Source organism: Carcharhinus amblyrhynchos, chromosome 19 (assembly GCF_965287045.1).
Source record: "Carcharhinus amblyrhynchos chromosome 19, sCarAmb.v2.hapA, whole genome shotgun sequence".
Classification (NCBI taxonomy): domain Eukaryota; kingdom Metazoa; phylum Chordata; class Chondrichthyes; order Carcharhiniformes; family Carcharhinidae; genus Carcharhinus; species Carcharhinus amblyrhynchos.
In genome coordinates, this window is record NC_137342.1 from 37,846,360 (window position 1) to 38,051,514 (window position 205,155).

At 42.4% G+C, this 205,155-nt stretch overlaps 1 protein-coding gene across 1 annotated transcript; it reads left to right on the forward strand.

Moving 5' to 3' along the window:
• The first annotated feature begins 11,285 nt into the window (after nt 1–11,285).
• ube2h (ubiquitin-conjugating enzyme E2H (UBC8 homolog, yeast)) lies at nt 11,286–135,576 on the forward strand. Its single transcript, XM_080207632.1, has 7 exons — nt 11,286–11,903; nt 84,723–84,799; nt 97,784–97,858; nt 118,483–118,522; nt 121,447–121,499; nt 132,712–132,840; nt 134,592–135,576. Exons 1-7 carry the CDS (start codon nt 11,851–11,853, stop codon nt 134,714–134,716), a joined length of 552 nt encoding a protein of 183 aa, XP_080063758.1. The 5' UTR covers nt 11,286–11,850; the 3' UTR covers nt 134,717–135,576.
• Nucleotides 135,577–205,155: the final 69,579 nt, after the last annotated feature.

Genomic DNA, 205,155 nt, shown 5'->3' on the forward strand with positions numbered 1-205,155 from the left:
GACAATTTTCCTTCCCTGAAAGAAATTGGTGATCCAGTTAGATCTTTATGATAACCCAACAGTTCCCTCGTGACTTCTCTTGGTGTCAGGTTTTTAATTTCAGAATTTTAAAACTTAATTTAAATTCTCAAACTACCACTGTTATTTTTTAGATCACCTTTTTGGAGATTGCTAGCCCAGTAACGTAGCCACTATAACAACTAGCAGCTTTATGGGGAATAAAATGTCCCAAGGTACATCACACATGTTATCAAACACCAAGCCACATGAGAAGCTATTGAGACACGTGACTACAATAATGGTCAAAGAGATGTTTTTTAAAACAGAAGTACAGAGGTGGGAGGTTTTGAATATAGAACGTAGAACATAGAACAGTCCCTCCAAGTTGTGCTGAGCTTTGTCCAAAACCAAGATCAAGCTATCCCGTTCCCTATCATTCTGGTATGCTCCATGTGCCTATCCAATAACCGCTTGAAAGTTCCTAAAGTGTTGAACTTCACTATCACAGCAGGCAGTCCATTCCACACCCCAATCACTCTCTGAGTGAAGAACTTACCTTGGACATTCCTCCTATATCTCCCACCATGAACCTTATAGTTATGCCCCCTAGTAACAGCTACATCCACCCGAGGAAATAGTCTCTGAACGTCCACTCTATCTGTCCCCCTCATCATCTTATAAACCTCTATTAAGTTGCCTCTCATCCTCCTCTGCTCTAAAGAGAAAAGCCCTACTGTCTCAACCTTTCCTCATAAGACCTACCCTCCAAACCAAGCAGCATCCTGGTAAATCTTCTCTGCACTCTCTCCAATGCTTCCACATCCTTCTTATAGTGAGTGACCAGAACTTCCAAATGTGGCCTCACCAAGGTCCTGTACAGTTGCAGCATGACCCCATGGCTCTTAAACTCAAACTCCCTATTAATAAACGCCTGGGTGGGAATTCCTGAAATTAGAGTCTAGCCCCAGTGGTGGAGAAATTACATTTGGGATTGGACGGATTAACAGCAGGCAAGGGAGTGGAAAATTAGTCCAATTACAGATAACAATAAATGCTGGCCGAGCCAGCAACACCCACATCCAATGAATGACTATAAAGGGTGTATTTGGTTGTGGAAAGACAGAACACTGTGAGAATGAACATATCTGGTGACGAGTAGCAGAAGCGTTGGAGTGATAGTGTTTAGGAGGAGGGCATCATGTGCTGAAACCATCAGCAACATGTTTTAACCAGAATCAGAAATCCTACTGAGGGCGGGTAACACGAAAGCTTCCCCCGCTCTTTGGGAACAGGGAAAAGTAAAACATTCCCTTAGTGCCAATTTTTAGAAGATGCAGGGGTAGGGAAAGCCAGAGTTAGTACTGTGCAATTGGGTTGAAAATTGAGAATTTTGTAGCCGTTGAGAGATACAGGATAACAGTGTCCTTGATGTGGACGGTATTTGAACCCAAGCCAAGTGGTAAAAGGTCAGAGTGGTGAAATCACAGAAACTCCTTGTTTCAATGAAAGCCATCCTTCTGCGATGATACATCACAGCAGTGCAAAAGGGCCAGGGTTGGAGAAAGAGGCGAAAACCACAGCCACTAGAATCAATCTTATGGAGACAATGGTGCAGTGGCATTGTCACCAGACTAGTAATCCAGAGACATAGGTTCTGGGGACCCAGGTTTGAATTCTACCACAGCAGATAGTGAAATTTGAATTCAACAAAAATCTGGGGATAGTGGGGTGAAGGGTATTGACACTGTCCTTTGTCACAATGACAAAGTGCACAGAAGGGTGTGTTGTCTGCCTGGTGCTCGGGTACGGGATGTCGCAGCTGGGCTGCAGAGGAACCTGGAGTGGGAGGGTGAGAATCCGGTCGTTGTGGTACATGTGGGTGCCGGCGACGTAAGCAAAATGCAGACTGAGGATCTGGGGAGGGAGTATGAAAAGCTGGGAATGGAATTAAAAAGTAGAACCGACAAGGTGGTTATCTCTGGGCTACTGCCTGAACCGTGTGCAGATGGGCGTAGGGTTGACAGGATTAAGGAAGTGAATGGGTGGCTCAGGGATTGGTGTGGGAGGAATGGGTTTGAATTTATGGGGCATTGGCACCAGTATTGGGGTAGGTGGGACCTGTTCGGGCGGGATGGGGTTGGTCTGAACCGTGCTGGGACCAGAGTGCTGGCGAATCGAGTAAAGAGGACTGTAGACAGGGCTTTAAACTAATTAGTGGGGGGGAGGGTGCGAGGGTAGGTGATGTTATGAGGTCTAAAGTTAAGGAGAGGGTACAGGTAAGGGAAGAGGCCGAGGATGTCCCAATAATAGAGGGAGTAGGGGGCGTGAGTATAGTTGGTGGCGTTGCGGCAAATAGGGTCCAGGTGAAGGCTGGGACGAAAGCACTTTATCTGAATGCACGAAGCATTCGGAAAAAAGTGGATGAGCTGGTGGCGCAGATCGACACAAATGGATACGATCTGGTGGCCATTACAGAGACGTGGCTGCAGGGTGACAGGGACTGGGAGCTGAATATACAGGGCTATCAAGTGTTTAGGAAGGATAGGCAGGAGGGAAAAGGAGGGGGCGTAGCTCTGCTGATTAAGGATAGCATCACGGTGGTAACAAGGGATGATATTGGAGCCAAGGAGCAGAGGGTGGAATCGTTGTGGGTGGAGATTAGGAACAGCAAAGGGAGGAAGACGCTGGTGGGTGTCGTCTATAGGCCTCCAAATAATGATCTGGAGGTGGGGCGGGCTGTTAACGCGCAAATAAGTGCGGAGTGCAGGAATGGGACGGCCGTAGTTATGGGGGATTTCAATCTGCATATTGATTGGTCGACCCATGTTGGACGTGGGGGGCTCGAGGAAAAGTTCTTGGAATGCTGCCGGGATAGTTTCCTCGAACAGTGTGAGTTGGAGCCGACGAGGGAGCGAGCTATCTTGGATCTGGTGCTATGTAATGAGGCGGGTAGAATTAGGGACCTTGTGGTGAAGGATCCTCTTGGGGAGAGTGATCATTGTATGGTAGAGTTTCTGGTGCAGATGGAGGAGGAGAAAGTGGGTTCCCGGACACGCGTCCTTTGTTTGAACAGAGGGGAGTACGGTAGGATGAGAGAAGAATTGGTGAATGTGGACTGGGGGAGCGCGTTGGAGGGAGGGTCTGTTGAGGAGCAGTGGAGGATCTTTAAGGAGATCTTTCTTGGTGCTCAGCGGAAATTTATTCCGATGGTCAAAAAGGATAGTAGGAGGAGAGGTAATAAGCCGTGGATAACGAAGGAGGTGAAGGAAAGTGTTAAACTAGAAGCGGAGGAATTTAGAGTAGCTAAGAGTAGTGGGCGAGAAGAGGATTGGGAGAGGTTTAAATGTCAACAAAGATTGACAAAGAAGTTGATAAAGAAGGGTAGGAGAAACTATGAAGCTGGGCTAGCGCTTAATATAAAAAAGGATAGCAAGAGTTTTTATAAATATATAAAAAGGAAGAGGCTGGCTAGGGTGAATGTTGGTCCTTTAGAGGATGAGAAAGGGGACCTAGTGGTAGGGGATGGGGATATGGCTAAGGTCTTGAATAACTTTTTTGTTTCTGTCTTCACAGAGGAGGACGTGAATAATTTGCCGGGTGTTAGCGATGGAAAGGTGGTAGGACTGGAGGGTCTTAATGACATTACTGTTACTAGAGAGGCGGTGCTCGACAGACTGGAGGGGCTGATTGTGGACAAGTCCCCAGGACCGGATGGAATGCATCCGAGGGTTCTGAAAGAAATGGCGGAGGTGATAGTGGATGCCTTGGTGGTTATTTTCCAGACGTCGCTGGATTCCGGGGAAGTGCCGGATGATTGGAAAATGGCTAATGTTACGCCGTTGTTTAAGAAGGGTGCCAGGCAAAATGCGGGGATTTATAGGCCGGTTAGTTTAACGTCTGTGGTAGGTAAAATGTTAGAGTCTGTCATTAAGGAGGAAATTGCGAGGCATCTTGAAGGGAATTGCTTGATAGAGCAGACGCAGCACGGTTTCATTAAAGGGAAGTCGTGTCTGACAAATTTACTGGAGTTCTATGAGGATGTGTCTAGGGCGGTGGATAGAGGAGAGCCGGTGGATGTGGTCTTTCTAGATTTTCAGAAGGCGTTTGACAAAGTGCCTCACAAGAGGTTATTGCAGAAGGTCGAGGGACATGGAGTTGGGGGTAGGGTGTTAGCGTGGATAGAGGATTGGTTGTCAAATAGGAGGCAGAGAGTGGGGGTCAACGGGTGCTATTCGGATTGGCGGATGGTGACTAGTGGAGTGCCCCAGGGGTCGGTGCTGGGGCCTCAGCTTTTTACCATTTATATAGATGATCTGGAGGAGGGAACCGAGTGTAGAGTGTCGAAATTTGCTGATGACACCAAGATTGGGGGAACAGCAAGTTGTGCGGAGGGTGTGGAGAGTCTGCAGAAGGATCTAGATAGGCTGGGCGAATGGGCCAGGAAATGGCAAATGGAATTTAATGTTGGCAAGTGTGAGGTGGTCCACTTTGGTAGGAAGAATGGTAGGAAGGACTATTACTTACGTGGCGAGAAACTGCAGCAGGCGACGGTGCAGAGGGACCTCGGGGTCCTTGTGCATGAGTCGCAAAAACCCAGCTTGCAGGTGCAGCAGGTGGTCAGGAAGGCAAATGGGATGCTGGCCTTCATAGCGAAGGGGATTGAATATAAAAGTAGGGAGGTCTTGCTGCAGCTGTATAGGGCATTGGTGAGGCCGCAGCTGGAGTACTGTGTGCAGTTTTGGGCGCCGCACCTGCGCAAAGATATTTTGGCCTTGGAGGGAGTGCAGAGGAGGTTTACTAGGCTGATACCGGAGTTGAGGGGGTTGAGCTATGAGGAGAGGCTGAATAAACTGGGCTTGTACTCGTTAGAGTTTAGAAGAATGAGGGGAGATCTCATTGAGACGTATAAGATGATGAATGGGATGGATAGGATAGAGGTGGAAAGACTCTTCCCGCTCAAAAAAGACAGTAGGACTAGGGGGCACAGCCTCAAGATAAAAGGGGGGCGGTTTAGAACGGAGTTGAGGAGGAACTTCTTCACTCAAAGGGTGGTGAATCTCTGGAATTCTCTGCCCGTTGAAGTGGTGGAGGCTGCCTCGCTAAATATTTTTAAGACGCGGGTTGATGGGTTTTTGATAGGAGACGGGATTAAGGGTTATGGGGAGAAGGCGGGAAAGTGGAACTGAGCAGCGACAGATCAGCCATGATCTTATTGAATGGCGGGGCAGGCTCGAAGGGCTGGATGGCCTACTCCTGCTCCTATTTCTTATGTTCTTATGTTATGAAACCATTGTGAATTGTTGTAAAACCCCTCCTGATTCACCAAAGTCCATTTGGGAAGCAAATCTGCCAAATTTACCTGGTCTCACTTTTATGTGACTGCAGACCCACAGCAATATGGCCAATTCGTAAATGCCCTCTGAAATGGCTGAACAAGCCATTCAGTTCAAGGACAATTAGGGATGGGCAATAAGTGCTGGCCCAACCAGCGGCCACATCCCATGAATGAATATTGAATTTGATGATCAGCAATGATCAAAATGAATGGCACAGTAGGCTCAAAGGGCCAAATGGCCCACTCCTTCTTCCATTTTCTGTTTCAATGGATAAAACAAAACATACTGGACCAACCTAAGGAAATCTTTAGATGCCACATGTGGGTACTTTGGAGAGACTGGGGTGAATTAGTCCTCTCAACTCTAAAACATTCTGTGAGCTGCTGCTATCCTGTGCTAGCAGATATTCCCACCAAATCTCCCCTGAGACCCAGTTCCCTCTAACCCCTCTGCAAAGATTTACTGAGGCCTTTACAAACCATCAGTCTGCTTCTGGAAGCCTGATTAGTGCTCATGTTAGAATACCAGATCAGAAATCCCAAGATATGTAGTCAGGTTAGACCCCAACAATTTGTTATTTTGGCATTTATATGAGGATAGGGTATTTCACTTCAGATGTGATTCTACTGACAAACTAAGCAGTTTTATCGAAACAACTTTTATTTAACAATAACAAATTAATTAGCTTAATATTTACCAATTGAATAATACTTGAACATGACAAGATACAATTCTTAATAGCTCACCTATCCCCATGAGTTACAATTCAAGCAATATTCCTCTTATGGACTTAAAACCCTCTTTAAAATGAGGTAGCAAATCACAGGCTTGCTTGCTTGTACTTAGGTTGCCAGCTTTGAAGCTTTTAGACAACATCTAAAGAGACAAAGACTGGGAACTATGTCTTGCATCTTTTAGAACCAAGCAGTAACTGCACGTTTTAGAAACAAAAGAGAAACTGTGTTTTCTTTGCAAGCTTAGCTCCTCCCCTAAAGCACACGACTCTGTCCCTGTCAATCAACCTAATCAAACTCTACTCTGAAATCTCAGCGAAGCCCAAGTAAACACAAATGCATTAGCTCAGCTTAAAACAAACACTCCTGGTTTAAAATGAGTACTTATCCTGTGCTTCCAGCTACTAATTTTAAAAGATTTTTTAGCCAAATTGGCACCCTGTAAAACAGATCTGAATTCTAAACATATCCCTTATAAGGAACATAATATACATATATTCCTTAACAGCACAGTCACAGATCACCTGAATGACAAGAATGAGGTCCAAAGCCCAGTTCTGAGTGTGCCTTGGGCCTCTTGCTTATGTTGTGTGTTGACAATTCTGCATCTCAGAATGGGCTGGAGTGAATTTCTCACCCAACATTTTAAAGACAACAAACATAAATTATAAATGACTTTCAGAGGAAAATAAAACCATCTCCTACCTAAAATAAAAGCAAAATGCTGCAGATGCTGGGGATCTGAAATAAAAACACAAAGTGCTGGAAAAAGCTGAGCAGTTCTGGCAGCATCCATGGAGAGAGAAAGAGTTACTGTTTCGGATTCGATATAACTTTTCTTGGAATTGAAATATTAACTCTGTTTATCTCTCCACAAATGCTGCCAGATCTGCTGAGTTTTTCCAGCACTTTCTATCCTTATTTTAACTCATACCTACAATCGCTGAAAAACAGTCATCTAATTAAAAGGATTAGTTATATATGATTCGTTAGAGAAGAGTTGGACAAAGTAATATTTGCATTTGTAGAGTATCTTTTACAACGCCAGGATGTCCCAAAATACTTTCAGCCAACTGTACTTCTTAAATTAGAGTCAATACTGTTGTGCAGGAAACGCAACAGCCAATGTACATGCAACAAGCTGCCACAAACAGCAACATGATAATGATCAGATAACTTGTTTCATGATTTTGATTGAGTGATATATTTTCACCAGGATATTGAGGAGCACTACTGTGCTCTTGAGATACTCTCGCATCCTTTAACAGGGTAGATGGGACCTCAGGTTTAACATCTCACTCGAAAGACAGCAGTCGGAATCTTACCACTGTTCATGCCAGCCAGATTTTTCCCATCCTGCAGCAGTGAATAGAGATTTGGCTAGCCACTAAATTCTCTGACCTTGCTACAGCAGGAGAGTGGCGTGAAAGGGCGGTAAGATTATGCCCACATCTCTGACATTGCAGCAATCCATCAGGGCTGGAGTGTCAGGCTAGGTTAGCTGCTTAAATCTCTGGAGTGGGATTTGAACTCACAAATTTCAGTTTTGGATGAGCCTGCGACCCATTGAGTCATAGCTGGGACATAAAGTTCTCACTGATGAGTGGGCATATAAACATAACTTGTTCAAGAATGTAGCGAATAAATTGTTCAAGAATATAACTTTAATACTACTGAAGAATGAAAATCAAGTAGCTGTCTTTGAACTAAGGGGAGAACACTCCCTTTAATCTTTGGGAAAGTTCCTATTGACATTTCCTTCTATAAAAGAGACCACAAATTTTGCAACTTGTGACATGTGTATTCACACGTACACCCAACAGTTTAATTTCCTTTCGCCCTAATACTGAACCTGTGCAGAGAGACTGATCTGCTCATTTTCCATGAGTTAAGTACAGCATGAATGTTTTTTTTAGTTTACTTGTTGTCATAAGCAGACTTACATTAACACTTCAGTGAAGTTACTGTGAAAATCCCCTAGCTGCCACACTCTGGTACCTGTTTGGGTACACTGAAGAAGAATTTAGCATGGCCAATGCACCTAGCCAGCACATTCTTCAGATCATGGGAGAAATCGGAGACCTGAAGGAAACCCATGCAGACAGGGGGAGAATGTGCAGACTCTGCACAAACAGTGACCCAAGTCAGGAATCAAACCCAGGTCCCTGGCGCTGAGAGGTAGCAGTGCTAATCTCTGTGCCATTGTGCTGCCCTCCTGTGGAGGATTGAGGAAGAGTGCTATCTTCCTGCTCTTCCTGCAGGGCTGTGAGTGATTACATTTTTGGCTTATAATCAGTTTTTGACGTTATCTCTGTTACCCACAGAACTGTGGGGTGTTAGTGGAGCAGAACTGATAGCCCAGTGTCCTTACACTGTGGCTAAACCCAACCGTTGTTCTTGACTCCAAATAAATGGACCAACAAGTCAATCAGAAGCAAAATCATGTAGGGTGAACATAATAAAGGGGAGGGGTATTAAGTTCAAATGGCAATGCAAGAGTCTACTAAAAGGTTGGTTAAAAAGGCCTGAGAAAGCTGGAACAGTAAACCCGCACACAAATTAGTGTTTCATAAGTAGCAGCATTATTACTATTTAACATTCAGATACCCAATTTTAATTTCTCATTTTAAAAGATACACACTACTCCATTCAAATCATTTTGCAACCAGAATGGTAAAGTGCAAATTGATATTCCCCACTGCGCGTATTATCAATACTGTTTTATGTGGGTGTCTTGCAAGAACTTTCAATCTTCACAACTATGATGGCTACTGTTGCCATTCCCAACCTCAGTCCATCTCTTCCAAAGCTGCTGTGATGCTGCTGATGACTGCCTATACATGCAGAATGCAGAACAGTACAGCACAATAAAGGCCCTTTAGTCCTCGATATTGTGCCGAGCTACGTCCGGACCCAAGATCAAGCTATCCCATTCCCTATCATTCCGGTGTGCTCCATGTGCCGATTTGCAGGAGGGCTCTCAGACAGCCATAAAATGATCCCAGTGCATTAATTCCAGGAAGACCAGGGTGCAGTGTGTCCAGTCTGATATTTTCCCTTAATAAACATCACAAAACAGATTACTGTATCATCATTACATTCTTGTTTGTGGAAGTTTGCTGTGCACAAATTTGCTAGTCAATCACAGTTCCACTTTACAACTTGGATACTTATAAAATTCTAACAGGGCTATGCGGGGTAGATTCAGCAAGACTGTTCCCGATGGTGAGGGAGTCCAGAACTAAGGGTCATAGTTTGAAATTAAGGGGTAAACCCATTAGATCTGAGGTGAGGAGAAATTTCTTCACCCAGAGGATGGTGAATGTGTGGAGTTCACCATCACAGAAAGTAGTTGAGGCCAAAATGTTGTCTGACTGAACGGTGGCACAGTGGTCAACAGTGCTGCCTCACAGCATCAGGGACTTTGATTCATTGTCTGTGCGGAGACTGCATGCTCTCCCCGAGTCTGTGTGGGTTTTCTCTGGGTGCTCTGGTTTCTTCCCACAGTTCGAAAGTAGTACTGGTTAGGTGCATTGGCCATGCTAAATTCTCCCTCAGTATACCCTCTTATAATTCACATCAGAAGCTTGAAAATGTTTTATAAAGTCCACCTGGATTATAAATTTAGCAATTTGAATTTGGCTAGAGTAGCATGAGATGTTTCACTTCGGATACAATTCATATAACCCACTTGGGAGCTTCAATCAAACAAAATTCATTTAAGAATACAGTTAACATTTATAGAAAGAAAATTAGCAATAACTTTTACCAATTACAAACAAGAAAAAAACCACAACATTGTATAAACTGTAACAGCTAAATACTGTACCAACCAAACAAATCCCCTAAACAAAGCCCTTGCAACAGTTTTAGCACAGAAAATATGAATGACTCTGGAACTTGATCCTTTGGTTGGATGCTGCAGTTCTCTTAATATACACACAGACAAGCTTGAAGTCAGAACAGCTTTCCACAACACCAGAGAGAGAGAGGGAGAGGCTCTAGGTATTAACTAACAAACGACCAACAGCAGAATTTTCACTTCAGAAAGGCAAGAAGCCTTGCTTCCAGCTAGCCAGCTGAATTTCCAATACCAGGAAGAGAGAAAGAAACATTGCTTTTCAGTCTGCTGTCCAAACACCTTCTAAACTAAAACTGCAGCCAGCAGCCAAACTGAAAGAGAAACCTTGAAAAAAAACTGTCAAAAACGCATGACTTGCCAATCAACTGTAAATTCCGAGTGAATGCATAAGGCCCAGATTAAAAATAAACAAAACCCCATTTAAACCGTTGAAGCAGCAAGAAAAGGACTTCTAGTAGACAGATCGGCAACATTGAAAAAAAACGAAAAGGCTTGGTTGCAAACTGCAGAGAACATGATTTCAGAAAAAATACATTTCTTAAAAGGTCACAAACATCACAACTGGAATAGCCGTGGGGTGTGGCAACTAGGAGATTTTCACAGTAACTTCAATGCAATGTTAATGCAGGCCTACTTGTGACACTAATAATTAAACTTTAAAAACTTTGATTTCAAGAAGAAACTAGATATAGCTCTTGGGACTAAAGGGACCAAGAGACGTGGGAGGAAGAGGAGTATTGAATTCGATGATCAGCCACGATCAAAATGAACAATGGAACAGGCTCAAAGGGCTGAATGGCCTACTCCTGCTTTCAGTTTCTATGTTTCCATCAGTGCCTATGTTTCGAAAGTGCTTAATTAGATGTAAAGTACTGTGCTTTCATTGTAAGATGTTTGAAGACAATGGCCCTTTAAATAATAATGTTCTGGTTCTAAACGACATTTCCTCACCACAACGTATCAATGTCTACAGTCCTGAATTGCTCAACATCTCCATGAAATATTTGTGTCAAAGCAGTGGAACTACAGTTCCTCGCATGCCTTTCGGTATTGACGCATGCGCACTGCCGGTACATTCCTATGTGACGTAACATCAACGTCATCGCCTTTGTTTGACGTTTGCCATTTGTCATCACACCTGGTGCCAAGGTCATGAAACAAAAAAACAGCCTCACGAAACAGAAGGGGAAAAAAAATTCACTAACAGAGGAAAAGACTCCAAATCCCAGAAGGCCGTTGGGTTAGAAACAGAGGCGGGGTTACTGATATGCGTCGTGACGTAGAGATGACGCTTGCGTCGTGGTCGACGCTGACAAACAACAACGTCAACGTCACGGGCGAGGGTTGAAGAGAAGGTTCAGGATCAGAGAGGTTCAGAGCGAGAGGGACCTGGAGAGAGAGAGAAAAAAAGAGGGAGGGAAGGCGGCGGAGGAGGAGGAGGTGGTGGTCGTGGCCGTGGTGGAGGTCCAGGGAGTGCCGTGAGAGGGGCAAAAAAAAGACAAACAGTCGCAATCAGAGGACGACCATTGAAGTGAACCCTAGAGACTGGCCGAGAATCACTTCAGAGTCTGAAGAGGACAAAGTGGCGTCGCCCGAGTGAAGAGCGAGAGAGGGGGGGACGAATCCCCTCAGTCACATACAATTAAATCCCCACCCCCTCGCTGTTAACACCCGCTGTTGACTGAATAGCCACCCATTATTTATTTTTAACCCCACCTCCCCATCTCTTCCCCGGCAAGGGGATTCCGTCTCTCGACTGCACCTGAAGAGAGTTTGGTTATTTTTCTCTCTCCCTCTGTTTGTGTGTGCGTGTGTGTGTGTGTTGTGTGTGCCGCGGGGGGGTTTTGGAGGAAGATAGGCCCGAGAGAGGAGAAATTAAAAGCTCGCCGGCCGCCACCTCCTCCACAGCAGCACCAACATGTCCTCCCCGAGTCCCGGGAAAAGGCGAATGGACACCGATGTGGTCAAACTGTATCCTTCAGAGTAGCGGCTCTCCCCCTTGGAGAGGTTTCAGCAGTCAACGCTCTTTCTCTCCACCCCCACCTTCCCCCTCTTCTTTGTCTCGTCTGTTAATTATCGTGACAAATGCGCCGTTTGTTTGTGTAAAAGGAAAAATATATCATTTTTACACATTGTATCGCAGCCTCAGCCCACCAGTTGGTATATTTGTATGCCCCTAACTGTTAAAATGCAACTGACACTATTGTTATGGTTGAGTTTTTTGGGGGGAGGTGGGCAACGGTTATGTTCTTGAGATATGCAATGGTTTATATCAAAGAAAAATGACAACAACCACATGGTGAAAGATTTCGAGGCTTCCTCTTTTTCTCTTGAAGTTTTATTCCTCCACACCCAGTGTTTGAGTATTTTCTGGAGAAACATTTGGTTGGCCTTTTGTGTGAATATTTTTAAAATTTAAATTCGTACGTAGCCTTTTCAATTCTGAATTGATGGTGGTTCTTCGGCCTTTTATCTTCAGAAAAGATCTAGCCTCAGTTTTATTGTATACTGTGTGTCACACGTTTCAAGACTAGATTTAACGTTTCAGCTCAGGATTTATGATTAAAAGGCAGCGTCACATCTCTTCAAACCTCGTTTGTGTGTTTTCAGCTATCATAGAGATCGGGGATTGTCTGACGTGGATTTGTGGGGTATTTCTGGCCTGTTGATCTGTCTAGTTTTACTGGTGGGGGGAGGGGGTGGGGGTGAGAGCAAGAAAAACCGAAGGAATTTGAGTGCGGATGTTAGCTCTTAATCGGGTGACATGTTAATGCTTCATTACATTTGCGCCACCTTAGCTGATAGAATTTCTACTGTTTTTTCTTGAATGACTACGGTGTTGTCCAGAGGTTTCTTTTATTTTGTGAATAATTGACTTTTTTTGGTTTCCTGTGCTGGCTTATAAGGGTCATTTTTGCTGTTTTCTTGGAAGGTATTATAGTGACATTGTTGAATTTCTCTATGCAAAGAGGTTTGTGTCACGAATATCTGATGTATTTAGTATCTTGTTAACCCCCCCACTCATCCATTTTGGGTTTATGTTTTTTTGGTGGTGCTACCTGCTGGAACTCGTTGGACAGCAACTGTTGGTCCTAAAGCGAGCTGCAAAGAGCAGATTGGCTGTGCTGTTACCAGCCGGAATTGAGTTGGAGGTGGAGCTTAGTTAACACAAACACATGCACCAGCTGACACCACAGAGGAAAGACTACTTTCGTCTAGCGCTCCGTTGGGTGGAGGCACACACTTAACGGCAGATTACTTACTGGCAGCCCAGTTTTCTGTTCCTACCTCTTTCAGAATTAAACGTTCTTGAACTAGTTTTAAATCTGTCATCGCAAAAGTGTGTTCAGAAGGTCATTAGTTGGAGGTTGTTATCTTGGATTATACTTTCTGAAGTACTGTTTTTGCAGTTTTTTTTGTGTAAAGTCAATCATGTAAGAAAATGTAGTATGCTAGTTACATTTTAAAGTTTGGCTGGTCCCTTATTTTAAAAACGTCAATGGCGACATTTTATTTTTAGACCTGTTGTACATTTTGGTAGTTTGAATTTATCTGCCTGATTTGCTATTGTAGGCCAGGTGACAGACTGCCAGACCACTGCCAAATCTCCTGTCAGCAGCTGCTGGAGAGTACTCGAGATTGTAGAATTGTTTTTCTCCCTGCCTCCGTCTTGGCTTTGTGACACCAAATGCCTAGTCTGATGTTCTGTCACTGCCTCACTCTGTTCTGTCTCCTCTTCTCACTTGATTACCTCTACGTTTCTGCAGCCATGTTTTGGCAGGCAACTTTGCTTGCCATTTCACTCTTTGCAGCATTGCTGGCAGATTTGTACAGAAGTTGACTGTATTCTACAAAGGTTTCTGTTGCCATGCTTGGTGTTGAAATCATGACTAAGATCTAATGCTGGAGTTGATTATGTAGTTCTCGTATTTGGACATGTTCCTTTAAGTAATGTACACACAAAGTCTGATTGGATGTGTCCCTTTTTTTGATTGCATAGACTGGAGCAGTTTTTCATTGTTACTTTGATGTTGTAGTTGTACAGGGAGCAGCTTGGCTAGGGTGCAACTGGTTCTGGAACACATCTTCAGTACTGCACTTGGGATATTGTCAGGCCCATAGCCTTTGCTGTGTCCCATGCCTTCAGCTTTTGACAACACAGTGAGCCAAATTGGCATTTGAGATTGTGGATACATCGGGAGGAGGTTAAGATGGATTATCCACTTGGCACTTCTGGTTTAAGATGGTTGCTAATGCTTCAGCCTTGTCTTTGTGCTAAGTTTTGCCACCTTTGAGGGTGAGCATGTTTGTCGAGTCATCTTTTTCATTAGTTATTTAATTGTGCACCCCATTCATGCTTGGGTGTGAAGGACTGCAGACCTTTGAGCTAATCCATTGGTTGTAGTAGAATCAATTAGCTCTCTCATATCCTCCTCAAGGACAGATAGGAATGGGCAGTAAATACTGACCTTGTCAGTGATGCCCACATCCTGTGAATGAATAAAGATTGTGTTATAATAATCTTTCACGGAGAACTTTTTAAACATCAATTTTGGCCTGGTCTCTTGAAGTTATTAATGCTTTCTGGACATTGTCTTATGCTGGTTCATGGTTGCAGCCTAGATGTTGAATGCAGCAGGTCTAATGGACTCTTTAAAAACACTGCATTGGCGCTAGATTCAGGTCTCTGACATACATACACGAATGCCTTCTGACAAGACTTAAATGTATGGTGAAAATAGGCCTTGGTTAGTTTCTTCTCAGTATGTGCACTGAACACTTCAATAGCTACAGCTGGTTCAGATTACCGAATATGGCAGAAGCTGGAAATCAAACTTGGGCCTTCTGCTGTGTACGACATGAGTATTATAAACGGCTTTGCTTCAATCCATTAGTCCATCATAGATGTTTCCAATGCTGTCATCATTTTGCATCAGTCATATGTCTGGATTGTTAGTATCTGTACTTGTGTTCTTCATCAGCAGACAGAACCTGGATGCAATAAGATGAACTTTTGAAATTGCAGTAAACTGAAACATTCTTAAGACACTTTACAAGTAGGATGCCAAGTTGAATGAGGAATTTAATGACTAGAAAATGTGCGTGGATCATTTTGACTGAAGTCTACCACTGATAGTGGAATGTAGGGGGTGGAGATAGTCATTGTAAACTGGAGTTTGGAAGACCAAAAGGTCCAAATAATTAAGTGATGAATTATCATGAGTGCAGTTTCGCTTTGGGGATCGAAGAGCAGCTTTAACCCTTTAAGAAACATAGAAAATAGAAGCCTCCCCCCCCCCCCCCCCCCCACCCTACACACACACACACACACCGCACCACCATCCCTTGATGCCTTTAGCCCCAAAAGTTAATTTTGATTTCTTCTTGAACGACCTAAATGACTTTTTTGTGGTACTGAATTCCACTGATTGACCACTCTCTGGGTGAAGCAATTTCTCCTCATCTCAGTCTAAAAGATTTACCCTTACCCTCAAACTACAACCCATAGTTCTGGACTCCCCATGGGAATGTTCTTTTTGAATCTACACTGTCTAATCCTTCAGAATTTTATGAGTTTCCATGAGATCCCCCTTACTGTTCTAAACTCCAATGAATACAATGCTGACTGACTCAGTCTCTGTTGATATGATAGACCTGCTATCCCAGCAATCAGCCTGGTAAACCTTTGGTTGTCTAAATTCATCTAACTGCCAAAGCAAACCAATCACATTGCTATTTTGTAATTGCTGCCTAAATTGGAAGTAACCAAGCAGGCAGTGGGTATCCAGCAAGTTTACTTAATAAAATTTGTCCAAGCTAATGTTCTTGCATCAGGCATGCATTGCTTTTTTTAAAACTGGAATGTTTTGTGTGTTTTATGGGAGGAAAATGGAACTGGTTGTGGCAAAGGATAATCAGCGCTTCTGCATTAATGTGTTTGCCAAAGGTGACCTCTTGCTCTTCTATAGCCTGATTCAAGGCAGGAAAATAACCAAATTTTGACTCTGCATGGATTGCTGGTGTGCATACAGGTTATACAACAAATTCAATCACTTGTGAATTTGCTGAAGCTCCCTCAGTATTCATACAACACCTTGTTCGTTAAGCTATGCATTTGTGGGATGTTATCAAATCTAGACTAATGCAAATTTCTGTTAGCAGGATTTCCATGATGCATATTGAGTGTGAATATTCTTACCATGTCTAATGCCTGTCTCTTTTTTGTGGGGGAGCCTGGAGAGAGTTTTTCGAATTGTTTAACAGCAGGGTGAAGTTCTGGAGGTTTATAAGCCTGTTGTGTGGAGATGATGGGACTAATTTGAGGTGGCAAATGAAAGTGCGTGAGAAATCTACTAACACAATATTGAATGTTGTTTAAGCAAGCTTTTTTCCTACAATGTGCTGAAAGAAAATGTTGAATGTGGAAAATGCACAACTCTTTTGAACCATGCTGTTAGTTTTGGCATTAATTAATGGTCTTGTTCCTGTGTTGAAATAACCTGATACCAATTGGCTGGTACAACTTGGACTTTTTTCGCCTCCTGTTTTCAGCAAATACTCATTGCCCTAGGCTTATTTTTGCTAGGGTTGAGCTCTATGCCCAGTTGACCCTTGTACTTTGCCAAGCCAGCATTCGCCATTTGTAAGTCCAGATATTGAATGCTGGTAGGTTACATGAGCCTGACCTACCTTTATTGAGCATGCACTGTAAAGTTTCTGGATGATGATCAAAAAAAGAGCATGGATGATTTTATGTCTTTATCTGGGGCTTTTATTTTTAGTATCCTTTTACGTGTAGCCCTACCTGATAGTAAATTCAGGGTAGAACAGAGGTCAAACTTGGGGTGTTTCGGTCTGTATGGCTCAGACATTTAGTGATAGAGTCATAGAATCCCTCCTGTGTAGGAGGAGGCTATTCGGCCCATCAAGTCAATACAGACTCTCTGACAATATCTTACCCAGACCCACCATCTCACTCTACTATGGCTAATCCCATCTCGCCTACACATCTTGGGATACTAAGGGGCAAATTAGCATAGCCATTCCACCTAACCTGAACATCTATGGGCTATGGCAGATACAGGTGTCACCTAAAGAGGGGTTATTTCTTTCAGCAACACATGCTGTTATTCAGTGTTCCCACTTGTGATGTTTGTTGGATTTGGCAGTTTTATATCTGCGGTATCACTGGATCAGAGGGGCATTTGTCAGAACAGCTGATTGTATTGCTTAGGTGTAGTATTAAAGCATTGTGTTTTAGGAAACCTCTGCCTTTGGTTTAGTTTTTCCTAATGGGATGGTGAATTGAGGGATTGTAAACGGTGAAAGTTCTGTCTGTGAGAAGAAAATGTCCTGGTCAAATAAACTTGCAAATAATGCAAGTTTGAAAAATATGAGAATGATAACACAAGACAGAGTGGTGACACCTGAACGGGAAAGCAGCAGTGAGTCAGCCAATTAAAGACTTCGAATTGTGCATACTGTTCCTGGGTTCAGTGACTTTACAAACCATTCAGATTTTGCTCGAGTATTATCCTTGGCTCAGTAATGTCACTCGGCCCTGAGTCAAAAACCGTTCCATAGTTCTCGACATATAAGTTAGGCTATCTTTTTGAGTTCTGTGCATGCTCTATTGTTGGAGGTGTTGCCTTTTGGATGAGAGATTCAACAGAAGCCCTGTCTGCACACTCAGATGGTTGTAAAATATCCCATGGCAGCACTCAAATGAGAGCAGCTAAGTCTTGTTTCCTGGCCAACGTTTATTTCTTAACCACCGCTACTATAACAGATTAACCAGATATAGATTGGCTGGTACCTTTTGCATACTTTAGTGGCTACAAAGTTCAAAAACCATTGCCATCCTTAACGGTGTTCAATATTTTTAATTTATTTTTACCTGAGGGGAAATTAGTTTCAGTTCATGTAGGATGTACTACAAGTAGGATTTGAAGGCATTAAGAAAAACTTCTTGCACTTCTATACTGTTTCACAGAATTGCTGTGTAATTGGTGTCCTGGGTGTTAGAAATTGACAGATAAAATCCACCTTTAATGTTTAAGTTGAAACCTGTTATTGATTATCTTCACATTGAAGGCATGTTTGCAGTTGTTTATTAAAGGACTGGTCTCTGTGGAGGAAAGCCCAGTCTTGCTTGGGAGTACTTTACATCGTGTTAGCTGGCTATGGAATTCCCCCAATGGTGTTAAGTTCATCCCACTGAATCATAGAATCATAGAACCCTACAGTGCAGAAAGAGGCCCTTCGGCCCATCGAGTCTGCACCGAACATATCCCCACCCAAGCCCTACCCCCATATCCCTACATTTTACACCCACTAATCCCTCTAACCTTTACATCCCTGGACACTAAGGGGCAATTTCTTAGCATGGCCAATCAACCTAACCTGCACATCTTTGGACTGAGATCCACAAGCTTTTGTAGAAAGAGAACATGTGGAGGACAAAATGTAGCATTGAAATAGTGAACATGGTTTGGGTTTATACTTGTTCCTTTTTTGAAATGTTTCTTCCTCTTCCCACTATTAGATAAAGGGTTTGCCAACTGAGCTGCCTTTCTTTTTCTTGAAAGGTATGAACCTTCATTCCCTTTATTTTTAGGCTGCTTAAGAGCTGTAGCATCTACTTCCAAGGCTCCACAAATGTTTCTCTAAACTGGTTGCTGGGCAATGTGGCCTTGTAGTGACTTCTTCTGTGATTCCTTTCGTAGTAGGCAAGTGACAGCACTCAGCACACCTCCCAGTGTAATACTGGGACCAAGGCTAAATGTAGAGAATTGTCAGTTGAAGTCTTAGTCCTTGTTAATGGACTACTCAGTAAAAATGAATTTTAATTGAAGGCACTGGCAAAGTCAACACTGAACTAATATATAATAGGATTAGTTTATATTGCAAATATAAAAATTAGGAGAAGGTCATTCAGCCCATTGGGTCTGCTGTACCATTCAGTAAGTCCGTGATGGATTTAATTGTGGTCTCAACCCCACATTATCCTTAGCCCTATAACCTTTAGCTCACCTCTTAGTCCAGCATCGATCTCTGCTTACCTTCACCACTGTCTGAGAAACAGAGTTCCAAAGATTCATCACTGAAGAAAAAATTCTTCCCACTGTCTTAAAGGGGCAACCCCTTATTTTTATAATGTGCCCTAGTTCTAGTCTGTCACAAGGGAAAATGTACAGCACCCACTGTCAAGTTCCTTTGAGATCATGTTTCAGTAAGGTCACCTCCCATCTTCTAAACTCCAATGGATACAGGCCCTGTGTGTCCAGCCGTTCCTGGTAAGATAGCCCCCTCCACATCAGGTGTTGATTGAGTAAACCATCTGTGAACTGCTAATGCATTGATGTCCTTTCGTAAGTAAAGAAACCAAAGTTGTGCACAGTATTCTAAATCAGGTATCACCGATGCCATGTGAGACTGTGCAAAAAATCCCCACTGTAATATTCTATTCCCTGTGCAATCAAGGGCAACATTCCATTTGTCACCACCACCCCCACCACCCCCACCACCACCACACACCCCCCCCCCCCCCCCCCCCCCCGGTCCCTCTGAGTTGATGGTGGGACTTGTTTTCGCACCAGATAGGTGTTCTCAGGTGGCTGATGTCCACTGTACAACTTATCGCATGATCACAGACAGTGGTTGGTAGAGTGGATGGATAGGGTTGCCATGTGCTCCTTTCACTGTGGGCACTTGACTTCAGCTTGCTGTCAGTGATGAAACTCATTTTCAATTGCTCCTCAGATGCTTTTCCTCCACTGTGGGCCGTTTTGGAACAGGGATTCCCAGCTGTTAGTAGAAATGTTGCACTTTTTCAAGGAGGCTTTGCGAGTATCCTGGCGCTTGTTTGCCTTGCTCTGAGTAGAGTGCTTGTTTTGGGTGACTTGTCAGGCACGTGGACAATGTGGCCCACCCAGAGGAGCTGATTGAGCATGGTCGAAGCTTGAATGTTGGGCATATTGGCTGGAATGAGAACACAGACTTTGGTGCACCTATCCTACCAGTGGGTTTACAGGATCTTTCAGAGGTGGCACTGGTGGTTCTGCTGTAGGATTTTGAGGTGTCTGCTGTACAAACTACACATTTGAGACATATAGGAGAGAGGGTATCACTACTGTGCTGTAGACCATGAGCTTGGTCTGAGGTCCTGGTCTTTGAACACACTTCGTCAGGCAGCCAAAGGCTGTGCTGGTACACTGAAGGTGGTTTTTAACCTCATTGTCAATGTCTGCCCTTGTTGACAGTGGGCGCCCAAGGTATGGAAAATGGTCCATGGTGTTCAAGGTCTTTTGATAACCCACGTGGCTCGATGTTTTGAGGGGCAGGGAGGGTGGGTTGGGGGTGGATGGTGCATGCTGTGAGACTGGGGCAGGTTGTTGGAAGACCTTTGACAGATGCTCAGCATGAGGCCCATGCTCTCGGACTCCTCAGTGAAGGTGTTGACTTTGGATTTCACCTTCCAAATGTACGCTCACGCAAGCATCATCTGCACATTGTAGTTCAGTGGCAGAGGGTGGCATTACCTTGGGTCTGGCCTGCAGGCAGAGGAGGTTGAACTGATTCCCATTCTGTAGTTTATCTCTAATCCAGTGGGGAGTGTGCTGAGGGTAGTTGGAGCGTTGCAGCTTTCTTTACTTGCTGTACCTGCTTTGTTTGGATGCCTGATGAAGGTAGGGTCAGGTTTGGTGTGAAGATCTATTGTTTGGTTTGTGATCTGGGCTCGCTTGTATGCGAAGAATGATTGTACTCCAGCAGATGGTCACTCTTTTTAGTTGGAGAAGGCAGAAGAGAAAAAATAATTGACCTGTCACAGGTGCTTAAGAGTTCATAAAAATTAAATTGTTCTTTTAATTAAGGTAATTGAATAGCAACTGTCGAACATTTTATTCAGTTCTTTGTAGTATTTAAACCCATCATTGTTCTTCTCGCAATTGAGTGAAGGTTGTGTTCCTTGCACCTCCGTCCCCAAAATCACTCATTGTATGACGCCATGAAAGTGCCACTGAACATTAATTATTTTTTGGGCAGAGCTGATAAATTGTGCACTTGCTCATTTTCATGTGGCTGTTTGCAGCAATCTATTCCCTGCTGTTTCTTTGAGTTGTTTCCATTTTTCTAGATCAGTCCTCCACCAGTAATTTGCACTTTACTCTATACAGTGCAGTGAACTGATAAAAAGTTGTCCTGAGACTTCATGAAATATTATCATGATAAAGACTACTCAGTTTATAAAAAGAGATTTGCTGCTACGATGGCATTTTGGAAGTAATCAGTTTTGATGTGATGAGGTTCATCATGAATGCAGTGATTTCTGTTCATGTCCACATGAGGTAATGGGCTAATTCTTTGGAGGCACAGCAACATGAAAGGCTATTCAGGTACATGGTGATCACTTGTGCCAACAACTGAGGGGGAGGCACTGTACTTCCAGGGGATGTTAAACATTATCCTCATCAAACCTTTTCTGCCTGAATAAAGGTTTGCTTACCACATGAAAATTATGGTCCATCAGTTTGGGATAATACACTATTTGGTCATAAATTATGCTGTGACTTCCCTTGTATATAAAGACTACAGGACTATTTAATATACATACTGATTATGCTGGGATTCAGAGCTTCTAATGTTAAGCTTCAAGAAGCTTTTTCAGGTGTTATATGTGAAAGTGAATTCCTTTTTTTCTCAACCTTCTCTTGAAGGTATGGTTGCTTGTCAGTCTCTGGTACTCGGACTATTATCAGACTATTTGGGTAACACTGGTCATTGAAGATGTGTGAGTGCTTTTTCTCTATTCCCATGTTACTGGAAGGAAGAGAAAAATTGAGGTAACACTCCATCGCTTACCTACTATTGGGTCAGCTAATGCCATACTCAATCAAATCTACTTCCAAGGGTTGATGGCTCAATGGGTAACTTTGCCATCAGGGAGTGTACTTTTTCTCTACTATATTTTTTAAATCCTCCATTTTCTCAAGTGTTGATTTTACCTTGAGGTTAATTCCATGAATGGCAAGTGATCTCTGGCACCTCAATTTACATGATTATTCTTGACATATAAGCCTAAAAGGCGAGTGTTGACACGTGGTTGATATTGCCATGGTCCCGGATTTGTCCTTGTCTGTCGCTTGCTTGCCACTATTGATCACTGAATTGCAATTAGCAGCAATATCTCTTGCTATTTGTTTCTGACTCTTCCTGTCATAGCCTAGAGATGCTGAGGTAACTTGTGCTCCAACTGGCGCTCCCAACACAATTGGTAAAATCTGTATGAACACATGCTTGTAAATGGGACCTTGCTTTCCTGTATGATTCAGTTTCATATACTATATTGAGCAATTAAAGAGAGCTGACCTGTTTTTGGGAGCAGGGAGCCTCTTTGAGATATGTAAAGAGGCTGAGAGTTGTGGTTGAGATATAAATGTGGGGTATTGGAGGATACTAAGCACAAAGCAACAACAACAATGTGGAGTTAATTGGTGTTCTATTCACATCGCAAATTGCTCTCTTGCTTTCTTGTACACTATTCTGTCCACTAGTCATAGACTTGTTTTCAAATCTTCACACTGCATATCCTCTCCTGATTCCTGCAACCTACTCTAGCTCTACAATCCTCAGATCTCTGGGTTGTTCTAATTCTGATTTCTTGCATATCTCCAATTTTAATCGCGCCACTATTGGTGGCTGTCTCCTCAGTTTCTTAGGTTCCAAAGATCTGGAATTTTCTGCGTAAACTTCTGTTGCTACCTTTCTTTCTTTCAGATACTCCTTATGAACCTACCTCTTTGACCAAGTTCCCTGTACTATCTTGTGTGGTTGAGTCAAATTTAGTTTGATAACATTCCTGTGAGGTGCCTTGGGACGTTGCACAAGTTAAACATGCATATTATTTTTAATGCTGCATCCTAATAGGTGGGAAGGCAGCGAAAGGATCGTATAGAAAATCTTGTTCTAGGCATCGCATTGCACCACTTGCTGTCGCTGTGTGTCATTGGTGGGGTGATACGTGGTGGTTGGTTGGTTGCTGGCTGTGCCTAGAAAGAAAAAACAAAAAGCAGGCTAATAATTTGACTAGAAGATTTAAAAAACATAGTTTACCAGTTGAATTTCTCCATGCCTCAATTTATTTCTCTTTTGTTCCAGTTTTTGCCCAGACTGCTGGATATTTAGTTAGTTAAGCCTCCTTGACAGTTTTGACTGCCAAAGAAGTTCTGTCTTTTTAAATCTATTTCTTCATCTCGTCTCCATATCTCTTAAGACCCTTGCTACCCAAATGAATAACTTGCTTCTCTTTTAAGCACCTCAGTTGGTTCTACATTTTTACGTTTAGGAGTGGTCCATTGCAATGACCCTTTCACGTGAAGATTTTTCTAGGTTTGCTTTTAACCAGATTGGTTGAAGATGAGATTGTGTCTCCTTGTTTCTGGAGTCTCCAGATATTGAGAAGTCATTTACCATGTATCCTGCTGAATCCTTTCATTATTTTAAATAATTCTGTCAAATCACACTTTAGCCATCTAGTCTCCAAACAGTAGTATGCAAGTTCAGTTAGTCAGCTGTAATCAGCTTTGTTGCACATTCGATTTCTCTCTCCTTCCCTGTGAAACATCTTCCCCCAACCCCCTCAAAAAAATGATGCCCCTAAGAAAAGAGGTTAGAAGATTGGAATTGTTCTGTTAACCCAAAACTAAAGCAGAAAACCCCTGAAGCACTTCGCTAGTTGGGCTGATATCAAACATAATTGACTTTTTGATTACGGGATCATTTGTCAAAATAGTTTGCTTGATTTGTATCGTGCTGTTTGCTTCTGAGCAACCAGCTTGCCATCGGTCTCGCTGTGAATTGTGGTACTGGAAGGGAGTCACCAGCCTGTTTAGTAACTTCAAGAAGGAATTGGTTCAATAGTTTCCTTTTGAAGTCAATTTCCGCAACTTAGTTTTGGTAAAAGCTGGGAAATCTTGGCATGCTGTCTGTGGATCCTGCTTGCTGCTGTATGTGATCTGTCTGCTTTATTGTTGAAAAATGAGTACAAGGGAGATGTGGTGATTTGCTGGAGTATCAACAATGGGTTACCCTTGAGAGTAATGTGTTGTTTGTGGTTGAGATGAGGGAGAAAAGGAAATGAAGCTGGCAGTAAATAATTTACTATTGTATATGTACTTTATTAGCAATGTGGAGGTGAGACTTTGTGACCATCCAATTGTTAGTACCTTCAAATTTACCCAAGTAATAGTTGAACCAAAATGGGAATGCCAGACTGTAAGTAGATGAAAAAATATAATTGAAGCTTATGTGGAATTGATTGACTTTTTTAATCTGTTGGATAAACAAAGTCTTTGCTTCTAGAAGCCAATGTAAGAATCAGTGGTTAATGCTTTTCCTGAAATCAGCCTTCTGTTTTTGAAGTAGTTGTCTTATTTTTATTTGTAAATGTTGGAACAGTGAGGAAGTAGAGGTGGGTGAAAACTAGCTGGGTTTGATTTCCTTTTCAGAGGCCTAATGCAAACAAACTCATTTTGTTTCTAGAGTGGTTTAAATGTCCAGCTGTAGGGCAGGTCAGTGTAGTTCTCTGTATAGTAATCAAATGCTGCAGTTGACCCTATCTGGGGGAATTGTATGAAAAATTCCCAGCAATTAACTATTTTGTTGTGTTTATCTCTAAAACTACCTTGTATTCATAAAAAAAAGACAAGACTATGCCAAAAGCTGTTTACTCAAAGGGTATTAGCAGGACTTCTGTTAACTTGTTTACCCAAAGACAGCAGATAGTTTTTTTTACAAGGAGTGTCTGGTGGTGTTAGTAACTACAGTGTTATATTTGCTCATCAATTTCACTGGAGGATTGAATTGCTTTGTGATCATGTGCCCACATTTAAAAATTGTATTCAACAGGTGCTCTGGAATAACACAGGGCTCTTGTAAACAGAGGCCTCTGATTCCTGAGATGTGGAAATGTTTGCATGACCTTGCAACATGAGCATTTAAGTCGTGTTACCCAGTTTGTTGGCTGGAGATATGTGATGAATTGAGCACAGTTGTGTACTTGTTTTCAGTCGTTTTCTCTTTTTTTTATAAAGCAAAATGTATGCTCATAGTGAAGTTGGAAGTGAGTATAAAAAGTGCAAGAAACTACTTAAGAAGGAAATCAGGAGGGCCAAAAGAAGACATGAGGTTGCTTTGGCAGTCAAGGTGAAGGATAATCCTAAGACCTTCTATAAGTATACTAAGAGCAAAAGGATAGTGAGGGATAAAATTGGTCGTCTTAAAGATCAGAGTGGTCAGCTTTGTATGGAATCAAAAGAAATGGAGATATTAAATTGATTTTTTTGCATCCGTTTTTGAGGGAAACTGGCATGGAATCTATGGAAACAAGGCAAACAAGTAGAGAGGTCATGGAACCTATATGGATTAAAGGGGAGGAGATGCTTGCTGTCTTGAGGCAAATCAGAGTAGATAAATCCTGAGGCCTGGACAGGGTATTCCCTTGGACCTCGAAGGAGACTAGTATTGAAATTGCAGGGCCGCTGGCAGATATAATTAAAATGTCAGTATCCAGGATGAGGTGCAGGATGATTGGAGGATAGCTCATGCTGTTCTGTTTTTTAACAAAATGCTCAAAAAGTAATCTGGGAAATTATAGGCCGGTAAGTTTGATGTCAGTGGTAGGTAAATTATTGGAAGGAGTACTAGGAGCTGGATCTACAAATACTTGGAATGACAGGGACTTATTAGGGAGACTCAACATGGCTTTGAGCATGGTAGGTCATGTTTAACCAATCTATTTGTTTTTCGAGGAGGTTACCAGGAAAGTGGATAAAGGGAAGGCAGTGGATGTTGTCTACGTGGACTTCAGTAAGGCCTTTGACCAGGTGCTGCATGGGAAGTTGGTTAGGAAGGTTCAGTCGCTAGGTATACATGGAGAGGTAGTAAATTGGATTAGATATTGGCTCAATGGAAGAAGTAGTCATGATGTGGGTATGCCGGCGTTGGACTGGCGTAAACACAGTGAAAAGTCTGACAACACCAGGCTTTAGTCCAACCTATTTATTTGATAATGTACTCACAAGCTTTCGGGTTAGTCCCTTCGTCAGGTGAATGGAGAGTTCTGGCCTCAGACAGAGCATATAAAGCACAGACAGTTTAGAGATTACTGATTAGAATGCGAATCCTTACACCTAACCTGCTGTTCAAGACCTGAAGTGGCTGATAATGTGAGTGGAAGGAGCACTGATCACAGTTTAAAGAGATGTGTATTGTCTCCAGACAGTACAGTAAGTGAGGTTTTGCAAACCCAGGCAAGTCACGGGGGTTACAGATAGTGCGACATGAACCCAAGATCCCTGTTGAGACCGTCCTCATGTGTGCGGAACTTGGCTATCAGTCTCTGTTCAGCGACTCTGCGCTGTCGTGTGTCGTGAAGGCCGCCTTGGAGAATGCTTACCCGAAGGTCAGAGGCTGAATGCCCGTGACCACTGAAGTGTTCGCCAGCAGGAAGGGAACAGTCTTGCCTGGTGACTGTCGAGCGATGTTCATTCATCCGTTGTCGTAGCGTCTGCATGGTCTCCCCAATGTACCATGCTTCGGGACATCCTTTCTTGCAACGTATCAGGTAGACAATGTTGGCCGAGTTGCAAGAGTATTTACCATGTACCTGGTGGATGGTATTCTCACGTGTGATGATGGTATCCATTTCGATGATCCGGCATGTCTTGCAGAGGTTGCTGTGGCAGGGTTGTGTGGTATTGTGGTCACTGTTCTCCTGAAGGCTGGGTAGTTTGCTGCGAACAATGGTCTGTTTGAGGTTGTGTGGTTGTCTGAAAGCAAGAAGTGGGGGTGTGGGGATAGCCCTGGCGAGATGTTCGTCTTCATCAATGATATGTTGAAGACTCCGGAGAAGATGTCGTAGCTTCTCCGCTCCGGGGAAGTACTGGACGACGAAGGGTACTCTGTCCACTGTGTCCCGTGTTTGCCTTCTGAGGAGATCGGTGCGGTTTTTCGCTGTGGCGCATCGGAACTGCCGATCTATGAGTCGAGCACCATATCCTGTTCTTATGAGGGCATCTTTCAGGGTCTGGAGGTGTCTGTCACGATCCTCCTCATCTGAGCAAATCCTGTGTATACGGAGGGCTTGTCCATAGGGAATGGCTTCTTTAACATGTTTAGGGTGGAAACTGGAGAAGTGGAGCATTGTGAGATTGTCTGTGGGCTTGCGGTACAGTGAGGTGCTGAGGTGACCGTCCTTAATGGAGATGCGTGTGTCCAAGAATGCAACTGATTCTGGGGAATAGTCCATGGTGAGTCTGATGGTGGGGTGGAATTTGTTGATATCATATAGTTGTTTCAATTGTCATCAAACCAGCAGACAAAGGAGAGGCCATCGTCATACTGAACAGAACGGATTACTGTAAAGAAGTGTACCGACAACTAAACAATGAGGAACACTACAGACAATTACCCACAGATCCGACCAAAGAACACACTCGTCAACTCAACAATCTGATCAAGACCTTTGATCTGGACCTTCAGAGCACCCTCCGTGCTCTCATTCCACATACTCCCCGCATTGGAGATCTCTACTGCCTCCCAAAGATACACAAGGCAAACACACCTGGCCGTCCCATCGTATCGGGCAATGGAACTCTGTGTGAGAACCTCTCCGGCTACGTCGAGGGCATCCTGAAACCCATTGTACAAAGAACCCCCAGCTTTTGTCACGACACTACGGACTTCCTACTGAAACTCAGCACACACGGAGCAGTTGAACCAGGGACACTCCTCGTCACAATGGATGTCTCAGCACTCTACACCAACATCCCCCACAACGATGGCATTGCTGCGACTGCCTCAGTACTCAATGCTGACAACTGCCAGTTTCCAGATGCAATTTTACAACTCATCCGCTTTATCCTGGACCACAATGTCTTCACCTTCAACAACAAGTTTTTCATCCAGACATATGGAACAGCCATGGGGACCAAATTTGCACCTCAATATGCCAACATCTTCATGCACAGGTTTGAACAAGACTTCTTCACTGCACAGAATCTTCAACCGATGCTATACACTAGATGCATCGATGACATTTTCTTCCTTTGGCCTCATGGTGAACAATCACTGAAACAACTATATGATGATATCAACAAATTCCACCCCACCATCAGACTCACCATGGACTATTCCCCAGAATCAGTTGCATTCTTGGACACACGCATCTCCATTAAGGACGGTCACCTCAGCACCTCACTGTACCGCAAGCCCACAGACAATCTCACAATGCTCCACTTCTCCAGTTTCCACCCTAAACATGTTAAAGAAGCCATTCCCTATGGACAAGCCCTCCGTATACACAGGATTTGCTCAGATGAGGAGGATCGTGACAGACACCTCCAGACCCTGAAAGATGCCCTCATAAGAACAGGATATGGTGCTCGACTCATAGATCGGCAGTTCCGATGCGCCACAGCGAAAAACCGCACCGATCTCCTCAGAAGGCAAACACGGGACACAGTGGACAGAGTACCCTTCGTCGTCCAGTACTTCCCCGGAGCGGAGAAGCTACGACATCTTCTCCGGAGTCTTCAACATATCATTGATGAAGACGAACATCTCGCCAGGGCTATCCCCACACCCCCACTTCTTGCTTTCAGACAACCACACAACCTCAAACAGACCATTGTTCGCAGCAAACTACCCAGCCTTCAGGAGAACAGTGACCACAATACCACACAACCCTGCCACAGCAACCTCTGCAAGACATGCCGGATCATCGAAATGGATACCATCATCACAAGTGAGAATACCATCCACCAGGTACATGGTAAATACTCTTGCAACTCGGCCAACATTGTCTACCTGATACGTTGCAAGAAAGGATGTCCCGAAGCATGGTACATTGGGGAGACTATGCAGACGCTACGACAACGGATGAATGAACATCGCTCGACAGTCACCAGGCAAGACTGTTCCCTTCCTGCTGGCGAACACTTCAGTGGTCACGGGCATTCAGCCTCTGACCTTCGGGTAAGCATTCTCCAAGGCGGCCTTCACGACACACGACAGCGCAGAGTCGCTGAACAGAGACTGATAGCCAAGTTCCGCACACATGAGGACGGTCTCAACAGGGATCTTGGGTTCATGTCGCACTATCTGTAACCCCCGTGACTTGCCTGGGTTTGCAAAACCTCACTTACTGTACTGTCTGGAGACAATACACATCTCTTTAAACTGTGATCAGTGCTCCTTCCACTCACATTATCAGCCACTTCAGGTCTTGAACAGCAGGTTAGGTGTAAGGATTCGCATTCTAATCAGTAATCTCTAAACTGTCTGTGCTTTATATGCTCTGTCTGAGGCCAGAACTCTCCATTCACCTGACGAAGGGACTAACCCGAAAGCTTGTGAGTACATTATCAAATAAATAGGTTGGACTAAAGCCTGGTGTTGTCAGACTTTTCACTGTGTTTCTCAATGGAAGAAGCCAGTGAGTGGTAGTGGAGAATTGCTTCTGTGAGTGGAGGCCTGTGACTAGTGGTGTGCCACAGGGATCGGCGCTGGGTCCATTGTTGTTTGTCATCTATATCAATGATCTGGATGATAATATGGTAAATTGGATCAGCAAATTTGATGATGCAAAGATTGGAGGTGTAGTGGACAGTGAGGAAGATTTTCAAAACTTGCAGAGGGATTTGGACCAGCTAGAAAAATGGGCTGAAAAATGGCAGTTGGAGTTTAATGCAGACAGGTGTGAAGTATTGCACTTTGGAAGGACAAACCAAGGTAGAACATACAAGGTAAATGGCAGGACACCTGAAGAGTGCAGTTTAACAGAGGGATCTGGGAATACAGATACATAATTCCCTAAAAGTGGTGTCACAGGTGATAAGGTCATAGAGTGCTTTTGGAACACTGGCCTTTATAAATCATAGTATTGAGTACAAGAGTTGGAATGTTATGATGTTGTATAAAACATTGGTGAGACCGAAATTTAAAGTATCGTGTGCAGTTTCAGTCACCTAATTATAGGAAGGATATTAATAAGGTTGAAAGAGTGCAGAGAAGGTTTACAAGGATGTTGCTGGGAATTGAGAAATGAGTTACATAGAACATTACAGCGCAGTACAGGCCCTTCGGCCCTCGATGTTGTGCCGAACAGTGGAACGAATTTAATGACCCTCTAACCTAAACTATTCCAATGTTATCCATATGCCTGTCCACTGACCATTTGAATGCCCTTAAAGTTGGTGAGTCCACAACCGCTGCAGGCAGGGCGTTCCACGCCCTTCTACCCTGTGAGTGAAGAACCTCTGACATCCGTCCTATAATTACCACCCCTTAATTTAAAGCTATGTCCCCTCGTGTTAGCCATCACCATCTGAGGAAAAAGGCTCTCGCTGTCCACCCTATCTAACTCTCTGAGGCATACAAGATGATCAATTAGGTCACCTCTTAACCACCTTCTCTACAATGAAAACAACTCCAAGTCCCTCAGCCTTTCCTCATAAGACCATCCCACCATACCAGGCAACATCCTGATAAACCACCTCTGCACCCTTTCCAATGCTTCCTCATCTTTGTTACAATGCGGCGACCAGAACTGTACGCAGTACTCCAAGTGTGGCTGCACCAGAGGTTTGTACAGAGAAAGGTTGAATAGGTTAGGAGAAAGTGGGTTCCCGGACACGCGTCCTTTGTTTGAACAGAGGGGAGTACGGTAGGATGAGAGAAGAATTGGCGAATGTTGACTGGGGGAGCGTGTTGGAAGGTAGGTCTGCTGAGGAGCAGTGGAGGATCTTTAAGGAGATCTTTCTTGGTGCTCAGCAGAAATTTATTCCAATGGTTAAAAAGGACCATAGGAGGAGAGGTAATAAGCCGTGGATAACGAAGGAGGTGAAGGAAAGTGTTAAATTAAAAGCGGAGGCGTTTAGAGTAGCTAAGAGTAGTGGGCGAGAAGAGGATTGGGAGAGGTTTAAATGTCAACAAAGATTGACAAAGAAGTTGATAAAGGAGGGTAGGAGAAACTATGAAGCTGGGCTAGCGCTTAATATAAAAAAGGATAGCAAGAGTTTTTATAAATATATAAAAAGGAAGAGGCTGGCTAGGGTGAATGTTGGTCCTTTAGAGGATGAGAAAGGGGACCTAGTGGTAGGGGATAGGGATGTGGCTAAGGTATTGAATAACTTTTGTTTCTGTCTTCACAGAGGAGGACGTGAATAATTTGCCGGGTGTTAGCGATGGAAAGGTGGTAGGACTGGAGGGTCTCAATGACATTACTGTTACTAGAGAGGCGGTGCTCGACAGACTGGAGGGGCTGATTGTGGACAAGTCCCCAGGACCGGATGGAATGCATCCGAGGGTTCTGAAGGACATGGCGGAGGTGATAGTGGATGCCTTGGTGGTTATTTTCTAAACGTCGCTGGATTCCGGGGAAGTGCCGGAAGATTGGAAAACGGCTAATGTTACGCCGTTTAAAAAGGGTGGCAGGGAATTACAGGCCGGTTAGTTTAACGTCTGTTGTAGGTAACATGTTAGAATCTGTCATCAAGGAGGAAATAGCGAGGCATCTTGAGGGGAATTGCTTGATAGAGCAGATGCAGCATGGTTTTGTTAAGGGGAAGTCGTGTCTGACAAATTTATTGGAGTTCTATGAGGATGTGTCTAGGGCGGTGGATAGAGGAGAGCCGGTAGATGTGGTGTTTCTTGATTTTCAGAAGGCGTTTGACAAGGTACCTCAAGAGGTTATTGCAGAAGGTAAGGGGGCATGGAGTTGGGGGTAGGGTGTTAGCGTGGATAGAGGATTGGTTGTCAAATAGGAGACAGAGAGTGGGGGTCAATGGGTGCTATTCGGATTGGCGGTTGGTGACTAGTGGAGTGCCTCGGGTCGGTGCTGGGGCCTCAGCTATTCACCATTTATATAGATGATCTGGAGGAGGGAACCGAGTGTAGAGTGTCGAAATTTGCTGATGACACCAAGATTGGTGGAACAGCAATTTGCACGGAGGGTGTTGGAGAGTCTGCAGAAGGATCTAGATAGGCTGGGCGAATGGGCCAGGAGCTGGCAAATGGAATTTAATGTTGGCAAGTGCAAGGTGGTCCACTTTGGTAGGAATAATGGTAGGAAGGACTATTACTTACGTGGCGAGAAACTGCAGCAGGCGACGGTGCAGAGGGACCTCGGGGTCCTTGTGCATGAGTCGCAAAAACCCAGCCTGCAGGTGCAGCAGGTGGTCAGGAAGGCTAATGGGATGCTGGCCTTCATAGCGAGGGGGATTGAATATAAAAGTAGGGAGGTCTTGCTGCGGCTGTATAGGGCATTGAGGTCGCAGCTGGAGTACTGTGTGCAGTTTTGGTCGCCGTACTTACGCAAGGATATTTTGGCCTTGGAGGGAGTGCAGAGGAGGTTTACTAGGCTGATACCGGAGTTGAGGGGGTTGAGCTATGAGGAGAGGCTGAATAAACTAGGCTTGTACTCGTTAGAGTTTAGAAGAATGAGGGGAGATCTCATTGAGACATATAAGATGATGAATGGGATGGATAGGATAGAGGTGGAGAGACTCTTCCTGCTCAGAGGACAGTAGGACTAGGGGGCACAGCCTCATGATAAAGGGGGGGAGTTTAGAACGGAGTTGAGGAGGAACTTCTTCACTCAAAGGGTGGTGAATCTCTGGAATTCTCTGCCCGTTGAAGTGGTGGAGGCTGCCTCGCTAAATATTTTTAAGACGCAGGTTGATGGGTTTTTGATAAGCGAGGGGATTAAGGGTTATGGGGAGAGGGCAGGAATGTGGAACTGAGCCACGACAGATCAGCCATGATCTTATTGAATGGCAGGGCAGGCTCGAAGGGCTAGATGGCCTACTCCTGCTCCTATTTCTTATGTTCATTTCCTGGAGCATGGAAGAATGAGGGGAGATTTGATAGAGGTGTATAAAATTAAGATGGCTATAAAAAGAGTGAATGCAAGCAGGCTTTTTCCACACTCTAGGGGAGAAAAAAACTAGAGGACATGGGTTAAGGGTGAACAGGGAAAAGTTTAAAGGAAATATTGGGAGGGGTGGGGGGGGTCTTCATGCAGAGTGGTGGGAGTGTGGAATGAGCTGCCAGATGAAGTGGTAAATGTGGGCTTGCTTTTAACATTTAAGAAAAACTTGGACAGGTACATGGATGAGAGGGGTGTGGAGGGATATGATCCAGGTGCAGGTCAATGGGACTAGGCAAAAAAATGGTTCAGCACAGCCAAGAGGGGCCAAAGGGCCTGTTTCTGTGCAGTAGTATTCTATGATTCCATGATTCCATGATCCAGTGGATTGCCAACAGGATCTTTTTTTAAAGAAACATCCTTATTTTCTTAATCCTGAAGTAAGCCCTTTTCTATAATTCCATTTGTCGTTGCACTTTTTTTTTCCACTGTTTCCCCTGGTTCTTGTCCTGAATGCATTGTTTTTGTTGGCGTTATGGTTACTTGAGTGTCTCTGGTACTTCAGCCAAGCCACTTGAGTTACCAACACCCTTCAGGTGTGAGCCTAGCCATTAGGATTGTGGGTTAGGCAGGGAAGGGTGGTGATGTAGCAGCTCCTATTAACTAAACATCTGTAGTAGGTCATTGCAAAATGAGCAGGAGCTTCCATGGAGGTGAAGGCTGAGGGCAGACTTGATAGAGATCTACAAACTTGAGAGGTATAGATAGGATGGATAGTCAGAGGCTTTTTCCCTAGGATGGAAGTGAGAATTGCAAGGGGGCACAAGTTCAAGGTGAAAGGAGGAAAATTTGAGGGAGATTGTATGTGTGTCCTGTGGAGTGGTGGGTGCCTGGAATACACTCACAGCTGGAGGAGGTGGTGGAAGTAGGCACGCGAGCAACAGTTGACAGGTATCTGGATGGGTCCATGAATAGGGAGGGAATAGAGGGATATGGACCAAGTAAAGGCAAAAGATAATTTTTTCTTTAAGGCACTATGATCGGCGCAGGCTTGGAGGGCCAAAGGGCCTGTTCTTTTCTTTGCTCTCTTCAAAATGCATCATTCTTAACCAAGGGAGATGAAGCAAATTGTGCCAATTTGGTTTCGCTAATTGTTAAACGTTGAACTGGACTCCTCCATTGCTTGGCGACTTGCTATCTTAATCAAATGAATCATCAAAGACTGCCCTAGATGATGAGAATTTTGTATCATTAATTTCGGTTAGAAGTTATGGAAAAGTCGCTGAGGTTTGTCTGCACATTGTTGGTGTACTGGAAATGGTGCCTGATTAGATTGTGTAGTAAGAAACATCTGGGGAGATTGTACAGAGAATATTAGCGGGCTTTGAAGCCCATGAGCACCTCAGAGCAGTGCCATTGGAACATTGGGGAAGGCCATGTCTTAACAGGTTTCCTGTTAAGCAAGTGTTTTATTCTTGTGGTTGGAAATTGTGCCAGTTTACTGTTTTGCAGATGTCTTTCTGTAATCTAAGCTGATCAATATATATCTTTAGAGGATACTTGATTCAGCATTATAAAAATGTTGCTTTAGATTGTCGCCAATGTAATAAATCAATGTTTTCTAGCTTTTAAATATGCGTAACTGATTTGGGTGGCACGTTAGCACAGTGGTTAGCACTGCTGCTTCACAGTTCCAGGGACCAGGGTTTGATTCCTAGCTTGGGTCACTGTCTGTGTGGAGCCTGCACATTCTCCTTGTGTCTGCGTGGGTTTCCTCCGGGTGCTCTGGTTTCTTCTCTCAGTCAGAAGATGTGCAGGTTATGTTGATTGGCCATGCTAAAATTGCCCCTTAGTGTCCTGAGATGTGTAGATTAGTGGGTAAATATGTCGGGATAAGGGGGTAGGGCCTGGGTGGGATTGTGGTCAGTGCAGACTCGATGGGCCAAATAGCCTCTTTCTGCACTGCAGGGCTTCTATGATTCTATAGGAGCATTTGTTTCCTTTGTTATTTACATTTTCATTTAGGCTAATAAATCTCTCCACAGTTCTGTTGCATTGTTTCCTTTCTCAGAAAGTTTGGCAGGGTTAGGCTGAATTGTCTGTTCAGGATTTAAATTTATTTAACAATTTCTTTGTTCCACTTTGTTCAGACCATGGCCACAAATGGCAGTAGCCCTCTAGTATCTTGCCCGAGATGTGCTCAACTATCGTTTTGTTCAAACTAGCAATTTACTGTAAGAACTATTCCAGACTTGGAGTCTATTTTCTGTTGGTATTGCACTTGCCTCCATTCATGTGCATCAGGGAATGAATTATCAGATATACCCGAGAGAGAATTTAGGGATTCTCAGCCACTAACAATTTCAGTGATCTGCTGATGTTGACTCCATCAAGTAGTAGTCTGATAAATGTCCCAGTCCAGTTTTATGAATTTGCAGTAAGCAGCATAACATCTTTGTCTGAAAACTGAGTAAACAGGTGACTTTGAGACTGCACTTGAGAGCTAGATTTAATGAAATTAATTTCCTGTGCTCTGCCTACTTCAGAAGCTGTCCTAGTTGCAATGTGTTGCACCAGAGCGCTCTTGGGGAAGGGGAAGTGCTGCTGTTTGTCTGCTCTGGAAGAGCTTGCTGGCATTGCAAGCCCTTGAAGATTTTTTCAATTTTGATTGTCCATCTATTTAATGAACATGCTTTGAATTCTGTGCTCAATTTCACCATTCAAGTGGAGCAGTCAAATGAGCACTCTTTGCTTGATGTGCTATTTGAGAGAAATCTGCTAGTGGGTGTTAACTTTAAGCCTTCTTTCCATCGGTTAATAGGGTGGCATGGAGAGACAGTGGTTAGCACTGCTGCCTCTCAGCGCCAGGGACCTAGGTTTGATTCCCAGCTTGGGTGAGTGTCTGCATGCATTTCCTGTCGTGCTTCTGTTTCTTTCCACAGTCTGAAAGATGTCCTGGTTAGGTGAATTGACCATGCTAAATTCTCCCTCAGTGTACCTGAACAGGCATCTGAGTGTGGCAACTAGGGGATTTCCACAGTAACTTCGTTGCAATGTAAGTCTACTTGTGATTAATAAACTTTTAATATAAGCATTCGGGTTCCTACAGTTTCACATGGCTTGTGTGGAAGATGTGATCGATGGAGACCCATCAAAGATACCAAAAGACAGTATCAGACCAAGCTAGAATCTCCTGCCAACTATGGCAAAGTCTGCAAGACGTAACAGGCTACAGGATGAAGGCAGGTAAAATCACCAGCTCCAATGCACCCCTCCCCGATGAGTTCAGTTCATTCTGTGCCCATTTTGAGCAAGAGGCCAGCGAGAGCACACCCTCCATCCCAGAAGCCATGGACAAATCCGTATTGAGGTCACCATTGCTGATGTCAGAGCAGCCTTCTGAAAAATCAACCCATGGAAAGAAACTGGCCCAGATGGGGTACCCAGACAAGTACTCTGGTCCTGCGTGGACCAGCTGGTGGGAATATTGAAACACAACCTTCAACATCTTTTTACACCAGTCTAATGTCCCTATCTGCTTCACGAAGACGATCAACATCACGGTACCAAAGAAAAGTTGGCAGCGTGCCTTAATGACTATCGTCCAGTGGCTGACATCCATCGTTAAAGTGCTTTGAAAGATTATTCATGGCACAAATCAATTCCTGCCTGTCAGACTGCCTGGATCCACTACAGTTCACCTATCGCCACAATTGATCGACAGCAGACGCTGACTCTCTGACCCTACACTCAACCCTAGAACACGTAGATAACAAAGACATCTATATCAGACTTGGCCTTTAACAGCATTATTTCTACAAAACTCATCTCCAAACATCGTGGCCTGGGGCTCAGCTCCTCCCACTGCAACTGGATCCTAAACTTCCTAACTCTCAGACCACAATCAATAAGGATGGGCAACAATACCACCTCCCCGATCATCCTCAACACTGGTGCTCCGCAAGACAATGTCCTCAGCCCCTGATGATACTCCTTATACACCTTAAGTGTGTGACCAAATTCCCCTCCAACTTGATTTTCAAGTTTGCTGATGACACTACCGTGGTGGGTCAGATCTCAGACAGAGTACAGGAATGAAACAGAGAATCTGGTGAACTGGTGCGGCAACAATAATCTTTTTCTGTCCGTGTCAACAAAATGATGTAGGTAGTCTCGACTTCAGGAAGCATAGTGGAGGACGTGCCCCTGTTGTCTTCAATGAGGGTGAAGTAGAAATGGTTGAGAGCTTAAGATTTTTGGGTGTCCAGATCCTCAACAACTTGTGCTGGTCCTTCCACACTATTGTTGTAATTAAGAAAGCCCACCAACACGTCTACTTTTCTCAGACTAAGGACATGTGGCATGTCTGTTATGACTCTCTCCAACTTTGACAGATGCACCATAGAAAGCATTCTTACTGGTTCTGTCACAGCTTGGAATGGCTCCTGCTCTGCTTAAGACTGCAAGAAACTACAAAGGGTTGTGAATGAAACCCAGTCCATCACTGAAATCAATCACCCACCCATTAACACTGTCTATGCCTGCTGCTTCAAAAGCAGCCAGCACAATCAAAGACCCAAGCATATTCTCTCCCACCGAAGGTTTAAAAAAAAGTCAGAGATCACGTACCAGCTGACGCAAACAGCTTCCCTCTGCCACTAAAGTTTTGAATGGACCTACCTTGCATTCAGTTGATCTTTCTCTATACCCTCACTATGACTATAACACTATATTCTGTGCACTCCTTTCCTTCTCCTATGAATGGTTTGTTTTTTCTGCATAGCATGCAAGAAACAATACTTTTCGTTGTATGCTAGTTAATTCATGTGACAGTAATAAATCGAAAGATAAAATTGGTCTTATTTGCAACCTTGTAAATATGTTTCAAACCTATAGGGCTCACTGCAATCTTGATGCCCATGAAATAGGCTAGAGGGACTACTATCTGTCCTGAAAAGTGCCCAGTCTACCTTGGGTAGGTGGAATCTGGAAGGTTCGGTACCTCATTTTCAGCAACAGATGAAGCTGGCTATTTCATGCTGCTATTAGCAGTAGCAGCACGCATTATATTCTCCACTAACATGCTGCCATCAACCCAGAAAGACATTCTGCTTGTCACACTTGTGATATGAATTTGTGCCAGTGTGATGCCAAGCATATGGCCGATACAATCCATCAATCATTGGGATGTAACAAGCAGCACATAGCTTCAGCTGTTCACACCAGCCAAAATACTGACCATACCCAACCAACCTGTGGTTGCAAAACTCAAAACATAATGCCCAAAGTCAACATGATCCTGCAGTTGAACAGCATATGCAAAACAATCCTGATGCTAGGAATTACACTGATTACCAGTTTAAGATTGTGTGCACGCGCCTTTACCAATCAGTCAGTTTGCCTCGTTTGAACTTAACACTTAGATGTGTAAATTTGAATTTTGCTTTTGCAAATCTGCCCCGATAAGTGCAGGATGAAACCTGCAGTCTGTGTCTCTTTCAACAATACATAAGTTCTCTGCTATCAACCAACTGATGATTTTGTGTAAAGAAGGCTTAATGTTGGAAACACTAAGAACACAGCACCTTATGACAAGGTGTTAGGGTGAACAAACGACCCAGGTGTTGAGACTATGGCATATTCATGTTTGATGTAAGGTTACAGATGAAACAAAAGGGCAAAGCTGTGTAAAATGTCAACACTCTCTTTCCCATACTCCCCCTCCTCACCACCCCTAAAAACATAGTTGGCAATGGAAAAGTGGTTTACAGAATTGGTGCTGGTAGAACCTTTACCATGGTAATCCTATGCATATTTGCTTCTTTGCCTCTACACTCATAAGTGAGCCACTTTTCCCAAATAGTCGGTAGTGGGCAGGAAAAAAGTGAGAAAGTAGGTGTTGAGTACTTATCAAATTCATTATTGATGTTGTTTTAAATAAAGCTATTTTAAAAAATGGACCGCACCTTTCACGAGCATAAATTGTCCTCAATAGTTGTATAACTGATCAATACTTTTGATGTGTAATGTTGTAGGAAACATGGCAGCCAGTTTGCAAACTCAAGATTCTACAAAATATAACGAGATAAATGACCAGATTTTAAGTGGTTTATTATTTCTGTAAGATAACGTAGTCATGATGTGGATATGCCGGTGTTGGACTGGGGTAAACACAGTTTAAAAACTCTGACAACACCAGGTTTAAGTCCATAATCACTTAAACCTGGTGTTGTCAGAGTTTTTATAGATAATGTAGTGCCAGTTACTTAAAATATACACCAGCTGTATTTGTATCTAGCAGTACCTGATAAACAGCAAGGAGATGATTGCCTTTGGGTACTTGCGCCAAATTCCATCTCTAAATTCTCAGATTCTCTTGTTTTCAGATCCCTCTGTGGTCTTGCCACTTTACTGATCTTTATAACCGCCATCAGCTTCACAGCCTTCCATGACCATAAAATTCTGTCATCTTGAGCATCTCCAAATTTAATCACTCCACCATTGATGGTCATGCCTTAAGCTGCCTAGGCCCTCAACTCTGGAATTCCATCCCTAAATCTGTCTGACTCTTTTTTCTTTTAGGACTAAATCTACTTTGTTGATCAAACTTTTGGCTCAATGTTGCCTTATCTGGCTTGGCATCTAATCTTGTTTTGTAATGCTCCTGTGAAGCACCTTAAGCTGCTTTATATTAAAGCGACGTGCAGTTCCAAGTTATTTAATTGTTTTATTGGTGCTGGCTAAATGAATAGACAGACAATTCTTTATCTCTTTGAAAATCATTAGTTGTAGTTGCTTTCCTAAAAATTGCAACTTTATGTGAAATGACTGTGTCACATTTACCCATTAACACAAATATGAAATCTATAGTTAGGTATCTAGGATCTTCCTGATCAGAAAATAAACATCAAAGCATTAAACTTATTAGCCAGCTTACTTCTGACCCTGTTTGTGCCTTCTCCCACTACATAACCCACCCTCCACTCGACGTTGATACTCGTAGTTTGCGGCCTCTCTTGTTGCATAACCAACTTTCTGACTGCTGACCCTCCAGCCTTGTGGACTTTCACACTCATTTGCTCGTCCTTTCTCTCGCTAAACTTTCCACTTGCCACTCCCCAACTTCCCTGCTCATCGCTTCCTGTCCTGAAGCTAAGTTCTCTTCATGGTTTTATAAATAGATTCACCCCTTTTCGATCATAAATTCCCTTTTCCACCCCCACCCCAGTTTTAAAACCACCGGGGATGGCGATGGCAGGTGAAAGAGTAAACAAGGCCGTTGCCCAGGTGGTTTTATTGCAAAAGAGAGGAGCCATGTCCTGGACCAGCGTTTCAAAGATACCCATTCGATTGGTAAGTAAACTGTCTCATTGCTGAGATCAGGGATCAGTCAGTAGGGGATTTATGAACAAAAAGCTGATGGTGAACTAACTTGCTGCAAGTTGAAGCTGCTCTTGCCTCTCCCTACTCATCTCCAGAGCCTCGGCCCCCTGTGAGTGTTCAGGCAAGGGAAGTAGTGAATGGGAGGGTCAGGGAATAAGCAAATCAGTGAGGGTAGTCTGGGAATGGTTGAGGCCGTAAGCCCAGAGGGTGGATTAGGCAATGGAATAGGTCACTCAAATGGTGTCAGTCAGGTCATGTGCCATCCACGTCAGAGGGAAACGACATTAAAACAAATGTAGTGATGCTAAATGAGAATATGGGCCCCATTTACTGACCAACATTAAAATATGATGGTAAACAGGGCAACATTAAATGGGGAGTTACTCTGTTTCGGTCTTGCTTCATGTGCCAATATTTTTTAATGATTGAAACTTGGAATTGAAGTTAAATGTAGTGCCATGTATCCACTGGATAATGCAGAACAAATGATACAGTTCTCCCTTACTAATGCACTGGTGCGTCACTCCAGATTGTGTTTGAAAGGGAATCACAGAAGCAGCGAATAAATGCAAACATAGTGATAATGACAAAATAACCCAATCGTGAAATGTGTTTTTTTAGTGTTTGATACTTGTATGGTTTGAATGTGAGCAAGATTTATTGTTAAGCATGCCCATTTCCAGCTGGAACTGGTTCCTGAGTAGTGTGTTGTTTGGGGGTGTCAGTGGGTCCTGCTGAAAAGCTAGTGAGGAATATCTATTTAAAGGAAGTGTTTTACAATTGTGCACCCCTTGGAAGCTGCATATGGAATGGCTTGAATACAGAGCTGCTTGGTGCTCTGCAAGCTGGGAAAGAGAAAAAAGTGAGTTACAATTCAGTGAAAATTTAAAGCAATGAACTGTTAGCTGTTAGGGTCTGAAGCATGTTGCATACCCGTTTTGTGCACATCTTGTCGTGGCACTAAAAATTTTTCTCAATGAATGAATTGTGTAGCACGTTTTCTTTCAATTTGGACGGGATTGTTTGTGCTCTGGTTGATCTTGTCGACTTTTCTCACTTATCTATTGAGCACTTAAGTATGAGAGCAGCTCGAAGGTTGTCTTGCTCCTTTTGCTTCATATGGCATTTCTGACCAAGTGATCTACAGCATCTTAGATTGTCATACCATCTTGTAACTTTTATAATCCTTTTCTTGATTTTTACTCAGTGAAAGAAAAGTTGCTCATCTTGATTGTTTTGGTATCTTCCAGCGAGTCTTGAGTATGTGTGGATGAATACTAGTTAAATGCAGTTTCAGGTGAGACAAATGAAAAATTCAGCACCGAGGAGAGATTTTGTGTAGAATGTAACCCCTTATAAATCACTTGTTGGACGTTGAAAGTGATTGGTGATGCCTGCAGGTTTGAGCCTGACAGAAGTATATGTGTGAATATCTGTATGAAGACATAAGAACATAAGAAATGGGAGCAGTAGGCCTTCGAGCCTGCCCTGCCATTCAATAAGATCATGGCAGATCTGAAGTGGCTCAGTTCCACTTTCCCGCCTTGTCCCCATAACCCTTTCTCCCCTTGCCTACCAAAAACCTATCTACCCGTGTCTTAAACATATTTAGCGAGGGAGCCTCAACCACTTCAACAGGCAGAGAATTGCAGAGATTCACCACCCGTTGAGTGAAGAAGTTCCTCCTCAACTCCATTCTAAAATGCCCCCCCCCCCCCCGTTATCTTGAGGCTGTTGTGTACAGGTCAACTCCCCAAGCTATATCTGAAGGTTGCTTCACATTGGGATACACCGAACACGCTACATTGGGAATATCTTGAAGGTATGAGGAAGGAGGACGGTATTATGGAACAGTGCTCTCTCTATAGAGTATTGGGACAAAACAAGCGTTTCATGAAATTGTAGTGTTGCTGAAGGAATGTCAAAGTATTGTGCAATTCTTAATCCTCACCCAGGAAGTGGTGGCTGCACTCTACAAATCTCAAGAAAGGCGTGATGCATGTTTTTAGACAAATGTTTCTTGCCCTGCAGTAAATTTGGTGTCTTCATGGGCAACATAGTATTTGATTCATGCACTGTTATATGGGGCCTAATCCAGGCTTTGAAATTGTGCAGTCTGATTATGGTTTCTGTATTTTGCTGGGTGCAAATGCTGATTATTGGCAAGTTGAGGAAAATGACTAGAAGTTGGAGACTGGAGCCCTCTGTCAATCAGAGAAAACCATGTTGTCATAGCAGTGAAAAAGGGAAAGACTGTTACCAAACGAATACAGAACTTCAGTAAGCAGCAGAGTTAGAATTTGGTCCCCTTACCTGAAAAAAAAAGGGCATGGTGACTTTGGGGGCAGTACAAATGAGATTCACCAGGCCAATTACTGGGATGAGAGGTTGTCTTGTTAAGAGAGACTAACTAGTCTAGGCCTGCACTCCTTGGAGTGAGGGGTCATCTTTTTCAAGCATACAAGATCCTTTGCAGGCTTGACAGGGCAGATGGTGTGATGTTTTCACAAGTGTGAGAATCCCAAACAGGGGGACAGTTACAAGATAAAGGGCCAGTCATGTAAAACTGAGGTGTGTAGAAATTTCTTCTCGCAGAGGGTGGTAAATCACTGGAATTCTCGGCCCAAAAGATGGTATAGGCTGGATCGTGACAAGTATTCTGTGTGGAGGTGGATAAAATTTGATAAATCGAGGAATAGAGGGCTCTGGGGAAATGGCACAGAAAAGGAGTTGAGGCCAGCATAGATCAGCCATGATTGTATTGAAGGGTGCCCCGCTTCTATTTCTTGTGACTTGCTTTGTTTATTCTTCAAATAGCCCCTCAAAACATTTAACGCTCTTCTGAGTAAACATTATCAGGACAAATATGTATAAAGCATAACTAGAGAATGGAAAGTACAGTGGGTTAGACATTGGTCTTCCATCTCTAGGATGTGGATTTGAATCCGATCCATGGATGCAAGTCTGTCTGGCTTTTCAAAATGATGTGATACACTGTGTAATGGAGTTGGCCTACGGACAAGTCTTCTGTATACACAATCTGCTCAGATGAGGAGGATTGCAACACACACCTCCAAACGCTGAAAGATGCCCTCATAAGAACAGGATATGGCCTCGACTCATCAATTGACAGTTCTAATGCTCCACAGCGAAAAACTGCACCAACCTCTTCAGAAGACAAACACAGGACACAGTGGACAGAGTACCCTTCGTTCAGTGCTTCCCCGGGGCTGAGAAGTTACAACATCATCTCCGGAGTCTTCAACATGTCATTGAAGACGAACATCTCGCCAAGGCCACCCCCACACCCCTCGCTGTTTGCCTTCAAACAACTGCACAACCTCAAACAGACCATTGTCCACAGCAAACTACCCAGCCTTGAGGAGAACAGTGACCACGACACCACACAACCCTGCCACAGTAACCTCTGCAAGACATACTGGATCATCGACATGGATGCCATCATCTCACGTGAGAACACCATCCACCAGGTACATGGTACATAATCTTGCAACTCGGCTAACGTTGGCTGCCTGATATGCTGCAGGAAAGGATATCCCGAGGCATGGTATGTTGGGGAGACCGTGCAGACGCTACGACAATGGATGAATGAACACTGCTTGACAATAACCAGGCAAGACTGTTCTCTTCCTGTTGGTGGGCATTCAGCCATTGATCTTCGGGTAAATGTTCTCCAAGGCAGCATTCACGACATACGACAGCACAGAGTTGCTGAGCAGAAACTGATGGCCAAGTCCTGCAGACATGAACCCAAGATCCCAATTAAGGCCGTCCTCATGTCACACTATTTGTAACCCCCATGACTTGCATGGGCTAGCAACATCTCACTTACTGTCCTGTCTGGAGACAATACACATTTCTTTAACCCATGCTTAATGCTATCTCCACTCACATTGTCTGCACCTTGAAGACTTGATTAGCTGTAAAGACTTGCATTCTAATCAGTATTCTGCGCATTGAGTGTGTGCCTTTTATATGCCCTGTTTGTGTTTAGAACTCCCCAATCACCCAATGAAGGGGCAAAGCCCCGAAAGCTAGTGGCGTTTGCTACTAAATAAACTTGTTGGACTTTAACCTGGTGTTGTGAGACTTCTTACTGTGTTTACCCGGCATTTCCACATAATGGAGTTAGGGTCAGAGCTCTCAGTGCCACTTGTTCAGCACCAAAAAAAGGCCTCAGAATGGCTGATTTTGGAATTGTGCCAGATGCCCATGAGGTTGGGGCTTAAGGACAAAGTTGAAGCCAAATAAGGGAGCAGCTTCACTCAGTTTGTAATTTGAACTGGCATTTCTTGCCTTTGGCACTGGATGCTTGAAATTTAAAATGCTCCATTTCCAGCAGAAACATTGGTGTAACATAGCAAAGTTAATTGTTAGAGTATTGATAAACCATTATCGACTAGAACAGCAGCATTAAAATTCTTTCTGTGGCAGATACCTCATCCCTTATGCAATCCATGCAAATTATTTTAATGTTACCTTATGTTTTATAATTGAATCCTTCAATGTAGTGCAGAAAAGCATTATTTAATTGAGAAACAGATTGCATTTATAAAAATATCTTTGTTAAACACCCAAAGGCACTTTGCAGTTAGCATGTGTCACATCCAAGTTAAAGCAGAATAGAGGTGATTAGAAATGCTGTCAGCTTTTCTTTAATGAGAATTCTGAAAGTGCGGGCAGATGTGGCAAAGTGCAGGGATTTAGGAAGGATGATCTAGATCTTGGTGTGGAGGAGACAGTTTCTAAGTTTGTGGATGACACAAAAAATGTAAGTATTGTAAACTGAAGAGGACAGTGCAGAGCTTCAAAAAAAAGAGACAAGTTGGTGGAGTGGGCACATAGGTGGCAGATGAAATGTGAGGTGATGCAGGAGCAGAGGCACCTGTATGTATATGTGCATCAATCATACTGCCACCTTAAATGGTTGGAGAGAGCTGTCAAAAAAGCGTATTAGAATTCTGAGCTCTATTAATAGGAGCAGAATGTACAAGTGCAAGAGATCACGCTCAACTTGCACAAGACACTAGTTAGACTTCAACTAGAGTATTGTGTATGGTTCTGGGCAGCACAGTTTAGGAAGGATGTGAAATTTTGGGAGAGTCCGTAAGATGTTAACAAGAATGTTTCTCGTCCCTGGAACCATCAATTATGAGGATAGTGCTAACCTCTCCAATCTATCTTTGGAAAGAAGGTGGTTCAGAGAAGATTTAATAGAAATATTCAAAAGAGCAGGCTGGACAGGATAAATAGGGAGAAACTGTTCCTACTTTTAAAAAGGGACAAGAAGGCATCAGTTTAAACTGATTTGCAAAACAAGCAAATGAGTTGAGAAAAAACTTTTAAATGAGTGGTTTGGAACTGGAATGCACTGTTGAAGTGTGGTGGGGGCAGGTTTAATCAAGGCATTCAAGTGGGTGTTGGGTTTTTAATCAAATAGAATTAATGTGCAGGGTATGGAGAAAAGGCAGGGGAATGGCATTGAGCCATGACACACACTTGGAGAGCTGGTGCAGACACAGTGGGCCAAATGGCTTCCTCCTGTGCCGGAACAATTTTGTAATTTGTGTGGGCTATGGAAGGGCAATTGGAGGATTTGGCTCAAGCCTAGTAGGTGGTTTTCTGAGAAACTAGTTAGTTGGGCTGTTAATGGATTGACCAGGAATAGTCTATTTTGATTGTAATGTAATCCAGCATATCAAGAGGCATTATGTGAGCAGTGAAAGAGTAATTTATAGTCATGCAGTGCTCACTTCAGGTCGGCAGAAAAATTCTAATATTATTTGAAGAGCAGTGAAACCATACCGATATCCTGGCCAATTTTAACCCTACCATCAACGTAACGTATTTAAAAAAGACTATTTGGTCATTTACCTTGCTGTTTTTGGTACCTTCCTGTACACAAATTGGCAGTATAGTTCATGCATTACATCAGAAATATCACTTCAATATTGGCTGAGGGGTATTCTGGGCATCTTTGTGAAAAGTATTATTTTTTCTTTCACCTGTAGCAAAGCCAGCATTTGCTGTCCGTTCCTAATTGCCTTTGATAACATGGTGAACTGCTGCAGTCCGTGTGTAGGTGCACACAGTGCTGTAAGGATGGGAGTTGCAAATTTTATTTCCTACTTAAAGTAATCTGCAGGATCAATAAATAATAGCTTGCAATTACAGATGCCAGGTCAACAAATTGAATTGGGTGTTCACTGGTTAAACTGGTTAAAGCAGAGAATGGTCATAAATATCAGAGTAACCAGCATTTGAGGATTGCAGCAGGCTTAAGACAAGCTATGAAGTAGATTTCTGAAGTGTCTCTCCCAATTCCATCATTGTACAAAAAGAATGTGTAGTCATCAGCTGACATTTACTTGTGATTAAAAATTGTGGATATTTGAACCTGTTCTCTGACTGACATGTGGTGTTATTGACTACTGAAGTCCGAATCCCTGACGTTGTATGTTATTGAATTGGTCAATCATTAGATTGTAATTGCTTAAAAAAAAATTGATTTTTTTGTGATGGGTTACATGAAGGAATGAAGAAACTTTGTCTATAGCAATTTTCAGTTCCTGACAGTGTGTTTCTAACAATTTACTGTTGTGTTGGTGTATTTACTCTGAGAAGCATTCCAATATGCTTTACAGGAGGAACTGTGAAGACCAAGTAGAAGAAGTGTAAAATGAACAAAGGAACAGTCTTCAGAGGTATGTTCTGAGGATATTTTTGAGGGGGTGGGGTCAGGAAAGTGAAATTGTGAATAAAGCTATTCAAGAAACAATTCGGAATTGAGGATCACAATAGCTAAGATTTGTGCCACCAGAGTAGAGAACAGTGGGAAAAAAACGGTAGATCAGGAGAAGGACTAGGATGTAGGACTGGAGAAGATTTCTGAGAGGTTGCATAATACAACTGCAAAATTAATGAACTCCAATTTTCTGTGAGCTCAGGTTTATATGTAAGACTTGGTTCTTCTAGTGTTTGTCATAAGGGGTTGTGGCATTCATCTCTGTTGCATTGTGGCCCTCGCAAAGTTTTTTTTTACCCTATCCGACTCCATTTGCTTGTGTTGCAAAAAGTGTTGATTCTCATTTAGCTGCAGGAAATAAAGGAATGGTAAGCCTTTGCATTGATTACATCAGCAGTCTGAAGGAAGCTGCAAGTGTGGTGAGGTTCTTAAAGCCCTTGTGATTGTATTCAGCTGAGCTACACTGAAACAGCTTTGAATTAGTTGAGGCAAGTAATTCAACTTCAACAACAGTAATTTGCTTGCAAGGTGCTGAGAAGAATCTGAGAGTAATTTGACGTGGAACAAACTGAGGGGAAAAAGTAGCACAGGAAAGCGGTAAGTGCCTTTCGAAGAAATTGAAAGCTTCTACTAAGTGCGTCTGGAGCATTTTAATTGATGTAAGAATAAACCTGAGTAAATGGGGAAAATTGGCTTGCAGCAACTCCAACCAATGGTTTGCGCTGTGCGTTAGATGTATGCTTCACTGGTAGAGTCCCAAAATCATTCGTGACTTGAAAAATGCAGCTTCCATGCTTAATTGGACTGGTGTTCCTTCTCTGGGTCCTTTTTTTAATTTATTCGCAGGACATGGGTGTTGCTGGCTGGCCAGCATTTATTGCCCACCTTTAGTTGCCCGAGGGCAGTTGAGTCAACCACATTGCTGTGGCTCTGGAGTTGCATGGAGGCCAGATAGGTAAGGACTGATTTGATTTATTGTCTCATGTATTAACATAGTGAAAAGTATTGTTTCTTGCATGCTATACAAATAAAACATACCGTTCATAGAGAAGGATATGAGAGAATATACAATGTATTGTTACAGTCATAGAAAGTTGATCTATCTTTCTCTACAGTGTAGAGAGAGAGCAACTTAATGCATGGTGAGTCCAATCAAAAGTCTGACAGTAGCAGGGAAGAAGCTTGAGTCGGTTGGTATGTGACCTCAGACTTTTCTATCTTTTCCCTGACAGGAGAAGGTGGAAGAGAGAATATCCGGAGTGTGTGGGACCCTTAATTATGTTGGCTGCTTTGCTGAGGCAGTGGGAAGTGTAGACAGAGTCAGTGTATGGGAGGCTGTTTTGAGTGACGGACTGGGCTTTTTTCAAAACCCTTTGTAGTTTCTTGTGGTCTTGGGCAGAACAGGAGCCATACCAAGCTGTGATACAATCAGAAAAAAATGTTTTCTACAGTGTATCTGTAAAAGTTGGTGAGAGTTGTAACTGACATGCCAAATTTCCTTAGACTTCTAAGAAAATAGAGGCATTGGTGGGCTTTCTTAACTCTAATGTCAACATGGGGGTGGAGGGGATGGTGGCCAGGGCAGAGGCTGTTGATCTGGACATCTAAAGTTGAAGCTGTCGACCCTTTGTATTCTGGCAGATTTACTTCCCTAAAGAATATTAGTGAGCCAGATGGGTTTTTCTGACAATCGACAATGCTTTCATGGTCACCAGAATTCCACCTTAATTCCAGATATGTTTTAGTGAATTCAAATTCCACCAGCTTCCCTGGTGGGATTTGAACCTGGGTCCCCAGAACATTAGCTGAATTTCTGCATTAATAGTCTAGCGGTAATAGTATTAGCCTGCATGATACTTTGATATTCTTTACATTGATTTGAATGTTAATGCAGTCTGTTTTGAGTTATTGAAGGATGCACTGATTAACTTGTAGAATTGTTCTTCATTTATATATTATAATTAGTGTTACCTTAGAACCAGTGTTGATTGTTGGAATGCATAGGAAATACCCTGTCTTGTTTGTCTCATTGAAGTTTATGGGGTCTTGCTGTGTGCAAAATGACTGTCATATCCACCCACAAGTGTTATCCAGTAGAAATTGCTGACTAGCCACATGCACAGTCTGTAGTTAAATAAGACCCTCCAGGTAAATTTTACTTTGAATATTTACCTGCCATCTATCACTGTTCAGTCCACAGTTTTGATGTATTTCTCTTTCAACAAAGTTTGCAATCTGACATGAATTGACATTTAACGCAACAAAATTAAAAGCTGATGCGTTCATAGCTAAAAATAGTGGGCGATTAGAAGATTGGGAAAGATTTAAGAATCAACAAAGAATGACCAAGAAGGTGATAAAGAAAGGAAAGATAGAGTATGAAGCTGAACTAGCTCTAAATATAAAAAATGACAGTAAAAGTTTTTGCAAATATATAAAGAGGAGACTGGCTAGAGTGAATGTTGAACCCTTGGAGGATGAGAGGGGGGATTTAGCGGTGGGCGATGAGGAAATGGCTGAGGCTTTAAATAAGTTTTTTGCCTTGGCCTTCACGGAGGAGGGCACAAATAGTTTGCCGAATATTAAAGATAGAAGGATGGTAGGGGATGAGGGCCCTAATGCGATTACTGTCATTAGAGAGGTAGTGCTTGATAGACTAACAGGACTGAAGGTAGACAAGTCCCTGGGACTGGATGGAATGCATCCCAGGGATCTGAAAGAAATGGCAGAGGTGATAGCGGATGCCTTAGTCATTATTTATCAAAATTCACTGGACTCCGGGGAAGTCCCAGAAGTTTGGAAAACAGCTAATGTTACGCCACTGTTTAAAAACAGGTCGCAGACAAAAGGCAGGGAATTATAGGCCGGTTAGTTTAACGTCAGTAGTTGGAAAAATGCTAGAATCTGTCATCAAAGAAGAAATAACGAGGCACCTTGAAAAGAATGGTTTGATCAAGCAGACGTAGTACGGATTTGTTAAGGGGAAGTTGTGTTTAACGAACTTATTGGATTTCTAATGAGGATGTGACTAGTGCGGTCGACAGAGGGGAACTGGTGGATGTGGTGTTTTTCAATTTCCAAAAGGCGTTTGATAAGGTGCCTCACAAAAGGTTGCTACAGAAGGTTAGGGTGCATGGAGTTGGGGGTAAGGTGTTAGCGTGGATAGAGGATTGGCTGTCTAATAGAGTTGGAATCGATGGGTGCTTCTCCGGTTGGCAGTTGGTGACTAGTGGAGTGCCACAGGGATTGGTGCTGGGGCCTCAACTGTTTACTGTTTATATAGATGATCTGGAGGAGGGAACTGAGTGTAGGGTGAGGAAATTTGCTGATGACACAAGTGGAAAAGCAAATTGCATGGACGGTGTGGAAAGTCTGCAGAGAGATCTAGGTAGGCTGAGTGAGTGGGCGAGGACCTGGCAGCTGGAATATAATGTTAGCAAGTGTGAGGTTGTCCACTTTGGCAGAAATAATAGTAGGAGGGATTATTATTTAAAAGGTGAAAAGCTGCAGCATGCTACGGTGCAGAGGGACCTAGGGGTCCTTGTGCATGAATCACAAAAACCCAGTCTGCAGGTGCAGCAGGTGATCAAGAAGGTGAATGGAATGTTGGCCTTTATAGCGAGGGGCGTAGAATATAAAAGCAGGGAGGTCTTGCTGCAACTGTACAGCGTACTGGTGAGGCCGCAGTACTGTGCACAGTTTTGGTTGCCACACTTGCAGAAGGATAATATTGGCCTTGGAGGGAGTGCAGAGAAGGTTCACTTGGCTGAGACCGGAGATGAGGGGGTTAGCCTCTGAAGAGAGACTGAATAGATTGGGCCAGTACTCGGAGTTTAGCAGGCTGAGGGAGGATCTTATAGAGACATATAATGAAGGGGCTAGACAGGGTAGAGGTAGAGACATTCTTCCTGCTTAGAAAGGATAGCAGGACTCGAGGGCACAGCCTCAAGATAAGTGGTGGGGGGGGGCAGTTTAGATCGGTGTTGAAGAGGAACTTCTTCACTCAAAGGGTGGTGAATCTCTGGAATTCTCTGCCTGTTGAAGTGGTGGAGGCTCCCTCGCTGAATATATTTCTATCATGGGTAGAAAGGTTTCTGATAGACAAGGGAATTAAGGGTTATGGGGAGAAGGTGGGAAAGTGGAACTGATCCACTTCAGATCAGCCATGATCTTATTGAATGGCGGGACAGGCTCGAAGGGCTAGATGGCCTACTCCTGCTCCTATTTCTTATGTTCTTATGTAATTGATCAAGTGCAGCATGTCCAGACATACCCTTTAAGGTTTTAAGCAGCACTTGGGACCTTTGACTGCCTCGCAATTTACTGAGAACATGGACCTATGCAATAAGATGCCCCAGACAGCCCAGTTTGCCATCCAGATCACAGCTAGGTGCTGCATACCTTTGTCTCTATGCCCTCTTGAAGCTGCTAATTATTCCATGAGTTTTTCTTCTGGCCTAAAACTGCTGCTGTGATTCATCAGGCAGACCACAATGATGGTCGCGCTCTCCACCAAATGGTGTTCATGTTAAATTGTGCTGAAACTTGGTGTTTTCACCTGTGTTGCACAATATATTAGCAGATCCTTAAGTGTGCACTGCAATCAGAACATTGGTATGTTCTGACTTTTGTCATTATTGTTTTACTAGCAAACCTACAAAAAAGGTTAAAGTACACCTATGCAATGTCCATGAACATTGACATCACACATACAACAATAGTGTTCATTTTTAATTTAAAATTCAAAAATAAAATGACTAACTGAATTCCCAATTAGTTGCATGCAGCTAACTAATAGCAAACTTCGCGTGGCAATACAGAACTAGATAGCAACAGTGACTGTGTGCAAAAAAAAAATTCTATACTTGTTCAGTGCTCAAAGATATTCTGAGTGATGCAATGAGGCACAATAAAAATGTTCTTGGTAGATCTCAAGGTTCCAGTGTTGATAACTGGTCTGACCTAAATTAAGTGGCTTCATCCATGGCAGTAAAAATTGCCAAGGCTGAAACCCAAAATTTGGCCTTCTAGCATATAGAATAATGAGGGGGAAAGTGGCATCTAAGAGTTCCTAGTCCATATCATTATCAGATAACCTTACCCTCCCCACCCTTTGGGACTTTGGACATTTGGGCATTTTGGGTGAGAATAAGATTATGCTCAGTTGTGATGGCCTCTGAAGTGGGAATAGCCTGCTTGGCTCATGCATGAAGAAGGCTCACTAGGGTGAAGTGCCGAAGGGTAATGAACACTAGTGGAATTGTCTCCTATAAACTTCACTGCTAACTGAGGGAAAAGGAAAATTAAAGTAGTTGCATATTGTCTCAGTTCACCTGTCAGTTCATACCATTGGTCCCCAGAATGAATAAATGATCTGTTATAGTTAGATTTCTTGAATATATGTTAGCAAGACGGAAGTGTGTGAAGCACGAATGATTATGCTGTCAGCTGGGAGAAGTCGTTTGCTCCCAAGTTTTAAATGAAGGAAAACATGCAGTAAAAGCTTGTGGTTTCTTTGTCAGGGCACATGATAGTATGAAAAAAGACCTCTGACCAAGCAATTTCAGAATGTTCACCAGAGTGAAAGGCTGGCAGCATGGCAACAAATGTCCCTTTTAACAGATCTGCCTATTCCAACTCCTTCACATATCTTATGAGGCTGTCACTTTTGTGAAATTAATACACTGATTTTCTGCATTGACTGAATGGAGCTATTGTGTTTGTTGCCTTAATTGAAAGACTTGATCTGTGTTTAAATTTCTTTAGCTAAGCTGCTTGTCCTCGATTCAAACTTAGCGTGCTTTAGGCTTCTCATTATTTGTCTTAGGCTTATTGTGCTGTGTAGACAAATGAACTGGGGAAATTCTGTGCCGGCGCAGTGTTGGCTTTGTCCCATTTAAGCATAGTCTGAGACTCAGAATTTAAAAAAATCTTTATGATGAGGATTAATTTGTAATAAAATAGTCCTTTACCTTGGAAAAGAGGGGTAAAGGCTGTCAGTTTAATAGAACTTCAAACAACCTTAACTTGGATGACGCCTTTGTTCCTTTTTTTTTAGTTTCAGCCTGTTGGAACTTGGATTATTTAGAAGGAATATATTGATTTCTCGCACACGCGCGCACCTCCCCCCCCCACCGCCACGTATGCACCAAGTTGGTTTGTTTGGAGGGGTGGTGGTGGGAATAAATAGAAGTGAATATTTATCTACAGATAACTAAAGTTATTGGACATTCTGTGTTACAAAGGATGTTGTGATTGAGTTCTTAGGAAACAAAATTATAGCGGAGGAACAGGCCCTTCAGCACTCCAAACCTGCGCTGACCATGCTGCCCATGTGAACGATAAGTATTCTTCAGGGGACCATATTCCTTTATTCTCATCCTATTTATGTATTTGTCCAGATGCTTCTTAAAAGTCACTATCTTACCTGCTTCCATTACCTCCCTCGGCAGTGAGTTCCAGGCTCCCACTGCCCTCTGTTTTCAAAAAAAATTGCCTCGAACATCTCTTTTAAACCTTGTCCCTCGCACGTTAAACCTGTGCCCCCTAGTTAATTGACTCTTTCACCCTGGGGGAAAAGCCTTCTGACTATCCAATCTGTCCACGTCCCTCAATGTTGTAGACTTGTAACAGAAGTCCATCAGACTTCTGTGAGAAACATTTGAAACTTCTTCCAATGATGAAGAATCCTATCACTGATTTAACTGATGAGCCAATGGGTACATTATTTTCCACCCTAACCTCTGAAGATGCAGCCTCCTTGTGCAGTAGGATTCCCTGAATGCTCATAGTCGGCTTGTACCAAGTCTGACCCTGTTCTCGTGGATAGCCACGCACACCTTTTGAGCAAGGTTACTGGATGGCGAGCAGGCTGGTTAAATTTTGTTTTCTGTTTTTCTGCTCCTTCCTCGCTTCCAACTCTGAATTGTGCAGTCGGCTAAATCAATGAAATTGGATACTTGAATCTGCTCACCTTTGGCACATTTGGGCAGTGCAGTCACCTACTAGGCTGGAGGACAGGAGAAGTTCAAGTATTTGTTGCTTTGTATTCTGGGGTGATTCAATAAAACTACAGCTAGCCTGAATGAGGCCTGAATCATTGAGCACAGGGAATTAAATACTTCTGCGCAGCATGAGAGCACTGGCTGCTGCTTATTGTTAAGACTGAAGCAAATTAAAACAGCTTGCTGTGACTGCAAGTTGATGCTTAACAAGATTTGTTTTTTAAAGTAGAGAGTTGAACTTCAGTGGTTTGTAAATGTCAGCTGAACCTAGGGATTAGATAATAGCCATCAACAGGTTCTCTGATGTAATGAAATTTAGGTTTTGGTAGCAATTCACCTTTACCCCATCTGTCTTCCGGCATATCTGCAATACATTAAAATTTATGGGTTTCATGTCATATCTGTGCACATTCCAACTTGAGCCACTTCACTACTTGTCATGTTTTCCTCAATTATTTTCCATTGTAAATTTAAATGCCATTTCATTTCATTTCAACCATGTTAATACCTGCCTGATGCAATCTGACCTGAAGTCGTCCAAACTGCTTTTTTCCCCAATTGCACCTAAAATTTCCGATGACCAAAATCAAGTTTAAACAAAATTTGCCCAATTTAAAGCCTCCTCGCCACCACCACAACTGATATTTTTACCCTGTAAACCTTTTAAAATATGCAAATTATATTAGGATCAAATGTTGAGTGCTAATTGTGAATATCCATAAGATGATAAGAATGGTGACTTTGATTACGTGTAGCTCTGTGGAAGATTAATAAGAAATAGTGCAAAAATAGACCTTTTAATGTCCACATTTATAATGAAAAATATTTATAATTACACCCCTGCCTCCACTGCCACTATAGAGTTGCTGCAGCGGTTGTCACAGATGGGAGGATCTCATTACAGTACAGCAAACCTACGTAGCAGTTTGGTAGCGGATATAGGACTTCAATTGAAATGGTAATATAAAGACAACCACAGAATCTATCATTTTAAAATGGAGGTGGAATTATGTGCTGGTCCGGTTGCCCTTTTATTATTGTTGTCAATCTTCTGCCATCTTGTAACTTCCCCTGAGCACTACACTTTATCCTGACTTACTGTCAATGGAATCATAGAATCCCTATAGTGCAGAAGGAAGCTATTTGGCCCATCAAGCCTACACTGACAATAATCTCACCCTGGCCCTATCCCTGTTAACCCCAAGTATTTACCTCCTTAATCCCTGTGACATTAAGGGGCAATTTAGTATGGCCAATCCCCCTAACCTGCACATCTTTGGACTGTGGGAAGAAACCAGAGCATCTACAGGAAACCCACGCAGACACAGGGAAAATGTGCAAACTCCTTACAGTCAGTACCCGAACTGGAATTGACCCCAGATTCCTAGTGCTGAGAGGCAGCAGTACTTACCATTGTGCCATCATGCTGCCCTTGGAGGTTGATTTGTATATCAAGATTTAGTTTAGAAGTTGTCATTCAGACTGAGTATTTAATTATCAAATCTCTGCAGGAACTAACAACATTCGTAGAAATGTGGTTAGGCTCTAATTAATAGTTTGAAACAAAAACAATCCAAACGAAACCTGACGATGGCATTATTTCACTTTTCAAAAAGACAGTTTGCAACTGAACCATAGAAGAAAGCATGACTTGTAAAGGAAAACCTGTAGTTTATTACAAAAATGCAACCTGGCTATTTCTTCCTGTTTTGGGGATTTTGCACTTTCTCCATTCAGTTGACTTTAACATGATGCTCCAAACTTTTGGAGTCATGCAGCTCGTTTTTATCTCTACTAGGATGAACAAAGTGAATGTAAACTTTTATAATCTTGTAGCGGTGAATCAAGATGGAACTGGTTGGGTGACATAGGAGGTAGTCATGGAACAATCATGGCAAGAAGGCAACCAATGAAGAATGTATAATGCTTTGCTTGATTTATTTGAGACTACATCAGAGTGACTTGATAATGCATGAGTGATAAATTACTTGCTGTTCAAATTAGGTACATTATGTTTAAGCTGGAAGGCATGATTCTTTATCTTCATAACCTGTAGGCTGTCTATAATGGCTGAGATGATAGGAAATATTAATTTTAAACAAAATCAGGTGTTACAACAGGAAATTGATCTTTTTTAAAAAGAGTTGCACTTTGAAAATTAAAATGTTGTGCTCGACTTAGAAGGTTAACAAAAGCTTGAATATAAAGAGAAGGTTTGTTTAATTTAGCACTGATTTGTTTCCTGCACATTCTGTTGGAGAAACATTTGGGTTGAAACAATCACTATTATGACGTGCTGATCCATGTTTGACTCCTAAAATATGTTAGCACTTCCTAATTGTTTCAGGGATTAAAAGAAGGAAACCAGAAATGAACAGCAGGCCAATCAAGTTATGAGGGAGAGACTTGCCCCTATTTCAGGTTGGACTGTATTAGAATCTAAAATATTGTGTTGGTTTTGTTGAATCGTTAATTTTCTGTTATAATTGTCTGCATTCGAGGTTATCGCCACTAAAAACTAAATTAAATTTCTTCCATCATCTTCATGACCCATAAAAATGCTGATTGGAGCATGCATTGTCTTAAGGTGATGGCTGGGATTTTCTGCGCCTGCCCACTGCCAGGATCTTCTCGTCCTACCAAAGTCAGTAGACTTCTGGCTGCTTCCTTGGTAGGGGGCAGAAAATCCCAGCCAATGTCTTGAGACTCAATTTTAATGAAAATGTGTTTGATATGTGTGGGCCGAAGCACAATTGAGGTTTTGTTTTTAAACCATCAACTGGCAAGTTCCTATCATTATGTTTACACAGGGTTATAATTGGAATGACTTGGTTGTACTTTGCAGCATTGCCAAAACTGCTGTGTACTTTGGGTTAATCACTACTGTGGCACAGCTTAATAGTAAGCAGAGCATTTAATTGTGGAAATTATTGCTATTATTTCGTACTTGTTCCAAACAAAATATTCTGACAAGAATTCTCCTTTTTTGTCACCCCCTCCACCATCTCCTCAAACTTCTCAATTCCCCACTTTGCCTAATTCTTCAAGAAAGATTAGGAAGAAATGTTGAGGTGGGGAAGTGGGAAGGGAGTGAAATAGTTTCATTGGGGATTTCTGGCTCGATTGTGGTGCCCAGGTGGTGGCTATAAAAATGAAATTAGCAGTGAGTATTGACAGCTTAATTGCATGCTGAAAGTTATCACAGTCTTGTCTGATGAATCAATTGGAGTTGGGGAAATGCAATTGGAAGAGAACCCTTGCATGATTTTAGTCTGTCAGCTGTGTTAAGGACAATAATGAGACTGAAGTTTAAGTCAGCAGAAATTGTGTTTTGAACAGAATGTGATGTGATTGCACACAAGTGACACAATTTATCAACTGGCTAGCTTGGCAACAAAGATTAAACGTAACTGGTAGGGAGAAGTTCACTGCAATGCTGTTGCTTAGCTGACTGACTATGATGAAGGATGTGAATTTTGAATTTGAAAAATGCTGGGTGTGCAAATGCTTTTAGGTTTTACATTTCCAACTCTGCTCACTGCCAGAGTGCTAACACCGAAAAGCAAAACATTCAAGTAGCTGTTTCAGTTGTCACTTTTTGGCTAATTATTTCATTTAGTTTGGCCTTTACCCAAAAATTGTTTAGATATTTTTTGTTACGTACTGAAACCAAAATGAAGAACTGTGCTTCCTAATTGTTAAGAATGTGTTTAATTCAAAATGCAGTTGGATGCTCTGAGTTAGGTTACCAGTGGGGTTATAAGCTTTGGTCCCAAATAGCCTCTGATATTTGAACGTTCTTAGCTTAATACTGTACATAACTACTCTTCCACAAATGCAATTGTAAGGAAAACAAGCTTGCAGGTTACTTGCGCATCACCATTAGTAATCTCCTGTTGGAGTTCAAATGGTAAACCTCTCAATTTTGCCTTTCTGGATTGATGTCATGTCCAGCTGCAGATGAGGCCTGAAATATTGCAATTGCTTTATCTATTTCCTATACTTTTGTGACAGAAGCACTCTTTTCTCTGTGGATTACTTGACTGTTCTGCAGTAACACCAATCTGTTTAGGGTCATTTTTGCATTATTATTAACTGTCAGCATGCTTTTAAAATTTTATTAAGGACATTATAGATTTTATAATTGTAAATGGTGGAAGTGTCAGATTGCAGTTCAGTTTTGCAGCAGGATGATTTCTGAAACCCATTTGAGCTTTGCTTTAATAAAGACAAAGTGCTGAATGTACTCAGCAGATCAGGCAGCCTTTTGTGTGGCTTATGACATTCTTATCCTCTTCATGCAATGAGGCATACCTTTAAATACACAGTAAGTCAATGTACTTAGGATTCTGCTGTTGATGCAGAAGGGTAGGCTTTTGCTACAATGTGGGCTGAGGAGATGTGATTTTCATTCATCAAACAAGGTGGTGACAAGCGGCTGTATTAGGATTTTCTTCCTTGCCTCATATCAGGTTGATTTAAACTCCTTAGTGGATTGTTTACTTGTCTCTCCCAAAAGTCCCTGTTCTCCCCACCTCACCCCCACTCCCACCGCCAAAAGGTCCTAACATTTTCTCCTGTCTTTTTTCTGTAGTGAGCTCAAACCTGTTCTTCCCTAATTTTTATATGTGCTCCTATTTCTCTTTTGTAATTGCCACATAAACTGCAAAGTTATGAAAATTATCTTGCAACTTTTATGGAAGTTTTAATGTGAAATTTATTTATAGGTGCCTCATCCCCTCAAGATAAAAGGTTAGCTGCCCAGAGAGCCACTGGATAAATTGAAATATGCAAATACAACAGCTCCTTTGTGACTGACGGTGTCATTTTTAAAGCGCAGTTGTCAGTGGTATCACCGTTCTGCTGTCTGCATATGGCACTCGGTCCAAGACTGAGGGCTGTTAGTATACTGCCACTTGACTAACTATGATTTTCACGAAGCTGTCAGCCATTTTGTTCTACGAGTTGATGGCAGACCACCATACATCACTGACACATTTTGTTCATTACATCCAGTGGCTTAGCTAGACATGAGACATTGAGTCAAAATGCCAGGGGAGAGTTTGAGCCATTAAATAAGGAAGCAGTTTTAGTTACTTGCCTTTTAGAAGCCAACACTTAATATTTCAGGTGGTATTAATGGATCTTTATTAAAAACTCAGCTTGTATGAAGTGAACCTTTATGTTAAAGTCGCTTAATAAATGACCTGATCTCAGGATCTTTAAATGAGCATTTTGGCACAGGATGGTGATGGTATCTTTATATACCAGAGTGAAGGTGTCAGTTTACCACTGCTATGAAATGTTTTACTTTGCCCATATGCTGCAAACCATGATTAATAGTGAGGGATGTAACCAGATGCACTGTCATGTGCCAAATTTGTAATTTGTAAGATTTTGTTTTCCAATATGGTGAATGTTAACGTTCATTGCAAGCAACAGGTGAGACGTGCCAGCTCGTTTGTAGCCATAAACTTAACTGGAGCTGCTCTACATTATAGAGAAAGGTGTTGTAAAAGCAAAACCACTGTAGGAGCTGTGATATGGTTTTATTTTTGTTTGCTAATTATAGGGGTAAGGTGGGGGAAAGGAGCTCTGGAAGAGATACTGATCTGTCTTCTCGTAGCTGATTAAAATTCAAAACGCCCTGATAATTCCCTTCTGGTGTTTCGTAACTTGCATGCAATAGCTTCACTGAGAAGTAAACAATTTTTTAATAGGTGTCATTAATTCCAGTGTGGTCTGCTTCCTTTGCTACACATGTCCAATTAATTGATTCTAAATTAATGCAAATCCCTGAAGCCAAATGGTAGCCACCTCATTTGCTGAGTTTAAGGTGATTAGTGCACCACGTGAGTCTGTTGAGGGGTCATTCCTTGTAATGTGCAGCATTGTTTGTGTCTTTGCACAAGTGCATATCAGGTTTATCCTGAGCCTCAGTGATGGATGTTAGTTGCACAGAGTTCATGGCCTGTCCTGAACCTGTTTATCAAAGACTGCTGTAGCTGGGGCAATGGAAAGCCTGTCATTTTTCTTGTTCAGGGGATGTGGGTGTCTCTGGCTGGGCCAGTATTTGTTGTCCATTCCTGACTGTCTTTGAACTGAATGGCTTGCCAGGGCATTTAAGAATCTGGAGTCACATGTAAGGATGAGAGATTTCTTTCCCTAAAGGGCGTTAATCAGCCAGATGGGTTTTTATGACAGTTGACAATGGTTTCATAGTTACCCTTTAGCTCCAGATGTTTACTGAATTCAAATCTCACCGTCTGCCGTGGTGGGATTCGAATGTGGGTCCCCATTGCATTATCCTGGGTCCCTGGATGATTAACCCTGTGATAATGCCACTGCCTCCCCTGTCACATTGATTGTTGACTTCTGATGCTTTACATTCGTTGATCTGAAGGATATCTGCTGTTGGATCTTGTTCAGAAAATACTCCAGAGTTTAAAAATTGATAGTCTATCCTATTTCATTTAGTAAATCACTTTAGGATCACTTTGAGCAATTATCTAACCTGCTACAGTCGTGGAAAGATGGTAAGGCAATAGTGGGATCTGAACTTGCTCCACTTGGCAATGATTTTTGTCTTTGCATTTTGACATATAATCTAATTGTTACTGCTACCAGATCTGCTTCTGTAAATGAGAAATAGTATTTCTAGGATTATCCTGATGAAATAGTGGAGGGCAATAGGAAACTTGGCATTGATATTTCTGGGGACTAAGTTTGAACTTGGAGTCAGGTTTGTCAGTGTCTACTATTGTCAGAGTAATCTGGTTAAACTGTTTGATACGTGGCCAAGCCCATTGTTTCAGACTTCAAGATTACAAAACATGCCTTGTTTTCTCTTGAATTTTTTATTGATGCAATGCCATAAAAGAAATCTAATGTGATTTAAAATGTGTAGCACTTAGCATTATGTTTAGTTCGTTTTTTGATCTATTCCTTGTCAAAAATGAACAGTTTATTCCAATATTGTAGCCATTCCCTTTTGAATAGGTGCTGAAGTGCCAAGATGGTACCGAGATAGTATTTCCCTTGCCTATTTCTTCCAGTGTGGACATGACGTACCTTTGTAGGTTTGGATTGAGAGCTAATTAGTGTTAGGCTGTATTCGCCATGATCCTGCTTGCCCTCCCCACACTGCAGTCCAGAGTGTTGTGCAGTTCTCTGGGAGTTGGTCACCTACCCGTTAGCTGCTGAGTGGCTATCATACTTGTATGAGCTTTCGTGTTAAGTGGATAGACTTCTTGATAATTGGGAGGCAACTGAATGAAGACTGAACTCTTTCCCTGTGTCAATGTACCCCCCCACAATTGGTATTGCTTTACAGTATTAAAGAGTGGGATCCCTGGCTTTTTTTTCACCAAGCCACATGTGCTGAGGCTAATTTTAACACCCAGTTGAAAGTCTAATTGCTCTCTCTTGTTTGCTTCTCATATTTTACTGCCCTTTTTCAAATTATTTCTCATGAGCATCACTTAAGAATTTCCCACTGGTGCGCTCTTTCTAAATGGGTAGCGATTACCTCATTAAGTTTATAATCTGTTGGGACTGAGGCACAGAAAGCTACCAGGGAGTTTTCAGACTACATGTTGAGAAACTTAATACTTTCACTAGCAGTGTAAGAGCACTATTAATTAGTGATTCTGGCCAACATTGCATGATATGATTCCAGAGGAGGTGGTGATCAGTTGAGGCCTGTGGATGTGAGGAGGAGATGCAACCTCAATAGTTCTATATAGCCAGAAGTTCAGAGGGGCATTGAAGTGAGTGCTCAGCTTGGAGCACTCAAAATGAGACAAGAAACAACCTCAAATGAGAACTTAACATGTTGTAATCAACCGGTCTTAAAGAGCATCATTTGGGGATGCACAGTACATTACCAACTGAAGTTGAGTTGGTATCTCCTTTCATTTGATTTTCAAATTGTAGTCACTCTTGTGGGGGGAGACACAGCAGATGATTTGCACATAGTAAGACTCTACAAAGAACAATGCGATAATGACAAGATAACCTGCATTTGCAATGTTAGTTGAAGGAAAAATATTGCCCAGAACATCAGATGAACTCACCTGACTCCTGCCCACTGTCCCCTACTGGAATTTGTGTGTCCTTGGATGAAGTAAGAAATCTCTCAGTACCAGGTTAAAGTCCACAGGTTTATTTGGGATCATGAGCTTTTTTTGGAGCACTGCTCCTTCATCAGGTGTTGAAGCTTGTGATCCAAATAAACCTGTTGGACTTTAACTCAGTATTGAGAGACTTCTTATTATGCCCGCCCCAGTCCAATGCCAGCACCTCCACTCATGGTTACCATTCTTGGATGAAGGCAGGCAGGAACAGGTTTTTGTGCTGAGCCACCTGCCAGCACTGTTTGGAACCTCAAAGGCCATGTTGTCGTTGTCTGTGCTTTTTGAAACAATGGGGAAATGCCTGGCAAGCAAAAGATTGGTTAAAAACGAATGGCTTTAGGGACTGATCATACTCCCTTAGATGTCTGATGAATGGTAGGTGTAGTTTTGTTCTGTGAAGGTTTTTATAGGGATAGTGTAGATTTAATATTGAAATATTAAATAAGACCTAACTGTAATGCTCATGCATGTCAGGTTGTGTGGTGCTTTTTGTTAGCTGGTTCCATGAGTGAAGTGGAAAATGGGTTTCACTAAAAATCAGAGGATGCATGTGTGCTCAGCAAGCACAGTAGAGTGACTGTGTTTTATCAGCTCCACTTTTTGAGTAAATTGATTTAAAAAAAACTGGCATTTCTTATTTCTCTCCTAAAGTCTTCTCTTGACCAGGAGGTTGGGTGTCTTTTATGAAAAAAAAACTGGGCATTAGTAAAGAGGCAATTGCCCAGATTTACTATGTAGTCAGTTGTTGAGAGGCGCAAGAAGTCAGCCTGCTTTTGGGGCATGAGGATGGGAACAGGTGAAATAAGGTGAGAGTAAGCTTCTGCTTTTTGGGTCTCAGCAGCAACGCATTTTAAAATACAGCATAATGCTTTTGTGTAAGTGAATTAAAGCTAAAGGAAAGATAGTGAAGTTGTACAAGATATGCCAAATGAGTGTTCTGGTATTTTGTGCAGTGAGTAATGATCAAGTGACAAGTAGTTGTATGCTGAACTTGGAAGACAATGAGCTCATTCTGTATAGGATGATACACGGAGTGTTTATAAATGTATAGAAACAACAAGCATTTAGATGAAAGCATTGGATCATATTGAACAACAATTGTATCCTAATGAGTTTATTCGGAATTATTTTGGTCACAGTGATGAGGTTGCCCTTGCCCTTTCTCATACATCTTCCTGTAGTGTGCACTGTTTGTGCTTTTCAGCTGAGGGGATCAAGTCCTGCTTCCCCAAAGGCTTACTTAGCAATATGTGACTGGTAAGATTTGTACCTTACCTACTTTATGTTGATTCCTGGTCTTCACTACAGGTTGTAGTTTGATGATTATCTTGACTTCTGCGGGTTCCTGGAGCAGAATGCTGCATCACTGACAATTGCTGCAATTTTAGAAGAGTGTTTAGACCACACGGATTGGCCAGCTACAGATCAAAGTAAAGATGACCAAAATGGTGCAAGTCTCCAAAGTAGGTTAAATAATACTCAAAAATATTAACTGCAGAATGATAAGCCTGGTGGTGTGTTGGAATTTGCTACCATTACATTAATGTTACTTCAGTCTGTTCATTCCACTGACAAAGATCATTCCATTCTCAGAATGGCAGTCAGGTGATGGGTATGGACAAAATGATATCTTTAAGATTTAAGAAAGGGACGTAAACATATGTAAGATGTCAAATTAGCAGTTACTTGATTTTATAAAAGTTCCTGTGGCCTTTGTGACAGCTACTTCTCTATTGTGTAGCAATCAGCTATTGAGAGCCAGTCATTCACTGAGTCGTGCTGTCGTTGGCTTTCCGGTTACTGACTATCGACAGTGAAAATTGTACTGTAGCCAAAATGCAGGACTCGTAAGATACTCTTGACTTGTTGTCATTACCAGTATCTCATGGCAGGCACGACTTCATCCCTGCACAATCCAAGAATGGAAGGATAGAGTTTATAATTTCACTGCCAGATATTTTTAGTTTATGCCATTACATGTTAACTGAAATATGAGTGACCACACTGTAACGTGCTGCTCCTACCTCAATACTCTGGGCGGGTGCAGATGAGAGAATTGTGATTTGTTTTCAGATTACTTCATGCAAGTAGAATCTAGTTCAGCCAATATTAAGCCCATTTACAGTGAGCAGTTCTTTATTCTATGATAGTGTTTGGCATGGGGAGATTCATAAACCAGTTGTTGGGCAGCAAGTGTGCAATTGAAAATCAGCGCAATGGAGTTCTCTTTTGCTTCCCCCATTGGCTCTTGAGACTGCCTTGCATTGTGGCTATGAACCAGGTTTCCGGAAAGCTTTTATTGAAGCAGAGTCCTGTTGTATCAAATAAACCAAATTAGAGTTTTATTCAGTTAAATAATTAGAATCCCCAGTGGCTCAATATATTTCTCCAACGAGATTTGAGATGTGCACACCAGCAAGGTGTTAGGTCTGTGGTGAAGGATTTTTGATATGGCCAATGGTAGGATGCAATCCCTGGCTTCAATGTCTCTAGATTTGGAAGGGGAAAATTGAGCAATTATCCAAATCTTGGGGATTATCCACAAGAGTGTGTGGAAATTAGTAAAGAAATGTTTGAGTTCTGCTGTGGTGTTCCATGCTTGTTGTCTAAACTCTTTTAATAATAACTGCCTTTGGGATTATGCAGGGAAGCAGTATCTTGGGGAGGGGAGAAAATTGTCATTCAAGAGAAAGCAGATTTTTAAAATGTGGCTGTTGGATAAAATTAAGTGTATTTGGATTTAACCAAGATCACTATTTGGAGAATGACGGAGATTTGGCAATACTTCAAAAATATTACCTTTTTCAATACCAAAGCCAGGAGAGGTCAAGAGCCTTCATGGATCAACGTGATAATTAAAGATCATGGAACAGTGCCTGTTCAGGAAGCGATTTTTCTCTTTTTAGTGCAGATAACCATCTGTTAGTTGCCAAATAGCACTTCAGATATACATTTTTTCCCAATGCTTTCATTTCCTCTGAGGTGTGAGGGTACAGTTCTTCAGGATCCTGCAGTTCTCCAGCACAAGCATACTCATATTTCATGTGCTTGCTTTGGCACTGGTAGCAGATTGGAGTCACATCTAGCACAAAGGAACATCAATGTGGTTATTGGAGGCCTTTCATTTCAGCCAAAAGACTGCTGTAGGAGTTTCTCAAGGTTGTGTCCTCAGCCCAACCATCCTCTGCTCCTTCATCATTGACTTTTCTCCAACATGAGGTCAAAAGTGGGTAAGTTCACTGATGAATTGCAGTATCCAGTACCAATCTCAATTCCTGAGAAAATGAATGCAACAGGACCTGGGCAACATGAGTCTTCAGCTGATAAATAGCAAACAACAGCTTGTGCTGCACAAGTTTCAGACAATGACCATTTCTAATGAATCTAACCATGTCTCCTTGAAATTTGACAGTGTTAAATTGCTGAATCCCACATTACCCATCTTTGGGTTGGGAAGATGGGTTACAGCTTGCCATAACATTAACTGGATCAGCCATAAAAGTACTGTGGCTACAAAAGCATGCCAGAGGCTGGGAATTCTGTGCCAAGTAATTCCCTGATTTGCAAAGTCTGTCCATGAACTAGAAGGCAGAAGTTAAGTGTAATGGAATGCATTCTACTTGTCTGGATGAGTGCAGCTCCAGTAAAATTCAAGTTTGACACGATTCAAGGCAAAGCAGTCCACTCGACTGGTATTCTGCCCACCCTCGACTGCCTTGTACAGTCACAACTGTGCCATTAACAAGATGTGCTGCAGTAATTTCCCAAGGTTTATTCCACAGCACCTTCCAAACCTGTGATCTGTACCACCTAGAAAGATAAGGGCAGCAGATGTGTGGGGATATGACCACTTGCAACTTCCCCATTCTCAGTCTAAGTGTTCTGATTTGGAATTATATCATTGTCTCTTTGCTGTTGCTGGGTGGAAGTTCTGGAACTTCATAATAGTGCTGTAGATTTACCTACATCATATGAAATGCAGTAGTTCAACAAAGCAGCTCACTGTCATCTTTTTAATGACATTAGAAACATTAGGGATGTGCAGTAAATGCTGGTCAAGCCAAATACGTTAGAATCCTATGAGCAATGTATTTTCTTGCACTGCTTCTCTACCTTGCTTAAGATATGACCATGAAGCTTCTCTGGTTCCAGCAGAAGAAATGCTACTCCAATTTTCAATGGAGTACTGCTAATTGCACAAGAAAAATGGTGTGGACATTAAGATTGTTGCAGCAACATTTGTTTTTAGTTACTCTAAATTTAACCACACTGATATGGGATTGTTAGATGTTGGCACACCGTGCCTTGGCAGGGGGAAAATTTTTCCAGTTTCTGGAGTTAGCATTTATTCTTGATGGGTATAAAACCCTTGTAATATAAAAGAACAAGTGATACAATCCCCATCATTCTCGCAGATTGGGGCAAAAAGGAAATTAAAAGTTGTGTGGAGGGTTGGAGAATGGTGGGTTACTTGGTTTATGATTGAGGAGCAATTCACCATGCCTGCTTGATTACCTGATGTCCGCACATGAGCATCACAGCTGTGGGGCTAGCAGGAATCCTGGCTATACCTTTCTCTTGCATAAGTGATTGAGCTTCAAAATAATTCATTGTGATTATGAGCTGTATACAAGTCTATCCCTTAAATTTTTAGAGGCAAGATGCAACTTGAACTAAGAGCTTGGATCAAAGATGAAGTATGCAGTCAATTTCTAGTTATACTCAATATCATTGAATCACTGGAAGTTGTGAAGAACTGCTCTCTTCCTGATAAGTTTGTTGAAACGGCAGCAGCACATTATTGCTTGAAAGTGCAGCACAGTGGGCAAAATTACATTTTAAATTGAGGTCATTTTTCAAATCACTGGAGTCATGAGCCAAAATGTGCTTCTAATTAACCAAAGTAATTGAGTAATCTGACTATATTTTAATATCAAGTCAATTTTGTTTGCATGAGATTTTTCAAAAATAGCTGTTTTACTGTACTAATGCCTACCTAAAACTTCTTTCACTTCCTTGCTATGTCCTAATTTTTAGCACTTGGCCCCATTGAATATATTTTGCCTTAAGTGTGCATCTTCCTATTCCATCCCTGTTGTAATGTCAGCATCAGGTAAGGTGCAAACTCGGCTAGTATTTGTTTCCAGTGTTTATTTTCCCCTCTGAGGATGACTTAATTTGCTTGTTGCCCTGATGTATTTTGATGATGGGAATCTAGTTTATCTTTCATAAAATGTGGATTTTGTACACATCAAGAGGCAACGTTGATCCAGAAATTTGGAAAATTTTCTCAAGGCACCTTGAGCCAACATCGAACAAATGTAGATTGGTATGATTGAATGTAGAGCAACTAAAAACCTCTGACAATCTTCATGCCCACACCATTTTTCTTGTGGCCTCAGAGTTAATGTTAAATTTCTTTGGGGTCTTGTTGACCGGCTTGTGGATGTTGGCTGATCTAATTTTATATAGGATTCTTCAACCAGCAGAAAGGTTGCATCCCATCAGTCTGGGATGAATTTGAACTTGGTGCCCTAATCTGTTGTGATTGGAAATTCTGCCCTTTTGCTTTTGTATTTTGATATTACCATTGCAATGTTTGACTTTGCTAAATATTTACCACTTTTCCACACAACTGTGTAAATAATGCGGTTGTGTATGTTCATTCCATTTTTGTAATGCAAATTAATTTTTACATATTTTACGCAGTTAATCCATGTTATTAAAAAATCATTTTGTGTTTTCTATTAGACATTCCTCCAGCCACTGGCTATGTGAACTTGTTGAGCAGTAATTACAACCTCTTCTATTGCTCCCTGACTTGAGAGTGGTACCTCTGCTGTTAGCATGTAATTGCAGCATGACCCGTTTGCAAAATAAATATATGAACCTAGGAATTTATAGAAGTTGTGTCAAAATGACAATACTTGTCTTAGCTGTATACCCTGATCCAATTATCCCCTGTCCTGTCACCCTGCTTCACTCACAGCATTGGGTGCAATTCGATTTGGTGTAACAGATTTGTTTAATTAGTTACGTGAAAATTGGCTGGAAGATAATGCTCTCAATATTCAACAGGTGGCCATTAACCAAAATTGTCTCAATCAAACCCTGTGTCTCTATTTTTGACTTAGGCTGCAGTTTAAAGCTGTTAGTTATGGGTACACGTATTTCAAATCAGCAATGTGGAAAGATTGCAAAATGTGGCTGGAATGAGTATGTTCCCTCTGTCCGACATTACAGATCATTATCCTCTCCCACTTGTAAACATTTATCAGTGAGTTCATGAAAATAGAACATGAGCAAAATCGAGAAGGAAGACTTGCAGAGAAGGCTCCATATAATTGGGTAAACTTTTTCCTTTTTAAAAAAAACTGTGTTCTAATTGGTCCACTCCTATTGAAAAGAAATACAGCTCAACACTTTTTTTTATTGTCTGGTCAATTTCGGCTTTTATGTGAGCAGTAATGCCCCATTGTTTGTTTTTCTCGAATGCTACTTTTGTCTTGTTACACACTGGACAAATCAGCATGTCCTCACATTAAACTCCATTTTAAGAGATTAGGAGCTACAAGACTGTTTACAAGTCTGAATACAGATTTTTAGGAGCCTACAGTTTTTATCCTGTTAGACAGGTGTATTGCACTGCATGATTAGAATCCTTGGGTTTCTGGGCCACAAGAAAAAGTATGTTGTGTTTTTATTCAGGTTCATGATGTGTGTGTCCCACAAGACTATTTATTATCCACTGCTAGTTACCCAGTAAAGGTGGTAGTGGACTGCCATAGTTTTGATGCATCTTGTTTTACCACTTGAGGGCAGTCAAGATTCAACCATATTGATTTGCCAAGTCGTTGCATATAAACCAGACAGGGCAAGTACAGTGGTTTTAAGTCCCTAAAGAATGTTAATAAGCCTGTTGTGTTTTTGTAGCAATCGAGCAGCATCATGTCAGTTTGAGTGATATCAGCTGTTTGATTTCAAAAATGCAAGAATTACTTGTATACCGGAATGTTGTGATACATTGAGTCTTGTGGTATTTCTCATGTAGCTGTGAGATCAGCATGCACATTTCAGGCATGTGCAGTTTATATCCCTACAAAGCCTCCTACGCATCATTCTTGTTCCAGCTGATTTTCACAGATTTCTTTTATGTCAGCCTATTGACTTCAAACTTATAATCCTTGCCTTCCAACCTTCCCACTTTGTCATTTTTCTAGGCTGTTTGCAGTCCTCTGCAGCCACATGTCCTAGCATTTGTCCTCTGCTTTTCCAACTGTGTATTCTGCCCTGTTCATACGGTAACCCATATGAGTCCTTTGCCATCGTATCATATAGTGCATTCTGATGCACTATTCTGTTTTGCAGCTTAAATGCCTTCTAGTTTCTCACTTGGACCTGCCTGACATACTCGTTTAAAGATTTAAACAATGATGCAAAGGAAAAGACCCTCTGGCCCATCTAATCTGACCAGTGCAATTTATGATAGCTATTGAGTCACAGTCTGTATACTCATCTCACACGCAAGCACATATGATGTGGGAGAAGGAGAACATCTGAACTTGATCCAGGCTAATTTGAGGTAAAGAGAATCTGAGAAATTGCCTTCCCAATTAAGCTATAAAAACTAATAAAAACAGAAAATCCCTGATGCTGATGATCAACTGTGTGCGGTGTCTACCATGCTTATTGTTAGCTATCTTTCTATTCCACTCTCGGGCAAGCGCCTGGGGACATCTGTAGAAGTTGTCATATGATGCAAGTGCTCATTTATTCTTGTAACCTTTGGCTTGAATTTTGTGGCACTCCTGACCTGATGCAGATGGCTAAAAAGCAGCATGATATTTGAATACAGTTAGCCAGTGAAAAGACAGGGAAGCAGAGCAAGGGAGCAAAGGTGAGATTCAATCATGGTCAACCTTGCAAGGGGAGTCATTGCAACGCTCCAAAAGCTCGTGCTACCAAATAAACCTGACGTGACTCGGATTTCTGTTTGTTCTGCCTGAAGCTGTTTTGCTCTTTGACATGGTTGTAGTTCATTTCCAATGAAACTACACTTGGGCACAGGCTTGTTTCTGCTAATTTTTTCAACTTCTCATCTGAAAGTGCTAATATTTACTGCTAGCCATGATGTGGAGATGCTGATGCTGATGTTGGGCTGGGGTGGCCACAGTAAGAAGTCTCGCAACTCCTGGTGAAAGCCCAACAGGTTTATTTGGTAGCATGAGCTTTCGGAGTGTTGCCCCTTCATCTTTGTGACTCACCTGATGAAAGGGCAGCGCTCCGAAAGCTTGTGCTATCAAATAAACCTGTTGGACTTTAACCTGGTGTTGCGAGACTTCTTACTGTAATATTTATTGGGACATGGTGCCCCTGGGCATTGGATGTTTCTGTTGTCAGTTGCTTGAAATTATGGATGTAATATCACACCAAAACCAATTTGTCCTTGTTTGCATGTGTTTCCAGCAGATTACTGGTCAGGTGCAGAAATCTTGGCAAATTTGCTTTCTGCCTTCTCCCAATCCCCAAACACCTGGTGCCTAGTTTTTTGAAGCATTACCGCTATCCTTTGAACTATGAATTCAACTGCTTATAATGTTCTGTTCACTAAATAGATGCTTCCAGCACCTTTTCTTTTGTAGCCCCTGTCACATCCTTCAAAAAAAATGCAAGAACTCCTTGGCTGAAGTGATCTAGGAATAGAATGGACAGTATTAAAGCTATGTTTGACTAAGGTGCCCAAGGAAAACTAGAAGTCAACGAGGAAACCTCCCCAGTGGTTGTAGATGTAACCTAACCTGAAGCAAGGTGTTCATGTGTGTTGGAAGCCTATCATCTACTGCGGTTAAGTGTCATTATTGAGTAGACAGTGTTTCCTCACCAGAATGTATTCTGGCTGTAAAACGGGGTCAGCATTATTTCACGTCTGTAATTTTCCCAGTGATTTTCAGTCTTGGGTCAATGCAGTGCAATTACTATGTGTCCTCCTAGAGAGTGTTTCTTATTTATCTTCTGATTTCTGCAGAATAAGATTGGCAATTGAAGACACTTTCGATACTTGCTGACTGTATGTGATGCATGAGCTGGGGAAATAATTACAGAGTCACCATATAGTGCCTGCACCAATAATCCCACTTAGGCCTAATCCCTGTAACCCCATGCATTTAACCTGCTAATCCCCCGGCATAAAGGGGAATTTAGCATGGCCAATCCGTCCAACCTGCACATCTTTGAAATGTGGCAGGAAACCCACACAGACACGGGGACAATGTGCAAATTCCACAATCACCTGAGGCTAGAATTAACCTTAGTCCCTGGTGCTGACAGGCAGCAGTGTTAATCAGTGCTCACTGGAGATGTCATTTTTTAGTTGATTGTTATTTTTATCTTTGAGGGTCGCTGACCCTCCAACTACAAATATGTTGTGTCATTGCTGTTATTCACTTGTAATATTTGTACTTAATAAATCTGAAAGGCATTTTATAGCTCAGACATGACGACTTGGTGGAGTGTTTATTCTACAGCTTTCTAAAGCTGAGAAATTCACCTGGCAGTACCTGATGTAGTTATAACCTAAAATCCAGTGATAAAGGTTTTGTATTGGGCATAGTAAAATTTTCTTAGGTATCAGGTGAGTCGACAGTCAGTTTTCAGTATATAGGGTCTCACGTTCTGGATCAATCAAGCGAACAAACAGGAGAAAAATATCTGGAATTTAAGGATGCAAAAATGTAATTTGGTGTTCACCTTGGTTGGGCCTTTCATAACAGGTATGCTATTGACTTCATAAACCAAATGTGAGTGGCTAAGTAGGAGACTAACCTATGTTTGTCCATGGAGGGGTTGTTGACATGTGGTGGGAGAATGCACTGAATGTGGTGAATATTGATATGGGCATAAGAACATAAGAAATAGGAGCAGGAGTAGGCCATCTAGCCCCTCGAGCCTGTCCCGCCATTCAGTAAGATCATGGCTGATCTGTCGTGTCTCAGTTCCACATCCCCGCCCTCTCCCCATAACCCTTAATCCCCTTGCCTATCAAAAACCTATCAACCCGCGTCTTAAAAATATTTAGCGAGGCAGCCTCCACCACTTCAAGGGGCAGAGAATTCCAGAGATTCACCACCCTTTGAGTGAAGAAGTTCCTCCTCAACTCCATTCTTAAAACCCCCCCCCCCCCACCCATCTTGAGGCTGTGCTGTCCTTTCTGAGCAGGAAGAGCCTCTCTACCTCTATCCTATCCATCCCATTCATCATCTTATATGTCTCAATGAGATCTCCCCTCATTCTTCTAAACTCTAACGAGTACAAGCCTAGTTTATTCAGCCTCTCCTCATAGCTCAACTCCGGAATCAGCCTAGTAAACCTCCTCTGCACTCCCTCCAAGGCCAAAATATCCTTGCGTAAGTGCGGTGACCAAAACTGCACAGAGTACTCCAGCTGCGGCCTCACTAGTGCCCTACACAGCTGCAGCAAGACCTCCTACTTTTATATTCAATCCCCCTCGCTATGAAGGCCAGCATCCCATTTGCCTTCCTGACCACCTGCTGCACCTGCAGGCTGGGTTTTTGCGACTCGTGCACAAGGACCCCGAGGTCCCTCTGCACCGTCGCATGCTACAGTTTTTCGCCATGTAAGTAATAGTCCTTCCTACCATTATTCCTACCAAAGTGGACAACCTCACATTTGCCAACATTTAATTCCATTTGCCAGTTCCTGGCCCATTCGCCCAGCCTATCTAGATCCTTCTGCAGACTCTCCACACCCTCCGCGCAATTTGCCGTTCCACCAATCTTGGTGTCGTCAGCAAATTTCAACACCGTACACTTGGTTCCCTCCTCCAGATCATCTATATAAATGGTAAATAGCTGAGGCCCCAGCACCGACCCCTGGGGCACTCCACTAGTCACCAACTGCCAATCAGAATAGCACCCATTGACCCCCACTCTCTGCCTCCTATTTGACAGCCAATCCTCTATCCACGCTAACATCCTACCCCCAACTCCATGCCTCCTGACCTTCTGTAATAACCTCTTGTGCGGCACCTTATCAAACGCCTTCTGAAAATCAAGAAACACCACATCTACCGGCTCTCCTCTATCCACCGCCCTAGACACATCCTCATAGAACTCCAATAAATTTGTCAGACACAACTTCCCCTTAACAAAACCGTGCTGCATCTGGTCTATCAAACAATTCTCAAGATGCCTTGCTATTTTCTCCTTTCTATTTTCTCACGGATTCTAACATTTTACCTACAACAGACGTTAAACTAACCAGCCTATAATTCCCTGCCTTTTGCCTGCCACCCTTCTTAAACAATGGTGTAATATTAGCCGTTTTCCAATCTTCCGGCACTTCCATAGTTGTTGTCATTTTAAGGTGAGAGATTAATTGGTAACATGGAGGGAAATGCCATTAATGCTGGTGGTGGTTTTGTTACTGTTTCTCTTTGCAAGAATGCTGATTCTTTGTTTCAGAATGACACTAGAAACAGAAAAGAGGTGCAGGAGTCGGCCATTCAGCACTCCGAGCCTGCACCACCATTCAATATGATCATAGCTGATCATGCACTTTCAGTATCTCACTCCCGCCTTTTCTCCATACCCCTTGATTCCTGTAGCCACAAAAGCCACCTCCAGTTCCTTCTTGAACATAACTAACGACTGATCTCAACAGCTTTCTATGGTGGAGATTCTGCAGCTTCACGACTCTGAAGTTTTTCCTCATCTCACTTCTGAATGGCTTACCCCTTAGACCATGACCCCTAGTTCTGGACTTCCCCATATCAGGAACATTCTTCCCATATCTAGCCTGTCCAGTCCCATCAGGATTTTATATTTCTGAGATCTCCACTTATTCTTCTAAATTCCAGTGAGTATAAGCCCAGTCATTCTTTGTATGTCAGCCCTGCCATTCTGGAGATCAGTCTGGTGAACCTTCGCTGGATACTCTCAATTGCAAGAATGTCCTTTCTCAGACTAGGAGACCAAAACTGTGCACAATGCTCAAGGTGTGGCCTCATCAAGGCCCTGTCTAACTGCAGCAAGACATCCTTACTTCTGTACTCAAATCCTCTTGCAGTGAAGGCCACCATGCCATTAGTTTTCCTCACTGCCAGTTCTACCTGCATATCAACCTTAAGTGACTGTTCACCTTGACACCCAGGTCCTGTTGCATTTTCCATTTGCTGAACTGCCACCATTCAGATAATCTTCCTTTCTGTTTTTTGCCACCAAAATGGATAACCTCACACTTATCCGCATTATGTTGTATTTGCCCACTCAGCCAGTCCAAGTCACTCTGCAGCCTCTTAGCATCCTTCTCACAGCATACACCAGCACCCAGCTGAATGTGGTCTGCAGCTTTGCAGATATTGTATTCAATTCCTTTGATTCGATTTATCACTTCACTGTATACAAATACATGTGACAAAGTAGTGTTTCTTGCGTGCTATACATACGAAGCAAACCATTCATAGACAAGGAAAGGAGTTTGCAAAATAGTGTTACAGTCTTAGCTAGGGCATAGAGAAAGATCAACTTAATGCAAGGTAAGCCCATTCAAAAATCTGATAGCAGCAGGGAAGAAGCTGTTCTTGAGCTGGTTGGTATGTGACCTCAGACTTTTGTATTTTATTCCTGACAAAGTGGAAGAGAGAATGAGCAGGATGTGTGGGATTCTTAATTGTGCTGGCAGCTTTGCTGAGGCAGTGAGAAGTTTAAATAGCCAGTGGATAGGTGGCTGGTTTATGTGATTGGGCAACATCCATGACCTTTTGTAGTTCCTTGTGGTCTTGGGCAGAGCAGGAGCCATACCAAGCTGTGATGTAACCAGAAAGAATGTTTTCTATGGTGTTTCTGTAAAAGTTGGTGAGAGCCATAGCTGACATGCCCAATTTCCTTAGTCTGAGAAACTCGAGGCATTGGTGGGCTTTCTCAATTGTAGTGTCAGCATGTGGGGACCAGGACAGATTGTTAGTGATCTGGATACCTAAAAACTTGAAGCTCTTGACCCTGTATTTCATCTCTGTTGATGTTGACGGGCATGTTCACATGTTTTCTGAAGTCGATGACAATCCCCTTCATTTTACTGATATTGAGGGAGGGATTATTGTTGCCACACCAGTTCACTCGATCATCACCATCATGATAACCAGTTCATGCAAATCATTAAATTTATGTTATGAATAGCTGGGGTCCCAGTACTGAATCTTGCGGTATTCCACTGGTTACTGCCTGCTGGTCTGAAAAGGACTCATTTATTCCCACTCTCTGCTTCTTGTCTGCCAACGTGTTTTCTATCCACGTCAGTACATTACCCCCAGTACCATGAGTTTATTTTTGCTCATTAATCTCTTGTGTAAGACCTTGTCAAAGGTCTTTTGGATGTTGCATATCTGGACATTGACTGGTTCACCCTTGTGCCCTCCACTGGTCACATTCTCAAAAAATTCCAGAAGGATTTGTTAAGCATGATTCCTTTTTAGTGAATCCATGCTGATTTGGACTAATCTGTCACCGCTTTCCAAATGCTCAGTTATTAAATTCTTAATTGATTCCAGCATTTTCCCACCACTAACGTCAGGCTAATTGGTCTATAATTCCCCCTTTTCTCTTTTCAAATTAGGTAGGCTGCTGTACCGGATCCATTTCTCCAGTGTTCCAGGCAAATTTCATGTCTGGTCATTTTGGCGAACTGACATTGATAAATTGTGTTCAACTCCCACCTTTGCTTTTGAGCATGTGTTGCCTGGAGAAACAGCAGGTCACTGCAATCTAGCCTTTTTTAAATCAGATCTGGGATGTGGAGCATTCCGCCTGAATTAAGTTATAATTCTGCTTGTGAAGTAGAGGTCACACAGATCTGAATAATAGAACTATAGGCTGAGCCCTTGGTTGGACATCGCAAGGTGTTCATTTTTATCCATTATTGTTTCTTGTTGAAGGAGCTTATTTTCTATCATTCTTATGTTCGTGTGAGACTTGGTAACCATGACCCGTGCAAATTGATAAGTGTATGAAGAGAAAGGGAAGTTTAGGAAGAGTACTTGTCTTATTTAAAGTGCCCCCTTCTCCCTGCTTTAATTAAAGTGCTTGTTTAAAAAATCAGATTGCCTAAGTTGATGGGGTTGGATTCATTGTTGGGGAAGGGCTGCTCCATTGTGGAGTTACATAAGAACATAAGAAATAGGAGCAGGAGTAGGCCATCTAGCCCTTCGAGCCTGCCCCGCCATTCAATAAGATCATGGCTGATCTGTCGTGGCTCAGTTCCACATTCCCGCCCTCTCCCCATAACCCTTAATTCCCTCTCATCAAAAACCCATCAACCCTCTTCTTAAAAATATTTTGCTACCGTTTTAACTAAATTTCAGTCTAACCAGTGATTTGTGACCTGGGGGGGGGGGATGTTGTGGTTTGGTTTGTGTATCTTGCAACTGCAATATGTTTCCCATGTTTTTTCTCAACCACCCCCCCTCCCCCCAACCACCACCATTTCCCCACTAAACATTCATTCCTTGTCCTGCCCTTCAGAAACTTTGTCTGATGAGTTGCTAATGTCATGAGTAAAAATTGAAGAAGCAGCTAGAACATGGCCTCCAAATTAATATGCAAGAACCTGTGCCTACAGCTTGTGGCAAATCATTAAGCCTTACACAGCTGCTTCAGTGACCCCAGATGTTCGAAACTGCCCCAGTGCATTCCATGGGAACTGGAGGTAATCATACCATTTAAAGGTCATTAGCAGAATAACTTGAACATCTCCTACAGGCTGTGAAATGTACGTGCGCAGTTTGTTGCCCAGCTTCCCGTGGTTGGCTCTTGTTACACCTTCCCTTTTATTTAATGTAAGATTGGCCTACATGCAGTAATGGATGAACCGAGCTGCATTAAAGCAAATTACTGTGCTGAGTTGAATTGCCTAGTTTAGTTTTTGTCGTCATCATTGAGCTGGTTTTACTTTACTGAGACCAATACGTTGTGGAATAATTATTATACATTATTCTTAATTTGCTTCTAATTACTTCACAATACCTATAACTATTAGTAATTCGCGCTACTGTTATACAGCTTGAAATGTCCACTCCAGCGATAATTGAAGTTTGGAGGGACAGAATCAATACTTATATTGTGAAGTGGTTTTCACATGCTGTACAATGCAGAAAGAAAAGATCACACCATAGAGAAATTCTGCTGGCAACACGAAACGTGATTTTACTTGTGTAATGAATCAACTCAGTGAATACAGTTAAACCTAATGAAAGGAAATTTTTGAGTCTTTAAAATATTTGCCAGTGTTGAACTGAAGGAGGTGAAATTGGGTATGCTGAGCAATTTTCCCTTGTTGTATTGACTATCCACTTGATTCGTCAATCTCGAAAACATTTAGAGGTTGGATTGTGGGTTGGGGACAGTGAAAAGTATGCTCCCATATAAGATGACAGACGACAAAGCTTATGTCAACTATGTTCTTTGTTATCTTGTTGGCTAGCACTTAATAATATTCATAATCAGAAGATAGCTCGAAGTGAGGAAGACCATTGTACAAACTGGAAGAACTTCACTGCCCTGTCATTGAGCCAAATTAGCAAAACAGAGTGGCTAGGAACAGCTAGAGGAGTGGAGGAGAATGACTATCACTTTTGGCAGGATATGAATTGAGGCGGAGCTTATAATTTTGTAGAATAGGAAAAGTATTTGAAAAAGCAGACTTATCTAATCGCTCGCAATTGGACTAATTTTGTTTTTTCCAGAATGCAATTTGAATTATGTGATGTGAATTTTACAATCTAAGTAGCTGTGAAGTTGGAATTTTGTGCTTAAGAATGTATGATCAAATAATTTAAGCAGCATGATGTTCAGAGGAGGAGACTGTAAAAGAATTCAGCGCAAGAGAGTGTGGGATCAGAGCAGACAGAGGCCTGGCACTGGAATGACGCACCAAATGTGTGCCGGCTGTGCTGGAATTTGATTAATGTTGATGGTTTTGTCTCTGCTATCTCTACGTTTGCTGGTTACTCCGAAGAACTTTGAGACGTTAGTAATTTGTTTGCCTTTTAGTGTTTGAACCTGTTCTCTCTTGTCCTCCTGCCATGGCTTGGCATCAAATACATTAGATGAATTCAAGAATATTTTTGTACAGAATTATCACTCAGTTGCCTCCTTTAAAGACTCAAAAGCGTAAGCTTAAAAATGATCATAACTCAGCCCTTTGGCACCAGGGATCTATGTAATGACTCTTTTCTGAACCACTACCAAGCTTTGATTAGTTCCCTTATGTCCCATCCAGATTGGGCACAGTAATCATGATGCAGTGTCAGCAGAGCATACTATGATTTGAGTATTGAGTGTGATTTGCCCTCCAGGTATAATTTCATTGATCACTAAATGTTAACTCTTGTTGACTAACTTCATTCTCATCATCTTCTGCCGATTTTTAATGTCGTCATTGAGTCCAATGAGATTGTTTCTGCTTGTCAATGCATGGCAGAGTCCAGACTGAAGCTCGAAATTGGGAAAGAAATTGGTCATTTATATCATGCAGGGTGAGGGGAATTCTCTGCTTTTGTGCTGCTGGTTGTGTTGACTTGTCTGAAAATATCCTTTGCAAGGAGAGAGAACTGGGGGGGAACGTGGCTTGTATATGGGTTAGAGAGTTCAGACACTGCCCATTTCTAGACATTGGGTATATGTCTACCAGTTTCCAAAACCATCAGCAGGCCAATTCTGCATTGTACAAGTGAGCTGTCACCTAGCTCCAGTGTAGCTAATGTGCAATTCATGTTTGGTTTTAGATTCCAAAGTGTTCTGATTTAAGATGCATAATTTTCAAGTGGAAATGGAGGACCAGGTGATATTTTATCCTTGTATGAACTTGACCTGAAGTAAACAAAAGGTCGAATGAGATACAGAATGCTAAATACTTGGGAGGAAGTGACTAGGCTGTGTAATCAAATGCCTTGGTTTAGATAATTCATCTAACCCTTGACTGAAGTTTGTTTTCTAATTGAATTAGTATTGTATGGGATTTTAGAATTTGCCTTAAGTATGTGGATGGGTTGGAGATTCTTGCTATTTTTGGGTCTTGCTACAGTTCTCTGCAGTCACCAGAGTGGGTATTATTCTGCAATCACATTACTGCAGCTTTACTGCAGCAAGATTGTGATCTTTCCATATTCTCCCCTGACTAGAGGGTGCTGTTTCAATGTTCCCTGCCAATTTTGTTCATTTTAAAAATGCTGCAGAATGATTCCATGGGCATCAGCTTGATTTATGATTGCAAGCAGTCATTTTTTGGTTTGTGAGCTCGTATGGTGATTTGAGCATGGAGCTCCCCAGCTGAACCTGAGCCTTGCTACATGTGCATTTTGTAGCAAGAGTCACAAGGTAGTGATCAGAAGTTGATGCCCAGATTGAGCTTTTTCTTCCTTTATTCCTTTCTGCATCTCTTTTTTTTTCTTCTCTGCCTCTGTGCTCTTGCGTTCTCCGATTCTCTTGCTTTTCTCTTACCTTGCTTACGCAGAATGAGGCCAATTATGGAATTAATCATGCCAATTATTACTTTGATAACATAACTCCGAGAACATGAACTAAATTTAAGACCTTCCTGTTCTGTTACTTAGTTTCATAGCACCAACACTCATATCAGTGTTCCTTGCTGAAGTTCATTTAAAAGCATTGCATGTTTTTTGCAAGTCAAGTTCTCTGGCATTGTTTTTTCTGCTTCACCGTTTTTCTTTGAGAAAAATACAGCATATTTGGGTGAAATCTAATCTAGTAGTCCTGTGTCTTTGGTGTGAATTCTAAATGTATTGAGATTCCAAATGGGTGTGGTTGTAAGAGGCAGTTTTGCAAACAATGGAACTTGATTTATAATCAGACCAGAAGCATTTGGGTTTTTTTTCCAAATAGAATTGTTTTATGGCTGTTTGAGCTTTGTGTTTTTAAAAGTGGCACTGAGTCTTTGATATCCAGCTAAGTTTTAACTCTGGAATGGCTTTTCTTGGACTAAATGTTAAAACAAAATCTTACATTTCATTTCGCTGATGACTCGTGTGTTTTCAAGTGGCAGACAGCAAGAAGATCCAAATATTAGTTGCTGGTTGGCTGAATTAGCTGATTTTAGTTGGTGTGGAAGGATGCATCCAAGATTTGATCTTTTCTTGCCGGGGGAAAACCAGAAATGGTGGTTGCTCCTAATTGTTATCCAGTGAGCCTTGTTGCAGGTGGGTGTGGATATTAGATCCTTAGAATCCCTACAGGGCAGGAAGAGGCTATTTGACCTGTTGAGTCTGCACCAACTTTCCAAAAGATCATCCTTCCTATGCTTGCCATATCCCCGTAACCCTGCGCATTTATTGTGATAATCTCCCTAACCGACACACATCTTTGGACATACTGGACAAATAAAGGTTGGGATCAATCTTGGTATACGTGTGCCCAGTAATTTGATATTTCAAAAATATCCAGATGGCTTTTATTCACATGCAAGATATCAAAAACTACATGGCACCAGTAAGGCAACCGAAGATAGGAAAGTGACCTAACAATACAACTCTATCCCAAGAATCTGCAAACCCTGTTAAAATGCTTTACATTTCAAGTAGTTAGACTCCCTGATCCTCCAGGATTTGTGCTTTTGAGGTGGGTGAGAAGAGCAGATTTTGTCTGTTAATGAGTCTTGCCCAGTAAAGTGATGTAAAAATACAAAATGCTGAAAAGCTCAGCAGATCTGGCAGCATTGTTTCAAGTCCAAGATGACTTTTTTCTTGCAATGTTTTGGAAGTGACAGCAAGAAACAATTCAATTTCCATATAATAAAAACTTCACGTATTGTTATAACCCAGTTGCTTTGATGGTGGTCCCATCAGCAGAACTAGATTGGAGAATATTTGAGCCTGACAGTGCATTGATTGAAAGTAGACTTTGTCAATTCCAGCATTGCTCACTAATTTTAATTTGATATTACAGTTTCATACCTGATACTTCAGTGTTTATACTAGAGAATTTTTTTATTTTAAAAGCAATATCTCAACATTTATTTGGAATAAAAACTTCAGCCATTGGGGTAAGATTCAGTGTTGAGGGGAACAAAAGTTGAGATGAGTCTGCGCTTAGCCATTGTAAAAATCACAGTGGAAAAAATAAGTGGATTTGTCTTTTACTAGTTGCTGGTGGATTACACTACCCCACCACTGCAGCAAAGGCAAACCAACATCATGAACAGCAGCTTTAGGACTGTTCCTTCTCTGCCCCTATCATTGCGAACAATCATTTGGGGGAATTCACCTACATGGTGTTCCTGGTTAGATTCGAAATGTATACCACATCAAGGTCCATGTGCTGGAGCAATATAACTAGTTAATTGTTTCATTTTAGAAGAGTTTCATCCTCTAAGCTGAACTATCTTGCATTAAGTTAATCTTTCTCTACGCTCAAGCTATGACTGTAACACTACATTCTGTACTTGGTCTTTTCCTTCTCTACAAACAGTATGTTTTGTCTGTATAGTGTGCAAGAAACAATATTTTTCACAGCATCTTAAGTGACAAATCAAATCAGAAGTACAGTTTGATCAGGGAAGGCTTGTATCAAATCAAAAATGCTTTTTTCCCAATACAGTATCATAAGGCTGTGAATTTACATGCAAGATCATGTGTTCATGGTATTTACAACATGGTCAGGCTATCTGATAAATGCAAAGGGACATCTTGTTGGGACTGTTAACTTGTACAACTTAAACTTTAATGAAAGCATTGTTTAATTTTTGTGTAGGTGGTTTTGTTTTAAGACCTTGTACTTACAGCAGATTAACACAATTGAATGAGAAGCAACTAGTCAATATCTGAAGGCCTTGCACGTGGCTGATCATCTGCTGTTTGAAAGAGTTAAGCGACCAATTGATTGTTTTCTGTTCCTCACCCTGACAGACCATGTTATATCCTTGCTTAGTGTCCTGAGGAAATGACATTGAAGATGCTTACGTTACAGTCATGGACTGTGCCACATAGGCAACTTTCCATTTCCCATGTCATGTAGATATACAAAGTCTGCATTATTACATTGGTCCATATTTCCCCAATCTAAGATTCTTCTGCATTGTACCATTGGATCAGTTCCTAGACAGAGACTCTATGGGACAACCCATGAACAAAAACAAGCAGAGTGAACCTGTATTCTCTGAAATTTAAAAGAATGAGAAGTGATCACATGAAAATATATAAAATTCTTCAGCATGCTTGACAGGAGAGGTGCTGAGAGGCTGTCTTCTCTAACTGAACAGTCTAGAACTAGAACTGTATCTTGGACTTTGGTTTCTCCTACCTTGGGCAGTGTAAGAAATTTCTTGACTCAGGATTTTGGATCTTGAAATTCTTTTATCTCCCATCAGTTGTTGCTGTTCAGTTTAGCCTATTTAAGAAAGGATCAATATATTTGTTTACCAAGGGAATTAAGGGATCTGAGGATCGATAAGGAAAGTGGAATTGAAGCAGAAGGTAATCTGTTTTATTGAATGACAAAGTAGACTTGTGGAACTGCATTGGCTCCTGTTCATTTTTCTTAGATTCGTTGTCAACATTTTCATTGAAACAGAATCTTCAGAATGCTGCAGCTTGAGTTAGCTGAATACTCTTATTTTCTGTCCTTTCTGGATTTTGTATTTATCTCCAGTGTCTTGGGAGGCTTGTGAACTGATAACTTTCAGAGAACATGATACTAAGTTATTGTTTTCAAGGTAAGCTTAGAAAAAAAGGAAATGGTTATGCTGTTTAGTTAGGATACCAGTGACCAGACTTAGTGCACTATGTTAAGAATAAGCAAAGGGGATTTAAATTTAAAAAAAGCTTACAAAGGATATGGGCAGAAAAATATTGAATGCCCCAGCTGAACTGTGATTATAGGACACTGACACTTGTAATGCACTTTGTAATAAAACAAGTGCCTACATTTATTGCTGGGTCTGCACTTGCACCAATGATCTCCCAAAGCTTTAAATTTGGTCAAAAGTGCACAAGTCCATTCATAACCAATTCCATGTCGGTAACAAAAATTTCATGAAATGTGTGTTATCTAGATGGCAAAATTCTTCATTTTTCAAGGAGAGTAGCTGGTAGCAGAATAGACGAGTGGTATTTTTAAAACAAGGTCAGTAAAAAAAAAACTGCTGAAATCTTCAGACAAAGCTGGGCACCAATGAAATGACGCTGGTTACTGTATAAACAAGTACCCTTTTACGATCCCCTTTTACTTATCTAATAGGTTACAACAACCAAATTCAACTGCATTTTTCTTTAATATAATCCAGTGTTCTCAAGCATTGTACCCTTCAATATTCCTTCACTTTCAAACTATATCCACTACCAAAAGTGCCTGCTGGGAGTCCTTGAAACAGTGACTTGTTGGTTATTTCTCTCTAATTTGAGACTGACTATGTGGAAGTTATTGTACTCCATAAGGCAGTCCATTCAAGAATGCTGCTGCAGTCTCCAGAGGATTTATAAATGTTGCATGGTTTTCACTCCTGATGTTTGTTGAAGAGAACTGTGGTTTTATCTTTGATATCAACATAAGGCTGCAAAGGCACTTCATGAGCTCTAAAGAGGAGGTATGAGAAGCAAGTTTCAACTTTGTGGATTGTAGTTTTCAGTTAACTAAGGAATTTTATGTGCATTAGCAGAGATAATTCCAAGTTATTGTATTTAGTGCAATGTATTGGAAATCCTGCACATTTTACTACAATAGTGGGAGTCAAGTAATGGTACATGTCAAAATCTAACTATTGGGAAGATTGAAGGTATTAGGTTGAATTTTCCCAGAGTGGATCTTTTTTCTGAATGGCGGGACAATTTTTGGGTTGTGAATTGCTGAACTGCTGGTACAGTCTTCTGGGAGATGTCTGAATAAGACCATCTGTATACTGGGTAGTTTTCAACTTGGACCACTGAACTGCAGGAGGATGGTTGCTGATAATCAGCAGGAGATTCATTTGCCCATGTTTGGGCTGATGCCACAAGACTTTTTTGGGGACCTGAGTCAATGCTGAGGGCTTGCAGGGCCATTCCCTCCCAATAATGCTGCCTATGTGGTGAGACCAAACATACTGAGAAATGGTGATGGAGGAGTCAAGAACATTGGCGGTAAGGTGTAACTTGGTGACTTGTGGTGATGTAAGGCAAATGTCTCAATTTTGCACCAATCTCCAGGTTGACTGGTTAGGATGTACTTTGTTGTATCCATAGTCGTCTTTGATTTTGGGTTGTCTACCCGGTTTCCTACTTTTATTCCTGATTTAACTTTAACTAGGTTCTTTGGTTATAATGTGCTGTTGTAACAAAATATAGTTTGGAATAAGACTAATTCATCCTAAACTTTGAAGAAGCTATCTTGATAGTATTTGAGATTCCCAACATTTTGCTGTACTTTGATAGATCACATTCCGCTCAGAACCCAGTACAATATATCGCATGTATATTAAAATAAAACTAGTTAATTCAGCTGAGCTCCTGCATTGATTTCTTTGAAATTGTATATACGTTTTGTTTCAGGTGTTTTCCTTGACACTTTTCCCTTCCAGAATTGAAAGCAAACATGAAGTAACCATACTGGGTGGTTTGAACGAATTTGTAGTCAAGTTTTATGGACCACAAGGAAGTAAGTTGACCAATGTCTCCCATTTGTTCATTGCTGCTGTCCATGTAAGTTTAAATTTATTTATCAGTGTTGCAAATAGGCTCATGTTACCATTGCAGTGAAGTTACTGTGAAAATCCCTTTGCCCACACTCCAGCGCCTGTTCGGGTTACACTGAAGGAGAATTTAGCATGGCCAAAGCATCTAATGAGCACATCTTTGGGACTGTGGGAAGAAACCAAAGCACTGAGGAATTCCACACAGACAGTGACCCAAGCTGGGAGTAGAACCCAGGTCCCTGGCTGTGAGGCAGCAGTGCTAATCACTGTGCCTCCATGCTGCAATAGTGCTATCTACAGTTCAGTTAAACTTGAACAAGAATGTTTTGAGAAGTCCATGCCTCGCAATTATTGGGCTAAGGGATAAGACAGCATGTAACTCCCCAATTTGAGTGATTTTTAACGGCATTGTGCAATTCCACTGTGAGTTCAGTTACTTTACACCACATGCTTGAGGTGAGTTGAGACTTCTGATATTTCTTTTTAATCAAAATGTGTTGATTTTGGTACAAGTTTGTCAGCTTGCTGTCTCTTCTATTAGAAGTTGCATTTTCAGATCTTGGATGAAGGCATGACTTTTTCTGTTAGTTTGTCTTAGCACCATGAAGACCTCTGGCTGGGATGTAATTTAAGCAAAATTAAGCTCTCTCCAGTCACTTACCAAAGTGACCATTCTAACACATGAACCTCAACCTTCTCAGGTGTGGGTGTTACGGTCAAGTTGGACTTTTGTCAAATTAAAATCCACCCTGCACTGTCCCGTGTTATGTACTGGACATTAATCAGGGCCAAGAATCTTGACAATATCCTATTTTGTCCTTACACAAGGAACACTTGAGATCAATTGTATTGTTCCTACATGCTTTGGTTGAAGTCAGCTAACTAAGGGCGAGCAGGGGTTTGAAACAGTGGCTTATCCTGTCTTTGTGGCTTGATATCCTATGATTATTAACCTTCTTGGCCTGGGGATGGCTTATGTCCATTTTGAAGTGTGATGTATTTGCTTGATTTGTTGCTTCAGAGAGACTTCAACCTTTAATGGTGAAAGATTTATTTACCCAGCACAGTTGATAATTTTATCGATGAACTTTAAGTCCTTGTCTTAGAACAAGTCTTTGGCTGCCTTCTGTGTCAGTGGATAAATATTAATGCATGGTAAATTAATACACCATACAGACCAAGGAGGTCCCAGGCTTGACCTTGGTCACTAGTGAGTTAATAAGCATCAGCCAAGGCAACAATGAGGGAATCTCACTCAACCTTGAGGCCGCTAAATTCAATAAGAAGGGAGGCATAATCTGTTGCTAATTGCTGACCCTGTGACTGTACTGGATATGCACATGTACTGGGTGAGAGGATGAGGCTCAACTATGGTGCTGATCAGCAATAATGAATTCTTCTTTGAATGAAGTATCAGTGGTCTGCTGTGAGTGTGTGATGTAATGTGGATGGAATTGCTGATTTTAAGTAAGAGAATCTGTTGACGGAGGAAGTAGTTGGAATGATACCATCGAGAAATTCATATATTTATTGCTCTGTTTTTCATGTTACTTGCATAAAGCAAACAGTAAGATTGTTTTCTGATCTTGCAAGAAGTTTGCAGGACTGAAAATGATCCTATGCTGCTAACTATATTTTGCACATCAGGAAACTGGCTCATGCACCAGAAAGAGAAAGTAAAACAGTTTCTTTAAATTACATATATTAGGGTAATATTGAACCTACAGTACTTGATGTAATTCTTATGCAAGGCACCTTTCCTTTAGTTCTGGGGATAATTTCTTTTGCTTATTTTGCTAACCATTTATGGTTTTGTCTTGGACTTAGCCAACGACCAGGAAACAGACTTAGCTGCATAATGGATTTGTAAGTTTCTCAGGCAGTGTGAACCTGCTAGATGGATCACAAAGGACTGATGCTGTCCTTTGTTCATGCTATGTTTGGTGACCTCATCTGAGGTTGTATTCTAGATCCTAAAATTATACTCCAAATTAGAGCAAAATTGTCCAAAGTTTCCACTCCCCCCTCCCATCTTTATTTGTCCCCCTCTTAACATGCATGTCAGGAAATGATCTGAACTGGCTCAGCCATATCCCATGAAGTCAATATTCTTGCAGGTTTGGGCATCGAGTACCCTCATGGATTTCGTATTGTGAATGACTGACACCCATGAAAAAGTAAGGAGTTAATGCCCCCACAGTGAGAGAAAATTAATGAGAAAAGCAGAGACAATCTGTGAATGCTGGTTGAGCCCTTTTGTTGCACTCAAATATATACTGATGCACTTGCAAGCTTGAGAATACTTATCCTTTCAAAGCTTTGCCTGTTTTATTATGAATTTACAATTAATCGAATCCCTCCAGTGCAGAAGGAGGCCATTTGGCCCGTTGAGTCTGCACTGATAATTCCAGTAAGAAGTCTGACAACACCAGGTTTAAGTCCAACCAATTTATTTGATAGTAAACTCAAGCTTTTGAGATTTGCCTTTGTCAGGTGAATGGAGAGTACTGGCCTCAGAGCATATAACAGCAAAACTGTCTTGAGGCCAGTACTCTCCACTCACCTGACAGAGGCAAACCTCGAAAGCTTGTGAGTTTACGATCAAATAAATCAGTTGGACTTAAACCTGGTGTTGTCAGACTTTTTACTGTGCTTACCCCAGTCCAACGCCGGCATCTCCACATCATGACTGATAATTCCATCCAGGCCTTAACATCGTAACCCCAAGTATTGAATTTCCTTGATACAAGCGACAATTCAGCTTGGCCAATCAATCTAACCTGCACATTTTGGACTGTGGGAGGAAACTGGAACACACGGAAGAAACCCAAGCAGACACTGGGAGAATATGCAGACTCCACACAGTGACCTGAGGCTGGAATTGAACCTGGGCCCCTTATGATAAGGCAGCAGTGCTAACCACTGTGCCGACGTGCCATCCATTTAAACTCTTAATTAAATTAAACTTGATGATCATCAACACCTCTCTCTCTCTCTCTCTCTCTCTCTCTCTCTCTCTCTCTCTCTCTCTCTCTCTCTCTCTCTCTCTCTCCCCCCCCCCCCCCCCCATATGGTATTCCTTATACTTGGCATTGAACCTTATGATTTTTGGTTTTGTTTATTTTTATTTTGGATTTTAAAAAGATGGTAAAATCTGCTACGGTAAAAGGTAAAAATATCAATACAGCAATATCAGGAAAATAGAGTAAATAAGCTCTTTGTATTGTTAAATATTGGAAATTAGGTGCATGTTTAAGTGGGTTTAATTTAGTGTTTTTGAGCTAAGATAGAAGTCGTGTTGGATTCACGTTAAAGGTGTTTTGTACATAAGGGGGTTTTGGTTTTAGTTCTACTGTTTCTGTTGTGCTTGTTGTGTAAAATAAACATGTTTGGAGAAAAAAGAAATGTTGCTTAGCAGTGAAAGGGGTCTTTGGGAAATGTTTTGAGTTCAGTTTTTCAGAGGAGTCAGAGCTTTTCAGGGAGAGAGAGCACATCTCTCTGAGCTGCCAGAAAAAAAATCAATGCAATGGAGTAAGGGCAACGAAGCAAATGCCAGAAATGGAAAGAATGGCTGGTTAAAGAAGGGAGAGAAATGGAGAAGTTTCCAGGAAGCCTGAAATTAAAAGAACAGGAAACGAGCTAGAACAGGGTACTGACCAGTGAAGACAAACAGCTGAGTAGGAGTTGGTTAGGGAGAAGCCAGAAAGATATCTGGAATGAATCTAAGATTTGTGATATCTTGTACACTTTGAGATGTTACTTGAAATAATTGTGGAGCAGTTGATGGCTGGATCTCCAACTTTGTGTAAAAGCATTCACAATAAAGGAATCCAGAAAGGAAGACCTTGTTAAAACAGTGGAGATGAAGCTTTGTTTGAAAGATAGTTGGAAAACTATGGAGAGATGGATTGTTGATGAAAACAGCTGATGAAATGGCATTGTTTCGAATAAGATTTTGTCTCTTTCAGAAAATGGAGTTTGGAAACTTTAATGCGAGAATCATTTGTGGGGGGAATTTAAGGAGAAATCCATAGAAGAGTGGTTTTGAGTGACATCTGCCATTTGAAACAATATAAGTATAACATACAGTTTCAAAATGGGGTGTTATCCTTAAAATGTGAAAATAAGGGAGAGTGAAGGAGTATTGAACTCGAACCAAACTTTTCATTTTTAATTGTTTTCTTGTTTAAACTAATTGACATCCCAATGACTGTTCCTCCACGTTTTCCTAAAAAAGTACCATGTTAAGACCTCCTGAACCAGGTTAACACTAACTGGGATTGCAACAGCAATTTTAAAATGAGCAACTGAAACATTTGCTTGCACTTGTCTTCAAAAAGTTATGTTACCTACAAGAAGGTCCAAGATATGGTGATGTGGGTTAGATGCAGCAGAGACCTTGTTATGGGCAGTCACCTGCCATGTTTGATCCAAAATGCCTGAATTTGCAGCACACTTCCAGTGCTAAACCATAGTCTTGACGGAGGCAATTAATGTGATGAGCAGGATTGACTTCCAAACATTGCTGTTAAAATTGAATTATAATACAAAAAAAGTAAATCAAACTGCTGTGAAGTGCAAGGATTAGGGAAAGCAAATTCTCAAGCTGCATTGGATCCTTTTTGATTTACTGGATTTAAGTTTAACATCCATGGATTTAACATGGAACCCTTTCACAAAGAATTATCTAAAATCAAAAATTGAAATATTGCTCTTGGAAGTACACTAGTATAAATGAAATCCACTATTGAAAATTGCACATTTTTATTTGTATGTAGCTGTATATATTCATGTCTGAAAAAAAACTCCATAATTGATTTTGGTAATAGAAGGAATTATATTGCTTTAATTTAAATTTATTTCCTCCTTGCTGTTGCTGAGTACCTTTCATTTCAACATGTCTGTTACAACATTGGTTTTCTTCAATTATTATTTATGCCGCCAACACTGTTTCATCTGTATCACACTTTCGATTGTGCTCATTTGTTTCACTGCTGAAGCACACCTTGATTGACTAAATCTGCCATAGACATGAATGATTTGTAGTTTCATTAATGAATTATGAAGTATTCTTGGGGTCTGTTAGTTCTAAAAGATGGCTTCAATGTAGGTTTGTAACCATTTGAAAAATCAGTGCGTACACCTGCAACAACATTTAAATTTTCACTATTCTTCCAACATCATTGGAACACTTCTTTTTGAAAGGTCTTCTGATCTTTGGTTATAGTTATCAAAGACTAAAAAATGCTAATGGCCAACAACGTGGGAAAAGTACCATTGATCTCACTGTTTTCCTTATTGTCCTCCAAATGAATAAAGTTAACCAAATACTTGTATTCTGAGTATGTCACCCATCAAATATGGCTGATTGCACAGAGGAGCTGAGGGTCTCTGGGTAGTTTGGATCACATTCAAACAAAGAATCATTATTGTTGTGGACTTTGGAACAATCTGTGCCCCCAATTTGCCAACTTTGCAACAAGGTTTTTGTCAGTGGTTAACACTGAGCCAGTGTTGGGATTTAGCTCTGGCATTTAAGTGGTGTTGATGTATTTTTTCATTTTACATTTTATTAAATTGAAGAAGTAGTAAGGGAGAAGAGACATCAACCATTCTTTGCTGACTTTTATTGTTTTAAGACCTGATCCAGGCAGTTATTCTAATCCAGGGCTGCCTCTTTCCCCTCATCATTCCTCTCCGACTTGTTCTGGTCAGATTTTGGATATTGGTGTCCATGACCCAGCTCCTGAATTTGCACCAAATCCAACTTCCTTATTGAGGAGAATAGAATTGTGGAGACTTTTCCAAGGATGTGTGTTAAAGAAGCAACTTTTTGGTAGTGCAAATGCCAAGAACCAGTTCATTGATACTAGTCTCCTGGAATCAAATCTAAATAAATGTCAGTGTGACAAAGAGGGAAGAGTATGTGCATCGGTTCCTAGAATTAACCATCTCTAATGGTTAGACGTGAATAGTAAAAGACTAGATGGCTTTGCTTGCATATCTGTACTAATTGGTAATAATCAGAAGTTGCATTTGAATCATGGAACCCAATCTGAAAAATATTGAACCATAAACTGCGGTTAAATAGGCCATTTATATGCAGTGAAGACTTTTAATGTTGAATCTCACTAATGCAACAGTGAATATGTCTGTAACAGTATTTCACATTGAGCTGGAAAATTCCTGACTCCCTATGGGTTTACCAGAGTGTACAAAGAACAAAAACAGCCCAGGAAACAGGCCCTTCGGTCCAACGAGCCTGTGCTGCCATTTTACCATTACCAGTTCCCCCTCCACCCATGACCCTTATCTATGATTATGGCATTCCACATTGTGGGAAACTAATTTAGGGACAATTTATTACCTCCAGTCAGCCTAAAAGCACATCTTTGGGGTGTCGGAGGAAACCGGAGCACCTGGAGAAAACCCACGCAAGCACGGGGAGAACGCGCAAACTCCCACAGACACTGGCCCAACTCCATGTGTCTGCACAGCAAACAGTGATAGTCACTGAGCTGTCGTGTTGCCCAACATCTGGTCCAGTTTAAGCACACACTAACGACATGAAGCACCAGGCTACTCTCGAACATCCAAGAGCAGCCCTAGTACGACCCATCGCGTGTATGCCCCTCGTTGGACAACAAGGCGGACTGACTTAAAACCTGTGGATTAAAAGAGAAAAACATTAGTATCATTCCTCATCCTTATACATTACCAGGGACGTCCCAATGCTAATGAACCTTATTAAAAACAGTCTCCTATATCCTTCCATCTCCATCCCACTCATATGCCTGCCTAAGTAACTCTTAAACAAATCCAGCATGCCTGCCTCCACCACCTTGCTTGGCAGAGCATTCCATACCCCCACTACCCTCTGTGTGAAAAACCTCCCTCTAATATCCGTGTTATACCTCTTCCCCCCTCACCCTAAGCCCGTGGCCCCTCGTACTGTGCGCTCCTAACATAGGAAATAGCTTACCTCTGTTTACTCTATTTATACCCTTCATAATCTTATATACCTCTATTAGGTCCCCCCTCAGTCGACATCTTGCAAGGGAAAACAGCCCCAATTTGCTCGTAACCCAGTCCTTCCATACCAGGCAACATCCTGATAAAGCTCCTCTGCACTCTCTCTCCAAAGTCTCCACGTCCTTCTGGTAGTAAGGCGACCAGAACTGGACGCAGTACTTCAAGTGCGGCCTAACCAACGTCCTATACAACTGCAACATCAGACTCCAGCTCTTATACTCTATACCCCTTCCTATAAAGGCTAACATACCATAAGCTTTCTTCACAGCCTTCTCCACTTGTACTGCCACCTTCAAAGACTTGTGCACTTGCACCCCCAGGTCCTGCTGCGTTTCTATACTCGTTATAGGCTTACCCTTTATCATATAACTCCCCCCTACATTATTCCTGCCAAAATGCATCACCTCACATTTATCCGGTGGACCAGAAATGCACTAATTGAGTAGTTGGCCCCAGAGCAGTGCTCAGAGCACAATTGTGTTCTATACCTTGATGTTGTGAAGGAAAAGCCTGAAACGTTCCTATTCTGGACTACTTCAGTGATCCTGCTGGAAATGAGTGAGGATAGGATTTGATTTGGCTGCTGTGGTCTCTCCTCCCACCCCCTCAAAATGCACCTCCTGCTTGAATAGTAGTCACTTGGATGCAGTGCTACAGAGCATCCTTTTTTTTTTTGAACAATTTATAAATTTTCCAAATCGTGAGGTCTGAGCCGTGTAGCTAGGGAGAAACTCTTCTAGATGGCTGAAAGATTGAAAATTACTGGTTTTAAGTAATTGGCAAAATGAGCAATGGTGACATCAAGAAAAATCTTTTGTACAAAGCTCGTGGTTTAGATTTGAAAAGTACCACCCAAGAGTGAGGTAATCCAACTGAGGGCATTGGATAATTAAAATGAAAACTTGTAGGGGAGTTTGATTTGGTGAGCTGCTCTTGCACATACATATAGCGTGGACAGTTTGGCCTCTGTGCTCTAATTATTCTGTAATTCTATACTCTGAGAAGCAAGCACCGTCCAACAGGGGACAAGACCAATGGGAATTGAAAACAAATGGGTTGATTCTGGCTCCATGGATTCAAACAAGACTTTAAATTTGTTTTGTTTTTACTTTTTCACTTTTTCTTTCCCCTACATAGGTATGTGATAACTTAAGATCTGCACAGCATAAGATGTGAAAATTTTGACCCATAAGTATTACATCTCCAGCATTTTAATGTTGCATAATGTGTTTGGTAGCAGTTGGTAAAAATACCTTGAATATAAAATTGCTTGCGTCTGTTTTGTTCAACTTGTTCAGTGCTGTTGACAGCTTAAAAAAAAATGTAGTACTTGTTGTCCAGCTGTTGAGGGTTGGCTTTGATCTATCTCCCTATTTCACTCATGGGTTGTGGGGGGGTGAATTTGGGGAGAGGGGTGTGATTAGGAAGTCAGTGTCCAGGACTGTGCTTTCTGAAGTGATTGTTCAGATTTCTGTTATTAAGTTTTACTTTGTGCCAAGAAGCCACCTTGATGAGTTGGTTAGGAAAGCCAAGCATTATTTCCACTGATTAGAACAAGTTTCTACTTTTTAGAACTGAATGAGCTCTTGGTGACTACCACCTTAAGGAGGTCAGAATAGGGCTGACCCAAGGCACTGAAATTCGTTGTTTAAACTGATCTTTATTGAAGATGTTATGCATCCTATTCATCTTCCACACACATATGGAAGAAGCAGCCACTTAACTGTGAGCTCTGTTCCATTTCCAAAAGATTTATTTTTCCAAGAATTTAATACCCTTGTACCCCTCCTAATATTGTCTTCCTGGATAATGTCACTGTTTTTTGGGGAGTTAGGAGATTAGTTACCTGCGACAGAGTTCCCAGCCCTTGACTTGCTCTTGTAGCTGTAATATTTATATGCCTGAACCAGGTCAGTTTTTGGTCATTAACAGGACAAGATGTTAGTGGGGATTTCAGCAATGGTATTGCCATTGAATTTCGAGGGAAAGTTTGTTAGAGTTTCTCAACTATGGAGTCAGAGGTTTACAGCATGGAAACAGGCCCGTGGGCCAAACTTGTCCCTACTGCCTTTTTTTTTAAATCCCTAAGCCTGTCCCAATTGCCCACATTTGGCCCATATCTCTTTGTACTCTTATTACCTATATAACTGTCAAAATGCTTTTTAAAAGACAAAAGTGTACTCACCTCTACTACTACCTCTGGCAACTTGTTCCAGACACCACCCTCTGAAAAAAATTGCCCCTTTGGACTCTTTTGTATTTCTTCCTTCTCACCTTAAACCTATGCCCTACAGTTTTAGACTCCCCTACCTTTGGGAAAAGATATTGACTATTTAGCTGATCTATGCCCCTCATTATTTTGTAGACCTCTGTAAGATCATCCCTCAGCCTCCTATTCTCCAGAGGAAGAAGTCCCAGTCTATCCAGCTTCTTTTATAACTCAAACCATCAAGCCCTGGTAGCATCATAGTAAATGTCTTCACTCTGTCTAGTCTAATATCCTTGCTATAATAGGGTGACCAGAACTGTGCACAGTATTCCAAGTGTGGCCTTACCATTGTCTTGTACAACTTCAATAAGATGCCCAATCCTGTGTTCAATGTTCTGACCAATGAAACCAAGCATGCCGAATGCTTGCTTTACCACTCTGTCCACCTGTGTCTCCACTTTCAAGGAGGTATGAACCTGTATCCCTGGATCGCTTTGTTCTATAACTCTCCCCAGCGCCCCACCATTAACTGAAAAAGTCTTGCCCTGGTTCAGTCTACCAAAATGCATCACCTCTCATTTATTTAAATTAAACTCCCTCTGCCACTTGTTAGCCCACTAGCCCAATTAATCAAAACCCTGTTGCAATCTGAGGTAAACCTTCTTCACAGTCCACTATGCCACCAATCTTGGTGCCATCTGCAAACTTACTAACCTCCCAAATTCTTATCCAAATCATTAATATAAATGATAAATAACAGTGGACCCAACACTAAGTGATCGCAGGCCTCCGGTTTGAAAAACAACCCTCTACAACCACCCTCTGGCTTCTGTCATCACACCAATTTTGTACCCATTTAGCCACCTCATCCTGGATCCCCTGAGATTTAATTTTATGCAACAAACTACCATGCGGTACCTTATCAAAGGCCTTGCTGAAGTCCATGTCGACAGCAATAACTGCACTGCCCTCATCTACCTTTTTGGTTAGCCCTTTAAAAAACTCAGTCAAATTTGTGAGACGTGATTGGTGATGATTGTGTGACACAAATATTAATTGTCACTTGTGAGCCCAAGCCTGGATATTGTCTGGGTCTTTCTGCATTTGGATGTGGACTGCTTCAGTATTTGAGTTGCCGCAAAGGATATTGGATGCTTTGTTATCGTCGTCCAAATTCCTCCTCTATGATCGTGGGAAGGTTATTGATGAGACAGTTGAAGATGGTTCGGCCCAGAAGGTTACTTTGAGGAACTTGTGCAGCGATAGCTTGTGGCTGGGGTCATTGGCTGCCAATAGTTGCAGCCGTATTCTTTTGTACTAGGTATGACACTAACCAGTGGGAGTTTCCCCATAATTTCCATTGAATTTAGTTTTGTTAGGGCTCCATCATGCCACATCATATCAAGTGCTGCCCTGATGGTGAGAGAAGTTATGCTCAAGTTGCTTCTCGAGGTCAGTTCTCTTGTCTACATGTGGATCAAGGGCATGATGAAGTCAAGAGCCAAGTGCCACTTGCAAAGCCCAAATTGAGAATCAGTGATCAGGAGGTTATTGTGCAAGTGTCACTTGATAGCACTGCTTGATGGCGCCTTCTGTCATTCTGCTGATGACCAAGAGTATACTGACAGGTGGGAATTGGATTTGATTTATTACCCTCGGGGCCTTAGCTAATTCTGCAGTAAAAGTTTGTCCATTGCTATCTGGATGTTGTCAGGGCTCACGAGTTTGTAGTTATGTATTCAGTCATTTCTTGATATCGTATTGAAGACTGGCATTTGTGATGCTGGGGACCTCAGGAGAAAGCTGAAGTGCATCATCCACTTTGCTCTTATGGTTGTAAATGCTTCAGCTTTTTCTTTTGCACTGACATAATGGGGGACCTGTCATTGACATTGCAGATATATTGTTGGAGCCGCCTTTGATTAGTTGCTTTATTTTCCACCATCTGTGATTGACTGTGTCAGCAGATTGATGGTAGGATTGCTGTCTATCATGTGCCTTCTATTTTTGCATGCATCTGTTGTGGCACCGGAAGGGTGGCACCTCTCATGTATACCTGGTGCTGCCTCTGGGCTGTTCTCCTGTCCCCCTCCATTAAAGCACAGTTGACCCCCTGGCTTGATAGCAGTGCTGGCGTGAGGATATGTCAGACAGTGAGTTACAAATTGTGGCCCAATACTGTTTTGCCTCAGTTGATGGCCCACAATGCATAATAGACACCAGTTATGAATTGTTGGATGTATTCTCAATCTATCCCACTTAGCATCGTGGTGGTGGTATCCTCTCTGTGAAGATGGGACTTGGTCTCTACAGGACTGAGATGATTGTTTCTATTGACATGGACAGGTGCATCTGTGACCAGCAGATTGGTAAATAAGTCAAGTAGTTTATTTCCCTTGGTCCCCTCAGCACTTGCCACAGACCCAGTCGAGCTGATATGTCCTTGGGAATTTGATCAATTGCAATGCTACCGAGCATTAAGGTTCACCCAGCCAGACTACAATTGTGCAATTGCAACCCTGTGTGCTTTTTCAAAGGTATGTTCAACATGGACTACTAATTGATCGGTTGAGGGTAGCAGGAGGTTTCTTTGTCAATGTTTTACCTGATTGCATGAAGCTTCATGGAGCCCAGACTTGATGTTGAGGACTCCCAATTGTATATCAGCGTTGCCTTCTCTGGTGTGGTGATGTTGAGTTTGGGTCGTTGGCTGTAAGGAATGATTTGGTGAGTATGACTGTCAGGCTGTTGTTTGACTAGTCTGTGGCACAACTCTCCCACTTTCGGTACCAGCCCCTAGATGTGAGTGAGGAGGACTTTGCAAGGCCTGACGGGCAGGGTGAGCCATTGTTTGCTGGTGCAGCCAGTGCCAGGTGGTCCATCCAGTTTTACTCTTCTGTAACTAGTTTGTAGGACTGAGTGGCTTGCTTTTTAGACCATTTCGGAGAGCAGTTGTGTGTTAACCACGTGCTGTTGGCTTGGAGACCCAAGTAAGTCAATTAAGTACAGTAGGTCCAGTAAGGAAAATAGGTTTTCTTCCCAAAAGGGCAATATGAACCAGATGTTGTTTAATCACAGGGCAACAGAGCAATTCCCACTTGCACTGTGTTACACAGCTGCAACTTCAGCAGAAACTGCTGTGGAGCAATCTGGACTAGGAGTCTGTCATTTTTACCTTTCCATCCCTAGATAGCATGACCAAATAGAGCAATCTACTGCTACCTGGCAGCAATGCTCCTTCCTAGTTTTTATGCTTCAGCTATTTGCTGGAGTGTGATGGAATACTTCCCACTTGCCCGGATGGGTGCACCCATAGTTGACAGCCAGTAGAGTGACTGTGTGTCCAAACCATCCCAGAGTAAGGTTTCTACACCTTTGAATGAGAGAGAATTTTTGAGAAACAAGGCTCAGTGTGCAAATATTACTTTATTTAAAGATTAAAAAGATGCTGGAAGCGCAAAAGAGGTCAATGAGCATCAGGAAGAAGATCTGGGTTACTGTTTTGGAGTCATTGGTAAAGTTAACTCAGCTTTCCTTCTCATAGATTGAGTAGTTTCATGACTCCAAATTGCAGATTTGTTAATTGAAATCAAATTCCATTGCATGAAAATAAATGTTGTTCTTGTGTGTATTTGAGGAATTATTTTATAGTCTTATTTATCTAACTATTTGTCTGAATGTCACTCAGTTTTTTTTTATTTTTTAGCTCCCTATGAAGGTGGTGTATGGAAAGTTAGAGTGGACCTCCCAGACAAATATCCATTCAAATCTCCTTCTATAGGTAAGTATTTGCATAACTATGAATTTGTGTTGAAATGGCTGGTCTTCACCAGTGATACAATGGTATAAGAGGAATATAAGGATTCCCATGGTGGCATAATTGTTTTATTTGTTCGTGGGACATGAGCGTCGCTGGCTAGCCAAGATTTATTGTCCATCCCTAGTTGCCCTTGAAGTTGGCGATGAGCTACCGGCTTGAAACATTGCAGTTCATATGCTGTGGGTTGACCCACAAGGCCATCAGGGAGGATATCCCAGGATTTTGACCCTATGTTTGCGAAGGAATTGAGTTTTGAATTGAGTTCTGAATTTACTGTAATGTTTTGACATCTACCAAATGGCAAGTTTTAAAGTACTAGCTGTTGACAGAGGCACAAGGGGGTGCGATTCTTCCAAAAAAAATTCTTGTCGGATTCACATAAAACTGGAGTAAATAACACTTTTTCAGTGGAAGCTCAGGGCAGGACGTCCAGCATGGATTGCGCCAATCCAGCACCACCTAAATCTCCTAGCCTGCTGCGGTAAAAATTCAGCACAGCGGGATTGAGAATCACCCTCAACTATATTTTTCTCCTGTATAGTTCTCCATTTTCTTTGCCCACCCACTAACAATACAGCAATTGTGCATTATAGGTCAATTCCTGAATGATATTTTGGTGTCATGCTGTTTTTCTTGGGTTTCTCAGTTAGCTGCTACTTGTTGCTCATGCTTCCAGTGAGCCTGCTGTGAAGCAGCACATTGTTAGCGTGGTGCAATGTTCTGTCCTGGGCAGCTCAACAATTTGTTTCAGCCCTGCTTTGATGTTTGAAGTAAGGAACTATACTGTTCTGTGCCTCACGTGCAGCACAGCAGCAGCTATGACTCTGTGATACACAGCCCAGTATAAATGAGAAACATCTACACACAGGTAGGTTTGCACTCATTGACAAAACGCACAGCAAATGTAACAGCGAATCGCAAAAACCCAGTCTGCAGGTGCAGCAGGTGATCAAGAAGGCAAATGGAATGTTGGCCTTCATAGCGACGGGGATAGAATATAAAAGCAGGGAGGTCTTGCTGCAACTGTACAGGGCACTGGTGAGGCCGCAGCTGGAGTACTGTGTGCAGTTTTGGTCACTGCACTTGCAGAAGGATATATTGGCCTTGGAAGGAGTGCAGAAAAGGTTCACTAGGCTGATACCAGAGATGAGGGGGTTAGCCTCTGAAGAGAGACTGAATAGACTGGGTCTGTACTCGGAGTTTAGAAGGCTGAGGGAGGATCTTATAGAGACATATAAGATAATGAAGGGGATAGATAGGGTAGAGGTAGAGAGATCCTTCCCACTTAGAAAGGATAGCAGGACTAGAGGGCACAGCCTCAAGATAAGGGGAGGGGGGCTGCAGTTTAGATCGGTGCTGAGGAGGAACTTCTTCACTCAAAGGGTGGTGAATCTCTGGAATTCTCTGCCTGTTGAAGTGGTGGAGGCTACCTTGCTGAATATATTTAAGTCACAGGTAGATAGGTTTCTGATACATAGGGAAATTAAGGGTTATGGGGAGAAAGCGGGAAAGTGGAACTGATCCACTTCAGATCAGCCATGATCATATTGAATGGCAGGGCAGGCTCAAAGGGCTATATGGCCTACTCCTGCTCCTATTTCTTATGTTCTTATGACAAGCTTTTTCAAATAAATCCTAATGTGACCATTTTAGCAGTTGACACTTGGTTTAAAATTTACATATCATGCCCCACATCCCTCCCAGACTAGTAATCCATCAACGGTCTTTTTAAAGTTTCAGATAAGTTTTCAGATATTAATGATGGGCTAATTGACCTCACTGTATGCTGTACGATCCCATTATTCTCCTTGTTTATTGCAGTGCTGCCTTTCAAAGCAAGGTTAATCTATGTTCAGAACGTGTCATGTCATGTGAGAGTGGGCTGTAAGGTGTCTTGTTATATTGTATTTATCCTTTGGTAGTTTGAAATGAGAAAGATGCAAGTGAAATTATAACTCACGGCCCATTTGCAAAGTTAAAATGTGCATAATTATAACCTAAAATGTAAAGGGTTCTGGAGAAAAGAACAATGGGAGGAAGTTCCTTTGCCTTTAAAGGGAAATTAGCCATTTTCTAAAAGAGAAATCTTATGCAGTTGCGTACTTAAGGAAAAACTATGTATTCTGTTTAAACCGTTCTTCAATTAATGACACCCTGAAGTAATTGAACTAGACCAAGGTCGTAGGTTTAACTTTCACTAGTTATGGAAGTGCTACAGTCTGGATTGTTCCCCGATAAGATACAGGAGATTGGTCAGTTTCTCTGCTCATGATCATACTCTTATCTGATGGTGTGCCGCTGAGAATTGTACGAGTGTCAGCTAGAGTATGGATGCTCTTTGTGGTAAAATAAGTTGTCACTTGCTCTTGGTGTAGAGTCCATTTGGAAGAGGTAAAGGAGAGATGTCGTTGCATTTCTGTACCCCAATAAGAGTCACAACTTTAGGTCTGGACATGGAAACTGGAAATATTTGGCATTTTGTGCTCATTCCCTTCTAAAAGCCATGATTGAATCTGGATCCAACATCATCTTGGGAAATGCAATCCAAAACCTAACCATTTGCCGTGTAAAAATGCTTTTCCTTAATGTTGTCTTTGGCTTTTCTGTCAATCAGCTGTAATCGGTGTCCTCCGATGCTTGACCCTTCTACTGGGAGCATGTCTCTTCTCTCTGCTGTTTAAACCCCTCATGCTTTTGAATACATTGGTGTCAAATCTCCTCTTGATCTTAAGGGGAGCAACCACAGCTGCTCTAATTTATCCACGTATCTGAAGTTCTTCATCCCTGCAACTTTTCTTTAAATGTTTTACGCACCTTCTAAAGCCTTCACATCCTTCCTAAAGTCCTGTGCCCAGAATTGGAACAATACATTAGTTGAGGCTGGACCAATGCTTTAAGGTCCATGCTTTAACTACAATAGGGGAGCTAAGAAAGAAGGTAACAGATTAATCTTGTTACAGAAGAGCATTAGAGGGATTTAATGTGATCAATTGAGGTATAATGTACTATTCAGAATGAAACTGACGAAATAAATGACAAAAATGATTGTCAAATTTGCATTTAACACGGCAATACAAACTAAACTACTTCAAATGTGCAACTTTATCTTTAAGTGTTTTGCTAACTATTCAGTAGTAAGTGAAGTTACTGAGACCAGAGCTGCAAGAAATAGTATCTCCCTGTTCTGATATTCTCATGTTAGAAGATGGTATCTGCAAAGCTGTTCCTTAAATTGTTAAATTGGCCAATTAGCATTAAGCAGCAAAAGTGAACTTTGATGTATTTAGCAGTCTGTTTTGTGTCCTCATGGTTTTTTTAAAAACCCAAAACTTTATTCTTGCCTATTGGCTTTCAATTGTTCGGAAGTACAAGCTCAGATTGGCACACTTGTAGAAAGAAAGAGGCTAATGTCTTTTATAAAATGAACAGAAGGAGATAACTGCAATTGTTGGACCTGTATTTAATACAGTGAGGTGGAACAATGTTGAGAGAGACTTGTGTGGAGCATAACTACTGGGCTGAATGGCCTGTTTGTGTTAGTTGTATAATGCAGTAGATACTGCAAATGTTGCTTTATGCTAGATATTTTCGTGCTTTTCTTTAGATTGTTACATGTGGGCATTTCATTTACAGTAACTCTTTGACATGTGACTGCATCCATACGATTTCAGATCACTTTGCCATTGAAATTCACTTGCTGTTGGATTGTGGCTGGAACTGGCAGCAAGGAGAGTGTACAAGCAGACAGTGCTGCCTGCCAGCATGTTGAGCTGTAGTACGTTCTGGAGGCAAGCCTGGCCTCTGTCAAGTTTCTATGTTAAGCTATGTATTTGGGGAGGTGATAGGACTGTAATAGCTACAGTCACTTTGATGTATTCTGATCTTCATCTAAGTGATAAGGCCAACCAGCTTTTACTCAATGCAAAAGTCCCCTCCAAAAATAAGTACTCTGTGTAATTTTAACCCAAAATTGTTCAGAATGAGCTAGCCCCGCAACGATTGAAGGCTGCTTCCTGAGGCATTTCGAACAGCATGTTTGGAGAACCGCTGACAACATGTTCAAATTGAATACTTGGCAATTGTGAAGCAACCCAATTTTTCTTCCAAGTTGGCAGTGATGATGCTGCAGGTATTGTTTCATGCATGTGCATATACAATCATATATAATTTATTGCAACCTTTTCTTTCTTTCAAAGATTGGAATACAGGACTTACGAGCAGGATGGGATCACTCGGCCCTTTGAGCTTGCTTGACTCTCAATCTGATCACAGCCAATCTGGTTTGGTCTTGCTCCACTTTCCTGTTGTGCACCTCAACCTTTAATTCCGCTGTCCAAGGAAAATCTATCTAACTCAGGCTTAAATAAATTTCAAGGCACAGCGTCTAATACCTTCCGGGGAAGAGAATTGCATACTATAATGATTCAAAAAATTATCCTTACCAGCCGTAAAAAGAAGACCCCTTTTACTTGTCCCTGAGTTCTTGTTTCCACACAAGGAAACATCCTCCTGGTATCCACTTTATCCAGTCCCCTCAAGATCTTGTACATGCCCTCATTCTTCCAAACTTTAGTGACCTAACCTGTTCAATCTTCACAAAATAACCCCTTCAACCTAGCAATGAGTCAAGTGAACCTTCTCTAAACTGCTTCTAAAGCAATGTAAGTCTTTTCAAATAAAGAGATCAAAGTACTCCTGATGTAGTCTCACCAAGGACCTATATTGCTGCAGTAAAACTTCTCCACTTCTGAGAATTATAGACCGGTGAGCCTTACTTCTGTTGTGGGCAAAGTTTTGGAAAGAATTATAAGGGTTAGGATTTATAATCATCTAGAGAGAAATAAATTGGTTAGGGATAGTCACACGGTTTTGTGAAGGGTAGGTCGTGCCTCACAAACCTTATCGAGTTTTTTGAAAAGGTGACCAAAGAGGTAGATAAGGGTATGGCAGTTGATGTGGTGTATATGGATTTTAGCAAAGCATTTGATAAGGTTCCCCATGGTAGGCTACTGCAGAAAATGCAGATGCATGGGATTCGGGGTGATTTAGCAGTTTAGATCAGGCATTGGCTAGCTGATAAAAGACAGGGTGGTGGTTGATGGGAAATATTCAACCTGGAGTTCAGTTACAAGTGGTGTACCTCAAGGATCGGTTTTGGGGCCACTGCTGTTTGTCATTTTTATAAATGACCTGGATGAGGGTGTACAAGGATGGGTTAGTAAATTTGCTGACGACACCAAAACCAGAGGAGTTGTAGACAGTGAGGATGGATGTTACAGTTTGCAGAGGGACATAGATAAGCTGCAGAGCTGGGCTGAGAGGTGGCAAATGGAGTTTAATGCAGAAAAGTGTGAGGTGATTCACTTTGGCAGGAGTACAGAATATAGGGCTAATGGGAGGACTGTCGATAGTGTCGACGAGCAGAGATCTCGGTGTACGTATGCATAGATCCCTGAAAGTTGGCACCCAGGTTGATAAGGTTGTTAAGAAGGCATACGGTGTGTTAGCTTTTATTGGTAGAGGGATTGAATTTCGGAGCCGTGAGGTCTTGTTGCAACTGTACAAAAGTCTGGTGCGGCCGCACTTCGAGTATTGCGTACAGTTCTGGTGGCCGCAGTATAAGAAGGATGTGGAGGCATTGGAATGGGTGCAGAGGAGGTTTACCAGGATGTTGCCTGGTATGGTGGGAAGGTCTTATGAGGAAAGGCTGAGGGACTTGAGGTTACCTTCATTAGAGAGGAGATGGTTAAGAGGTGACCTAATTGAGGCATACAAGATGATCAGAGGGTTAGATAGGATGGACCTTTTTCCTCGGATGGTGATGGCTAACACGAGGGGACATAGCTTTAAATTAAGGGGTGGTAATTATAGGACAGATGTCAGAAGTAGGTTCTTTACTCAAAGGCGGCGAATGCCCTGCCTGCAGCAGTTGTGGACTCGCTAACTTTAAGGGCGTTCAAATGGTCAATGGATAGGCATATGGATAACATTGGAATAGTTTAGGTTAGAGGGTCATTTAGATTGGTTCCACTGGTCTGTGCAACATCAAGGGCCAAAGGGCCTGTACTGCGCTGTAATGTTCTATGTTCCACTTGTATATTCCATTCTTCTTGCAATGAATACCATTCTGTTTGTCTTTCTAATCACTTGCTGTGCTTGCACCTTAACTTTGATTCATGTACCAGGACATCCAGATCCTTCTGTACCATTGAGTTTTGCAATCTCTGTCCATTTAAATAGTATGCTGTTTTTCTATTCTTCCTGTTAAAGTTGACAAGTTCACATTTACCCACATTCTCCATCTGTCAAATATTTGTTCTCTCTCCCTTTGCAGACTTACCATCTCCACTTGACAACTTAGTTTTCTGCCTATCTTGGTGTCATTGGGAAATTTGGCCCTTTCATTGAAGTCATTGATACAGATTGTAAATAGTTGAGGACTTGGCACTGACTCCTTTGGCACTTCACTGGTTATAATTTGGTAATCTGAAAAATATGTTGTTTGTCTCTACTCTGCCTCCAGTAAGCTAACCAATCCTTTATCCCTGCTAATAGGTTACCCCCTACATGTACACCATGTGCTGTTGTGTTGTAACCTTTTGATGTGGCACCCCATGAAGTAGCTTTTGGACATCCAAACACAGCACCTCTGCTAATTGTTGTTTATCAACATTTAATATTACTTCATCAGACAACTTCAATAGATTAATTCAACACACTTTCCCTTCCACAAAGCCATGTTGGTGCTGCCTGATCATGTCGTGATTCCTTAAGTATCCGGCTTAAACCCTCTTAATAATGGATTCTAGCACGTTCCCTATAACAATTGATAGGCTAACTGGCCTGCGAAGTCTTGTTTTCTGCCTCCTCCCTCATGAATAAAGGTGTTCTGTTAGCTATTTTCCAATCACTAGATCCAGAATCTAAGCAACTTTGGAAGATTATAACTAAGACTCTCGAAATAAGCATAGATAATAGATGTATAAGATGCAGGCCTGTTCCTGGGAACTGGCCAACCTTTAAGTCAAATGGTTTTCCTAGCACTTTTTCCCTGGTGATGGTAATTATTTTAGGCTCATTGCTCCCTTTCACCCCTTAATTTTCAATTATTTTTGGGAAGTTTTCTAAGTCTTCTACCTTGAAGACAGAGACACAATATCAGTTCAACGGCTCCACAATTTTTGTTTTCCATTATCAGTCCCCCAGACACGCACACTGGAGAATCAACACTAGCTTCAGTTCTTTTCCTATTCAAATACCTGTGGCAGCTCTGACTATCTGTGTTTTATTATTAACTAGCTTTCTCTCATACTGTGCTTTCTGTCCCTTTATTACCTTTTTAGTTTGCTAGTTTTTCAAGTCTGTCCAATCCTCTGACCTATTAATCTTTGCAGATCTATACAGTGTTTCTTTCAATTCAATACTATCCTTGATTTCCTTATTTATCCATGGGTGATTTGTCTTTTTCAAAGAGCCTTTCTTTCTCACTGGGAAAAATCTTTACTTAGAGTTATTAAATAGCTTCTTAAAAGTCTGCCAGTGTCAGCCTACTGTTCCACCTTTTAACCTTGTTTCTCAGTTTACCTTCATGCCCTTATAATTAATCACCTTTTACTTGGGTTTAAAATACTAGTTATGGACCCACACTTATTTTCAAATTGAACATTGAATTTGGCATGATAGGATTCAATCACTTAGATGCTCCTTTGCTGTGAGGTTACTGATTAATCCTGCCTCTTCACGCATTCTGGCTTGCTCTAGAACATGCTGCTGTAACAAAAAATTAACCTGAAAATGCACTGAACTCATTTTCTAGGTTACCTTAATCAGTTTGATTTTCCCAATCTACATGTGGATTCAGGTGTGTCATGCTTATTTCAATACCTTTCTTACTGCCTCACTTATTACATAATGTATGCTGTATTCTACAGTGTGGCTAACTTTAAGGATTTATGGACTGTTCTCAAATGTGACCTCTTAGTTTTATTATTTTTGTCCACCCAAACCGATTCTGCATCCTAACCTTTCAAGCTAACATTGTCTCTCAGTACTGAACTAATGCTACCATTAATAGAGCTATCCTACCACTTTTTCCTAGCTTCTAGTCCTTCTAGTGTGTCAAATACCCATCGACATTTGGCTCCCAACCTTGGTCAGCTTTCAGCTATCCAGCAGCACATATTTATCTCATGAATTGCTAACAATCCATACCTTTAGGTTACAAATGTGTGCGTTCAGATACTGGGCCTTAAACTCTTGTTTAAACATTTTTTTGCAATTTCTGGTCTTATCTGCTGGTGTACATTTGATTGTATGTTCTTCCCTTCCTGTCACACTCTGGCAGTCATTACCCAAATTGCTGCTGTGCTCCCGTTACTTTGGTTCCTTTTACTATATCTCTAGCCCTTCACCCCACTATTTAGTTTACATCCCTCTGTCTCGCCCTAGTTATGGTTTGCTAGAACACTGGTCTACAGTTTTGACTGTCCTAATGGTATATCTCCCACTTTCCCAGTACTAGTACGACGGCTACATGAATAGAATCCCATTTCTCCCACATCCATCTTTGAGCCATGCATTTGCTGCTCTCATCTATTTGCCCTTTGCCAATTATGGCTCAGGTAATAATCCAGAGTTGATTACCCATTAGCTTCTGCCTTTTAATTTAGCTGTCAGTTGCACATATTCATTCAGCAAAACCTTTTCTGTAGTCCTGCAGTGACATTGCCCACATGAATCATGACAACTGGATCCTCCCCCTCCCAATGAAGTTTCTCTCCAGCCTAGAGCAGTTGTCCTGAATTCTGGTTCCAGGCAGGCAACACAGCCGCCTGAACTCTCTCCCCTACTACCACTATACTCCACTGTATTTCCTCCACTTGAATGGCTTTCTGCAGCATGGTGCCCAGTTCAATTAGTACATCTGCCCTGCAGTCGCTGCTGTCATCCAAATAAGCTGAAAAAAACCTCAAACCTATTGGACAACCACAAGGGCTCCAGTTCCTGCCATCTGGGTTCCCTCACCTGCCTTGCTTGCAATGACAACATCCAATCTGTGACCACAGAGCAAATCAGAAGAACCAATCTAAAACTGTGCGACAGCCTTCTGATACAAAGTATTCAGATAACTTCCCAATATCTCAGTTTTTGCAGCTCAGCCTTCAACTTAATCATTGAGCAGAACTCTTCAAGTCTCAGATTTTGACTGCAGATACGTTGGAATCCACGAATACCGACAACACAGCACTTGTCCTGCCATCTTTAATACATTTTAACCTCGTCTGACCTTGATGCAGTATTTCCTCCCTTGCACCATTATAGCATTGCAGTGTTGCGCCTGGGTCAATTTGTTCATGTGTCTGATTTATTGACAATTTTAATTTCAAATGTATTTATAAATGTCTCACCACCCATATTCCAAACTTCCTGAAATGTTTGTGTATGGTTCATTATTTTGAAGTCCCATTATTCTGTAGGTGAACATGGCAGCCATTTGGTCAACTACAGAGCTACATAAATGAATAGTTATTCTGTAAATTAAGTTGAGTGGGTTGTCGACCTGAAGGAGACCCTGCTGTTCAAATATTAGAGGTAGTGTCCACCAGATGTTTAATCCAAATGCAATCATCTCGAGCAATGCAAAATTCCCTTTGTACAACATACCAATCTCAGTTTAGATTGTGTTCAGCCCTAATATGAGTTTAAACCTATGGTTGACCTGAGTATTGTAACTGAACCAGACAGTGCTAAAACTGTGTGCCTATGAATTAAGATGGGTCTGTGTGTAAACGGTTGGTGCAGGCGATCAGCAGCAGAGGGGACTAGCATCCCATCTTTCTGAACTGAATTTGAAGAGAAACCGGTGGCATAAGTGTATAAACTTAGTGCACTAGTTAATTCTCTACTGTTTTAAATACAAATTTATCATAATTTGGAAACTTTTCTCAAATGTTCCTTGAAATGGAAAATAAAGCTTAAAAGTGAATATTGAGCTAGCATCCCTCTTGTCGATGATGCTTTCTCGGTCAAAGTACTGAACTCAGTGCAAGGTGGAGGTGATGAGGACAGGACTGGCAGAAACTAATGATTCTTCAGTTTGACTAGTTCTTAGCTGAAGATGACAATGTTTGCTGATGGTTTTTGATTGGATTCGTTTCTCAAAAATGCTCCTCACTGTGGGTACACTTTTTGGAAAAAAATTGTTCATGGGATGTAGATTTCGCTGGCAAGGGCAGCATTTGTTACCTATCCTGAATTGCTCTCCAGAGCAGTTAAGACTACATTACTGTGGGTCTGGAGTCACATGTTGGCCAGACTAAGTAAGGACGGCAGATTTCCTTCCCTACAGAACATCAGTGAACCAGATAGGTATTTATGACAAAAGATAGTAGGTTCATGGTCATCGTTATGGATGCTAGCTTTCAATTCCACATTTCAGTGAATTTAAATTCCACCGTGGTGGGATTTGAACTCGTCCAAGAGTCTGGGCCCCTGGATAGAGTTCAGTGCCGTTACCCTAATGCCGTCCCAACTGCTCATACAGCTGTTTCATAACTGAGAAAGGACCGCAAAGATTTCAGTTGCGAAGCAATGCATTTTTAGTTAATGGCCTTCAGATTGCTAGCTTACATTTAAACTTTTTCTTATGGTTGTTAACTCTCATAATTTCTACTGTCCTAAATTGCACATTTCCCTTCTGGCCTGATACCATGCTCTCATATGGAAGAGGCCAAATAAAGTGAATATCCAGAGTCACCCTTGTTTGGTGACCTGTCCCTCAAAATGCTATCATGTAACCATTAATTCTCAACAATTCAACTTGTCAAAATCTTTCACGGCTCTTGCCTGCATAATATTAAGAGTAGTCGTCATATTGAGGGTATTCATGAACAGGTTTTGTTCTAACTTTAATTTTCCTGAATTGGTCTCCCAGTCCACAATTTTTAATTTGCATCAAAAACCTTTTTGGACCTCTTGAAGGCTGTTGCTCAAATGGACCTAAATGATCCTCGCAGTAGGCAAAAGTGAGGTGTTATTTTCACCAACAGGGCGTTTAACCTGTCTTTGTGTGACAGACTTATTCTTGAACTGGAAGCATCACTCCATCCCAGAACTATTAGATTCTGATGTGCTGTCTCATGGTTGGACTGCTATGTTCGAGTATTTCAGCTGGAGTGCCATCTCAACTTGGTGACATACCATTGTTAGCTTGATGGATGGAATTGTGCGTTTCGTAGTGATGGATTTAAAGAGCTGTTTTATTATTTGTTTTGAAGTGCATAGTAGAGTGGACTTAACAAGTATTAGATCAGCCATGATCTTATTGAACGGCAGAGCAGGCTCAAAGGGCTGAATAGCACGCTCCTCTTCCTATTTCATTTGGTAATATGAAGGTTTGTAAAGCTCATAAAATTTTAAAAATATTTTCTGTAATTTCTGCTACTTGGTGTGACCAACTGTTATGTTGCAAATGATTGCGACATGCGCACCATTCAGCCTGTGGCAGATTTGCATATATAGAAATGTTTTTCAGAGACTTTCATGCCATTATGGCTCAGCTAGTACACAGACTTGCAGCGACAATACTCCAGTAAAACATGTTCTTTTATTTTCCAAGCTTGGTTAACATATGAAGGAGTGTGATTTGGGGCCGTTCCAAATCTACTCTGAAATTATGTCACACTTAGTATTACAATTTTCCAGAGTCATTTGCCCACCCCTTTCTCACACCAACTGAGTGTAAGCCAATTAGCACAGCTTATTTAGCTTGGCCAATAACATTTAACTTCTGACAGCATGAGGCTACATGATTAGTTCGTGGACTTTAAAAGTCTTCCTCATTGCCCCCTGATTATTTCCAGTCCCTTTTATCTGGTTTAATGTGTATCCTATTCATTAGGACTGTCTCGGCCTTTTGGCCAAGATCAAGTGCAACATCGACATGCTGCACTTGGTTGAAGTCATTAGGTTATATTTCAGCTTCATTTGAAGCAGTTTTTTCAAGCAGCATCTTGGCTTTTTGGCTAAGATGCAAATAAGATCAAGCCTTGAAGGAGGAGCTACACCTACTCCAATCAGCTTGCATCATGTAGATCAAGCCCAAGACAGGTGGTGAGAGCCCTGTCTTGTCAGCTTGGATCAGGAATGTCCCAACTTGTTGGGACTCTGAATTGGGTTTAATTTGACTTGATTGGATTGGAGTAAAGTTTAATGTGTATCCTATTCATTAGGGCTGTCTAGAAGCACTGATAAGAGTTGCTCTTCACTTTGCTTAGTAGCTGCATTGTTCTGAGGAATGTGTTTTTTTACTTATGCTTTAGAATGTTGTCATTCGCCAAGGTATATGTTTTAAATACAGAATGTTTTCAAAAATACATGTCTAAATTCTCGAACAGTGATTATATGTGCCGCTATGCAAACCATATTTTCCAGGCAATTTGTAGCTTGTCTATACGCTGATCTAATCTACCCTGCACAGTGGCTAGCACTGCTGCCTCACAGTGCCAGGGACCCAGGTTCAATTCATGGCTTGGGTCATTCTGTGTGGAGTCTGCAGTTCTCCCCAAGTCTGCGTGGGTTTTCCTCTGGGTGCTCTGGTTTCCTCCCACAGTCCAAAAGACGTGCTGGTTCGGCACATTAACCATACGTACCCAAACAGCCATCGGAGTGTGGTGACTAGGGGATTTTCAGTAACTTCACTGTAGTGTTAAAACTGAGTCTTTTAATCCCAAGTAATTTTAAATTTCCACCTTAAGGCATACAACTTGAATCTCCTGCTCTTTGTTTTCTCAGTAGAATTTTGGGGGTTTTTTTTCAGTGCGCTAGTTGCTTGGGCTGAAATAGCTTTTTGTCATGGTGTATGTGTCGTTTTCTTAATTGTCGTGAAGATTACAGTAAGGTTTAATAGCCAGTGTCTGAACGTTGTCAGTTTCTACTTCTGAAATTATTTTGTCATTGATTGTTGCCTCACAGTCCTTAAGGTAGGTATGGTTTAATGGTATCTGAATTCAGTGCCCCTTACTTAGTCCAGAGTTTGAGGCTCTTAATTCTGGGTCTGTGGACAGGTTCATTTTTAATTGCTTTGAAGTCGCAATGTTTTGAGCAGAATTTTAAAGCCAGACATTGAACATATTTGCTTGGTTTATCCAGCGCAGTTCATTCCATTATAATAGCATATTAACCAATTTGTCATTTGTTTCTGCAATGTCGGTAGCAGCATTTGGGGTAAAGGTTAAGCTGTGCTATGACTGGGATTTTGTGCAATGGATTGAGTCTTACAAGGTGCAGCTGGCCCTATGTTTGTAATTCCCTCCTTATCCTTTAAACAGATGCTGAAAGCTAGAGATGGTGCAGTAATATGTCTGATTAACTTTAATTTCAAAACGTTTGTCTTAAAACTTCATTCAGAGCAGTACATGTTTATCTAAGCCTGTTTTGGTTCTGACCGAGTAAAGCTTTGCATCTCTACACCATTTTCTTTCATGTAGTTCTTGATGGATTAATCTTTTATAACACTTGGGTCATTGAATTGAGTGCTGGACAGTTGTTGGAGTGTCTGTTGGGGCCAGGGGTCTTTACTGGATAAGCCTTTCCTTTATCTCTTGCAACCACTACAGTAAAAACATATGTCCTTATTTATATTGCATTAACTTTCATTTTACACTACTGTGTTTTTTAAACTTGATTTTTAAATGCCTGTGTTTTAACCGAACAACCTTTTTAGCTCCATGTTGCATCATTATTGCCAATATATTTATTTAATCATCCATGTTTGCCTATCCTTAAACAATGATGTCTTAGATCTGAAATTATTCTCTGGATTTTCAGTATCTTTGTGATCAAAAGAGAGAATTCCATTCACACAATTTAAATCAATTCTGTCCACATTAGCTGTTTTCTCTTGTTCTGTATTAGAATGACATAGGGATAAATGTCTACATTCTTGAACCCTGTCCATTCATTCACAGTAGGCTGATTTCAACATGACTACCTCTGTTTAGGAAGTGTAGATGTTTAGAGAGATGATGCAGCACACTTCTCATGGAGTCTGATTCCTCACTTAATATTCCTAGGTTTTATTATGTGTTCTCAGGAGAGCCTAAATTAAATTTGCTAAATTAAAGCAGATCCTGCTTTAATTTAGCAAAACCAATTGGTAGCACAGTGGTTAGCACTGCTGCTTCATAGCGCCGGGGACCCGGATTCAATTCCTGGCTTGAGTCACTGTCTGCCTAGAGTTTGCATATTGTCCCCATGTCTGTGTAGGTTTCCTCTGGGTGCTCCAGTTTCCTCCCACATTCTGAAAGACATGCTGGTTAGGTACATTGACCCGAAGAGGTGCCGGACTGTGGCGACTAGGGGAATTCCCAGTAACTTCATTGCAGTGTTAATGTAAGCCTCACTTGTGACTAATAAACTTCTATCCCACACACACTAAAGATTACAAGGGGAGGTCTCTCCCTTTTGGGGGGAGATGGGGGGATTCCAAAGTCACGCAGACAAACATTACTTCTGCTTTGTAACACAGGATAGATGAGAATGGAATCAGATGAGGGAAGAGAAGCTTTGGAGAGGGAGATAGTGAACTATCTCAAAGTTGGTAGATAGGTTGAGGAAAACAAGGATGGGATAGTTTACCTTTGTCAGCTTGGCATTCCTGAAACAGTGAACAGTTTTGGCAGATTATACAGTCCTGATTGATATTTTGTGTCCAGTCAGATCTGAAAGTGAATGGCTAAGCCAGTTGCCTGCCGTGGCTGTGAGCATTTGGCTTTTTGTGCTGTTGAAGCTGAGTTTGTAAACACTTAGTAAATCTCAGGCACCTACAACAGCTTGGATCAGAGGATGTACTGTGACTTGAGGAACATTTGCTAATGGACGATTAGAACAAATCTGCTTGGGGTCCCTCACTCTTTAAATTGTTACGAATTTAACAATGGGATTGCCTCCTATCCAGTATCTGAACAAGTCCATTTCTTGAATGAATTGTCTGAAAATTTCTGAAATGTAATTTCTTTCCCCTTAGTCTTGTCCCTCATGCACTCGATCAAGGTCTGCTGATATTAAAATGGGAAGGCAAATCAGGAAAAAAATCTGAGCTAACTCCTAATGCAGAAATGTACTTGGGGCCAATCTTGTAAATAATCTGAGGGTTATCCTTTTTACAGACTGTTCATGCCCTGTTTTCCTTCAGAGCTACTCCAGTGATGTTTGTTAATATTGATGTTTGTATGCAAATTACAACATTGATTTTAATAGAAGCCACATTTCTCATCTGGTCTGAGGGCCAACTAGAGCATCTGATGTTGTGAATCAGTACTCAGCCAGGAACTATTTTCTTTTGGGTCAGCTGCCATCTGGGCAACCTCCAGCCCCACATGCTAACACCTATTACACATCGCGGTCTGATTTGCAGACAGACCACCACCATGACCAGCATCAGTGATCTGGAGGACCAAAATATTTGTTTGAAGCACAGCGTTCAAAAACATTTCCATACCAATATTCCTAGGTTTTATTATGTGTTCTCAGGAGAGAGCTGGGAAAATTTTCAACAGACCATCCATGCACTTTTTCCTTTTTAAAACAGTCAGAACTTGAAATCTGGCCCTATCTTGGCCTGAATATCCTCCTATTTTGATTTTGTTTTTTGACTTGGCATGCTTTCCAAACAACTCTAAGAGTCAGGCCTTGCATATTGAACAGCAGTAAGGGAGGTGCCAGTCTAGTGGTATTGCCACTGGACTAGTAATCCAGAGACCCAGGGCAATGGTCTGGGGACTTGGATTTGAATCCTACATAGCAGGTAGTGAAATTTGAAATCAACTAAAAGTCTCATGACATGTAATGACCATGAAACCATTGTTGATTGTCTTAACCCATGCTCTTTCGAGAAGGTCATCCAAATGTGACTCCAGATCCACTTAACTGACCTTTGAAATGGTCTAGCAAGCCACTCAGTTGCTGGCCCAGCCATGAGTAAAAAAAATGCTGCTTATTGGTGTTTCTACTTGGCCTGTACATGTAAAGCAAAGTACTTCCTTCACTTGAATAATGGTTTAATGCTAATACTGGCTCATCTAATGAAGCATTGGTCAAATGCTGATGGATGTAGAGTACAATCATGTCCAAATGGTTAGTCTGCAATGTTGTCCACAGGATTCTAATGAACCACAATGGCCATATGTTTAGTCTCAGTGAAATGTCTACTTCAAAAAACATCCAATACCAGGTCCAGTTAGATTTTGTTTTCAAAATTGATTTGTGTCTAGAGAGTACATTTTGAACGGAACAAAACTAAAAATGAAATAGCGTGAACAGCAATTCCAGCACATCGTAAAAAAATCAAGCACTAAAGTGTATTGATATACAGATGTTCTTCTAAAATTATACAATGTTGAGTTACTACGAGAATTCTGTATTTATTTTAGTATAGTTGACCTTGTGTTTTGGCCTGTAATTCACTTAATTTTGATAAATCTAAATATAATAGGACAATACACAAGAACTGAGGTGTTGATCAGTTAGTCATCTGGTTTTTGAAATAAGTGTTCTGAATTAACAGAACTGAGCGAAGGTGGAAAGTTGTAGATAGCATATAGGCTAAGATAACTTATCTATACAGACCACGGATCATGTTGTTTTTGGCTCCACCTAAATATGCACTTTGACAGCTGTCATTAATTCCAGCAGCACAATAGAATATCTAATGTAGAATCTAGAAATGGCAAATATCAAGGCACATGGTACGGTAAATGTTAGTGTACAATTCATTTGGATACCAGTCCTAACCGGAGGATCAAGGAGAGGGGAAGTTTTAATATTCAGGCACAGTAGTTAGCACTGCTGCCTCATAGTGCTAGGGACTCGGCTTCAATTCCCACTTGCGTCACTGTCTGTGTGGCGTCTACACGTTCTCCCTGTGTGTGAGGGGTTTCCTCCAAGGCCTCAGGTTTCCTCCCCCAGTCTAAAAGACATTCTGGTTAGCTGCATTGGCTGTGCTAAGTTCTGTATACCCGAACATGCTAGAGTGTGGTGACTCAGATTTTCAAAGTAACTTCGTTGCAGTGTTAATGTAAGCCTACTTGTGACACTAAGTAAACTTTAAACATACCCTCACATTATCCAAGTATAGAATCAAAACGGAGCCCCCCCCCCCCCCTTCCTAATAGAAAAGTTATTATTCAGCATGTGTTCTACAGAATAGGGAACAGCTGGCAGAGAGTTCATGGCTGTAATTCAGGTTCTGCTAATGCCTACATACTGTTTAGTTTTCAAGTTGGTGATTTAGCATGTGGGCTGGAGCTCCAAACCTTTTATTATCCAATATGGAATGATTTCTAACACAGCACATGCACAAGATGGAATATTTTAATTGCATTTTAAATGTGTGCTGCTAATGACATTTGGTTAGTGTATTAATAAGTGGGAAATCAGAGTTAATTAACAGTGCATCTCATCACCAGGATTGTTTAGGTGTTGGTTAGCAATTTACTATAACAAAATATGTCTGTGTTGTGTGATATGCTGCAAGCTTGATGCTCTTAATCATCTTATCAGTGACAGACCTGTAGCCACCCATACTGCTATTAAAACTTGTGTTTGCAGGGATATAATGTATAATTTCACTGGGCATTCATATTGAACCAAACCTATCATAAAAATAACTTGGACCTACAATTATGGATAACTGTCATTTTGGTGATGGCAGTGTTTGGATTTTTGGAGTGAAATTAAAAGTCTTCTGAATTTGCAGAAATTATCCATTCTGGTCAGAAGAATTGGAAAACACTAGCTGAGATAGTAAGTGTCAGTATTCCAAGCGATTGTGGTACCTGTGCACAAATCGTAAGATCAACATGCAGTTATAGTAAGCAATTTGGAAGGCAAATACTAAGTTAGACTTTATCAAAAGGGGGTTGGACTATTAGAGTAAGAAAATTTTTTGCTGCAATTGCATGGGCTTTGGTGAGACCACACCTAGAGTGTTATGTTCAGCTTTCGTGGTTGAAGAAATACTTTTGGGGCAGAATTCTTTTAGATTTAGAGTGAGAGCTGATCTCATCAAATGTCGCAACTTCCTGGAGAACTTGGAGGGGGTATATGTTCGGAGGCTTTTTTTCCCCCAGCAGTAGAATGTAGAACTAAGGATCATGGCTTCAGCATCAATAGTTGACTGTTTGTTTAGGACTGAAATGAGAAGAAATTTCTTAGAGGTTTATGAATCTTTGAAGTTGCTTACCTCAAAGGATTGTGGATACTAAGTTGATGAGTATATTCAATACTAAAATTGATGCATTTTTGGACTTTGATGGAATCTAGGGTTATAGGGATAGGGTGGAAAAGGGGAGTTGAGGTAAATCTTCCCTGGTCTTAATGAAAGAGTAGACTCAAGGGATCAAATGGTCAATTCCTGCTTTTTATGTTCCAATTGCTATCAGGGGTTTCTACAATGAAAGGGGCACTTATTAATTTTTGTTTCACAGTTTTAATAGTTTGTCCCAGGAAATAGTAGAGAATTGTTTCTCTGTATAGTAAGGATGAAGGTGAAATGGATTGGGAGTATTTCAGAGCTTTTAACTCCCTCACAAACCTGTTATCACAAAGTATAAAGCTCTTCTTTCAAAATTTGCTTTGCCTCAGTCTGATTGTGGGCACTGCCAACTCTTATAATTTCAGATTGCCTTTGTTGGCACTCTTCCCTCAGTTGGAATTTGTGGTTTCAAGCCCGCTCGTGCAAACTAAGCTGAAACTCCAATGAAGTTTCAATGATTGCTGTCACTTGGACAAAAAATGAAAATTGGGTCCTGTGTGTTTGTTCTGATACATGTTAAAAATCCCAATGCCACATATGAATGAGAGCATCAGTTATTCATCCCAGTGTCCTGGCTAACATCACTCCCTCAACCAATTATGTCAAAACTGAAAACTGCCCATTCACCTCATCGTTAGTTGTGAAATCTTAGCGTGGGCAATGGCTCTCAAATTTGCCTTCCTAAAACATGAATTTGGAATGTTTGGCTCATGTGATATGGCACTATATTAATGCAAATTTTACACATGCAATTGTAGAAATGAACCATGTAATTGGAAAGCCTTTAAATTTGTTCTCCTGTTGTGTTGTGTGAACTGATCTCAGTCCAGGCGTCAGTTGGGATGTTACAGTTGCTCTGGCTTAGGTTTCTGCTTCTATTGGCTCACTTCCTGCCTGCTGGAAAGGGAACTTCTTGTAGTGCCAGTTAAGGAAATGATCAAGCTCTGCTGTGTGCGCCCCCTACAGCAAATAATTTGCTGACGTATTGTGATCTCGTTCCTTACCTCTGGATGATGTTCATTTGCACACCAATGTGTGCAAGAAAAAAGGGGATAAACAAATGGTAATGCGTTTGAAAATTGTGTTAAAGTTAATCAGATTATTCTTTTCCTTCAGCTCAGGGAATATAATTGGAAGCTGAATAAGCCAAGTCTTCCCTGGTGAAACAACAATCAATAAATGGTGATTGTGTGGCAGCTTGATATTTGATATTTGTCTTTCTCTCATATGATAAGACATCTGATTGAAAGTCTCAAACACACTGCAGTCGTGTTTGAGTGGTGGTGCTTGGTTGCTGAAGTAAGCATTTCGTTGGAGCGTAACTTCTGCTTGAAGCACCATCTGATTTCTAGTTTAAATGTTCTAACATAATTTAAGCCTATCTCTATGCTAGCTTTAATTTTGAAGCACGTTGAAAGCAATAGCATAAAATATCACCACGTTCCTGGCTTCATTTGTTCGGTCTACACTCTACACATTTGACCGACCTCAGATTTTAGGGATAGGGAATTTTTGCACAAGCAACAAAGAAGTATGACCTCTGGTTTGTCTCTCAGGAGGTAAATCTCAATGATGCAAGTTGGGTGGGGAAGCAATATTACAAAAATAACTAGACAGAATTAGTCATTGTAAATCAAAGCACACATTGTATAATAATAACTTGATGCTCGTCTGAGTTAAACTAACAGCACAATTAAAATAACTCCATTTCATACAGTCTATCGTAGAATCCCTACAGTACAGAAGGAGGCCATTCAGCCTATCGAGTCTGTACCGACAACAATCCCATCCAGGCCCTTTCCCCATAATACCAATTATTTACCCCGCTAATCCCTCTAACATATGCATTCAGGGGCATGAAGAGGGAAATTAACACGCCCCTATCCCTGTAACACCATATATTTACACTGCTAATCCTCCTGACAGTAGGGTCAATTTTGAATGGCCAGTCCACCTAACCCTCACATCTTTGGAATGTGGGAGGAAACTGGAGCACCTGGAGGAAACGCATGCAGACACGGAGAAAGTGCAAACTCCATACAGATAGTGACCTGAGGCCTGAATTGAACCCAGGTCCCTGGCGCTGTAAGGCAGCAGTGCTAATCACTGCCACCCATGTAAAATGTTTTCTTTCTTTGTGGAATGTTGCAGTTTTTTTAAATGGATTGTCTTGCCTCTAGTCTCAGAAGAGCAGAAAATACTTATACACCCATTTCTTCCAAATGTTACTGGTTTTCCATTTTGGTAAAGATGACTTTTTTTTTATTTACAGGATTCATGAATAAAATCTTCCATCCAAACATTGATGAAGCGTAAGTACCTTTTTTTTTCCCTGAAGCACCTATGGGAATGTTTTGGGATGAGGAAGTAGAAAATGAATGGTTGGGTTGACTAGCTGATGGTGACTATCAATTCCCAAGGAATAATTTTACATTTCCATTGTCTGCGAGTCTGTTGCCTAAATGTGCAAATTACCTCTTCTTTCTCTCTCACCTTCAACAACAAAAATTTTATTGCACATGTCATAAATGGTCATATGATTGCTAGGCCCCCACATGAAATTGAGAAGGTGGTGCTTCTGGCACTATACACCCACAAGGAGATGCTGTCTTTGGAAGATGCTAAGTTGGGGAGAGGCATGAGCAAAGTATTTTGAGATCAATTTATGTGAAGTATGAAGCAAGAAGTTTAAACAAAAAATTGGGTTATTATTAGTTGGTGCATTCAGAAACTATACTAATCAGTATAACCAGAATTTCAGTGTAGTATAATGGAGGCGGAGAGAATTTTTTTGTTTTTCCATTAGAAGGATATGGTCTTCAATATTACCTCCAGCTCAGTGGCATGAATTACTCCCAGAAGTCATCTGAGTATCTTGCTTTTACGGAAATAGACTTGTACTGCTTTACTGCTATTTGTATGATAGCTTAACCCAGAACTGAACCAGTCATTCATTCTTTTGACCTAATTTGGAGAGTCGCATCTTTCAAGTGCTTGTTGTTTGCTCAGTTGTGGCTTGTAGAAACTCTTGAATAAAATGAGGCCGATATGAATTGATAAGCTGCCTTATTTCTCACAGGTTGAGCATACAAATCAGCTGTCATGATTGGACTCGCTCAGTTTAGACTGTAGTTTAGTGTCATGTAACACAGTCTGTATTGCTTCCCCATGTCAATGGTTTGTCCAAGTTAACGTAAGCAAGATGACCTCCAGTGGTTTGTTATTACAAAAGTTCATATTACTGGGGGGAGGGAAATAAACTTGCTGTTGAAGCTTTTCATTTTGCACTCATTAGGACAAAATTTGCAAAAATAGCAATTGCCAAGGGAGCAACAATTATACAACATGAAAAGAATGCTGATCAGTTGGCAAGTGCATTTTGGTAGAGGCATTGGTTTGGAGACTCCACAAACAAAAAAATTACACACAGCTCTTAATGACGAGATCAAATTCCTCTCTGTTAGGCCTACCACAAAGCATGACTACTGGACAGCCCTGCTTGAAAGCAAATTACCAAAACAGTTGCTGGATGGGTGCAAGAATAACAAGCTGCCAGATGATAAATGTGATGGTATTTGTCCGCATGGCTGACTGTCCACATATGTATGGACTGCCCAAGGCGTGCACAAATTATGTCTTAGTTTGTCCTATCTTATCTAGGACTGGTTCTGTACAATGTAAATTGGCAGAATAGTTGGGCAAATTGCTACTACTAGTTGGGATCAAGTTTTACCCACACGTAGTAATTTTCTTTATGAAGATCATACATGACTTGCATATTGATAGCAATGCTGTGTTCATGTACTCTTTTGATCTTGCTAGCCTATTCATCAATGTACATTTAAAGGAATCCATAGGCATTTGCCCTGTGTCACTATATGATGGTGATCTAGACACACTCTCATTGTTGAATCTGTATTCATTGAACTCAGTTGCAGGAGTTGCTGGGTTCATGTGTTCAGTTTTAACAACACCTTTCTAGACCAAGCTCTCGCGAACATCTTTGCTGGCCTTCACAAAAAACGTGTCTCTGACGGATTGATATCTCACCTACTACCTCTTGCAATATTTCTACTATGTAGATGATATATTTGCTATATTTGAATCCTCGGCTACATATAAAAATTTCCTACACAGCTTAATGAGTTGCAAGCAGCACTCAATCACCTTCTGAAATGGAGCAATCAAGTGAGCTTCCTTTTCTCAACATGTGAATTGAGAAATCAGCCTGTGGGCTCTTTACTACTATGGATTGCAAACCTACCTTCACTGGTCAATGTGCTTTAGGATTCTTACAATTCCATGCGGTATAATGGTGGCCTTACCAGCAAGATCATAAATGGGGCCAAAGCCATTTGCTCACCAAGCAAGCTTGATGCTGAAATAGGGCACATCATGGCTACGCTGATCTGATCATTGCTGTCTGTATTATGCAAAATCTTGAATAGGCTTAAGGCTGCCACTTTCAGTCATAAAAAGTGTCTGTCTACTTCATATTGCCCTGGAAGGGTAAGGTTTCCCAAAGATTTGAACAACAGGCAAAACTACTTGTTTCAGGCTGCTACTATGCAGCAGCAACACAAGTGATATTCTCCACTAACAGGATACTGCCGTCAAGCCAGAAAGGCGTTCTGTCTATTTCACAAATGAGCAATGTGGTGTACGAATTTCAGTGGTGGTGTGATGCCTGGTACCTAGGGTATACATCCAAATAACTGCTGAATCATATTAAACAGCACATCCCTTCGATTGTTTGCAACAAGCAAAACACTGACTGTGCCCGATCAGCCCATGCTTGCACAATTTGAAACATAATGTCCAACATTTGGTGTGATTCTGCAATTGTTCAAAACTGCTAAACAATCCTGATAAGAATTACACTGACAACTTAAAATTATTAGTTGGGCTTGCAATGTGGCTCGTATATATCACATGTACATATATATATTCACACAATGAGAACCATACTCCTTTAACATCATTGGAACGCTTTCTTTCCTTGACATAGGCCATTCACCTAAATCCTCAGCATAGCAGTTTATTTATAGGAGTTGGCTGTACTCTGGTTCCTTGAAGATGAAGCTTGACACTGCTATGTTTTGCGCAGATCTCTGGCCACTCCAGTTACCACTGGGCTTGGTTTTGATATGGTCTTTAAATAAGCTCATGAGTTTTAAGAATTTTACTGGCATCTAACCTGTTTCAGGCGTTCCTCTTTGTTTGCTTCTATTTCTAGATCAGGAACCGTATGTCTAGATGTAATTAACCAGACGTGGACAGCTCTTTATGGTGAGTAGTTTTTTTTGGGGGGGGGGGGGGGAGCGGAGGCGGGAGAGATGGGATTTATGTTCTTTTTTCCAGTGGATGCCAGTGTCATCTTGCATTGTGGAGCTAGGGTTTCCTGTCTTGATTGTTGAGATGGGAGCAAAGTGAATATTTTATGACAGGTCTTTATGACTAAGTAGTTTATTGAAAGCTCCAGCATCTTCAATGAATACAAATTCACTATACAAGATGATCAAAAATCATCTCAAATCCATCTCAGAATAAACAGGCATATGAACAATTTGATTAATTCAGCATTTCTACCCTGCTTTGCAATTCCACTTCCCTTCACCCAGCTACTCAGTTCTTCAACCATTTTACTAAGTGTTTTTCTGCAATGTGTAGCTAATCTTGCTCATGTTCCCAAGCGCAATAAGCCTGGATCTAAAGCTGACTTAACAAATTGAAAGATTGATGTATGTATGTAATGGCATACTATCCAGAGCCATAATGGCCTGATTAAGAGACAAAATTGATTGGACAGGAATTTTGTCTTTAAATTACTCTGCTTATCGATTTTAAGTATGTTGATCATATGGTAAGAAGCATGGACAATTGAGTGCCTTCAGTCAACAAGGAAAATAAAAGAAGAATTGTTGCCTGTTGTTGTGGAATGGGGTGATACAAAAAGTGCCCACTCCTGGCCCTGATCTGCAACACTTTACCGCATTGCAATGGTGGCATGAAAGTCTGTAAGAAGCCTCATAACACCAGGTTAAAGTCCAACAGGTTTATTTGGTAGCCAACACCACTAGCTTTTGGGGCTTTGCTAGTTGTGGTTGCTACCAGATAAACCTGTTGGACTTTAACCTGGTGTTGTGAGACTTCTTACTGTGTTTATCCCAGTCCAGCGCCAGCATCTCCACATCATGGCATGAAAGTCCCCGGTGTTCTTTCCTAGATTGATGAAATGCAAATAATGGTACTCGATTTCCATACAGGTGAATATGCATCATCCTTCGTATTGACAATTTAGTCAAATGATTGAAGAACTAAGTAGTAGCTGGATGAAGGGAAGAGAAGTTGAAATGCGGAATTAAATTGTTCCCTTGCATGTTTATTCTGAGCTGGGTTTGAGGAGACTGATCTGTTTGAATAGTGAATTTGTATTCATTGAATATGATGCTGGAGCTTTCAGTAAGCTATTTAGTCATAAGAACTGTGATATGAATTTCTACATCCTGCTGATATTCCTAAGTGGATATTCAGATAAAAGTTAAGTTGCAGTGGGAAAAGGTACTATTAAAGGCAGAGAACTGTATGGCTAGTAATGAAAAGTTAGTAAGTGGGAATTCATTGCGAAACAAAGCCCTTTTTGGGTTTGTTCATAATTTCACTGAAAATATCAACAGTTTTGGACCTGTGAAGTTGATGAGCACAGGAATGTGTTTTATGGGTATTTGATTAGAAAAAAAAGACTGATTTTTCTCATTAATTACACAGGCTGTATTTCACCTTTGTTATCGTTTAGGAAGATAATACTGGGGTTTGGACTTGGCTGATAAAAATGTTCTTTGGGGAAGTGAGAATAGGGCATGATTAAGATGTTTTTAAAATGCTAAGAAGAAGAGATAATATAAGGATGAAGTGACTCAATGTAACTTGCAATTGCAGCCCGGGAGCACACAGTACCAAAGTGACAAGCTCTTTGCAAGGAAGGGATATTGAGCCTCTTCAAATTGTGATAGGTATTTAGAATAGCCAACCATTAAAAATTGCTTTCGAGAAAGGAATCAGTGTAGTTCCAGCACCTGGTTTTGAAAGCAGTTGAAGCTCTAGGATAATTATGGATAGATTAAATATTCTAAAGAAGGCTGATTGATTTGTGTCAAGATGCCACCTGTGGATGAAACCTGGTATGGTTGGGGGGAAAAAACTTGTACACCACCTTGTGTCAGCTAAATGGTACATTTGGGCCTAGAAGAGGGCCTTCAGAAGCCCAAGTAAAGAGATATTCGGACAGTCACTATCACTTGCTAATTGGTGGAGTTCAATCCGTAATCTGCATTATCTGTTAAATGTTTCTCTCTGTAGTTGCTTAATCTCAGAAATCTGGGTGCCTTGCTTTCTGGGAAGATGGGAAATAATTTTCTGGATTAAACTAGCCTAAATACATTATAATCAATCTTCTGCTTAAAAAGTAATTTGATTCCAAAGCGAGGCTCCTTTGTCTTTAAGCAGCAAATTAAAAAAGATGAGGGGTTCGGGCTTTGCCAGGATTGAGTAGTTCATAGACTGTTAACACATTGCTGTATTGCCTATTGCTGCAGGACCAGTTCCTAATTTACATGAAGTTTTTATCATTCATAGAATTGTAGAATCCCAACAGTGCAGGAGGCCATTCGGTCTATTGAGTTGGCACTGACCACAATCCCATGTACTTATCCTGATAAAACCCTGACACTAAGATCAATTTAGTATGGCCGATCAACTTAAGCCGCACGTCTTTGGATTGTGGGAAGAAACGGGAGCACCCGGAGGAAACCCAAGCAGACGTGGAGAACGTGCCAACTCCACATAAACAGTGACCTGAGGCCAAAATTGAACCCGGCTCCCTGATTCTCTGAGGGAGCAGTCCTAACCATTGTGCCATGGTGCCACCCTAGTATGACTTGTATGAACATCAAATTACAAGTCTAAGTTCAACAGTGCAGCTAAGCATTTATCATACTTGGACAAATTTTTACCAACATCTAATTTGCTTTCAACCTGAACAGTAAATTTGTATTGGTTAGAGGTGTACTTCCATGTCCAGGATTTGCCACCTGGCTGGTTGTTGACCAGCACTGAGACCTTTCTTTAAATTGATGCCATTTGACAAATTTAAATGGCTCTGGGATGTTTGCTTTTTAATATGGTGTTCTGAAAGGAGATTTAAATACAACCACTTGCCAACGCCACTTCCATGCAAAAACGACCTGTTGTCAATTTTCAAAAAATTGTTTTTTGATTTTCAGCTTGTTCCTTTCATCTTGGCACTCTTTCAGATCTTGCTTTCTCTGTGATCTTAGTGTTATTCCCATTATCTTGTATCCTGACCTGCCCCTCAAACTACCTTGCCTCTACAATTTTGAATAAAAACAAGATTTCCACCTTCAAAGAAAGTCTGATGTATAATAAAAAAGGGCAGATGTGAATTATGGAAACTGCATACTTCATCTAGCTGTCGCACTAGAAACACAAGTTAAAATGGGTCACCATCAAAACTGCATGAAGATCAAACCCAAATTTCAAATGTCACAACCACAAATATAGGAAATTGCAGCTGAGGCAGGCTATTAATCATCCCAAGTTCGTACATCCTAATGGTTTCCCCAAGAGTGTGTTGTCCGGGGCATCCATCTCATATGTCCATTAGTATGTAGATGAACAACTTTATTTTAGCAGGTGTAAATCTGCCCTCTATTTTGAGTTTGTGATAGTCTTGCAACTTAATTTAACATAATATTCTGGAATTACCTTTATCTCACATTACCCAAAATGCACCTAAGGTCATCTCTTTACTTTCCTCATTGTAGTCCATTAGTTCTGATATCAGAACTCCATTTTGGTGCTTTTTAATATTTTGCCTTCAATTTTGCATTGTGTTTTGGCATTATGTTATCCTTATGTTACTTTTGTGCTTTTCAAGATGAGATACACTAATTTTGTTTTGGTTAATTGGCATTATAATGTATCTCAAGCCTTGAAGGTTGTCGGTTCAAATCCCACTTCAGAAATTCGTGTGCAAATATCTCCCTTGTTTCTGAGCAACCAGAATCTGCATAGTATTCAAGGTGTGGGACAAATCACAGTATGGCATACTTTGATCAAGGCCAAACTTGTATCACATTGTTTGATCATGTAATTCAACATTAAATTTTTTGATTATTACATTGTATTGATTGGGCATTGAGTATGTAGAAGACACCTTGGTCTCATTCAGCATCATTCTTCATGGATTGCATGTTTTGTCTATTTTCCCTTTCTACCTGCGTTACTTTGGACTGGCATTCAGTGTCATCTGCCCACATTTGTCCAACTCATTTTGTAATTTGAGTTGCCTCTGATTTCATTGGCCCTCATGTGGTATCAGCAGATTTAAACAATTTGCATTGATTTTAAGTCCACGTCATTTAGCTCAGTGTTGAACACTGGTAATACGGTGAACTTAATTACTTCCATCTCAGGAAAGTTGTTCCAACAATGACTTCAGCTGGTTTGGAAGGTGGGGGAAAAATTGTAACTGACTTGAAGGAGCCTGATTGCATGTGAGAGTTGAGCTATCATTAACAGTTATTTAAGCGCAGGGGGGATCAAACATCAGGCGTGTTAATTCAGTTCCATAGTCGGCTGGCTCTCTGCAATCTGACTCCATTCTTTCCAATAATCCTCTTTAGTATCCCTCACTTAAGTCTCAAATGTTTTCCCCACAGCCCCTCAGGTTGACAGTTTGAAAGTTCTTCTTATGCCCAGTTGTTACTTTACTGTAACATTCATTTCTTTCCAGCCTAATGCTATTGCTGAGGTCACATAGCCTGTTTGCATACAGATCACTCACTGACAGAATTGCGACTGGGACATGGCACTTAGATGGTTGCTAACATATGGCATGAGTTAGTACTTTCAGGAGATGACAATGAAGCTGAAAAGGCATGAAGCCATTAAACAGCTTGTGCACGGTGCATTCTCCCTTTTGGATTTGCTTGTCTATTTTTCATGCTCTTGCAGAAATATTCTTAAAATTAACAGCTGAATATTTTGTAAATCTACCTTTCCTGGCCATATAAACCTACAATTGAAAAAGTTAGGCGAAAATGAGAGATGCAGGAAGTAGAGCACACTTCTTCACTAACACCTGAAGTCTGAAGAGGGAGACAAAACTTGAGTGTGGGAGAGAAGCACAGATGCTGTTATAATTTACTTGTAGCTGTGAAAAGTACAATGAGATATTGATCATTATTAATGGTGCTCCAAGCAGTAGTATAGTACACCAGTGCAATACTAAGTGGGCATCTATCTTTTGCCCTTAACCTCTGTTTTGATGCTTCAGCTATATAAGGCCTTTTTATGCAGTTTGGACTCCTTTTTTGGGAATGAGTTTAAATGTTTTGGAAGCAGTTTAGAGGAGGTGTGGTGGATTGATACCTGGAATGAGTGGATTGAAAAGGCTGGGCTTATTTCCACAGGAGTTTAGAAGTGATTTGATTGGAATATATAAAGATCCTGAACGGTATTGACAAGGTGGATGTAGAAAGGGTGTCTCCTCTTGTGGGTTAGTCCAGAACTAGGGAGCACTGTTTTATAATTGAGTCGCCCTTTTAGGACAGAGATTAAGAGGTTTTTTTTGAGGGTTTTACGACTTTGGAACTCTGCTTCAGCGCCATGTTGGCAGGATCATTGAATATCTTTAAGTGGAGATAGATTCTTGTTGGGTACAGGAATCAAAGGTTATTGGGAGTAAATGGAAATGTAAATTTTGATCAAGGATCAACATTGATCTTACCAAATGGTGGAGTAGGTTCAAAGGGCTGAATGGCCAACCTCTGCTCCAATTTTGTATGTGGCTCTGAACAACAATTATATCCGTGATTTTGTGGTTAGTATCTCCAAAGCACAAATTTGTTTTCCCCTTCCTTAGGATTTTTTGTGATCAAAGGTGTTATTAGTCTTTAAGCTCGCTTCATCAGACATGATCTTTGGGGTTATCATTGACATGTACTGGAAGAACCATATAAATATTGTGGCTCCAAGAGCAAGTCAGGCTGAGAATTCTGCAGTGAGGAACTCAGCTCCTGACTCCCCAAAGTCAGTCTGTCCATGTACAAGGCACATGTCAAGAGTATGATTGAACCCTCTCCGCTTGCCTGGATGAGTGCAACCCCAACAACCCTTGAAGCTTGACATAATGCAGGACAAAGCAGCCCACTTGATTTGCATCTTATGCACTACCTTTAAACATTCAGTCCCTCCTCCATCCCTGCACATTGGCAGCAGCGTGCACCATTTACAAGATGCACTGCAGCAACTCCTCAAGGCTCCTTCGAAAGCATCATCCAAACCTGTGACCCCCTACCATTTCAAAGGGAACCCAACATCCTTAAGATTTTTCTCTTGGTTTAAATTTTTAAATAACATAATTGGACCATCTCCAAATGCATTCTGGCCTTAAATCAATCTTTGTTACAGTATCATTGTAAATAAGAGCTTTTGTTCACATTGTGCCTTACAGTTCCACAGGATGTCTCAAAGTACTTCATGACTAATATTGCATAACCAACAATAATGCTGTCTTCTGAACCAAAACCCAGCATCAGTCTAATTGACTGACACTAGGAGAACCCAACGAATACAAATGATTAAAATCCTGAGTTGTGACTTTAGTTTGGACAATCGTTGGAGTGTTAAATTCATCCCAAAGACTTCAGGGTCGACAGAGGAACGTTAATCAACAGACTTCTGAAAAGCAGATTGAGTTTAAGGTGCACCAGCTTGTTGACATGCTCAGCCATTACACCTGTGGAGGCTGGATAGACAAGGTACCTGAAACACCCATGAAATTCCACCCAGCAAGACATTTTCAAGAGGAGTAAACAAGTAGCACAATTTACTTCAAAGTCAGGACATGAGAATTGAAAATGAGCCTTTAGGCTCATAATGTGGTATTAATGCTTTCATCATTTCTGCTTTTGTCGCTGCTTTGCAGTAGTTGCATCCAATGAAGAGTTTGTTTTAAAATGTTCTTTAATTGTGCTATGTGCTTTTCTGCCCTTTGTCATCCAAGATAGGTCTATGACTGAAATTTAAAGGAATTAAACATGCTTATTTATGGCTAGAAAGTTATTGAAGTGGATGAAAAATGATATACAGTACATGGATACGAGATTCCATGTATTTCTTATCTATGTATTGTATGGATCTGCAAAAGCCTTTTCTCCAATAGCCCACACCCATGATATTGCTTCTGTTAATCATTGGCCAGCCACTAATAGGATATGGAGGGCAGATCTATCGCTGACTAGATTTATTTCTTCTCTACCTCTTAAGAGCCAGGGCTCCAAGCTGGGATGTCAAGATCTTAGAGTCAACATATCCTGTGAGCTCTTTTGACCTGACTCATGAATCCTGTGCTGATTCCTTCATTCACACACTAAGCCAATTTTGACTTAAGCTGATCAATCTTCCCTTCATCTGGAGGACAGCAAAAAGCTGTTCCCTTATTGGTGAATTTGAATATTCAGAATTCTGCTTTTACTCAACTGTCAATCTTTCAAGAGTTTAAATGTGCCGAGACTCAACAAATTTCAGGAAGGACTGTGGTACAGTGGACAGGTTGGCAAACTTTTTATTTGGGGCAGCCCATTGCTTGTGGGTGGTTGCATTGCATAGTTTTCTGCTGTCACTGGCTTTAACAAATTGTGAATGTAAAAACATAGACACCATTGGCCTATGGATATGATGGCCCTGGCTGTTGGAGTAGAAGGTTTTTTGAGAAGCTAACTGGGGAGACGGTATCACCGCTTGACCAGTAATCCGTAAACCCAGGGTTAAGCTCTGGGGACCCAGGTTCGAATCCAGCCATGGCAGATGGTGGAATTTAAAACTCAATAAAATACCTGAAATTAAAAGTCTAATGATGTAATAATTTTAATTAAAAACCCATCTGGTTCACTAGTGTCCTTTTAGGGAAGGAAACCTGCCATCCTTACCTCGCTTACATATGATTCCAGACCGACAGCAATGTGGTTGACTTCCTAAGTGTCCTAGAAAGCCACTCAGTTGTATTCAACTGCTACAGATGGAACAAAAAGCAATGAAACTGGATGGACCACTCAGCATCATATTGTGCACCAGAAACGACAATGGCAAATCCAACCCTATCAACCCTGCAAAGTCCTCATTAACATCTGGGGGCTTGTGGAGCTGTTTCACAGACTAGTCCAGCAGCAGCCTGACATAGTCTTACACATGGCATCATATCTTACAGAAATGTCCCAGATACCAGCACGACCATTCATGCATCTGGCCAGGGCCACTTGCAGGACAGACCCAGCAGAGGTAGTGGCACAGTAGAATACAGTTGGGAGGGAGTTGCTGTGAGAGTCCTCAACATCGATTCTGGATTTCTGATCTCATGGGGAAGAAACTCCCCTGCTGATGACCACACAATGTCCTTCCTTGGCTTATGAATCTGTGTCCCTCCATGTTGAACACCAAGTGGAGGAAACACTAAGGGTGACAAGGGCACAGAATGTGCTCTGATGGGAGACTTCAATATCCATCACTAAGAATGACTCAGTAATATCACCACAGACTGAGCTGGCCAGATCCTAAAGCACGTAGCAGGTAGTGAGGGGAAAAACATACTTGACCTCATCCTCACCAGTCTGCCTGTTGCAGATGCATCTGTCCATGACTGCATCAATTGGAGTGATCATACCACAGTCTTTGCGAAGAAGTAGTCCCATCTTCACATTGAGAATACTCTCTCATCTCGTGTGGCACTACTACTGTGCTAAATGGGATAGATTTTGAACAGATCCAGCAACTCAAGATCGGGCATTCATGTGCTGTAGGATGAACCACAATCTGTAATGTCATGGCTTTATATATCCCCCAATTGCCACCAAGCCAGGGGATCAACCCTAATTCAATAGAGAATGTAGGAGGGCATGCCAGAAGCAACACCAGGCTTACCTAAAAATGAGATATCAACCTGGTTGAAGCTACAAAAAAGGACTACTTGCATGCCAAACAACATAAGCAGCAACAATCGGCGACCGATCAGATCTAAACTCTGCAGCCCTGCCACATCCAGCCATGAATGGTTGTGGACAATTGGAGGAGGGGATTCTGCAAATATCCCCATCCTCAACGATGGAGGAGCCCAGCATATCAGGGTAAAAGATGAGGCTGAAGCATTTGCAACAATCTTGAGCCAGAAGTACTGAGTAGATGATCCATCTCTACCTCTCTGGAGGTTCCCAGTCTTTCAGATGTCGATCTTCAGCCAATTTGATTCACTCTGATACCAAGATATGACTCAAGGCACCGGATACTTCAAAGGCTATGGGCCATGACAATTTTCTGGCAATAGTACTGAAACCTGTGCTCCAAGGCTTTGTTTCCCTCGTCAAGCTGCTCCAGTGCAGCTGCAACACTGGCATCGACCTGGCAATGTGGAAAATTGCCCAGGTATAGTCTGTACACAAACAGGACAAATCCAACCTCACCAATTTCCCCCCTCTCCTTCCCTAATCAGCCTTGTCTGTCATCAGTTTAACATTGGAAGGGATTATCAACAATGTTACCAAGCAGCACTTAATAATCTGCCCACAGTTTGGTTTTGCCAGGGTCACTGAGCACCTTACAGCCTTGCTTGAAGCATGGACAAAAGAATCGAATGCCAGAGGTGATTTGAGAGTGCAATCCTTGACATCAAGGCAACATTTGACCATGTGGGGCATCAAGGAGCTCTAGCAAAATTGGAATTGATGGGAATCTGGGAATGATGGGAACCCTCCACTGGTTGGAATCATACTTGGCACAAAGGAAGATAGTTGTGGTGATTGGAGGTCAATCATCTCCAGTTCCAGGACATCACCTGCAGGAGTTCATTAACGTAATGCCCTAGGCCCAAGCATTTTCAGCTACTTTATCAATGACTATCCTGCCGTCATAATGTCAGAAATGGGGATGTTCACCGAATGCTGCAGCATTTCCTCACGTACTGAAGCAGTCCAAATGCAGCAAGATCTGGACAATGTCCATTTTGGGCTGGCAAGTATCATTTGTGCCCCACAAATGTCAGGCAATGACCATCTCCAATACAAGAGGATCTGTATATTCAACAGCATTACCATGGCTGAATCTCCCACTGTCAATGTCCTGGGGATTACTATTGAACAGAAACTCAATTAGATTAGCTATACAAATACTGTGGCAATCAGAGCAGGTCAAAGGTTAGGAATCCTGCAGTGAGTGACTCCTCTCCTGACTCCCTCAAGCCTGTCCACCATCTACAAAGCACAAGTCAGGAGTGTGTTGGTGTACTTCTCCATTTGCCTGGATGAGTACAGCTCCAACAACACTGAGCAATTTGACACCATTCAAGACAAAGCAGCCCACCTGATTGTTACCCCTTCCACAAATAGTTAATCCCTTCACAACAAACAGTGTCAGTTGTCTGCACCATCTACAAGATGCATTGCAGGAACTCATCAACGTTCCTTGGGCAGCACTTTCCAAACCCATGACCACCACTATCTAGAAAGATGAGGAAAGCCAATACCTGGGGACACCGCCAATACCTGGGGACACCACCACCACCTGCAGGGTCCCCTCCAAGTCACTCACCATACTGACTTGGAAACATATCGCTGGGTCAAAATCCTGAAACTCCCTTCCCAACAGCACTGTACATACACCTACATTCAAGGCAGCTCACTGCCACCATCTCAAGGATAATTAGAGATGGATAATAAATGCTGGTCTAGCCGGTGACTCCACATCCTGTAAAGTGAGTTTTAAAAATTCCAAGATTGCCTGTGTGTACCTGATTCTTGAATCTTGGCTGTTTAAAACCTGTCTCTAATGTCCTAGGTTAAGTAAATGTGTGTGCAGTTAAGGAAATAGCTATGTCTGTGTGTCGTTGTGTTTGATTTCAGGGGACTTTGGCATAGTGGCTGGCCAAAGATAAATGAATCATAGAAATCCTACAGTGTAGAAGAGGCCATTAGCCCATCTAATCCGCACCGACTCTGACAGAATATTTTGCCCAGGCCCTCAACCCTATCCCATTTATCATGTCTAATCTATTTAACCATGGGACACTAAGGGGCAACTTAGCATGGCTAATCTGTGGGAGGTAACCAGAGCACCAGAAGGGAATTCATGCAGACACAAGGAGAACATGCAATCTCCACACAGTCACTCAAGACTTGAATTGAACTTGGGTTTCTGGTGCTGTGAGGCAGCAGTGTTAATTGCTGTGCCATAATGCTGCCCTGAAAAATGTTTTCTGGATTTCTGATTATGGGTAAAGGCATCTTTCCTCTCCCACCTTTAGATTACCCTGACCTATTAAAGTTGTCGAACTTGTTGAAAAAGCCAATTTTGTTTGGAATTGGTTTTTAATCAGATCGACGCAGCTTTGTCACTACACAAGGGAAGTAACATTTGTGTATTTGTTCTACAGATCTCACAAATATTTTTGAGTCGTTTCTGCCCCAGCTGCTGGCTTATCCAAATCCAATTGATCCATTAAACGGTGATGCTGCAGCTATGTATCTCCATCGACCAGAAGAGTACAAACAGAAAATAAAAGGTAAAGCTTACTTTGTATTGAACAGTGTAAAAATGATCCAGAGTTTTATTTTTAAAAGATTTGTGGAGAGGAGGGGTATTAGTTCTTAGGATACTTGGAATCCAGTGTTTGTATTGAGTATTCTTAGATGAGTAGCAGCATAATGAGTGGAAGAGCTTAGCACTGCTGAGGAAGAGTATGTTGCATTGGAATCATTCACACACCTCTGAGAATCCACAGCTAAGCGGCCCACAAGTGGAGTGCTTGGACCTTGCTGCTTGTTATGTTAACATTCAATGGCATTACCAGCACTGAATCCTCTACTATCAACATTCTGGAGATTACTCTTGACCAGAAACTTAACTGGACTAGCCATATGAATACTGTGGCTCCAAGAGCAAGTCAGACTAGGAATTCTGCAGCAACTACCTTGTTGCCTAAAGCCTGTCCACAATCTGCAAGGCATAAGTCAGGAGTTTAATGGAATACTCTCCTTGACTAGATGAGTGCAAGTCCAACAACATATGAGAACTTGACACCATCCAGGACACAGCAGCTCACTTGATTGGCAGTATACCACTCCCTCCACCACTGTCACACAGTAACAACAGTGTGCACCACAAGATGCACTGCAAAAACTCACCAATGCTCTTTAGATGGTATCTTCCATGTAGAATGACGATGACAACAGATAAATGGGAAAACCACCACCTGGAAATTCCCCTGCAAGTCACTTACCATCCTGAATTGGAAACGTATTGCTCTCTCCACTATAACTGGCTCAAAATCCCAGAACTGCCTCCCTAACAGTACAATGGCTTTATAGAATCTACAGTGCAGAGCGAGACCATTTGACCCATTGAGCCTGTACCACCAATAATCCCACCCAGGTCCTATCCCCTAACCCCATATATTTTACCCTCCGAATACCTAAGGGGCAATTTTTAGCATGGCCAATCAACCTAACCTGCACATCTTTGGACTGTGGGAAGAAACCAGAGCACCCAGAGGAAACCCATGCAGACAGGAACCCGGGGTCCCTGTCACTTTGAGGCAGCAGTGCTAACCAACACGCCACCGTGCCACCCCGTCCCAGCATCGACTGCAGCAGTTCAAGAAGGCAGCATGCTGCCACCATTCAGGGGCAGTTAGATAGGGATGGATGTTTCAATGCTGGCCTAGCCAGCAAAGCTCATTTCCGTTAGTGATTGCAACGGTCATGTGACTTTAGCCAGTGAGGCAGAGCTACCTGATTCTGAGTTCTGATTGGTCCCACTAGAATTGTAACCATTTCGGCCTCGTTCAGTCCCCTCTGCAGATCAAGTGGCAGCCTAATCACCTTCAACTCAGCAGATGAGGGGACTGTTGGTTGTCTTCAGGGATTTGCATTTGCTAAATAAAATCTCTTTACAAGGCTGACTTACCTCTGTTCTTGTGAGACTTTTTTTTTATTGTTGCTCCTCTCTTGAATAGCACTTTTGCTTCGGGCAGTGATTGAAGATTGCTAGCTCACCAGGAGTTTGACTTTGTGATCTGAGCCAACATTCCAGTGCTGTTAGGAGGGATTGCTGCATTGTCCAGAGAGGAGCAAAGGAGCTAGCTTGGGTCGATAAACTACCAAGAGATTAACTGGTTGTTTTGTGCAATCTTGCTCAGATGCACAGCCTTAAAAAATATCTTGCTATCATGTCTGAGAAGTGATTGGTACTATAATAAATGCAAGTCCCTCTTTTTTTTTCCATCCCTTCCCTCTCCCTCAACCTCCTTCACAGAATACATCCAGAAATACGCAACGGAAGAGGCGCTAAAGGAACAAGAGGAGGGTGCAGGTGAAAGTTCATCAGAGAGCTCCATGTCTGACTTCTCCGAGGATGAGGCCCAGGATATGGAATTGTAGTAGTGTCACCACCCTCTTTCAAAGAGACAGACTATATAATTTCCTAACCATTGAAAAGCAGACTATAATATTCATATTTAAAAACAAAAAAGCAAGTTTTTTTTATTACTAAAACCAGGTTTTTATGGATAGCATTGGTATATTATCACCCTAGATTTTTTTCTCTCCGTGGTCATTTCTCCAACTTGAGGTGCATCTTACCGCACATTCCAGTAGCTGTGTGAGGCCCAAATGCATGCTATCTCATAACTTTGATATACTTAACTCGTAAAATGTTTTGATCCAAAATGGAAGAGAGCAAGAAAAAGCGAGCAACGGATTGGTGCAGAGCAGGATATCATCCAAGCAAGAATGACATTTTACATTTCTTGACCAGAGAAAAACAGCATTAGAGAGAACAGAAAGTTTGAGTAAAATCGAAGCACAATGGAAGGTTTATTAGGCAAAAGAAAAACTAACACATTATTTGCTCTGCATGTTTTTTTGTTTCTATTTTTTTCCTCGTGAATAAAAATGGACGTACAGATTACACATCCTTTTTTATTGTGGCATGATATGGAAGAATACAACTTGTTTAGGACTTTGGTTCGTAAAGCAGATTTAATTATAAAAAAACCTAGTGTTTGTGGCTTTAACCTGAAGGATAGTATTAAGTAATTACTAGGTAGTGGTGAACTTGATTACTCTAATTAGCACGTTGTATTATTATTGGGGAAGTACTTGCCGGCACCCTATCTTGCTATATAGATTTTTTTTTTAATGGCCTATTGCTATGTGCTGACTTATACCTGTTTGACTTATTTAGGGTTAGTTAGTATGCTCGCTGGTGATTTCAAATAAAAAATGTATATTTTCATTGTTACAGTAGTTGATTTTGGCATTGATTGAAATGATTTTTTTCCTCCCTATATGGGATTCTGTGCCAGCGATTGTAAATACAGCTGTACAACAAAGGAAAATTGGACCCTTCTCCCTTGCAGCTTGTATTGATTTTTATCCATTCTTTCCCAACAGTATGAAATTTGTGCTTATCCAGGTGAGGGATGAAATAGAGGAATGAAACAATTTACATTTTATACACCCACAGGAGGCATAAACCATGTTGAGATGCAAAGCCTGCTGCTGTGCTCCTCTTCAAGGACACTCCCTACCACCACCACATCCCAAATGTTGGAATCTTGCAGCACAAAAGGCGGCCATTTGAGTCAGTGTCTGGACTGCCTCTTTTGAAAGAGATATCCAATTTGTCCCACTCTGCTATTACACTTTTCATTTCCCACCCTGGTTGCCTCCTGCACTTTGAGGAACAGCCTGACTGTGCCCACAGTAAACTTGCAATATGCCGTCTAATTTTTTTGCTGAGTTGCATATGGATCAAATTGAGGGATCCCTGCAATAGGGGACTATACCATTGGAATATTTTCCATTTCACACATTTAATCACCTCCCAGATGAGAGCAGAGAGCATTGTGGTATACTCGGGTAGGAACTTTCCAACTTAGTTTGGACATCAGCCAGAGGTGCCTTTCAATCCATCATTCTGGGCTGGATTTAAATCCACGTGAAAGGGCAATGTCCGCTTCCCCAAATTATGTGCTTCTGTACGTGTTTTAGCAAGCACGGTCAGCTAGAAGCAATTTGTGTCAGAGGCTAATTTCCAAAGTAAGACTTTGCAGTTTTAAGTTCACTTAAGAATCTGCTGCTTTCCTGCATTTCACTTGCTTATGTTGTCATTTAGTAGTCTGTGAAAGACTCTATTTGATTGCAGGGATACTTAACTTTGGAAAATGTGCGTCCCAGTTGCTTATACTATTCTACTGATGACAGTGAGATTTGGAAAGATCACTCAAATTGATCATGAGAAATTAACAGGAAATGCTCAATTCAGGCAGCACCTGTGGCTGAGAGAAACAGATAATGTTTCACATTGATGCCATCAATTCTAACAAAAGGTCATTGGCCTGAAATACTATATCTCCTTTTCCTTGGATGCTGTCTGACCTCCTAAGAGTTTTCAACAACATACGTGTTGTAGTTTTGCATTTCCAGCATTAGCAGTATTTTGCTTTTGATTGACAAAGAGCCTGAGTTGAGAGTATTAATAGACTTTTCCAATTGAGTGATCAAGGAGGGGCTTTAGTCACTATGCTGCCTGACAGACAGCACTGCCACTCCTGGATTATTTGCTTGTGTGCACAGAGGAATGTCTCTTCATCTGTAATTGTTTATGCTGCAGATCGTTGAGTGAGTGATTTGGAGGTTATGTACAATCTGAACTGACTTGTATGTTTCATTAATGTAGGTCATGACATGGCAGCCAGGATAAGCTTGGGTTTCTGCAGAAGATAGGGCTTCTCCTGCTAACTTGTTACAGCGAGTGACCTCTGCAGTACTGCTCTGTTTTATTGGTGTTAAATGCATAATGCTGTTAGGTGGCAGTTTGTGGTGACCACCTTTAATGTCTGGAGATCAGTGCAAGATGACCCACTTTTACAAAAGGAAGCATTCCTTCCATAACCCACAGAAGTGTTGAGCGCTCTGGTGGTTCATGAGCCCATTAAAGATATCAAAGATACTACACAGTTCTCCCAGTGTCCTGCCAACATTTTTCCCTCAACCAATACTGCCAAACACTAACAAATTGAGCAGTTAACTGGTGCTTATGGGATCATCCTATGTGAATAATGGCTGCTGTGGTTTTCTAGATATCCATTAAATTTCAGTAATTCGTTGTACATAAACTGCATTGACACTTGTAGTGTGATGAATGTTACATACAGGCCTGAACGTCTTCGGATGAAAGGTGTTTGGATTAGTGATTGTGTGAATGGTATTGTGTTTTGGTGGAAATTACTGTGTTGTGATCAGTATGTGAAAGGAATTGCATGGAATGCATCAATTGCACTACCTTGGTATTGAAACAGGTGAGAGGAAGGTAGAAGTAACTTTTCAGGTTGATCTTTTTCCAGGGATTATGGTTACATGTCTTGGAGATGGTTATTGCATGGCACTTGTGGCATGCAAGTCATTTGACGTTTAGCAGCCCAAGCTTAAATACTTCCTGGATTTTGCATATGTGTTTAAACTGCTCCAGTTTCCTGAAGAGTTTTAAATGGAACTGAGCACAGCAGTCAGTGACCATTTCCGCTTCTGTCCTTATGGTGAGGGGAAGGTCATTAAAACAGGTGAAATGGATGAGCCTAGGATGCTGCCCTGAGCAACTCCTGCAGCAGGGCTGATCAGCCTCCAACAACCATAACCATTGTCCTTTGTGCGAGGTATTATTCTGGCAAGTGGACACTTATTCCTGATTCCCATAGATTTCAATTGTGCTCAGACTCCTTGATGGCAGCAGTTGCTCTCAACTTATCACTTGTGGAGATTCATGAGGTGGCTGAGTAGCATCATCCAGTCGGCACCCCTAGCTGAAGCTGGTTGCGCAATGCTTGGGATAGGGTCCCTGTTGGTAACCATTCACACACCATCTGAATACATTGCTTGTTTCTCTAATTTCTCTCATTGCTTCCTGCTCTTGTATTGTTATCACTTCATCATCTTCTGCCTTTCCCTAATCCCAGACCTTTCTCTGGTTCAGTTGCTGCTGAACTGTTAAAACAAAAATCATCAACCTGAAACATTAACCCTTCCCTCCTCTTTCTGTAGAAGCCGGCAGACCTCAGTGTTTTCAGCATTGTTTTTAGTTCGGATGTGCAACATCTGCAGTGTTTTGCTTTTAGGATGCCTTGATGTCCTCTTGTGATATACATGGTGCCATATGGCTGTACAAGCAGTGCCACATTGAAAATGATGCTAAGTATGAATGTGCTCTCAGTTCAATCAAATATAAAAAGCTTGAATAAATTATTGCAGAAATATAAACTATTTCTTTTAAACATGACTGTCTAAATGTATAAATGAAATAGAATACTTGACATCCATGTATTAATGTATTTTGCACAATTTAGCATTGTACAGCACAGGAAGAGGTTATTTGGACTAGCATGCCTATGCTGGCTTTTTGACTGAGGTATTCAATTAGCCCCACTCGGCTTCTCTTTATTCCTGCAATTTTTTCTTTTTCCAAGTTTCTTCTCTGCTAGCACAAGATTTAGATGGTGCTATCCCAGCATATGGGCCACAACCAGTCTCAGTCAAAAACTGTAAATGGCACTGAATATTCATGAGCCTGAAGCAAATCTCTTGCCAATCTGGTGTAAACATTCTAGTTATAGAATGCACCTGTTTCATCCCAGTGCCTTTGAGTTATTTGAACAAAAGTGACTTTCCAGCATGGCCCTCATTTATCTTTTGGCTGTTTACAGGATCCTTAGATGCGAATAAAATACAGAGCAATTATTTTGTGGGCAGTGGCTGAGTGGAACTTAGAGAATAGCTAGAATTTCCTTTCTTTGCCATAGTATCCCTTTTTTAAGATGCTCCTTAAAATTAACCTTTTTGATTAAATTTTGGTCATCTGTATTAATATCTCTTGTGCAGCACGGCGTCAATGGCATAGAGATAGGCAGCTGTGCAGCGCTCTGAACACCATTGAAGAATTCATTTGGTTAATGGAGTCTGGAGGGATGGACCTTTTTCACTTGAGTTCTTCACCAGCATCTTCAAAACCCTGCATTATTTTGCCCAGGTGACTCTTTCTTATAAACTGAGGTAGAGTGAAGCTTTTTGTGTGGGGGTGGGGGGGGAGCAGGGCAGCATTGAGCTGAGCCAGTAGTCTGGTCTCTGACCTCCATGTACAGGCGTAGCAATTGGGAATGGAAAGCCTGGTCAATTTCACCCTCCATTTTGCAGAGACTTTGAAACCACCTATCCTTGCCTCCATCAATGCAACCTTGAGTATGCTTGGTTGACATAGCATCAACTGAGAAAGGAGCTTGATCATTTCCTGGTGCATATGGCTCAGCTCCTAACTGAAGAAATCCATTTGTTTTGTGTTTGGCTATAAAACTAATCATCTGTGTCACACTCCAGTTTCACAAATGTAATCAGAATCCCTGAAACTGAACATGGTGGAAGTCTGCTCGAGCAATATTTGAGATCTTAAGCTAGATACAAAGGAGCAAGGCCATTTCGTCCATCTGGTACTGTAGTGCAGTGCAGAGTGTGCTCAAAGCTATGGACCAAGTACTGGCAAGTGGGATTAGGTGGGCAGGTCAGGGCCTTTCGTGCATCAGTGCAGACTTGATGGGCCAAATCAGATGTCTTCGGCACTGTAGGATTCTGTGATTCAGAGTGGATGCTGCAGTGTTAGAAGTGTCATCTCTTGGATGAGAAATTCTGACAACTGCCTGTTCCGATGGAAAAACAATCTCATGCTTACTATTTGAAGAAAAGCAAAGTGTTCTGTCTTGGCTAATATTCTGTAACGTTACCAAAAACGGGGTCTAACTTCATGATGTTCCTTGTTGTGGGGTCTTGCAATGCGCAAAACCAGTGTAGTTATGATGACTGTGTTTGAAAATTTATTAATTGTGGAGATTTTTGGGATGTAATGAGGTGCACTATAAATGCAAGTTTTTTTCCCCGCCCATTCACAGCAGACCCCTCTCATCATCACATCCAACTGCTTAAATAATGGCTGAGGGTCTGGTTCCTCTACCCTAATCAGGAGTTCTCTCCATGTGTTCACTTTGAAGAAGAATTTGCCAACGTCCAAAGTTTCCTGTGCTGGTTTATATATTAAACTCTTGCTTGAGGTTTGTTTTGTTCAGTCATTTTTGTGTATACGATTCCTTGTCTAATATGTACTGCGGAAACTCACATTAACTGCCTCTTCCCCTCATGTTGACTTGATTTAAGCCAGAACTAGCATTTACTATGGCAATTCTTCAATGTAATTCAACTACTTTTACAAATCAATCAAGTGATGCAGAATTTTCAATGAGAAACGTTTGTTCTTATGGATTGATTCAGTTAATTCCTTGCCCTTTCGCCTTAATTCTCTACAAATATGCGTCCAATTTAGTTTTGAAAATTACTATTGAATCCATTCCACCACCCTTTGCAGGCAGTGCATTCCAAATAAAAAAGACTGTTTTGAAAGTAAATACTCTCCTGTCCCCTTTAGTGTTTTTGCCAATTTCCTAAAATCTGTGTTGGATGGTTATTGGTGCTCTTGCCAGTGGCAATAGTTTTGTTTTAATTACTCTAACCTACTGCGGACTGATTAAAAAATGTGTCCAAATGAGTTGCTGAAAATTGATCAAATTTCCTATTTAAAAGATGAAAAACAGATGTTTTTCAGAAGTTATTTTTATGAATTTGGCCTGCAATCTACAAATTACTCAGTTTTTAAAGATGGTGTGAGAAGATCAAAGTTTTTCTCCTGGAATGATTGATGTATTGCTGGGGGGAGAGGGTGGAGGCAGCAACTGTTCCATAGAACCTTGTGTTCTTGCAGTGCAGTGGAAGAATTGCCAATGACCGCTGTTTCTGAAAATAAAACCTGACTTGAGTAAAGTAGCAGTGATGTTCCTGTTGAATAATGGCTTGCTCATGATGCTCCTGCTGTTGAATAGTTTTTAATGTTATTTTGGCTTTTAAATCAGGAAAGGCCACTTCCTGAGTGGTAGTTGTGGAATAACCAGGAGAGGCTAATGGTTTAGGTAGAAATTTACCAAGAATTTTTTAAAGCTTGGTCACTGCATTGGTTGTACACAAGCTGCAGGTTACCCTCACTTATCTGGCGTCAGAATGGCGAACTTGGGGCATTGCTATCTTGGCTGTTGCTTGTGTACAGGAGCCTAGTATCCACATCTGTAGAGCAAGAGAACAGTGATTGATATTGGCAATGGTCATTCAGGAAGTACAGCAGAAATCAAATTTCCACAACTGTCATTGGGAGGCAGCAGATCCTGAGAGAGTAAAACTGTAGGTTTCTGAAGAAGAATGACAACCTGGAGGAACTGAATGTCATAACATAAATAGAAGCAAGAGTACACTGTGGCATTTTACCTGTTTCCCCCTATTCAATACAATCGTGGCTGATAAACTACAATTCCACTTTCCTGTACCATTCACAGTGCTCTGGGGAAGAGAATTCCAAAGATTCACAGCCCATGTTAAGAGGAGAAATTTCCCCTACTTTCAGCCCTTAATAAGCAACTTCTTAACCTGAACCTGTGAGCCCATGCTCTAGAGTCTGCAGCCAGGGAAAGGATCTCTGTACTCCAGTCATGCCCCTTCAGAATCTTGATCATCTTTTTCATTTGTCTAACCTCCAGGCATTACTCCTTGTTCATGCAGTGAGGTGTTGTCATGGATGGGGCTTGTGTTCACACAAACCAGCAAATGATGAACATGCTTTATGATCGGAATTAATTAGATTGTAGCCATTTTAAACTTTTATATGTATTAAGCATCAAAGACAAAATTACTTAAATTTATTGGAGAAATCATTTAAAATAATGGAAGATTTGTCATGCTTGCAGCATTTGAGTGGAGGTGGACTGTTCAGAGAATTAAATCACAGCAACAAGGAACACCCACACACAAACAGCCGCAGATGATGTACAGGCCGCATATGTTTTCTACTGCAGAAAATGCCTCGGACATCCTGCTTTAAAAAGAACTGAGTTTTCTTTGATATTTTCTAAACATGGCTTCTGTTCTTCATTTTTAAAACCATGGATAGGTGAACATTTGGCCCTGCAAAGGTCACACAAGCCTTTGCAGGGATAAGTGAATTTGTGAAAGAGGAAGTCGCGAATGGTGGGATTTCATTGTTTAAAATTATTTTTAAGCTGCCAGCTTTTAAGACCTTGAGTTGATTTATTTATTTGACAGCTGTCACTATATTGATTCTGACTGCATATCGGGGTAGATAGCTCTCCCTATCTATTCCAGCCCAACAACCATCCAAAATATCTACATTTTCATTCTAGCGTCTTAAGCAGGCCTGATTTTAATTACTCCATTATTGGCACTGTCTTCAAGTGCCAAGGCTGACAGTTCTGGAATTTCCTGACTCTCTACCTCGCTATCCTCCCTTAGAACACTCCTTAAAATCTACCCCTTCTGCCATGCTTTGGTCATCTGCCCTAATATCTCCTTGTGTAGTTTGGTGTCAAATTTTGCAATCTAACCTTTCTGTGAAGTGCCTCGAGGCTGAGGTATTGCATTAAAGGCACAATATTAATAAAACTTGTTTTAGAATATGAACTTTTTAAGCATTGTCTAATCATATCAAATTGATTTTTTTGATGCAGGTTGCTAGTTTCTGGTTAATTGTGCAGTGGGTGGATTAAAGCCCTCGTTCATTTCCCATCTTACTGGTAATGCCCAGTTTAATCAGTGTTCCCTTTTTAATGAGGATTGACTCCAGTCCTTATTCCGGAAGCACTGCAAGACACTGCCACTTTCCTGTGTTGATGAAGAGTTGTTTTCATGTAAACCCAACCTCATTCTGTGCAAGTGTACAATGTGGGTTGGGTTTATTGTAAAGCTACCCTGATATGTAGCACGTTTCTAATTGTAAACATCTTTCAGTTCTGTCTGGAAGTGAACCCTATGGTGATTTATTTGATACTCTGAGAAGTTGAATGATGATGATGATGATATGAAATGTGGGCAAGTGTGAAGTCACCACTCTGAACCAAAAGTACAATGAATCCAAGTTTTTAATTCCTTTGTGGGATATGGGTGTCACCAGTTGCTGATTGTAGAGAAGCTAACAGGTTTGCCTGTCCAAGTAGACAAATCATTAAGAGCTAGTAAGTGGGTACAAAAAGGCACGTACTTTCAATCTTGAGATTACTCTTGAGAGCTTGAATACATGGAATAAATGATAGCTAGAACTTGGTCAGATTCCATCTGTAGTAGTGTTCAGTTTTGACAAAAAAAAATTGACCCTTGGAGGGAATACAACACAGATTCAGCAGAGTGATACCAGAGTTTGTGGGGGGTTATTTTGAGGATAGGCTGTATAAATGTGGCTTGTATTTTTTTTGCATGTAGAGGACTAAATTGATTTAAAAGGGATTGATGGGGTGGATTAAGAAAGATGGTTTCCTTTGTGGGTATCACAAACAAGAAGTTGCAACCTTAGAGCTAGGCAATTGGAAAGAGGGAATTTAAGAACACTTTTTTCATTGAATAGAAGAAATTTGTAACTCTCTAAGTGTTGTGCATGCTGGAAATCACTGTTCTGAGATTGATTTTTTTTTGGTTGGGTAAAGGATGTGGAACAAATGCAGGTAAATGGGCTCGACGTACATAATCAACGAAAATCTAACTGAAAAGGTGGAGGGGCTGAATGGCCTACTCCTGTCCTTGTCTTCCTGTGAAATGGACAATTTTCCCATCTTTGGTTTTAGGCAATTTTAAGGATTGATATATATAAATGAAGCTTAGCTTCTCTGTGCCTTAGTATAGATATAAAAAAAAGCACCAATTAATTCAATAACTCATGCAATGTTGAAGGGGGAGAACTTTGACACTGAGGAATAATTGGAAGCAGATTTAGGGAAGGTGACTAGTGAGGGTGTAATTGAAGATGCAGGCTTGGAAAAGACTTTTGAGGGTGGTGGATTTGGGGTGGGGAGTGGGAGGGTAGTTTGGGGAAGGAATTTGGAGGAGAACTCCAGAAATTAAGATGCCTTTCCTAGAAAAGCAGCAGAGAATACTGTCTTCTGACCTTGGGAGAAGAATCAAGGCTCAATGAGTTAGTGCAGACCAGTGGTGGCACCTGTGCAAAGGAGGCAAAGGCAGCATTAGAAGGATGTGATTGGTTTTAATATTCCTGGATTGGGGTTAAAAGGAAAAAGAACAGACAAGGTTCTTTGAGTGATGCTGTAAGGGGCTGTGGTGAAAAAGTGTGGATCACGATTCAGTACTGACTGGGGCTTGGACTGTCGAACTAAACTCTCGCAACGCCCTCCCCTGCCCCCTCACCTACAGCAATAAGAACGCAACATCTCAACACCAAGAATGAGACCATCTTATTAGTGCCGCTGCCCCACCTCTCCCACTTGTCTATCTGACCAAACTTTCTCTAATATTCCCCCATCCTTGGCCTCTGCTCTCATCTTTTATAGTTTCTCCTATCTTTCTTGTCCCTTCTCAGCTCATTTTGTCCATGAGGCACACTTTGTGATTTGATCCTATTTCCACTAAACTGCTGAGTGCCCGACTCTCCCCCTTGGTCCTCATATTAACAAATATTAACATTTCTTTCTCATCACCCCTCTCCTTACAAAACCAATCCTTGACCTCCACTATCTTTGCCAGTTATTGTCCTACATTCCCATCCTTGATGGAATTCCATATTCTGTCCAATCAGGTTTCTGTCTCTCTTGTGCTATTGTATTCAGATTGGCGGTTGGTGACAAGTGGAGTGCCCCAGGGATCGGTGCTGGGGCCTCAGCTATTTACCATTTGTACAGATGATCTGGAAGAGGGAGCCGAGTGTAAGGTGTCGAAATTTGCTGTTGACGCAAAGATAAGTGGAACAGCAAATTGTGCGGAGGGTGTAGAAAGTCTGCAGAGGGATCTAGATAGGCTGAGCGAGTGGGCGAGGACCTGGCAAATGGATTACAATGTTGGCAAGTGTGAGGTAATCCACTTTGGTAGGAATAATAGTAGGAAGGACTACTATTTACAGGGCGAAAAGCTGCAGCATGCTACGGTGCAGAGGGACCTGGGTGGTCCTTGTGCATGAGTCGCAAAAACCCAGCCTACAGGTGCAGCAGGTGGTCAGGAAGGCAAATGGGATGCTGGCCTTCATAGCAACGGGGATTGAATATAAAAGTAGGGAGGTCTTGCTGCAACTGTACAGGGCACTGGTGAGGCCGCAGCTGGAGTACACTGTGTGCAGTTTTGGTCACCGCATTTGTGCAAGGATATTTTGGCCTTGGAGGGAGTGCAGAGGAGGTTTACTAGGCTGATACCGGAGTTAAGGGGGTTGAGCTATGAGGAGAGGCTGAATAGACTGGGCTTGTACTCGTTAGAGTTTAGAAGGATGTGGGGGGAGTCTTATTGAGACGTATAAGATGATGAAAGGGATGGATAGGGTAGAGGTGGAGAGGTTCTTCCCACTCAGAAAGGACAGTAGGACTAGAGGGCACAGCCTCAAGATAAGGGGGCAGTTTAGAACAGAGTTGAGGAGGAACTTCTTCACTCAAAGGGTGGTGAATCTCTGGAATTCTCTGCCCATTGAATTGGTAGAGGCTACCTTGCTAAATATATTTAAGACGCGGGTAGATAGGTTTTTGGTAGGCAAGGGGAGAAAGCGGGAAAGTGGAACTGAGCCACTTCAGATCAGCCATGATCTTATTGAATGGTGGGGCAGGCTCGAAGGGCTAGATGGCCTACTGCTCCTATTTCTTATGTGTTGGCTCTCATCAGTCATAAATGCAACTTCTTGTGACCGACATAGTTAAACCTTCTCTCCTTGTCCTTCTTGACTTGTCTGCAGCCTTTGACACAGTTGAGCACACAATTCTCCAACACCTCTCCACTGTTGTCCAGCTGGGCGGGGCTGGTTTCAGATACCATTGGATCTAGAGTATCACTTGCAATGGCTTCTCTGCCCATTCCTGCATCATTACCTTTGATGTCTACAAGAATCTAATCTTGAAGCCCTCCTATTTCCCATTTACATGTAACACCTTGGTGACATTATCAAAAGCACAATGTGAATTTTCACCTGTATGCTGATTTACAGCCAGTTCAACTTCTCTGCCATCATCCCATATCCCTCCACAACAATCCCATGTCCAGTTTTAGAAGGTGCCGAAATTTCCTCCAATTAAATATTGGGAAGACTGAAGCCATTGTTTGCAATCCCCATTTCAAACTCCATTTCCCAGCCTGACATGTCCTCCTCCCAGGAAATTAAAGTAGTAGGTCTGCAACCTTGGTGTTACATTTGACCACAAGATGAGCTCCCACCCTCATTTGTGACATTTCTAGGACTGCCTATTTCTGCCTCCCTAACATCACCTGACTTCACCCTGTCCCAACTTATTTGTTGCTGACACTCTCATTCACACCTTTGTTACCTTCACTTGACTTTTCCAAAACAATCCTGACTAGGTCCCCACCTTCTGCTTGAACTGTTATTCAGAGCTGTGTCCTGTGTCTTAACTTCCACCAAGCCCCATCCCTCTCCTCATGTCTGTGCCCACTGACAATGTTGATGCCCAGTAAAGCATAGAGTCAGAGGTTTACGGCGTAGAAACAAGCCCTTCGACCCAACTTGTCCATGCTGCCCCTTTTATTTAAACTCCTAAACTAGTCCCAGTTGCCCACAAATTGTACCTGCCTCTACTACCTCTGGCAGCTTGTTCCAGACACTCACTACACTCTGTGAAAAAATTGCCCCTGTGGATGCTTTTGTATCTCTCCCCTCTTACTTTAAACCTATGCCCTCTAGTTTTAGATTTCCCTACCTTTGGGAAAAGATATTGACTACCTAGCTGATCTAAGCCCCTCATTATTAAGCAATGCTGTGATTCAAAAATTCTCAGCCTTTGTTTTCAAAATGCTCTGTAGCTTTGCCCCTCCCTATCTCTACATTCTTCTGAGGTACCTGATCTTCTGTAAATTTGGCTTCGTGAGAATCCCCCATTGTAATTTGTTCCATCTTTGGATATATTATTTCCTTAAGTGATTGAATGTTATTTTTTGTTTTATAATCCTGGAACTCTCTCTAACAGGTACATGTGGGCATTCCAAATAGCCACAATCTATGCTGTAACATTTTATAACCATTAAATATCCTTCTTTCTCCTGCTTAATGACTGGACTTGGAAGAGTTAATTGCATCCAAGAGTTTGCAGTGGCTGACTGGCACACAACTGGTTCACTCCATTATCTCTCTCTGAAGCTCACCAAGTCCTTCTAACTGGCCAAGGACTCTTCTCCAGTCTGATGTCATCAGTGCTCAGGCATAAGGGGTAATTTGTTTTCAAAATCGACATAAAAAGAGCGAACAAAACAAGATCAAGAAGGTGCATGTTCTGATTTTAACAGATCCGATTTCTTGACCTTTGGCTCTCCACACCTGATTTTTGGAGTGATGAGAGGGAGCAAAGTGCTGTTCTGCTGCCATCTACTGGCAATATGGTGCAACATTTAGAAAACTGATCTGGCCGTTAAAAAGGCCTTTTGGTTACGTATATGTAATTATCTCATACTCTTTACAGCTTCAGGATGTCCCAAAGCACTTTACAGCTGGTTAAATTTGAAATGCAGTCACTGTAGTGTAGGAAAAATTAAACCCAGTATATGTCCTCAAGATCAAACTGTATAATAGTACTGAACCAAAAGAGGCAATTTGGCCCATTGTTCCTGTGTTGGCTTGATGATGAGTTATCCAATTAATCCTATACTTTCCCTATGTCCTTCCACCTCCTGTCCCTCATTCATGTATTTAGCTAATTCCCTTTTGAATGTCACTGTTGAGTTTGCTCCCAGTGCTTTCCAGCTTACAGCACCTCACACTAATTTAAAATATAATTGTTTCCTCACGTAAGCTTTGGTGTTTTTGCCAATTGCCTTTAAAACTGTCTGGCTCTGGTTTCTGCCGTTGGAAACAACAGTTTCTCCTCCTTTACTCCATGATTTAAATCTCAGCAAAAATGGACACCAAGAGAAAGAAGATGATAGATTAGCTGAGGGCCAAACAGGATAGGTTTATGCAATCTTAAACATCCCCCCCCCCCCAGCACCACCTAGTTTATGGAAGGAATTAGAGCTTACAGTCTCTGCATCTGAAGTCACATCTATCAATGGTGGGGAAAAGGAATCGGGATATGTAAAAGAAGAATTCTGAGATCTTGGGAGGTGATAATGAGGGCAGTAGGTTTTACTGAAACAGGGAGTGATGTGGCCATAGAGGAATATGAAAAGCCACTTGTGGTTACCACGGGATTTGTCGCACAGAAACAGGCTATTTAGCCCAACCATGATGTTAATAATGTTAGTAATGCTCCACCTGAGCCCCCCGCCCATCTTTCCTCCCCTAAATCCACTGTCATAACCCTTTACTCTCTTCCTGTGCTTGCTTTCACAGAATCGGAGAATCCTACAGTGCAGAAGAGCCTTTCGGCCCATCAAGTCTGCACCCATGCATGAAACGCCCTGACCTGCCCACCAAATCCCACTTGCAAACACTTGGCCCATATCCTTGAATGTTATTGTGTACCAAATACTCATCCAGGTACTTTTTAAAGGATGTAAGGCATCCCACTTCCACCACCTCCCAAGCGCCACATTCCAGACTGTCACCAGCCTCTGGGTTAAAAAAAAACATTTTCCTCTAATCCCCCCTAAACCTCCCACCCCTTGCTTCCCCTTAATGAATGTGTACTATTTGTTTCAACCATTCCATCTGACTGTGAGTTCTCATCACTCTGTGGCTAAAGATGTTTATTCTGAATTCCTGACAGGCATATAGAAAGCCAATCTTATATTGATGGCCTCTCTGGTTATGCTGTTCTTCACTAGAGGGCAACATTCTACAGGCGCTATCAGAATCTACAATAGAATCCTTAAAGTGCAGGAGGAGGCCATTTGGCCCATTGAGTCTGCATCAAATCCAACCCCACCCAGGCCCTATTCTTGTAACCCTTCATATCTACCCTGCTAATCCCCCTGACAATAGGTTTTATTTAGCATAGACAATCAACCTAACCTGCACCTTTGGACTGTGGGAGGAAACCCACGCCAAACATGGGAGAACAGAGGACACCCCTTTAGCTGCACCCATTCTGTCAATGCTGGTATCATGTTTGTACATCTTTTATCTGTATCCTCTCCAGTGCTGCTTTATCCTTTTCATAATGTGGCAATCAGAACTGTGCATGGTTCTCTAGGTGTTATCTAGCCAAGATTTGATGCAGGTTTACCGTTACTTTCCTACTTTTCAATTTAATTCTCTGGAAATCAATCCTCTGGCTTGATTTGATTTTTTTTTTTAACGGCCTTATTCATCAGAAGTACAGCTTGGTGCACTTGAACTCCAAGATCCCTTATTTCTCTGGTCCACCCTAAATGTTCATTTCCCAAATAATGTGATCTCCCTAATTCTTCCTCCTACTATATACTATCTCGCACGTGTCTGTTAAACTTCAGTTGTCAATTATTTGCCCATTCTGCAAGTTTACTAATATCCTTTCTTGTGCTTTATATTGACTATATGTTCCTTCTCTCATGCCACAACTCCATCAAATTTGAGGTCAAATGTCCTGTTACTGTAATTGGTTAACAGTAATGGATGCAGCACTGATCCCTGTGGAACACCATTTTATGCTTCTTTGAATAACAATTCTTTACTCCCAATCCCTCCTCTTTGCCTTCGAGCCAGCTCACACTTGTCTTCATTCTGGGATCTCTCTCTGCTTGTTAAAAATCCAGATTCATTCCAGTCCCTGCATTATCATTATCTGCTCTCCCTGTTACCTCCTTAAAACAACTCAGTAAGGTTAATCAAAGAAGATTTTCATTCTTTCAGATCCACATTCTTCCTGCCTCTCACCTCTAGTTCTTTCCTGATTTTAAAAAAAAATGGCTTCACTGCTTCCCAGTTCCCTTGGCTCACTGCACTTCCAATGTTGGTATTTCTGCTAGTCTTTTCCAGTATTTCTTTACAGTCTCACTGCACACAGTCAGCAAAACGTGTCAAGATCGGTGGAGGCGAGCTTAACCATGCAGCACACGTTAGCTTCCACATTTGCTGTTTCTTGCAGGATTCTCGATGTCTTTTTCTCCCACTGATGCTTCCTGGTCATTGTGTTTCTAATTTAAAAAACAAGCAATAATAGCTTTGTGTCAGTGGGACTTCCCAGCCAATGAATTACTATTGCCAATTGCATCATAAGTTAATCAGTTTTTTTGGTGGTATTGAGGGGAACATGATTTGTCAGGCCTCTGGAAGAATCATTGTGCTTTTTTTCAAATAGAACCTGTGCTATTTCAAATCCAAGGGGAGATGGCCCTCATTTAAAAATTTCATCCACAGGATGGAGCCTCTGACAGTGCAGTACTTGTTACTACAATGAGGAGACTGATTGTTGTATGGACTTCCTGGATCCAGGGTTCAATACAGGGCCTGACTGCAGCTGTACTATCACTCATCTCACTGATATTATAACTAGTTTGAACCTGTTTGCCTTTATCCAGGGGATGTGGTATTATGACGATATTAATAATTCACTAGGCCCAGGGACAGGTCTAGAACCTGGGTTCAACTCCCACTGTGGCAGATTGTGGAATTTGAATTCAGTAAAACTTTGGAATTCCAATGTTAACAATGACCATAAAAAAAATCATAAAAACAATATGATTCACCATTGCCCTTTAGGGAAGAAAATCCTTACTTGGTTTGGCCTATATGTGATTCTGAAATGCAGGGAATAAGGATGGGTAATAAATGCTACCGCTAATGGCCACATCCCATAAATAAGTTTTAAAAATCCTGCTCTACTCAATTTTGGTCTGATTTCCGCTATTTTTGAAATAAGAACATGTGCTTTATCCTCAGGAGCTTCCATTTCAGAAGCAGAGTTTCTTTGGTTTCGTGCAGCATCTACAGAACAACATTTTTGAGTCAGGACTCCTGTCCCAGGCCTCGTGTGCATGGGTTAAAGGTCCATTTTCAGGGGGCCTGAGTCAAGGCTGATGCCCCAAATGTGCATCAGAGCTCAGCCCCTGATCCTCATCTGTACCTTTGTTACTTCTTGACCATTCATAAGAACAAGAGGTAGGAGCCAGTAATTCAGCTCCTCGAGTCTGCTCTGCCATTCAATACTGTCGTGCCTGATCTCATCTCAGCCTCAAATGCATCTTCCTGCCATTCCCCATAACTCATCATCCTACTGTTTATTAAAAGCCTAGTTTAGTATTCTCACACCTGTTGCCCTCTGGGCTGGAGAATTCCACACATTCACAATCCTTTAAGTGAAGTAATTCCTCCACATTTCTGCTATAAGTCTCTCTCCATGGCCTCTCATTCTAGAATGTCCACCATGGGGAAATGTCTGCTCTACCTCTACCCTGTTGTGGTAATGTGGCCCATTTAAAGGAGCGATCCTTTTGAGGCCAAGCAATCAGGCCACACCCCATGGAGAGGCTGCGTGGGAAGCCAAGCCAATTGGCAGTAAGGGGGTGTGTCCTGGGGTGAAGGGGAACCCTCAGTTGGAGCCAGGGAGGAGAAAAGTGTAGACATATATTGCAGTTCTGTCAAATCTTTATCTTATATATAGAAATTATATTAATAAATGAAATATTGCTCGAAGCCACAAGAAGTTGCCTTCGATTTTACTACACTGGCAATGAGGAAAAACATCATTAGTTGTTGCAGTGTGCAATTAGAGGGGGTGGTGAGTGAGATTTGAAGCTAAGAGGAGACAGGTGCATAAAAATGCCTTTAATTGGAAAGATTGAGCCGTTTGACCCAGAAGTGGAAACAGGTCCCCTGAAAATGGATCTTTAACTCATGCACATAGGGCCTGGGATGGGAGTGCTGATTGTCAAGTGGTGTTTCTGTAAATGCTGTATGTAATCACAGAAATCCTGCTTACGAATGGAAGCAGAGAATGCAAGAAAGCACATGTTCGTATTTCAAAAACAGCCAAAATTGTGTAGTTTTTACGATAAGGTTGTGTTATTTATTTGTAGCTAGTCAGATTGCAGCGGAGGAAAAATGAAACAACATAACATAAGAACATAAGAAATAGGAGCAGGAGTAGGCCATCTAGCCCTTCGAGCCTGCCCCGCCATTCAATAAGTTCATGGCTGATCTGTCGTGGCTCAGTTCCACATTCCCGCCCTCTCCCCGTAACCCTTAATCCCCTCTCTTATCAAAAACCCATCAACCCGCGTCTTAAAAATATTTAGCGAGGTAGCCTCCACCACTTCAACGGGCAGAGAATTCCAGAGATTCACCACCCTTTGAGTGAAGAAGTTCCTCCTCAACTCTGTTCTAAACCGCCCCCCCCTTTATCTTGAGGCTGTGCCCTCTAGTCCTACTATCCTTTCTGAGTGGGAAGAGTCTCTCCACCTCTATCCTATTCATCCCATTCATCATCTTATACGTCTCAATGAGATCTCCCCTCATTCTTCTAAACTCTAACGAGTCCAAGCCTAATTTATTCAGCCTCTCCTCATAGCTCAACCCCCTCAACTCCGGCATCAGCCTAGTAAACCTCCTCTGCACTCCCTCCAAGGCCAAAATATCCTTGCGTAAGTACGGCGCCCAAAAGGTGATACTACTGACAATTTGTGGCTCCAGGCTTACAGACTCGTGAGGAGTCTTCACATCACCTGAAGCTGCCGATGTAAAGGCAGATAGCTGGAAGTCAAATATCATTTTAACCCCTGACCTTTAATCATCAGTTTGAGGTATAAATTTCATTCTGCAGTCCGGGAGCCAAGGGAGACTGTCTCCAGCTTGTGGCTAGGGTGCAAGGGTTAGCAGAACGTTGAGTTCGGCCCAGTTTCAGGGGAGATGTTAAGAGACCATCGTTGGTTGTGGGATCAACGATGTTACAATGCACAAGTTATTGGCTGAGATGAAAGTCTCGATTATAAAAAGCTGTGGGGATGGCCCGAGTGCCTGAATGTGCTGAGCAGGGTGGAAGCGAATTATAAAGCAAGCCCAACGAGATGAACAGTTTGTGGCAGGAAATGGCTGCTGCCATGAACCGTGTGAGTGAGGGCACCGCAGAGACCGAGAGGATGGAGGTTATAGCACTGGGGGCGGGAGCTGCTTGTGATGTGGGGGAGGGGCACTCCCAAAAATCTCACTGGTACAGAAATGACGTATGTTTATGTTGTAAGAGGAAGGATTATTTACAAGCACGGTGCAGAGTGACGCACTCACGACAGAATGCACAGTTTAACTCTGTTTAAAGAAAACTGGATGAGGAGCATAACAGGGGATCTGAATCAAATTTGATCCAACTCAAGGTGCCTCCTATAGAAATAGCCTTGATGGTCAACGGCAGATCTTTTAAAATGGAATTTGATATAGGAGCCACGGCTGCAGTCAAAGGGAGCAAACATCTTGTTTCCTTCAAAAAGGTCTGTAGCCCTTGAGATTGAGTGATTCAGAAGCCATTTTATCTACTTATACAGGAGTGATGCTAAAGACAGTAGGGTCAGTAGTAGTTACTATATCCTACAAAAACCAAACAGTTTGACTACCTATTCCAGTCATTGAGGGTCACAGATCTTGTCTAATGTGTTGAAATTAGTTGAAGCAGATAAAATTAGACTGGGTGGAGATGTGAAACATTTGCAATGAAGGATTTCAAGAGTTACTGTGCAAATGCTCTGAGGTTTTCCAAAAGGAACCAGATGAATAAAAGATGTTAAAGGCAAAGCATATTTGAATCCTCAAGAAATGGCTACATTTTTTTCGGGCCTGCCTGGTGCCTTATGGACTGTATCATAAGCTGGAAGCGGAGCTCAGAGATTGGTAAAATTAGATGTCATAAAATCTGTACAGTTTCTTTGAATGGGCTGCATCAAAAATCCCTATTCCCAAATCAGACCGCACTGCAAGAATCCGTGGGGATTATAAATTAGCTGTAAATCGAGGAGCTCAAGTAAATAGATAATTAGATAATATATTATACAAATCTATACATACCCTATTCTGAGAATTGAGGACCTCTCTGCCAAATTAGCAGAGAGCTTTAAATACATCAAGTTAGACCTCAAGCACACCTACCAGCATCTGGAGTTGGATGGAGATTCCCCGAGGTTAGTTACTATCAACACCCGCAACAGCTTATACCGGTACACGTGTTTACCTTTTTGGATCTCGTCAACCTGTGCCATTTTCCAGTGTACGATTGAAAGTTTATTACAGGACATAGTGTTGTATCTGTATAATATCCTTATTATGGGAGTATCCCCTAAGGAGCACAGGGGAATGTTAGAGGAGGGTCTAAGAAAAGAAGCAGATGTCTGTTTGAAATGAGAGAAATATACTTCCCAGGTGGATGAAGTTCCATACCTGGTTTCCTGGCAGACGCTGAAGACTTGCATCCTTTTGGAGGATAGAGTTAAAACCATTGATGAAATATCACAACCCAAAAATGTATCAGATTTAAGTTTGTTCCTAAGAATGGTGAATTATGGCAGATTCTTACAAAACACGTCTACAATTTTAGCCTTTGAAGAAAACCTTAGCTTTTGAAGAAAAATCAGTGATGGAAGCAGAAAGAGAGAGGCATTTACCAAAGTAACGCAGGCCTAACAGTTATCAATATTGCTTGTAAACTTTGATCCAACCAAACATATGATGCATCACCAAATGGAATGGGAACAGTTTTATCCCACAAGATGTCAAATGGAGTGGAAAGACCAATTACATTTGCATCAAGGACCTTGTTAAATGCTGAGAGAAAGAACTGTGAGACAAATAAAGTCTGCCAGTAATTCTTGTGATGTGAGATGCAGGTATTTGACTAGGGTGGACACAGCAAGAAGTCTCCCAACACCGGGTTACAATTCAACAGGTGTATTTGGAATCACAAGCTTTCAGAGCACTGCCCCTTAATCAGGTGAGTGGAGAGGTAGGTTTTACAAACACAGCATATATAGACAAAGACATAGATAATTGCAAGATCATACAGCTATTCTTTCCAGCATTGACCAGGGACACAAATATTGAATGCAGATGCATTCAGCCACTTAGCTCTGCCACAGACAGTACCTTCACCACCAGTACCACAAGAAGAGGTAGAATTCAATCCAACATTTCAGACCAGTGAAGCTGGCTGATGTATAGGGTCTAATGAAAGACCATTGAGCTGAAATACTAACTTTGTTTTTCTCTCCACAGATTTTATCAATCTGGCTGAGATTTTTCAGCATCTTTTAATCCAACGGTATTCTGAATTACAGCCAGTATTACACTGGGGTGGCATGGTGGCACAGTGGTTAGCACTGCTGCCTCACAGCGCCATATTTGTCATTCTCAATACTGATAAACTATTGTCAAATCCCGCCACTGGCTTGGCATCTCGATAGGTTAACAGACAAATCCTAAAGAAACCTAAGAAATGCTGACATAGATCGTTGACTTTTATGTTTAATCTTATTTATTTCCAAATCTATGTACATCTCAGTATTTTACTTCTCACCAAATCTCGGTCTCTTAGTTATTGTATCATTGTCACATCAATATCAGAAACTGAACTAGACTAGCCATATAAATACTGTGGCTACAAGTGCGTACATCGGAGGCTAGGAATCCTGAAGCAAGTAATTCACCTTCCAACTCTCCAAAGCCTGTCCACCATCCACAAGGCATGTGTCAGGAGTGTAATGGATTACTCTCCACTTGTCTAGATAAGTGTAACTGCAACAACGCTCAAGAGTTTTGACACCATCCAGGACAAAGCAGCTGACATGATTGCTAATTCTTCTTCAAACATTGACTCCCTTCACCATTGATGCACAGTTGCAGCAGTGTGCACCAGCTACAAGGTGCAGTGCAGGAATTCACCAAGGCTCCTTAGACAGCAACTTCCAAACCCACAGCCACTGCCATCTAGAAGGATAAAAGCAGCAGATACATAGCAACACCACCACCTGGAAGTTCCTCCAAGTCGCTCACCATCTTGATTTGGAAATATATCACCATTCCTTCACTGTCGCTGGGTCAAAATCCTGGAATTTCCCCCTCTAACTGTGTTGTGGGTGTATTTATACCTCAGGAATTGCAGTGGTTCAAAAAGACAGCTCACCACTAACTCCTCAAGGGCAAATAGAGAAGGCCAATCAATGCTGGTCTAGGCAACAACATCCACATCCCAGAAGTTATCTTTTTGGAAGTTGATAATTTGTTCTTTTTCACAAATTCCTTGATTTTCCAACTCCTATTTCTGCTTCTCCATTTGACTGAGGGTATTGAATTGAAATGATCACATGCATGAAACCACATTACTCTGCAAAGTTATGGAACAGCTTGTTAGAAAACTGAAGACTGCTGTCTGATATCACAACATTCAGGATGCCATGTGCCACAAAGAGTCTTCTTAGTGATGTAATGACTGTCTCTGCCATGGTGCTGTGCAGTATTGGTTAAGTACTGGTCTGGATGCTCTTGTATTTTACTCTGGCGTATTATATTAATACACATCATCCCACTGTTCTACTTATACTTACATTATCCCTTGTAACCTGTTTCCTGTGGCTGGTAAGTGGTAATGGATGAAGTATATGGTTGGACTTTCTCAATACTTCCACTGGTATTCTTGATAATACACCTTCTTTAATCTGGTACTTATTTTGAATCAATTCAATAACTGAATCATATCTTATGACTCTTAGTCTAAGATGTTGAATTCTAGGTAGTATTTTTGCAATTTCCTTTTGGTTAAGAGGAATAACCAAAGGTTTGTAGTCCATTTCAATTTTAAACATTATCGCAAGACATGGTCAGAGAACTTCTCACAGGCCCGTATGTCTGCTAATGTGTCTTTCTCAATGGTTGAAAATGTTTTCTCTCTGCTTGTGAGAGATCCTGAGGTATAATAAACTGGTCTTTTTTGTCCCATCTTTTAGAACTTCAAACGGCAATGCACTCAACCTGGGAGATGAGGTGTCCACTGCTACAATTGTTGATGGCTCTGGATTATAGTGCGTCCTCTGTAACTGGATCCTCAATTTTCCCAACCCACAGACTACAATCTGTAAGGATAGGCTATGACCTCTCTGTGATTATCCTCAACGCTGGTGCCCCACAAGGCTGTGTCCTCAGCCCCCTACTATACTCCTTATACACCTATGACTGTGTGACCAAATTCCCTTCCAACTCCATTTTCAGGTTTGCTGATGACACCACCGTAGTGAGTCAGATCTCAAACAATGATGAGACAGAGTACAGTAAAAGAGATAGAGAATCTGGTGAACTGGTGCAATGGCACTAATCTCTCCCTCAATGTCAGTAAAATGAAGGAGATAGTCATCAGCTTCAGCAAGCTTGGTGGAAGACATGCCCTTGTCTACATCAACAGTTTTGAAGTGGAAATGGTCAAGAGCTTCATGCTTCCAAGTGTTCAGATCATCAACAACCTGTCCTGGTCCCTCTCCGCTGCGTCATAGTGAAGAACGTCAACTAACACCTCTACTTTCTAAGAAAGCTAAGGAAATTTGGCATGTCCACTATGACTCTCACCAATTTTTACAGATGTACCATAGAAAGCATTCTTTCTGGATGTATCACAGTTTGGTATGGCTACTGCTCTGACCAAGACTGCAAACATCTACAAAGGGTTGTGAACATAGCCCAATTCATCACATAAACCAGCCTTCCATCCATTGAAACTGTCTACACTTCCTGCTGCCTTGGGAAAGCAGCCAGCATAATTAAGACACTACCTACTACATTATCGCGTATTAATTCATCTCTGAGAATCCATCTCATTGTTGTAATTGCAACACAAAGACAAAATATTTAGTTGCCTTATGGATGAACATTAATGAGTAATTCTGTCAATACACTGAGACAAAATGACCAGGAAAGCAAATCAATTTTCCTGTGTAACAGGAGTTAAATATATAACATTATTGAGTGATGATCACCAATGAGTGATGGTTTAACATGGTTTGATTCGGATTGAAGGAGGACTGCAGTGTTGTCATTGCTCCAGAAGATGGCACCAATGTACCAGTTGGTCAGAATGGCTACAGTTTTAAGATGATCGGTTACACTGCATGGTCTGAGGCAATCCCTCGGGATTGAGGATGACTTGTTTTCACTCCATTTTGATGGGTGTGCGATTGCTAACTCACTCCAACCTGTGATCTGTACAGCTGCCACAGGCAGGGCGGGTGATGCTCGAAGTGGTGGGTAGACGGGATTTTTGGACTCCTTCCCTTTCCAGTAGAGTCTTTCTATTGGGTTGGGGCCTCCCTGACTTAGCCTTCTCCATTTTAGTTGGTCACAAGCCAGGGTCTCTCCTCAGAGTCGGCAGGGCTCCTTGATAACTTAAGGGGTGCTTTGCAGGCATCCATTAAACACTTCTGCTGTCCTCCTGCGAGTCTGCCACCACAAGCGGGCTTGAGCAGAGCAGTTGTTTTGGGAGTCTGGTGTCGGACATTTGAACGACATGTCTTGCCCAGTGGAACTAATTTTGAATGATTAACACCTCAGTGCTGGGCAAATTGGCTTGGGAGAGGATGGTGCTGTTGAAACTGTATAGTGCATGTCATGGTGAGGTCAGCTATGCTGTAGTTTATCCTGTAGCATGAAGAATTAAAGCCTTGAGTTGGGGAGTCAGTGATGAGAAGGGACATCAATTTACAGTTGCCACCAAGGAAGACACTGGAACGATTTGCCACAGGAGTGTTTGAGGAAGAGATCGTCACATAGTTAAAGTGAAGCTGGATAAATATTTGAATCAGTGGCAGGTGCAGAGGGGAGAGGACAGGGCTGTGGGATTAACTCTTGGAGCATTGAGTTGGCAGAGACCATTGTACATGTTTATTGTTGTAATGTAAAGTAACACTGCCTCTCTGTTCATCAGCCAGTTCTATTTTGAGTCAGAGTTGAGAATGTTCACCTTCAGGCCTTGCAACTGATCCTGACTCATATTAATTTTCCCACTGGTACAACAATCGTAGAATCCCTACAGTACAGAAGGAGGCCATTTGGCCCATTGAGTCTTTACCAACCACAATCCCATACAGGCCCTATTCCCGTAACTCGATGCATTTACCCTGCTAATCCCCCTGCCACTAGGGTCAATTTAGCATGGCCAATCTACCTAACCCGCACATCTTTGGACTGTGGGAGAAAACCAAAGCACCCAGAGGAAACCCATGCAGACATGGGGAGAATGTCATAAACTTCAAAACTGCTTCATTGACCAGAAAGCTTTGGGATGTGCTGGAGTTCTGAAAGACCCTTTCTGAAAGGCAAATGATTTTTTTCTCCTGCAACAGGACTTTTTCATTCTGTCTGTCCAGATTGGTTTTGAACCACTTCAAGAATTCAGAGTTCACCTGAGTTGCAATAGCTTGGTGACTGCATACACTTTTGGGCATCTGCATCTCAGGATGGACTCATTGACCTTGGAGAGAGTGCAAAGCAAATTAACTAGAATGAGACTCGGGATTAATCTAGTCCAAATCGAATGAATCCGCTCCAAACTCGTGTTGTCTAACTTAAAATGGACCTTTTAATAAACTAATAGACCAATGCTAGGTGGAGTACAGCCTTGATCTAACTGATTGGTGGAGGAGGCTCGAATGGTTTGTATGTTGCTGTGACCTTTGAACTCTGATGGAGCATAGAACCAAATTTTCCAGTTGATGTAACGCTGTACTGTAGAACTGGCAGGATTTAGAAATGGGGCCAGCCTTGAATTAAATGAAACTCCTATATTCCCTCAATTGCTGAAGTCCCTCTTTGAAGTTGAGTTTCCTTTTTGGTGTCAAATATTTACTTTTTCTTCAATAACACTTCACTCTTTATGAAGTCCAAGTCCATCTGAGTCTTCAGTCCCATATAGAATTATTATAGCACAAATGGAGGTCATTTGGCCTATTCAGATCATGCTAGCCCTTTGTAGAACATTCTATGCCCATAACCCTGCAAGTCTATCTCCCACAAATGTCCAATTTCCTTTAGAAATCATTCACCATTTCTTCTTTCCCTGTCTTTTAGGCCACCAGTCTCAGGTCATTACCACTCGCTGTGTAAAAACACTCTTCCTCACATTCCCCCCACGTCTGCAGCTTAAAGTCAGCTTAAACAACATGTTGGGTCAATATTTAGAAATGCATGCTCCCTCACAGGTAGCAAGAAGGAGACAGTTTGGGAGGGAATTCCAGGTCAGGCAGCTGGAGACATGGCCACCAAATGTAGAACAGCTTAAAATCAATGCTACCCAAGGAACCAAAATTAGAAGAGCAGAGAAACCTTTAGCGGGTTGTAGGGCTGGAGGAGATTAAAGAGATAGTGAGGGACGAGGTTATGGGGATGTAGATGAGAATGGTAACGTTGAATGGTTGTTGGTCTGGGAGCCAGTGTGCATCAGTGAGCACAGGGTGGTTTGTCAACCGGACTGATATGAGTGAGGAAGCAGACAGCTTTGTTTGATGACTTGGAATCCGTGTGATGGGGCAGTTCAGCACAACTGATAACTGAAGAAAGGGAAATTAAATCTTTCATTTATTTGCTATTCTGATCACAGGGACAGCTGTAGTGACATTGGGGGAGAGTGAATGGGAGCAAACAGCAACTATCTTTATCACTGTGAAATAGTGCAATAAACAACCAGTCAGACATTGTCAGTAACCTTCCAAACCCATGACCACTGCTATTTAGGAGGACAAGAGCAGCAGATACTGGGAATGCCACCACCTGGAGCTCCCCCTCCAAGTCACTCATCAGCCTGACTTGGAAATATCTTTGTTCTTTCACTGTCGCTAGGTCAAAATCCTGGAACTCCCTCTCTGACAGCACTGTGCATGTACCTACACCTCACAAAATGCACTGGTTCAGGAAGGCTGCTCACTATCACCTTCTCAAGGGGAACTCGGGATGGGTGATAAATGCTGGCCAAGCCAACAATGCCCACACCCTGTAAATGAATTTTCAAAAATCTCTATATGATTTGCTTTCAGTCACTACCCAAGACTGGAGTCCAGACCAAAATTTATGGGCGGAATTTTACCAGCACGTCCTGAGATTCGTATGATCCTGCCCAAAGCCAACGGAGAATGCTGTTTTCCGAGCCTCGTCAGCCACCAGAATCAGGGCTGGCGTGCTGGTAAAATTCCAGCCTAAATCTTTTAACATTTCATCCAGAGAATACAAACACAATCTGCCATGTAGCCTATCTGTTCTTATTCAGATCTGAAATTATCAATGAATCTGATTCTGTTAAGATCGAGAATCATGCTGTGATCAGATCTTGTAGAGATCTATAATTATCCATTGATCTGATCTTCTAGAGATCTAGATGTTTTCCTTGATCTGATTTTGCAGAAGTTTAGAATTATTTATTAATCTGTTCTTGTACAGATCTAAAATTATTCATTGATCTGTTCTTGTGGAGATCTAGAATGTTTCAATTTTCCATTCTTGTTCCAATCTAGAATTATTCATCAATTTGATCTTGGGATTATTCTCCAGAAATAACCAAGATCACTAGTGATAGTGAGAAACTCCAGAATGGGCAGCACGGTGGCACAGTGATTAGCACTGCTGTCTTATAGCGCCAGGGACCCAGGTTCAATTCTCGGCTTGGGTAACTGTTTGTGTGGAGTTTGCACATTCTCCCCATTACTACATGGGTTTCCTCAGGGTGCTCCGGTTTCCTCCAAAGGCATGCGGGTTAAGTGGATTGGCTGTGTTAAATTGCCCCGTAGTATCAGGGGACTAGCTAGGTAAATGCATGGGGGTTATGGGGATAGGGCCTGGGTGGGATCATGGTTGGTGCAGACTTGCTGGCCCGAATGGCCTCCTTCTGCACTGTAGGATTCTATGACATAGCAGATCAATCAAGGTTGGAGCAAAGCGGATGAGGTGGAGTGACATCCATTCTGACACTGACCTTCCCCATGCTGGGTAAGCGTGTGGTGTTTTTCTGGCTGTTCCTGGTTTCTATTGCACACACAGTGCCCCTTTTCCCCCTTTTTATTTGTTATCCTCGGGCAGAATGACACAATGCAGTAAAAAGCACACCGAGAGAGATGGGGAACAATAAACACAGCTTGTTTTTCTACAATGGGCTTGGCACTCAATGAGTTAAACACTGCAGAGAGCATGCAATGAAATATTCAGCCCCTGCTCCGCATTGCGATAAACAGGTTGTCTGCAGGTGGTTTTACTGCAGCCCAGGGATGAGGTCATGGGTATCTGTTGCTGGGTGCTGCTATGGGAACATAGGAGCATGCAGGCCACATGACAACAGGGACCAGGTTCTATTTAAAGGGGCAGTGTCTGTGTGGCAGAGGGAATGGGGCAATGTTACATTCTAGTGCTTCCTGAGGGGAAAATGAGTGAAAGAGCTTGCGTTTATTCTCCAGCTTGAGGATTCTGACAGGAATTATATCCTCAAAGGTTGGGGCTGGAGGAACAAGGAGGTTGCAAAAGTATGAAGATGTTGCCCTTTTAAAATGCCATCAGCTTTCAGCAATTATGGAGAAAAAAATAAACTTATTTCTACGCTGCAGATTTCAGGCAGCTGTACGGTTCTTAATTAGGGTGAGTAGGTGGGACGAGGCAGCTGTGGAACATTAGCATGAGTTGAGCCGAGTGGCCTGTTTCTGTGCTGTAAACATCTCTGAAATTGCAGTGTCCTTACCCACTAAGTCCTGAGAAGTGAGGGATGGGAACAGAACATTTAGATATTGCAGTGTGACACCTCTCATCTGATGGGTGGAAACTGGGGGAGGAGGCTCGGGAGAGCATAATGCCAGCAGAGGGGAGTTAGTGGCATAGTGATATTGCCGCTTGATTAGTGATCCAGGGTAATGATCCAAGTTCAAATACCACCAAAGCAAATGATGAAGTTTGAATTCGACAAAAATCTGGAATTAAAAGTCTAATGATGACCATGAAATCATCAAAACATCCACCTTTGTTCAGTAAAGTGGGCAACATGGTGGAACAATGGTTAACACTGCTCCCTCACAATGCCAGGGACCTGGGTTCAATTCCAGCCTTCGATGTCTGTGTGGAGTTTGCACGTTCTCCCCGTATCTGTGTGAGATTTCTCCAGGTGCTCCAGTTTCCTCTCTCAATCCAAAGATATGCAGGTTAGGATGATTGGCCAAGCTAAATTCTCCTTCAGTTTGTGCATTCTGTAATGGATTGACATCCTGTCCTGGGTGTACTCCGCCTGGCACCCAGAGTCTGTTGGGATAGGCTCTCAGGTCACTACACTATCAGAAGGATGTGGAAGCTTTGGAGAGAGTGCAAAGAGGTTGCCCAGGATGTTGCCTGGTCTCAAGGACACTGGCTCTAAAGAGAGGTCGAATAAATTAAGATTTTTTTCACTGGAAAGACGGAGGCTGAGGGGAGAACCGATAGAGGTCTGCAAAATAATGAGAGGCATAGACAGTGTGAATAGTCAGAGGCTTTTCCTAGGGTGGAAATGTTAATTACAAGGGGGCGCCAGTTCAATATGAGAGAGAGCAAATTGAAGGAAGAGGTGACGGAGAAGCTTTTCACACAGAGAGTGGTGGGTGCTTGGAAAACGCTGCCAGAGGAGGTGGTGGAAGCAGGCACATGAACAACATTTAAGAGATACCTGGATGGGCAGATGAATAAGAAGGGAATAAAGGGATACGGACCGAGTAAGAACAGAAGTTTTTTAAATTTAGTCTGGGCATCATGATCAGCATCATGGAGGGCCGAAGGGCCTGTTCCTGTGTTCTACTGTTCTTCACTCTTCTTGATTCTAATTCCTCACGGCGCTGAATTGGAGTAAGCGGTGAAATAAAGAAGTCTTCAGTGAAATCCTTTAGGAGAATTTATCTGGTTTGGTCTACATGTGACTCCATTGGCAGGACAGATTGGGAGAGGGGGGGAGCTGCCCTCGGAGTTTTCAACATTGACTCTGGAATCAAACATGTTCCCGCTCTCCAACATCAGGTGATGAATCGGTAGTCCTCCATATGGCACATCAGTTGGAGGAAGGGTGCAGAATGTACTCTGAGTGGGGGCTTCAATGTCCATCACCGAAAGTGGCTCCAGAGCAACACTACAGACTAATCTGGACATAGCTGCTAGACTGGGTCTGTACTGGGTGGTGAGGGAGCCAACAAGAGATGTAAACATACCTGACCTCATCCTAGCCTTCTTCTGTCCATGGTAACGAGGAGCAATACCACTTGTAGAGACCAAGTCCCATCTTCACATTGAAAGACCCACCATCATGTTCTGTGGCCTAACTCTGATACTGTGCTAAATTTCAAACAGATCTTGCAACTTAAGACTGGGCAGCCCTGGGGTGCTATGGGCCATCAGCAGCAGCAACAGAACTGTACTCAACAAACTCTGTAGTCTCATGGCCCCTGCACATCCCCACTCTACCATTACCACTAAGCCAGGGGATCAACGCTGTTTTAGTGAACAGTGCAGGAGGGCTAGCCAGGAGCAACAGCAATTAAATGAGGTGTCAACGCAGGATGTCTTGCATGTCAAAGAGCAGAAGCAATAAGTGAAAGAAAGCGTTATCCAATCATGACTGGTGATGAACAATTAAACAACTCACTGGAGGAGGAGGCTCCGCAAATACCCCCATCCTCAATGATGAAGAAGCCCAGCACATCAGTGCAAAGGACAGGGCTGAAGACTTTGCAATAATCTTCAGCTAGAAGTGCTGAACGAGTGATTCATTTCTGCCTCCTCTGCCACTTCTGGAGGTTCCCAGCCTGACAGATGTCCGTCTTCAGCCAATTTGACTAATTCCACACAACATCAAGAAATGACTAAAGGCATTGGATACTGCGAAGGCAGTGGGCCAGGACAATATTCCGGTAATAGCACTGAAACCTGTGCTCCAGAGCCTGCCATGCCCCTAGCCAAGCTGCTCCGGACAGCTACAACACTGGCATCTAGCTGACAATGTGAAAAAATGCACAGATATATTCTATACACAAAAACCTGGCCAATTAAGACCCTATCATTCTACTCTCAACCATCAGTAAAGTGATGGAAGGGATCATCAACAGGGTTTAGTACTAACCTGCCCAGTTTGGGTTTTACCAGGGTCACTCAGCTCCTGACCTCGTTACAGCCTTGGTTCAAGCATGAACAAAAGAGCTGAATTCCAGAGGTGAAGTGAGAGTGACAACCCTTGACATCAAGTCTGCATTTGACCAAGTGTGGCATCAAGGAGTCCTAGCAATGAGAATCAGGAGGAAAACTCACTGCTGGTTGGACTCATTCCTGGCATGAAGGAAGATGGTTGTGGTGATTGGAGGTCAATCACCTCAGTTCCAGGATATCACTGCCGGAGTTCCTCAGGGTAGTGTCCTCGGTCCAATCATCTTTAGCTGCTTCAGCAATGACCTTCCTTCCATCATAAGGTCAGAAATGGGGACTGATGATTGCACAATGTTCAGCACCATTCATGACTCCTCAGATACTGAAACAGTCCATGTCCAAATGCAACAAGATTTGGACAATATCTAGGTTTAGGCTGACAAGTAACATTTGTGCCACATTTTACCAATGATGCCACATCCTATGAATGAATTTTAAAATGCTCATCTCTCTACGGCTGAACTCCCTCCTCTCCCAACAAGTGTGGACACTTGCTGAAAGCATTTTCGCAGGAGTCCGGCATCTTCTCTTCCTTTGCCAAAGAGATGCTTCAACATATATGAGACTAGATATTGAACAGCCAGCACACTGAGGGTTAAAACACACTGGAACCAGTCTCATCCAGTGATTGCAAGGAGGTGCTTCCCAATGAGAGGAGAGCAGCTGAGAGTCACGGGACAGAAATCGGGAACTGGACTGTTGTTGACCATTTCCTTTGTCTGGCCCAGGAACATGAAGATTAATAACCCATTACCTCTCCCCCAGCATCACTCACTCTTCTGCACTCTGCTGAGAAATTTTGCCCTGGTCTCTTGCACAGACATTTATATAGCACCTTTAGTGCAGTATAATATTCACATGGTGTTTCACAGTAATGTATTAAAAGACAGTTTGAGATCCAGTCACATTAGAAGACATTGGGACAGGTGAACAAAAAGTAGTTCAACATCTCAAAGAAGGAAGAGACCGGCAGAAAGACAGAGAGGTTTAAATAGGGAGTTCCAATGCTCTGTGACTATGCAGCTTAAAAACAAGGCTGGCATTGGCGCTGAGATAGAAATTGGAGATTCGTTAGAGGCCAGAATTGGAGGAGTGCAGAGATTTGAGGGGGTTTTAGAGTTGGAGAGGGTTACGTGGGGGGGGGGGAGGGGGAGGATGAATGTGAGAAAAAGTGAAAATGTTAAAATCAAGATCTTGTTAGTAGGAGGATGTAAGGCAGAGTGCTGCTCAGGAGAACATTGGCTGGTCAGGAGGTAACTAAAGCACGCGTGAGGGTTTTAGCCCTGCAGATGAGCTGAGGCAGGGACTATGTTGGGTGATGTTACAGAGCTGCTGATGTCCCAATTTTCTACAGTTCAACAGATGAAGGAATGGAAGTCTGATGTCTGACCAACATAGATGGGTTGGACCTGATGTTAGGATGAGGGGAGGGGAAAGAGGGATGAAGAGGAAGTTGAGCTCTGGGTCCACAAAACCTTTGAGCAGTCACTCAGATGGCAATGATGGCCCATTAAGACCCTATCATTCTACTCTCCATCATCTCTTGCCACCTCTTCTTGTTCACGGATAGTTCAGTTTGTATTGATAATGGACTCCTTCATTCAGGGTCCAAGTCTTCAGGAAGAGGTGAAGGATGAGCACCTTTATCCTCTGATGAGGGTTCATAATGTAAACAGGTTATGAGAGAAACTGGATGGCAGTAATGTTAGATCAGAAACGCTCAGTGACTAATTAAAAAGAAAGCACACTTATTCTGTAATGTAAAACAATCCCTGGATCTCCAGTGACTGCAGAGCCACTAGTGTTTCACCCCTTGATTGTATTACTATCCATTAATGAGCTTCCACTCATCTATAATTCCTGCTATTTTCCACCAAGAGTATGGCCCATGGATTGAGGCGTGGGGATGTCAACCGGAACTTCTCACTTTAACCCTTGCTGTGCCAAAAGCTCAAAGACCACCCCCCCTCCCCAACATGCCCCCAATTCTGCCTCCCAACCTCACCCCATGGTAAGCTTATTGAGAGTGTAAGCTGCCCTTTGATGAAAGAATGCTTCAGCAGTAGACATTTCACCCGTGATTCTGAGGCCATGGCAATCTGGGGGGATCCGATCGCCATGGTTACACTAACCTCACTCCCACCCGTGCTCACAACTCTGGGGAGAAAGGCTCTGATTTACACTGTGCTGAGTTACAGCCATATACAGTCCCAACTCCCAGGAGGCAGGTGGCAATGAAAACAGAGAATGTGGATGCACTCAGCAGGTCAGGAGCATCAGTGGAGAGAGGAACGGAGTTAATGTTCAGGCTGATGGCCTTTCAACTGAAATGGAGGAGGGTAGAAATATAGCATGTTTTAAGAAAGCACAGAGACGGCCATTGGGGTGTGTGTGTGTGTGTGTGTGTGTGTGTGTGTGTGTGTGTGTGTGTGTGTGTGTGTGTGTGTGTGTGTGTGTGTGTGTGTGTGTGTGTGTGTGTGGAGGGGGGGTGAGGGCATGGTATGGGGTGGGGTGTGTGCGGGTGTGTGTGTGTCTGTATGTGTGTGTGTGGGAAGATGAGTGTGTGTCTGTGTGGGGGGGTTGGGTGTGTCTGTGTGGGGGGGGTAGGGTGTGTGTGTGTTTGTGTGTGGGGGGGCACGTTGGTGTGTGTGTCTGTATGGGGGTGTGTGTGTGTGGATGTGTATGTGCCTGGGGCATGGGTGTATGTGTGTGGGGCGTGGGTGTATGTGTGTGGGGATGGGTGTGTGGGGGGGTTGGGTGTGTGTGGGAGCGAATGTGTGGGGGGATGGGCGTTGTGTGTGGGGATGTGTGTGTGGGAGGGTGGGGGGTTGTGTGTGTGTATCTGAGGGGGTGAGTGTGGGTGTGTGCGTGTGGGGAGGTGGATGTGTGCGTGGGGTGTGTATGTGTGGGGTGGGTGGGGAAGGGTGGGGTGTAGCTGTGGGGGTGTATGGGGATGTGGGATATGAGGAATGACAAAAATGTGGGAAATGGCGTTGATTTCAGTGAGAAAAGGGACGTGTAAACAGGGGTGATGATGGGTCAAATAAAGCAACAAAAGTGGGTTTAGAGGAGGCATGAATGGCAGCAAACTGAATCATTGGTAGTGGCTGCTGTCTGAAAGAAAGGAGCCCGGAATTATGATCACAAATTGTTAAACTCAGTTTGAATTTGGAAGGCTGTAAAGTGACAGATCAGAAGCTGAACTGCTGACCCTTGAGTTTCCATTGAGCTTCATTGGATCAGTCCAGGAGAGTGAGGGTAGAGAGGTCAGCCTGCAAGTCGAATGGAAAATGACAACGCAATGTAATTAGAGGGTAATTGGAAGTGTTTCAGGAAGAGAAAGGATTGAATGGTAGGACACTGGGAAGCACAGAGGATCGGAGGGATCCAAGGGATGCATGTCCAAGAATCCCTGAAGGCAGCAGGACAATAGATAAGGTAGTTGAGAGGCATATGGGATACTTCCCTTTATTAACCGAGACACAGAATATAAAAGCAGGGAGGTTATGATCGAACTGCCTAAAATGTCAATTAGGCCACAGCGAGAGTACTGCGTGCAGTTCTGGTCACCGCGCTATAGGAAGGATGTGACTGTGCTACGAATGGTGCAGAGGAGATTCACCAGCATGTCGCCTGGGCTGGAGTGTTTCAGCAATGAAGAGAGGCTGGGTACACTGGGGTTGTTTTCCTTGGAGTACAGAAGGCTGAAGAGGGACATGTTCAAGGTGTACACAATGATGAGGGGCATAGTTAGGGTGGAAAGAAAGAAACTTTTCACCTTCGTATAGAGGTCAATAACCAGGGGACATAGGTTTAAGGTTAGGAGCAGGAGATTTAGAGGGGCTGTGAGGAAAAATGTTTTCACCTGGAGCAGGTGGGAATTTGAAACTCAGTGCCTGTAAGGGTGGTAGAGGCAGGAACCCTCACAACATTTAAGCAGCATTTAGATGAGCACTTGGAACACCGTAGAATACAAGGCTACAGACCAAGCGCAGAAAATGCGATTAGAACAGAGACAGTTGCTTGATGGCTGGCACAGACACAATGGGCCAAAGGGCCTCTTTCTGAGCTGTAAACCCTTTGACTCTGACAAGAACATCACATCCCCAATTTCCTTTCCAAAGACTTTGACATGTATGGCTGTTCTTTTGTCATTGCTGAGATTCTCCACCTAACAACACAGGGGGAAGCATCATTTCCTGAAGGATCTCAGTGTCTCAAGGTTAAGGCCTCCAGCACTTTAGGGGAAGCCATTTATCCCAGGAGCCTGTTCTTCAAGTGTAGACACAATAGAAGAGCATTTGGGCACTTGAACTTATTCCGTCTTTCAATGAGATTATGCTGGAAACATACCTTAACTCCCAGAGATACATATCCAATAACACCCATGCTTAGTAAAAATCTATCAGGTTTGTGAGGGTCACCAGAGATGGCCAATACATGTGGTCTTGCCATTGTTGTGTTAATAATGTTAAAAAATGTTAAAAAGAACATGTTTATCAACATCGAGATCTCATATATTCGAGCCATGGTTCATATTAACTGCCTCAAACACTAATACGTAATAAATGTGAAGTGTGGTTGTTGGGATTAGATCCAGGGTACGCCAGTGGAGATTAGATGGAGGGAGGTGTGGAGGGTGGTGTAAAGGGTGGGGTGGTAGCTTGAAACAAGGACTGAGGCACAAAGTGAGGTTTCTACAAAGGTTGAGGGACAAAATGAGACTGGTACCTGGATTGGGGTTTGAATATGCCTGTCATTTGAAGCAATATTCTCTAGATTGTCCCATTCTTCAACTAGATACAGTTCAAAAGGTAACATAACGCCTTCAACAGAGTAAAATCCTCCAAGGTCCCATTATAAAATAAATTTGAAACCAAGACACATAAGCAGATATTAGGACAGATCACCAAAAGCTTGGATCATTGAGGTAAGTTTTAATTAGCTTCCTAAAGTGGGAACAAGAGAAGCAGAGATGTTTAGGGAGGGAATTATAGAGCCACAAACTCAGATAACTGAAAGCACAAATGATGGAGCGATTAAAATCGAGGGCACACAGCAGGTCAGATTACAGTCAGATAACTCGGAGAGTTGTGGGGATTGGAGGAGATTACAGAGATAGGGTGGGACGAGGTCATGGAGGGATTTGAAAACACGGATGAGAATTTTAAAAACAAGCCATTGCTGATCTGGGAGTCAGTGTTGGTCAGTGAGCACAGGGGGGAATGGAACCTGGTGTGAGTAAGGAGTTAGGCAGAGGAGGTTGGAATGATATCTTAGCTTTATAATTAGTAGCTGTTTGCATGGTTATCATGCAGAAAGTTCTGGAAGCTTCTGATATTGCTGTGCAATATTCCATGGAGACTGCACAGTCCCCTGGGGTTCATGTGACAAAGATAATCGCTGGAAAATGCAGCTCTGTGCATTAATAAGAAAATACTCTGCAAAACACAGATGTCACATGGAAACCTTTCGAATACAAGGAGATTGAGGGAGTGGGAGAGAAGTCACAACATCTCCCCACCCACTGCCATCCACCGTCGCCCACCTCCTTCCTAAACACCCCAACACCCCCCCACCCACTCCACCCACCTCCCCTACCCCAACTCACCTTCACCACCCACCTCTCCCCCCACACTCACCTTCACCATTCCCACTCCCATCCTCCTCACTATCACTCAGCTCATCCCATACCTCAACCCAGAGAAATCACAGTATCTCTCCACCCACTGCCACCCACCATCGCCCATCTCCTCCCTAAACACCCCAACACCCCCACACCCACTCCACCCATCTCCCCCACCCCCACTCACCTTCACCATTCCCACACCCAACCTCCTCACTACCACTCAGCTCATCCCATACCTCAACCCAGCTCCCCCACCCACTACCACCCATTTCCCCCCTAAACACCCCAACACACCCACACCCACTTCCCCCACCCCCACTCACCTCCACCACCCACCTCCCCCCACCCCCACTCACCTCTACCACCCCGACATCTACCCTCCCAACTACCACCCAGCTCATCCCATATCTCAACACAGCTTCCCCACCCACCACTGTCCACTGCTGCCCACCTCCTCCCTAATCCCCCCACCAACCACCCCATCCACTGCACCCACCTTCCCCACCCCATACCCAACCCCCTACTACCACTCAATTCATCCCAACCTCCACCCACTTCCACCCATCTCTCTCTCACTCCCACCCACCTGTCTCACTACCACCCACCTCTCTCACTCCCATCCAGCTCTCTTATTCCCACCCACCTCTCTCACTCCCGCCCACCTCTCTCACTCCCGCCCACCTCTCTCACGACCACCATTTCTCTCATTCCTACCCACCTCCTCCCCAAACCCAATCCAAACCTGTCCCCAAATTGCTTCAGCACCCATTGCACTCTCCCACTCTCTCCCCTCAGACCCTCCCTCCCCATTACTCCCACTTCCAGTCACTTCCTCCCCAGTCACTCCCTCCATCATCACCCCCTCCCCAGTCACTCCTTCACCCATCACCCCCTCCCCCAAGCACTCCTACCCTCGCAATCATTCTGCCATTTGTTCCCACTCTCTCAATCACTCCCTACTGTGGACAACTCACCCTCCTACGCATCACGCTGCTGCAGTTAGCCAACGTGCAGAGAGCAGAAGAAGAAAACTACAGTGAGATAGAAAATAACTCAATATTCATGATTGTGCAAGGTCGCAGGTTTGAGTTGCATGTGTGAGTCACCGCCCTCACTCATTTGTTATTGTTTCTGTTCAGGGCTCTGGGAATAATACAGAGATCTGACAAAGCAGGGTTGCTCACTGCTCAGACCTGTCCAAGTGGAGGTTGTGCAGAAATTCTGGTCACTGTTGCATGTATTAATACAGAGAGAAATTCCAGTTTTCTTACAGTGGCTCCTCAGTTCTCAGAGACATTTGCACCACGGGGTCACACCCTTGGGGCAGAATCTGCTTCACCCCCTACCCCACTCACCACCCCCATGACCCTCATATTTTGGAAACTTCGATCAGCCTTCTCTGCTTTAAGGAAAACAACTACAGCCTAACCAGGCTCTTTTATAGCTGAAATGCTCCAGCCCAGGCAACATCCTGGTGAATCCCCTTTGCCCCCTCTAGTACAATCACATCCTTCCTATAGTGTGGCAAACTGTACACAGTACTCTTGTAGTGACCTAACCAGCATTTTATGCAGCTCCATCATACTTCCCAGCTCTTATATTCAATGATGTGGAGATGCTGGTGTTAGACTGGGGTAAACACAGTAAGAAGTCTCACAACACCAGGTTAAAGTCCAACAGGTTTATTTGGTAGCACAAGCCACCTTGTGCTATCATGTAAACCTGTTGGACTTTAACCTGGTGTTGTGAGACTTATTACTTATTTTCAATGCCTTGGCTAATAAAGGTAAGTTTCCTGCATGCCTTCTTACCACCTTATCTACCTGTCTTCCTGCTTTCAGGGATTCATGCACATGCATCCTAAGATCCCTCTGGTCCTCTGCACTTCCTAGCTTCCCACCATTCATTATATATTCCCTTGACATGTTAGTCCTTCCAAAACGCATCACCTCACACCCCTTTACAGGGTTAAATTCCTCTCCTCTCCTCTACCTGACCCCCTAACTTGTTTTGGTCCTCTCCCTGTTCCCCTCCCAATTCCTGCTCTGTGAGAACTCACTCGATAATGTTCTGTACCTGGCCACCTGACCTGAGATTTTACACCTTTCTTCTATTTCCCTTTGGTACAGTGCATGACTAGCCCTCAGCTTGAAGAATGTAAAATAACCAAAGTGTCCGTGTATGGCCCATTCCCAACTAAAGCATCAGCAAACTGGAGATCCTGACCTCTGAACTTCAGACTGAGGTAAGTTTAAGTTTGGTGACTTTTTGTGACAATGGTGACATAGATCACAGGAGTGGGTAGGATCAGGGTGGATGTTGGAGTGTGACTGGGGAGGTAAGGCATTAACAGCAATAGGGTACAGGATGATGGGGGAGAAACTCAAGGATAATCAAGGGGAGGGAGAAGGTGACATTGGGGGTTGATAGTAATCGGGGGGGGATGTTAATGGGAGGGGAGAGGGTAAAAGCTGGTGGAGACAGTTTGAAATAAAACATACACCAACCTGGGACAGAACCAGCCCCAGATCAAGGCAACATTCTTAATGCCCAACTGTAAAACATTGAGTTGGTTGGAGAGTCTGCTCAGGTGGGTGGGGTTAAAGGTCAGCACAACTGGATAAGTGAAGTGAAACCCCTAATAAACAGTGAAGACTGTCTGAGAGGTCCTTATTTGCTGTTCCTCACTAATAGGTGAAGGGCACATGGCAATGTTCTGGCCCACAGGGTTCTCACTACAACAAGATCCAAGCGAGGTGTAGAGCTGCTTTTCACTCTGAGCCATTGGTCATTTTCTCCAGGCTGAGTTAGGGAAAGGCGGCAGAAGGAGGGAAGGGAACATCTACAGGGGGAATGCTGATGAATAGCAGCCAAGTCGTGACTGCAAACATCCATCTTCAAGGGCAAATGGACTTGTCAGACAAGGCCTCATGCAGTTAGTCTTTCCATTGTGACAAGGCCTCTCCGTGACGCCTCAAGGGCAGTGGAGGTGATTGGATTGTGTGAGTGGGAGGCTTCCTGCACATGGCAGTCATCACCCTTGTCAAAGAGCAATGACTCCATGTGCAGCCATGTATTTGGGGGAGGAAGATCCATCCTTGGTACCCCCCCTATTCCAAATTCCCCAAGAACAGGAGGAATCTGTGTGACCATTCAAACAACTAGCAGGAAGAAAGAATCCAGGAGACTTCCAGACATTGCAATCTTAGGTGTATTTGGGAGTGCAGGAGCTACACACAATGACTGAACACATGTGCCAGCAGGGCTCATTCAAAACTTTTTAATTTTTCTCGATTGTCCCCCAACACCCACAGCACAGGCGGAGGCGGCCTGCTGACTCCTGCACATTGTTGTCTGCGATGCCTTTGAGCCTTTGAGGGGGGTCCTCAGGAAGGCACAGTGGTCAGGGAGGCCTAGCGGTCCCAGGCTTGCTTTGTGGTCTCCTGTTGTGGGGCAGGTGCACCCTCCTGGGCATGAGCAGCCAGAGCTGTGAGGGTCACAGGCAGCGAGGATTGGGAATGCCTGGACACCTTTGGAGTGTGCTGTGTGGACACCCCTGGAGGAGTCACCTGATGCTCCTCCTTCCTTTGGGTGGCTGAAGGTCCTCCCTGACTCCTTGAGGAGAAGGGGCATCTGGAGGGAGGTCAAGCTGCCCTGATCCCTCGCATGTAGCTACAGTGAAAGCTCACCCACAGCTACAGTGATACAGTGTGGGTCTGAGCACATCTACAGCAGAATCTGATCCTATCACAGAACTCATGGTGGGAGGGGACGAACCTGCTAACTCAGTGATCCACTAACGGTCCACTAACTCAGTGCATTCAACAGATCTGCTTTTGATCTGTTGAATGCACTGAGTTAGTGGATTTCAGGTAAGGTGTCAGTTTCTGACAATTAACCTCAGTATCCATGGAGACATCTTCTACTCTGTTGAATTGCGTGTTTTTGTGTGTGCGTTTTTGTTTGCACGTTTGTGTTATCTGTACGTGCTTGATGTGTTCCGTTTTTCTCTGTGTATATTTGTATTTATGTATGTTTCTTGCTGTGTGCATGTTTGTGTGTGTGTTTCTGTGTGTATGTATGTTTGTGTTTGAGCGTGTGTGTGTTTGTTCATGTGTGTGCATGGATATGTTTGTATGTTTATATGTGTCTATCTATGTGATAGGATGCAGGTTAATTCCTGGGACTCTGGGAAATGTTATCTTAATCAGTGACAGTGGGCATAGTGGGCAGGAGTTGGAGACTGGGTCAATTTGTCAACTCTGCTCAATCATATTCCTGGAGGTTTCTGCTATGACCTCTGAATCTTGACCTACCCCACTGACAGACCCAAGCCATTGCCTCATCCCCTGGTCTAGTGGAGAATGAACAGTCTGTCCATTACCCAATTGCATTAATCTTGACTGTTAATGGAAATGCCTTTTTTCCCCCATCTCCATTACATCTACAACTAAAATGTGAAAATTTTCAAGCAAAATAAATAAAATATTTGTTTTCGATGCCATTGATATTTTCCTTTCTCTTGGATTTTGCTCAGAGTAGTGCCTGGGGATTAATCTTCATTCCTGGAAACTCCGGGTTGGGAACACTCTGGAGAGGTGCAGAGTCACATTTGACCCTGTGTCCTGCCATTTGGGTAATGAGGAGTTGTGGGGAGAGAGTGGGAGGGCGGTAGGGAGGAAGGGCATTGGGGGAGAGCAGAGGTTTAGTGTGAATCACACATTAAAAGAGTCAATCCTGGCAGTAATACAGTGATGAGTGAAAGGACGCGTGAGTTGGTTATCTGAACTCAGTGATCAACGTAACTGCAATCAAACTGAGAAATCCTTGGAGCACAGAGGTGACGGTCTACCAGTCCCTCACTCAGTTCTCTGGCTTCATTCTTTAGATTGTCCCCCCTAATTTCGAACTGACTCTTAGATTGGACATTGTGGCTTATGGAGTTAAAATTACATCACAACATTGATGACATCAGCAAGCTTGAAAGGTAATTAGCACTCATCACACCCACCTGCCTGGGACGGGTGCCCTGCAACACCCTGTTTTTAATGTGTGGCATTGGGTAGGAATCTGTCCCCTCTTTGCATTCCCACCCATGATGTTAGTACTCCAGTTCACACCTGTCTTATAATCGAGCTTTTCATGTTTATATGACTATGGGTCTCCGTATCTATCTTCATGAGGGCTGATGTTTGTCTGTGCTGGTGTGCACCTGTATGTTTGTCTCTATCTGTGCCTGCACGAGTATTTATGTGTGTGCATGTCCTCCTTTCATGGGATGTCAGCATTGCTGACCAGGCCAACATTTGTTGCCAATCAGCTTGCTAGGCTGTTTCAGAGGGCAGGTTACTGAGGGTCTGCAGTCACATGTTAGCTAGGCTAGGGAAGGATGGCAGATTCCCTTCCCTTATAGGGGATCTAATGGGTATTTACAACAATCGATCATAGTTTCAGTCACCGGTAATCACTGGCTTTATATTCCTGATCATTAATCGAATTTAAATTCCAATGGTTGTCATGGTGGGATTTGAACCTGTGCCCCCAGTGCATTAGTTAGCTGGATTACTAGTCAAGCGATGTCCACACGTGCATCCGTGTTTAGGTGTGTCTGTATCTGTGAGCATATAAATCTCTAAATGAGTGACTTAGTATTTATTTGTGCGCATAACCTGTGTATTATCTGGGTTCACATATTTTTGTGTCTGTTTCTGTGTGTGCATATGTATTTAGGTGTACATGTGCATGCATCTGTGTTGGTTTAATGGTCTTCTCCACTACTTTTTGGTCCCTCAAGCCCTGGTGAGGTGGGCAACATTGGTTCAGCCGTACTAATAGATGGGTTGATTTTATCTTGAAATTTGAACCACTTTATGTCTGTTAAGAAAATAGACATACTCAGCAAATGGGTAAATGGAAACAAAAGACCACAGGAGGCTGGCTCTTCTGTTACAGGATCCAATGTACAAGATGTCCGTGACTCATCCACCCATGAAAAGACTGTTTTATATTTTATTAGCCCACGCTTTCCTCCAGAACCACCACATTTTATAGATTGTTTTCTCTTGATGTTATTTTGTAAATTCATTTTTTTTCGAAGCATTGGCTAAGATTTTCCAGCCCCACCATCCCTCCTTCACGTGGGATTTTTCAGAGGCAGAGGTGGCTTGCCATTGGCTGCTGGCAAGGTTTTTCAGTCCTGCCGAAGTCAATGCCGATTTGCGTTGATCTCCGGCTGTGCTGCCTGGAACACATGGTGGGGTGGGGATTGGGGACTGGGGGAGGGGCATTGTCTTTGGTAGGCCCAGAAGACTCCGCCAGTGGGAAGAGCTGGAAAGTCCTGGCCATCGTTTCTGTGCCAGGTTTTGTATATCTGAAGACACTTTTTATGTTGATAACACACAGCTCTATCTCACCACTACCTGTTTCACCTTCACTCTGCTACCACTAAATTGTCACACTGTGTATTGTTGGACGAGCAGAAATTTCCAGGAAAGACCAATGCCATTTCCTTCAGTTGTTTCCTCTAGCCACCATCTCCATCCCTCTCTCCGGCCACAGTCTGAGCTTGAACCAGATCATTTGCAACCTTTGCCAATGAGCAGAGACTTCAATTACATATCCATCAACTGACCCACTTACTACCTCCAAAATATCTCTCATTTTTACCTCTGTCTCTGATCATCTTCTAATAAAACCTCATCCCATACGTTTGTTGCCACAGGTTATTCCAATGGCTCCTGATTAGTCTTCCACCCAACCACAATTGGCAAGCTGGAACCAATCCAAACCATCCAATCTATTCCTATTCTATTTCAAGTGGTTGCCACCCATCACCCACAGTGCTTACTGACCTGCTTTAGCTCCTGGTCTGCAATTTAAAAATTTTCATCCTCGCTTACAAATCTCTCTGTGGCTTCACCCCTCCCAATCTTGATAACATCCTCCAATGCAACAACCCTCCAAGATCTCTGTGTTACTCCAATTCTGGCCTCTTGCGCATCCCTAGTTTTAAATGCTCCACCGTTGGCAGCTATTTCTTCAGCTGCCTGCTTTCTAAGCTCTGGAATACCCTTCAGCTCTCTCTGTTCCTCTACCGCTAATACCCCACAACCCTCTCTGTTCCTCTCCCACTAATACCTCTTAACGCTCTCTGTCCCTGTCCCACTAATACCCTTCAACTCTCTCTATCCCTCTCCTGCTAATACCCTACCATCCCCTCTGCCCATCTCCCACTAATACCCTACAACCCTCTCTGACACCCTCCTGCTAATACCCCTCAACTGTCTCTGTCCCTCCACCCCTGTCTTCTCATTTCACGTTACTTCTTAAAAAACAATCTGTGTGGCAAAGCTCTTGACCAGCTGTCCCCTCACCTCTTTATGTGGCTCTGTGTCAATGCTTCATTGACAACACTCCTATGAAATATATTGGAACATTTTAAAGGCACTATATAAATGCAAGCTGTTGTTTTGAGTTTCAGATTACAACTGACTGGATCCATCAAAGACAACAGCTTCTCACCCATGTCCAGCATTGCTTATAATTGCTGGTGGCTCAGTTAGTAACACTGTTGCTTCTGAATCGAGAAGGTTGTGGAGTCAAGTCCCACCTCAACATGAGAACAAGGTGGGTGCTGCTCTGTCAGAAATGCCGGCTTCTCAACATGATATCAAACCAAAGTCCCATCTGCTGTCTTGGTGGACGTACACTGTTACACAGCAATGTTACAAAGAAGAGCCGAGGCGTTATCTTTGGATGGCCTGGAAATATTTATCCCTCAACAAACATGACCTAGTCATTGATCACATTTTTCTTTGTGGGAGCTTGCTGTGTGCAAATTGACTGTTGCGTATTCCACATTACAGTAATGGATAAGCCTCAAAAGATGTTCATTGGCTGTAAAACCTGGGTTCATGATAGGACCTGTGTCTCTCAGGGTAATAATTGCAGAGATAGGGGTCAATGTGCCTCCAGACTCTCTCTGCCCCATTTCCCACAGGTTTCAGATCAATATTATTAAGGGCCCCCCCCTCCAGCAAATCATCCTGTAATACGCAGGTTCTCTTTGAGATTTTTGACTTAGGTGTTAAATTGCCAAGATGGATTCCCCTGTGGCCAGTCCATATCTCTCCTTGTTTGAACACAGTCCAGTTCAGTGCACAGCTGAGTCCTGTGGAGCACATCTTCCTGAGAAAAGGAAACTACCAAAAGGTCAAGACAACAAAATTGTTTTGGGTGTCCTAACTGTGCTTAGAGTAATGTATGGCAGGTACCATAAACCATTCTGCTCTGCCACAATTTATCCCAAAACCTTCCAGTTTAAATCGCGGACAGATAATCAGCTAATTCCTTTTTGAAAAGACTCAGTAACCGACTGTGATACACATTGAGGAGACACTCCTTTGCATTCCGTCCAATGCATTTTGAAGATAAAATGACCAATGTGGAAATCCACACTCCAAATGTAAAATCATCCATGAATTTTAGGAAGTTAAAATGCTTTGATTTATGATCCTAGGGTCTGATTATCAATGGCTTACATTGGTTACTTTCAGTCAATAATTAATAAATCATCTCCAGCATGCATTAGTGGAGGAAATGAGGAGAACCCTAACTGCGTCTTGAAGTCACACTTGAGAATGAGCCAACACAACAAGGGTCCTGCATGGGATCAGTCACTGAGGACACCACTAACCATATGGCATGAAGACACACTCAAGGCAGCTCCCAATGTCTTGCTGAGATGGCGCCCCCCTAATCCATTCAGCACATTCTGAAAAGGCAGCTGCTGCATAGGAGCACCGCCACCTGTAAGTTCCCCTCCAAGTCACCTCTAACTTGATCACCATTCCTTAACTGCCTCAAAATCCTGGAACTCCCTTCCTGCACTGCGGGTCTTCCTGGTTCAAGAAGGCAGCTCACTGTCACCTCCTCCATGGTAATTAGGGATGGGTAATAAATGCCAGCCCAGCCAGTGGCGCTTGGAATATATATACATATATATATTATAGACATCGAATCTACAGCATGGAGACAGGGCCTTCGGCCAAACTGGTCCATGCCAACAAAAAGCCTGTCTAAGCTAACCCCACTTGCCAGCATTTGGCCCATATCCCTCTAAACATTTCCTATTCATGTATCTGTCCAAATGCCTTTTAAATGTTGGCAATGGCTCTGCCTCAAGCACTGATGATAAATCTTTTTCAAAATAAACTAGTGACAAGAAACAAATGTTTATATAGCACTTTACAATTTATCACAGAAACATCCCAAAGTGTCCCATGTAAAAATAACTGTTTCCATGAATATTTGTGCAAGTTGAGAGGAAAATGCAGCACCACACAAGCCACATGGCCAAATAATAGAATCAGAAACTATTGATTAAGGGAGGAAGAATATTCTTAGCTATAGGAAAATTCCCTGCTCTTCTTTCAATAGGATGTGATCTTTAACATCCACTTAAACCACAAGAACCAGCAGGTAAGACCTTGATTTACATCACATCCAGGTGACAGCACCTCAATCAACGAAGCACTTTGGGAATCAAATGGGGTTTCAATTTCTCTTTTTTCATTAATTCATAAGTCATTTCTGGCAGGGCCAGCATCTATTGCCCATCTCTAATTGCCCTTGGGAAAGTGAGGCTGAGCCATCTTCTTCATCCTCTGCAGTCCTTGAGGTCCGTATATGGAACTCATAAGTTTCTAACCTGACACAAGAGTGTTAGTGACTTAGCCAAGCTGCCATTTAGCTTCCTGAATAGAAATGAGAGAAGTTTCAGAAGATGAATACAGATGGAGCTGATCAAAAATTGCCTGGAACAAAATCATTCCTGTGCCACTGAGACCATCTGAAAAATGCAACAGGTCAGAGGTGAGTCAAATTGAAGGTCAAATTTTGGCTACTGAGACGGGTAGTTTGAGCTGGGAAATTTTCCGACTCACCAGACTTGCTGGGTAAAAATTACCCTGAAACTTGTGATTTTCACTTCTGAAGATATGGGTGCAGGATAGAATCGAGCCTGCTGACTCTGGAAGTAGAGTGTGGGCAGCCAGGGGGTGGTGAATGCCGAGGTGGGCTGGTTAGAAGGTTCATCGTGGGTCTCTGAGACTTTGTCCCAGTCATTTAAGAAGTTGTTAGGCCCACTAGCACTCACACATACTCAGCTGCACACCCCCACATACCCCATCGTAGCCCGTCATAGCTTCAATGCCAATTCAATGCGTCCTGACTAACAATCAAACCCCCACGGCCAGTCATAACCTCCATGCCATCTCCATGGCCACTCACTCAGTATCCACTATGGGCAGATTACTGAAAACTTGTGAATTGAAAACAAATTCTAACAATTTAATAAACTTTCCCTCATATACACTTGTTCGTGAAAAAAAACTCCTATTCATAAAATCTATTTAAAATTTTAAATTTCATGAAGTGGTTAATTTCTTATTAAAACGAACTTCTATTCAACAGTTGCATCAAAGATAGTAAATCCTTTAATAGCCTCTTTAAGTTCGAGTGAGAGTGACTGCCCTTGACATAAGACAGCATTTGACTGAGTCTGGCATTAAGGAACCCTAGAAAAACTGGAGTCAATGGGAACCAGGGGAAAACTCTCCATTGGTTGAGTCATACCTCGCACAAAGGAAGATAGTTGTGATTATTGGAGGTCAATCATCTCGGTTCCAGGACATCTCTGCAGGAGCTCCTCGGGGTAGTGTCCTAGGCCCAACTATCCTCAGCTGCTTCACCAATGACCTGCCCTCATAAGGTCTGAAATGGGGATTTTTGCACAATATTTAGCACCGTTAATGATTCCTCAGAGACTGAAGCAGGTTTGGACTGACAACTGGCAAGTGACATTCATGCCATATTATTGCCAGACAATGACCACCTCCAGAGAGAATCCAATCATCTCCCCTTGACATTACATGACATGACCATCACTGAATCTCACTCTCAAAATCCTGGTGGTTACCATTGACCAGAAACTGAAATGGAAGCATCATGTAAATATTGTGGCTACCAGAGCAGGTCAGAGGCTGGGAATTCTGTGGAGAGTAACTCACCTCCTGATTCCCCAAAGCCTATCTACTATGCGCAAGGCACAAGTGTGCTGGAGTTGTCTCCATGTTCCTGGATGAAGTCAGCTCCAACAATAGCCAAGAAGATTCACACCACCCAGGACAAAGCAGCTCACTTGATTGGTATTCCTTACCCCACTTTAAACATTTACTCCCTCCGCCACGGGTGCATAGTGGTCGCAGTGTCCACCATCTGCAACATACACTGCAGCAAATCACCAAGGTTTTTTCAACAGCACCTTCCAAACTTGTGATCTCTACCACCTAAAAGGACGAGGCAGTGAGATGCATGGGAACACAACCACCTGTAAATTCCCTCCAAGACACCCAGCATCCTGACTTGAAACTGTATCACTGTTTCTTCACTGTCGCAGGGTCAAAATTCTGGAGCTCCTTCCCTAACAGTACTGTAGGTATACCTTCACCACCTGGACTGCAGCAGTCCAGGAAGCTCGCTCACCACTACCTTCTCAAGGGCAATTAAGGATGGGCAATAAATACTGGCCTAGCCAATGCTGCTCACATGCTGAGAAAGAATTTTTTAAAAGCTGTCAATGAAGCTGTGAACACAGGAGTCCCTGCTGAGATAATTGTAGCTTTCGAAATGTAGCCAAGCATTCATAATGATATAATGATAGCTCTTGGGGAAAAGTCAACAAAGAACTGTATTGAAACTGAGAGACCAGGTGCTACTTCTTTCTAACCCATGCCTATCAATGAAAGCAGTCCAGCAGAGGTTCTTTTTTAACTCTGATGCTTTATTTTCAAAATTAAAAAGCAGGGATTTAGTTATTTAGACCTTATTCACCCTTCAAAAGTATTTTGATTGATTCCACCAGTCCACTGACTCCCAGACCCTGGGTTGAGGCCCTTATACCAGCCCTAGTGGGGTGTCTTTGAAATCAGCATTGGGTTTTAATGCTCCTGTTGACTGTAAGATTCCCTCCTCTGTGAAACCTTTCCCCTTTCCCTTATGGCAAAAATTAAATCTGTTGGAATTGGACCAGGATTTCCGCATCTGAATTTTGCCTGCCATTTTTCAAGGTCCACAGAAGCCCCCTGTCTCCATGGAAATCCATTGCATTGTTACAGCACAGAAAGAGGATATTTGGTCCATTGAGTCATGCTGGCTCTCAATGAGCAATTAATTTATCCTTGTAGCCCAACAAGATTATTTCCCTCAAATGGTCATCCAAATTCCTTTTGAAAGCATTCATTGGACTGCATACCTTTGGGCACTGCGGTCCAACTGTACCATTACTACCGCCATTTCCCCAACTCCCCGCCTTTTTAACATCATAAAACCTATCACATTTCTACCTCCCTTCAGTTCCGAAGAAAAGCCTTGTGGACTCGAAACATTAACTATGTTTCTCTCTCCATAGATGCTGCCAGACCTGCTGAGCTTATCCAGCATTATCTGTTTTTAGTTCATATTAATGTTACTATACTCACAGATTGCAAATTCATGAAATTATTCATTTAAACTGTATTTGAGTTCCTGTGGCTTCCTGATATGTACCCATGTACCTTCTCCACTCCATCCTTAAGGACCAAAAACTTGGCTGTCCCCACATTAGAAAGAAATCAGTGGACTTTTATTCATATTTACCTGGAATAGTTACCTCCGGCTATTCTGGTGACGATCTCGAATTGATGAAGATGCAAATTGCTGACTGTTTAATGGGAAAGGAAAGGCCATGTGGGCCAGATGTCCTTTACTTTTATTATTACAAGTAATTTTCCTTTCATATGCCCAATTATTTACCGGATCTGCCTGTGGTGGTTGGGTGTAGGCCAACTGGGTTTTCCACACCTGCTGGATTTTGGTAAAATTTGGAACCGTCTACCAAAGAAAAATGGCCAAGGGTTGACAATGAAGGGAAAGAAACAAACTTTTGTACTGATAGATTCAGTTATCATAAAATAAGACAAAGATGATGATTTCCATGGGGAGAGGGTGGAGGGAAGTGAGCTTAAAAGGAGAATAACAAAAGGTCTGAAACCTTTCTTTGAGAAGACACCTGGTGATTAGCACCAACAGAACACTGCACGTTCCGAAGCTCATCTCCCTTTGATTATCAAAGCCTAAAAATTATTCAGCAGTAGGATCTATTTTCATTATTAATGCATGAGGCGAAGATTAAAAAGGGAATGCTATAGCCTTGAATCCTGCTGATTGACAATACTTTTTACCCACATCATTTTGATATAAACTCTCCCCAGCTAGGATTGCAATATCATGTTATCCAGCCTGACGTTACAAACACGGCTTATTTAACTACTTGCTAAATTACTAAGTAAATTGTTGATTGAAAATTCGATCATCAAGGTAAGAGATAATTTAATCCTTTCTTTTTCAGGCATACCATGTCACTATCAAGCACTCTCCTAAATCAACTGCAGCCCGGATTAGATGCAGAATAAAGTTCCCTTACACTGTTCTGGCTGAGGTGGGAGGAGTACACTGTCTGTCTCTAGATTCTCGACCCCACGGGTCTCAATATATATGTAAATGATTTCCTCAGCTAGCTATGCTGCTTGATATCTATCTTACCTGTGAATCTCAAATTTACCACTCAGTACCCAAGTGTCTTCAATAAACAACGTAATTATGTGTTTATTATAAAACCAGACTTATCAAGTAGGATGCAAAGCTTATCAACAAAGGGTGAAACATGAAAATATGATAATTATGCTTTCTAAATTCTCTAACTCACACATACAGGGTGGCACAGTGGTTAACACTGCTGCCTTACAGCGCTAGGGACCCGCGTTCAGTTCCTTGTTGGGATCACTATCTACGTGGAGTTTGGACATTCTCCTTGTGTCTGTGTGGGTTTCCTCCGGGTGCTCCAGTTTCCTCCTGCAATCTGAAAGACGTGGTGGTTAGATGCATTGGCCGCGCTAAATTCTCCCTCAGTGTACCTGAACCGGAGTATGGCGACTAGGGGATTTTCACAGTAACTTCATTGCAGTGTAAACGTAATCCTTCTTGTGACGAATAAATAAATATAACTTTAAATGTAACTTTATATATACATAACACACACAAACCCACATTCACACTCTCAAATACACTCTCTCACAGACACATTCACATCCACATCCACAGACATGCACACACACACTCTCACACACACACACACACACACACACACGCACACACACCCAGACACACAAATATACATACATTCACACACACACACACACACGCACGCACACACACACACGCACGCACACACACGCGCACACACACACACGCGCACACAGTCTTACACACACACTCACACACAATCATTCACCAAAAAAAAATTGGATAGAAGAATTCTACCAAAAGGTTAAAAGTCAATGGTTTGAGGGAGAGTGATAGGTGATGGAGTCCTTGATATGTCCGACTTATACGTTTGGTCTCAGCACTGCTCTGTTAAATAATCAATATCTTTTTCACTACTTTTCAGGATGACTTTGTGGAAATGTTGAGGTAAGTTCATTACAGAATATAGAGTGACTTCAGAATGACTTCCATTCACTTTTTTGCTTTCAACTGGTTCTGGGTCATAAGAACATAAGAACTAGGAGTAGGAATAGGCCATATGACCCCTTGAACCTGCTCCTCCATTCAATAAGATCATGACTGATCTTTTCATGGACACAGTTCCACTTACCCGTCCGCTCACCATAACCCTTAATTCCTTTGCTGTTCAAAAATGTATCTATCTTTGCCTTAAAAACATTCAGTGAGGAAGCGTTAACTGCTTCATTGGAATTCCACAGATTCACAACCCTTTGTGTGTTGTCTATTGTCTATTCCCTTCATAATTTTCTATGTTTCTATAATATCCCCACTCATTCTTCTAAATTCCCATGAATTTAGTCCCAGTCTACTTAGACTCTCCACATAAGTCAACGTCTCAACTCTGGAATCAACCTAGTGAATCTCCTCTGCACTCCCTGTAGTGCCAGTATATTCTTTCTCAAGTAAGGAGACCAAAACGATACCCAGAACTCCAGGTGTGGCCTCACCAATGTCTTATTCCTCACTGTTTTTAAACTCCAGCCCTCTAGCAATGAAGGACAGAATTCCATTTGCCTTCTTAATTATCTGCTGCACTTGCAAATCTACTTTTCATGATTTATGCACAAGGACACCCATAGCAGCATGCTGCAATTTTTTACCATTTAAATAGTAATCCATTTTGCTATTGCTCTGGCTAAAATGAATGACCTTACATTTACCTACATTGTACTCCATCTGCCAGACTCTTGCCTACTCACTTAAACTATCTATATCTCTTTGAAGATGTTCAGTATCCGCTGCACACTTTGGCCTACCACTCATCTTAGTGCCATCTGTGAACTTTGACACAGTACACTTGGTCCTCAACTCCAAATCATCTATGTAAATTGTAAACAATTGCGGTCCCAATTGTTCCCTGAGGCACACCACTAGCCACTGGTTGCCAACCAGAAAAACACCCATTTATCTCCACTCTTTGCTTTCTCTTAGTTAACCAATCCTTTAACCATGATAACGCCATGCACCTTTATCTTGTGCAGCAACCTTTTCTGTGGCACCTTGTAGAATGCCTTCTGGAAATCTAGAAACACCACACCCACTAGTTCCCTGTTGTTCACTGTGCTTGTAATGTCCTCAAAGATTTCCAGTAGATTAGTTAAACATGACGTGGCTTTCATAAACCCATGCTGTGTCTTCCCAATGGGACAATTTCTACCCAGATGTCTTGCTATTTCTTCATAGATGATAGATTCAAGCATTTTCCCTACTACTGAAGTTAAGATGACCAGATTATAGTTACCCTCCTTTTGTCTACCTTCTTTTTTAAACAGTGGGTCACATTTGCTGTTTTCCAATCTGCTGGAACTGACCCCAGAGTCTGGCGAATTTTGGTAAAATACCAGCAGTGTGTTAGCTATTTCCCATACCATCTCTTTTACTACCCTGGGATGCATTCCATCATGGCCAGGAGTCTTGTCTTCCTTTCGCCCATTAATTTGCCCAACACTATCTCTTTGATGATAATAGTCATTTCTAGGTCCTCACCTGCCATAGCCTTCTTGTCATCAATTTTTGGCACATTATTTGTGTCTTTAACTGTGAAGATTGACACAAAATGCCTGTTCAATGCCTCAGCCATTTCCTCATTTCCCATTATTAAATCCCCCTTCTCCTCCTCTAATGGATCAATGTTTACCTTAGCCATTCTTTCTCTTTTTATATATTTGTAGAAACTTTTGCTATCTGTTTTTATATTCCGAGCTGGTTTACTCTCATAATCTATCTTACTTTTCTTTATAGCTTTTCTTGTGGCTTTCTGTTGACCTTTAAAGATTTCCCAATCCTCTAGTTTCCCACTAATCTTTGCCACTTCGTATGCATTTTCTTTCAATTTGATACCTTCCTTTATTTCCTTAAATATCCATGGCTAATTATCCCCTTTTCTACAGTCCTTCCTTATCACTGGTATCTTCAGGAGCTGTTGTACTCTTTACCCAAGCAGTTGCTCCTTCTTTTTTCCTCCCTAGAAATAAACCAGCCTATCAACTTTATAACACATTTTTCGAGGCATGGTTTTATTTTCAAAACCATTAACCATCATGTGACCCTTTTGGAAGCATTAAGGATCAAGAGTTTTAAAACTCTTTAAAACTGCTTGATTACCTTTTCATGAAAATGCTGTCTTTTACAGAAACAGCAGCAATCAGAGTCCTTGCAGTAACTGTTGAAGGGTTAATTTCCAGCTTGGATCATTGTCTGTGTGGAGTTTGCACATTCTCCCTATGTCTGCGTGAGTTTCCTCCGGGCACTCGGGTTTCCTTCCACAGTCCAAAGATGTGCATGTTAACATAGAACATTACAGCGCAGTACAGGCCCTTCGGCCCTCGATGTTGCGTCGACTAGTGGAACCAATCTAATGACCCTCTAACCTAAACTATTCCAATGTTAAACATATGCCTATCCACTGACCATTTGAACGCCCTTAAAGTTGGCGAGTCCAACTGCTGCAAGCAGGGCATTCCACGCCCTTACCACCCTCTGAGTAAAGAACCTACCTCTAACATCCATCCCATAATTACCAACCCTTAATTTAAAGCTATGTCCCACAATAGTTTTTATTGTGAAACTATTTCCCCACAAACAAGACTCCCACAGTCTAAAGATGTGTGGGCTAGGTTGATTGATTGTGCTAAATTGCCCCTTAATGTCCAAAGATATGTAGCTTAGGGGGATTAGTGGGGTAAATACGTGGGGTTACGAGGATAGGGGCTGGATGGGTTGCTCAGTCGGAGAGGCGGTGTAGACTTGATGGGCCAAATCGCCTCCTTCTGTACTGTAGGGACTCTATGATTCTCTCGTCCAGGCTATCAGCCCTGATATAACTCTCATCTCTACTCACTTAAGTCTGAAGGAAACAGACTTGAATGGATATGGTGGACATCTGGTATAACCTTTCACCATCCATCTACTGCTGAAACCCTCATTCATTCCACTGTTACCTCCAGAGTTGATTATTCTAAAGTCCTCCAGGCTGGCCTCCCACATTCCACATTCCACGAACTTCTGACCAGCTAAAGCTCTGCTGTCCCTGTTCTAAATCATACCAAAACTTGTTTTCCCATTGAGCTCACTGACCTACATTTTGGCTCTTGTTCAAACAATACCTTGATTTTAAAATTCTCAGCCATGGTTTCAAATTCCTCCATGGCCTCAGCCCTCCCTATTTCTGTCATATCCTCCAGCCCTAGAAACCTTTGAGGTATCCGTGCTCATCCAAGTCCAGTTTCTTGAGTGCTGTTGTGTTGTCAGCTGCCAAGGCCCCAAATCCTAGAATTCCCTCTCTAAACCTCTCTGCCTCTCTATCTCACTCGCCTCCCCCGCAGTGCATTCCATAAATCCATGATCAGACCAAACCTTCCGTCAACACCTTAATGTATCTCCTTATGTGGCTAACCTTCTTATTTTGTTTTAAAATGGTTCTGTGAGGTGCAATGAAACGTTTAATTACATTAAAGGGGATATAGAAATGCAAGTTGTTGTTGCATCCCGAAAGTTAGCAGGGCACATCCAGCGACTGGCATTTTAAGAGTTAAAACCAGTTACCTTATTCTTGTCACTCGTGCTCCCAAGACTCCAGCACAATCGACTGGGAACAGTGACCTGCACCTTGATGTATTCTGTTCTCACTTATTCCTCCTGCCATCCCACCCCCCTCGTCTTGCTCCTCTCCCCCCCACCCCACCACCCCACCCCCCCAGTGTAATTAATGACTTTGTTTAATCTCAATGTGGTCAGCACTGAAGAAGATAAAATTAACTTGCAAATAAACACATTTCAGGTTCAGATGTAGTATCAATTAATCAATTCCTCTTTTAGTTATAGGGGAATTACTTTTCTTCCCAATTAAGGATCTTTCTCACAAAGCACATGTTCCTGAGCTGTGCCTTTCCAATTTTTTGGGGGGTGAAATGGACATTTCTTTCATTTATTTCACTAAAAGAGGGAAAGACATAGTGGGATGGCTAGAGGGTTGACAGGAGAGAACATGCTGGAAATTCTCTGCAGGCCAGGAAACATCTGTGGAGAGAGAAACAGAGGGCATGGTGGCACAGTGCTTAGCACTGCTGCCTCACAGCTCCAGGCACCTGGGTTCAATTCCCGGCTTGGGTCACTGTCTGTGTGGAATTTGCACACTCTCCCCGTGTCTGCATGGGTTTCCTCCGGGTGGTCCGGCTTCCTCCCATGCTTCATAGATGTGTGGGTTAGGCAGATTGGCTCTGCTAAATTGCCCCTTAATGACCTGGGATGTGTAGGTTAGGGAGATTAGTGGGGTAAATATGTGGGATTATAGGGATAGGGCCTAGGTGGGATTGTTGTCAGTGCAGACTTGATGGGCCGAATGGCCTCCTTGTGCACTGTAGGGATTCTGTGATTCTATGCCCCAAAGTCAATGACCTCTCAAAAGATAACCAAAGGAAGGGTAAATTAATTTCATAATGAGAGGTGGATCATTGTGTGTGCAGAGGGCTGGATCACAATGCTATATTTTCAATTTGGGGAAGAGTGAAGGAGGTGCTTGAAATAAAACAACAAATTGAATCCAGAACTAAATTTGCACCTAGCTCTCACTTAGATCGCAAATAATATAATTGAGGTCAGTTAGCAGGATGGCTCAGTCAGCAAACTATTCGAAACATTATTTAATTTGAGAATGTAGGATTTAGAAATCTGAGAGAGATTCTGATCCTACCCAAAGGGGAATAAAACCTTCAGAATATCGGAGGAAAGAGACATTCTTTAATACTCTCCCTCTTTCAGCCTTTTATCTACCACTCCTGCACTCTCTTTACCTCTTCCTCTCTTGCTCTTTCTGTCTCCCTTCCACCCAGTCTCTTGCCTTCTCACTGTCTCTCACTCCTACTCTTTCTATCACTTGTTCTCACTTTCTCACTCCCTCTCTCTTTTCCTCTTCCAGCCTTTCTCGCTCCTCCTCTGCCTCACCCTCTTTCTCACTCTCTCAGTATCCATGGCTCCTTCTCTCATTCTTTCCAGCCCTCCACCTTCAACTCTCAGCTCAGTCTCTCATTCCCTCTCTCCTGCTGTCTCTCTCTATCTCCCCCTCTCTGTACCAGATTACTGAGAGTTGAAATGCAATCTTGATGGACCGTTGTCAGGTTGGGAAATGCATCACATCAATAGTCATCTAATTCCATTCCATCAATATTTTATCATCATTTGATGCCTGCTTCTGGTTGCAGCTCCCTGACCTCAGCAGTGTGGCAGTGAGCTAATTGGCCCTCTCTTTATTTCTCTCAGCAGCCCGCTATCAAGTTTCAATCTGTTCCAGGTATTCTCTTAGCTTCGACAACCTGCTTTGTCCTGTATACAGGCCACCATGTCCCTTATGATCAGGAGTTTGCCATTACCGCCCAATGTGTAGTCATACGATAGCAAAATCCAGGAGCCTATATAAATGAGCTCCCCTTGGTTTGTGACTCAGATACTATCGACTGAAATAAGCTCCTGATTTTTTTAGAAGGTGATAAACATGAGTGACACAAGAACTACTATAAACCAACAAAACAATTTAATGTATATATAATTTGTCAATAAACACAGCAATGTATAATGTTAGTGTTATCAGTTCTTCTCATTTACACATCAGGACCAATTCTATTATATCTGTGATAGTGCGCAGCCATGCATTCTGATAAGCATTTTAGAAGCCTTGTCTGTCAAGCTGGAAGATCCCACTTATAAACTAGTTTTAGCCTGGGCGAGACCAGGTTATACACTCAGTCAAATATATTTTAGATTGTGAGGGGCCACGTTGTGTCCTCAGTCATTAATATTCCAGACTTCAGTTATGAGGATAGATTGGAGAGATTGGGACTGTCCTCCTTGGAGGGGCGGAGGCCAAGAGGAGATTTGAGAAAGACTTTCAAAATCATGAGGGGGTTGGACAGAGTAGACAGGGAAAAAAATGTTCCCATTCATAAAAGGATCAGGAACGAGAGGACACAGATTTAAAAGTGATTTGCAAAAGAAGCAAATGAGAAAAAACTTTTTCACATAAGAATTTGGGGTGCTCTGCCTGGAAGTGTGGTGGAGGCAGGTTCAATCGAGGCATTCAAGAGGAAATTCAATGATGATTTGTTTAGAAATAATGTGCAGGGGTACGGGGAAAAGGCAGGGGAATGGCACTAAGCCATGATGTTCATTTGGAAAGTTGGTGCCGACACGATGGGCTAAATGGCTTCCTTCTGTGCCATCACAATTCTGTGATCCTGTGATAGACTGCAGGTTACGTCTTCGGACTGAAATAGTTTACTGGGAGGGACCAGGTTATTGAGGTCTAAAGGGTTAACAGATGCTACTATATGAGGTAGATGATGATGTACTATTTACACCAGTCTGTCCTGTGTTACACTCTGTTGCTGCGAGGGGGATTCGAATCATTCCTAGGAGCAGTGCGCACACTCTATAAGTTGTTTAGGTGTTGCACTATTAAACAGAGAGCAGGGTGTGTCTGCAGTCTGTCTAACATCCAAGTTCCATGTCTAAAGGCTGAGACAGAAAGACCCAATCATACAACGTGGTGTCATCAACGGGATTGTTGACGTAAAAGACACATTGGTGTTATTGTAAGAACCAGTGAGTGAAGAGACCTTTGAAAACAACTGGAGGAATTTCAGTTGAGGACTGAGGCAAACTGGAGAAAGGTAATGCTGACTGTACCTGGTCACCAGACCTGCCCTTTTCCAGTTGTCAGTTTGAGGACCCCACAAGAGGCCAGCACTGGGAGTTATGGAAATGCTGTTTTCTCCAGTACCGAGTAACATCAGGTCATCACCAAAAAAGAGCCAAAGCTTCAAGTTTGGGTGGCATGGCGGCACGGTGGTTAACACTGCAGCCTCACAGTGCCAGGGACCCAGATTCAATTCCTGGCGTGAGTGACTGTGCAGAGTTTGCACGTTCTTCCCGTGTCTCTGGGTGCTCTGGTTTCCTCCCACAGCCTGAAAGATATGCTGGTTAGGTGCATTGGCCATGTTAAATTCTTCGTCAATGTATCCAGTCACCGGAGCGTGGTGAAAAGGGGATTTTCACAATAACTTCATTGCAGTGTTAATGTAAGGCTACTTGTGACTAATAAATGAATGAACTTTCTTTATGCAGTAGGTTCAGTAACAGATGTTTTCCAGGAGTCCACCATGCACTTTGATTCCATTATTACAGCCTTTGACACTTACTTTAGCCTGGTGTAAAATTGAGTATTTGAACAAGCACACTTTAATGAGCACTCACAATGACTGGAGGAATTGATTTCTAACTGATCTTGAATGCTTAGCTAGTCTTGTGGATATGGGGTGCTGAAGGACAAACTAATCCATGATTGCATTTCATGACGTTTGGAATGAAAAGCACTCCAATGTTCTGTAGACCAAAGTTGATCCTACATGGGATCGAGTAGTTCAGTACGCAAGGCAGGCCAAGTTTAGAGCAAGGCTTCACATGAGCCGTTGATTGTGTAGGCCGTGGCTTCACCATCTTCTGTACCCACATAAAAGCCCACAAACCCACTGAAAAGGCAACACCCTATGTCCACGGCCATTTTGAGCTACTTGCAAAATCCCAGCATTGATGCCAAGATTGCCCAACAGGGGGCGGGAATGCTTCCAGTGCCAAGAAAACTGGATGTTTTAAGCATTCCCATAAATCCAGTAACTGGGTGTCAGGCCTTCTCCAAGTCCCCTGGTTCTGTGAGGTATCCAGTTGATGTGTGTAATCGGAGAAGCAGACCAGCTAATATTTACAAAACACATTCCTTCGAAGAAATGGTAAATCCAGAAAATGACGATCGTACAAAATTCATGGGGGAGGTATTATAGAATCCCTACAGTACAGAAAGAGGCCATTTGATCCATTGAGTCAGGGGACTAACATGCACCTTGCTGAGGATCTGATGTTACCCACCTAGGGACAGCACTGCCAACCTGACTCCGACATCACAATCCCACCCAGGTCATATTCCCGTAACCCCACCTATTTAGCCTGCTAATCCCCCTGGCACTAGGGTCAATTTAGCCTGGTCAATCCACACATCTTTGGAGTGTGGGAGGAAACCAGAGTACATGGAGGAAACCCACACAGAATGTGGGAGAATGTGCAAACTCCAAACAGACAGTGACCCAAGGCTAGAATTGAACCTGGGGCCCTGGCGCTGTGACGCAGCAATGCTAGCCACTGTGCCACCTGTAGATAGCCTTAATCCAGATGACTAGCTGTTATAGCCCAAGATTAAGTCTTTGATACTACTTTTAAAATTGATACTGGGGCAGCTGTTAATATATCAGCAGCTGATCTTGCCTGGCTTCAGCTGAGGTTCAGATGGCATTGCCATTCCAATTGAAGGTGGAATTATTACAGTTCCCTCACCACAAGGGACAACTGATCATCGATTCTCTCTGCATTCTCCACCATCAACATATCGAGAGGCAATGTTGACATACTTCTGGGAATCTTAGGAAAAAAAACAAACAATGCTCAACATTTGAATGTCTTTCTTGCAACAATCATCAACCTTTTATTTCAAATCCAGTCTCCAGCAGCTGAGCAAGTTTATACACTCAGCAGCAAGTTTCTTTCTTCCACAGAGACACCATCCACTAGGCCCAAGGCAGACATGGAATTATAATTCGCTCAATTCTTCACAAAGTAAGACCAGAGGTACAGAAGGCACTATAGCAGAGGTGACCATTCCCATGGAGATCTGCTGGACCCGAGTTGGCACATCCCAGAGAGTGATGAGGAAGAATCCATTGCAGCATTGAGTGATCACTTGCTCGCTCGTGCCCCTAGAGAATGATCCATCTTTCCCACTGACGGATGGACCTCAGGATGCCCCTGTTGTCTTCTTCAAAGAGTCAGCTGTGCTTTCAGTGGCTGAGCGACTTTCAGATATTCGTTCCACTGAGTTTACAGAGGGTTTGTCTACTTCACTTCCTGTTGTCCAGGCAGAGTCTTCCGGACAGGATGCTTTGTCTGAGTTTGGGTCAGAGTGCAGACAGGATCACCGTCTTCGATAGCTGGTACCTCTCCATTGTGAAAGTCAATCGGTCCCCATATTTCAGTCCCAAAGTCTTCTCTCCTTCAGAGCTGGAGGCCAGAGAAGCTGCAGCAGAATCTTTAATACTTCTCAAGCTGCAAAAATCTTGTCCCAGAGTTCACTGCCCACAGGAAATTTCTCTCATTACTGAAGGTGAAGCTGTCTTGGCTCCACAGCCTCAGCAATTCTTCCCATTTCCCAGAATAGAGGAACTTCATACAGAGAGAAATGTGGCTCTTTTATCACTGCCTATAGAAAAGAGACAGTTTCTGCTGAAGCATCATCGGGAAATCACCTTTTCTTCTTTTCCTTGCAGTCAAACAGGAAGTTGGCCATTTTTTTCTTTATTTTCTAAATTAATTGAAATCTCAGATCTCCAAGGCCTTTTCTGTCTTTACACTAACAATGGATATTAAAGCTGTGACGATTGTTTCTGGAATTGAAAGTTATTCCTATTCTGAAGCTTCTTCCCAGAGCCCTTCAGGGAGTGACAATTCCTCAGAGTGTCCGGACCCCTTCTTTCTTAGTCCCAGAAAGTCTAAAGGTTGATTCTCTTCAGTTTTCTCTTTTGAATCAGTCTCTCATTCCAAAGTCTTTATTGTCCTTGTAGTTCAGTCATCCCGGAACCGACACTCAAATTTCCAGTTATGCTGGCAGCGATGCTGATAAATTGCTGGGAAGGCAGAGGAAAGTCTTCATGTCTCTGAGACATCTTCCTTAAAGATTGAGGATACTGAGGGAGATTAAATCCTCCAGCATTGTGACTTGAGGAGGGGAAGAGTACGAATTGAAATAGGATAGAATCAGTTGTTCTAAAGGGAAGTTACGGGAATGTAAACAGTAAAAGACATAGGGTGGAATTTTCCCATCCTGTCCATCACGGCAATCGCAGTGGGTGGGACTCGGACTATGAGGATCCGTTGACCTCAGGCAAGTCTTGGGGTGGGCACAGCCGGAAAATCCCACCCATGATTTCATTTTGTTGTTAAAAAGTAGGATACTTCTTGGGTGAAGTTGTGATATGAAGGGTTAACAGATGGGCTACGTTCATGTACAATGTGGATGGTGATGCACCATTGACACCAATCAGTCATGTGTTAGATTCGAGAGAGAGAGAGAGAGAGTGAGCGAGAGAGAGAGAGAGAGAGACGGAGACAGAGAGCGAGAGAGAGAGAGAAGAGAGAGAACGAGAGAGCGAGAGAGAGACAGGGAGAAAGAGAAAGGGAGAGAGCGAAAGAGAGTGAGGGAGAGAGAGCGAGAGAGAGAGAGAAGAGAGAGAACGAGAGAGCGAGAGAGAGACAGGGAGAAAGAGAAAGGGAGAGAGTGAAAGAGAGTGAGGGAGAGAGAGAGAGAGAGCAAGAGAAAGAGAGAGAGAGTGAGAGAGAGAGGTTGGAACCATGCTTAGAAACTATGGCCAGTATTTTATGATCTCGTTTGGTGAGAGTCATAAAATCCCACCAGAGGCCAAACGGGATTTCAGTTCTGCCTCGATTCCAGGGTGGGCACAGTGGGTAAAATTCCAGCTATGTGTCTATTCTGTAAACTGTTCCCTGTTTAAATGTAGCACTAATAGACAAGTGAACAAATGTTAAGCAGGTATCAGAGTATGTCTATAGTCTGTCTAAGAACCAAGTTCCACGCCCAGAGTCTAAGACAGAAGGACTCAATGTCACAACAGTTATACCCTCAGTCTATAATATTTTTGTGCATGTTTGGTTGATACAACACATCATGTGTGTTAGTGTTGTGGATGATGGATAGTGGTCAGTCAGCTTGTCACCCTTTGCTTTCAGCTCTCACCACTGCTAATGCTTTAATTATTGTGAAGAGAGTCAAGTGCAAAGGCTCTCCCGCCAGTACATAGCCTGTTCAACAACAAGCTCTGTGTAACGCCTCCCCATGGCCTCACACATAAACTGAGTACCTCACGGACCCAGGCTGAACTGCAGGGGACTTGGAGAAGGCCTGACATCCAGACACATGGCACATGACCCCCAGCTATATGCAATAGCCCTGCTGCCTTGTGGGTTTCCCAGGAGAGAAACCTAAGGGAGTAACTGCTGACAGAAAATCCGGAATGGAGTTCTGTAGGTGACAATGTGTAACTGATTAGGCAGCTTTCTGATAACTCCTGCAACAGGGCTGGTACCAACTAATACTTGTTTCATCCTTTCCTTTGGACAATACTAGCAATATCAAGAGCGGGTTCCTGATGTTTGGGCAACTCAGGGTCTCGAGAGATGACTGTCTAAGCTCCAAGCCCCTACTGAAGCGAGCAGCCATGATGGGGCAGTGTCTAACTGACTAGGGCTTCCCCAGTTTGAAGCAGACTGCAACTCTCCAATGAGATGGTAAGTATCCCCTGGCACTCTTGCTCTCTGCCAATCGAGTGAGAGTTTATAACTGTTTCTTCCTGTGCTGTGCCAAAATAGAGCATGAAGCTGGGCAGTGTCCTCTCCAGGGTGCAGACCGTGGCAAATAATCTGGAGACCCCTGTTCAATTTCAGATTCGGGTCACTCTCTGTGTGGAGTTTGCACTTTTTCCCTGTGTCTGCATGGGTTTCCTCCAGATGCTCCGGTTTCCTCCCACAGTCCAAAGATATGTGGGTCAGGTTGATTGGCTATGCTAAATTGCCCATTAGTGTCATGAGGATTAGTAGGATAAATATGTGGGATACCGGACATAGCGTCTGGGTGGAATAGTTATCAGTACAGACTCGATGGGCTGAATGGCTTCCTTTTGCACTGTAGGGACTCTATGATTCCATGTATGAAGGAATCAAGAAAGCAACAGACCCAACAGTGATGAAACCAACTCTCCTGAAGGCAAAGGTAGGGATGATTATCAATGAACATATCAAGCAGGTGGATGGAACACTATCTTGAGCTCTACGCGATGGAGAATGTTGAACAGAGTTCCTTGTCATGCTGGAGATGGACATTGAGACACCCACACCATTAGCTGTCTTGCCAGTGGTGAAGCCCCAGGATGTGATGGCATTCCACCTAAAATCATCCAAAGTGGGGAAACAGCACCGCTGCAGCATCTTCACAAACTTTTCTTGTCTCCACAGGAATAAAGGATTTGTGCCTCAAGACATGGGCGATGTAAAAATACTCACCGTGTACTAAAACGAAGGGGATCACAGTGACTGCAAGAATTACTGAGACGTCTCCCAGTTCAATATTGTGGGGAAGGTCCTTGTTCACATGACTCTGACCAGATTGCAGAGCTTGGCATTAGGCATCTACCCTGAATGTCAGTGCAGCTTCAGGGCTGGCAGATCAATAAGCATCATGAATTTCTCACTTTGGCAATTACAGGGACAGTGTTGTTACAGAGGACAGAGCGGTGTATATTGTTTCACCAAGGCCTTTGTCCTTGCCAGCAGAGGCGGACAGTTTGAACTGATCTGGTAAATAAGTCACCCACCCAGACCCCCGGGCATTGTTTCTTTTTTGCAGAAGAATGAGCAGAGTTTTGCCAGTTCCAATAGAGCTTTCAGAATCAGCAGCAGGGTAAACAAGAGCTGCGTCTGTTTGGCATATTTTTCACCATGCTGCTATTATACACCTGTGGCAGCAAGGTCACTACCTGTATGCCAGAGCCAATAGAAAGCTATTCAATTTGGTAAGATTATGCACCCAGGTTAAAGTGTGAAATATCTGACTCCATGTGGTGCTGTTTCTTGATGGTACCACACTGGCATTCTACACTGAAGTTCACTCAGCAGCAGCTTGTCGATTGGTTCTCCTGGGCCTGCAAGGAGATTGGACTGACAACCAGAGTCAGCAAAGTTATGGATCTGGACATGGAGACTTCACCTCCTGTTGACATTGACAACTTTATTCTTGATGTGTTCAATAACTTCACCTTGGATCAACAATTACCAGTAAGCTGAATTCAGGATTGCCAAGGCTAAAGCGGCCAAAACTGAGAGCTGGAGTCTGGACCAAATGCAAGCTAACCGAAAATACAAACCTCCGTGTGTATCAGGCTTGTGTTCTCAACACCTTCCCTAACAGCAGTGAGGCACGGGCAACTTGAGCAAACTAAGAAAAACAGCTGAATAGCTTCAACCTCCACTGCCTCAGATGAATATTGGACATCTCCCAGCAGGACAGAGTGTCAAATGCCAGCAGCGTGCAGGTAATACACCAGTGTGTAGATAATATACCAGTGTGCAGGTAATACACCAGTGTGTAGGTAATACACCAGTGTGTAGATAATACACCAGTGTGCAGGTAATACACCAGTGTGTAGATAATATACCAGTGTGTAGATAATACACCAGTGTTTAGATAATACACCAGTGTGCAGATAATACACCAGTGTGTAGATAATATACCAGTGTGTAGATAATACACCAGTGTTTAGATAATACACCAGTGTGCAGATAATACACCAGTGTGTAGATAGTACACCAGTGTATAGATAATATACCAGTGTGCAGGTAATACATCAGTGTATAGATAATACACCAGTATGTAGATAATATACCAATGTGCAGATAATATACCAGTGTGTAGATAATATACCAGTGTGCAGGTAATACACCAGTGTGCAGATAATACACCAGTGTGTACATAATACACCAGTGTGCAGATAATACACCAATGTGTAAATAATACACCAGTGTGCAGGTAATACACCAGTGTGTAGATAATACACCAGTGTGTAGATAATATACCAGTGTGCAGGTAATACACCAGTGTGTAGATAATACACCAGTGTGCAGATAATACACCAGTGTGTAGATAATACACCAATGTGTAGATTATACACCAGTGTGTAGATAATACACCAGTGTGCTGGTTAAGTGGCAGTTTGCAGATAATACAACAGTGCCCTGGGCTTGTCAGCAAGTTTGCCTCTTGAGTCAGTGGTGACTTTATTGGCCAGGTCATGTTAGTCAAATGGATGATGACTGCATCCCCAAAGACTCGCGAAACTCTGCTGTCTGCAAGCAAGACCTCTCTGTCTGGTTTTTAGGCGTCCAGATCACCAACAACATGTCCTGGTCCCCCCTGTTGACACTATAGTTAAGAAAGCCCATCAATGCCTCTACTTTCTCAGAAGACTAAGGAAATTTGGCATGTCAGCTATGACTCTCACCAACTTTTACAGATGTACCATAGAAAGCATTCTTTCTGGTTGTATCACAGCTTGGTTACGGGTCCTGCTCTGCCCAAATCAACAAGAAACTACAAATGGCTTTGAATGTAGCCCAATCCATCACACAAACCAGCCACCCATCCATTGACTCTGTCTACAGCTCCCACTGTCTCGGCAAAGCAGCCAACATAATTAAGGACCCCACACACCCTGGACATTCTCTCTTCCACCTTCTTCCTTCAGGAAAAAGATACAAAAGTCTGAGGTCACGTACCAACAACTCAAGAACAGCTTCTTCCCTGCTGCTGTCGGACTTTTGAATGGACTTCCTTGCATTAAATTTATCTTTCTCTATAGCCTAGCTGTGACTGTAACACTACATTCTGTACTCTCTCATTTCCTTCTCTATGAACGGTATGTTTTGTCTGTATGGCACACAAGAAACAATACTTTTCACTGTATGTTAATGCATGTGACAATAATAAATCAAATCAAATCTGAGCCTGTGCACATGCTGCCTGCTCAGATTATCTGCCAGAAGGCCAACTTGCCAACAAAGGCCCTATCCCAAGGATGGATGTTAATATTAAAATATTGCAGCAAAAAGAATATTGAGCAGTGAAGGTAGGTTTGTGGTAGATTATGTCAGAGAGACGTCTAGCAGATTTCTGTTGTTTTCCCCTTGTTGGGAATTCTTGCAAGATGTCCTGATGATGCATGATCGTCCGCAAGCAAGACCATGTTGTCTATAAGTGAGACCCTGCTGTTTTCAAGCGAGACCCCTCAGTCTGCAAGCGAGACCCCACTGTCTGCCAATGAGACCCCGCTGTCTGCCAATGAGACCCCGCTGTCTGCAAGTGAGATCCCGCTGTCTGCAAGTGAGCCCCCACTGTCTGCAAGTGAGCCCCCACTGTCTGCAAGTGAGCCCCCACTGTCTGCAAGCGAGACCCCACTGTCTGCAAGCTAGACCCCGCTGTCTGCAAGCTAGACCCTGCTGTCTGCAAGCTAGACCCTGCTGTCTGGAAGTGAAACCCTGCTGTCTGCAAGCAAGACCCCACTGTCTGCAAGCGAAACCCTGCTGTCTGCAAGCGAGACCCCACTGTCTGCAAGCAAGACCCTGCTGTCTGCAAGCGAGATGACCTCAAGTTGACCAGGATCCGAGTCCTGGCTGCTGACAAGAGTGTCAGGAGAAAAATAGTCAGGGAGGGTGCGGGAAAACAAGTCAAAAAGAGTGACCAGATGGCAGGAAAGAGGGTCCATTGCATGGAGAAAATGTCAGTCGACCTCAGGCCAATGCTAGTCACCTGTGCCAGCTGAGGAAGGGACTGCCACTCTCGAACCGGCCTCTACACCACAACAGATGATGTTCACTACAAGACGTACACCCTGGACACAGCCCAGCCTCCCCCGAAACAGACAGATGTTAACAATAATCATTATATTTCAGACTGGGACGGCCCAGGTTATATCCTAATTTTGTGCAAAGTTACCATTTCTCTTTGATGCATTAGTGAAAAGGCTACAATGGAGCTAGGTTAAGAAAGAGGTAAATCATCTGGCACACCTATTCCTGAACGCTCTCTGTCTGTCCCCACTGGTCAGAGTGAATGTGCCGACATTGGGTGAGGATTGGATCAGGAATGAGACAACTAAACAGTTACCATTTCAGCTAGAAAACCTTCACCACAAAGCACTATGCAGGGTCCAAGCAGCAGGCTGTCGCCCCTAACAGTCGAATAGCTCATTGATATGAGGCGTACGCAGAGAATAATCCATTGAGTGAAGCACAGGGGGATCCCAGTCAAGAATCAGAAGGAAAGACTGAGAAAGAAACAAACAAACTGGAAGAAAAACCATCCAGATTTAATTTCTGATCCTGTCGCTATTGATTTCTGTAATGAACAATGTTTGAATCCATGTTATTTATTGAAATATGTAACTTTATCTTTGTATGTAATTGAACAGTTGTCTAATCTAAGCTGTTCTTTCAGCTGCCAATTATTCCTGTTTCATTTGGAATCTGATCTCAAGGCACTGCACAGACCGGTTTGGCTGATTTTTCTTCTTACGTATCCCTGCTTTCCCTCCACGCATGCCCTTTCCCCGCCCCCTGCCCCCATCCCCCAGGACTTTCTGCATTATTCTTTCTGTATCCTCTCTCTCTCTCTTTCACTTTGCTAAAAACTGGTGTCCATGTGTCCTTTTCTGAGCCTGTGCACATGCTGCCTGCTCAGATTGTCTGCCAGAAGGCCAACCTGCCAACAAAGGCCCTATCCCAAGGATGGGTATTAATATTAAAATATTGCTGCAAAAAGAGAGATGTCAAAGATTTTCGTCATGCATCATCAGGGCATATTGCAAGAATTCCCAACAAGGGAAAAACAACAGAAATCTTCTCGACGTCTCTCTGACATAATCTACCACAAACCTACCTTCACTGCTTAATATTCGCATTGGGATGCTTACAGTTTCACACTCTGCAATACTGATCTCATCAGTAACCTTTTCAATAAGGCCCAAGCCATCTACTCACCATGTGAGCTTAATGCTAAAAAAGGGAACACCAAAGGCAATCTGTAGCTCCCTGTATAGAGTGCAAAATCATGCGTGGACCACAGGCCATCACTTTAGATCTGAAAATGTGCCCAGTCTGCCCCAGGTTACCTTGGAAGAGCAATGTATGTCAAAACTTGGTGATGCTACTGTGTAGTAACAACACAAGTGGTATTCACCAGGTTTGTGATGCTACTATCAAGCCAAAAAGGCGTTCAGCCTATCACACAAATGAGTAATGTGGTATATGAATTTCAGGGCTGGCGTTACGCTCGTTATATAAGCTGTATGTCCCAGAGACTGGAATATACTAAACAAGATGTCCTAGTCACTATTCACAATGGATAAGGTACAAACTGTACCCAATCAGTTACAAACTCAATATGCAGTGTCAAACATTAGATGCGATTCTGCGATTGACAACATTTGTTAAATAATCCTCAGTGTGCTACGAATTACACTGACAACCAATTTAAGATTGTCAGTCAGGTTTGCAGTTTGGCACATTTGCATGTACTGAAAGCTACAAATATTAAACATAGGACCCTGTTTTCTGCAGACAAAAAGAACACGTACACACAGTGCACCTGTTTCAGCTAAACAAAATAAGTAATAGACATTCACTGACTCATTCCTCAGGACAATGCCTTGGCCAGCCAGGGTTAGGAAATCTGGTTTATATTTTCAAACAATGCTTGGCAGTTAACTATCAATCACCTGATGCATTCTCCATGGCAACACCACTGCCAATCAAAGCCGATGTACCAACCAATCAGCACTTTCTTCTCATATGGCATTGGTTTCTCCTTACATCAGTATTCTTGCTTCAACATGTCTCTATTTTCAGCAATACCCAAGTTCTGTTCTACTAAGTGACTATAATATAAAAGTAGATAGATAGCAATTAATAGTTAGATAAAAGGAATGTGCATTTATATAGCACCTTTCAGAATGTCACAAAACGCTTTGCAGCCAATGACATACTTTTGAAGTGTAGCCACTTATTGGAAAGATGACAGACAATTTATGCACAAGTGGATCCCAGAGGCAGGTATGTGACAGTGAGCAGATAATCTGTTTTAGATATGTTTGTTGTGGGAGGAACATATACTTGGACAGTGGGGAGAACTCCCCTGCATTTCTTTGAAAAGGTGTCATGAGATCCTTTAGGTTTGTCTGAGAGCATAGTTGGGACCTTAATTTTATAACCCCTGGCAATGCAGCACTCCCCTAGTGCTGTGCTGGGATTGTTCCCTTTGTCTTGCTAAGTGAGTTATCCATGTACCTTCTCATCCTTTTTACCTCTGTTTCAAAGCTCAGACTATCCCCATGCTCTAATAACTGTAAAGGACAGTCTCACCCAGTTCCTTGTGATCACAAACTTTAAAAATAGCAGCTTTTTATTTTAGGACTCTGGCTGTTTTCAAACCCAGACCTTAGGGCTGAAAGGGAAAGGACAAATCAAGACACACATTGGACCATCAACTTCTCAGCTTTGCATTTTCTTATTTATTCTTGACAAGTTATTACCAATGTACCCACATCATGGCACAGTGTTTTGCACTGCTGCCTCAAAGTATCAGGGACACGGGTTCGGTTCCAATCTTGAATGATTGTGTGGAACTTACGTGTTCTCCTGTGTCTGTGTAAGTTTGTTCTGGGTGCTCTGGTTTCCACCCAAAGTCCAATGATGTGAAGATTAAGGGGAATGGCCATGGTAAAATTGCTCCTTAGTGTCCAAAGATGTGTACGTTAGATGAATTAGACATGGTAAATGCATAGATTTTATTTATTTTTTATTCATTAGTGTCATAAGTAGGCGTACATTAACACTACAGTCGCCACACTCCAACGAGTGGGTTATGGGCTTAGGGTGAGGGTTGTGCCTGGGTAAGATGCTCTTTGGGAGGGTTGGTGTAGGCTCAATGGGCTGAATGTCCTCCTTCTGCACTGTAGGGATTCTATGTTTCTGTTCTATCATTAAAAATATATTGGTAAGATGCTACAAAGGAACTTTACAAGGTTATGAGGAGAAGGCAGTGGAGCAGAATTATTTGATAACTCTTTCAAAAGGGCCAACTCTCATTCAATGGGCCCAGTGGTCCAGTGTATGACTCAGTGAATTTGATATATATCTCATTCATTTCTTTCATCATTCTAACGTACATGTGTGAGTGTGAGTGTGTGTATGAGTGTGTGTATGTGAATGTGTGAGTGTGTGTGTGAATGTGTGCACGTGTGTGTGTGAATGTGTGTGTGTTTGTGAGTATGAGAGTGTGTGTGTGTGATGCAGTGTGTGTGAGTGTGTGTGTCTGTGAGTGTATGCCTGTGAATATGTGCATGTCTGACTGTCTGTGTGTGCGTATATGTGTGCGTATGTGTGTGTGTGGGTGTGTGTGTGTGAGTGTGTATGTTTGTGTGTGTATGATGTAATGCCCCTCAAGCTCTCAGCCCCTGGCGACAGACTAGCAACCTGTTCCAGGAATAATTAGCTACACAAGTAGACGGAAACCCGGCCTATGCATCATCAGACACCGGCAGCCTGGTAGCAGCAGAGGGCACATGGGCACTTGAGTCCCTCTCTCAAAGTCTGAGGGGCCAAGTCAGGATGTCAATGCCAGGAGTCAGTGCACTGCTGACATTGCCAAAACATGTGGCCTGATCACAGGGC

Coding starts and splice junctions, on each gene's coding strand:
- ube2h (XM_080207632.1), top strand. CDS start 11,851: ATGTCCTCCCCGAGTCCCGGGAAAAGGCGAATGGACACCGATGTGGTC. Junction 84,800..97,783: donor GTTTTATGGACCACAAGGAA/GTAAGTTGACCA, acceptor TTTATTTTTTAG/CTCCCTATGAAGGTGGTGTA. Junction 121,500..132,711: donor GACGTGGACAGCTCTTTATG/GTGAGTAGTTTT, acceptor TTTGTTCTACAG/ATCTCACAAATATTTTTGAG.